Raw genomic sequence first — 281,100 nt, 5'->3', positions numbered from 1 at the left:
TGCACTAACACAGATTTAGACAGATTTGTGAACAATATTTGAGAGAAATAAGCCTTTTGTGTACATAGAAAAAGTCTTAGTTTCAAGTTCAGCACAGGAAAGATGGGGGCAAAAACAAAAGTGTTGCGTTTATAATTTTGTTCAGTATATATATATATATATATATATATATATATATATATATATATATATAATTCAATAGCATTTCAACAGTGTTAATTGTCAGGTTTCATATTGAACTGGAGTAATTATACATAACAAGTACTCGGACAATGTTCTCCTCTCACTTCAAGTAAAACGAGGACAAAAAAGAGAGGGAGAGAGAGCGGCAGAGCGAAGGTGATGTGAGCATGGATAGACCTGGAGAGAAGCGGAGTTGGCTGCAGTAGTGAATGCGGTGCCGGTTGCTGTCTGTCTTACCAAAGTAGAATAAATGCTGCAGTGCCTCAAGTTAAAATAGTCTTGGCGTGTGCTTTGTCACGCTGTTGAGGAAAGTACCATGGTTAGTCCAGGAGCAAGACAGTGCTAGTGAAAGATAACGCTCAATCAGTCAAATGGAAACGCTCCGTCAACATTCAATAATTCTCAATGATCTACAGTTGTGGGTCCAGAAAGGACGGGGTCTTGGTCCTGACCTGGACCACGGTCCGTCTATTAGTGACCCTGGCCCTGAGTGCTTTTTATCGCATATGTGCTGACAACAACACAACACCACTGGAGGCAGCATCCTGCTCACATTCTGAATCATCAGCTGCTACAACAACAAGAAAATAACTCTTCCTCCACCACCTTTAACCTTTACATTTGGGACACTGAAGATAAACTGTAAAAGTGTCAAATAGGTGGTGTGCAGTATTCATAACTTGAAATGTCACATGTTTTTGCACCAGTGCACTGGACTAATATTATAGCCTATGTTGCAAAGCCCCAAACCAGATATGATTGACCATTTAAATAAGGGATTTTTTCATCCACTGCAGATGCATCTCCTCTACAGGACATGTACTGGGCAATAAAAAACATATCTAGATGTCACGTGCATGATAAACGTGGCTGATCTGATGCTTTGCAGGGTCCCAGCACCTGCTTTCACCGAGGTCCACCGCCATAGCATGAACACTGAATTTGTGAGGTTGTAGAGGATCCTCTCACATATCTGTCCCTCCTGGTAAATGGACTGTATTCATATAGCGCTTTTTCTAGTCTTATCGACCACTCACGTACACACATTTATACAGCGGTGCTATTTACTGAGCCGTCAGGGGCAATTAAGGGTTAAGTATCTTGGACTTGGGCAAGCGGGGATCAAACTGCTGACCTTCTGGTTAGTGGACGGCCGTCTCTACCTCCAGGGCCACAGCCGCCTGGTGAAACTTCCCCGACAGATGAAGAAAAAGGCCACATTCAGGCCTCGGTCCTGCCTGCTCTCATCTATCTAGCGCAGCACGTGGTTCTCACTGTTAAAAAAAACAATGGTGTTAGTTTAGACCACAAACTCAGTCTCTCAAACTCAGAGTTATTTCTAGAATACGACCGTTTTTTTCTTGTTCTATGTCAATGTTTTTGCTATTGCTATATCAACAGTGACCAATCTAACAGAAAACAGGAAGTCATGGAAAGCCGACTCCAGCAGTGGAATGCAGCTCCAATGTTAAGTTTTGTTTCTCTTTATACCACCCACTTACACTTCCACATTGCCATGGTGAGTCACTCTGTCCAGTTTTCAGTCTGAGTACAAAACACGAGGATGGAGAAGTGATGCTGCCCAGAGGGTGTATTTATTTATGCCTCCTTGCAAATGACAATTATCTCCGCCACATGCACCCAGCGAGAGAAACCACTTTCGGCAGCAGAGAAGAATAATATAGCTTTTTTTTTTTTTTTTAAAGTTGTGTGCTCAGATTAATAATCGTGGTCAGCCATTGATTTAAGTGAAAAATGGCAGTTTGACATTTATTATCTTAGTGAGACAAAGTTGTTGTATGGCTGCTTGTAACAGGTATTGTTTCTGCTCTAGCTAAAGATTTCCAATGGCTCTCAACAGAGATAGCAACACCAAGATTTGACATAGCAACACCTAAGCAACACCAAGAACTTTGTGAAAACAACAAAAAAACTATGATAAAACATTGACTATTAATGATGGTTTCGGAAAATAATCATTTCATTGACCTTTAGCAAAAACAACATAAAACCTTGCGTGGTGTGACCACGACGTGGTCTCGCGACAGGGTTCAGGGGTCCTGACTGATGAAAGTATCTTAATGAATCAGCGCAAACAACCGCAAAGTAGACCGACGGAGAAGGACAAACTGGACAACAGTGAGGATCAGAATCGCTGGGAGCCGGACTGGGACAAAGAACAGGTGCCCGCAGGCCCCGCATCATGTGACGACAACCCGCAGCAGCCAGCATCCGAAGCCTCTAAACCGTCAATGACGGGTCATTAGCCAAGCAACAGGAGTTAAAAAAAACATAGTGCAGCCCAAGCCCTTATTGAGGGAACACTGTGTGCGACATCGGGTTTTCCCAGATGAAAGATGACCAAGGTGAAAGAAACATTGCGATTGCTTTTAGGCATTGCTCCGAAAAGCTGGTGCTAGAAAGAATGAAGAACTAATCCAAGGTCCGATGATGTCATTGTATAATAATAAGCCATGTGGATTTACCTTTGGTAGAGACATGTAGACAGAGTAGATTGAAATATAGCTTTCCTACAAAGTATAATTTGATTAGGTCATCCACTAAAGACATAGTACACGGCATGCAGCAGCGTCTGTGGAGATCCTGAAGCTATACTTCCTTGAAAAACAAAACACTATATTAACGACCTTTTTGTCTCATAAATTTGGACGTTTTTTCTTGTAAGTTTACCACTTTAATGTCAGAGAATATCTGAGTTTTTTTCTCACAAATTCAAGACTTTTATGTCTCTCGAAATATTACCCCCCACCCCTGGCTTCATATTTTTAAATTTTTTTTCTACAATACAATTTGCCCTTATACGCCGCAGTACAAAAGTAATGGAGGAAGATCATGCATTTCTTCCTGAGCTTCTATAGATAGATGGCTGCACATTTTTATACTTATATATTGACTTGTGTCGCAGCCTACAATTCAGTATATGTGTTTGATTTTCTTTCACTAACTAAACTGTCGTCTTCTGCTCCTACACCCTGACACCGGTTTGTATCTTGAGCTGCAGATGACAGGGCACTGTGATTCATGGCACAGTGGAGGTCGTCCATTGTTGCACACACACGTACACACACACGCACACGCACACAATCTTGTGTGTTGGATGTCGCAGCTGTCAACAGACATTCGGAGCTCCACTCAGACACTGTGTTGTTGTTACTGTTTTTCTCCATCTGGACTACTACACAACCTGACAGAGTCACAGTTCAGTGGATACAATTGCCAAAAGATACAGTTATTATGAAAAGTAAAAATGAAAACACAATTTTGGGGTATTTATTCACCTTCGCAGCTGCTGTATGTGCTGTAAAGACATGCCTACAACTGATCCAGTTTTGTGTTGAGATAATGTCTGTCTATTAGCTTTATGCCTTTTTCTCTCTCTCAGTTTCTTCACTTGTTACCAAGGCAGCTTCTACTCTTCCTGCAGGCCATAGGCATAACTGTACAACTGTCATAAAAACTCACATGGACAAAGTCAAAATAAACATTCTCATCACTTATGATTTAAAAAACTGAATAACTATGAAACATATGTTAAAGTGGATTTTAAGCACATTTTAGGTGAGGTGAGTATTCCAAATGAGGAGTCAAAATTTTGTTCCATAATCAATATTGCTTTTATTTTAGGGTGCAGCGATGACAGGAGATGGGAGGTACATGAGGAATGGCATGCAAACGCTTCACAGTCAACCCCTTCAACCTTTGGACCACCAGGCTGCCCCCATAGTCCGGGCTGTATGATTAAAGGAATAGTTCAAAGGTTTTGGGAAATGTGCATGTTAGATAAAAAGACTGAAGCTCGGGACGATGTGCTGGGCTGTTTCTTGCTTTCTGCCAGTTGCCTGTAACTGTTCAGAGTCAATAGTGTGATGCTCAACTGCCTGTAAAACAGATTGGTATTTGCTAAGCTAAGATAAAACACTGCTGGCTCTAGAATCAGATGCAACCTACAGACATGAAGGTGGTGTTGATCTTCTCCTCCATCTATTTGACAAAGCAAATGAGTGTCTTTCCTAAATTTTTCTACTTACATTCAGCACACCCATTTAAAGGTACAATATGTAATGTCTCCACATTAAAATGTCTTATAACAACTACACTTCAGTTGTGTAGTTAGATGATCCAAATGTTCCAGAACATGTTGTTGATTATGTTGTATAAAAAAGTGCAGTATTTAAAAATGATAACAATACAAAACAGTATGGAATAAATAATAAAATATGTCATAACATTGTGTGCAGAGCAGTTATGTGAAGTGAAGTCATTTACATAAAGGCTCTATTAAAGGAAAAATTTATATTTAAATTACAGATCAGGAAACCCAAGATGATAACAAGACAGGTCTAATACTGTACTGAATGTGTGACTGGAAACACGCACACGCACACACACACGCACACATACACACGCACACACGCACACATACACACGCACACACACACACACACACACACACACTGCATTTAACAAACCGAAAATGTGCAGACTGACAGCAGAGGTGTCAGCCTTCACACCTGCTGCCTGCCGTAAACCACCAAAACTACAACGACTACATTGTCCTACACTGGTGACAGATTACTTTACACACACACACACACACACACACACACACACACACACACACACACACACACACACACACACACACACTGAGGTGGATGAGCTTTCAGAAGCAGATTTACTGCTGTGCAGACAATTGCGTGGTTTGTTGTGTTTTGGACTGAAGACAGAGTTCACGTTGTCAAAAGGAAACAGCATGTAGAGTATGTGATGAGATGAAATGATTAGATTCCTACTGTGTGCTAATATCTGTGTTATTTTACTGTGAACACAGAAGTTGTGGGTTTGACTCAGTATCAATATATCCTCTAACCTTTTCGACTAACTCTCACTGTTCAATTATCATTACCCTTTTCAGTTGTTGTTTCCTTTCCAATTTGTGTTTTCTTTATCTATAGATTTACTGTTGGTGAAGATTCGATGTTGACATGAATATTGGCAGTTTGGCTTGAATATGAGACAAACATATCACAAGTTAACGCTGTAAAAAGAAAAAAAAAAGAGGATCAATAGATAAGACGTATGACCTCCTCTGAAAGTGTGTAGACAGCGCAGCATTTTCATATAGAGGTCAAATTTGTGTGAGATATACACACCAGCTGTGTGTGTGTGTGTTTGGTTGTCACTTGGCCTAGGACTGGTCTGTGAGCTGACCAGGAATTTCCATTAATTCTATAATTTGGGTCAGGGTTCTAAAATAAAATCTATTTTCCATATTAATTTTTCACTTTCAAACCAATAACAAGATTTTTCAATTTTAAGTGTCATTATGTGTGAAGGCTATAACCTTCACACATATGGTAACTGTATCCTCCCCTGAAGCTAAAGGCTACCAATTCATTCAAGTTCTCACACTTTTATTTTGATTTTACCTCACATTCAAGTCGTTGTGCTGGGCTAGGCTCAATACGCGTCTCTGCAGTGGACTGATGATCAAACAGACATTTCTTTTCTCATTCATTCAGACATTGTGTAAAACCGACAGTAACTGATTATTTTTTGCCACTTGTTTTCAGCAGAAACAAGCTATGAACACATCGTCGCCATATTGTTGGAGTAAGTCTAATATTACATCTCTTTTAGCTCCAGTTTTGGTCTCCGTCACCTGCTGAAGTACATATCCGGTTCTTTAGCTACTAAATGCTCCGTTGTGTTCACCGGCTGCTCTCTGCCTGTGCCTGTCTGCAGCTGAGTAGGTATAGTGGACAGTTGCACTCTGCAGCCTGCAGAAAAACGGCTGCCTGCTGCGGACGGAAACGACACCATGTCAGCGGTGAGAGTGAAAAGAATAAGCTGAAACTCTCCAAAGAGCTCTGTAAAGCAGAGGGGGCTGCAAACTCGATTGATAATCCTCTGAGTGTTTCATACTGCAGAAGACAGATATATTTGAAAATAACACTTATCTGGGTTGATGTTTCAAAAAACTGTATTACAGCCAAAAGTGATGAAATTCAGATTACTATTCTGAATTAAGTGCAAACCCCAAGTTTATGATTACAGAGCATAAGATTACAAAGTGACATTGGTTTGAAGTTAAGGTCATTATAACAACCTCTAAATAGTACTTTCCTAGTCTTATTGACCACTCAAAGCGCTTTACAGCACAAGTCACATTACCCATTCACACACACATTCACACAGTGCTGCTCTTTGCCGCACTTTTTCTGTCCCATCAATACACTGAAGAGCCATCAGAGGCAATTAAGGGCACACTCACACTTGGCATTTGTACCGTGCCCAAGCATGATTCACGGCTAAAGTCTAGTACGTTTGACCAGTGTGAGTGCGGTATGGTTCCCAGCCGTGGCCTGGTTGAGAGAAGTGGGCTTCGGCACAGCACTATAGCACATGTACGAGCCGCACGTCAATGCGACTGTTTCCCCGTGACGGACATTTAAAAGAAGTCGTCGCCTTGCAAAGTCGATTTTCAAAAACAAAGTGATGCATTGTGATGGTGGCGTATAAGCAAGAAGCAATCGTGCCTTGGCCCGGATCTCTTGAAGCCGTATGGGTGCAGGCTGGGCCAGCGGGGAGGAGGGAGGGGTGACAATCGCGCTTAAGCACGGCACGGATCAACCGGGCCAAGTGTGAGTGCGCTCTAAAGGTTAAGTGTCTTGAACAAGGTCACTTTGGCATGGGATCAAACCGCCATCCTTCAGGTTAGTGGACGACCGTCTCTACCTCCTGACCCACTGCTGGCCACAATAATAACATATAACTCTGGCAGTGTTCAACAGATTGTATCGTGGTTCTGGAGTTTATTTCCCTGTGGTTGACATATTTGACCTCGTATGAAACGGGTCGAGCTCTTAGCGCTGCGGCAGCTTCTTTCCAAAGACAGGAGGGAGGTTACAAAAATGAAGCAGGCGTTTGCTCAGAGGATCCCAGTGGACCCACGGCTCTGTACGCTCCTCAGGAACGCGTATCTCATTTTGAATTCCTGTCTCTCATCACATGACCCGGCTTATAAATATGTCGCTGCTCTGGGCTCATGTCAGGCATCATGTCTTCATGCCTCAGACACAACAGCTGGTCCACTAAATGGAACAAAAACAGATCCGTCTGACTCCTGCAGGGAAACAAAGACTCCTCCACACTGCACACTGCTCAGAGACTTACCATGTTTTATCAATGACTTCATCCAGTCACGAAGCAAGGTCAGCTAATAAATCACACATGCATCTTCCTGAACAGGTTTGACCTTGGGATGTCTTCCCTTCATCTGATTTAATTTTTTACCAGTTTTAACATGCTGGAGGATTGTCGGACCTGAAGTTCTAAAGATTTTTTCATTCTAAATATTTTACTTCTGTGATACTGGATTCTCCTCCTGTGCACAAGCTGAAGTTTCCCTTGGAAAAACAATGAAAGCCACATTGCTCCTGATGGGCAAGTGAACGAGGGTCAAACTATAAAACACATTTTATGGCTGCAGCCAGTTTAATGTGTGTTGTTTTTCAAGTGATGGTGTTGTGTGATGCTTTGAGCACATTTTGATCGTAGACACTCATCTCTGTGAAGACCCCAGGGTCAAATAAAGTCCTGTTTTAAAATAAAAACATTTCCCGTCTGTTTGAAGCAGGATACATTTAATGTACATTTTCAAAGTGATTGTTAATAAAATTGTTATAATCCCTCAATTTCTCCTAAAGCGCTGAATCCCATTTACTGATGTTCAAGTCAAAGAGCTAAACTGAGTCACCGTCTTGGGAAAATGACAACATCTGAGATCTCCTGAACTGCACTGGATTCACATATATTCTTCATAGGAAAAATCCAAACCTTTTTTTTAACAACAAGATTTATTTTCCCCAGTAGCTATCGGCAGCTTTCCCCAGGGAGTGGGAATGGCAAGTGATAGAACAACCATTGGAACGCCACTTGGTAACAGAAACACAGCCCATGTTGTTGTAGGAGGCAAAGAGGGTAAAAAGGGAATGATAAAATAAGAGGGAACCTTGGACAGGCGGTCACTCAATGGTGAAGCTCCGTGACTCAATCCAGCATTTGGTTGGCATTATTTCTACTATATCAGTAAATAATATAGTAGTAATAATATAGTAGTGGGTTGTTTTACTCTGCCTTCACTGTAACACTGAGATCTGGTTCAATTTGGTTGTTGCTTGCTTTGGACAGTGGCCAGGCTGCCATGGCAGCCATGTTGCTCACCCATATTAAATAATGACGACATCACTGGCCACGTCGCGTCACTCAACCTCTCCAGTGAACAGATACACTCAGTGTATCGCAGGTTGTTCCTTCCTTCAGGCATTACACTGTTGAACCAGCTCAGTTCACAGTCGACCACATGACCCAAAATCTGGGACTGCACCATAATAACTGAGGTGCAACAGATAGACAGACATATAGATAGATAGGGACAGACAGATTTTTCCTTTTTACTTTGCATGTTTACTCATTTATTACTTTTTGACTGATCTTCTCCTATGTTTAATATCTCCTTTTCTACTCTAACAGGGCAAATGTGCCCGTTGTGTGACTAATAAGAAATAGAATAAAATGAATAATAATTAAAGATTATCCTATTTTGACAGGATTCTCTCCTCGCTTTTGTTTTTTTAAGTGGTATTGATAGTGTAATTCCCGGCGTTCTTGCTCATCGCGAGGAATCTGAGGAAAACAGAAAGTGATCAGCGCAGCGTAATATCACTTGGAATCTATTTTGCAAGGGAGTTGAAAAGTTTCCACTTCAAACTCACGCATTTCATCCTGCTCAATTCGTCTACAGCAAACTGTATGTATGTATAACTGTACATTTTGGCTCAGAAAATGTTTCCAGTAAGTATATAACATGTAATATTTATGAGATATTGGTCAACTTTGGCAACTTTTCTCAAATCACAACAAGACCCTAGATTGAGATCTATGGACGACTCGCCCTGCTGGATTAAAATCTGTTTTATGGGTCTTCCCTGACATGATCAGGGCTGGCGTTGGCCCGACCTGCAACGGGTCACAGCTGTCAAACAGATCAGCAGGACTTCTCTTTACACCAAGCCAACAGCTGTCTGTTAAGAATCCTCTGGATCATCATCAGCAGCAAACTCCTCAGCTCACAACTCGCCTCATTACCGCCCTTAATGGAGGGAAGACAGAGACAAGGTAAATACAATTACTGATCAGAGCACCGGACACCCGAAACCTGTAGGGGCGTCCCGTTTCACTGCCGGTACCTGACACCGGAGTCTGCCTCGTTATGGGAACCATAACCCCGTCGCAGCGCTGCTCCTGCTTTCATGAGTGTGAGGAACCTCATCATGGGGATGAGCAAACTCGGGCCGTTTGAAGGATGTTGTTGTTCTCCGAAATGGGAGGAAAGTAAATCCGAGGTTGGCACTTAGGCCCGTTGAGACCCCCTCCCCTCAGATGCCTTTTGTGCCAGACGCTGTGATTACCTAGAGAGCCTCTGGAATGCCCCCTTCCTCATTAAAGAGACAAATATAGCCCGGCGTGGTCCAGTGAGGGGTGGAGGGTAAATGGATGCTGCAGTGTTATGTGGCAGAAATTAAACAATGATGAATGATGATGCTAAGAGGATGGGGGAGGCTCAAAACATGACTATTTCCAGCGATGGCTGAAACACATTCTTTTACAAATATGAGGCGTTTGGAATCTGGGGGAAATCCGAGCACCATGATGGAGAAACATCCTGCTTCAAGTTGCAACATAAAATGTCGCCCCCTAATGTCTGGGGTGGTACGATAGAATAATGTTACAACACATTGAACCTGTCAGAACCAAGGAATGAAAAACATCAGTGTTTTTTTTATAAGCGTTCACCAGTCGTAGCTCAAAGATCATCCGTGTATGATTCTGTGTAACAGCTCTGATGACTGATTATAAAATTCAATCCATTTCTCTTTACTGTCATTGTCCTCATTAGGCTCCACCTCCTCTTTTACTTTAGTCTTCCTTTATTCAGGAACAAGTGTGTAAAAGCTTCACCATGAATACACAACTTTTTCTCTAAAGTTGGGACATTTTTAAATCATGCAGATGCTTGCCTTTATGCAATTGACTCGGAACAAAGTACCATGTGGATGGAGGATGGAGGATGTGCTTGTGTCTCTTGGAATTTTAGTTACAATAAAAAGGATCTTCAGGATAAAATATATCAATAACAACAAACTAAGAAGTAGAGAGAGCTGCTCTGGATACAAAACTGAAGCTTAAGAATCTACGGACTAAATCAAAAGTGTATTTATGTAGTGGGCAGGTTGTGTTGAACACATATGCTCATCTCCTGTTTCTCCACATTGTGAGAATAGTGACGCTGACCTAGATATGGTGTAGTGGAGATGATCACTGTCACACTGGCTGGTACTCATCGCTGAGACCATGCTGCTACTATTACACTCAACCTCCTCTCTGCCCAGAACAGATTGAATATCAAGTCTTCTATATCTGTGTCACACACAGCAGGATAATCCATTTCTATTTCTAAAAAAATAAATCCAAGCATATTTAAACACATTGCATCACATTTTGGAGGAGAAAAAAAACCTCCTGAGAAGGTGAACCAGATAACACCAAACGCAAGTCGAAGTCGAGATTGGGAGTCAATTTGTTTTCCCAAAAATGTTCTTTACTGTAATCTATGTTATGTTATTTGAGGTTAAGAACATTCTAGAGACTGTTGCTTCATAACCCTATCACAACTTTAGCAGTTTTGTGTTGACATACATCTCAGTTCAAGAGTCCGCTCAGCGGACAACTGCAAAAGTAAATGTTTGTGTTGAAAAGTGCGCAACAGTGAGCCTCAGAAAGGGAAAATCCCATTCATATTCCCCGTTAACATTTGGATTAATTAATGTCGTAACCATCCAAGGTAGACTGAACCACATGCTACGAGGTTGTGAAATGATGGCATATGCACCTGTAGAAGCCACAGGTCTGTATGATATCAACCTTGTTTAAGAAAAAAATGTTTTTATTCACGATGCCATTGAGAAGTAATACACTACCCATCAACGTCTCTAATTGGCGGAGCTTGCTGTTACCATGGAAATGTTTACCAAATCCGCAAACTTCCTGTCGGCTAGTGATGCTACATTCCATTATACCTTGGAACTCGAAATTACAGACCTCGAAGTCGAAGGTTGCAACTGGAACGCGAGGGTCGAAGGATCCCCACCAACCCCGACTTCCGATCTCCAAGATGTAATGGAATGCAGCACGAGTTACTTCTACCTCTGAACTCTACAATGGTTATACACTATATACGCGCACAAAACACAAGCTGCAATACAGTACAAGACTCTTATCAACAATATAAACACAATAGTGAGGATGACGATGAAGGTTAAATCCAAGGAGAAGCTAAACTGTCGGAAGTAGTTGGAGAGGCATTCGCAATGGTTTATGGGAAGAGTAGTTCCTTCACTCCTAAAATAATCATGTACCCAGTCTTGCACCTTTGCTTTTTTTTTGTTTTCCGAATTTCTTTTTACTCTGTATGAAACGTTTAATGGTAACGATTAATCACGTAGTTTATTGGCTTGGTTCCAGGATTAAAAATCTTTATACAAGGGTTTTATGAAAAGTCAATCGAGAAAAAACGGCACGAATGCACATGTACGGGCACGATCATTGACGGCGGTCGTGACATCAATATCCGACTGTTCCCCACGACGGACATCAAAAAAAATGGCGCCAAAGGGTTCTCGGTGGTATGATGGGGAGGTCGATTGCAGATTTGTTCAGATTAAAAACAATAAGGTCTACGGAAAAAAAAAAACCAAAGCGACGCATTGCGATGACCTGAAACAGTACGTGTCGTGTTACGACGTGATGACGAATACGCAAGAAGCAATCGTGCTTTGGCCCGGATCTTTTGAAGCAGTGTGAGTGCAGGCCGGGCCTGGCCACTGGGGGAGGAGGGAGGGGGGGACAATCGCGCTTAAGCACGGCACGGATCAAACTGGGCCAAGTGTGAGTGCACCCTTAAAGAGCAGTGTGTACCTCGGTGAGATCACAGCGTGAAACCAAACCTGCTGTAAAAAGCTTCGGTCTCAGCAGTGTGTGTTTGTGTGTGTGTTCCTGTAGTGTAACAATGTTTTTCTTCAAGGCCGTATAATTATTTTGGTATTTGATCATTCTTGTGTTTTTGTCCTTTAAATGATGTGTGTGTGTGTGTGTGTGTGTGTGTGTGATTAGCAGGGGGTTGTCTGTCTCATGTCATCCTCCCTGTAAATGTCCTTTGAAGACGAGCTCTTTAAATACAGAGCCCACCCTTACACTGTGTCTTTGAATTGTAACATAATAATGTTCCAAATTATGCAACTACTATTCTGGTTTCAGATAAACAATCATGTCTTAAAAAAAAAACATAATCTGGAATTATAACAATATTTTTGACAGCTTTTACATCACAAGGAAACAATATTCAGGGTCCATATATTTGACATACATTTCAGAGGTTTGAGACCTTCCAGGTAATAATCACACTGCTCTATCAGAGTGGTACCCCCTGAGGTCTTTGTGTCTAAAGGAGTCAGCTGAAGTGGTTCGTGGATCGGATCAGGATTTTCCTGGGCAACTTCCTTTCAAGGTTTTTTTGTTGAAGCCTCCAACATGCAAGTATGAATGCACCTTTATAGTTTTTCTTGGTGATTCAGGACTTTTAGTCTTAAGCCCATAACATAAATATCAAGACTGAGAAAATGTTTCAAAAGAATTAGTAGGATTATGATTATTGATTGTTTTTCGGTTGCTTTCAGTTAATCCCTTTGTGGTACTACTAATGCTCTTTTTCTAAGGGTCCTGTGAGGGGGGGGGGACTGTGATTTACAGTTTGTGCTGTGTGGTGTGTGTTTGTGTGCATTGTAAATGTCGAACACAGGTAGCAGTAAACACACTCTGCCAGTTGTGCGTTACACAGCAGTTAATGTTGTGATGAGCAGAGATCATGGAGCAGAGAGCAGATCACAGTAATCCCTCACAGGCTAATGAGACTCAGATTACACTGAGTGTTTGTGAGTTTGGTCACGAAAGTGTGTGTGTGTGTGTGTGTGTGTGGTCATGAGGTGGCCGGCCTCTCTGTGTGGTCTGTCACCCTTTAACCTGCAGGTCTGAGGAGCCTCTACAGTCTGAGTCAACACACTTCGCCGCCGCTGCTGTTGCCGCTGCTCTTCACGCTGCTCTTCACGCTGAAACGAAAACAGCCATGTCCATCTCTCTGCTCCTGGCCGCGGCAGAAAGTGACGTTTGTGTGAGGGCTGTCGCGGGCTTCGCGTGTCACCGTCCCGTCAGCTCTCGGCAGCTCCTGAAAGCTTCTGTGATCCACAGATGTTGCTCCAGTCGGTGTGCTTGAGTCTGTGAGGCTGTTCTTTCACACGTGTTTGACGCAGTCCATGCACTCTGTTGACACATCAATATGAACCTATGTGTTCGCCCCAAAGCGGTCTCATAGAAATTATGTTTCCGTGACAGCAAATATGTTTAGCATAATCAGTTTTTTGACTGAAAGAGGTGCCAAATTTTGGGGCGATGAGAAATGGGCAACTGGTGAATTCAAACAATTGGGGGCCAGCGTATTACAAGAGAGTTGTGGTGTTTACCTCTATAATAAGAAACAAGAAACTTATACTTTAATTGCACCTGAGTTCTGTGCCAGCAGTGTATGATAGAAGAAATATGAATGTGTGTCCAGTCCATTTACCATTTAATATCACCTCTTGAGTTAGTTTAGTGTGACAAATCGTGATGGGCGCTGGCCTGCTGATTAGCATTAGCATGCTAAATGGAGTAATCTCTGCAACAAAATACAGAAACATCCAAACTGTTATTTCTTCACATTCTGTTGCTATTTTATTTTTTTTTAAATTGTGGGCTAAAATAGTTAAATTGTCCCTTTAATAGCTACACATGGGTGCATAGCAGCTGTACAAAGTACCAGAGACTGGAGTTCACATCCAATGTTCCTGAGTGGTGAGTGTTTTTTGCCTCAACGGGTGAATATAAAGAATCCCTTTGCTGATTTGAATTGTTTCATTCAGCTCATCCACTGTTTTGATCGCACCTCTGTGGCCTTCTCGACCTTTTTAAAACTAACGTGGAACATACTGCGTATCACAGCTGAGCTGACAACGACGCTCACGGTCAGGAGCACAATGTCAACATAAAACAAATGGATACAATTTTGATGTGACACAGCCGATATTTTTTCCCCTCCACTTTTGACTCCGAGCTCTCCAGCCCCTCCAGGGTCAGCACTGTCAACTCTGAGCTTCGGTCGGCAGCCTCTGTGAGTGGATCATTCCATTTAGATTATTTTTTAAATGCACATTTCATACACACTCACTGCTTGCTGGCACTTACCTCTGCTCACTTTAAACTGTTCTGAGCTCTGAGATAGTCTTGGTGCTCTTTAATTAATTTGTAAAATGAAAGAAAACTGTATTAATTACTAGGCACCGTTACGAAGACGTCCCTTTGTGTTGAGCTGGTTGTTTCCCATGATTTCTGGCAGTTTCTAGACGGCGTACATATTTGATGAAATAGTATGAGTAGGACAGTTGTGAGTAGCACTCCTAGTTTTGTTTCAGAGGTGCAGGTCCAGTCCCTGCAGACTGACCACCCCCCTTGGCCCAGCTTGACTCCAGCAGACCTCAGCTTAGATCACAGCAGCCCTCTGTTTACCTTCAGCACGGGCTGTTTGATTGCCTGGGTCCCCTCAGACCTCCAGCTGAGTGCACTGCGAGAGGCGACCAGGCGGCTCTGGGAGCACCAGCGGCTGAAAACATCCCAGACACAGACCCAAGACCCGCAGCAGTCCGATGCTGAGCCGGCCTCTGGATATCAGAGCCTAACGATGGCTCTTCGCCTTGGTGGTCCACACCATTAGTTACATTCTTGTCCCGTACAAATGGTGAAGTATCTGTCGGGCGTCAACGCCTCCGCGGGACCATTTGATGAGCGCGTGTTGTCGAAACATTCTTGAAGTGTCTAAAAAACCTTTTTGTTCACCATGCAGACTTCGCCAGACAGGAGATGATGGCTGGGAAACTGTGAGAGAAGTGTCGCACTGAAACCAAGTGGTACTTGGTTTGGGCAGCATTTTCTCTCTGACACAAATTTCAGACAAAAAAACTGACATAACATTAGGAACTCATATAGTATTCAACTCAGCGCCATTAGTAGTTGACAAGCTTGTGAAATGAAGCTAATCATGAAATAAAACAGACATTTCTTAGGAAGGTGCTTCAGTGCTGCTTGTCATTCAGTTTTTTAATACGTTTTCAGTCAAGACTGGAAAAGAAAGAAGAAAGATGAAATCAGAAATGCAGCAAAGAGTGAAAACAATGGCAACAGACTAGTGAATAAATCATTAAAATAGATAAAGTGTGGGACTTTTCGCTAAGTCTTCCAGTGTACAGACGTTCCTTGAATTAATATATTAAAACAAATGAAAGTGTGTCATATTTCCATCACACCATTGTCCATGTTGAGATATTGGACTGACACACGTTCAACGTGTTATCTCATTGTATCCTATTTATCTGCAATGGGTTGATTGCACGATTAGCTCTGCATCAGACAGCAAATTATTTGATTTGACATTTTGTTAAAATTTGAGATACATTTGGAGAACACTACTGGAGGGATGATCAGCATTTATCCAAAAAACATTGATGATAATAACACACCACTCCAAAATCTCCCATAGCTGATTAGTTGGGTTGAGATATGATTACTGTAGAGGCCGGTGCACATGATTTACATCGCCGTCACATCTCTCAGTGGGCCTCGTGTGGAAGGGTCTGTATTCATGATGCCTCTCTGGTTTGCGCATTAACTTGTCGTCCAGTGGGGGCAGACCAGTGTTTCCTCTGCTGAGTGTGTGACTTGCCTCCTACTTTGAATTGCAGTAATTTAGGGCTCATCACGCCTCCAAACCTCACAGGCTGCTTTCCTGTTTCGCACTTTGACAAAGTGTCAGACGTCACTCTGGTCTTTTCCATCCATGGCAGCGTGTCCCGAGCGTCAAAGCACCCAACACGACTGTGAACCCTGGCATATAAATACTGGCAGCCCTGCTGCCAATATTTTACTGTTCATTAACAAAGCAAAAACAATACTAATTTTTGTTAATAATAGCAAATTACTGGCAGGATTAATGACAGCCAATTACTATGAAATAAACACATAACTTTGCTGTAACCTTGCTTAGCAATAATAATGTAATATTTTATTGTGGTGTATTTTTGTCAACATATGTAATGATAGTAGTTGATAAGGTCCACATCATTTGTACTTTGGATGATTACGTTAGGGGCCTTTTGATAACCTTTTGACCTTTCATTTGAAACCCCCTCTAAATCTTCCTTTTTACCTTGCATGACCAGATGTTGCATAATACCTTCTGAAGTCCTATATAAGTCTATGTTTTACGAAGTGTGGACAGAGTTGTCCCTTTGGCTGGATGCTCTCCAAGCTCTGCAGGGCTTGTATTGATGCTGGTCTTTTTGTAATAAACCCTTATATACAATCAATACGGTGTCGGCGGACTTCTCTTCAATACATCTTCACATCATCGATACTTCGTTTACAACACTATACAACATTTACCTTCGGAATTCTTTTGTCAAATAAAATGCAGCATCAATAACATTCTGTGAAATAGAAGAGACGTATCAGTTATGCTGCTCAACATTTATTTAAAAAAAGGCAAAACCAACCGAAATAGTTACACAACATGGCAGTTATCCATTTCATCAAATGTGACGACACTAACCACCTTTTTAATAGACTTTGGGGAATAAAGCCTCTTCACACTTTGTTGCATTTTCAATGATAAAAAAAATGGAGAGAGCTGTCACTGACCTATTTAATTCTATTTAAATATTGTTGCATTTCAATGATAAAAAAAATGGAGGGAGCTGCCACTGACCTATTTAATTCCATTCAAAGTCTATAAAGTTCTTCAGAAGAGTAGTGCCCTCAAACAGACTTCTTCTGAATGACTCTCCCTGTCCTCTCTGTGACGATCTTGCCCTGATCGGCCTTTGTCCTTCTCTCTGGGTTTATTGTAGTGAGGCAGCTGAAAAACCACAGAAATCCAAGATAAGGGGTTGGATAGAAATAGCCTGCAACTATATGAAGTGTTCATGGAGTCAGGGTTTAAGATGCAGATGATGAATGTGAAGAATTAAAGTGCAGGCAGCCTCCTCTTAGACTGATACACAGAAAAAGGGGCAAGCCTCATCACAAAGGTGAGGTTAGACTCCCTCACATGACAGGACCCTCAAGGTTGATCATCCAGCATCCAACAGACTCTGTTCCACTTGAAACATGGACTTATAGTAGTTTCAGAGAACATCTAAACTTGAATCTACTTGGAAGAACACCCATGCTTTGCTAGAATACAGATAACTTGAAAAGAAATGCACATACCAAGCGGTATTATAGAAAAGTAGTCAGGGACAGGGTGAGGGTCCTTCCGTCACTGGTACACAACTGTGGAGCACAGACAATAAAACTGTAGTGAGGATATTTGTATTTTAAGATCATTTTTTAAGATGGCAACAATTCAATGTAATATGAATTCAAAATACTACACAAATTAGATTTAAAAAACCAAACAAGTTGTATTGCTACCTGGGTAAACTGCTGGTTGTTGGTTTGTTTTAATTCTTTTTAAACATTATCGCTTATAATAATAAGGTTACAACGCACAGAAAATTCACAAACCAATAAACACAATAACAATGTGAAAAATGAGTGACCAAATTCTAAATAATCCTCCAAAAGAAAGTCCAGAATTGGCTTCACGACTCATGCTCACCCTCTAGAAACTGTAAAGCTCTGTATTTGCAGTGCCTCTTCCATTGATTCAAACATCAGGCCCTGAATGCATTGCTATTTACAGTATTGCAGTATTTTATTCCACTTTCCAAAGTGTTTTTTTGTGAGGAGAGGATTTAGATTTAATCAATTTAATCAATTCAATCAATTCTCACAGCCAAATTGAATTTGGCTGTGAGCAAATAGTGCACAAAATGTGAAAGATCTAAATATGTTAAAAACCGTTCAGAACATTTAGGCTTCAGTCATTTTGAGATTAATTGTTTTTTACTAAGAGGTCACAAAATATTTTATATCTTTTCAATCTACAGTCATAGATTATTGAATGACCCACACTAGTGGTGCTCAGCTGTTTTTCACACCGATGAAGATTGTGAGTTGAGCTTAATGTCTTAACTTCCCTGTAAATATTACTGTTGACGATATGTTCATCACTGTTTGTGGAGCCACTCAAGGCTTTTGCTTCTGACAAACCAACTCATAACTCACATGGCCACAAGGTCCTTGTGTGTAAAGTGTGAATATCACATGCCGTATTTAGGCATTTGAGCCCACGAGTGACCGATGCAATAATTATTCCTGGGGTTTACAGTATTTTCTGGAACAACTGTCATTCTGGTTGTCATAGAGAATGGTGGGGAGAGGCGGAAAATCTTGTCATGCTGGAAATTTACTTTGATATATATAGTTGTCTTGCGGCAAACATTTTATTTTGCATTGGATAAAAGCACTTGAACATTAGGTTTCCCCTGAAATTTTCCCTCAAAATGCTTTCTGTGCAAAGTCACACTCAATGTACAATACTGTACCTACATTAGATAATATGCACAAACTGTGTTTTTATGGCTGCGCCATTAAGAAAAAACATCACAGGCCTCGCGTAATTTTAAACACTTTTCCCTAAAACTGGGGACTCTTTTATCTCTGGTATCATTGGAAACTTTGAAATATCTAATTATACAAAAAAAATTATGTTCTGTGAATTGTTAGGTGATTAGGTGACAAGTTCCTCTCATCACTCTCTGATCTGGACGTGCGAGTCAGCAGAGCTGTTTTTAATCTTTTACACTGCCGAAGAATGTCCTCAGTCATGGAAACCGATGATCCAGCTCATGACATCCTCCAGCTTTCTGTCTTCTCCCTCTCTCCTTTTCTTCTTCTTCTTCTGTTCCCGCATCAGCGTGGAGTGTGGCTGTGACAAAAGCAAGAGGAATGTTTAGGCTGTTGGCAGTAAAGAGTCGCCGTCCTGCCTCGGCTGCAGAGCTGTAACTGCAGCACGCTCGCCATAAACCCTGATGGGCGAGGGCGAGGGTGAGGGAGGCCCCAGGAACGAACCGGGATCCAGTTTCAGCATGTGCACCATGATGAATTCTACATCCTGTGGTCTGAGAGGGAGACACAATATGCTGTTCACAGCAAATAAAGCAGCAGCAGAAGGACTGCACAGGGATTTTCACAAATAAAAATCTAATCCAATGTATTGTGTTTATAAAAACGGTAACCATCAAGACTGTAGTTTATCATCGTACATATTTTCATGTAAACAGTAACAAAAAATGAATTAATTAAGTAATTGCTCGATTGAAAATGTCTGATGAAGCCTGCAGAGTTTCAATTGTAACTCAACAATTAAAGCCTGATGAAGAATTTCAACAAAAATGACGAATGTTTTTGTTGTACAAAAATCTTTCGTCAGTACTTACGTCGATTAGAATTTCACCCTGGACAGGTCGCCAACGTGTCACAGGGCCAACATACATACACAAACAACAATTCACTCTCACATTCACAACCATGTTCGAATTTTCTTCAATGAACCCTACCCCGATCTGCATGTCTTTGGAATAGAAGCTGGAGAACCCGGAGAGAACCCATGTATTCATGGGGAGAACATGCAAACTCCTGTTTGGTAAGAACCGGGATGCTTAATGTATCATGGCTTCCGAAATCATAAAAAAGTATCATAAACTTATGTTTGTTACAGATCTTATTTTCCACATTAGGCTAATCCAAAAAGCCAGTGGTAAAAATCTGTCTTTTTGTTGAGGCCAGTAGGATGATGGTAATTTCCTGGCTGGTCAACAAAACTACGTTATCCTTGTCAAGCTCTATTAACAGCAGGTGTTGGGATGAAGTACTCCTTTCTCTGACAACGAGAACAAAAATATGCTGTGAAATGATTAGTATTTGAAACAGGATAACAGGTTATTGTCATTTTATCTCATGGAAACACTGAATACCTGCAGTAGCATTGTAAATCGGCAGTCTCCCAGAGCTGAGACACGTTGACATAGCAGGCACATTGCAGGTTTAACATGATGTTCTGTACAGTGAAAGCTGATATGACACCGTTTTACAGAGTTAGCACACAGTAATGACAGCCCACTGGGAGTGTAATGCGGCATTATTCCAACCGGTTTTAACCTGTGACTGCTGTCCACAGAGGAAACTCATCACTCTTCAGCAGAACAACAGTTTCCACGGGATATTACTGCTGGCAGACTCGCCACACCCGACACTCTGACACACCTCCTCCGACGTTTTTTCTTTTTTCAGACTGCCATTAGCTTCTTGGCACACGGTTCGCTCTGCATTATGGAGTTTGTCCCTATCAGCACCAGCCTCCCTGCCAAAATCTGCCCTCTGCACCATGGCAGCCAAACAAAGATCTTTAAGTAGCAGAGGGTCGGAGCAGGACGAACACATGAAAGTAGTCGGGGAGCACTGGCGGCTTTCAGAGAGGCGAAATATGAGCTTGTGTTTTTCCAAAACAAAATTATGGAAGAGAAAAAAAGAAAAGGGAGAATGGAACTGAAAGAGATTTGATGCAATGAGGCCCTGTGTGTGTGTGTGTGTGTGTGTGTGTGTGTGTGTGTGTGTGTGTGTCAGAGGAAGTCAAACCAGTTGGCTGTCAGCTCCATTTGGCTCCTGTCACACTCTCTCCATTCCTCATAGAGAGCCATAAGGAAGGCCTCAGCATGACCAGTTCCCAGAATGCCCCTCTGCATTTCCCAACGTGTGCCATTCATCTCCGCTCTACCCCACTTCGCCGACTCACCCCCTCACCACTCCCCAGGGCCCTCATTTAAACCCATTTAAACCCTGCGATATGACTCGGATCATGTGTCCTGTGCAGCTCAGCGCCCATAGCAAGGCATTCTGCCTGATGAGGTCGAGGGTTTGATTCCCACTGGGGCTTCAAAATATGTGCACTTAAGCTACTGCAAGGTGCCTCACACAGGAAGCGTCGGTAGGTGCACATCTTGTGTTACACTGAGAATGTAGCTGTAGATGCTTTAATTGAGCAACTTTGTAAAAAGCCACACAAAAAATAAAAATAAAAGCTTGTCAGTAAAAGCTGTCAGTTGGTTAACTTGTGACTGATGATATTCATTATCTAACTAACAGAAATAAACCTCACCCTAAGTCTCATTTGGCATCATTATAAATATGAACTTGCTAATAAATCATCTCCAAATCTAAATCTAGTTCATCAACTTAACCAAACTGAACAGACCTTTAGCTTTAGAAAGGAAATGTCAGTTTCAGAGTCTGTTTGCTTGTTATAAGATACTGAAAACACAGTCAGGCCAAATGTAGGCTACACGTCTGATTTGTCGGATGTAAAGCTCATCAACTTCTCGTGAGGACAGTGATCATATACCATGCAGAAAAGAACTCCTCAATTTAGGAAGGGAATTTGGTAGAAGTCAAAGTCAAAGTCAAAGTGAACTTTATTGTTAATCAAAACAATGCAACAGTCGTCACACAGAGGATTAAAATTGGGTTTCCCCATTCTCCAAATGTACAGTAATATATAACACACAACATATAGGATAGTAGTGCAAGGACAACAACAAATAGACACAACATATGCAGACAGACAATGGACATATACATTATAAAAGCTATCACAGTGTGCCAGAGTATTCAAGTTTTGAGGTAAGTTATTGGGGTGCAATAATAATAAAGAAACGCCATCAAAAAACATGGGTGGGCAACAAACCATTCCCTCACTGTATTTGAACAAAGGAAACTTACGTTGTCCAAATGTCATGATCCGGAAGGACTTGTTCTTGTGTATCTGTTATTTTAGTGCTTTTGATCCCTTGTGTTTGTTCCTGTTTTATTTTGAAGTAGTTCCTTGTGTTTCTTCACTTCCTGTCCTGTGTCTACGTGACACCAAAACTATAACATACGTACCACATAACTATTATGTATCTAATATATGTCTATTTAGAATGTAGGGATTAACACAATTAACATTTGAGAGTAAAATGATTCAATAGCAAATTAATGCATTTTCTCAGTGCAATTTGTGACAAAGCAATTATAAATGACTATAGTCATGTGAACAACTGACCTAATGTTCATCTAAATAGTCATATATTATGACCAAGTTTAATAGTCATTCGACAATTGTGCCAAAGGTATTGCGAAAAACTGTAATAGAAAATGTGACTTTTTTATTTTACATGCTGAAGAGAGCACTTCACTCTGATGCCACCAATTGGATCACACCCCATTAGGTGCTATAGAGCATCAAATCATCAGCATACGCCGCATCGTCAGCTTCTTACCCCCTCATCTGCATGTAAGTCAATCATGTGATTTGGTTAAATAAACATATTATTAGTTGCTTTTCTCTGTGTATGTTCTGCTTGCACCTATAGTTGGTGGCTGCAGTTGATATTTTTCCACTACAGGACATTTACTGGACATTAAAAATATATCTCACGTGCATGATAAACATGGCTGATGGTGGGAAAGCTGTGTGTGGGTCACTGCAGCAGCCCCTCCTCCTGGACCACCAACCCCGTCCAGCTGAACCTTCCTCCTCATGCTGAAGGAGCTGCGTGCATGGTCCCGTCCCATCACATCAACTCACATCCCGGCACCAGTACAGAGAGGAAGAGAGGGGTTGATGATTAAGACAAGAATGAAAACATCCAGACAAGGACTGTTCAGAGGAGCGACAAGGACAAGACCCTCCGCCACCGCTCAACATCCCTCCAAAAGCTCCTCACTAAAACTAACTCTTACCTCTATCAAAGGTAATAGGATGACAGCAAGATGTTTAAGAAAACCTATGCAAGTCCATCTACCTCATACTGCAGCAGAGTGACCCAGAGTTGTGTCTCCCAGTGTCAGGAGGAAGATGACTCATGGTAAAGACTTAGACTATGACTCTGACTAAAGGTCAGATCATGAGAGGAAGAGAGCAAGAAGGTGCAATGACAGATCCACCTGCTCTCTCAATGTATGATCTGATCGGAAGGACAGCAGTGTGAGCCACCACCGCAACAGTCCATGTCTAACAAGCTGTACCTGGGCAGAGAGTCCCAAGTACAGCTTGATGATGATGATGATAAGTAGCGGGCTGGAAAAAGAACCTCTGATTCCTAGTCAGAAGTTCCACAAAAGCTCTGCAGGTCCACCTACCTCAAGCTGCAGCAGAGTGACCCAGAGGTTACCTGAGGTCGTATCTGATCATACTAAGACAGGCAGTGTCCATGTGTCACTCACATCATTGCATACTTTCATTTTGTTTTGGTTTTCCAGGCAGTGGTTCAGATTATATTAATTCAAGGACGTGGCGGACGTTTAAAAAAAAAAAGTGTTTTGGTAATGTTCTTTTGATGATATGACCATGTGACATGGAGCAGTAGTATGAATATTGACTGTATCTGTCTTCAGATTGATCACAAATTCACTTGGACAGCTGTCCTGGAGCCAAACACCAACTGGCCCAGCAGCCCAAGTCTGATGCCCTGCAGGGTCCCAGAACCTGTTTCCACCAGGAGCTCAACACTCAGGTCCACTGCAGGTACATCCCCTGGCTCATCATCCTCCTCTAGTCCCAACAGCTCCTGGGGGCTCGTAGCATGAACTCTGAACTTGTGTGGTTGCAGATAAACCTCCCACATGTTTCTTTCTCCTGGTGAAGCGCCCCCTCTGGCAGATTAAACAAAGAGACCCCAGCGTACAGACCCCAGGCTCAGTCATGACCAGGTTCTGCCAAACCTTGGCGTTATTTTAGACCAGAACCTCACTGTCCAGTTTCAGGTTAAGACTAAGTCAGTCGTGATATTTTTGCTTGAGTTATCTCTGGAATTAGAGCATTCCAGAAATTTTCTTTTAATGAGTGATTCATTGCTTATTACCTCTCGGCCTGAACCAAAACATTGTTACATGGCTTCAGGTTCTTCAAAATCCAGCCGCCAGACTTTTAACCAAATCCCTTTAAAATATTGCTGATTCGATTAATTAACAAGATGTATGGTGTCATTCGTAAAGAGATTAATACTGTGCAGATTATATACAGATTATAATGTGATATTAATAATGTGTTGTTCTCATTAATAATAATATGGTGCAAACAAGTCGGACTCATCCATACAACTTCTTCAACATCATGGTTTCCTGTCTGATCAAAGTGGAATCCAACAACACGACAGGTGAACTGGAAGGTGGAAGTTAAAACTGAGGCGTAGGCTGTGTTTACGTTCATTTATTTCAAACTTAGAATCTTTCTTAAAACCCAAAACTTTTGCCCCGCTTGCTTAAAGCTATTTGCTAATGCCACTAACTTTTAACCAGAATTGTGTAGGTCATCAGTCAATAGTGACTTAAGCATCTCGCAGATGTCATTTGGCTGTAGTGGTAGTTACTACAAGCATCGGTTGCCCTTAATCTCCCCCATTAGTTTGACCATATTTCTGATGCTAGCACAAGAAGATGATGACATCCTCCGGCTACTGTACAAAACTGTGATTGGCTCTAGAGAAGACAGCTGTCAGTGATCAAAACACCAGGGGCAATACCCTTCAGAGGTTGCATTTGAGGAGAGATAATCACAGCGGCACAACTACGATGTCCCATTTTGAAGAAATGGATCATTTCATTCCCCAGCAATGAAGGATCCTTCTCAGGCCAACCTATCCCAGGGTTTGCCGGTGACCGGTCTTCAAAAAGACAATATGGCAGCAAACACAGAAAGTAAGCTGAGGAGAACATTTAAATTCTCAACTCACTAAAATTGCAAATGGTACAAAAAACAAGGGCCTGAAAACCTCTGCATAATTATTTATTATTATTATTATTATTATTACATTCTTTCCTGTTTAGCTAGCTATGCGGGCTACCAAGCTCCCCTAAGTGCAGTGGCTCAAAGTAGCAAACAATGCAACGGTAAACATGGGTAAAGCAGGTGATGCAAAGAGGAAATCCTCTGCAGCCTTCAAGTCTACATGTAAGTGCAAAGCCTTGTAGACCTCTGAATTGGGACACAGCTAATTTCTATAATAAGGCCTTCATTGCTAACGTGCTAAGAAGCTACTGTTGACACATGTTCAATGATACGATGCAGCATCACACCAGAGACAAATGTTTATCAATTTAACCTTCATTAATTAAGTGCAAATATCTTTCATCAATGACCTCTTTATGGGAACATGGTCATATTCCAGTCGGTTGATACATTCAACTGTTTATATCATTAAAATGTTTGAGCTGCAGCCTAATAAAGCTGCACCTGCTGCAGTCAGTGGCTGTCGCTCGGCGCTCTGGCCAGCTGAATACCTCAGATGTTCTGTAATGGTGATTTCAGGCTCCTAATCAGACATCAGCCACAGAAAACCGCAGTGAGAGCTTTTCCTTTCCCCTGGTCAGTGGATTTAGACAAACCGCAGGATTTAATCCCATTTTCCACTCACAGAAGGAGCTGTGAACCCGGCGAATTTCGTCCTCTTAAGTAGCAGAGGCGCCATCCTGCCCTCTGCCGCCCGGCACTCAGCCAGGGCAAAGTGGGGGGTCCCTGGCCCAAACCCACCAGGCTATCTGAGAGAGTATGTGTTTTTGAGAAGAGGGAGAGGGAGAGAGAGAGAGAGCATACACAGTGTGGGGTCCAAATGTTGAAAGATAAGGAGAAGCTGTGCAGGAATAGCTCAGAGTTTCTGGAATATTTTCCTTTTTACCTTATCAGAAAACCAAAATCAACCCGAAGGTCTCAGCTCTCAGAGTTGTTTACTCGAGTGGATCCACTACATGGCTAAAAGTTTGTGGACACACAAAAAAATCCGTCTTTATTTCATGAATTAGACATTGAATTCAATTAAAAAACCTAACAGTTCCCAAAATGAGCAGCACTGTGGAGGAGAAAGAAAACTCAATTATAACAGGAAGAAATCTTTTACAGAACTGGAGTCAGTTGTGGGCTGAAAATCTGCCGCGACCGGTTGGGGTGAGGAGAGACAGGGGGGAGAGAGGAGAGGAGGGCAGAAAGAGGGGGAGAGAAGAGTGAGAGAGAGAGAGAGAGAGAGAGAGAACACTTATCTGATGCCAACATACTAACAGGCTCCACTCTTCTGGTTTCAGTCTTTCCAGCAGATTGTGGAACCTGCTGCAGGGATTTTCTCCCAGTGAGACACAAGTCAAGTCAAGTTTATATATAAGACATTTCCTAAAACTAACATGTGACAATGTGCTTCCATATGATAAGGAAAGGCAAAGATCAGACATAACAAAAACCTGCAAGTAGATGTTACTGTCAAGGAGAAAATAATAATAATAGTAATAATAATAATAATAATAATACCAATAATACCAATAATAATAATGTTGACAGAAAACTTTAAACCTGAGCTTGCAAAAAGAAAGATATGCTGTTAGTTTGCTTTTCAAAGAAGGTACAGTTGTGGTTGAGAAGTCCACGGAGAACAACTGAAGGTAAGGTTTGTCTTTGTGCAACTGTTGCCACAGAGGGAAGAACACTATTGTTTAAAAATCTCTGCAGTACATGCTGTCACACTGGAACTAAGGGCCTCAGACCAAACCTGCATCCAAACTTAGTGTTTTTTCATGTTTACTGAACAACAAAATAATTCTCAACTGCTAAACACGCCCAACTTCTTTCTACGTGAGCATGTTTTCCTTCAGACGTGACAGGGCGGTTTCAGGGTAGATAATAAAGATTGGTAAGTGTATAATTAATACTATTTCACTATGTATGTCAGATGGTTGGATACAAACATTCAATGAAACATCTGCGATGGGCATGTGCAAGTGATTCGATTAATGAGTTCGTTTTAGATTAGTTTGCTTAGTCATTTTGCATGTGTGGTGTTCCTGAATGTGTGTTATGGTGAAATTTAGATTTTTTTTCTGTGGCAATTTTCTAAGACAGTTTTCCGAGATGAGAGGAGCTAAACTCAACCTTGAAACTTGATTTTTTTTCCGCCTCTTCTCCTTGTTTGCCAGTGATAGTTTTCCCTGAATTGCTTTCTCTGTGAAGCCATTTTGGTCATGACTCCACAGTAAAAGGGAAGTATAAGACCCCGACTATGCAAATAAAAAAGAGAAAGGGGATCATACTGGTATCAACCTACTCAGAACACCGAACATGTATTTAAACTCTAGACAGAAAGAGGAAAATCCCGCTCTCTCTCTGTTAACAGGTGGAGTTAAACTGCAGCAGCCTGAGCTGAGGTCTTGATGTCTTTCGCAGCCTCGGTTCTGCTGGTCATTTTATATAAACACCACAAGTTGGTATCAGGTTTAATATCAAACCTGCTGAAGCTCACGTTCACTGCACCTCGGGGAGCGACGGGCCCGGGCAGGGCTGCAGGGTAGAGGGGGGTAACCTGAGTGGGCGCGGAGAATCAGGCTGCGTGTTCAGGTGTGTTTAGGCTGGAAGCCTGAGGTTTCTCCAGATTTGCTCCTGATTTCTTCTTCCTCAATCAGATTTCCTTGTCTCTTTGTAATAGTACTTTTCCGATGAAAACAATTCTGGCATTGTGTGGCTGTAAACAGATTTTAATACACCACACTTTTATTTTTTGGAATTATTTAGCTTAAGGTTTAAAATGAATTTAATAATATTAATAACAAACCAATGACAGATTAATTGCAAACTAAATCACAGGCATGAGTCCTTAACCCGCAAATAAGTTGGCATGTGTCCCAAAGTCCATTGATTTAGGTGTTTGGTTAGACGCCTGAGGTTAACAAAAGCTCAAGACATTTTACATTTTAATCTATGATATGAAATACAGTAAATATTTTTTTTTCTGTCTTAAAAAAGCCAGTTAAACAAGACTATTACAACTAAATTAGCCTTGTTGTGTTTACGCTTACCCTCTTCCAAACTATTACTAACTTCCATGTCGTCCACCAACCCACAGTTCGGCAGTTTGATCTTAGCTTCCCGCATGCCGGTGTGTCCTTGGGCAAGACACTTGACCCTAAATTGCCGCTGGCAGTGTATGAATGCTACAGAAAAAGCGTGATAAATATAAACGCTGTGTGAATACTTGTGCTGTATAGCTCTTTGAGTGGTTGATAAGACTAGAAAGGCGCTATATAAATACAGTGCATTTAGTTTATTGGCCTAATATTAGATTTTTCCAGTTCTTCTACTGATTGTATTTACTCTTCAAAAATGATTAAAGATGTGTTCGTTTGTAAAGATTATCTTGCAGAAGAAAACGTGAAAAGGGTCCTGAAGGGACATTGACCAGGGACCAGATCTCAACAACTGGTCCTTTCACATACGTGACTTCAGTGAACACAAAAGGGCAACACTTTGTTATTCAGCAGGCTGATCAGATTTAGTATTCATTCATGTTTGATTAAACACAAAATCAATGTAGTTACAAAGCTGAACCAGCTTCTTTTAAATCCCCTTCTTAAAACTGACATCACTAACTCTATTATTTATATATATATATTAGTGTATCTAATGTGTTTTCTATTTTCACTTCCCATGTTCCATTGATTTATTTACTTTTATGTCGATGTCTGGTGTTATTTCTTTGTTGTAAATCCATTGAACTTTGTTAAGAAAAGTGCTGAATAAAAGTTTATTGTATTATTATAATTATCTTCAGACCAATGAATAGACATTATAGTTCCAGCAGTTGCAGCAGGGTTAATGTTATCAGTCCTATTATGTTTCATTCCTTAGCTTACTTTAAAATGTATGTCTCCGTGGTGTCTCTCCATCCAACAGTTGTCTTTTCTCTTTACATAGAAAATCTCCATCAATTTATACCAAATATTTCATATTTCCAATTTATCTTGTGATCTTTTCTGTTAAGGAGGTTCTGTTGGTTTTCTTAATTTATTGTTAATCTTTTAATTCCACTTGGTTGCTGAGGTTTTTTCTTAAATTATTGTCTAAGTTTATTAAATTATTCAACTGTAATATTGGCTACAGTTTCCAGGTCTTCCGAATCCCGCATCACCTTCCCCTCGTACTTCGGCAGTGTTTTGGGTTCCCATGGCGGCTGTGGAGAGATTGGTCTACCATATTGAGTCTGATGTAGAAAACAAGACTTCCAGGTCGTGGCGTCCCCTCCGGTAACATGGCATGATCATTTGTCCCCCGTGGGAGTTTCCCCCCTTGACACTTCCCTCAGGTCCTCAGGCTTGCTGCTGTCCCGTCCAGGCCCTCCACCCTGCAGTGTCCCAGCCTACAGCTTGTGTGGGGGTGAGGTGGAAGCAGTGTCAGAGGTGGAAGTGGATGGAGTTTCCAGATGCTCCACCAGTGTTTGGACTGCTGACTCTGCAGCCCCGGTCTGTTTGTGTACACTTAAGTCCACGATTTACGGTTTATTGTGTTGGTGCGACTTCAGGACGTCATCATTCACCTTTATTTTTTTTCTATACTGCACAGTCACCTGTTCTCATCCACACTTTCTTAAAATTTTCTAAAGCTACTGGTTTGTTTCTGGTGTATGTAATTACCTTCTCAGCGGTCAGTCTGGTATTGACACATTAGAGTTGCTCCCAATGATTATTTTCATTATCAGTTCATGTCCTGATTATTTCTTTCAGTCAACGAATCATTCAGTTGTTGGGGAATCTTAGGGGTCAAGATGCCAAAGAACCATGTCCCTGATCTGGAGCCGGCCAGCGAACCAGGTCAGGATGCAAAGTTGTGGACTGAATCGGTAAAAGAACCCGTTCATCCTATCTCTCATCAGGTTTCAAAACAATAACTGTCTTTCACTGCATCATTGTTTTAGTTGCCCACACTTGACATGTAAAGTAGAGCACGCTTTTTTTGTATGAGCTTTAATGTTTAATTTGTGCTGTATTTATGAGATATTCATATGTGTATGCACTGTGATTTGACAATTTTACTGTTTGTTATGTGATGCTGTGGCTTGGAGCCCAAGACAAGTTTCCCTTTAGAACAATAAACTGTACCTTAACTTACTTACCTAGAATGAGCAATCAGATATTTGATGTCTCTTAATGATGAATGATCGTCAATGCACCTCTTAACAAACTACTACCTTGATATTCTGAACAATCACTTCTTGTCAACCGGTCCAACCTAATAACCAGAGGTTAAAGTATCAACATCCATGTCAACTCATAAAAAATATTCAGGATGAGATTGATGTTAAGATGCATTGCATTGCATGTTTATGAGTATGTCTATATGTGTGTATACATGTACTTAAAAAATGGTAAATGGACTGCATTATATAGTGCTTTTCTAGTCTTATTGACCACTAAAAGTGCTTGTAGTTTTTTAACGTAACTGGTTAATCATTCCCATCATAAGGCATCAGAATATAAAAATCCTAACTTCTGATCACATTTCACTTTCATTTCATTCAGAGAACTTCTCAAAAACCAATTGTTGTTAGTTAACAGGGTTCTGTATATACAGTATGTATATGTGGTATACACACACATGCACAAATACACACATTATTATGTATTTGTATTGTATGTATTTGTTTGCATGTATGTGCATATCTGTATTACTGTTAATGTTTTTGTTTCATTTTATGATTATTATTAGTGCATCTCTATTCAAATATTGTTTTCCTTCTTCATCATATAAATGATAATATTTGAATCATGCATTTTGTTGAAGAATTAGGTCAAACTTTAATTAATGTGTTATCAGTCTAATAAACTAGTAACTTTGTGTATTTGTGTTCTACATATACTGTATAAAATGGACACTTATGATCTACCTACAGAAGATGGTCTGTGTGTTTGTGTAGCTCTGTGACCTTTGACCTCCTGACTGGGGGTCAATGTCTCAGTACGACAGGTGTCTGTCCATCTGTGAAACACATAACAGCTCTGTTCCACTCTGAGCTCAGGAAACATATATACATGACTGGCAGACATACTGTACATAGACAGAATCAAATTGTTGCATTAATTTCCTTACAAAATAAAACTACGATATATTTTGTCATGTAAAAAAAGAAAGAACACACTGAGGCAACAACTCAAACCAGACAATATAGTACAACTGAATACCAAAAAATACTACAAAAAGGCAGAAAAAAACCCTCACATAAATAAATGAAATTAAATCCTTGAAATCCTTTAAACATGTGAGAATTAAATATTTGTTTTTGTCATCCAACTATATAATTACATTAACCATACATTTTGAGCATTTAAGTCAATATAAGCAACAATTCATTTTATTACCAGGCAGAATACTGTAACTCAAATTGTGTTAATAAAATGTTTGTTCTTTTTCATATTGATCCCATTGGCTATTCGAATGAGTTTGTTTGGAAACAAATGACATGTTTCTTTGCCACTTCCATCTTCTCATCGGTTTTAAGTTTTTCCAAAACGAGTGAAACAGTGCCCCTCTAGTTTAAAGGCCACCGCATGCTGATCATCGACTGCGGGGTTGTAACAGAAAATGTCTGAAGATGATCAAGATGATTCCCACATCACCTCCAGATTGGGCTTTATCAGTCACAATGTATCCATCCCTTTATCGTCATGGCTCCTGTCAAGCCCAGACTGGCCACCAAATGTTAAAAAAGTGAAGAGTGATAGACTGAATTATGTTGATGGATTTATACCGTTCAGAAATTGATCTGTTTCAAAGAACCCAAGCAGGTTGTGATGTGATTTTAGGACATGTCAGCTTGAATTGTAGTATTTCAGGTACAAGTTCGAGATTCCGAGGTTGTTGAATACCATGATGACAAAAGTTAGGGTGATATTTTTGGCCACAGTAATCCTAGCCCACACCTTCACTCAGTCTGTTTGTACATATCCATCTCCTACTGAAACACCTCTGCAATCCAAAAGCCTGAACCTGAAGCCTGGGACACCGTGAGAACTGGGGGAATCATGACTTTTCCCCCAGAAAGCAAACGTCATGGGAAGGGGCCGGGGGCCACAGAAATCAACCTGTAACTTAAAGGCTATTCCCCCACACATTAGCCTGAGAGAGCAGAGACAAAACATCACTGATATATGATTGATAACCGTCAACGTGTCTGTGAGGAAACAATGTGTCTCAGTTATGAAGATGAATGATTTGTGGTAGGAAACAACTTAAAGAGTGATTTAACTGAAGAATCATTAGAGGAGCCCCACATGCTTCACATGTAAAATTGTCATTCTATAACTACTACCAAACCTAAAAACTTAAGACACTTCAAATTAATTAAATAGTAAATTAATTAAATGTCCCCTAATGCCAATCAATCTACACTCAATTAGCCTTAATGCCAAAGTGAAAAACATCTTTTTAGAATTTCTTTCCAAATCCATCTAAAAATTAAATTGGCAGATTTTAGACACTGTTGCAGCAATTACAGCTTCTAGCCTTCTTGGGTACGTCTCTACACACTCTTTGTCATCCTCTACCTGTCTGTGAACTGACTTCTTTAGGTCTCCCCACAGATGTTGTAGAGGGTTTACGTCTGGGCTTGGCTGGAAGAGGGTCACATGACAGGATCCAGGGCTGGGCTAGACTATCATTCAGTCCCAGGAAAAATAGCGCAAAACAAGGCCTCCTTTTAAGCGAGAGTCCTTGGGACGTTAATTTCTTGCATTGTGATGAATATTATTAGTTCATGTGAATCACAAACTATTTAGACAAACAACTGCTTAGTGCAATGTACTGTTATGAACCTCAAATAAAACAGGTACATATTTAAGAGGGAGACAACACAAAGACTACTATTTCGCTAATAATTGTTCAATAATAAATATCTAACAAAAGCTGTAATACTCAACTTAGAGGTTATAGAGGCATTGGTGCACTCCAGAAAAGATATTTCTTAACAACCACTGCTACTCTCTAGCTAGCTAGCATGCTTACTTATATCACTGACTCACCTGGAGGTGCCATTCGTGAAAATATTGCATACATTTATGCACATTTAGCAGCATCGCCCACAGGGACCTTTTTTTCCCCTGTCTCTCTCCCTCTCTGCTCCACCCTTCCTCTTTTTGGTATTTCATTGAATTCCCACAGAATAACGCATGTATCTTGACAACTGATACCTATGAGTGTGTGCCATTTGGTCCAGATTCTAAATTAAAATCTTGACCTACCACATTCTAAATGTGGTTTAATTGGGGGTAGACTTTCTCTGACTTTCTCTCTGGATTTGATGCAGATCCAGAACCGTCAGACAACAGAAAATGACACAAAAAGAAGAATAAACATATTTAGGGGTCTGATATTCATGAGTGTTATCAATTTGCTGCCGATCCTAATAAAAAACAGATATAGTGCATTTAAAGATGTTTCATAGGGGGTATTATTTTCCTCCCGCTGCAGCTACAAGAGGATGGAGCTGAGAGAATGGAGGTTCTGTAGTATTACTATATGTATAAAGTAAAGAGATTAATAAATCATATAATTTTATTAGCTGCAGCCCTAGATCAGTGATTATCTTTCCAACCCTAAATCCATTTATTTATACCATTTTTGTACACCTGCACATCTTACCACCTTGCATGGAACCTGCACATCCCAAAGTATATTGAAACATGGGCATTGACCTGCCAATCTCTGTTGTGTTCTTTTGTGTTGTAAATTTGACACAAGACTCCCGCAGGTAATGAGAAACAGTCACCAACCATAGTAACAGGTCAGAGGTCGGGGCATTCCTGCCTTTCAAACAGTATGACAAATATCCCTGCTTCTCCATTCAGTCCACCAATGCTATGAAGAAACCACAAATTAACTGAAGTGTAAATACCTGCAGAAAGCAACTCTGTGGTCTCACAATGTCTCTCTTCACCAAGGACACTATTTTAAGGAGGAATCTGGACACGGGGCTTAGAGGGGCCTCCATAGCCCGCATTCCCAACCAGAGGCACCCAAGTCTGCAGTTTATATTTCGGGAACATGGTTATCCCGACTGCTTACTGCAGCAGTCTGACTCCTGTTTCAATGAAGTTTCCCACTGTTAGGTAATTTAGTGTCCTCAGTGAATATCAAGGTTTGTTTATAGACTGTGAATAATGAATGACCTCCCCTTAAACGATAACTGAGGTTTATTTTAAATTGGGTTTTGTGCCCTGCTGTCTTAGAAATCAACAGGCACACGTGTTCTGCTTTCCAGCTACATACAGTATGCATGTCAAAGTGGCTGAACTCTATTTTTCCTCTTCTGTATTTAGTTAATGATACTTTGACCTGCAGTTCTCTACTGGTCGATTAGGGGGCAAGATACTCATGGTGCGCAATAGTCTTGTCAGTTTCCATTAATAATCAATTAAGGGTAAGCTATTCAAGTAGTCTTGAATTTGGGATATCATCCAAATTTAGCTCCACCTGCCTGTTGACCTGATCAGAGGCCCAGTCAAACAGAATAGCACCTGTGTGCATGGGAGAGCAGCTTTAGATTCACAGTGTGACTAAAGCAATTTAGTCAGTGTATGTTGGTGTTCAGCTTGTCTGGTATTAGACTTGTCTGTCAATGTACTATATGTACAGTATGTGTTGCGTGTATGCACATGTATGTGTGTGTGTTGGTGTGTGTGTTACTCAAGAGAGAAATGTAACCTTATGTCCTCACCTTCTCCAAACATCTTCCTCGGATGCGACCGACTGCAGAACATTCACCAATAAAAATAGTTTACTACTGAGACAACAGACACACGTGTCACTTCATCCGGCTCTTGACTTTTGTCTGTTACCTTGGTCTCCAACCACCATTTTACTTTAACAAACCAATATAAATTTAGTTTTTAACCTTGTCAATATGTTTTTTTTGAATATAACATATAATGAACACAATAAGCATGCAACCTCTTGGCTGAGTATTTAAACCTTGGAATTGCAGTGAATCAGTGAAAGTCTCCAAAGAATCGATTCAGACAGCCAGGGTTTTACTATGTCACATACCCTATGAACCAATTCTGTCAGCTAGTGGGGTGGTTCTTTCCGTATCATTACTCCATGGCAAATTTCTGACACCCCCAATTTCGCCATAGCATAATGACGATAGGTTATCTGAGGAAAAGCCATTTTTATTCTCATAAGTCTTGTCGATCAACTCCCCTGTTTTCACATGATAAGACTCTGTTAATCTGTGATGTTTTCATGATTCCGTGTTTTGATTTCCTGTTTTATTTTTGAATTAGTTTTGCACTTCCTGTTTCCCTGTCTTTCGTCGGTTCCTCTTTACTTTGCCCGTGTCTCCTGCCCCTCTGTCATGATTCCGTGTTTTGGTTTCCTGTTTTATTCTGAACTCTCTTCCCGCGTGTTGATTCACTTCCTTTCCTGTCTTGTTTCTGGTGTCTTGTTTTTCCTGTGTCTCCTGCCCCTGTGATTGTCTGCACCTGTTCCTAATGTGTCTCACCTGTGTTCTATTAGCCCCGCCCACCTTGTGTGTATCTAGTGTCTGTGCTTCCCTTTGTCTGTGTTTGGTCATCTGTTGTTTTTCCCCAGTCTGTCCTGTTACTGTTGGTTTCCTGGTCGTCTTCCACAGTCTGTTTCTGCGCTTTCCCCCCTGGCTCCAGTATTTGGGTTACCTGTTTTGCTACATGTTGTGGACACCCTTGGTTTGATTCTGTTTTATTATTAAATATCCTTTTTTTCCCCACATCTGCATTTGGGTCCTACTTCCTGCTCCCCCGTGACAGATGTGACTCTACTGTTTGCACTTTGTGCTGACTAACTATTAAAAACTCATTTAATAGTTACAAATAAGAGATGTTTTATTTGATGTATGTGGGTGCTACCACTGATACTACGGTGGCCCTGAAGTGCAAACCACAACAGCAAATCACATACACATGACAGCAATTCACACAACACGACAGCAATTCACACAACACGACAGCAAATCACACAACACACAGCAAATCATACAACACAACAGCAAATCAAGCAACAAGACAGCAATTCAAGAAAAGACAGGGCAGATTTGATTTAGATGATATTTCATAAGTAAAAAAAATAAAGATTTAATGAGACTTTTCACATGTGCCTCAGAATTGCATCCAGTGCAATTTAAAGCAAATATCTTCAACATACTCTTCTACAGACAACTAGAGACAGCTACACAGTAGTAACTCAGTCTACAGCAGCTGGATTACCAACACTTCCCTGCAGTGTCTTTGTTCCACAGTGCCCTGGCCGGAGGAAAAAGCCCAAAAAACAGGATGAGATTTGGAGACGCTCTACTTGTAGAGCCATCAGAATCATAATGGATCAGAAATTCATCTCAGTGATTGGCTTACCTTTCTGCACACTGCACTTTACAAGGCGGTTCAGGAGAGAGTCTGCCTACAAAAGAAGATAGGCAACATGGCAACAACACCATATCAAACGGCTGAAGGCTGAGAGGTTGACACCACAGGAGGCATGATGATGAACTGAGAACCGGCCAACTGGAGCATATTCTAGAGATCAGGTAGAGGCAGTTCAACAATGAAGACGCCAAGTCCCACGAGACCATGTCAAGGTATACGAGCTGGAACTTCAAGACCAGTGAGGAGCAGTGCAAGGTCACAGAGCTCACCAACCACCGGAGAGTGGATGAGTTGATGGAACAACTCCATCAGAGGGACCAAGAAATCCTGACACTCAAGAAGCAGCAGGAGAATCTCTCTGGAAGGCTCACAGAGGCCACAAACCAGCTGTAGAACACAGCAGCTGAAAACCTCTCCAATCTCAAAGCTTGGCGGACAAAATCCTACACTGTGGTGAAGGACACAAACGCAGAGCTCGCCAAGCTACAACTGACCTGGGGAATGAAATTAAAAAAAGAACTAGATGAGAACAAGGAGCAACTGGATGAGCGAAAGAAACAACTGGCCAAGGATAAGAAACAGCTGGCAAAGACAAAGAAACAACTGGAGGAGCTCTTGTCTTGCAAGAAGGAGGTGGGGACGGTGAATGGAATGACAGAGGTGGAGTAAAAGAGGAATGAAACAGACAAGCAGGTGGAAAATGATGAAGAGGGGCATGAGGAGATCCTGGAAAAGAAAGAACAGAACGACCAAGAGGAGGAGGAGAGGTCAGAGGAGAGAGGCAAAAGAAACGTGAAGGAGAATAACGAGAAGAAGAAGAAGAAGAAGAAGAGTGCTTCCATGTGTTGCCAACAGAAGGAAGGAGGTGGCTGCATACAGTATATACATAAAATCTACTATATTGTTCAATTGTATTTCTGATCTCTATATAATTGCATTTCATGACATGGTCTGTTATGAAGCAAAATCATTGGTACAGTATCTGTAATCGAATTTTATTTTTGTCAAGTATGGTTGGACCAGACTGACCACCTGCACGTATCAGAAAAGGAAAAGAGTAATGCTACTGGCTGACCACTCTCCCATTGTTGCTGGCACTGACTTAAAATAACTTGGGTCTACATTTTTTTATGTAGTAATTGTAAACCTTGTTGATCATATATCACCTATGCACCTTCCTGTAACTTTCTTATGCACATTACTAATTAAATGTACATTCTTTATACTTATTTTCCATATAATTTATACTAGTTTTGTGGTAACTATATTTACACCATATATTTATTCACATCTATCTATCTATCTATCTATCTATCTATCTATCTATCTATCTATCAAGTAAAGTGAAGTGAATGAATCAATGTTCCTCTTTTTTCTTCAACTCTGACATTTCCCCCGACATATTATTGATGATTCTGCTGCCAAGTAGCGGGTTAGAGGATCAGAGTTAGTCTGGGTACTGGGGTGCGCCAAGTGACCAATAAAAGGAGGGGATCATCAGTCACTGGCCCTGCCCCCAAAGTCTCAAAAGTCAACTTGTCGAGCGAGCGTGTGTGACAGTATTGGGCGGTTGCAAGCATGTAGGGGAGGGGGGTCCGGCCCACGCACGTGGAGCAGAAATGCTTGCTTGCAAGTATGGTTTAAAGGCTCACAGAGTTGTTCTGCCAGAATAGGAACTTCAAAGCTAGATTTTTTTTTTGTGTGAGCATGTTTTTACCCTTTAAACACAAATTGTAGCATAAGGGAGCTACACAAACACAGCTGAGAGGAATGGGTGAACATTCATTCATTCACACACATTCATTCATACACACATTCATACAGCTCTGCTAGTTACCGCGCTTTTTTCTGTTACATTCATTCACATTGATTCACTGCAGGAAGAGCAATTTAGCATCTGCTGCAATACAAGCCATGGTCACGGCGTCATTCATTTATGGGCTTCACATACTATCTATGATTGCGATGTGACTGCTTTCTCTGCTGTGATCTCGAAAGTAACTATAGGTTTATTTTCTCCAGTCTTGCAGGATGCAAAAAAATTGAATACTCCAGTGACACACACGTGCAGTACATTGCAAGTATGTGAATTACACTCACAAAGCATCTGGTTGTCTATGTGAACACTTCACTACAAAGCATGTATATCTCCAGTCTAAGAAGGCACCAAGTCACCAATCTCTGCTCACTACCTCAACTCTACTACCCACAGAGGAGCAGAGCAAAATTGAAGCTGACCCAGAAGGATGAGTGTAATGTGTATGATCTTGAGGCAGAACATGTCATCACACTTACAGTATATTCATGTTGTTTCTCACTTAGCATTACTGATCAGCAGGTAGACTAGCTAATGTTTGCATTGCAAGCCATGGCCACAGCAGTGAGTGTGAGGAACGTTGTTCCCTTGTCCTGCTGTGTGCTCTGACTCTGGTTGACCAGTTCACAGGAGCACTTTGAAGGCTTATTCAAAATATCCTCATATATTTATTATTCTTTTTTTATTAAAAAAAACAATGTAAACATGAAAATCCAGACCTAGCCACACATCACCACAGAAAAATCCACTGTGATGGTCGACCTGTCAGCAGGCGGCTGGCCTTGGCTCTGAGTGCTTTCGGCTGTAAGAGGAGAAAACTCGACCCCCATCTCGATGAAAAGCTCATTTAAAGCTCTGGTCTGCCGCACGTATGGCTGCTCCATTTTTAAGACTCTCTCTTTTAACACCCAGCAGAGGAGAGTGAGGAGAACAAGCGCCACCCTGCAAGCTCAGGGCCGGCTTGTAAATGGCTCCCAGGGGCCCGCTTCCGACTGACAAGGTCCAAACTCCACCAAGGTGGGGCTGCTGGTCCGGCAGGGGCAGGGCACCCGGGGGACGCCGTGGTGTGAGCCCCAGAAATCAGGCCGCTGAAGAGCTGAAACCCAAGCATCATTGAACATTTCATCGGCCACATGGAGAGGCACCGCTGTTTTGGAAATGTGATAGTTTAGTGTCAAACAGCGGACTAGACACGAGCAGGGTGGGGACGCCAAGTTCAACGGCAAACCAGACCAGCAGTAAACATTCACAATGTGCTGTTTACAGCTTCGTATGGACAACAGCGAACCATACGGCTGCAGAGCTATATCTTAGTTTTCAGAACTATAAAGACATTCTAATCTCAATTGGGATGAAAAACTAGCTGTTTCACACATTATAAACAACACTGATGCTTAAAACAAAATTTTAAGGTATTTCTTTCCCGTATTTAAGTCCCTTTAAGGTATTGAATGACCTGACTTTGAAAGGCTCCTTTGTATCTCAAACTTACTAACGTGTGTTCATCACAAATCGCTGGCAATTCAGCGTTATCTCTTTCACCAGATATGATTTGATTACTTGAATATTTTTTTTTATTTTCCAACCAATAATAATGTAAAAAAAGATGATGAAATGTGATCACCGGGGAGCACAGATGATATTGAATATGTGTGTAAAGCAACTAATATCAATGCAAATATAATGGAATAAAACATAATCAAGTATTTTTTTAAAAAATTTCTGATTTAATTTGTTTAGTCTGGACAATTGCAACACTATAAAAAGCATTCCACTAAGGTATTAGTATTTACTGAGTACATATTTAACTGGTCTACAAAATGTCATCATTAGATTCTTAACAAAGTTATCAGAATAACCAGGAATCAGATTGCTTACATCTATTGAATTTAGGGTTTTATAACAGAGGTCAAACAATCACAACTGGACTCATCTGTAGAGAAACCTGCATTGCAATGAAGCAGTTTCAGATCCGAAAACACAGACAGACTGATTCACTGACAGACTCTGAAACACTGAATCCCCCGTCAGCATCCGTGACCTTCTGATTGGACGTGAACCCGATGGCTGAAAAGGTTGTGACCCTTTGACCATTTCCTCTGTTTGGCTCTGGGGAGTGGATACTTTCTGGCCAGCTGGGATTTCAGAAACATAAACAAAACAAGCTTCTGACTCACTGACCAGAGAAACAAAAATCCTAATCACGACTGGATGGGCCTTAGTCTCACTGTTTTGAATTCATATTCTGATTTTCTGAAATATTTTTTCAGCACTATTTGATAGCGTCCAGTAGAAAGAGACGGATAGAGAGGGGATGTACTGCAACAGTGAATTGGTCACGATGTTACATTGCATTGTTCAAACCACATGTTCCGACAAAAGAGCTCAAAGTCTGTTACCACTACGGCTGTTATTTAAACAAAAAAAAGTATGAATAAGTTTGAACTGAGAATATGTAAGTTTTAAGTATGTGTTTCAGTTTCTGTACTTATATATGCTTTGTTGAAGAAATGTGTAATTATTATTGTTTTGATGTGTAGATATTACACTGTTTAGTGAGAAAAAATTATTATACTAGGGATCGATTTTATGTGCATGAGGATTAAATTATTAAATGGACTGACAGTTTGTGAAGCATTGAGGTACAATAAATACAGCTGAAGGTGCATGACTTTCGCCTGTCTGTATTAAAAAAAAAAAAAAACTTTACATTGCTGAGATTGTAGAAGGTTGAATTGTAATAGAGAGAATTGAGTTTTCTAGATATTTAAGGCAGATGATAAAGAAAGGGATTTGTATGCAGTAAATGAAGGATTTCATATGTGAGTTAGGTATTTTGGTGAAATAGAAATTTTATTTTATTAATAAATAGATGATTTTTAACAATCAAATAAAGTATGGTTCTATAAAATTCTGTAAAATGGAGTCTTATTTAAATGTAGTTCTGTAATGTTTATTTATATACATAAAGTAACTAAAGTTTGTGTTTTTTTGCAAAAGTGTTCTCCTGGTTTGTCAGGTTTTGCTTGTAGTATTGTTGTGTTCAGGTTTCATAATCTGTTCTGATTATGCTTGTTTTTGTTAAAGGGTGGAGGTTTGGTATGGGTATTATGTGGGTGGAGGTTTGGTGAGTTGTTTGTGTTGGTTATGTATGGTAATCTCTATTAGCATGGGTTTTTATTAGAGAGAAGGAGGAGAGTGTTAGACTGCAGGGGTGGTTTTGGTGAGTTGGATGTCAGCAGGTCACGACTGTGTGCTTTTTGTGTGCCTTTCCCTCAGGGACAGGACATGGTACGTTGTTGTGAAGAGGTGAGTTTAAAGTTTTAGTGTTGTCTTGTCCTCTCCTCTGAGGTGGTGTGAGGTTGTGTGTGAGTTAGGGAGTTTGGTTGTTAGTGTGGGTTTGTTTGGTGGTTGTGGGTGAGTGTGATACCTTGGCTTTTTGTGGTGGTGTGTGGTGTGAGGTGAGGGTGGGGGTGTGAGAAGTGTACTGACTTGTTTTTGTGTGTGTGGTGGTGGTTGTTGGTTGTGGGAAAGGGGGGTCGTTGGTAATCAATCCGATTTGTGTGGTTTGTTTGTTTGTTTTGGGGGTCCCGGAAAGTTGATGGTGAAGGGGTTTCTCAATGAAAATGGGTTTTTGTATGGTTGGGTTTTGCTAGGTGAAGTTCATGTTTCTCAGGATTTAGAAAAGGTCTCATTTGTCATGGTTTTAAAGTCTTAATTTGTATGTGCTTTGTTTAGACCATATGTTCAGGGTTTTGGGTTTCATTGCAGGGGTGGTAAGGTGATGTTTTGCAGGGTTGTTTTGTTGGTCAGTGGTTGGTGGGTGTGTGTTTTTTAGGGTGTTCTGGGTGAGAATGTAGTTGGGTTGGGGGGTTGTTTGTGGTTGTTTGGGTGTAATTGGGTTCATGTTTGTTGTTAATTGTTTTGAATGAGCCGGGGATCAGCTCTCTGTAGCAGCGGGGTCTGGGACTCGTTATGTAATTGCCAAATTATTTCCCCCTCATCAATCTACATTGATTATGAAATGTTTGCTAATTTATCAAAAGGAAACACAGACATGCTCCTTCTGTTGTGTTGTCTGTGTGCTTTGTTTGTTATTGTGCTGTTGGAGGGTGAAGCTTCAGCCCACTCTGAGGTCCTGAGCTTTCCTTTAGGATGTCTGCGTACTTTGCTCTGTCAAGCTTTCCATCAAACCTGCTGCCAAAAACAGAGAACATAGCATGATGCTGTCACCATCATATTTCACCGTGGGTCTTTTTAAGAAATTCTATATTTTATTTCTGAACCACCTTTAAAGATTTAGGTCTTCAAAATGAACAAATGTGCTTGTGTCTGAAAGCCGCAGACAGAATAGTAAAGTGGGACATGAAGACGTACTAACATAGTTGGTTTTAGACACTTAGAAAAATACTATATGTTGTATATTGTTAGCCATCATTAGAAAGATGAGAGTCTTCTGGTGTTCTCGTATTATGAATGTAGTGTATGTTTATTGTGGTGTTTTCCAGGTTGGACTGTAAAGTTTCATCCATCCTCTGTACTCAATCATCCTGTTCAGGGTTGTGAGGTTGCAGACGGTCCCAGCATGCATTTGGCTTGTACTCTTTTCCAGAACTGTGTCATTTTCACAGTACATTTTTGTTGACTCACATGTAGTCTAATAATTCACCCCTGATGGAGATTAATATAAGTTTCCTGAGCTGGCTGTTGGTTGGTGTTTCAGTGTTCTTAAATAATCATCATTACAACTTCAATTCACATCCCAATTCATCCTGTATCTTGTAAACAAAATAAAATAAACAAATCCTCCTCTTCATGGAAATTCTATTTGGACAGCTTCTTTCTTCACATTGTATCCTTGGCTGACTTTATTTCTTGCTAAGCAAACTTAAGAATAGGACTAAAAGCTTTTGCCTGTTAAGTTTTTAGAGATGTTTTGTGGCATCACTCATTACCATCTAGTGTTATTTTAGAGCTGCTGCCCAGTCTGGACTGTTGATGAACAGGTTTCATCCAAACTCAATGCATTCTATCAAATATGTTTATGATAAATGCTTTTAAATCTTTTTACAGTATATTCTATATTACCAAACAAAAGTGAAGGAACTGAAAAGAAATCATCGTTGGGGTGAAGGGGGATAAAGATTTCTGATAATCTGATACTGTCTATGTGGTCAGACACTTGTATTGGTAGGTGACACAATATTTTTGATGTAGCTCAGCTCGACTCATGGTTGAATCTAAGTCCTACCTACAGAAATCTGTCCTCTGTCATCTGTTGTAGCAGAAGTGTCTGACTGTGCTCAGATGAGTGTTTCTTCTCGTCCCCTACGACACCTCGAACCCGTTGATCACCGGCTGCTCCTGATGATTTCTGGATGATGGCCTTGACCTCGACCTGACCTCCCCCCTCTGACTAGTTAGTGTCCGGTTTCTCTGTCCAGCTACTAGGGAAGCAGAGGATGCCTTGACAGCAGTGGAGAGCAAGATGGAGTGTCTCACAGGGCTAAAAATGTCCCATTTAACAAGATATTTCTTTGACTATCAACTGCTCAAGTATTTTCAGGGAAATTCAGCAGGGCTCATGTGTCTTTCTTAACTCGGGCGATGGTGCTCCAACGACCAAAGTGACTGTTGAGCTATGGTTGAGTTCTTGTGCCACAACCAGCTAAGATATTGCAACATGATTCGTTGTACACTATTCTTCTCAGTTTTTTAATGGCAGTTGTTAATAGGCGCATTAATGGCACCTTATTCAATGGAGTTTTCCCTTTTCCTCTGACAGATGCAGATAATAAAATGTGGCGGAAAAGCGAAAGAAGACGGGTAGATGTAGTGAATTGTTTTTAAATTTTGTTTACAACGACAACAAACACAAACCACAACCACAACCCTGACCCCCCCCCCCCCCTTAATCAAATGAAAGGCAGCATTTAGAAGCTTTAAAAGTTTAAAATCGAAAAAAATATGTGAGATGTTACGTCGTTGCATGATATCTTTGGAAAACCAGGAGAGTAAGTAGTGAACCAATGAACGAGCTCATCCTCATCGTGTTCTCGGTACCGTATGCTTAGTCGCAGACATCCCTCCGACCGTTCCTGAATCTGTGCAGCCTGTTTGCCAAGAACTGACTGGCCAAACAAACCTCACTGGAAGTTCAGAGAGAGAGGAGAAAAAAAGGTTTTACAACATTTTCAGCTGTTGCGTTTCTGCTGTTCAATCACAGCACTGCAGGTCAGAAGGTCAAAGGTCACTCGTGTTTTGGAGATGAGTAGATGAGTGGACAGCAGGGGAGGAGGAGGAGTTCAAAGTAATGCAAGAAAATATGTTTGAAAATATGTTTTTTTTAATTATGATAAATTAGGCTGCAATCAATTATCAATTAATCAATGACCGCTTATCTGTTTGTGAGTTGCAACAGTTTGCAACAGTTGGATGCGTGTGTGCATTGTATTTTACATGAATGGCTTTTGAACTTTAAATCCAAGATACTTTCTACATAATGTATAATTTATACAATAGAATAATGAAATTAATTGTTGACAGTAGTAGTGGTTGGAGCTGTAGAAAGAGGGAAAGGTAGAGAGGAGACAAGTTCATTTGGATAGTTCTAAAGACTCATCCTCGTCGACTGAAGAGAAAGGGTATCTCGTCTCGTTGCACCAGCTGCTGGTAGACCTATTTATTTGGCTCATCCGCACTGCTCTCATCAGAGCTTGTGGCCATGGTTTGCTTGTGGTTTGCGTGGAATGTATGTATATATATATGTGTATATATATATATATATACATATATATATATATTATATATAAGAGACTGACAAAGTCTGAAATGAAGGATGTGAAAAACTGTACATAATGCCCCTACACACACACACACACACACACACACACACACACCTGTCCCAGAGTCATTGCCCTCTGCCTACTTCAGACTACATAGGCACTTTTTTTCCAGCACAGGGTTATGAGTTCACAGGACTTTGTGTTCGGAGGTGCGGGGTCCCTTCCTGTGGAGCAAATGTCATGCCCCGTCACTGCATCATCTGGCCAATCACTTTATACTTTGTCCTTTGTTCACTCACCTGGTAAAAATAGCCAAGATGTTTAGTTTTTTTCAATCTCCGAGCTCCACCTGTCAGCTCAGGTCGATGGAGGATTGGTCATCTCCTCTTTTTCCATTTTACAGTCACTGAACTGGAGATGAAAGTGATGATTATTTACAATATTTACCCTCCTGATTATTCTCTAGATTAATCTGCTGACTGTTTGGATTAGAAAATGTTAGAATATACCGGAAAATGTCCCCCAAATAACGTTAAGTGTTAAATGAGCGAGAACAGGGGCGGACTGGCCATCTGGAAGTTCTGGAGAAGTCCAGAACAACAGTCCACCAGACAGCCTTCGGCGGGGCTGGTATTCGGAAGGGCAATTAAATTCTAGCTTATTTGGTGGAAAAAGTCCAGGGCCGTTTTTTAGTCCCAGTCCGTCCCTGGTGAGCATTATGATTATGTCACATGCTTTATGCAAAAAAAACAACAGTTTTGTAGGTGTAAATTTTGCATTAAATGATTCATCGATTAGATTATTTATATATTTGCTGATTATCTGACTAATTGATTAAAGGATGCATTGTTGCAGGTCTTTGCACAGGTAGAATACCTGAGAGAAAGCATAAAACAAAGAAGAACAAAATATAACCGATGCGATGGCCCACAGGGATCTGTCCCTGTTTACCCCATGGCCAGTCTGACTGTGGGGGGTTTCGCTGTACCTGGGTAGATAACTAAAATCTATCTAATCTACCCTTTTTTTTTCACTTTTGTCTTTCTTTTTCTCCTCTCTCTCTCTCTCTCTCTCTCTCTCTCTCTTTCTCTCTATTTTAGAATTATATTGCAACGCGGGTCCACATACAGCAAAAACATTGGGGACGATTTGTCCATTCGATGAGCTTCGATTGTGTTAATTGGTTATTTATTTAAATCGTTCAGCTCGCCATTTGTGAGGATATGCTACGTTTCTCTGGGTTATGTGATACTAAATTTCGTACTCCTAGATTTTAGACTGTTGGTCAGACAAAACAAGCATTTTCAAAGACGTCCTGCTCCGTAATAGGCTGCAAGCTGGAGACTTTTGAAGCTGTGGTGGAGAGAAGGACATAGGCTCATACAGCTTCACTGCACCATTACAGTAAAGTAAACACTGGAGAGACACTGGACTCTGTTAAACACAAATCCTGGCATATTTGCATATCCGTGTTACCCCGTTCTCATGCACATTTCTGGTAAAAGATTATACTATTTTATGTACATTATTGATATTTATATTCTTTCATATTTTCGCAATTCTTACATCTGTATTTCTTATATTTTGTATATTTTGTGAGGTGTGATGTGTGACTAATACATGCCAGATGATTACACATATAATCAATCTAGAAAAATAATAATTCATAGCAGCTTTGTAACACATCACAATCAATGCCAAGCCCTGTGCTGTTCTTGGGGGTTTATCCAAGTACATTAGAGTCAAACCACTTCATGATTTGGCACTAAGCATTATCATTAGGCTTAAGTGGTCCGCTGCAGAATTGGCCATGAATGTTGTACTGTATCTGTGAGCACAGATGCATATTTGTTTGTGTGCTCACATGTCGAACAAACAGCACAGTTCAGCTGTGGTCAGGCATGTGAGCTGAATGTAAGCTAACACTGTTTTAGTGAAACCTGTCTGCTCCCAGCAGGCTCTTTACACGTCCAGCTGCTAACTGCAGGATCAGACCCAGAATTATGTTTCCTTGTTGTTGAATCTATATAGAGTCTTTTCTTTTGCCACAGTGGGACTGAAGGAATGGTGTTTACTGCACAGAGCCAACTGGACTTCTCTGCTCACACACACACACACACACACACACACAAGCACGCACGCAACAACGTACACGCACAAACACACGCACACACACACTCTTCGGCACAGCCATTCAAACAAAAGCTGTGCAAACACTATGTAGAATCTTAGTTTTCTCTCTGTATTTATTTACGCATAAATGGGACTACTTGATCCTTGCCACTCGATATGAATAGCCACATAGACACATAGGCCTATACACACACACACACACACAGACACACACAGAGGCCAACCCAACTCCCAAACTGCCCCCTCCCCACACGCTCCCTCATTGGCCAATCGTGTCGTCACGGAGACAACAGCTGTCTCCAGGATGAAGAAGCTACTTTGAGGGTGCCAGCCAGTCTGCAGGCCTGCAACTGGAGAGTCCCATGGGCCCTTCATGGCCTCCGAAACACACATACACACACACACACACACACACACACACACACACACACACACACACACACACACACTGGTAGTACAGCGGGATTAGCGCCCTCTAGAGACGACAGGTTTTTGTTCCCCTCTTGCACGGAACCCTGTGTTCGTCCTTCACGCGTGTCCATATTGTTGCAGGGTGAACACATGAGAAAGTCTAAAAGCACAAAACCTCATATTTATACTTATGAACATATCTGAAGAAAAGCTAAGTAGACAGACATTTAAGTGGGACAGTTTGCATGGTCACCACTTGACTAGTGAAGTGGCAGATTCACATTATTTTCAGAAGTAATTTCTGTGTTATGTTCACGGTGCTCAGCACAAACTGTTGGTCTGCTGCTGTTTGGTACAAAGCTAAATCACAAACCACTACAGTGCAGTCTGACTCCGAAGAGGAAAGTATTTGTTTCTTAAGTTATCTTTGCCGCTTTCAGACCAACCTTGTTTGGTCCGAACCAAAATTGCAGGTGTGAAAGGTTCCGCAGACCACAGTCTGGACCAATGGACCAAAATTTGGACCGACCAAAAGAGGTGGTCTCCGTCCCGACCAAACTCAACCATGGTTTGGTTCGCAAGCAGTGTGAAAATAATCATTGAGATGTTTCACACTTTCGGACCAAGTACAGGAAGTTGAGGTGGCTAGCTATCATAGAGAAAGAAAAAGAACCAGAAAAATGAGAGTAAAAATTAAACGTGGTAGCATCTTGGCAGAGGAGGAGATGAAATATTTCATTGCAGTTTGGTCCGACGAAACAATAAAAGGTCAACTTAAAAAAAAAGGATAAAACTGCTGAAATGTATAACTTATTTTCAGAATGGAAGAGAGAGCAAGAATATGAGCAAAACTGGAAGTACAGGGAAATGCAGCACATGTAGGGCTTGATGACAGGACATAGGTATGTCATGTAGAGTTCTTTAGTGCGCTCACAAAATTGCAATGTGAAAGAATAATCAACCAGATCAAATGTAAACGTTGTAACAAAAACACGGCCGTTGTTTCGGACCTTGGTCCGGACATTCAAGTGTGAAAACGCCCACAGATGAAATGTGTTTCACTGCTCTTTATATGATAATTTAGTAAAAATGTTCTTAATGTCAGAAGAGTAGGTTTTCCCCCTCTTCATTTGGTCCGTCGATTTGTTTCCACGGAACTTGTTGGAATGATGGGACATGGGCCAAGATATTTGGGGTCGGATCCAATTTATTTTTTTTTAAATCAATATCTTTAATAACTTTGTGAGATAGAGATCTTGTGTGTGTTTTAGGGAAGCTTTTATATGAAACCAGGGCTGAAAATAAACATTTAAGGTTTTTTGATCAATTAGTTGACTCACATTATTTTTGATATCAGTTAAAATTGCAGTCCATATAGTCCCACTAGATTAGAATGTCAAAAATTGCATCTTCCTTCCACCAAGTTTCATGGAAATCTGTTCAGTAGTTTTTGCGTAATCCTGCTGACGAACAAACAAGGGGTGAAAACATAACTTCCTTGGGGAAGGTGACTGAAAGACTGCTTTAGTGTGAGAGTCATAATCCTTCCCTGTTACTGACTGCACGCGTGTGCATCATTTAAGATTACAGTTTGTAATATTTGCTTAAATAAATCATATTGTCATCTTGTTAGTTTTTGTATCATTGATATTAGTAGATTCATACTCTTCAGTTGCAGTGTAGCTGCAGTGCTTTCTCAAATGACTGCTCAAATGATTAAAATAGATATTATACTCTGCATTTAATGATAAAAGAACAATAAAGCAAACTGTGAAAGCAAGCTCATATAAAAAGGATTGGTATTAATATGAAATTAATTTATATTATTGATTAATATCATTATTTAAATATATAGTAAAATCGTCTACATTGATGAAGCTTCATTGTAATGATGGAAAGTGTTTAGTTTAAAGTGTATTTTTGACACAAAACAGACACAGAATGCTGACTCACTGAAGCAGCATTGTTTGTCCTCCGTGTGTATGTGTGTGTGTGTGTGTGTGTACCACATGTGTTGTTTTGGGTCGACTGCAACTGTCAGGACAACGACTGGTCTAATCTGCACCTGCCACTGACACAGCAAATGTACGTCTACTACGCACACACACACACACACACACACACACACACACACACACACAGTCAGCCCTACATAAGAGCCAGACGGAGCCGAGCACCCGACTGGCCCGACTGCAAGGCATGCTGGGAAACCAACTGGTAGTTGCGAGAGTTGATAGCTTTGGTCTATCCTGATGCCCACACACTGCAGGAATACGTTTAAGAAGCTTGTTTTGTGGAGTCAAACATCTCCGGGTTAAATCAAAATGTTTCACTCAAGTTGAATGAATTTCAACGCCCCCCCGCCCCCCCCACACACAGTTTTTGTGAAGAAATTATAAACAACAAAAAAAAATTATATCCATCTCACACTATTAGGGTTGTGTACCGAACACGCTGTCCTTTTAAGGCCACTAATTACATTACATTGATACTACAGATTGATTCAGATTAAATCAAATGGTGCATAATATTGGTACCTGAGAGAGCATTTCGTGAGAGAGTAACAAATTATAGCGAGAAACAGTCATAGTGTGTCAGGGAAATTGCAACACTTGAAAGGTTAACACAGAAAATGTACCACGTGCTGCCTGACGACAGCACTCTCTTTTGACTACGTGTTCAAATGGTCATATTGACCCAACCAAACACAAGATACAACAGCTCAAACAACACACATAATCACAGACACGTCATTAAATCTTTTTCTCTCTGTATCTCTGTCATCTCATTCACAAAACACACGCGCGCATACACACACTCTCACTGTAACCACACACACTCGTGACCAGTCGCTGATTGACAGGCGGGGCAGGTGTGAGCTGGTCTGCGGCAGCGTCCCACCTGTCTATCTGACCCCCTCTGTACCCACAAACTCAAAACCTCACCGCAGCCCCTCGCCCCCTGACCCCGTGACCAACTTCCTATCCCCGTGGGCACAGTCACGACCCTGAGTCGCCCCTGGCAACCATGAGCTGGGCTGCAGCTTCATAAATAAAACTCGTGGCTGTACCTGCCCACTGTGGCCCACCACTGCTGTTTACAGCCTCCCCTGTCACCCATGACCTTTGACCACAGCACCCACGTAACCCCCACTCTGACACCACTGGGAAGCCGCAGACACTCTCTCACAGTACAGTAAGGCGTCTACTTTTCCTGTAATGAATATTATTTAATTATGTTCAACTGTCTAGGGCAATGATGGCGTCAGAGATTGTCTGGTACATCAACGATTGCATCAAATTATCCATATCAGCTTTAAAAAAAAAAGTTTTTTCAGTGAGACAATCGCTTTGCCTTCATTTAGATTTTAAGCAATGGCTGGGGGTGGCTATGTCTCAGTCGTTGGTCACTAAGTGTGCAGCTTGGTTGGTGTCAGCAAAGACTTGAATTGCCTTTGGACAAAGTACACACACTTTAAAGTCTATAAAAATAAGTCTTGATGTTTCATGGTTGACATCAAAGATGTCATTTACGCTGGGGACGCTGTCCCCACCAAATAGCTACACAAAGAAATGTAATAAATGAGAACACTTCTGAGAACATGTACAATCTCAGGAACACACTTTGTGGGTGTATTTCTGGAGACCCAAGTGGTGCAAATTGGACATCTGACACATTTAATAATAGTAAACTTTAGATAGAAAATAGAAAAAGCAGGGCACAGGCACTGCACTAGTCGTCCAAAAAAGTAATTAGCCTACTGATTCCAAAATGAACCAGGAACCTGCATGCGCCGATCGGAAACTTTAACAAATTCTGGACACAGTTTCTTCTTGTCCACGTTTTCCATTCTCTCTCTGTGAATATGACAAACAGTTAGAATAACCTATCAAGCTCCACCTCCCTTTTTCCGCTTGGATATATAGTGCAGTTTGGGTTGCTGTAAATTAGGCTAGCCTACTACTCTACAGCCCTTTTCTTTTAAAATGTGTAGCTAGCAACATGTGCTATTATTTTACAACTATCCTCTGGTGGCCGCTGCGTCAGTCTTATCTAGCCTCCTAAATTGCTATCAAACTAAACTAGATTAATTGATTTGACTATGAAATGTAAAACCAAAAATGTATCTGAAAAGAAGTGTCCCCACCACTTTCAAAACAAATGGTTGACATATCTCTCATCTACGATTGTGAAATTGTGAAGTGTGGTTGGTTGTCATAACTGTGAGCATACTGGATAAAAAACATGATTTTTTCAAAGGCGCTATATGTAAGTTTTCTCGACTGGTGAACGTGGTTTCTGAGAAACAAACCATCAACTGAAAATGTGATTAAAGTCACATTAGGTTTTTAGAAGCAAAAATATAGATATACACCACAGTCTACAGTCAGACAAGTTACTCTCATAGTACAAGAGCAATGCTACTAAACATAGTTTCTACTAGTCTCTAACAGACCAACAGACACAGTTGTTATCCGTTACCGGACACAGCAACATTATTAACCAACAACTTTTCTCTGGCTCTCATTTGGGAGCTGGTGGGCCCATTCCCGTCCCAACGGTAGACTGGAAAGAATGTCTCTGTCGGAGAGTTCGGCCTCTTCACCGTGCAGAATGGCTGAGGTAATCCTCGTTTTTAACAAGGTCTGACTCCACTCTCCAAGCATGAGCGTGTTTTCACAGTGATGAGTTGTTACTGTGGAGAACAGACGAACTGCTGGACCAGATTATTCTCCAGAGTCCCACAGCCATGAGGCCTTTGCTGTGATTCATGGGCCAAGATTGATGGACATGCTCCCATTTGTACTGTCCATTACACGCAGGCATACTCTATCATTCCACAAGGGGGACATTGAGTCATTCTCTGAAAAAGTTTTATTCCATAACTATGAGCTCTTTGAAAATGATTGAGTGTTCTTAACCCAGTCTCCTCTTCACTATTTTCTTGTTTTGTCTCATTCTAATATCTCTTTTTTCTGTCCTAACAATAGCTTTAAAGTCATAATCACCTTGATGAGACCTTACATGTCCAGAAAAGCCATGTTGTAGCCCACTAGAAACTAACATGTTAAAAATGCATCTCATTCTATTTTTTTTTATCTCTTCTAATATAATTTGTGAAAATATTGAAATATGCCCATATCAAGTTCAGTAAGAAAATGATCTCTCAAATTTCTTTTTGTCCGACCAACAGTCCAAAACCCCAAAATATTCAGTTTAAAGTTCAAAGTTGAAACTTTGAACCGAAACACAGTTGAAAAGCTGCAATCAGAGAGATTGTCTTCAAAGAAAAATCGTAAAAGGTTTTATCAAAATGGATGAATGAATTATTAGCAAAATAGTCAGCAATTACTTTTCTGTTTGTCGATCAATTAATTAACTCTTTTTTTGAGCTGGAAAGTGATGAAAATAGAGGAATCATACAGGAAGCAACAGATACAATTCCCACTTAATGTAGCAGATTCTCTGGGGCCCAGTGAACTATAACTATAACTGCTGATGTCTGTCTGAGAGTTTCTCAACCTTTGGGTTGGGGTTGCTTGATATGTAAACAGGGTCAAGTATATGTTAGTAATATTTTCTATGTATTCCATGTGAAGTTTTTCTCCATGCTCAGCTCTTCATACTATTGCCGTACTGGTGACAATTTCTGGACCTAAAAACTTTATTTATAGTTATTTTCTTCCTCTTATGTTATCTGTTTCCTTTTGGGGAAATGACCTTATAATAATGTTTATTGTGAATCATGTACAAATGACACAGTTTTCTACCTTTCAGATGTTGAGGTCATCTTCACTGCACTTCACAAAGTTCTACTTTGACCGAGCATGTTGAGGGGCATTCAATCCTCCACGAGAAAAGCTCCTGGAAATGTCGGATGAAGTTTCGCCCAAGAACCAAGAAAGTGCCCCGAATTTCTTTTTTTTCCGAGGTCGTGACGGTCTTAGCTCGGCACGCCGCAGCCCGGCGAGGGATTATCCAACCACGCCCGGAAAAGACGTGTGAAATTGTGACGGGCACGAAAATAAAATGACAAAGTTTGTGAGGCTGTGCGTGGAGGAGCGTGTTAGCTGTTGGCACGCACGCCACTGTGTAAGTCGATCTGTATGCATGCGTTGGTGTGTGTATGTGTGTGTGTGTGGATGCCCTGCCAGTGGACGGGCCAACTGTGAGGCCAGTGTGAGTCAGTGGGTCTTGAGCCGCGGAGCGCTGTGATCATGGCCGATGGCAGGTGCTCTGAGCGGGGAAACACGATCGGCTCCACACACTGCAGCTGTATGCTTTAATTGATTAGAGTGAGTTTTTACGACAGTCAGGCCTCAGGCATGCGGCCACAGACAACTATCAGACGGTAGCTCTCGATACCAACACTTCACTCACACACAAAGTGAATCGGAGCCACTTTAAACTTTGTGTGAAATGTAAATGACGATGAATGATTGAGACAGTTGACAACTGAGAGCCGTGGTGTCGCCTCCTCGGATTGTATTAACGCACGAGCGGATTACAGAGGAAAGGTTATTCATTTCATTAAAACTCAGAGTTTAAAGTCAGTACAAGTAGTAGGGACTGAAAAAAACATACATCTTGCTGAGTCTCAAATTCAGCCACTATTCAAACTTTTAAGTTGTTTTTATTTTCCCCGACAACAGCATCACGTTATCTTCAGTTCAGTGAGTAAAGTCTTCACTGAAATGTTGATCAAAGCTTTCTCATATTCTTCTTCGTGCATTTACCGTGCTGTATTTAGTTAGTGTTGCTATGGTGGCTGCTAAATGTCAGCTCAACTAGAGCTGAACAGTTAATCCAAATATTTTCGATATGGCCAAGTACAATGTCCAAATCACCCGAGCTGCAGTTTTTCGATGAAGGTTAAATTTGTCACAACAACATACCATTATCGATGACACATTGTGTTGCGTAGATGTCCCAAAATACAAAACCTACTCTCAAGATGTAAGAGAACTTCCTTGTTTGTTTCAGGCCCTCGCAAAAAATCACATCATCATCTTTTGTATTATTTCCTGTGAAAATGAAATCCAAACATTACCATTATAATCGGGACTAACATTGCAACATATTGCTGGATATCTTGGGCGTAAAATAATCACAAATTTCAACAACATAAAATGAGGGGAACTGTCGTTCGCTTCTTTGACTGCTCTCTACTGGAGCCCAAGTAATTGCAACAGCCTCACACGAAAAGGAAAAATTAAAGTTTTAAGCAGAGAAAGGTAACAAACACATTAAGTACTGTTGTTTTGGATCCTTGCTCCTTCTTCATGTTCTCATGTTCATGTGCTCTTTGATGTTTGAATACTGCCATCATTGTCCTAGTTATTCAGAGTGAGGAAGGAGAGACAATGCCCCCCCCCCCCCCCCCCCCCCCCCCCCCTCTCATTTCCCAATGAATCTACAATGGGAAATGAGAACGCCTCATCTTCTTGATATAACCATGATGAGTCACAGGATTACCAGTCAGCGTTCAGGCACTTCACAGCGTCATTAGCTCACTATTTGTAATCATTCATGCTTAGATCTCATTTCCGGTCAGTGTTGTGCCTCATATTTCCCTGGAAGGGAGCAGCCTTTCACTTTTACTCTCTGCTCAGAGAGGTCAGAGGTCATGAAGCCAAAGGCAACTGCTAAACTTTGAGTCAGTGCAGTTGAGTCAAAGATTGTGAATGGAAATGGACATAGTCAACAGGTGATGAAGTGCCTGAAGCCTGTATTCTATGGAATCACCAGCAGATGGCAACTTACTTGTTGCAAAAAATAAGTCAGTTTCTGTAGAAGTCCATGAGAAAATGACTCTACTGTATGTCTCACTTGATTAATAACAACAGTACACATTTTCCTGAGGAGTTTATGGTTCAATCTCCAATTTCAAGTCTTCTTCAACACACCATGTTTCTTAATTTCGTAAATTGTCAAATAGACAATAAAGCACCGTATACTGTACATTGGAGTGTGGTTACAGAGAGATTGGTGCATGGTTGGGCACGCAGTGGACGAGCTCTCAGTCAGACCCCATGCAAAAAAACGAATATTGCGTTGGTCAAAACAATGAAACTCTAGGCTTCCAAATGACAGTTCACAAACCAATGCACCCGTGATGTCATGGTTCGATGCCACTTGGCTGGAGTATGTTGATTCGAAGCTCCTCAGATGCTCCACTCCTCCCAGAGAACCCTGACTTTATTGAATTGATGGAGAAAACCACAGAATTATCAGGGGTAATACAAACTCAATTTTAATAACATCTCACATCAGATAAATGAGATCATCGCAATTTCCAGAACATTCTGTTGACTTACTGTCTAATTATCAAAATAAAGACATGTTAGCCTGAACCAAAGTAGTGGACAGTGTGACTGACATTGTGTGACATGTTGACTCTCCAGAAAAAAAACCCAAAGCAATTTTGTAATATGAACTCCGCAGATTCAAACATATTTGCGAGTGACTTTTTACTCCTTCAGCGCGGTGAGGAACCACTGTCTCCCCTTTAGTTAACAATTTCTGTTCACTTTTCAAAATTCACGTTTCAACTCATCCTTCAGATCCCGAAACAAACGAGACAAATCAAGAACAAGTTAGCAAATGCCTGATAATTGACGAATAAATAGTTTTTCTAAAGTTTTTAATAAAACAATTTTTGATGAATACTTCATAGACATCTTTGATTTGATATACAGACCGACACTTCCTTACTTTAATGAGTCGTTTTTAAAAAAAATTCTGGTGCATCATACTGAAAAGTTATCACTTATATCTGACAATGTGTGTTTCCACAAATAAAGTTCAGTACGATCCTGAAATCTGACAAGAAGCCGTTTTTGTTGCAGTTATTTTTATGGACAATGTAGATATAGGTTGTTTTCCTGATGCTGAAGTGGATTCGCATCTTCGATGCTTCCCTGAGCAGGTGTTTTCTTCTTCACATCATCATAGCTGACCTTTGACCCGCCACTCTCGCCTCTGCTCGTCCCCTCCTGATGAAGCTGTACAACCAGAAGATTTAACGCGATGTCTCTTATCCTCCTGCACTTGTGTCACATACAACATCTTTTTCCTCTCAGGGAGCCAATTAGAGGAGCGGAGGAGGACAAGCTGCATTCTGGGACCCGGCTGGACGTGTCAACAGGTCTGTTTTGATCAGGGGATGAGAGCGTCTTGGTCGCCAAGCTTAAAGGATTGGTGAAGAATGTAAATTCAGGTCTCCTATACGGTGAGGGGTCACTGAGGACAAAGGGGGAGGGGTCGGCCAGGGTAAAGTTACTGAGAGAGGAAAGAAGGGAAGTCAAGGGTAAAGTCTGAAAGGTTGGATGAGGCTGCTGTGAGCAATTTTCATTAAATACCATTAATTATCATGTGTTAGGGCGTCGCATCTTCTGTAGCCTTATGGTGAATCACGTTGTATATGGATTTCCAGTTTCACCACTTCAGATTTCAGACGCAGGATGTATTGATGAGGTATTCGGAGCTGCAATCATAATTGGTCCATTAATTGATTATTCGACTGAATGAAAATCCATCTGTTTTGATAATCAATTCATTGTTACAGAATCTTTTCAAGTTAAAATGTAAATGTAAATACAATTTGATTCATCACAAAGACAAAAACATCCAGGGATATAACTATGGGGAGTTAGATTATTAGTTGATTGTATTTCCCCTCAGTATATGACGCTTTTTCCATGATGCATTTGGCCTTCCTTAAAAAGAAAATGTGAAACACATAGACAGCACATCTAATCCGACTCTAAAAGGTGAAACACACAGACGTCGTGTTGCCTTGATTGTACAGTTGAACATGGTTTGACATGAATCTCTTTCTGTTAATGTTGTATTTTCTCCTCGCTGGCCACTTGTCTAGTGCGGAGCTACTGCTGAGCAGGCTGTCTCTGCTCAGAGAGCCTGTCAGCAGCTTCAGCTTATCCTGCAGGACATCTGCAGTTTATCAGACGTGCTCGTTCCTCTGTCTTCATCCTCTCCACTCTCCTCTCAGCATCAGATAGGGGGAAAAAAGTGCCCTGCTCCACAGCTGGTGCCGAGGACTTGACTTTGAAACGTGAGACGACTGCATGGTTGTTTGCGTACCGAGCGGGTTGGCAGAGTAACATGGAGGACGTTAATTATGCGACAGGTTCGGCCAGCGTCCCCAGAGATCAGGACTTCCCTTTTTTTTGTCCAGCCTCAGCTCTGCTCTCAAAACTCTCAGTGAACCTTTGAAGTGGCTCGGCCTCTTGGCCTTCCGAGGACCCAACGGACCTGGAAAAATGTGCACTTGTTTTCCTGTCAACCTGTGGAGGTTCGTGGTCAGTCCAAATCAGAGATTGTTGCTGGGGCTTTGTTAGGGTGTGTGGACCACATGTATAATGTTTTCCCACAAGGTCATAGAAGCTGCAGGAGATGCTCTCCTCGCTATCCACCCCGAGCTGTGGTTTTACAAATACTATAATGATAATGATGTGCCGAATGACGTGAAAAATGCTGATTTTTACAATGCACAATGCATCAGGAAATGAACAGCAGCTTGTTTGGTGATTGCATCATCATTTGGAGTAAATGTTAAAGAAAATATGTCTGAATATTTTTGGTATCAGCTTCTCTAATGATAGGAAATTCAAAATGTTTTGGTTTGGGATTATTGGTCAAGAAAAAAAAATGCAGACAATGTTTGGCTAAAAAATGAATTGATTAATTGAGAGACAATTTGTCACATTAATCTGTGATATTAAGTGATAGTTGCAGTCCTGTAGTGAACCCTCTGCTGGTTTATTTGAGTGTTGTCATCCTGGACTGTGGATCTGTTTTATCAGTGCCCTGATGTGTCGTGGGTGTTCCAGGAGTGCCAGGGTAGCACAGCTACAGGCCCTCCTCCTCCTCCTCCTCTCATTATCCCTTGCAGATGTTCAGCGCTGGGCCCTCGGCGTATCAGGTGACCAAAAATCTAATTGATATCAAAACTCTGGAGGGGGAAGCCTAAGCCCCTCTGCGCTCTCAGGTTACGGCCTGTTGTAAGCCCGGCCCGACTTCTGACAGGCAGTTTCAGCGTGAAACATGCACTGTCCTCACTTCAAAGGAGGCGGGTGTCGGGGGAAAAAAAAGGTCCCGCCGCCACCTAGGAAGAGCCCCGCTCAAGCCATGTCCTGCCAGTTTCCACCGCGTTTTGACTGAACTGGAGCTAAATCTGATTAATCACGCTCAGGACTTTTTATGAGTGGAGGGCATTTGTTTTGGCAGGCCGAAACAAAAGCATTAATAAGCTCATCGGCAAACAGTGAGTTTAATATGGGAAAGTGATCTGCGGTGGGGTATTACAATGCAGCTGAGAGAGGGAATTGGAAGCTTAAGGAGAGGATGTGATGGTAATGACTTTAAGGCGACATAATCCCCCCATCTGGGCCTGGCGATTGTTTGATATTTATGGTTGATGATCAGCACTAATAGGTTTGCTATTTTCTTATGGGATGAATATGAATGGAGGGGAGCATGGGAAGAGGCTTGTGATTTGTTTAGTTTTCATTTTGTTTTGGGTTCACACCAGAGATCAGTTTCAGGCGGAGACGTGTCTGCTCTTCGTCTCTCTGTACAGACACAGGGAGGGAGGGCTTTCTCAGACTGGGTGGACTTGGAGCTCAGACGGGAGCGCTGCACCTTCTCTCTCCGTGTGTCTGGAGTCGGAGGAGAGTCGCACAGAGTGAGGCTGAGGGGAACCAGACGGAGTTGTGTGATGTGACAGTGTTGCAGCACTGACTGAAGGGCTATTGACTCCTCATGTTATTCATTTGAATCATTTCTTACTTGACTTGATGGGCCTTGACTTGCTGGTTTGCTATGTTTTGGTCTTTTAAGCTCAACGTTGTCTCTACTTGACAGTGCAAGCAAGAAAGTCATACAGTTGATTTCCTTCCTTCCAGGCAGCCATTTGTTTGACTTAACTTCTATGAAAATGAATGTATTTGAAACTAAAAATACACTTTCTAATCCACTGAAGTAAACATGTAGGTGCCTATCTTATGCTGCGTTCACACCGGAAGCTATGCGAATTTTCCCGTCGCTTTGCTCGCGCGAGTCTGTGCATCTGTGATTATTTTCGTCATCCGCGCGAATATTTGCCCGTTCAATTCCTTCCACTTTCTCCGACAAACCTAATCTGAACAAAGACACACGCGCAGGCAGGTAAAAATGAACTGTTGAACTGTTCAAGAATAAATGGAAAAGTCATACGCGCGCACACACATAAACATGAACTGTTGAAGGGAGTCACTCGATCACTTTCTGCCCTCTCCTTCTTCACCCGGTCACAAAACTATGAGCAACCCGGTCGGGCTGCCCACACACAGCGACAGGAGTGATTCTCCTTTCATGATACATTGACAGGACGTCTGACGTTGGCTATTGCGTCAACATGTCGCTGGAGTTCAAGTATTTCAACTCGAGCGACTGACGCGGGCGACACAAAAGCGGTGCCGTTAGTGACACAAGTTTCTTTGCCAGTTTCTGACCAATGCAGTTGTCAGTATTTCTATCCAACTCCCAATGTTTTAATGTGACAGGAAACGCTCTGTACAATACTTTGATTTATGATCAAATACCTGCAAAACCACTGACACTAGCTGCCATCTGCCTCAGCAGTACTTTGTGTTTACTGGAGGCAATATTAGGAATATACTTTTACCATGCTGCATTTTAGCAGTGTTAGATGAGATCATCTTCACAAAATTGGTTGTTCCAGACGCTTGACCTTTTTCAAAACTTTCTAGCATAGTTATAACTTGTAACTTGTCATGTGGTCAAGTCACTTTCACATGACTGTGTTATCTGATTCCCAAAACTATCCAAAAGATTTAAAAAAAAAATCCTTTTCTGAGAATAACAAAACAATATTTTTGATGCATAATCAATAAAATTTAATTACTATTTCTTATTCCATGGACTATTGGGATTTATGAATCATGTAAAGTTGTTTGGATGTCAATTGAATTGACAGTGGTGGAAGCTTTCCAGCCCTGTCATCTATCTCAGTTTAAAGCCTCACATCGCCTCTTCCTTTTAATCCTCTTGTTTGTTGTAATTATGAAGTGAGAAGGAAGAACTTACCACAAGGTAAGAACATTTCTCCCTGAGGTGCTGACTTCCCACGACCCATGTATGTAATGAGGGGAACTCTCCAGAGCCCCACTTGAACAGGTGTGTGCTCCATGCCAAATTCAAACTCTCTCGACAGTGTTACGTTCAAAGACCCTGGAGGCGTCCTGAAGGGGACAGTGGAGTTACAGATTCTGACTGGGATCTGCATCACAGTTGGGTGTGGTAACTAATTCAGCAGAACACACCTGCAGTAAGCAAGCACACCTACCTGTTACGTCGGTGGGCTCAGAGACGTTTGAGTATCTTTTGAATTGGAACATGGATTTGCTCTTTAAAGCCAAATGAATGCCAACACAGGTTTCCACTCACCCAACACTATGATGCTACAGTTTATGCATCAACATTGTGCTGAATCCTATTGGTATGAAATTGAGGTATAGGACCTGTTCAGACATGCATTGCCACTTTATAACTAAAAAAATGAATTTACCTGCTACCTGTATCAAATGTCAGCTCTCTTTTTGTAGTGCACTGAACTGACATGAACTGAAACCTGTGTCTAAATCATCCAAAGGATCACAGTCAGCTTCTCGTATTACGTTCTCACCCTCTAATGACGCAGTAACAGCAGTTTATAACAGTTGGCTGCGGAACAGAAACATTTCTCTTTTTCTTTATCAGTGTACCGCATAATAATATAGAGTAGCTTTGCAATATCTAACATAATATTGACTGTAATGGATTATCTTTACCTCTAAGTATATGCAAGCTGTTTTTTATGGGAATGAACTAAGCCTGGTGGCCGTCTGGATGAAAGGAAACCAGGCTAAAATATTCTAGAGTATTCTTGGCTGTTCCTGCTGGGTTCAGTTTTATCTCTGTGGTTTCCCCTCGGCTGCTGGCTTGTTACTGACCCTTGGCCTACTTGTTTGATGGATGACTTTATGACACTATTTTAGTCCGGAGCGTCACAGAGGGCCATGCTGCCCAGGCCCCGGGTATGTGACCTTTCTCTGGGTATGTCTTGTCAGGAAAAGATGCGTCAGGATGTAAATTTAATGAATCCACAAGATCACGTTGGGCATGCAAAGCTCAACGGGGGCGGGGCAGGGCTGCGTCATGGAACTGTCGATGGAAAAACAAAACTTCTACTACCTGCTTTCCATGGATCTTATTTCTCGCCCAAACAATTCTCTGTCCAACAGGTATGTTGTCAGATAACATCTAGATCCACTGATAGCTCATGTCGGTTTTCCACAATGGCTTTAGAGGGGCTGGAGGATGGCTGGAGCCTCTATTCCCACTGGATACCCAGATGTTAAAACAGTATCTCCTCCTGATACTATAAGATATATTTAGGATAAAATTCTCAACCTTTCACAGTACAACATGACATGTGTTTTTATAATTCTCCTGTTGCCCTGCTGGGGAGTCACTTTGGGTAAAGGGGTGTCAGCGAAATGCCTGAAATGAAAAACGAGAGAGCGGCTTGCATCAGAGCCAACTTACAGCTTCACAAATCATCTTTCAGAGAGGCGTTTACGTGCCCCTCGTTTGGAAGGACGCTGGGGTGTTTGTATAGGATGATATTGCACACAGATAGCTCAGAATCAGTTGGTAAAAGTGTTGATTTTTTACAAGGACTTGTGTTTGTTTATGTCAAAGTATGAATTACTCCTGATTTAGCAATTCACACAATTGTAAGCACTTGCCACAGCGAAAGAGAGAGAGATCAAATACGTATTAATTTCAAACATGAAGGAAGCTGAAGAGGAAACTGAGAGCTGCTAAGAGGCATTTCTAAATCATGGAACGGCAGATGGTTTTGGTTTAGATCAACTCTCTTATTAATATCATACATATGATAACATACTTCCAAACAGATAGACCATACAGAAAACTAACAAAAAACAACACAGAGTGCGTTGAGTTTGACAAAATATGGACCAAAAACAACATGTTGTCAATAAAAGTGACACACAAAACAAGAACAAGACATTGTTACGAGGTTTATATCATGCAGGTAGTTTGTTCAGCTGCAGATTGAGGGCCAGTTTGTAGTGCATTAAATTGGCAAACTACAACAGAATCACAAGTGCCGGTGTGTCAGACAAATGTGACAGATTCACATTATGTCCATTCTTTGTCCAACAGTAACAAAAAGGTTTAGTTAGCTTGATACTGAAAAAGTAAAGGCATCAAAGATGCTTGAGTAAGTAATTAATTACTGCCCTTCCATAACAGGGAAGATCAAAACTGAGGTGTCACAGGCTAATATGTATCCTACATTTCCCATAATGCAACTTCATAGGATCCTCTCATAAGTCCCTCCCTGCCTGGTAAACACCCACTCCTTTCAAACGTCATGGCCCCCGTTTGCAAGCTGCTAATGTCAGAGGAGTAGGTCAGCTCTCATCCACTGTAAAAAGTCTGACATAAACACAGGATGAAAGTGCATATATGTTAACCAAACTAGATTTTCTTCAGTGTGTACACTCTAATGTCATCATTGTGTGAGTGTTTCCCTCCTGAGTCGTCTGGCATGTTGGTAAATGTGTCCACTAATACTCAGTAAGACCAACGCCATGCTGGGAATGTGTAACACACACACACACACATACACACACACACATACACACACAAACACACACACACACACACACACACACACACACACACACACACACACAGAGCTTCACTCTGGGTTTATCAGGCCGAGACATAAAGAGAAAATGTTGCTCTGTACGAATGTCAGTTTAAAGAATCCTTTCTGAGCTGAGACATTGAACTTGAGACTTGAATGTATGGCAAACAGCGCCCAACCCTCCGAGGCTGCATCTACTGCATAAATCATGAATTCCTAAACTAGTATTAGAAAGTAAATAACTGCATTTACTCAAATACTGTATAATGAAAGTTTCATTTTTTGGTAGGCTACTTTACTCAAGCTGATAAGAAATATAAAGCAGCACATTTTTTCAATACAACATGAAACCCCACAAGATGTTAATCAATAACTGGGAGTTCTCACATGGTTTCATTGAGATTCTTTAATTAATCAAATACTAGAGGAAATTTCCACAAAACACATCATGTAGTAGATTGTTTTTCTATCGACCCCATTAATCATCTCTTGACCCCCCCCCCAGGTTTATATTATTTGTTGGAGACTTCTGGGACCTCTGGACTAAACTGAAATGTATTCCTGTGTGTAAAGGAGCTAAAATTAGCTCTATTTATTGATGGTCTAATAAGGACAATCTAATCATATATATGATATCATTCTTAAAATACTTTATATGATTCTGAATGGACTGGTATTTTTATACTGTTTTATTGGTAGTTCTACTTATAGTGCTGTGCTCCTCTGTGCTCTTTAACCTGCCGCAGTGCACACTTGTGTGTGCAATGAACTGTGCAATGAATATTGTTTGGACCTCCAACCAAAGTTATAGAAAGATATCCTGCATAGACTTCAAGATTCTCCTCCTCACCTTCAAGGCTCTCCACAACATGGCACCTCCTTAGCTCTCTGACCTCCTCCACAACTACACACCTAACCGTACTCTCCGCTCTTCCTCCTCCATGCTCCTCACCACACCTCCTGCTCAGTTGTCTTCCATGGGGTCAAGAGCGTTCAGCCATGCAGCCCCCCCGTCTCTGGAACTCTCTCCCACAAGCCATCCATGACACTGACTTTCTTCCTACTTTTAAATCCTGTGTCAAACCTATCTCTTCCGATTGGCTTACTCTGTGTAACTTTTTTAGAAATTTTAGAAATGTTTTATTATTTAACTGTGCTTCTATTAGTCTCTTGTTGCTTATTGGTCTGTATTTATGTCTTGTCTGTTTTTGATTGTTGTACATCTGTTTTTATCTTTTATCATTTGTACAGGTATGGTTTCTTTGAGTGTCCTGAAAGGCGCCCATAACTAAAATGTATTATCATTATTATCCACTGGAGGGGCACTTCTCGATTAGAGTAGCACCGAATTGGGCACTTCAACATGTTTTCTTACCTGTAGGAGTACCGTATACATCACTGCATCCCATTTTCTCTACTGGAGAGGGCACCTTTTGGGACACCGTCATGTAGGGGCAGCATAGAGGGCACTTAATAACGGCACCCTTTTCCATTGGAAGGGCACCCATATAGGGAACGTCAAGTTTAGACCAGTGGAAGGGCACCGTACAGGGCACTGCATCACGTTTTCTGCACGAGAAGGGGACTCATAAAGACACTTTATCAAATTGACTTGCTCTAAAGGGCATATCGTCATAATTTATTACATGAAAGGGCACCCTGGATGGCACTCATTATTTTTTTGCCCATGTGAAGGGCAGCCAATAGGGAACTTCCTCTCGTTTTCGTCACCCTAGAGGGTACTTTAGCGACACGATTTCAACCATGGGGGCACCAGGGGGGGCGATGAGTGTTTAGTCTTACATGAGTTTAGACAAGTAGAATTTATCTTTGCTGATGTCCTTCATTTCAAGAACCTTGTTTCAGACATGAAAAAACAAAACAGAATTACCAATGGACGTATCAAATTGAATATGGCCAGAACCGTGTTTTTGTAAAACATTATAACATCATTGGGAAGATGACCTTTGACCTTTTGAAAGTTAAATGTCACGAGTTTATCCTTTCATCCAGTCAGATGATTTAATTAAAATCTTACATAAGAAGCACATTATTTCTTGAGTTCACAAAAATCACATGGTAATGTATTCTGTCACTGCTGGCGTCTGTGATTCTGTATATAATCTGGTGTGTCCTGCTGCATATTAATGAGGCAAAATGGTTCTTTTGTATGCAAAAAACTGAATTCATGTGTTCTACTGAGTGCCATTCTAGTTTTTGTCATGATCTCGTGTTTTGTATTTCCTGTTTTATTTTGAATTAGTTTTTGTACTTCCTGTTTCCCTGTCTCGTGTCTGTTCACTTTGATTTCCTGTGTCTCCTGCCCCTGTGATTGTCTGCACCTGTACCAGGAACAGACGACACAGGACAGACTGGAGGAAAAACAACAGACGATCTGACACAGACAAAGGGAAGCACAGACACTAATTACACACACGGTGGGCGGGGCTAATTGAACACAGGTGAGACACATTAGGAACAGGTGCAGACAATCACAGGGGCAGGAGACACAGGAAATCAAAGTGAACAGACACGAGACAGGGAAACAGGAAGTACAAAAACGAATTCAAAATAAAACAGGAAATACAAAACACGAGATCATGACAGTTTTCATGTGAGTTGAAATAAATTTGTCTCAACATGCACATTTAGTCACTGTGTCTGTTGAACCTGAAGTTTCCCTCTGTTGTTCTGGTGCAGTAGCCGGTAGTTGGTCTCAGGTGTGTGATGTTTGATGTCTCCTCGGATGACACAAGGATTGCACCTCATCGTGCTTACTGTGGCAGACCTGAGAGCCGGGCTGACTCCCCTGACTGAGCTACCAGTCGCTGTGTGTTATGTGTGTTATGACTGTTGGTGCCTCCTTCAGCAGAAAGCAACGTTGTGTAAATCCCACTGCGTTGTTGTCTGGCCGTTCTCTGGTTTAGCTGGCTACCCAGAGATCCATTCTAAACCACCAGCCGTCTAACAGCTGCTCGACCGCCACGGGTCGGGGAGCTGTGGGTCGCGCAGCAGAGTGCACTGCTGCCACTGCATTGTTAGTGTGGGGGACAAAATGGCAACAACAGAACAAATGCCATGGACTTTGTAAGTGGCTTATGTGAATTTAAACTCATTTTACTGGTCAAAGTGAAAGAATGAAAGACCCACGTAGCTGGTAAAGAATATGTTCATCACATATTTTCAGCAGCTGAAATACAGAACAAAGCCTATAGCTGACTCTTAAAAAAACAAAAAACAGTGAAGTGATACAAGAAAGAGTTCAGAATATGTATGTTTAATTCTAGATATTCACAAGTGTGTCATGAAATAAAATCCAGTAATTTGATAGATACACACAAAGAGAGAGGCTCAGCTCCACGGGCAGCCTCCACCTGCCTGACTCTACATCATGCCATCACGAGCATGTGTACTCTGTATGTGTGTCGGGGTGTATGTGTGTGTGTGTGTGATAGGGGGCGGGAGGCTCAGGAGTTCATCTTGTTTTTTCATTTGCCGCGCTCCGTGACATTTGTTTCTGCAGCTGAACATGTGCAGGACAATTTCTCGATTCTTCCAGCAGTAGACAGCTGCGGCGTGAATTACACCAAAGCTGCTGCTTCGCAGAGGCAGGATTAGGCTGGTGCACTCTGCGTGTGTGCGTGCGCGTGCACCTCTGGTCTCCTGGGGCCTGTTAACCCTGTGCAACCAGAGGTCCTCCAGGTCCTGGACCGGGACCAGGATCGGAATTTTTTACTGTCTCCCTGGCAGAGGACCCTGAACTCTACTTTCAGCTTTTCACCAAATAAACCCGAAAAGACCATGACTGCCAGAGGTGGCATATTAAGATCTCTTCATCAACCTACAGTAAAGGGAGATAATATGAATGGAAAAAAGAGCCATTTTTCATAATTAAACTGACGACTCAGTTTGGTCAGTTCAAAAAAAAAACTAAATACACAGTATGCTGTGTGTTTTGTCTGTCCACCTGTCCTTTATGTCTTTATATGGCAGTTCACAGTGAGAGATGACAAAAAAACTAAAGGTTCCTATCTACTATATCCAGACTGGAGACATTACAAATTTACCTCGCATCACTGGGACACCAGGACGTCCCAGCTAAACCTCTCTGGTGAGCTTTTGAGGACAAATGTCAGGGCGAGGTAAGATGTGTTTTCCCCTAAACACAGTTTGACTTGTTGGAAAAGTCAACTCTGAACTCAGAGACTTAAGAGAAACATGAAGAAAATGCTTTATCGTCTTGCCTGTTTTGTCTTTTTTCAGACTTAACTTGCTGCTGCAGTAACTCCACTGTCTTTTTAGGATTAATTTAACCTCCTGACAAATCACATTACATCTGTAATGTGCTGGTAAAGTAACTGGGCTTCCTGCGACTGAGATGTGTTGGGGTTAATCTGAAGGGCCCTGGATGAGCACTTTGAAGTATGGCCTTTCAGCAGCAGCAGCGGGAAACCACTGAGCTCTGGATTTGCTTTGGTCAGACCTTCACCGTGAATCATATTTTACCACAGCGAATATATAGATTTCCACAGGAAGACGCTAAAACCCCTGAAAATCGTGCTGAGTAACAGGACACCGCGCGGCAGAGAGGGGATTTCTGCCACTCTGAGAGCCTCTTGTGTGTTAATCGTCCGCTCAATCTGCAGAATCCGAGCATCGTGCCAAGTTGGAATCCTTTTATTGATAGTTTGAAGGGGAAGAGCGGGAGGCCAAGGCCTTGCCAGAGGTTTAAAGCTCCATTTGTTCTGACGCCAGGTTTGTTCTGCTGGAAATGACATCTGACCTCTGAGGGGAAAAGGTCAAGGTTGATTCTTCTGTTTCTCTTTGTGTTCTACTTTTCTACTCCCTCAGTTATTTTTCCGCCCCTTCATTTCTAAAGTCCTTGAAAAATCTGTTGCTTAGCAGTTATGTAAATATTTTTGCTCAGGAATAGTTTGCTTGAAGACTTTCAGTCGGGATTTACAGAACATCATAGCATAAAAACAGCACTGGTAAAGGTTACCAACAACCTATACGTCCTGCTAGATCTAAGTGTTACATTTGACACCATCGATCACAAAATTCTATTACAGAGGCTGAAAATTATCATTGGTATTACATACTTATCAGATAGATTGTATCCAACAACTCAACAACAACTGAGTATCAGTTTTAACACTCAGAAGCTCTGACAAAGACAAGAAACATTTTAACAATGAAACTGAATCATCGCCATGACGAACTGACCTGTGATTCAGTTTGGAGGAATCTGTGCCGTAGCTGCTGAGGGGGACAGACAACGTCTGGTCAGAGAGGAAGTTGTAGGTTGTAGGTGTAGGTTGACCTGCATTCAACCAACAACGACACAAAAGCCCCACACGCATGATGGAGTGACCTGAACTCTCTTCCTTTAACCTCTTCACTCCTTTGGCTTAATAACCCAAAAGAAAAAGACTCTTCTTCACGATATATGACCTGACAGAAACAGGACACGGCCCCATGCTTCCTTCCCCAGGTGAATGAAACTGCATCTGGAGGTCGATAAGCAGCGGCGGCGCTTTGTTCGGGTGGATTTGTTTATTGAGCGCTCTCTACCAGAAGTGGAAAACCATGTGCACGAGTGTTTGTGAGGTGTTGTTTTCTTGGAGCGCCACGCCAGCCGAGGGTAACAGGCTCTTTAACGAGGTGTCTTTATGCGTTTGCCACGAGGACGAGTTTATGAGTGGCCACACAGGGAGGCAACGGGCAAGCGGCCCCCGGTTTGATGGAGGGCCCCGATCTTTACTGCAAGTCTGTTCGGGTCCTTTACAGCCTCTGAAAACACAGGGAGGAGAGGTGGATACGAGGATCAGGTAGACGGACGGAAGAGGTGCTGGCGTCGTCAGGACGATGTTTAAGGTTTAACAGATGAACAACTGCTACAGTTATGGATGTTGAAACTCATCAGATCATCAGAGCCAGAATGACCTTTCCTCCTTGGTCAAGATGAGTCCCAACAAGTTCTTCCATCTGAACAAGATAAGAGTCTGTTTGTCTTTTGGCCACCTCTGTTTTTCGTTTGTGCAGTTGAGTTCAGGCAACCAGTGATGAAAAGATTCATTATGCTACTGAGGCTCTCAAACCACTTTATCGAAAAGATTATGTTTCATTAACAACAACTTCTTTCTGTCCTCAAACCTGTCTCTTTTCTTCTCTATTATTTATTCTCTGGCTTATCCCCACACAGCTGCCTCCCCATGAGACCTCCAGGACAAGCACCTTCTGTATGTTTCATGGAGAACTAAATCCATGAAACCTCAGCTTGTAAACCAACATGTATAACGTTGGATATATTGAACATCTACAATACTGTGCTGATGTACATCTGGGCAAAATCCATCAGCTGAGGAAGATTAAAAAAGTCCCCTCCACGTCCCAACCAATTCTGCCCAATCATCCCTTGCAAATTTCGCCAAACTTAGCTGAATCCACATGTATGTCACCAAGCTCACGCTTTTTGGCTAAGATCAAGTGTGTGGTTGTGAAGGCTCTACACTGTCAATTGCATCGGTTAAATCGGCATGCATAGGGAAAGGATTTGGTGAGAAGTCCTGACTTTCAATGTTGAGCTGCAAATTACTGTCACAGCTGCTGCGGGGGTGTGATGCATATTTAGTGCTATTGGCTAATGGTAACGCCAAACAATATCGATGACAATTCCCTCCATAGCTTTGTGTTTTTACCAAACACATGTAAATATACAGACTCACATAGTGCGCTTACATCAGTTTCATGGGGTCTCATGAAACTAATCGTCACTTATTCCCTTAGCATTTCTACACTCTCTAGTGTGTGTTTTTCATAGTCTCTCATGGAGCTGAGAAGATGGTGTGAATTTGCAGTGAAAATAGTTTTTTCAGGATGTCCATCTCCATCTGAGCAACCATCACATCAGTCTTGTATCATACCTAACTGAGACAGAACTACACTGGGCATTTGACTTCCTCCTAAAACCTTCAGCCAGATGGAAACAGATCCGCCATGTTTTGCGGGTGAAATGGTTTTCTGATGGCAGCAGCAGGAGGAGTGAGGTGAAGTGACAGCTCCAGGTGGCGGCGCAGAGCTTCAGAGAGGACAACTGCTGGCCCGGCGCCGGCAGATGAATAATAAACCAACTGTGAGCTGGGCTCTACGACTCTGGCAGAACAGAGAACAAGAAGTGATGCAAAGGGAGGAGGAGGGCAGCAGTACAAACCTCTGCACTTGTGGTTTGGCACAGATCAATCAGGTCTGGAGGTTTAATTAAACAGTTGCCGCCGTGGTTATTTCAACTTTTGAGAAATAGGATATTGATGGCAGTGATGTAATGTGTAAAGAGCAGATAATAAGCTGAGGAGCCTGTGCAAAAGGCCAATGACCACTATAATGTGATACAAGTCCAAAATTCCGGTATGCTGGAGAAAATGTCCTCTACATCCCACAATATAAGATCCCACTGAGATACAATATCTCCTCTGCCAGGGAGTCCCGGTCAAGATGGGCAACAATGAACAAACAACTTTCCTATAATAAATACAAGGAGGAACAGCTAATACATACTAAAACACAGCAAACTGACTAAAGCACAGAAACGTACAGGAATCAATAGCAAAAAATAATTATGGAAGATAAAAAGCACGTGTTAAAAGCAATGATAAAGTTGAAAACTGAATTTAAAAGAATTTAAAACATACCAGGAGAGGGTAACCATACCAGGTTAAGGGGGCAGTAAGCGATTCAAAAGCAATGCATGTTTTGTAAAAATCAGCGAATATTTCCCCACAGTCCTAGCTGTCGGAAAATAAATCTGGGTTTTTCATTTCATTTCATGAAACAAAAGCCAACCTCAACTGATGGAAACAATGAAAGGCCGCAGTGCATTCTGCGAGAGATGTCTCTTCAAAGTCCATTATAGGGTTGTGGAGTGGGAGAGGCAGAATACATTTTTTCACTTTGACAGTGTTAGATTGGAACATGTTTTCAGCCAGTTTCCTCTTTACTAACCATTATGAAGGCATTTCTTCTACTTCTTAGAGTTTTTTGTTGCTATTGTTTGATTTTTTTTTGCTTCTCTTTGTTGCTTACTGCTTTGAAATGTTTCCTATAAATAAATTTGACGCAACTTGACTCCCCAGCTATTTTTATCTAACAGCTCATTCAAGCCGTGTGCGTGTGTGTGCATGTGTGTGTGTGTGTGTGTGCGTGTGTGTGTGTGTGTGTGTGTGTGTGTGTGTGTGTGTGTTTGATCCAGGGTAAATCCAGTCAAGAACAAGTCTGGACAGGATGGAGTCCACAGTAACACAGAGCTCATGTCTTACTCACCCGTATGTTCACTGTTTAGTTTAACATGTGGTGAAAATGAGTTTATCAGGTTAGCTGTTTTAATCAGATTTGATTGGTGATTTCATACAAGCATGAAAATGCCGTTATGCCTCGCTGGCCATTCATTTGGAGCCTGGTCATGTTATCTTGAGAAAACTGCCTGGGGGCCAATTTGGGGACCTGCCTCTGAGGCCTTTGCTGTAATGTAGTTGTAAGCAGATCTGGGTGTTTATCGATGTTGTTTATAGAAGCACTTTAAAAATGTCCTTAAAGCTGCGTACACCTACCGTGTAATGTGTTCTGAAACGCGAACTGATCACGGTCCCAGCTCACGTACCTCATGCACTTCAAACTCACAATGTCAACACTGACACTCATGTCCTTTACCAGGCAGTAGTGATTAGTCTCAGAGAAACTTCAAAGTTTGTCAAATTGTGCAGAGTATTTTTCTGTGAATGAAGCAGCTGATGAGTCACCAGATTGACAGCTGCCGGTCCTGACGCTCCGACAACAGATCTCATGCTGGCGACATAAACGGCTTGACGCTCAAACTACGACACGTTTTTCTCTTAACAGGGCGTGAGAGGGTGAAGCAGCTGGGCGACATGCAGCCCTCGGGTTAGGGAGCGAGCCGGCTGTGGGGAGATCGGGTGCTGGTGGTGTTGTGGTGGTTGTGGGTCCCCCTCCTCCAACACCCCCTATCTCTCCAGATGCCCCACGATGACAGAGGCCCCCGCCATAGCCCCGCGGCAGGACACTTGGCACGAAGTGAGCTGCGGGTTCTCCGGGAGGCTGGAGCGTGCCAGGCGACAGCTGCGGGGCTCAGGGTCTCTACACAGAACAACCCCCCAGCAAAAAACATCACCATTACCCCCAGCTCCTCAAACCCCTCAATAACCCTCCATCCACGTCAGGCCACGCGGGGCAACGTCCTCCTCAATGTGACCATTGTTGTGCGCCGAGCCGGCTAAGCCCTCCATATCGGAGGGATGAAACCCTCCTCACACACACACACACACACACACACACACACACACACACCCCCCCCCCCCCCACACGCACACACTAGTGTGGTAGTGTGTTAACACAAGGTTGAGGATGATGGACTGGACTTTGATTGCAGTGCAGCTGTTTGCTGTGTAGAGACGCAGGAGAGTAAAACCCAGCGCTCAGAAAACACAAAATACAGCGGAGAAGAAGAAAATAGTTTCAGTCTGTCTGAGGAACTTTGTTTCAAGCTGTTCTCTCTCCATGTCTCCCTTCACTCGTTTCTTGTCATCAATATGCCAATAAAAGCATAAGAACATGGCTTGCATCCTTATATATTGCCCTTTTTTTGAGTGACTTAACATAACTGTATGTCACAGAGCTGGAGGAACCAGGAGTGTGTCTTTATTGTATTACATTTATTACATATACATATATACATTCATTCGGTGACTGGCTGTTCAATGTACTGCAGCTTCTTCTCAGTGTCCAGATGAATGTTAGAAGAACTGATATGTTAAGTGTCATGGCAGGCCTTAGGTCTGTTACGGTACATGTTGATCTCAGTTCGTTTACGTGTGAATGAAGCAGAAAGGGGAGCCACGATTAAACTCAGAGACGACCACACTCATATAACTTCTGTGCGAAACTGAACAGTATTTACTGAAAGTGAGAGTAGTGCTTTCAGTAGCACTGCGTGTGTGCGTGTGTGTGTGTGCGTGTGTGTGCGTGTGTGTGTGTATGGGAAACTGGTTATGCAAGTGGCATGTTGCTTTGGATACCACCTGACCTCTAACCCCCGGGGTGGGTGTCAAAAGGAGCCCGATGACGCTCTGGCATGTCACGCTACATGTCACACAACTCAGGTGTCAAAGTTATGTACAACGGTTGCTGTTGGAGGGAGGGGTTGACTGAGTGTGCTCGGAAGTGTCTCCTCATCCAAAACCTGAAAAATCTTTCTAACTCATTACGAAGTTTTAATAGCAGTGTGTTCTAAATTGAACACGAGGAATAAGTCATATTTCACTCCTCAGATCTGCATCCAATCACGTGCAAAGCATACATTGATTTGAGGGTCACTTCTATAAATTGATTGAAAACACCCTGTGCAACCGTAAGTATCTTGTCCACAACTAGCGCCATGTCTCTGGCTCTGGCATAGGAAGAGGATGTCAGCCATGTTTACGTCCCTAAGCTCTGATTGGTTGTGTCAATTTTCCAACGGAGGAAACAGGCAATGAAGAGCATGTTATCAGATTAACTTTAAACCTGCAGTGTGGAACTTTTGTCTCCTCCTTCTGGCAGTTAGAGTCATTACATGAAGTGCGTTCTGACGAGGCAAAGCCATGCCAGTGAAAATCTGTGTTTGTCTTAATTCTAATTCGCAATCTTTTTAAGACTGTAATCCTTCCTCTGAGTGCACAGTTTCATTTTTTCATCTGGATAGAAGCTTTTCTTGGATACTTCATATCTTTTCCCGCCATAGGTTCGGTTGGTAGGCCATTGCGGGAATGTGGCCGCTGTGAAACAGGGAGATTTACCTGGAGGTAAAGGCTTAATCGGCACTGTGTGAAGTCATTTGTCTTTAATATAACAGCTGTTTATTAATACATAAAAAAAAACTCAGAGACCTGACCTGTGGGTGGTTGGAGAACATCTCAATTTGGGTTCAGTTCCGGTTCACTTTTACATGAAACCATAAGTAAACTCACCTAAAGACAAAGTGATCATTCAGTATGGTGATGATGGTGCAAATGTTCAGATCTATTGTTCAGACAGTCATTGTGTTCTACTCTGTTGTTCACAAGAAAAGTGACAGAATAAAGTATACTGGCAGCTTAACCATAAGGCCTAGTCAGTGTGTGTGTGTGTGTGTGTGTGTGTCAGTGAAATACTCTAAATGTGTGATTTACTCTCTAGCTCTGACACTGAGACCACACTGTTACCAGAGCCTCCAGGATACTCAAGAGGAACTGGAACCCACCTCATCAGCACCTTAACAACACACACACACACACACACACACACACACATACAGAGAGAGAGGGTTCTGAGAAGTCTCAGTGAAGAATGTGCTGGTGTGAGGATCCAGTCGGTGTTCGAAGGACGACTCATTTCCACGACCAGGATATTTTAAAAACGATGAAAGGCTTTTTCGAATTACTTTTTTAAATTCCTGTTTCATAATCTCTGTTCTGATCAGTGTGAGAAACCACTAGTAGAGAAAGACTACTGCCCCTTCATGCCTCCTTCTTTCTCCTGTGCTTGTTTATGGAAATAGGGCTTCAGCGTTCCACATCAAAATGTCTAATGCGATTAACATGTAAAACAATTAAAATATGCCAGAGTCATTTGGAGACTAGAATATCAAGGAGTCCTGCAGCAAAGGGTGTGGACAGGGCTCTGATCTCAGTATGACGCAGCGGGTCTGGAATCACATGAAGAGACAGAAAAACTGTGGCCACTCCTGCTTGGAACAACCAACCTGTCAAGAAGCTGACGAGCTGTGTGCAGATGTACCGAGGAGATCTGGCCCTCGTTTTACTCTAAGTGCCAAAGAACTTGGTTCTGTATACATGTTTTGGATTTGAACTGAAACCACAATCTTTTCCTGAACATGACTCAACAGTGGCGCTTCTGCAACGTCAACTAAACGTTTATCATAATCAATATCATTCAATCGGAAATATTACACTTTATATGGAAAGAAAAATCTTGAAGTCAACACTTTGTAGTTTCCCACAGAGAAAAACATACAGAGGTGGAGAAGAAAAACCCTCAAAGGTGGTCACTCATACCTATTCCAGAGCTTTCAGTCATCTCGCACAATCTCCATCGTGTTGCTCAGTTGTCATGGAACAGCTGTTCAGATTTCCATATAAACTTAACGTCCACATTGACTACACAGAGATCTTTCTTGACCTTTGAGCAGCAGCTGACTACAGCATTTGACCCCAAGGTCCAGTTATAGTAGAGTGACTGAGACTTGAACTTTAGTACAGAGCTAATTGACTGTGTTCTTTATATATTTAAACAAACACATTTACATCAGAAAACTGCACTGATTGGACTACAGACCCGATGTAAGGGACATTGTCAGTTCATCACACAAACTTATACATGTTACATTTAAACATTTAGAAACAGTTTGTCCACCGGAGTTCATATTTACTATAAAAAGCTGTTAAATAACTTTGCTTTAATAGCTTAACTTTTAAAATACGTTTATTTTACCACGTGCTTTTTTTTTTACTGTCAAATAGTTTCAGCCTCCAAAATCAGTTTCGACTTGTTATAAAGTGACAATTGAGACTTTATTGTGGACCTGTCTTCATAAAGGTGGAGAGGTGGCAGAAGAAAGGACAGGAAACCAAAATAGACATAATAATATGAACACTTAATGGAGTCAACGTCATTAACAGTGTTGCAGCAAGTCAGACTGTGCTATAGACCATGTGTTATTTTAGTGTTGCTGTTGTTGATGCAGTTGTGGAGTCATCGATGTGTGAGATCTCTTAGTTTGTGTGGGATGGAGACGTTTTCTGACAGCAAGTACAATTTTTTGGGTCTCACTACTTCTTATTTGAGGTTTAAGACTTATTTTCTCAGTTTAAAGTCTGGATTAGGTTTAGTCTTAAGTAGAAGCAAATACAGAAATATATGTATACATATACATACATATAAATCTGATTGCAACTGCAGATTAGTTGTGTGTCAAACATTTTAACACTAGAGGGAGCTGTTGTGCCACTATTCCTTATATTGAACTGTATGCTTATTAAAATAGATAGAAACCTGTGACAAAGTCACTTTAATCTTCTTTTTCTTCTCCTCTATCATTCAAATGTAAGACATTTTCTTTTAAGAAGAATGATCTCAAATAATCTGTTACAGATTTGGGTACAGTTTTGATTTGTTCTGCTTTAATATATAGTGAACTCTTTTGAAGTGTGGTGCAGATACACAAAGTGTGATTCAGTGATATAAGTGCAGTGTGGATGTGATAATGTGTGAAGGTGGTGCAGTCAGTCACAGCAATGAACAATCTGATCTTCTCTGTCCCTCTGATCTATTGACCACTCTGTGGTCATTCTTGTGACTGATACATAATTGATGGAGTGTAAACGTTCAGATTGATGTGTACAAGTGAGTATAAAGTATGGTGAAATGGTAAATAGACTGTACTTATATGGCACTTTTGTATTCTTACCGACTTCTCAAAGCGCTTTTACAGCTCGTCACAAAGTCACATTCACCCATTCGCCCGCACATTCATACAGCCCTGCTATTTACGTGCCTTTACTGTCACCTTCACACACTACAGCCGTCACAGGCAATTCAGGGTTAAGTGTCTTGCCCAAGGTCACTGCAGCATGCGGACTGGGATGAAAATGAAGGTCGAGGTTGAGCTAAGGATGGCAATCAGTGTTTGAGAAGCTGGACTGAGGCATCAAACTGCATTAAATTCCAGATATTCAGAATATGAGTACTGTAGGTCAAACTAATTCAGTACTTTCTTTCTTCTTTCTTTTTCCAGAGGCAGCGTGTTTAGCTTCTCTGCTCCATTGAGTTTGCACGTTCTCCCCGTGTCTGCGTGGATTGAGGATAATTGGAGACTCTAAATTGACCATAGGTGTGAATGTGAGTGTGAACAATGTCAAGCTGTGCAATAACTGCAGACGTTAGCCTAGCTACGATGCTAACCTGTGCTATGAAGGTGCTGCTCCATCAACCAACGTTGTTTAATGTGGACGATGCAGCTGCGGGCAGTGGCGCCCCTATAAATTTGTGGCCAAGGGTGGCCAAGACTGCAAATCTCAGGGTGGCACCCCAAAACCAAAAGCAATTGTAGTATATTTTGGAGTTTTGGAGGGATGGATTTTGTTAATTCTTTTATTGTCTGTGTTTTGTTACCGTAGTTATTAAATACTGCTTTCCCCCTTACCTGCATTTGGATCCTGCTCCTTCAAAACCCCTGTTTGTAATGTAAAATATCAAATAAGGGCAGAACTGACTATAATTTTGTTGTATATATCGAATGCAATAATTAATTGCACCTTCAGCTGCTGGGCTGGATGCATTTGTTGTTTTTTCTTATTGTACTTTGACCAAACTATACAATTTAACTACTATAAAAATACTTTATTGATTTAAATTAATAGTTCAGTACAATATCAGATAGAAGCATTTTACTTACATGTAGGATATTATGCATATGCTACTGCAACTCGCCGGGGGGAGCTCTTGATGGCGCCACTGGCTGCAGGAGGTAAGTAAATGTTAAACGGTGAAGCAAAACTCAACATAAATCAAACTTAATCGTTATCTGATGTTGAGATTTCACCAAAAATGTTGAGTCATATTATCAATATTATGGATATTATTTAGATTCTTTTCTAAAAAAACAAAAAACAAAATTTCTCTAGACAAAGCTCCTGTCAGTGCAATTGAAGTGTTCTTTAAGGAAGGACAAGGATTTGATGAAATGCAAAAGGGTTTGTGCCACAATAATCTAATAATGATGAGACCATGATGTCATCCAGCCTTAGCTTTTCATATAGGTCCACATACAGGATGCCATGGCCTAACTTTACCGACAAAAGGTGATGGGACATCATTTCCACTGTCTGACAATCCCACAAAATGTCCACTCTGTGTCATGTTAAAGTGGTGCAGATCTGGAACAATTGAGATGGCAAAATTCAACTCCCTATCTTTCACCTGTTGCAGTCCTGTTTAACTTATAAAATATTAAAAAGAAAGGAAAAAGAAAGTGATGCACATACACCTGTTAGTAGCTAACAGGTCTATTGAGCAATTACTTGAGTTCTCATCTCTAAATTAAATTGATGAAAAATTTGGTAACTCGCTTGAAATATGTTCTAAACCATCAGAGTCACTGATTTTAGGTAGATGATCAAAAGTTTTCTGGAGTTTTCAAGACTTTGCCTGACAAGGAAATGTAAAGACAAGTGATGTTTGTGTTAGTGAACTGTAATTAGTGAGCAGCTTTGCTTCTAATTGGGTTTTTATCTGATTCGATTTAAAGTCCTGGTTTGATCCAGAAACCTGTGTGCGTGCGTGTGTGTGTGTGTGTGTGCGCGCGCGTGCATGTGTGTGTGTGTGTGTGTGTGTGTGTGTGTTAACCAAATTGCTGTTTATTATGAAGTTAAGATATGGGTTTGTGGTGGGTGATCTCCTGACTCAAACACAGGACAACTCCGTCCACAGGGATCAATGTCGTGTAATTTATGTGAATACGAGTGTGTTTGTGTTATGATTGTTCAGCTAATTTCCTGTGTGTGTGTGTGTGTGTGTGGGCATCATGTCTCTCTTGGCCAGCCTCCCTCTCCCTCTCTCTTTCAGCAGCCAAATCGTCCCTACGGTTTTTTCCTCTTCCGGCTGCTCTGATTGGTCACAGTGGAGTCTGTCTCCAGAAATCACTCTAATCCTCTTAGATAAAACAGAGCTCTTGTCCAATCCGCTGCTCCAACACCCCCCCCCCCCCCCCACCCACCCCCCTCTTTCTCTCTCTCTCTCTCCATGGGGAAGAGATGTTTTAATCCAAGTGGATTATGTTGCAAATTGGGCGACAGTGGAGACAAGCGGCTGCAGAGTCTGCGGCAGGCTGCCGACTTCATATCTTCCTAAATATCTGCAATGTGGGGATATTAACCCACTTATTATTGGCCCTGGTTTCAGGAGGAGTAACCTGGAAGATCCTGGAAACAGCTTGAAGAACGAGGAACAGGTGCCGAAGACACTTCTTTCAGTCATGTATTTCCTGGAGTGTATAAGAAGGACCAGTTTTCCTCTTTAACCACAAGAGTTTCTTCTTCACTTATCTTAAAAGTCATTGCAAAAGTCTTCTACAAGTTTCCCTGAAGGTAATGAGAAGATGTCGACAGCAGAACTGGTTTCTTCAGAATTGATGGGGATTATTCAGGGTCAAAAACCCATTTGTTTGACCATCATCATCTACTCGCTGTAGCCGGCATGAAGAGGATGTCCCTTACAAACTCCTTATGACCCCCTTGAACTCTTCCGAGCTCATCCCTGTGTGTGAAACTACGTCCAAACTTTATAGAGTCTGATCTGCGAGGAGCTCCATGTCCGGGATGCGGAGCAGGATGGATGGCAGGCCGGTGGGATCCGTGAAGCTCCTGAGGATTCTGGGATTTTTCTGCCTGTGGATTACAGCTCAGGCTCAGATGAAGATCCCACCGGAGACGTAAGTTTCCTCTTTCCTTTCTCTTCCTGGACCTCAGCTCCCTATATGTCCTAAATCTGCTGGGAGAAAAAATAATCAAATGTGCAGTCACACAGACAGAAGCTTCTTAAGTTTAGAATGGTGTTATTTCAGGCGGCAGCTTTTTACCAAGTGGTAATACTGTCAATATCTTTACCATCATTTTAGAATTAAATCTCAGCCTGACACATGGTATTTTCAGGAAACATTGGGATCTCAACTAGATGATAAAGCTCTGTGGGTTTGACTGACCCAACAGTAAGTCAGTTAGATTTTTAAAGACCCTGGAAGTGGAGTTTTGCGAATACAGGAGGGTATAGATGATGTGCTAATGCGGATGTTGTTTTATACTGTAAACAAACCATTACTGCAGCTGAAGTTTGTGATTCAATGTGAGTCTAAAATATGAATTTACATTAATTCTCATTTAGTAAATCACTTTTTCATCGTCAACATTTTGACAGTGTTTTTGTCTCTGAACTTGAGCGACAAAATTCACAGCCAAACCTACAGCGTGAGTCAAGTCATGCAGACTTTGGTCCAGCTGTTTCTCTGCAGTCTGCTCCGATACAGTAACAGTCACGTAAACGGACCTCGGTGAAGCGGTGCACTAGAAGGCTCTGCTGTTGTCGGTGTGCTTTTGAGCAAGGTATTGTAGAGGGCAGATGGCAGTGTCAGTGTGTCAGTCTGTGTGGGGATAAACGTCTGTGTGGGGGAATATCTTGTTCTGGATAAACGGAGCTGCAGACAACAGATAGTTCCCATAGTGCTCTCTGTTTTTTCATGAAAATCCCGGGGGAATACATTAGTGTCCACAGACGGGAGTTTTCCCTCTGGACTCACAGGAAGGCCCTTTCCTCTGTCTCTCTGTCCACGACTCAGACTCAGCTCAGAGATTGTTCCAGCTGCTTTCAGTTCTCACATATCAGCTGTGACATAGGAAAATTAACATTAATCAGCACATGTACCTTTGAGCAGCTATTACGTGCAGCTGTCAGAAAATATATTAAAATATATATATTTTAGTGTGAATTAAAATGTATTATCATGGCTAGGCAAATGGAAGTTTAATGGAGTATTAAGAGAGCATCTGAGCACCATGCAAGTGTTGGCCTAAAAAGGAGGTGTGATCAGGGGCATTGTTGGTGCATTGATATCTTGAGGCGGTGGAAAGTGATTGTGTCTTTCTGACCAACACTGTCTGGTCTGGTCTGTGGCTCAATGAAGTCGGTGGCTCAATGTTATTTTATGGCACAATATCAAGATAGTACCATGCAGCTACATAGATGTACGAGCTTACCCTCTGCTTGTGTAACAATCATCCAACAAGCTACAAACACCCATGGCTTTTAAAGGGAATGGTAGATGACACTGGTGATTGGTTAGTTGCATGTTGACCTTTATTTTTGCCATTAAACGACCATGGTACATCGCAAAAATGACCTAGTCGTAGTCGTTTCGGCAACCCTAATTTCACAAAACTGTAAATCAATTGTTGCTAGCAGTCTTACTCACTATATCCATGGCATTATTATATTCCCTGTTTCTTGTCTATCTGTGGAAACTTTTCATGTAACATTTTCCAAAATTCCTTGCTGGAAAAAGAAATGATGCTTATATTTGATACATTAAATCAGGGGGCTTCATCGCCCAATTTTAGACACGTTTGTTTTTTTTTATTTTCCATTGTTGATTTCCAATTGAATTTGATTTACATGAGCTCTTGGACAGACTCGATAAAAGCCAGGAAAGTGAAACACACACATTAGTGTTATTGGTATAGAACAGCAGTGGAGGCAGCTCTGTATATTCTAATGCTATCAACCTCATTAGCATGAACACGTCAGGCTTCCTGCAGCTGCAGTCCTGCACCGCTGCAGCCTCCTGGAGGACACGATCTCCCTCTTCCATCACCATCTGTGGGGCCGGCATGGCTCACTGGCCACCGGCCACACACTGTCAGCCTGGGTCACCTTCTACTCTGACCCACATTCGCCATTTGATCAACCGCTGCAGGCCCGGACAGAGACTGCCACCGTCAGACACACCTAAACCCCTGAAAAGCTGCCTCTACTGCTCGGTAATCCAGAGCCGAAGAGATGTGACTGTGTCTATGAGTGAGGTTTATAAAACTCTGCGTCAGGATTTGACAAATCCGAAAAGTTACCACAGCAGCAATGTTTTATTTTCCACCTCATGCTCACCATTGATACTAATGAATTGTCTTTAATGCACCGTACCCACGATTATGAGAAGTTGGTCAGTTATGGCCTCCGCCAGTTACAGCATTTCAGAGCAGCTGCAGGGCAGCCAACCTACACTGAACTATTAAAACAGCCTACAAAGGTCATGTTACCTTTTTCTTTGTTCATTCATTTTTGAGTCCAAGAGTTTCAAAGACATCAGTCCCGGTCATAATCCAGTTCTGATATCCAAGCACACAGAGCGTCTCTCCTGCTGCTGTCTGTACAACTGGAATACTTGAGCGGGTTGTACCAGTGTCTGGAGAGTTTCGCACTGTGCTCCATTTCCATCACAGTTTTGTAGTTTGGTATTTTATGACAAGACTGGGTTTGTAACCTTTACATCCTGCCCCACTGTTATTCCAAAGTATAAATCCTAGCTCTCACATTTTAGAATCATCCACCAGTTATATGTGGCTGTATGTAAATCAAAAACAAAACTAGAATTTTATGGCTTTCTTAAAATGCTGTTCTCCTTACGTCACTTTCCAAGGCTGTTCCTCCCGACTTCTGATGGTGGAGGTTGTTTATTATGTTTTTTATGGTTGCATCCCTGCAGGTCTGGACAGCTGACTGTTTGACCTTCTTTTTGATGGCTGTGACCTCCAAAATTAGATGATTCTGACAGTCTCCCTAACCTCTCAAGCCAGACGCTTCCTCAGTTCTGAGAAACTCTGGAGGATCAAAACCAGCAAAATGCTAAGATAAATTGATCGATTGGAAAATCAGCACAGCCAGTTACAAGGAACGCGATGCACTGAGCTGTATGTTGGCAAATAAACAACCCCTCAACAAATGCATGGCTCCACACAGGACGACCAATCTCTCAGCTCAGGACTCAGCAGCTTGTACATTATTTCATTTCATACCTCTATACTTCTACGCCACTACATTCATTTGAAAGCTTTAGTAGCTAATTACTTTTAAGATGATTTTAACAATGGATAATGTTACAAGCTTTGACAATGCAACACATTGTTGAAGATCACAAACAGCAGTGTGCAGTCAGCGTCACATCTCAGATCTCAGGGATTTTTCGCTTTAAACTTCTCCCATCTTTTCATTCAGTAAATGTTAAAATGATCTAATCAAAAATGAAAGATGAATGAAACAGTTAAGAAACTGAAAACATATCTATGTATCAGAACATTTCCTTCTTTCCTCTCCCATTAATCATCTCAAATGTATCTGCTGTCCCTTCTGTATGAAACCAGCTCCATCAGCAGGAGCTACAACAGTAACATGCTGCTCACACTCTGATGCTTCAGTATTAATAAGCTAATGATGCCATATATAAAAATATATCAGTTAGAGGGACCAAACCAGTGCTTTTAATTTAAAAAACTACCCAAGTATGAAAGATGGTAATGTTTGTTAGACATGCAAACACTGTCTGCAGCTCTATGTATTGTTTTGTGTTGCATTGTGTTGTATTATTGTGTTATTGTGAGTTTGTGCTGAGCAAACACCTGCAGCTCTCTGCTGTGACCCAGATGAAGAACAGATTATCTAAATCTCTCATGTTTAACGGCCTTTTTCTGCCGTAACTCGCTGCTTCTGCAAAGTGTCGCCCCAGCAACAAACAGACAGAAACGCAGCTAACACACATAATGTTTACATACAACATATACAGACAGTACAATGTTTATGCAAGAGATTCACTTGCGGTTTATGATATGATAAGATCCACTGTAACCATGGTGACAGCACTGCTTATACAGGATTCTTAAGGCCAATGCTGATTTTGATGTTCAAGAGTTTAACAAAATCAAATAACAATATATTTTCTGATATTCATTTTGAATAAAAACATATGAATGCATATTTTTTTGGGCGATCCCTTACATTTAGTTATTTAAAAGTTCAGACTGGAGATTTGTTCTGAGCAGGACATTATGCAGATGAAAAATAAACTTGTTTAATCATCAAAAAGTTAAATCAGTTAGTCCAGAATAAGAGACAATATATACTGCATACAATAAATATACTAACTCTCTGTATGATATCTCCTGGGGAAAATTAGATGTACTACCAATGTACCAAGTGTAACTGTACATAGTGAAGGTGTAAAAGTCATGTAAATATTTACATGGACCATTGTATCATTTAGCTATAGTGAGTATAACATTTACATGCTAACAGCTCATTAGCAGTTTTCCACTTACAAGCAATAGCATTAGCTACAGAAGTGTAACGTTTTTGTTATGCTAACCGCTAATTGCGTTTTTCAGGTCTCTGATTGGCTTACATGGCATGTCCTGTTGTATTTTTTTAATTCCATAATATATACTGTATATTATTTTCTCGAATCCCATGTGTGACAGGCAAGATGTGAGTAGCAAGTACCTAACTAACTTCTGCTAAAGTAAAGTCTGGGTAAAAGAACTAATTGTTATTGACAAAATATGCCAAAAGTATCAAAAAACAGTTTGTTTCTCTTACAACAATCATGCATCATATTTTATAAGATGATCGGATGTTTTGTGTGTAAAATCTTAATTTGCAAAATGATAAAACACGTTTGTACATGTGATGGAGTAGAAGGTCAAGTACAAGTACCACAAAGTTGTATTTAGGTACAATATTACATAACATTACATTAATTTAACAGATGCTTTGGTCAAAAGCGATTTATAAAAAGTGCTTTCAACCATGAAATTATTACCCAAAAAGTGCAAGAATCAAGAGGGTACATAAACATTTATCAAATAGGCAAATCAGATTCAAGTGCTCATTTGAGAGATTTTTTTGGTAAAAAATGTATTTGTAATAAATTCAGGGAGTAAGGTGCAGTCTGAAGTGAGTTTTCAGTTTTTAGTTTACAGTAACTAGTTACATCTCCTCATGACTAAATGTATTGATCTTTTTGTTGCCAGATTTGTCATTTATGATGCATTGCTTGATTGTCTTCTCCACTGTTACATTTACATGTTTATTTTAAATACATTTGAGGAGGCTGTTGAATTGTTATGACCTGTATCATTCATTTTGTGTTATTCTCCTGACGGTTGTCTTTCAGGGTGCAGCAGTGGGCGACCATGTTCTCCGTTCAACTCCGAGAATTAACCACCAAATATTCGGGCTCCCTGCTGATGCAAAAGGTAAATAATGTTTTTTTTGTTCACTGACTTTTTATTGACATCAAAAATCATACAGAGCGCAATAAGTATTTATACAATTTGGCAAAAAAGAATACAACCCCCTTCAGCCCCAACAGAGCCCCATCCCTATTACTGTACCATATAAGTAATCAGAGTCGGTTTCAGATTTTACAGTATATATGCACACAAATACATTAAATGCGACAAAACTCATGGGTAACAGGATAAACAATCAGAAAATTAAGTAAAAAAATTATAAAATAAAATAAATTACAGTAAACAATAATTAACAGTTAAATAGTTGTATAAAAATAATTCTGTACAATACACTATAAGTGTATGAGTGTTACAAAGTTGGTATATCAGTAGCTTCCATTTTTCCTGCATGCATTAAAAAGGGTTGCCATATAGCATAACTTTCCTGCTATTTTAGTGCATTAAATAGCACTTTTCTGGTCTTAAAGAGGCAGTAAACTATTCTAAAGCGAAATACGATTTGTAAAACTCTTGGTTTTTGGCTCAGCCCTGGCTGTGTAAATCGGAAAAAAAAATACAACACTATGAGTGCAGTTTGTGAACATCACTTGATGACACCTTAGGAGACCTGCTAGCGATCTTAACATAACGTTAAATGATAATGTTCAAAGCCATAACTCTGGAACAGAAGGGGGGATTGTGACTGTATTCACTGTAATTTGAGTGGTTGGCAGAGGCAAACAACTCGGAGGTGTCCAGGTTCATCTGCCAAGGAAGTTTTCACCTTATTCTGTCAGTTGGTTGGTTAGTTGGTTGGTTGGCTGCCTGGTTGGTTGGTCGGTTGGTTAGTTGGTTTGAAGTATTTGTAGTTTGAAATTAATTTCAGACTGACTTTCAACAACAACAATAGAACCGACCAACAACAACACATAAAAGAAGCAGTCTGAAACGGGTGTTTTTAAACAAATTTATTTAAAAATCAAAAACAATATCTGTCTTTTACTTGTAGATAAACAAGAATAAACAAGACAAAAACAACAATCAACAAACAATCATATGCAAACACAGTTGCACAATCCAGATCAAGAAAAACCACACGCTTACTTATCATTTATCACCTTTTTTTTTCTTTTTTGCCAGTACTTACTTTGAGCTCAACCATTTTCATATTGTTTCAGTGTATTGTTGTAACAGTTTTGTTAACTTTCTGAGTGTACATGTACATTCAATTTCTGATGATAGCTGGCCCATAGATTTACTCCTTTAACTGAAATACATTTATATTTTGCATTTTACATTTTTTATTGAATATACAACTTCCTCTTATGTCATGTTGGCATCTTCTTATTGTAAACAACTTTTGGATACTTTCTGGTAATTTATGTTTTTTTGCTTTGTACATAATTTGTAATATTTATAATTCAGCTAAGAATTTACATTTTAGAGCCTTTAATTCAATTAAATAAATAGTTAGTTGGTTATCTGTAGGTGATTTCTTTACAATTCTTATTGCTGTCTTTTGAAGCATAAAGATTGGATTGGTGTTTGTTTTATATGCATTTCCTTATACTTCCACAAAGTAAGTTACGTATGGGAGCACAAGGGAACAATACAGTGTATATAATGATTTTTCATTTAAGAAATCTTTGACTTTATATAGTATTGTAATTGACTATGACCGGCACCCTTTCTATTTCAACTTCATTCATCATGAGTTTACTTATTGAGTATGAGAATTTTTTTTGCAATACCAATTCATTTTCCACTGTATCCAAAAGTTGCTTTAGATTCTAAATAGAACAAAATAAATTTGTATCATCAGCAAATAATATCAATTTTGATACTTTGAAAACCTCACATACATATCTCATTAATGTGTAAAAGAAACAGTAATGGGCCTATCATTTATCCTTGGGGAACCCCACATGTTAGCTGCAAAGATTGTGACTTGCAATGATCTATTTGAGCATATTGGTGCCTTTCCTCCAAATAAAAACTTAACCAAGAGTGAGCTACCCCTCTAATTCAATATCTTTGCAATTTCTCCAGCAGTAATTCATGGTCAACAGTATCAAAATGCTTTTTTAAGATCCAAGAACACCCGCACCCTATATTCTTTATTTTCTATTGCAGTGGATATTTTCTTTACAAATTCTTTTAATGCATGTGAGGTTGTCCTATTAGTTCTATTAGGTTGGTTGGTTGGTTTGCTTTTGGATGGAGCGGTGGGTGTTCCTTTAGATCCATCCTTCAGTAGAATGACAGTATGTTTTTGGATTAGTCACCATTAGGGCTCAATTAATATGTGATGTTATTTATGGTAAAAAAAAAATTTAAAAAAGAATCTAACACTGAACCCAAAAACTTGTCCCAAAGCAAACAGACTGGTTTTACTTGAAACAGAGAGCAAATGAGAGCCTTGTGTTTAACTGCTCATATGTTTGTCTGTGTATGTGATTGCTTCTGTTGATGTGGGTGCATTTGTGTGCGTTTACAAGGGAACACAAACACACACGCATTGGATCATAGTAATGCCCAGATTGAGGACCGAGCCCTCTTTACCGGCACCAGGATTTGTGGCCTGCTCTGATTTTAGACATTCATCCATTTATCTGTCAGATTTAGATTTATCAAGGGCAGCCTGCAGCGTGTTGGCTTTGAAACACACAGACCACCTCCTGTGGTAAGGACACACAACCCAAATACAGGCCTGTAAAGAAACTAAATCTCCCCTAAAATAACTTGTGATTGTGTCATTTTTTTCTCTATTTCCTTGCAGTTGTTTTCATATGTGATTTCATGACCCATGAGGAGAGCACAAATAAATCAAGCATACCTTTAATTTAAGCTCAAACTAGAGATGTCATGGATCGGTGGCTGGTCGATGTTATGATTACATGGATCAATATTGGCAAAAAAATAAAAGATCCTGACTTCAGTGAACTTTGTGCTTTCTTTCGGCAAGAGGCTTAACCCTAAATTGCCTCTGATGGCTCTTTCGGCAGTGTATTAATGTGACAGGAAAAACAAATAATAAACAGCAGCGCTGTATGAATGTGTGTGAATGGGTTAATGTGACATAAAAACAGTCCATTTACCATTTTACCTGCTAGTTTTTCAGTGCTGCTCTCCTACAGGATTCTGTGACCTGACAATTCTGATTACAAGTTTGTAGCATCAACAAATAGCTTTCAACAAGTGAGGTATGACAGACGTGACAACCTCCATAATGATAATAATAATAACTTTATTTATATAGCACCTTTCAAAACAGCTGTAGCAAACTGCTTCAAAGTGAAGGACACAAAACACACAAATGCATGGACAACAAGCAAAATTAAATAATATCATTTAAAATGAAAAATTACTAAAATACAATATAATACAAATTGAATACACTAAGTGACGTAGCAAATAAAACAGTAAAAAGTAATGACATTTATTATTCATAGATATAAGCATATGTGTAAAAGCCATTCTGTAAAAGTGAGATTGGAGAGTTGATTTAAAAACAGACTGAGGTCCTCAGGTTAACTGTTTCAGAGGGTCGGGGTCCTGACAGCAGCGGTCCTGTCACCCTGTCCTCAGCTTCGACAGAGGATTTCTTTTCAAGGATGATCATCAGGAGATCTCGAACTTCAGGCTTGTCAGGACTGATTTAGAAACTCAGCCAAGTAGCTAAATGCAAAACCATGCAGCCATGAAGGGGGAGATAAAACTGCCGAAATATGATGATAGTTTTTTGATTAGGTTAAATGTCCGGTGGCTGCTTTTTAAACAACCTCAAGCTGAGCAGTCATGTTTCTGTTGAAACCTCTAAACACTGCATTCCAATAATCCGGACAGGTGGTAAAATCATGAATCACCATGAGCATGATTTTCTTTTCAGTCAAGCATGAGCCTGACTCTCAACCCCGGTGATGCTTGAAGGACATGGACTGCAGCTGCGGCGGCTCAGTCCGGCTGCTCCTAGTGCAGGCAAATCTGTCTGGGTCACACCCTCTTGCTCTCTTCCCATCACGATCTGACCCTTTGTCAGAGTCAGAGTCAAAGTCTTTACCACAAATCCATCTTCCTCCTGATACTTTGGGGAGACACGACTCTGGGTCTCTCTGCTGCAGTATGAGATAAATGGACCTGCAGAGGTTTTCTTGAACCTCTTGCTGTCATCGTCTGACCTTTGATAGAGGTGATTCATTTAACCCTAGACTAAAATAAGAAATTAAGGGTTAATATTTACCTGGTATAGCTGTCAGATGCATATTTAATCGACATAATTATGATTATTTTCTATATCTATAAATTGTCTAAAACCCCAAAATTCAACCTCTCAAAGCTTATTTTGACTGGACAACAGTCCCAAACCCTTTACACATTTAGTTTAGTCTTTTCTCAAGACAAAAAAATAAAAATATGGACATTTTATTGGAAAATGATTGCCAATTACATAAATAGTCACAGGTACAAAGTAATTATTTCGATTGATTCATTTCATAATTGTTGCAGCTCCATTGCCGTTGTTGTTATGGTTGTTACTTGCATCTGGGACAAAAGATTTTGGGACATCCCTTACCAAGGAAGTCTTCCCCATTGCTCATTGTTGGAAGCTGATCAATAACATTGGTTTTCAGGGCATTCAAGCTCACTACCTGCACAGTGATTCACTACACTGCTGGTGGAGCTGATGTAACCTCAGTGGCTGATGAGAACCTGGGGCCTGTACTACGGATACCTGGATAACCTGTACTACGAAGCTGGATATCAACACTATCAGTCAACCCTGGGTTTTTCTATCCCATTATGAGCGCACTCATGTGGAAGAGGCAGAGTCGTTTATTACAAGCAGCATCATATAACCATGAACAAAGTTTTTAATATGATACGAAAAGAAACACTGATACGTGCAGGTCAGTTTGGTTTAAGCAACATGTAAAAGTGACATTCTACAAAGTGCAATGAAAATAATGTGATCAAACCAGGTAAATAACACTGAATAGTTCATTCATGATCATGAGAAATATTGATCAGTGTGTGGATCATTGTTCTAATAAAAGAGATAGTATTTAGTTTTTGTTTCTATTTATCGTAACCCAGTCTCCTCGTGTGGTTCCGAGCTGCAGGGACAGAAGAAGAAAGTAAAAGACTGTCAGGGATTATGTGGGTGATCAAATAATCTTTTTTGAATTCTAATCAAGCTCTTACATTAATGACTCATGAATGTATTTAGTGTGATTAACTCTCCCTCTATAAAAAAAACTCTTTCAAAACCGGTTTCAGGCGTGTGAGACCGGCGCGCTAACAAGGACGCTAAATCACGGGCACTAGAAGTGGATGTCGGCAAGTGGGGAGTACACACTACACAGCGCTGGCTGACCACATATTTGTGCTGGGAGACATTATGAAAAGCTGAGCACTGATTAAGGCTATAGACTGTTCACATTACAGCGCTTTACTACATCACCCCTTGTCACGATGGGGTGCTGCAACACCCTCAGCAACCACCTTCCTGCGCCCTTGTCTGTATTATGATTTTCATTTAATTACCCCTATCATACATATTTTTTGTTATCCTCAAAGAAATTAAGATAATTTTCAGACATACATTTTATATTAATATTTTTAAGGGCAGCAGAGAGGCTACTATGAATGTACTGAATGTAAAGGTTCTCTCCACTGCTGGAGACAGTTGACAAATCCTGCAAGAAATCTGTCTGTCACACACTTGTCACACAAGGCTTGCCCCTCGTTGCCACTGTCTATTCTCTGGTTCGCTGGTTTCTCTTCTTCTTCGTGGGTGTTTGCTCTGCAAGTAAGTGCCAACCGTTGTCTTTAGCGCTGTCGCCCTCTGTCGCACTGGCAACTGTCTCGCAGATGTTAAAGTAAAGAAAGAAAAAAAAACATTCACGCCTGCTGGCCATAGGCCGCCCTGGATTTCCCACCGTTCTAAAAAAATAGAATAAATAACTGCGTGTCGGCCGTCAGCCACCATGGGCTATCGTCCGTTATAATTTTTTTTTTAAATAATACAAATTTAAATATATATATATATATATATATATATATATATCATGCGTGCCGGCTGTCAGCTGCTCTGGACTACCGGCCGTTTTGTGATTCTCCAGATCACACAGATGGCCATTCCTCCCCTGGTAGTAGGGCTGTTGACAGGTTTTGATCTTTTATTAGCAGGTTAGCCGTTCAGCATGAGTTACCATGGTGATTTACTCCGGTAAGAAGAGAACCGGCTTCTTCGGACGGAAAAGCCCAGAGTTAAACGTGAAGTTACCTTGAAAACCGCAAATCCTGCTTCGTATTGTACAGGCCTCTGAACTCCGGTCCGAGAAAATAACTTCTGGTTTCGAGGCCTCCTGCTAAAATGTAGAAGACCAGAATCCGAATTAGGAAACATCCACTGAGGTTACACAAATGTTTGGCTCTGCTCTTGTGTTCACCTCAGTAAGTGGGTTTCTTGGACTAATTGGAATTAGTGAATGACTTAATTGAGTGATTCAGAGTGTAAATAAGCAGACGGGGCCATCCCTCGTCACTCTCAGCTGGCTGATCCGCCTCGAGCTTCTTTATCCAGAGAAAGTGACCTGATTGCCTTGGTGTAAAAAAAACCCTGATTCAATCTGAGAGTCAGAGTCTAAATTATCCGATGACTATTAAACAAACTGCCAACAGCATGAGATCAGTTTGACTGTTACAATCTATCTCTATTAGCAGGATATACAAGCCCAGTCTCATTTGCGCTTGATATCCTGAGACAAATTGTTCAGTTCAATGACTGGTAATACAAACAAATTAGTATCTCCGAAACTGTGTTTAGAAAGGTTTTTAAAATACCTCTGTTTCCCCCCCCCCCGGATCTGCAAAGTGCAAATATGTCTTTGCAGCCCGTGTTTAAATATTTAAAACCTGTTTGTTTTTCCCTATCAGAAACTGAAGGATGTGGAGTCCATCATTAAGATCGTGGAGGTGGAAGGACGCGACTTGGTGAAGGATTATTCCGATGAAATTGAACGGATGTTGGGAAGCAAGATGAAGTCAGTGAAGGTGAGGATGAGGAAGCTTATCACAGCATTAATGTAAGAAATAAGTTAAACTGGATATTATCTGGACAGTGTGTAAAGCAGCTGCAGTGATTTTAAAGCAGCCCTTTAGTTACAATTTGTGTGATAATAATAATCTCACAAGGGACAATGTGAAAATAATTTGAAAAGGTAATGAACCTGCGGATAATTAACAGCTGAATCTGAAGCTCACATCAGCTTTGCAAAGCTTTATAATGATCAGCTCATTGTTTGTCTATCTGAACAACAGCTCTATTGTTCTGGTTCACTCGCACTGCTCTCTAGCATTGGTTGCAGCTGCAGCATGCATTTTCAGAGGGAAATGCTCAGCAGCAAACAGCAGAGCGACTCAGAGAGCAGCTAGTGAACATTTAGCAGCTAAAGAGCCAGATATTTACCTCAGGAGTTGGTGGAGACCAGAAACAGCTTAAAGAGAGGAAACGCTGAACTCAGATTCATCAGGGTGGACACAAACACCACTCCAATTGAATGATCACAATGCCCTGCACCACTGGATGTGGGAAAAAAGCTACTGTTGACTTAAAAGTGACATATTAAGCAAAAATCACTTTTTCGGCTCATGTGCCCATAAACATGGGTATCTGTGGTGCATGCCGGCAAACTAACTGTAAAAATAGACCACCCTGGATTTTTTTTGTGAGCTGGCTAAACTCTACAGCCTGGCTGGGAACAACTGGTTCCGATTTTTCTACCACTGTGACGTCACAGTTTGACTCTTTTGGGGTAACCATGCCTGCAATCTGAGAATCTCCAATTTTCTGGTGAAGGGGCGTGACATTTTCTACACATCTGAAAGCGATTGACCAATCTCAACAGACTGGGCCAGCTAGCCAATCAGAGCAGACTGAGATTTACCGGCATTAGGAGCTAAAACAGACCCAGGCGTTTGAGACAGAGGGTGAAAAGAGGAGCTGCAGGAATGAGGCAGTACGAGAACACTGATGCGTTTTTTGAACATTAAAGTATGTAAACCTTTTCAAGTGGTAACCCAAATTAAAAGTATGAATCTCAATATGAGCATAATATGTCACCTTTAAAAGGTGACACCATTCTGTACACAGCATACTGCAGCCCTGAGTGGTCAAAAATAATTGATATATGTTTTTAAAAAACTGTTAAATTTATGTTCTGTCACAGTTAATGATGCAACTAACACAGTAAAAAGATACATTTTGTGTTTGGTGGTAGAGCTGCTCTCTCACCCTCTGTTGCTAGTTAGCTGTCATTTACGGTGGTCCTGAAGTGCAAATCACAACGCCGAAAGATTAAACACCGCGCGAAAGACAAAACATTGCGCCGAAAGAAAAAACACAGCGCCGAAAGATTAAACACCGCGCGAAAGAAAAGACACAACTCCGAAAGAGTAAACACCGTGCCGAAAGTCCGGTAAAGTTGGAAAGATATTGACAGATTCGGACTTTCCGGTTCAATAACTTTTGAACGAAACATTCTACAAACACAAGCGTAGCCTCTTCCCAATCCGAATTGTGTACACAATGAGCTACAGTAACATTTCTTATCCAAGTGACTTTCTATGCGCAGCGGCAGGGAGACGGGTGTGAGGCGAGTGCCCAGGGACCGTCTGCAAGGTGCAACGCCGAAAAGACGAGCTCCACAAAAAAAATCAATAGGTTCACTTCTCTTAACTGTAGTGTTACCAAAATCACCCCAGACAAAGATGAACTTCCCATGGTCAAACTACAGCTCGTATTTTGGACAAAAAATGCATTCAGACAATTTTTGGTGAATTTTTTATTTTGCACTTTGCAGAGTGAGGTATCATCGTGCCTGTGCAGACACCAAAACTAAAAGCCCTTGCTCATCCACCATGTATAGAAATGTGCCACAAGTACCAAGCAGATGGATACATTGTAGTTTGTCAAAAAAAAATTAATCCAGCACATAACTCCTGCTAAAACTGTTGTTACTTATTGTGTATGGATTGAACAAAGTAGATACAGTATATTAATCAATGAGCTGTACAGTTGTTTCTAGCTATATTTTGAACTTTCCGCAAGCTTCCAGTCTTTATGCTAAGCTAAGCTAAAGACCTCCTGCAACCAGTACATAACATGGACCATTTTCTAAGTTGAACATTAACCAGGTCTGGACATCGTCCAAAGTTGCCTTTACACACATTAAGAAGTGGTCACAGCTACTGGAAATATCCTGTATGGTTTAGGAGGGGTGGTGCAAGGGAAGAGGCTGCAGGAGGAAGGATAGACACGTCATCAAAACGCACACTTACTCTTTGTGTGAATTCTCTGGACAGTGACCCGAAGGAAACACGTTATACGGAATTTGCACTAGGGAGCTAATGTGCGGTTCAACAGTTTGGTACATTTGCATTCACAGATCCTCTGGGTAATGTCTTGATAAGTTCTTAATGGCAGTGGAACTGTGAAAGCAATAATACATGAGACTTGAATCAATCTGATCTCACTTTGGAATGAAATTCAATTAGTGTATTTCCCAGAAATGTGAAGCGGATCTTTTAAGCATGTTAAGCTCTGAGGTGTGTGTTAAAGCAGTGCTTCCCAACCTGTTAACCAGACCATATTAAACAACATTACAACAGAAGTAACATTTGGGTTTAACTGTTTGCAGGTTACGGTCTTATTTTTGTTACGACAATGATGATTTCTTTTTTTTTCACAATCCAACTTAGGTTAGGATCTACTGCATTAATGGATGTTCACCGTCAGATACAACACCTTGTTGTGGATTATCCCTCACATTATACGCACATGTTTTATAATTGTCACTCTTTTGTGCTTACTTTTGTGATCTGATCTTTTGGTCTGAGTTTTGTTTTTTTCCCCTCTCTATTTCTTGCCACAGAGGTTAGCAGAGTCAGCAGAAGATGCTGACCTATACCACGACTTCAACGCTTCAATGAAGGTTGGTTTTCTTTGGTTTTTACCAGCTGAATTTTAAAGGACCATTCCGGCTCTAATAAAAATAATAATAATAATCCACCACAATCATCGCATTTACATCAGTCAAATTGTCATTTGTTATCTCTGGTTTACTTGGCCTCAGCTGTGCTTTAAGCTGAGTGCTAGCATTAGCATGCTTACAGTGTCTGGTTCAGAGGTAACAGCGGGTCACTTCACAGGGGACACTGGAGCAGATTGAAAGTTTTAAAGCATCAGCTTACACCTGAAATTAGATCAGATCAAACTTCACTGATCCTGTGAGGAAACTGGGTCAACAACGCAGCCGAGACACTACATAACATATACAGAACACAAATACTGTATTAAAATACGGGCCTATGAGCAGTGGGAAAGTGTAAAAAGGCATGGATAACAGCAGGGGAGAAGATTAACTCTTAAGTGGTCAGGTTTTTTTCATTGGTTGTAGGCTCTTTAATCAGTAGATCAGATCAGTAACTAGATAATCTCCAGCAGTTGTGTCAATGTTGAAAAATACAACTTGTTGAGGCATGACAAGAGTGTAGCAAAAGGCACATGCAGGAGGAAAAGGTGGAAAACCAATAATCAGTTTTTCCAGCTCTTGGGGAGAAATTGTTGTTGTTGCACATCAATGAAAGACCATTTACATGGTCCAATTACAGTGCAGTCTTCCTACACCTCTTGACGTTCCTATCTATTGGGCCACAAATTCTCATCCACATCACAACAAATATCTTCTCTTGCGATGCAGAGTGGAAAGAATCTTTTAGAGTGTCTTATCCAGCCTCTGCAGGCATCTGCTGTGATGTCATCACACGCTGCATCCATGGCAGCCAGAAGGGTCATCTGTGTATGTGGCTGGCGATCATAAAAATTCCTCAATGGAGTTAACAAATGGGGAGTAGGGTGAGAGGAACTCCATCAGCATCCTGTTGTGGGCCGCAAACCATTGCCTGATGATATTGGAGCGATGGAAACTGACATTGTCCCAAACTAATACGTACTTTGGCAGGTCATCTCCAATCTGACCCCTCTCTTGTTCAGGGATGAGATCCCTGTAGAGAGTGTCTAAAAAGGTGACAAGATGCTCTGTATTGTATGGCCCAATAATGGGAATATGCGTTAGCACACCATTCTCAGAGATAGCAGCACCCATGGTTATGTTCCCGCCCCGTTGGCCTGGCACATCAACTGTAGCTCTGTGGCCGATGATATTTCGACCACGCCTTCTGCGTTTCTTTAGGTTGAAGCCAGCCTCATCCATGTAGATGAAGCTGTGCGGTGGTTCACTTGCTTCCAGTTCCATTATACGCTATTTCCAGAAGACACAAAATGAGTTTTATGAATTACATGCATTTTCATTTTGGGCAAGATACAGTTACATCAAATGTATACAGCACATATTGCATCCTTTTTTCTACAGCCATAGCAAATGTGTAAAGGTCACACTTACTGTACTGTATATCACTATACGATGTTGTACTGTTTACTGTGAGGTACAGTTGCTGCATGCTCATTTGTTGAGCATGCTCATACATGTTTTACCTGTACATACTGGTAGCGCAGCTCCTTCACTCTTTCACCATTTCTTTCAAATGGAACAGTGTACAGCTGCTTCATATTCATTTGGTATCTTTTCAGCACCCTGTCAATGGTTGAGGTGCTGACTGTTTGGCTGTTTTCAAAGATGTTGTTGTCCTCTATAATGGGACTCTTTATCTCCCTTAGTCTTATGGCATTGTTTTCTGCAACCATGGTGCAAATAGCCTCCTCCTGTTCGGGTGTGAAAAGGGGCCCTCTGCCACCCCTGTGAAGTTGTCTTGCAGTCCTATGTGGAAAAAATATAGTAATGAAAAACACAAAATTGAGTAAGATAAAATGTCACTGTTTAAAGTATATTTACTGTATATTGTAAAATGCAAGTGGAATACTGTAATATTGTATGAAGCATTACAGAAAGTATACAGCATTACAGTACAGTCCTTATTGTTAGATTACATACCTGTTCTGTCGACGAAAAGTCTGAATGATTAAGGACACAGTTGTTCTCCCAACATTTGGCTGCACCCTTCGACCAGCCTCGGCCATTGTAAGCCCATGATTGAGAACGTGGTCTTCAAGTGCGGCTCTTATCTCATCAGGAACGCGCATTTGTCCTCGGCCTCTTCTGCCTCTTCCTCAGTTTTGCCTCCCGACTCCTCCGCCACGCAGCCTCACTCCTCTTCCTCTTCTTCTTCTCTCCGGCTGTTGACCCCGTCCAATTCCTTGTCCTTCCATTGTCGGACATTGTAGCATTGTGTTGTGCTCCGGCTATATATATACTTGCCAGTTGATGGTTCATGAGATTCCCCTTCGTTAGAGAAAGTCAAGATTCACCTGGGAGCAATTTACCAGGACAATTCAGGACAAATTTAGAAAAAAAGTCTAATGGAAATGTGTAGAAATATGCTTGACATATTATGACACCTTGTTCAACCATTTTGCATGTAAAGACTTATGCTATGAACTAATGCCTAAATGTTGTTGGGGTGAGACTATTCAACAGAGACCCATTATAATACATTTTGATCAACATGACATAAGGAATTGATAATGTAGGAAAACAGCAGAGAATTGTCCATAATCATTTGCATGGATGTACCAAAGCATTTGCAACTTGTTCAAAGAAATGATGTGATGATGTGATACAATGATGTGAAGATTGAACAGGTAGTTTTGAGAATTTCAATTCTGATCTGAGAAGTGTACCAAAGCGACTGAGAAAAACTGTAAGTCAATCATTACATCCCCCCCCCTTTTATTTTTACAGTAAAACCAATAGAAAGCCAAATGAAAAATAAAGTTTCAAAAGTCTATTGCTTAACTATCTCATTAATGTGTATTCTTTTAATCTGGCATCTATATTTATGTATCCTACGTTGCGTTATACATTTCTATTTTTAATCTCAGTGTGGTTAGATTGAAGATTTTGGAGAGGAATCACACTGACGTTGACATGTCTGGAGCTTATTTATGGTGCGTAAAGTTGGCACTGGTGGTTAAGGAAAGATATCTAATTCCTCTTTCAAGATTCACATTTATTAGCAAAACTGAAGCTATGCTACTATTTTCTCTAGTCTATTTATCTAATTCTGAGAAGTACCTTATCATAGTCCACCTGTCTCCTCTCAGTTCGATTACTACAACTCCATGCTGATCAACACGATAGACGAGGACGGGAACTTCCTGGAACTGGGTGGGGAGTTCCCACTGGAGAACAACGAACATTTCAACAACCTGCAAGTGAACACGCAGCAGAGCGACATCCAGATTCCCACCAACGTCTACAACAAAGGTCAGAGGTCCTTTAGGGTTTTTTAACCTACATTTGTTCAAATTGGGCTAAATTGGCATCAGTACAAGTATGCTGAATTAGCTGTCAGGAGTTTCTGTTTGCATTGTACAAAAGGATGTACAGAGAGCTGCCACTGGAAAGTGTAGGCTACACTGAATCTAAACATATGTGTATATCTATCATATCTGTTTTCTGTCTTAAATGTGCAGATCCTAACATCCTCAATGCCATCTACAACTCAGAGGCGTTAAACGACGTCTTCATGGGTAACTTCCAGAAAGATCCCACGCTCACCTGGCAGTACTTTGGCAGCTCCACTGGCTTCTTCAGGATCTACCCTGGTGGGTTAATGTTTAAATACAATGTCCAAGTTTTTATGAATATACATTTAAAGAACAACTGAGCAGTACCCAATCTGATTACCCCTTAGGAATCAAAGAAAATAGTGGGCGAGTTCTTAATGTATTTTGTAAACTTGTTCATGTCCACAAGAAAACAGGGGTTACTTATAAAAAAGTACATTTCTTAGGAACTTTGGAGTATTTCCATTTCATGCTACTTAATACTTAATTCACTATGTATTTGACTCCTTCACTTATTACTGGTTAGTTAACAGATAAAAAAAACACAAGACAAATGATCGGATTAAAAAAGGATGCAGTGTTAAAGATTAAAGTGAAAATTCTACATGAAAGTTTTTGCTATCACTACATAGCCAACGTTAGCATTAACAGACGTTTACTTGCTAATTTTGAGGAAAAGTTGCAAGTTCAGCATCAGACCTCATCATTTTACTCACCAATTGCTTCCTCCAGTGGTAGAAAGTAACGCCAGTGTTTCTAATTCTAACTCGTTTCTATTTCTAATCACTTTTTCTAACAAATTTGGCACACTAACCTGACTGGCCCGTCTCGTCACTGTTGTGTCCAGTCAGTCCTGAAGAAGTTTTGGTGCTCTGAGGACTATTATAACTTCTTGTTCTGTAAATGCAACAATGGCTGGATCTCTTGGCAAGAGACCATCAAGACCACCTGCTCCTGACAAGAAACCATGTTTAGCGACAGAGAAAACTGATAGCATCTTTAAAGTACGGCTTACATGCTTATTTATCAAAAAGAGCAATAGAGATTTAATAGAGCATCCACAGGCATCAATTTACATCAATACTTGAATACAAATTTGAATGCAGAACCTTTACTCGTAAGATATTTCTAGAATATCTTACTGTTTCATTTACCTAATAATTACATGATCTGAATACTTTTCCGACCTCTGCTTGAAAATGTACAGTTGCTTTGTTAACAAAGTGGTTTGTTGTAGTGAACTGGGCTGACCCCTTGTATTCTCTGTCAGGTATTAAATGGACTCCGGACTCTAACGGTGTGGCAGCCTTTGACTGCAGGAACAGAAACTGGTGAGTTCAGTCCACCGGCAGGTTGTTGTTCTGTATGTAAATAATAGAAAAGTCAGTGCCTTCCAAAATGATTCATATTACAGGAACAAATATCATAAGAGATCATTCTGATCTCCAACCTAAAGATCCTGGCAAGGTGGTCGTTTGGAGTTGGTTTCAAAACCCAGAAATAACCAAACACTTTCCTGGTCGAAACAATATTATCCTAATTGCTACTAAACGACAACTTTCATCATTCAGACACTCCAAAAAATCTGACAGTTCTTGTTCTGCTACGAGTTACTCGGAGCCGGCAGAGATTTCAGTTAAGCTGATGACCTGTTCAGACCCACTAAATTAACTTACTGATATGGATTATACTGGATACTTATCTGGTCTGCTGTAAACACTGGGACAGATGGGTTGCTAATTTTAGCCTCTTAATAAAGGTGTGTCAACTCACCAGCAGCAACAGGGAAACAGGCACATAAAGTCCAGTAATAAAAGAGGCTTGAAGCAACTAGATGTTGTGGATTTGATCTATTCACAGATGCGACGAAAGACAACTTCAGTATATGTTATTGTCTTCAGCTTACTTCTCAGCTCAACTAGCCCAGCTTCAGTTTTTGTATTACCGGCTTAAGGTTTTTCCTCTTTAAAAATACAATTTTAGCTATTCTGTGTTGGTGGATTCTTAGCATTTAAAATCAGACTAAGGTAGTTTCTCTCTGAAAGTAAATCTGGATACCGACAGTCAGTCAGACCATTGAGTAGAGGCAGGTAAATCCCAACATGAAGGACTTCACTAGAGGTATGTTTAAATGCAGGGATACTGTGTTGTATGTTTTTTCGTCCACCAGCTATGTAGTTCCCCCAAACAACAGAAGACATTACATCAGACCCAATGAGACGGGACCTTTAGAACCCCTGTGTATGGCCCAGTCTCATTGTGTCTGAGTCGGTCATACCACTGGCTGTGTGTTGGCTGAGTTGCGGCCAGCCGGACTCCTGATCCTCTGGAAAAGACGATAAGCTGTTCCTTAGCTGGGTCAGCGCAGCCCACATGGCACCATATGTGACTGTTCATGCATTTCTAAATAATACCAGAGTGCTGCATATGTCCCTGAATGCCTCATCACGCCACATTACTGCAGCTGAGCTGCCAAAGCTCTGCAGCATGCATCTGCCGGGACACAGAAACTGAAACTCACTGACATGATTTAGACTGACAGGAAATGTAATCCTGTTTAAGGTTTGTTTGCATTTTCTAACCTGTGTATATATTTTATCATATTAAGCAATTGTCCTGAAACTAATAGAATTAACAAATATGTCAACGTTATCTCCAGACAAAAGTAAAAGAACAGTGACACATTATTCCTACTGTATTTCATTGGATTTTCAATTAAGCCATAAATGTGAGGTTACGAATTTTAAATGCATATTATTGTATCATTTTGGTTTGTGTTTTAGAAAAATGTAACTGCTCCAACAGAGTCAGAACCCAGCTAAAAACACAAAAATAGCATCAAACCCACAATATCTAGAGATGCACAAACAAGAGGAACCTACACTACAGCAAAAGCTGTTATATTCTTGGTGTTTCAGTTTAAGATAATGATCATGTGGCACTAGTCCAAACATTGCTGCGTAACCATAGCATTCATTGACTCAAAAACATCTGTAAAGAATATTTAATTCCAGAAATGAGTCAGTGTGATTTTGTTATGCAATACGAGAATTTGCACCATTAACCAAAAATGTTTCTTACCATCATTTACCTTTGTCCGACATCAACGGCCATGCATATCTATGCATTATTTTAAAATTAGGGCAATTGCTTATAACTATTGTAGTTTAATGAAGAATAAAATGAGCTTGTTTCCTCTGTTGTTTTCTGTGCAGGTACATCCAGGCAGCCACATCTCCGAAGGACATCATCATCATGGTGGACATCAGCGGCAGCATGAAGGGGCTGAAGATGACCATTGCCAAACACACCATCAACACCATCCTGGACACTCTTGGAGAGAACGACTTTGTCAACGTTATCGCTGTGAGAAAAATCCAGACCTACTACTATTTCACCAAGAATGGACAGTATCACTGTAATCATCTAGATTAGTTCTGACAGACTGTGTGAAGGGCTCTGGTAGTTTCACTGGGTCTAGGGATTTGAACCAGCGGTTGCTTTTTTTCTTTTATTTAGTAACGCACTACACAACTTTTTAAATAGATAGGAGGAGGGGGGAGTGGAAGAGAAATAATGAGGTAGCAAAGATGGAATGAAGAGAGACAGAGGGATGAATAAGTGACTTAATTTGGTGGTGACTATGAATATAAAGAGAGAAATTATTAAATAGAATGCTGTTTCCTCATGAACCTGCCTCTCCCTGTTTGTGTGTGTGTGTGTGTGTGTGTGTGTGTGTCTTGCTGTCTGCAGTACACTGACTATGTTCGTTATGTGGAGCCATGCTTCAGAGGAACTCTGGTCCAGGCCGACTTAGACAACAGAGAGGTAAGACCATTATCTGCTTCATGGAGGCTTAAAGAGCTGAGGAGGCGTCTTAGCAGCCATTACGTGCATAAGCACACACACACACACACACACACACACACACACAAGCACAGAGGAATAGCCGCACCATCGCACCAACTCTTGGCCTCCTTCTTGAGGAAGCCAGGGATTGAGTGAGTAGAGTCATGGTCAGAATTAGGTCCAGGGTAAATCATGCCCACCCCCAATATTACCTGTAAACGAATTCATTTATTATTATGGTATTGGAGAAAACAGAAACAAAATATTACTTTATTTAAATTATATAAATATTTTTTCATGATGCAAGTTAAACATCTTAACCTGAGACCAAGATACAATGATGACCATCACCTGTTGTGTATTACCTGCTGAATAACTGCAGTCTGAATAAATCTTGACTGTTTTTTTCTTTTCTGAAACAGATTCATTGGCTCACAGTTTGAGGCCCACTGGGTTGGGCTTATTAAAAGTTTAGTGTCTAGTGGACATGATGATGTGTGTTGCACTCTGAGGACAACAAGCAGTCCACACTATCCTATTTCTGAAACTTCCCTATTTAATGATGGCACAAAAAAAAAATTCAGCTGGGTTGCAACAAACGATTATTTTTAATTATGAATTAACCTACTGATTGTTTTCACATTTAACTGATTGTTTGTTTAAGAATATCAAGAAATGGGGAAAGGAATTAAGTTTCCCAGAGTGCAGTGAGGTTGTGATGATGACAATAAATGTATTTTTGTCTCACCAGTGGTCCAGGTGATATTTCAAACTTTTAAATTCAATCTCCAGACGAACTAGAACATTGTTTTGGCATTATGTTCATGAATTAAATTCTATTCAGCTGTATCCTATTTCCGTGGTGGCACAAGTTCTAGAGGTTCAAAACATTTACAAATGAATCTTTCCAGATGTCATAAAAGTATGACTCTCTCAGTCTCTCTTTGTGTGTGTTTGTGTGTGTGTCTCTCTCTCAGCATTTTAAGCTGCTGGTGGATGAGCTACATGTCAAAGGAGAAGCAAAGATTAAGAATGCCATGAAGGAAGCCTTTAAAATCCTCAATGAGGTTTGTGTCGTGTTAAACAAAAGTACATTCAAGTGTGTATGAATGAAGAGTTTCCATCCTAGTTTCAAACTGATGTAATTTGGCTCAGCACAACATTCCGTTGGTGTGTATAATCTCTGGGTGTGTCTGTGTGCGTGCGTGTGTGCGTGTGTGTGTGTGTGTGTGTTTGTGTGTGTGTATGTGTGTGTGTGTGTGTGTGTGTGTGTGTGTGTGTGTGTGTGTGTGTGTGTGTGTGTATGTGTGTAGGTGAGGGTGAACGGTCAGGGCAGCATGTGTAACCAGGCCATCATGCTGATCACAGACGGAGCCATGGAGGACTTTGAGTCTGTCTTCGAGGAGTTCAACTGGCCTGAACGCAGGGTAAGGATGACGGTAGATATAAATATTTGAGAAGGATTGATATGGATTTTGGGGAAGCTGATGCATTCAGATACTAATAGATTGGCCGATATACTGTATATTTATTTTTAAAAAATTGCAATCATTCTTTACTATGTTATTAACCCTTTTTACAAAGAAATGTAATTGAGACTTGATATTTTACAGTTAAACCATAAACTTTATTATAAAAATATGAAAAAAAGGAATACAACAAACTAATATGTAGAAATTGAAACAAGAAATCTCCTTTTACGCAAAATTTTAACATAAATACACATCTTTCTTGCATTGTTTATTATTTAAAATAAAAGTTTTCAAATTGGTGCGTATCTTCAAACATAAAAGACAAGAGGTCACTGGTGCCTGTGTGTGGCTGAGGACTACCAGAGCCTCCTCCTTTACACTCAGCTAATGGAAACACATATTTAGTGGCTCTGATTTTCACCCTGCAGCTGTTTCCTTCAGTTGATTTTCATGCTCAAATGCTGGCTCACAGTTGCATACAGCTATGCAACTATTTTGATTGAATGAACGCCAGCCAGCCAGAGATCAAACTCTGTCAATGAAAGATAAGCCATGCAAGCAGTTCAAGAAGTGGCTCCTGTCAGACATGGAGCCTCCATCCCCAAAATCAGAGTGGGGATGGTCAATTGCAAAGGAGACTGTTGTTTAGCTCTCTGGTACTTTACGTAATGACAACATCTGATGTGAAAGTTGGTTTGAACATCACAGCACTGAGGGCGCACACCAGACAACCTTTATTCTCAGTTAATCATTTGTCTATATACTTTTCTCTCTTCTCTCTTTCTCTCTCTTTAAAAGAAGGTATAATCATTTTGCAGACTGTCAACAATTTTTTTTTAGATATACACCACTGTCTTATTGATTATGTACAGCTCTGAGCATTATTTTTGCATTATTTCATAATGTAATAATTGATAATTGGTATTATTGATGTTTTATTAAATCCATAATTTAACAATAATAACTTTATTCATAATTTATAAAGATTATAATAATAATAATGATAATAATAATAATAATAATTTATTGGATTCATAGAGCGCTTTTCAAAAACCCAAAGCGCTTATATAAAACAAATTATATGGTTGTGAAAAATGCACAACACACAGAGACCCAGGACAAAGCAGTGGGTAAACTGGTGTGTGTCTCTGTTCAGGTGCGAGTCTTCACCTACCTGATCGGCAGAGAGATGACCTTCGCTCAAAACACCAAATGGATCGCCTGCAACAATAAAGGTCAGCAGTGTGTGTGTGTTTGTGCGTGTGTTCTTTTGTGCGAGCATGTACTGATGTATGTTCAAACATGTTTTCTCAGGTTACTACACTCACATCTCCACGCTGGCCGACGTGCAGGAGAACGTCATGGAGTATCTGCACGTGCTCAGCCGACCGATGGTCATCAACCACGACCATGACATCATCTGGACAGAGGCCTACATGGACACTGTGGTGAGCCGAAGCAGCCGATCAGAGAGCTTAAAGGAGCAGTTCATCAGTCATACGAGACATAGAAAATGTGAAATAATACATGTAGGGGAACAAGAAAATTTAAGTTTAATTTTGTGGTGAACTGCTCCTTTAATTCATCTTACTGTACAGTTGTCGTCATCTTCATCATAATCACTTCACTTTCATCTGTGTGTCTGCTTCCTCCCTGTGCCTCGACTCATTCTCCCACGATCATCTGGGCCTTCCCCTCCATTGCTCCGACAGCTTCCCAGCACCCAGGAGGTAAAGAAGACGAAGGTTGTAGGTTTAGGTGAACAGTCAGTTGGACTCAAACAGGGTTTCTGCATCAGTTCACACATAGAACAAGGTGGTTCTCAACCCGTTCGTCTCCACACTCCCTCAAAATCTTTCGATATGGTTTTAATATTGGGATAAATCATTGTGGACACTGACAGGAGAGAAGGATGAGGAGGAGGGACGTGATTTCAGCTCAGGTCTCAGGCCATGTGGGGAGCACTGAGGACTACCAGTTGATTTGAAATTAAACCGAAATCAACACCTCTAACCGGTGTTATTACTGCCACATGAAAACTGAAACTTTAAATCACAAAATTCTCTCCCATCTAAGTTATGGCTTTGAATGTCAAGGTAGTTCATGAGTGGGTTTCAAAACAAGAACAGTGTCTCTTTGTGTACAAAGACACTTTGGACCTGCAAGTATTGTTTGCTGAGTTGCCCCAAACTTTCTATTCACATTGTTTCTGCTTTGTATCTACTTGCACTCAAATGGTGTTTCAGATTGTGCCAAAAATTTTTGACGAAATACAAAAGCATGCATTTTTGACAAAGATGCAGAAACATATATATCAAAATCCACTTGCACTGTAAAATATGGTTTGAATTCTTTGTTATGTGACGTCCAAAGGTATCCTGAGAACCACCACTCTAGACTGTAGTGACTGTAGTCATTTCACTGTTGGCTGTTGTTAGGTTGACTGGAACAGTCCTGTAACGCCATCTGGAGTTTAACCTCAGAGCAGCAGGAGTTGCATACACTGTCACCATAAACACAAAGATTATATCTGTCTGTTGATGAAGAAGAATATCATTTATATAAAAACTAAATGTGAAATGCAAAAAACAACCAGAATACAGTAAGCAACCTCAAAAATGACCCCAGAGTCTCCAACCTTCCCTCTGTTAAGAAAAAAACAAACAGTAAAAAACACAAAACACTATGAGCCTCACAAACATACAGTAGGATACAATTCAATTCAAATTAAAAATTTCATCAGATTGTAATATTCCTGTACCACCATTACCATTGAATCCAACCATTGTTACAAGGCATGTCATGTCTTTATAAACCGTTTCATTGATCCATCAATTATCTTGGATGTATAGGTTTTGTCTTTTTTGAATAATCACACTTTGTATTAAATATGTTCCTGTCTCAGCTCTTCACCACCAAGGCTCAGAGTCTGTTGCTGATGACCTCTGTAGCCATGCCGGTCTTCAGCAAGAAGAAGGAGACGGTCAGTGTCTAAGACCCAAAACAACCACACACCAATGTCTCAACAGCCGAAGCGTGTGGACTGGGACCTATCTGTAGAGGTTCAGTTGGAATTGCATTTGGAGTCTTTGCTGTCTAAACTTTCTAAAAATTAATTTGGATACAATCTGGACATGTGAAAAAAATTAATTTGGGCCAAAAAGTGTCAGCTGATCAGAAGGGAGATTTTTTCCCCCTTTTAGATCAGAGTTGGGAATTCTGAACAATGTTGTCGTTTTAGTTGAGTTCCAAGATTTTGTTTCAAAAAAAATGTATTGAGAAAAATTGCATCAGGCATCAAATATACTTTTAGTGTTATCTAATATTGCAGCTATTGTAGATTTTATACAGAACATGTTTTGTTTCTGCCTTTCAGGTAGGAGATTAACCCAAAATTCCCTGAGTTTGTTTTTGAGAATAAAGCTAGTTAGCCATCACTTAACCATGGGCACTTGATTCTTCTTCCAGAATAGAAGCATGAGTTCTTAGCAGTAAGAAGTCCATAAGATAACTTAATTTGTGTATATATCCCAGGCTCTTATCCCAGATGTTGGTCGTTGTTGAGGATGAATTCTGCAGAGTATTGTACAGACTGGAAATTATATTCTTTAACCAGCCAGTGTTTTAGACAGCCACTATCCAGCCCTGCACTCTCATAGTTAGGAAGGTGCGACCTCACATAACTCCTCACCTGGAGACATTTAGAGAAGTCACACTGTGGAGAGCATATTTTTCTCCAAGCTGTTGAAAGGATGCAAATGTTCCAAGAGCTCCAAGATCTGTAGTGAACATGTTAGCCATGTCAGTAGCAGCTCTGTGGATAGCAACGTCGGTCCACGACTTTTGTCTAGACTGATGCATCTCAACAACTATTGGGTGGATTGCAATGACATTTTTTTACAGAAATGCTCAACGTTGATCTTCTAACTTTTCCTCTAGCATGAAACTAAACCAGCAATAGCTCAAAACACCACTGTGCCAAAGTACAACCTAACACAGCTCTTGTTCTCTAAGCTAAGTAAGGAGATCACACAGCAGAGCAGTAAGTGAACGCATCACTGTTTGTAACGCGGTGATTTTCAGTGCTGATTCCAACTATGGGTCTGTTGCTTGTTAGGGCTGATACATTCAGTTCAACAATTAGTCCAAATTAGGCATTTACACTAAACACTGTTCACAAGGGCTTTTAAAACAGAAGTAGTGTACTGTGTATTGCCACTGTGCTTATAGCTTTGCTTTCAATCACCACTGAGGAGCTCTGTGGTTATTGAACCTCAATGCTCAGCTCACTTAGAAGATTGTGTTTCTTGTACAGAACACCTCTACTACTTCAGATGTCTTAACACTACACTGAGCTTTGACCTGTACTGTCTCTCCAGCTGTCCCATGGGATCCTGCTGGGTGTTGTCGGCTCGGACATCCCACTGATGGAGGTGATGAGGCTGGTGCCCAGATACATGGTGAGCTCAGAACTGCTTAGCTATGTAGGATAATTGTTCTTTGTATTTTTTTCGGCAATATATTGATGATGTTCTCAAAATAGCTTGTGTGGTGGTTCTTTTCATATCATTTCTCCATTGCAAACCTCTGATACCTCTTATTTCACCGTAGTGTGTGTGTGTCGGTGTGTGTTTTGCATATTCATAGATCCACATACTAAATGAGGAAACGGTGTAGAGTCACATCCAAGAGATTTAAGGCCATGAAGGATTTTTTTTCATGGGAAAATTTCTAAATGTAAAGGAGCTTAAATAACAACATTCTTTGAGCTTCATCCACTGTTTTTCTCCCTCTGCCTCAGCTGGGAGCACATGGCTACGCCTTCCTCATCACCAACAACGGTTACATCTTGTCTCACCCCGACCTTCGACCTCTGGTGAGTTGAGCCTCTGGACTGCAGGTTTAAGTCACTGCATAGGCAGCATTTAGCTCTACTGTAGAGCTCTGCAGCAGTTCCGATTCACTAGATCAACGTTTAACGACATTAACCCACTTAGGTCAGCTCTGTCATGTCCAGAGCCGCCAACTCTTGTTATAAAAGATTTAATAACATTTGAGCACATCATGCCAGCGACCTATGTTTGTTTTGGCGAGAAGCTTACACTTGCACCGTTCCAACCAGGGCTTTCGTGCGATCGTTGCCCTTTCAGAAGACTTGTAGTTCGGCCTGGGTCTTCAGCATCTTTTTTGGACTTTTTCTAACATATCTATGATGATAAATCCAACAATTAATGACTTTTATGATAATTTATCCAGTTTTTCATGACGAAAAAGGCTACTGTTGTTGTTAGCTAGCTGTCCATTTTGGATTTTGAATGAATTTCTGTGAGATTCAATTTCCGTTTAGTTTTTTCTTTTGTCTTTATGGTCATATAACTATTTATACATTGGTGTGACATCACTGTAGCATTCATATTCTGATAGCCTAGGTTGTCTTGAAAAAGAAGATGTATATAATTTGACTGTAAATTACAGGGTTTAGGTTATACAAGCATTATTACACTAGGAGATGGGTAAGCGTAAGGGTTAGGGTCACTTATACAGTATTTCACTCTGTCATGCAGTATAAAGATGGAAAGAAAATGAAGCCAAAGCCAAACTACAACAGTGTGGATCTGTCTGAAGTCGAGTGGGAGGATACCGACGAGTTGGTAAACACACATCCACACTCATACACAAGTATAACCAAATGACTCTTGAAGGTGGAAGAGTGAATTAATGGCATATTGGAATGGAACCCTTCACTCAACTGACATTTATTTTTAAAGAAACTGCTTATGGATCACCTTTTTGATTATTGTATAAGCTACAACCAATATACCAAACTTGTATTTGCAGTTGATTTACAATTGCCAACTCACATTTCTCTTTACTGAATTTGCTGTTTCAGAACTGTTCACACACTCAGCACACGAGCAGTCCGTGTTGCCTAATCTGTAGATCACTGCTTTGACAGCCAGTGAAGGAACCAAAAATCATATGCCACTAACCCCTCAACCCCACAGAGGAATTATTTTCTTCATGTAGGAGGAATGTCTATCATCAGTTGTCCCTTTTGGACACAATGGAAGGTGTATGTTAAGGCCACTTAGTCTCAGACTTTTGGACTCCTCTATTTCTGCTACCATTTTCCCAAATCCCCTCCCCTTCTGCCATATGTTGCCAAGAAGGCGACTGTGGAGGGTGAGAAATGTCAGTCTATTGACGCTCAACTTTTTGTCTGTTTTGAGTGCACCATCCAGGTACCAACAGTGCACTGCATGTTGCCACACTCAAACTCTGGAACTGTTGTGCCGAATAAAGAGTTTTGCAAAAATTAACTCATAATAGAGAAATGTGAAATGCATCCATACTAGTAGAAATGAATTGTGCAATGGTGATAGTGTAGTTTGGAGGTCTGTCGAACTTTCACATTTATCAGGGTTAAGATACAGTTACATGTTGTCTGATGGAAGACTAACATGAACCTGACAACCTGACCCAACTGCACTGAACGGGCCCACAAAAAAAATCTTTTGCATTTTGTGTAGTGCTCAATCTGTATAACGAGTTCATCTGAATTTAAGACACAGTTATAGAAGTATACCTGAAGCACCAAGCTTTGCTCAACCAACCGACCTACTATCAATACACATGTGCAGAGCAAACGATTGATTTGACTCTTCTTGTACTTCCAGCTGAGAACAGCCATGGTGAAAGGACAGACTGGCAGCTTGAGCCTCAGCATCAGAGCATCCGTGGACAAAGGGGTGAGGAAGCCATCCATTCTCACACAAGTTAACATTTTGTTTTAATCACAAAGATCCTGTTGCCTTCTTCTTCTTTAGCATATCTGAAGTTTTATTTCTAGATGTATATTATATTTTCCCTGTTATTAATTATTTTCAAGTTTTCTGCCTCCTTTCTTCCTTCCTTCATCCACTGTTAGTAAAGTGGGATGACCCGTATTTTGGCAAACCCTCAATGCAAAGATGCAAATAGCAGTGGCGGAGCGAGATAGAATAGAGCTTTTGTTCAATTTCAGTTTACTTTGAGTTTGAGTGTGTAAAAACTTGAATGCTGCGGAGTAGTGTTGGAGTGGACACTTCATACAGCCCGAGCTACAGCTTGATTTGTTGTTCTGTGGTGATTTGATGTGTGGCTGAAATGTTACAGACTCCACGGTGACACTGATGTTTCTCTTCTCTTTAGAAAAGACCTCTGTACCTCATCAATGACTACTTCTACACAAACATCGATGACACACCTTTCAGGTAAATCAGTTTTTTTCTTTAAGCCTTTTTCAAACAAAACAAAAAAAACAGTTTTAAACCTGTTGATCCTGCTTATTGAAGTTTATTGTTTTACTAAAAATGTGACTTTATTGAAGTTTATGTTTTGGTTGGACGCCTGGCACCCAAAAGATCCATCATGTGCCCCTGATACATCCTTCATTACACTCTCCTTGTGAACATGTTAGCCTAATGTTGTGTTTGATTGGCTTTTCTTCATGTTAATGATGTGTTTCACACCGAGTGATATGATGCCAACACTGTTCAAAACTAAATTGTCCCTCAGTAGAGCGCATATTTCTTATTTTTCTTGCAAAGGCCCAACATTCAACTCAAAGTCAATCAAGCAGCACCAAGTTGCACACACTCATAGATATTAGTCCCCTGAATATGCCAAAATTTTTCTTAATCAAGATCTATGTTTCATTCCCTGGGAAATTGGTGACAATGTAAAAAAAAAATGTCAAAGAAAGTGATTCAAAAAATCTGCCCCTTTGTGCAGTTCTGCCCCACATTAATTTTTTGGACCATGACATGTTGTAGCAATGCTACTGACAAACAAACAGACTGGGGCAAAGAAATAACCTAGGGAGGGTCACTGTGTTTTCTCAGAGAGGATCATACTTAAATTGTAAAAGATGATACTAAGATGAGAGACTCTGCTGCTGCACCAGGCGTCAGTTCAGTGGGGCATTTTGAAAAAAGGTTAGCAACGTGACATACAGTAGAAATACTGGTGGTAATCATAAATCACGTCAGTCAATTCCATGTCAAGATTGCAGACAGGTTTGCCAGTGGTAAAGCTGTACTTGCATTTTTGAATTACACAACAGTAACTCATATAAACCTGGACAGATATTTGTGCTCATGTTGATAATATGCCAGCTTATGTCAATAATATAACTTGCAACATATGTAAATTGTGTAACAACAGGGGGCATGACCACATATTGTTCCTTACCTAGACTGTGGCCGCCCCCACAGTTTAACCATGATGCATACCTCCACTGAGGTACTTTACCATTGCCACTGAGTTAGATGAATATCCATCAATGCGCTGTTATCTCGCAACTTTCAAACTGCTCTCTATTTTTTTTCGCCGTGGTTGACTCATGCAGCTGTATGTCTGTAATCTGACCATTAGAGGGCAGCACGTTACACTCACCTCCTCCCTGTGTCTCTGCAGCTTCGGCATGGCGCTGACAAAGGGTCATGGAAGGCTGATCATTTTGGGAAACGTGTCCGTGGAGGAAGGTGTGATTTTCCCAATATACCATGAATAACTTTCCTCCTGTTGTATCATTTGAACTTGAAGTGGAGAGAAACTTCCCCGTATTCAGTTGAAATACTCAGCACCAATCAACTGACGGGTTATACTTTGCCGTGAACCTTTGGTGCGAGTTTGGCTTTCTACCCACTCAGCAGTACAGCACCTTCGATCAGCTGCTATGATTGATACTGTTTGTGGCATGAATAAAAAAAAATCTTATACACATGATACGGTGGTTGTAAATTAAATGTCTCTGCAGCAAAAACATATTTTTACACTTCCTTATAACTCACTCAATTTAAGTCTTTATACCTTCATCTGCAGGGCTGCACGACCTCACCTCCCCTGACCTGAGCATCGCCTCTGAGTGGTACGTCTGAAACCTCGAAACATGAACTGATACTGCAGATTTGATCTGTTTAATTGAAGCTAATCAGATAGACAGGATTTGTACAATTTAAGTCTCTAAAATCAGATTTCTGTTTAACTAATCCTACTCCAAAGAAAATGACAGTATTCTAAAATATAGAATTATTTTACACTAATTTCAAACATTTTAAACTCCTCATATGTGTCTGTGTGTGTGTGTGTGTGTGTGTGTGTGTGTGTGTGTGTGTGTGTGTGTGTGTTTATCCTGGTTCAATAAACCCATTTTCCCCAGGACTTACTGTGAGACGGACATTGACCCAGCTCATCGAAAGTACACACAGCTTCAGGCCGCCATCAGCTACCTGCTGGGGAAGGAGCCCGACCTTGAGTGTAGGTTTTTGACGCTATAGTTCTTTATTTAATCCATAGAATATTTATTTTATGGGTTCCCATGAATTTGCAATAGCTCTACTTGGAATTTAGATGACACAGAAAGTCCTTTTTAATATTTTCTGCAGGCTGATTTAACTGGTGCTTTTGGAGTACGACAGAATACGAATTTGTCTTGAAAATGACAGAACTTGGGAAGTTCTGCGTCCGAGTGTTGATTTATTTGACCGAACCTGTCCGTTGTGTAGGTGATGAGGTGTTGCTGCAGCAGTTGCTGTTTGACGCCGTGGTCACGGCTCCGCTGGAGGCCTACTGGAACGCCCTGATGCTCAATGACAGGTGAGACAAACCATTCGGGTTTTATATCTGACATCTGAAGATTTAAAGATGCTATGTTTTCTGTAGGTGCGTTTTCTGTAGCACCTTTTTTTAGGGCCAGTGGCCAGTTGCTCCAAACTTCAAAATATCCCCCTAGTTTTGGGAGGTTTTTTACTGGAAGCTATTTTCTGTTGAAGATAATAATTCATTGTTTTGAGCAGCAATTTGGAGGGTCAGCTGAAGGGTCATGACATTCACACACCGTGCATTCCGAACTTTTTCAGACTCCTTCCCTTCATCCACATTTTGTTACATTGCAGCCTTGTGCTAAAATCATTGAAATACATTTCCCCCCTCATCAATGTCAAGCGAAAAAAGTACTTTGGAATTTATTCCAAATTTATTAAAAAGGAAAATCTGACACTTGAAATTGAACTCAGGTGACTCCTATTTCTCATGATCATCTGAGAGAGGATTGGACGCCTGATAAGACTCCACATGTGGTCAATTCAATTGACTGGACATCATTCAGAAAGGAACACACCGCCTGTCTATATAAGGTCTCACATCTGATAGAAATACATATCGGGGGAAAACCAAGCCATGAGGTGGAAGAAGCTGCAGAGCTCAGAGACAGGATCGTGTCAAGGTATTGAGCTGAAGTCTACAACAACATTTCTGATGCAATAAAGGGTTTAAGAGTCATGTTTAAAACGAATCTACATAAATGTGGTCGCTAAACTGGGCCATCAGTGGATAAGGACTTTAGCACAGCATTCATTTTGGCAGCTATTTTAGATTTAGTCGTCAGACGAAAATTCTTATTAGATTTGGTCACATTTTAGGCATGTTTAACCTTCATAGTGTTAGTCTAATTTTAGTCGACGACAACTGAAAATGTTTTAGTCAACTTTTAGTCAAAATCTTTTCTCTCTTTAAACAAATTAAATAAGGCTTATACATGTATCGGAAAGTGAAATCAAGGTGACAGGTTTTATCAAGCGTTGAAATTCATTGAATAACATTTCACTCTGAACACTTTTACTGTAATATCAGTATTCATCACCTTAGTCTTCCTCTTCTTCAAAGAAATGTAGCGAATTTTCAGACATATATATTTTATTTATAAGGGCAGTTAGTCTTAGTCATTGACGAACATTTTCCGTCACAGTTTTCGTTAACGAAATTAACACTGCTTTAGTAACAGTGGTGACCAAGAAATTGATGGTCACAGTGTCTGAGCTCCAGAGGAGAACAGATCAACTTTAACTGTCAATCAGCTTTTGATAAACAATGTCATAATGGAGAGTTTGTACCCGAGACAAAGACAGCAGCTTTTCACTTATGAACAGCCTTCACAGAGGAAGAAGTGTTGAAAAGATTTTGAATGTGTCAAGAGAGACATAATTTGTCTTTTATACAGACCAGCATCTTTCTCTTCTTGTGTCTGCAGGGTGGAGCCGGGAATGGAGACGGCCTTCCTCGGTACTCGCTCTGGCCTGATGAGGATCATGAGATATGCAGGAGTGGAGACCAGAGTGGCAAGGTAAGTTTTAAGTTGTTCATTAAACAGTTTGTCTCATCTGACTGCTCCTTCAGTCTGCAGCTAAATGAAAAACAAGAAAACAACACAGCACACTGGACAAATACAACTAGCACCAAACTGTCATAGTGTGTTATTATTATCATTATGCAGGAACATTATTAAAAAAAATGCTTTTCTGCTTCACATTTAAGCAATCGGCAACTAGTCTGCAGCTGGCGTGTCATGATGCCAAAATGCTACACTCCATTTCTGTCATTTTCCAAAGAGGCCTTTTTTAGTTACCTCTGGTAAGAAAGTTATGCATTCATCGCATTCTGTTGGTTGGTTGGTTAGTTGGGCGGCTGTGGCTCAGGAGGTAGAGATGGTTGTCCACCAACCCGAAGATCTGTGGTTCGATCCCAGCTCCCCACAGTCCACATGCCAATGTGTCTTTTGTTAAGACACTTAACCCTAAAGTTGCCTCTGATGGCTCTTGACTGAATGAATGTATGAATGGAAGAATGTGGCTTGTAATTCCATGAAACTTGGTGGAAGGATGGGACATTGGCCTGGAAAGAACCCATTACATTTTGGCACAGAACCAGGATTTTTTTAACCACTTTCTTTTTAACATTTCCCCAATTTCCCAGGGAATAATTCATGGATCATGATGACAGACATCTCGAATATTTATGGGACTGATATCTCTAGAGTGTGTGCAATTTGGTGCGGATCCAAATGAAAATCTGGATCTAGAGGATATATGTGTTGTCATAGGGAGAGGTATGCTCTCTGCTGAGTGCCAGTATGGTTGTAAGTGTTTTTCAATTTTGAATTTTTTTTTAACTTTACTAGACTACAGCTCTCTGGCTGGAGTCAAACCTGAGATGTTGTTATTACAAGGTCATTGTCTTAAACCACAATGACCATTGAAGGCCACTGGGACTCCCCAATGTGCGACTCTTATAGCTTGACTGGGATCTGTGCTTGTGTCTTTAACCTGGTCTTTGCAGTGACTGAGCTATAGAAAAGTTTCCATTTTGTACCTTTGATCCGTAATGTGCTGTACGTGCAGCATGTTACAGTCAATTTCAAAGTAAAATGTTGTCTGAAGATGAACTTTCACTCAACAGAAAGTTCCTGACTCCAGCTGATAAAGACAACCTGTTCACCATCGATCACTTCCCTCTCTGGTACCGCCTGGCTGTTGAGAATAATCCAGGGAGTTTCTATTTCTACCCCGTCAATGACAAAGGTCTGTCTCTCATTTCTTTATTCTTCTTTTTTTCGGGGTTAAACAGAAAACATTGTTCTCATCCAATCTCTCTTACTAGCTAATCTTCAGATAACACTGACTCAATTTTCTCTCCCACCAGGTGTGAAGTACATTCTTGCGACGACATCGGTGACGGTGTCATCTGAAGGAAAGACCGCCATGGCAGGAGGTGAGGGAGCTGAGCTGTAAGGCATTATCTTTCCATTATCTAAACCTCATTTTTAGTCATGAGCTCTTGGTTTTGATCCAAAGAATGAAATTGTGAATACAAGCAGGCAAAGTGGTTTCCTCCATAGCGTCTGGGCTCAGCTCCGCCACTGCTTCTTTCCATTGAAAGGAGCCAGTTGAAGTGATATGGGCATTTGATCAAGGTCCTCCAGGGAACCTTCCTTTGGCATTTATCAAGGCCCCTCAAGATGGGTTGGGTTGGTAACGTGATAGTGGCGGCTGTGGCTCAGGAAGTAGAGACAATCGTCCACTAACCCGAAAGTCGGCAGTTGATCCTCGCTTCCCACAGTCCTCATGCCGATGTGTACTTGGGCAAGACACTTAACCCTAAATTGTTTCAGATGGCTCTTCCACCAGTGTATAAATGTGTATGAATGTGAAATAAAAAGCGCTGGAAATAGCAGCGCAGTATGAATGTGTGTGGATGGTGGATGTGACTTGGCATGGTGATGTGGCGCTATATAAATATAGTCCATTTACCATAGTCTGAAACCGATGAAATACGAGCTTATACACAAAGCTTGACCCGCTGTTGTAGTGGACCAGGGTGTGTGAACAGGTCGAATCTTGTATATAGTGATGATTGCCTTGAAGAGATTACGTTTTAGGAAGCCTGTTTGCCAGATGTTACTGCTACCACACTGATTTAAGATTAAATAATTTCAATTGATATAGTTAATATATATTCTATTGTATAATAATTTCTAATTAGAAGATGTTACCTTCATCAAATAATGACTATATAAATCCTATCCCAAGTGTTGATGCTAATTCCTAACTTTGCAGGGATCGTGGTGGTGACAGTTGGGGGATTTTCAAAGGCCTTTCAAGTCTAAAGATTTTCATAGATATAAAATCTATCCAGAGCATGGATGAATTTGATCACTTTTCCTGAGTTTAATCTATCAGTAGAGGATTTTAGTAGGATTTCATGACCAAGAGTTTAAGTTCATCTTTTGAGTGGGGTTCATTTTGCGAATTATTCTTTTTTAACTATTATTAACTATATATGTGAAGTGTTGTGGTGCTTTTTAGAAGAAGAAAATTGCAGTTTAGATAAATATATAGTTTATTATCTTCTGCATCATTAACAGTCCTTGAGTTAAATTTGAATCACACAGAAAATATGGATGAACTAAGTAACAATATGTGGGTGGATAGTCCAATAGTTTCTATATGCTGAATCAGAAGCTGTTGTTGCTTACAGATTCACCTCTAGGAGGCAGTACAGCTCTAGTGTCTTTTTGGATGCAGTTTATCTCAGTGATGAAGCTCGAAGCAGCATCTCCCTTACAGCAGCAGGATTCTGATATGGTTTAAAGTGTCTAGTATTTGAAAGGAATTCAACAGGACATCCACTTAACAGAGGTAAAAAGAAAGATATAACCAAATAATTGAAGATAAAGAAAATTCCAGGGCTTCACAAACATTTGTACTTTGGGGGCTTGTGCTTGTTGGACTCAGATATAGACAGACAGCTTGAGGGGGAAAAAGGTAGTTACATATTCATAAAGAAGAAACAAAAACACTGATAAAGAGAGGTCAAGGTACACAAGTGCTAAACAGCAGCTTCAGAGGAGTTTGAAAGCTGGCTGAGAGATGCAGCGCAGGGAATAACAATTCACAAAGCATCCATACATTAAAAGAAATGCTGCAAGCATTCCAGTTTCACTGAATCTAGTCCGGTCCATCAGCGGCACAATCGGTCCCTCCCAGAGATCTTCACTACAGTTGCAGAGCTGTTTGGTGTCTTTCTCCAGATGTTGATTCATCAGTGGTGAGAGGTCCTGAGCAGGAGCAGCCAAAACATCCAGGAAGGATTGAAAATCAGGAAAAATGAAACAATATCTCAGAAGCTACTGACTCGATAGCCGTGCACAATGCCACAGGGATCTTTGGGCAGTGTCTCCTCCGCCGATGTCAGAGGTGACAGTTGTCCATCCTCCAGGTCAGTCTCAGCTCCACACTCAGCCATCAGAGGCTGCCCGCGGTTCTTCATCTCCCTCTGGTATCGCGCCATCAGAGAGGCATATACGCAGCCGTAAGTTGCCGCAACCACCATCATGACACACACCGTACCGCAAACCACTCCTGCAACAATTTGCGTGCCGTGTGCCCGACGGACACTTACGGGCCGGTAACGCTGGCGAACACATTCCTCATTGCTGTTGACCCGGCCAGGCGGGCAGAGAGGCCGGGTGGCATGACCCAAAGTGCCTTCCTTGGTCGGACTCTGCAGGCAGTAGCTGAATATCTCTGCTGGCAAGCTGCGGATGTCCCTGCCCTTCAAATCCCCTGGGAGATTGCACTGCATCGCATCTACCTGCCCATCTATAAAACAATAGAGGTAGAAACAAAATTAGAGTGAAGGAAGAACAGGGAGGGAAAAGATGAAGTAGAGGAAAGGAGGACCACAGGAATCGGGGCAGACAGGGCAGGATTGGGAGAGACAGAGGTCATTAGACGGCATTCTTAGATGTCTTTGCTCAATACACTTCCATCCTGCAGAGCAGAGATTAATACAGACTCGGAATACAAAGTGATTTTTCTGACACTTAAACAACTGTAAGATGGCTGCCAAAACTGGCATATTTGAGATTTGAAGAGGCCTGTTAACAGCCCTGCTCACCCCTGTAAATTAACCACTCTATCCAGTGCTTGAAGTCCCTCAGCTTGCAGTCACATTCCCAGGGGTTTCCTGCCAGCTGGAGCTGCTGCAGCCCCACCAGGGGTTCGAAGGTGACTCTGTCGAGGGCTGCAAGCTCGTTTCTGGCCAGGGACAGCCAGGTTAGTCTCTGAAGCCCATCCAGCAGGCCTTTGGGCAGCCAAAGGAGGCCATTGGAGGACAGGTCGAGTCCTCGCAACCGCCACAGCCCCTTGAAAACCTCCTTGCTCAAGCCAACACTCCTCTGACTTTCATTCGAGCCCTGTGTGGTGTCTGTGCTGTTGGTTGGGTCAGACGTCACCAGGCGTACCCCGAGGGAGTTAGTGGAGAGGTTGAGCCAGCGTAGGCTGCTCAAACCCAAGAATGCTCCTGGCCGCAGGGTGGAAAAGTGGTTCTGGGAAAGATCCAAGATCTCCAGGCTGCTTAGGTTGGACAGCTGTGTCTTGCCGAGAGAGGAGAGGTTGTTCTGGGGTACACGGAGGACCAGAGAGTCCTGGTCCAGCAGCGTTATGATGGATGTCAGAGAGAGGAGGCCGACCGCGGAGCAGTCAGTGGTGTTACCGTAGCAGATGCAGGCGCCAGGACAACTGTGGGCTGAACCCAACATGCCTTGTAGAACCAACACTAGACTGGACAGAGCTGCATAGACTGAAAAACATGAGAACCAGAACCCCTCAATCATTAAACTGCAAAATTTCAAAGACATTTTAAAAGTTTTCAGCTAGCAAAGTTTTCGATGGCTGTGATCACAACATATCACAACAGCAATGCACTACCAGCAATGGAAGAAATAAGCAAGGAAATAATGGAAAGCTAAGCTAAACATGAATGAAAAAAGATCTGTCTGTTTCTGTAAAACCTATGGAGTCTCGATGGAGGCATTATACAAAATTACAATTTTCTTAAATTCCTACTGTGTGATGGAGGAAGCTTCTGTCAAGCCTCACCCAGACTCGCCATGTAACTTCGTCCATACTGGTCCAGGTTCTTCATGTCTGTCGCATCAACTCCACCACAGCTTTAGGTTGACATCCGGCTGTTGGAAACATCCTGGAAAACAGACAAGATGGAGAAAGGAGAGGATGACATTTGAGGGAATATAAACTTGCCCTTTTTTGAAAGTGGAAAGTGCAGGTTCTTGATTTTTTTTCCCCACTGAGAATTGGCATTTCTCAATATAGAAACATCAAAAATTGTGGTTGCTATGGACATCAATTATATACAATTTAAGTAACGTCACATTTGATTTGTTCCATCATCTATTTTTAGCAAAATAGTCCAAATATTACGTACCCATCAACCTTAGTGTCTATTACTTAGGCAAAGACTAACCTCCCCTGATACTGGATTTATAAGGCCTGTTACCAACAATGCTATTTGAGAGTAGTGCTGCAGCTAACAATATAAAACAATAATTATATTCACAGTTACAATCATCAAATGGACTTGATAATGATTAGCATTTCTACTTGATAACAAAGACAAGTTTCCGAGTTATGAGAAAAGCAACTTAGTATTTGCAGTCCAATGCAGCGAGGAATGTGCCGACCTGTATATTGGAGAAACTAAAATACACTAAACAAATGCATGGCTCAAAACAGGAGAGCTAGCTCAAGGCTAGCTCAAGAAATTAATCCTTTGCTTTGTATAGATTTAATTTGCTCTCTTTCATCTCCACATGCCTTTACATTCATGTGTCTGGTTGGTTTCAAATGAAGATTTATTTGTGTGCTCTCCATGCTTTTATACTCCTGGTCTGGTCCACCATGCAAACTGAGAATTTTCTTTTCACAAGCCTGTTTCTCAAACCTCCCAGCTGCCAGAAAGAGTGCAACTCAATTGGTGGGATTAAGTGGAGTACGTCGCATGTGCAGATTGAAAATCATCAACAGCTTAGTCTCTGGCAGAGCTCATCTACGGTACATTGGCATTACAGGCCAGAGTTGTGCTGTTATTCACAGTTTGTTGCATGTCCTCAGTCCTTTTCATTCGTTCTCGCTCAGAGAGAATGCACAAGGAGCTTCATAATGAAGTGAAATAATCCCCTGTATTTTCATCCAGCAACACCAACACTGGAGAAAAAGTCAATGCCACTCTGTCTTCTGAACACCCACCTACAATTCCTGTATGCTGCAGAAACAGCAGGCATCAGTCTTGTTTCGTACATATTATCAAGAATGTAGCCAGTTTTCTTGATAGTCTCTGTATTCTTTTGATGATTTGTTCAATTTTAATTTTCTCATGACGTCTTTGGGGCACTAAGACGTGCAGAGGGAAGTGCACATGAGAGATAAAGAGAGCAGAGAAAAATTTCTGTCACTCCATCATCCGTCTGTAGCTGACATAAAGAGCCAGAGAAACAATGCCTCAAGGTCTTTCTTTTGTTAAAGGTCTTTCTTTTGTGAAGTTGGCACAAAAATGCCAGTCACTCTGCATGCTGTGGACTGCGTGAGGCAGGGAGGTGCCTTCAGGCCACAACTGACATTACAGAACAGGAGGAATTACAATGCAGGTAGAGCAGATGGGAGGACATGTTAAGAGGCAAATAGGACCAAAGCATATTTGACATATATTCACACCAGCAGGAGACCACAAATTAGAATGTCAGTTAGTTCCCAGAGGATATTCACAAACAAAGCCTCTAAGTAGTGATGCAGAGTAATTGCAAATGCTCAGGATATTTATAAAGGATATGAAAATTTTTATTGACCTCTCTTTTTGTCTTGTGATTAATGATTTAATAATTGATTTAGAGATTTTCAGGTGACAATTAAATTAAATTAGCCAGAAAGCTTTTTTTTGATGGGTATGTTAACTATAACTATTTCAATGCAGTTCAACAGTTATGTGATTATTTCTGATGCTGTTTGTGTAGAAGTGCTTGTGTGTGACATTCTATGTTTATTATGTGTTTGATCTCTGTTCTTCAGTTTCATTGCGAGATAAGGCGTTAGCCTTGGCAGAGGTATGCGCTCCCCAAGCATCCTTCTAGTTACTTCTGTTGTACACTTTTGAGATGCAAATCACAGAATCAGTGCCCGCAATACTTTCTTTCTACGCCTCTGTGGACATTCTGTTTTTCGGTTTGTCTTTTCGTCCCATTCTCGTCAACATGAAATCACAGGAACAAGCAAAGGAAAACTATTCAAATTTGGCACAAACATTTATTTGGACACATTTTTGGCCTCGTGAACACTCAGGATCTCAGGAACGGCTGGAGGGACCTTCATTATGGTTGGATTTTGGAGGTCAAGGTCATTTTTCAATGACCTTCTTGTCAACTCAAGAATTCATATGCCAGTCACAATATAGATAAAATGATGAAATCATTAGATTTTATATGCAGAAGTATACAACAACAGCCAAAATTATTAGAAAATGCTCAAATGAGTTAATGTTGGATATTCATTGTTGTTTCAGAAGGCAGCAGCACCAGCATTTCTTGGACTTGTTGGCTGGTCCCAATACCTGAACCCGTCATGAAAGAAAAAGCAATTCTATAAGCCCAGTAAATCAGATCAGACATCAAGTGACACTGTGACAGCAGTGAGTCACATAAGATCTACTACAGCCGCCGGTTAGAGGATGAGCGGGGCCTTTATCAGACTTTCGAGCATCTCATGGAGAAGATGACTTCTGACCCCTGACACTTTCTGCTCCTCCAAACAGCAGATTGATGTTGAATAACGTTACGCATTGTGGCAACAGGAGAAGGGATTACAGAAAAAAAACACAATCTTGCATTACATAAGTCCTGCAGACGGAATAATAAAAACACAAAGTCCTGAGCATGGTCTTCTTCTAGTGACGTTTCCTTTGGGATTATGTATAACATTGTACACACACCTACAGCTGGGTACACACACTCAAACACGTGTATAGCTGCGAGCTGAAGACCAAAACAAGGCAAATGTAGGGGTTGGTGTGTCATACTATGTCTATCAAGAGCTGCAGTTGCTCCTGGCATCTCCTTCCTCATTCATTCCTCTCTTTGAGCGTCCCCTCTCCTCCACCCCACTTTGCGTGTCTTTCTTTGGACTTGGACTTCTTTGGAATTTTAAGGACACAACCGAGAGCGCTGAGGCTCCCGGGTGTAGGTCGAGGATGTCAGATCCACCTAAACTCAAACTTTACCCAGGAGGTTTATCGGTGAAAAACTGTTTACCAAGGATAACCTGTGTTTTTACCAAAGGAAATTGTAGGTAAACTATTTCTCTCCTCATTGATTTATCTCTTTGAGTGACCCCTCCTCCTGCCCTTATAAGCATATTTTTCTTCGGACAAGTGTAGGTGAGCCTCTTATCCAAAGTATTCTACTGGCAATGGCACAAAATTAGCGGCCTTGTAACTCCGAATTTAGTTTCTTTGTCTACGTTTATGGTCTTTTAGATTTAGTCAGACCAAGAATTGTTTAGGACGCCAAGGTTAATATAGAAGAGTTTCTGGTCTAGTAGTGGATTTTGCTGCCATGGAGAAAAAAGTTTAGCTAGAGAAATAAATCAATGACTCTCACAGAATGTCATAGTGAGGAGCTCAAAAAGACTAAAAACATGCAAACTGCCAGAGAAATAATTTGACCACGAAAGACTATACAAGCAGCCCACACCACTGTGAGCAGCAAAGGTTTTCGTGCCCCTCTGTGTGCACTTCAAACCAGGGCAACTGATGAGTAGTTGTTGATTTTGGAGCTGAACACAGAAACAAAGAGAAGACTAATATCTCCAACTTGCGGGCAGGACACAAGTCAAGAAAGAAAAGACACTTCAAGGTTTAAAGAGTCCGAACATGCATTCAATACCAAGTTCAGTCAGGACCACTATAGTCCAAATAGATTCATTTCAACAATTGTGAATAGCTATATTTGGTGGTATGGCTCTATTCTGGGACCACCCTGTCCTTCCACGTGCCTACGTGGAAAGCCTGAGATAGGGAGAGCACTCTCCCTACCATTCCATGAGCCTACTTGGAATGTGAGGCATGGTGAGCAGCAGGCAAAAAAAAAATCCAGTGCAGAATAGTGCAGGCATCAATAAAACACATGACATTGATTTAAGTCAGATACACTGTGAAAAGAAGGTGCTGGGGTGGAAGCGGGTTGCGAAGTGGCGTACAGTAAATCAAGAAGAGTAGGCAGGTTAAACCAGCTCCAATACAGCGCACAATATAAGCTTTGCCAATTGAATGTGTAGATGATCAGCTGAGCAGTCAGCTGATATGGGCAGGTATAGAGATCTCTACTGTCAGCTGATGTGCTGCATAGTTGCGACGCTTGACCTCATGGCCTGCCTGAACTGACGTATCAATTCTTGATACGTCAGTTCTCCATTTACAATAGTAAATAGAGAAAAATGTTGGTCATTACCCAAAAGTTCTACAAACCATGTTAAGGTCATTGTTTGTTTGTCATTTTCATCATGGCTTTTGTGTCACTTGAAATCATCTTGCAATAACGGCTCTGGAAAGGCTTCAGCAGTTACAGAAACGGTCCTGGGTTCCGTCAGTAGTTGGGAGCAAACAGCTGCGGAAACAGCTTGTCAAATGCACCATCAACCAGATTAGGCGCCGCCCGCACAGCAGTGGCAGGTTAGAGATTTAAAATGTGGTTTCAATCCCTGAGTGGGACAGATGGTATCGGAAAAAGTGGTCCAGGAGAAATACCCCACCCCGACCACACTCTCACGCTCCCCACTGCCCCCCCCCCCCCATGCTGTGTTTTCTGTTTTTACTGCTGTGCCATCACCACACATCTGCTGTTTTGTATAGAGGCTTTGATTTAAAGCACTTGCACAGGATCAGCAGTAAATAGTGTCGCCTACTGTACATGCTTCACGTTAGCCGATAACTTCATGACCGGTGAGCTGCATGAGACCAAAAACAGGGGATAACATGAAGTACTTTGTGGCAGCCATTATTAGGTGCGACAGTGGCTGTTCCACAGAAGAGTTGAATAAATATTAATGTTTCTGTCCTTTTTCTAACTACAAACTGATCATGTCATGATCTATCCTGTGCGTACTGTTTCGATACTGTGACCTTATTATCTGACTAACCTCACTACTGTCGTTGTTTCCACACCTGCTTTTGCTCACATGGGGTTATTATTTATGTAGTTGAACCTGCTGGTCAGTATCCCAGACGAGATGTGGAGATCAGCTATTGCTGTTGATGCAGGTAGAGTTAGTTCCCACAGCTGGGGCCTGTACTACGAAGCAGGATTTGCGGTTATCGAGGTAACTTCAGGTTTAACTCTGGGTTTTCCATCCTACGAAGCTGGTTATCTTCTTAGGGGGGTAAATCACCATTGTAACTTATGCTGAACGGCTAACCTGCTAAGTTTGAGATACGTGTTCAAAACCCATGAACAGCCCAACTACTGGCCAATCAGATCACTGGAAAATCAGAGTCATCATTTCTACAGGATCCCGTCAGGGACAAAAGAGTTTAAAGTAATTTGACAAATATTAAAGTGCAGCAGATATTTATAGATGAGGTGAACCATGTTGCTGTTCTGGACTTTTTATGTATCCACTCTGGTTTTAAAACAGAACTTCTAATAAACAGAGGGAGAGTTGATGATGCCAAATAAATAAAGAATATTTGATTCCCCGACAGAATCCCTGACAGTGTTTTACTTTCTTATTCTATCCCTGAAGCTCAGAACATGAGGAAACTGTGACGATAAATAGGAACAGAAACTAAATACTATATGTTTAATTAGAAAAATGATCCACAGACTGATCCAATATTTCTCATGATCATGAATGAACAGTTCGGTGTGATTGACCTCATCACACATTAACGTCTTCTCTCCTCTGCTTCAGCAGCAAAAAAGTCTGATTTTTATTTATGGTTCTGACGATGTCGCTTGTAATTACCGACTCCGCTTCTTCCACATGAACACCCTCGTAATCCGATAGGAAAACCCAGTGTTGACTGAGACACTTGACATCCAGCACATTGTAGCACATGTTATCCAGGATGGTCAATGTTTGGTTAGATCAAACCAGATAACGAAAACATATAAACCTGGGTCATTTTGTGTAGTCCATACTAGCCCATAGACTTTAAAGACATTTACAGACCTTGTTTGGAGGTTCCAGTTGTTTTTGAGTCAGCTTGGGATGCTTGGGGATTCATTTATTATTATTATTATTATTATTATTATTATTATTTATTTTGTCATTGCAGTACCAAGGTTAACCACTGGTGTGGGCATTGTTACTCGATCTCAGTGGTTCAGCACCACATCTGTGGATTTCTGCTCCAATCTTCAATTTTTTCAGCCACTCAAAATGGTCAGATTTTGTTTCCCCCAGTTGAAAAAAACTAATGGACTAATAATGGGGACATAATCTTTCTTTGCCAGACCCAGAAAAATAGTGACAGAAAAATGGCCATACCCTGTCCTCAAGCTTGGATGACCAGGACGCAGTTGTATAAGTTGTTGTAAGTCAACTTATTGAAAAAATTGTTTGACCCATGCAAAACAACAATTTCAACTGCTCCTACAAACAGAAAACACAGCTAACACCAAATTTGAACAATTAGTGATTTTTCCCAGCATTTTCACCTCAGTAGTAATGGCTTTTACAAAAAGTACTGTTGAATATTTCTCCAGTTCACTCTCCACTTCTTTAAGTGCGAAAGTGATGGTTTATTATCTCAATTTAAAAACTGAAGTCCTGCCGCAATGATGTCCGCTGCTTTATCTGCAGTGCATGGCATCGCTTTCCTGGACTCTAACGCGGCATCCCGCTAGCTGCCTAATGGCCTCTGACAGGCGGCTTCTTCCCTCCTGTGGCTACACTTTTGCCCCCAACAGCCTAAGTACGAGGCAGCCGAGCGCAAGCGGTCCAAAAGGCCGAGAGCACAAACACCCTGCAGCATCCACATTGAGGCAGGACGAACAAGTAAACAACCAGGGCACACACACGCATGAAGACACACTGACTACACACCTAAACACACACACACACAAGCTCACTCCCACATGCTTTTAGAATCTCTCTCTCTATTAAAAGCCCAGGCATACACTTTTACCCTCCATGGCCAAAAATATGTGGACAATATGTGCACTATATATGGCAGGCAAATTTTCAACCATTCCACCAGCTGACGAACCACCAGCGTTCAACACTGATGTCAAATTGATTAGGTGTCACTCACAGTCACAGTCACAGTTCCAGTGTGGATGGGGTTGATGTCGGAGGTCTGTGCAGGGCCAGTCAGGTTCTTCCACACCAAACTGGGAAAAACATTTCTTTACGCAGCCGTTTTGGGGCATTGCGCTGTTGAAACAGGAATGGGACAAACACAAACTGCTGGCATTGACTATTTTCTAAAATACCTTTGTATGCTATACAGTAGCTAGCTGCAACAATTAAAAATGAATATACAACCATGTAGATTCCATGGTTAGTCATTAAAGTAAATTGTTAGTTTTGAACTATTGTTTGGATACAATTTGACATTTGAATTGGGCTTTGGGAATAATCTATTTTGTATTTATTTTTATTTATATTTTCTTATGACTTTTTTATGACTTTTTTTATGACCTGTCCAGAGTGGGGAGCTGGGGACCTCCCCACACTGGACAGGTCATCAGTTCATCACAGGTCTGAAAACCATTTACGCTCACATTCACACTTAATCTGCATGTTGTCTGTGGCAGGAAGCCAGAGCACCCGGAGAAAACCCACGCAGGCAAAGGAGGAGGAACAGGCGAACTCCTTCTTGCTGTGGGGCAACAGAGCTGTTTTAAAAATTGAATATAAATAAAGTTTTAAACAATAAGGGAAATTATCATTAGCTACAGGCGTAGTTTGCTGTAGCATGATTTCCCTTAATTTTAACCCCAGGAGCTCAAACAAGGAAAAATAACCCCACAAAGAAGTACATTAAAGTATGAAGGCAGGGGTGTCAACTTATTTCTGGTCATGTAGTGTACATACACACACACACAAACATACAGGTGTATGGAAACACAGTCTGTCACTTCTAAAGACACATTTTTACTGTACATACACGCGCATACACACTGCTCACCATCTGCTCTGCTGCTTCAGCCTCCGAACAGAGAAAGAGCAGAGGAACTGTTCTTCCTCTCTGTCATCTGCAGCGTTCAGAGAACGCCAGTCACAAGTCGGTTCCTCATTAAACCAAAATCTGGAGCTTCTTTGAAACCAGGAGCTGGACTGGAGTTTTTTAAATCCGGATCAAACACCTCTCGCCATCGCCGTCCTCCTCCTCTTCATCCACAGGGCTGCTCTCTCAGCCTCCTCTTATTATCTCAGAGCTCTGTCCAACGCTCACCCAGCCACTGGCTGAGGGCGAGTGAGCCTCTGTGTGTGTTTGAGAGAGAGAGAGAGACACACACAGAGAGACAGAGCGAGCTAAAGGAGCCACATGCTGCTGCTGAGCTGCTGCTAATGGTGTGTGTGTGTGTGTGTGTGTGTGCGCTGGAGCACTCGTCCTCTCCGTGATGTGTGTGATGTGCATTGAAGCAGGTTGACAGAAATAGTAACATTGTGTTGCAGCTGCAGGCTTAACTCTGAGTGAATGAAGAATAAAAGAGGTACACTTTGTATGAGAGAAAGAGCCTTTTTGCAACTAAGCACAATTGAATTTGACTAAGAGGTTAGATTTATAATTTATTTTTCAAATAATTAGTACCCATTATTGCAAGCTGTGGGGGGAAATATTTCATCCCTCACAAAATATGCTGCCCCATTTTGGTTTAATTAGACCATTGCAACTTCCAAAGTTGTTATAGTATTATATTTTTTTAAATGTACGTTTGGAACAGAATAACTGTGTTTGTGGTGTGTGTGTGTGTTTAAAATTTCTTCATCAATGATCAGAAGGATTATGTTCTTGATTAATTGTTTTATCCAATGTCCCACAACTCAAGTTGACATCTGAGGTCACTCTGACCTCACAAAACACATTTTTTGACCATAATGCAATCATTTACACATTAATTAGGAAACATATTTTAGGCAAATTGCAAATAGGATAAAGTGATATTATTATTCAATTTTATATCCAAAAGGTCAAAGGTAGGTTGCACGGTGGTGTAGTGGTTAGCTCTGTCGCAGCAAACCCCAGTTCAAACCAACCATGGCCTTTCTGTGTGGAGTTTACATGTTCTCCCTGTGTATGCGTGGGCTTTCCGGGTTCTCCCACAGTCCAAACACATGCAGAGTTGGGTTAGGCCAACTGGAGACTCTTAACTGACTGTAGGTGTGAATGTGAGAGTGAATGGTTGTTTGTCTCTGTATGTTGGGCCTGTGATGGGCTGGCGTCCTGGCCAGCGTGTACCCTGCCTCTCGCCCAATGTCAGCTGGGATTGACTCCAGCCCCCCATGACCCCTAAAGGATAAAGCGGTATAGATAGATAATTGGGCCCGTCACAATAGTAACGTTAGTGACTTATCGCACAATACATGCAAATTAACTTGATCATTTCTGTTGACCTCGATAATCGCCATTGTGATTGTTGACAAAAAATACTGCCATCTCTGATGCAGAATTGTATTAAATGTTGCAATTACACGACTCTGGGATGTGACGAAGGCTTTTATTTTGACACGACAAGACACAACGACAGAGTGCTGTAGAATCGTAGGGGGCCACGCCCCGAGGAGAGGGAGGGAGAGAGACGAGTAAGGATGACAGGGTATCCCTGAAAGTAAATCTTCGGTTCTGCTTATCGGTTATCTGCAAGGATGTGACTACCTTTTTTTATCCATCTGCCAGGACATGACTGTTTACGTCGCGCATTAACGTAATGGCGCCTGTGTTTATGAGCTAGCGCTTAGCATGCTAACGTCAGACCAACAGAGTGAAACACACCGCGGTGAACAGTCAAAAGTCTGACTGTACTTTTCAGAGAAAGCGACGACAAGGCAAAATGCAGTAAATGCAGCTCGTTTGTGAGCTGCAGACAGCACGGCATTGATTTGGAGCAATGCGCAGTGTTTGATGTCCTGCGGGAGTGCGACTGTGTCAGCCTGCTCATCAGCACAAGCACCTCAAGTAAAGCTCTTTAACATGTAGTACTTTAGTTCACATTTGGCCCCTATTGCTGCTTTGATGAACTGCCCCCGCTGCTGAAGAAAAGGAGGAAACTGGCAGCGACACAAATCATGTAGAAGAGTGCAGGGATTCACACAGGCCGCGACCAATAAGCCTTTACTAAAAGATCACATGATCTAGTTGAAATAAAATGACAATAATATCGTTATAATTCTGGCCTTATATATTGTCTGACAAAAAGTAGTTACCGTGACAGGCCTATAGATAATGAAAGGTCAAAGCTCAACTTCACTGTGATGTTATAATGTTCTGTGAACATACGAGGAGATTGTGACAATATTTCACACTTCGTCAGATGCTGAACTGATGAAACTAATCTTGTGTGGCCACCTTGAAACTGTGGTGACTGTTTCAGATCGTCTGTGCTGCCCGCGTTGAAGATGTGTGTGAGGAATCTACACTTTGTTTAATTTGTGGCTTCTTCGCTGCAATATTCATAGTCATGGCTACAAAGTGGAGTTCATGTTTTACAATATACATGAGTCAGTCAGTCAGTGGATCCGATTATTTTTGATGTTAAGAAAACAGAAGGAAATAGTGCATAAGTTGGGGACTATTTTAAGCAGCGGATTAAACCACATTTGGTGCTGTGGATAGTAGTTTGAGGCAGCAGGACAGTCTGTTGAGGACTGAGTCAAACTGTGTGTGTGTGTGTGTGTGTGTGTGTGTGTGTGTGTTCATGGTGATGAAGGAACATGTCATCCAGTGCAATACTGTAACTGAATAATGTGTTTTCTGGACAACATTACAACAACTCTATGACATGGAGGGATAAGATACATAATTTAGTTAGTTTCGTACGGATTTAATTTTTCCCTGCACTCTTTTTAGATGCTCTGGCAATATTGTTTTTTTACATTATTAATTCCAGTATGGAGTCAAATAAATTGACTGTGTGAGATACATTGAATGAAGTTGAATTACTTACTGAATTACTCTTTGTCCCTTTTTTAAATTAGTAAGCAAACATTTTTCTATAATAGTAAAAATGATAATAATAATAACATATTTTATTTGTAATGTACCTTACATGAAAAGCACAGTTGTATGGCAACTGTTAAATTAAATCGTAGATATGTCGGGCCAAATTCAATTTGTCTGTGGATTTACTCACAGCAGCAACATACTGTACTTTTACATTACACTGACTAACAGTGGATCTGCCTTTGCCCGCTGACTTTGCGGGGGCTGGAAACGCAAGAAGCGACCCACGTAACTCAAGAAAGTTTCTTCTCAGAACAAATTCTCCTCTGGCTGTTACACAGACACACAGTTTGACAGTGCGGTTTTCACCAGATGATTTTTTTTGTTATGCCTCTGCATCGGCGACAGCCGTAGATGGAGACATTATGCTTTCAAGTTGTCAGTCCGTACCACTATTGGGAACGTGATATCCAAAGAACGCCTGGAAGAAATTTCTTCAAATCTGGCAGAAACATTTGCTTGGACCCAAATATTAACTGATTAGATCTTGGTGGTCAAAGGTTGCTGTGATCTCAAAATGTATTATTTGGGGAAAGGGGATTTTATTACATCTTGCACAAGAATGAACTTCTCTCTTCTCTCTAGATATATGAAGAAATAAAATTCATGCAAAACTCATTTCAATAATCCGCTGGGTTTTAGCTGGTTTAGTTTTACTTAATCACCGTGAAATCAAATGTCTGACAGATTTACACAGACAAGATCACTGGACTCAAAACTGCAGGAGCATCAGTCAGGGAAAAAGGGCTTATTTTCGAAGTCAATAGAGAGTGTTTGTGTCTGTGCTCATTGGAATTACTGCATTTTCACATTTGTATGTCAGAGAAAATGAAAATGTATAGATCACTGTGGTGAAATTGGCTGGTATCAAAAAGTCATACTGACAACCAGCACCAGAAAAAAACATGTGAGGGGGCACATAGAGAGAAGATGGATAAAAAGGACACGATTAATGGAAAAAACAACAACACCCAAAATGTAAAAGACAGTAAGTGCTTGTTGTAAATTGGACAATAAAATGTCAATCTTCTCAGAAAAAGATCCCATCTGAACACATACTAAATGTCCCAGGTGTGTGTTGTCCCCTCAGACTGCAGCAGACAACATGCAGCTGTAGTGCTGAAGGGCAGCAGTAAGGACACTGCTGACAGGAAAGGAGAAAAAACAACAACAAAAAAAAGAAATGAAACAGCAGAGCAAAGCCGCAGACCACTGAGTCTGCAGAGAGGCTATTTTAAAGGAATGAAGGAGAGTGATGCCTTAAGAGGTTTAAACGACCCAAAGGTCACAACTCTCTCTGAACAACAAGATAAGCGTCATATTTCATGCTCTTTTTCTCAGTTTGTATGCAGTGATGAGTAAAGGCAAAAATATTTTCACTGTTATAAATACATTCAGTCCCAGGACCACAGTCCACACAAATGGAAAAATGAAATGTCATTTTACAATCACGTTATCTTTCATATGAAACATATTTAAACTTTTTCACTGACATATGAACTGACTTTTAACACTGAAAACTGGAAAAGTTTGAACCAAAATGCCAATTTATCAAGCCAGAAAACCTTTAAGCAGCTGTAATCTATATTTATGATGAAATTATATTAAATGACAAAATTACATTAAATGTTGAAACAATGTGAAAGGTGTTTGTGTTATGAAATTGCAAAGAATTATCAGGTGAATCTGAAGTCCCCCTCGACTTTACAGAGCTTTATGGTGCAATTCAGCGCATTTGTAATCACATTTGGTCATTTATCTGTTTTATAAGGCGACTGTTCACTACCTGCTCAGCGACAGCAGATGGACACCGTCAGAGAGTTGCTGTTCAACATTGTGGAGAATTAAGCAGTTCTTGAGATATTTACCTCAAGAGGTGGTGGCGACCAACAACAGAGCTCAAACAAAATAAATATGAACCCCCCTTCCTCCAGTCCACATGCGAAAGTGTCCTTGGCCAAGACACTTAACTCTAAAATTGTCCCTGACAGCTGTGTCGGGAGTGTATGAATGATATGTGATCAAAAAGGCATCTACAGTATAGGAGCTATACGAATGGGTGAATGTGACTTGCATGGTAAAGAGCTTTGGGTTGTCGATACGACTGGAAAGGGGCTATATAAATAAAGTCCGTTTTACTATTCATCTCAACAGGTTGACTGTTCCACAGTTTGGGGGTTTTAACAACAAGTTTTTGGGGAAAAACAGTGTTTCACAAGAAATACTGTGGGGTTTGTTCGTCTGAACTGGGACATATAAGTGCATGTCAACTGCATAAGAGCGGTTGGAGAAAGCATGGTTGTGAATGATCTGGCTGAAAGGAAACACGTATAATGAAAAAGGTGTGGTCTGAGGTTAGAGACTTCCACTATTAAATTGAACAACGGAGGAGCAGGCATTTGAAAAGATGACAGATAGTGTTCTATTAGAGAGGTATGAGCGGGGTAAAAGCATCTCCCTTAAGACCTACCCACATTCCTAGACGTTGAAGAAGAGAAGAGTTATCGATCGTGTCAAAGGCAGTGCTGAAATCTGAAAGCAGTCACCTTTAATCAGCTGTTCGAAGCAGATTATTTATAACTACCAAGAGTGCTGCAGGCTCTAAAACCCGACTGAAATCTTTTCGAAATAGCATTACTACTCATAGATGACATTAATAGTTAAATTAACTTTCTTAACAGTTAAGAAATAGTTGTCTTGCAATGGTGGAATGTTTGCATGTTTAAAAAAAGTGGGGAAATGATCAAAATTATGGGAACTTTTAATGATTAAAAGAAACAATGTGAGAAGAATTGAGGGATTAGATGACTGAATACTTTGTATTTTCCCAATGAAAGGAGCAGCAATATTCTCTGTCCGGTAATTTATGGGAGATATAGATAAGATATATATCGGATGCATCATTGAGAACAGAATTAATCATAACACTGATGACTCTGGGGTAGCGATTGTTTTTAGGTAGGTCCGAAAAATATGCTGATCTTGCGTTTTTCACAGCTTTCTGGTAGTGTGTCATATTCTATTGTATTGTAGCATACTGTGGATTTAGTAAGCTTCCATTTCCATTCTAATTCTAATTCTAATAATTCTAATAATAATAACGAGCATGTTTTAGCCCTCAAATTAGATTTGAATGATTTGAATTGCATAATAATGTAATGATTCCTACAATTACAATAGGTCCTCGATTGTCGGTGCTTGTCATTGACTCGGGCCCTAATAATCAAGTGTGATCATTTAGCCGGGGGAAGGTGTTACATTTTAACTTTATAAATTAAATCTAAGAGTAAAGAGTAATATGGTGAACAATGGAAACACAGTGACTGTTAATAAGAGTTAATAGTTAGTCTGGATTCTGATGAGATGTTAAAATAGTAAATGGGCATTTGGAAAAGACCCAAGAAAGAACCAAAGGAAGGCCCAATCAGTGAAGTTGGCTGCAAAGGCGGCATTAAAAATGCGCGGCTATTTGATGTGAAGTCTATTGTTTTTGTATGGCAGCATCAGAGGAGAATCTGCAGTCAGTGAAACAGCTAGAAGCTCAATACCAAGAATAGAAAAGAAATAAAAGTTTTTACAGCTGTTCTGTTTTTCCAATAATACCAGCACAATAATACCAGTGTGTGTGTGTGTGTGTGTGTGTGTGTAGGTGAGCTGGCTGTGTGAAGAGCAGTTTTCATTATCGATGTGACAAAAACAGTTAGAGATATTATGTTGCTTTCTTGTGAGAAATCCCAATGGTCCAAGACACAAAAAGAGCTACTTTTGGTTTTCTAGTTGATGACAAACCTCCTCGGCTCGAGTTGGTGGTCCTTGGTTTGAGGGAGTAAAAAATCAATGATAGCACAGAAATGCCGATATGAAGAAAATACTGTACTGCAGGAAGTAGTACTGTACTGTGCAAAAAGTGTTCAGACCCCTCATTTTTTGTAACCTTATGCTAATATATAAAAGCCATCACTCAAAACCCCATAAATATTCACTCACTATGTATAATATTCACTAATAATTTAGCTCAGGTGCCTCCCATTTCTCATGATCATCGTTGAGATGTGTGTACACGTTGTTCAGAGTTCCCCTGTGGTTTGGAAAGGGACACGCCATCTGTCTACATAAGGTCACACAGTTGACAATGTATATCACAGCAAAACCTTGCCAGGAGTCCTCAGACACAGGATTGTGTCAAGGCGCAGATCTTGAGAAAGGCTAAAACATTAGTGCTGCGTTGACGGATTCTAGAGCCACAGTGCGCTCCATAATTCTTACATCTTCTTTTTAGGCCTGAGTTGAACTGCTTTGGGATAAACTGGACAGAAACCTGCGAGTGCAATACATGTATGAGCGTTTGCAGCAGTGTTAGGATGAACTAGATGAGCTCTCGGAACGATACGTGATTTCCACTGTAGAAAGGACGTCATAAGTGTGTTCGGCTGCTGGATGACTCAAGACTTTTGATTACTTTTAACAAAAATATTCCATGACGCCCTCTTTTTATGACTTCAAATAGTTTTCTTTGATTTAATTTCAGAAACACTGAGACATTGATAAATAATGGGTTGAAAAAGAATTGGTATTTGGTTATTGGTACTGGTATTCAGAAAGTTTTAACCGTCGTGTATGAGGTTAACTACAGCTCCATACATTTCACCGTGTGGAAAAATCAGAAGTTTGACAAACCAGTTCTGATTGGACAGTTGGTATGGGGGAGGAGTATAGTGAACTGTCAGAGTGAGTAAAGTCTAAGGCGCACCAGCAACACATTGTCGCATGCATGTTGCATACATAGACTGCAGATTGCTAACAACAGAGTATCAGCTGTTCACCGTTCAACATGCCTCTTGCTGCTTGCTGTGTCATGGACTCTGATGTTCAGAGTGATGGAACCTGCCCCGGTGCATTACTGAGGGACGTGTCATTATCCAGCCTGCAGGGCGCGCGCACACATACACACACACACACAAACACACTATCAGGCTCATCAGTGTTGACATCGCTTCATTAGCATCAGGATACGGCAGAGGTGAACCTAGGGTTGACTTTCCTGGCCTCCACCTTGTTTCCTCCACAAACACAGCAAAATGCTCAGTCTATCTTGGCCTGCCTCTGTCTCAAAGCTGTGTGTTTGTGTGTGTGTGTCCTCTATTTTTAGCTATCGGGGTGCAGATGTCCTTGGATTTGCTGGAGAAGAGGTTCTGGACCATCACTAAGCAGGTGACTGAATGACTCACTCTCACACCTTTTGGCTGATGTCATTTTTGGGGACTTTTCATTGACGTGGTTATCTCCAGAGGCTTTTAGAGAATGAATAAAGATATTAAACTCTTATTTCTTAAACCCTAACACTAACCTGATCACAAGGACACAGAGCAGTTAAAGCTAGTCTGTGGAGTTCGCTTACATTCAAAATAAACAAACTCTACATCCAAGGCCAGAGATATACTTTTAGCTACGCATGAGATCATGGCTGCCACACGCATACGCTGCATCTGTTTGGCGCGTATTCGGAAAATGAATGCTGTGCATCCGCAAATGCAATACACACATGACCTGTGGGGGCAGTGTAAGGGCAGGTACTCGCCATTGACACAACGCTGTTGATTTAAGCGTCTCACATGCCAAATACGATTGGCACTGCCATCGCTTTTTTCTGCAGCGAAGCAACCATAGGCTAACCTCCAATGTTAGTTTGTTTTGTTTTTTAAGTTCAATACGGTCTGAGTTCTGTGATTTGCTCTGTTGTGGAATACTCCAGTAATAGTTTGTGTGTGCTTGAGGTCTAACACGTGCCGAATACATTTCCTTCCAAATTAATAATTTGCATTTGTCTCCAGTTGAATTTGTGGAAGTTAAGTGTTAGCATCACAGCTGCATTAATAGTGAACTTTGGCATGCAAAGTTGCATCATACACCAGTCACAAACAGTGAGAAATGTAAGGTCAAGCTAATATTTTCCACTACAAGAATGGAAGAAAGATTGTGTTGTACATCCATGAATTCGCATGTATGTATCTCACTGATCCTCAGAACTTTATTTAAACAAAAACACAAAAAATAGAGCTTCAGACGAGGTTACTGGGTTAGAAAATGAATATTGTGATAGTTTACTTCACAATGTACATTACATTACATTCATTTAGATGTAGTCCGTAGCATTCTAGTTTGCTGCTAAACTTTCGATCTTGATCATCCCTATGACGATCATGTGTAAACTTTTTTGCACTATGACTGTGCTGACCTTTGAGGGAACAGAGAGCTGCGTGAGTCCAACAATGAAGCAAGCTTTCACATTAGCTGTGTTGGAGCCTCATATTTTAATACAACCCTACTTTGTGGGAAGATATACTGCACCACACAGAGATGTAATATGGTTTGCAGTTAGGTCTACTAGTTACTGGCTGAGCATGTAAATAGTGAATACATGACAAAGGACAAATGAGTGACCATCAAGTATCCTCTGGATACACAGCTTATTTCTTTAATCTACCTTTACATCCATCAGGGAACAGAGGCTATGTATTTAAGGCATAAATTTCCTTGGACTTTTCATTAAGATTCAAGTGGCATGGCTCAGACTATATTAAAATTACAATGAAATGGGATTTTACCCTTAAGAGAACAAAGTAAGGATGATGAAAATGTACCTATTGCCCTTCAGTCTGCTCTCAGTGTCACGACTAAGTTTTCATTAAATAGTTGTTCTCTTCTTTTATCTTGCCAGTTTGCAGAAGGCTCATGCTTTAAAGGAGCTATTTGTAAGTTTTCATATGTGCTTTAACAGCCATTTGTTGCTGTAAGTGAACCGCTGTCAATGCTGACATTTGCTTTGTAGCAACAGCAAAACTTACAAAGAGCTCCTTTAAATTTAGAGTTGTAATTTACACTGCTTTTCTACAGGGGCCATCCAGGTTGGTAACTGTCTCAAAACAGGCTAGGCTGGGTCTGACAAAGTCCAGTTTAGTCAAACCAGAGAGTGGAACAGCAGCCCCAACCCTTTTGCAGATCAAGGGGTGGGAGTTATCTGCCCCTTCAAACCACTTCAAACAGCCTTTCAAACGTAGGATGGTCAGATGATGTGACACCAGGTGGAGGGGAAGAAGGGAGGTCTAATGTCAAGGGGTAGGGCCAAGTGAGGGGAAATGGGACAGACCCTAAGGCACAATCCCATTTCTCATTTTTACCCCTACCACTTGCCCCTTCCCATTGAAACAGTTACAATGGGAAGGGGTTGAAAATCTACCCAAACGAAATGGGATACCCCTTGGAACGGGATACGTCATCAAGTAGGCAGACACGGCATTTTTTTACCGGAGATTCAACATACCTGGAATGACGGCGATATCATCGTAAAGACCCTCTTGCTGTAACTGTGGTGACATACCCAGAATATTCAAATAACAAACATGCTAATTAAAGTATGTTGGGAAAGACAAGACAGTGGAATCACACTTTTTTGCAACTAGAGATTTTTTTTGCGTGGCTTTTATGAAGAAAAGCGCCAAAATACATTGAAACGGTGAACAAAGGTGGTTTCTTTGGTCGCCTTGGACATTTTTTCAACCAACTTGTCAGTGATTCGCAAGGCATATCTCATTGCCCTCCATTTGGAGTGTTGGTCTGGAAAATCTCTGTTTGGGGGGCCATCTAGCCCTCTGCCTGAGCCCTCCCCCTCAATGCCAGAGGGAATTGAGACACCCCTACCCCTACACGTGAACGCGCAAAACCGGGGAATGGGCTAAGGGCTAGGGGCAAGGGGTGAAATTGGATTGAGCCTAAGTCTGAGATGTCCTAAAACCTTTTCATTTTATGGACAGCATGACCTTTCCTCTGGCACCACCCTCAGGACAAATTGAACTTATTTTAATTTTGCTTCACTAGCAGTTAGATTTTTTTAATTAAAGAAATCCATCAAGCATTTTAGTTCTCTGAGGTAATGAGCATTACAGCCTCCCTGGGACCCTAATTTGGCCACAGACTTCATGTTTTGTCACAGAATTTGCTCCCAAATATGACACACACACACACACACACACGCTCTGCAGGGGTGTTCGACCTTGTGGGCGTCTCCTGCAGTTCAGTGAAGCAGAAGCAGAGCTGCAGTGGAATGTGTGCAGATGTCCTGGAGAGGTGATGGCGTGGATTACATTATTTATGAGAGCAGACAGCTGTGACAGGCAGGATTAATGTATTCACTACCGACATTAACTCATATGACTTCAGAGTCATCAAAGTCCCATTTACATCCTGTCACCTCGGATTTACACTTCCTAGGCTGAGGTTTATACAAGTCTTCTTCCATTTAATATAAACTAAAACTAAATTTGAGAATTTCAGACTACATATTTAGGATTAACAAGCTTCTTATCTTGTAAATGTTTCTTCTCCATCCGTGTTCTGTTGCACTAACGTTGTCAGTGGTCTTCCGGTGCCATTTAATACAGATGCAACTATTGTGAATAAGATGAACATCTGTAAATGGTAAAGTTCAAAGTTAAAGCAATCTACTTGGTGAGCAACAGAGGGAGCCTTCATTCGGCTTCTGTCACAAAGAATCCCTGCCCCTGATTTGGTTTTATTTTTCATCATTTACAGACACACAGCATTTGTCAGAGCTGCCATCTTTAGTTTCCTTCGCATATAACAGTGAAAATATCCAGTTACACTTCATTTGGATCGTCCGCCCAGACAGAGAGTATTTATAATGTTTCATTAACTGATTTACAACAATGTATATACAAATATTCATCCAACGATTAGTAAATCATTTCAGGGTAAGCATTAGCCAATGGGATGACTTGTTTGGATCTCAACCAAGAACTGTAACAACTCTGTGTGTGGACGGTCCAAATTAAGTGATGCTAAATATTCTTGGCTACTGTTTTGAGTCTATAAAATGTCATGATATTTAAATGTTTTCATCAGTTTATAGCTATAATTATGATATTCATATGATTTTCTGGTTGTTTGTTTTCCTTCTACAACTTCCTCAACTCTTTGCTTTGATGCTTCCAGCCCAGCGACACAGACGTAAGTAATTGATCTCAACTCAAATGAGAGGTATGGTGCTCATTCCCAGCTCTGTGTTAATATTGTGTGGCTCCACCAGAGCAGCTTTGGATTAATTTCAGACTTCCTATTATGCAGCCACTCAGTTGATCCCCAGACTGAATCAGGCTATTGGCTCCGGCCGTGTTAAAAGCCCACTTTCTTCTGATTGGCAGAACAAGAGGAGGCCTGCCCAATGAGCACCACCCTTGTCCAGGTGTGGATGTTCTGAGAGCAAACTGTAAAACTACGTTAACTAATAACTAAAACTAAGAAAGAGAATATCACTGATTGGAAATGGAAACTTCTCAGATACATCTGTATCTGCACTATTTGATAATCTGATCCAAAACTTGACAGTGGACAGAAGACAGATTAGAGCAGGATGTCTATGTTCTGAAAATATTACACTCTACCTGCACATCAGGAGACATAACCATGGATTTAATCCTTCAATCACAATCTATATGTAAACATTTGTTCTATATGTGCCCCTGTAAACAGTTGTACGAGTGGGAAATAATAAAGACTCAAGGGGAAAAAACATATGTCAGGAAATACAAAAGCTTACGTTGCATGTAATATTCTGTTGGTGTCTAACAACTGTATAGTAAACCTCCACAATCCATAATCCTGCTCAAGTAGACTGTTCTGTGAGAACAAGCTGTGATTGGAGCAGATCAATGAATCTGTGACGAGCTGAACCTAAAAAAAATGTTGGATTACTTTTCATATGTTTACCTCATTATATGAAACGTTGGCCTAATATGGACATCTGGAAAGCAAAATAATGAAAAGCATAATAGGTCTATTTTTGAGCATGTGTGTTCACAGTGATATTTTTATTCTACATCATGTCAGAATAAGTGTTGCCCCCTAAGTGAAAGTTGAGCTGAGGCTGCTTGGCATTAGTTCTAATCATTTTGTAGTTCAACTGCATATTCCATATATTTATTTTCCTTTATCATTTCTTGGCCATGCATGTGACAGAAATAACCAAGACCTCATTGTGAAATTAAAGCACAACTCTTTCCATTAGACTAACAAAAGAAAACAGTGCTGGTTATTCAAATTCTGATATATACCTTTACAATGAAAATCAGTTTACTGCCTGCTTCACTTCAGACACAGATATCATCTTCTCTTTGTTTCTTAAAAACATAGTTTGCTTGTCCACTCTGAGTTAGTCTGTGTAGCAGCTTCTGAGGCTTTGATCAGTAAGGATGTGACGCATCCTCTCGATGACCTTTGACCTTACTTTGTTTTTTTTTTCTCTAACAGTGTTCAAACATTGAAGGTGTGTGTCCACTCAGTTGTGAGAGTGCTGTAAGTACCAATACGTCCTCACCACCAACGTCAGTGATATAATAATTGTATCTTATAAAACGACCTAAAGAGACACGCTTCTTTCTGCTGCTTCCCGTCCAGGATCTGAACTGTTTCCTGGTTGACAATAACGGCTTCATCCTGCTTTCCAAAGAGAGGAAGGAGGTAAGAATTTATGTCTGCACTGTCAAAATTTGACTTCTCTTTCTTTGGGGAAATAAGTGTCTGAAAATGTAAGAATTTGAACCCTGACACAGAATCAGAATCTTGTTTATAATGTGTAGGTTTTCACTAACTTTTTGTTTTGGTGCATAACAATGAACATTGCAGAGAAATAATAGGAAAAAGATGAAGCCTATAACAGAGCTTGCAGTGAAAGGAGAAAGATAAAGACAAGTATTTAAAGTACAAGAGCAAAAACATAAGTGAAGGCTATACAGTAAGAATTAAAGATGTAAAAATGTATGAATTTATTTGTAAAATATGTCAGGAGAACACAAAGGCACAAGTGTTTTTCAGAGCCTTCACTGTGCTCCAAAAGTAGAGGTGGTTTTTTGTGTTCATCTTTCCAAGTTTTTCCTTCATGTGAACGTCGATCTGTTGGAACATTTGCATGAAGGGAAGTGATCACTGTCACTGAAATGGCTGCAAAGAAAGAAAAGTGTCGTCGACTGTGTGTTCGCACGATCCGAATGTTCTTCATAACATGGGCAGGATTTTATCCACAGTCTTCATCCAGTGAGTCAGACTAGCTGTGGGAGGGTAAGACCTCCGTCTCACAACTCACAGTGGAGAGGACGCAGGGAAATGACCTGAGCTCCCTGTGTGGATCTCACTTTATTATATTACGTCACTGGCCAACCCATTGCCTTGCTGGCTGATGTCGCATTGATGAGCCACATCCAGCGTTTCTGCCAGACAATCCTGCACCGGCAGCCATAGAGAGAGTGGATCCTTTCAAAAGAATGAAAAGGGCTGTGTTGTTTCTCCTCACTGCGCTGCCGTCAGTCTGAGGTCATGGCTACTTACGAGACCTCACAGCTGGTTTGGAGAGTTTGTTCAACCACTCTTTGTACGTATACTATAGTACATCACTGTGACCAAATCCTCCATCTCAGTTCCTCACAGTCAAGGTTTAGTCATGTTTGTGTTTTTTAGCCAAAGTTAAGTTGTTGTTGTTTGATACAGCGTTTCCAGAAGGAAAAAAATTGTCAAAACAGAAACTGGATATATCGAAAATGATAATGTGAATTTTGGAAATTTTCCCTTTTTTTTTACAACATATTTCAAAAGAATTTTCCTTGCAGGTAGGAACAACAAGACTTTTGCAAATAATCCTCAGAACTCCATTACCATGCTACGGCAATCAACTTTGACCAAAAATAAGTTTGACCTCTGTGACTGATTTTACAAAACATGTAAAACACCCTTGAGGTTCCTCAGTTAGTAAATTAGTGATAAATATTTTTGACAGTCTGGAGTTCCGGAGTCCGTGTCGTGGATGTTCCAGGAGGTCAGTGTCAGAAAATGATTTTTCTGCTGCGCGACAATTCTTTGGATCATTTCATGTGCTTATAAACAACATCTGGGTGGCTCACAGGATTGGAGGACATTTTGGTTCTTAATCTGTGTGTGGAGCTCAGTGAAATATCAGCAGCTGCACCTGCCAACCTTTTCTGCCCACGGGTGGAGCTGAATGAGACTTAAATATCGTTTTGTGTCTCTTTGTGATCATTTTTTCTTTTTGGTACATTCTTTGGTTTGTTTGTTTCCTTGACATCTAACGGATATACCTATGGCATTTCATCCCCTACAAAACTAGCCTGCCGTAGCCAGACTAATACTCAAATACTTAATAGTCTGGGTCCTCTCAGTTCATTTGCGATTTCCAAAAGGCATTACCAATGGACACGGACGAATCATGATGACGACTGTTGAGTGACATGAAAATGTCAACAGACTAGAGCAGAGAGGACATGCCTGTGATGATGATCATTCCACAATGTCTGTGAACCAGTGTTGTCATTTTTGTGGGAGAAATTTGAAAATATCAAGTACTTTTAGTCAGGGGTGATTCTAGGATCAGAGGCCCCCCCCCCCAAAAAAAACAACTTAAATTGTAACCAAACAAACTCAGTATTTTTTGTAAATATCAATTTATAACATTTTTCTAATTGAAAATTGGGCTGCTCTGGGCGTCTAGATGAGAACGGGTGAAATTCGGGACAGGAGAGTTGGGGTGAGCGTGTCATGTTAGAAAAAAATATTAATTTAGATTCAAATTCGACACCCGGCAGAGCGGGGGGGGGGGGGGGGGGGGGGGGGGCTGTATTTTCGTTATTCAAATATTAAGTTTAAACCATATTGTTTATTATTTTGACCACGTTTAAGCTCGTCAAACAAACTTGCGTAAAAAAACCAAAAAAAAAACACCTCACTTTTTTTTAGGGGTGCTTTGACTAATTTGCTTGAGCACCCCAAAAACTTTTAGTCAATTGTTTATTCATCATTGGCAGCCATCTTAGTTGTTTACATGTTGTGGTACAAACCCCACCCATAATCAGATAATCAGTTATGATTGGACCTGCAAATTTTCTGCAGGAGGGAAATCACTTCCCAATGGAGGAGATCCAGACCGTATTCTGGCAGAGCAAATTTAAATGTGCAAGCCTATTCTTAGACTTTAATATTTGTGCATAATTTATTATATCTGTCTTTGCTTGACAGCAGACTTATCATTCCGTTTCTTGGTGCGTTATCACCGTCTGTCCTCATGAATATATACAAATCAACCAATTGTGTATGTCCAGAATATTTAGTTCTTGTCAGTAAATTGTTCAGTTGTAGTTTAACAAAAAATAGTGGCTACCTTTTTGTCAAACCTCATTTCTACAGAAGCCAATCTCTGCCAGGAGAGAAGGAAAAAAAAATTCTAAATGCCAGCCCCACTCCCCCTTCAGGGACTACATACAGTATGTGGTTTGCATCATCACATCTATTTATATGTCGAATTATTGCGTATGTTGTAATCCCATGTGGGATTGTCCATTCAAATGGCATACCACAAAAAATGTTTGTTCATTATGAATTGTGATAAAATTATAAATACTTATGGTCAGCCAAAGTACCAGGGGGGCTGCTAACGTTTCACCTTGTATTCATTTGCTGATAATTTTCTCTATGAAATTCATTAATCCTTTGGTCATCATAAAATAATCCGAAATGGTCACCGCATCTCTTCTACAGTCAGTGCAACAGTTCAAAGTCTTTTTCTATATCAAAATTGAATTATCTTTAGTCTGACACGTTTTCTTTATCATCAGACATGAAGTCAAGCATTTGACTTATTTTTTTCTAGCTATGATTAAGTCTCAATGTTGATTTAGTATAACACCATTTTTACTTTAAAAGGTACATTTTTACTTTAAAAAGTACATTTTTACTTTAAAAATAAAAACAATTTTTTATTTACTTTTCATCCATTTTTCTGTCCTTGGCCTAAATAATTTTCCATATGTTGCGACCATGAGCCTGCTGTCCATCTGACAGCTGCTTGTTAGTGCTGGATTAACTCAGCCTGTAAAGAGCCAAATGACTGAGGATTAATCCTGAGCCCACCATGCTTCTAAAAATACACACAAACAGCCACACTCAGTTCATGCCCCACACCTTTACTCAGCTCCAACATTTTACCTCTATTTCACTTGTTTAATCTTTCTCCAGAGCTCCGGAGCGTTATTTGGGGTCTTACCTGTGATATTTGTGTTACGGTGCAGCCTCACTGACCTTGAAGCTGCCAGTTGTGCGGGAGCAGCTGGATCTGCTGAGGCCAGATGAGGCTTAGTTATTGTCCAGAACCCCGTGACATCTATAAGGCTGTCAGGGTGAAGTCGCGCGCCAGCCGGTGAGCCACCGACTGATGTGTAGTTGACGATGGCTGATCTGGGTGAAAAAGAACAACTGTGGAATGACGGCACCTCTTACATAATAATGTGTAAATCTGAGCAGGCTGTAAACAGGGAGCTGAAGCAGTTTGCTGTGTCTGTAGATCCATTCAGAACAAAGTGAACAGTCTGATCAGTACTTATGTTACTTATGTTGAACTTGGTGGTAGGATGGGACATTGGCTAACAAAGAAACTGATTTCCCAGGGAATAATTTGTGGATCTTGATGGGAAAAAAGTAGGCACCGATATCTACGAGTGTCTGCGATGTGGTGCAGCTTGATTGATTTCAAAGATTACTTTTTGGGGCTTTTTCCACCTTTAATTTGACAGGACAGTAAGGTGAGAAAGGGGGGAAGACATGAAGGAAATTGTCACAGGACGGACTCAAACCCTGGACCTCTGCGTCGAGGCATAAACCTCAAAGTATACTTGTGCCTGCTCTATCCACTGAGCCACACTGGCCACAATGATTCATTTTAAGGGGACTGTTGGGTTCTAGTGTACAAATGGATGTTAAGGAGACATAGTGACTTGTAGTTCCCTGAGTATACTTTGCAAACAAGCTGAAAACCATCTTTCAACTTGTTCTCTTGCGTCGTCAACTCCTCAGCAGGCTGCAAGTTGTTTAGGACAAACTCTGATCCAACCCAATGTTCGCTGCCTGCTCAGATAGTGGAGCATCTGACACACGATCACAACTCCAGTGGGATCATGTTGCTCTGTGTTAACTGCAGGTCAGAGTAGACAACTAAACTATTTTAATACTGTCAGCCCATGGCTTGAGGTCAAACGTCCTCCTGCGACGCATTACCCAGCACACCAGACAACTACTGCCCTTCGCCCTAGACACTGAGGCTTTAGTCAAATGTGTCAGTTATATGTAATACTGCTAATATGATGGTAGAGTAAGGTAAATATTTTTCCTCACTTGCATGTCACACGTGAAAAATAGGCGAGATGTTGAAACTTAGCAGTGAGCCAGCAGGTTGCTCCATTAACTCGGAAGCAACAAAATGAAAAGCAAGACTTGCACATTTAATCCAGGCAGTGTGTCCTGAGCCTTAGGTTTAGCTGTGGCAAATAATGCGAGACTGTGTGTTTGGTGCAGTTTGTCAGACGATGCAGTGATTATTTCGCAGTCAGAAACAAACAGTAAATGCCAGAGGGGAGTACTCCATCACCTGGAAGTCTGTGTTTGGTTTTCTTCTCTTTGGGAATGATTCAAACTTGTGGCCAAAGCATACACAGTGAGATATATGTTGCTATATTAGTACATGTGTGACACTGTTTGAGAACAGGAGAAAATTAAACAGGTGTGACAAACAGCAGTAAAATGTTGTGGTGTAGTGAGACCTCAAAGCAAGAATCATTTACTGTAGAAGCTTGTTCTTTTTATTATGTGGATGTCTGCTGCATTCAGTGGCCTTACTAAGCAGATATTATGATGAAGTGCTTTCGCCATGTTTTTGCCGAGCTCTGGACTTTTCACAGGAAGTTTATGGAAACACCCTGAATCCTCCCCGGTGGTGTGAAGGTGCAGCTTGTAGTTTGTTGCAAGGCATGGTAAATATTTAATCAGCGAAGAAATGAAGTCAGTGCTGACTAAAAGAAATGTGTCAGTGGGAGGAAGCGGCACAAGCAGGGTGACCAAGCGAAACAAAGGACTGGTTATTACAGGTGGTGTTGGGCCGGGTGCTGAGGAAATGTCTGCGTGATCAATGATCCTTCTCTGAGAAGCTGCTGCACGATCCTCCTTAGGGTTGCAAACACCACCTACTGTGGAAGAAAAAGGCGACACACTTGCAGGCTTTTGTGATACTGGATATAATTAAACCGAGATAAATCATTTTAGAACTTTTTCCACCTTTCATGTGACCTGTAACCTATAGAATTTGAGAGGAGAGCAAACACAAGCCATTAAAGAAATGACAAACAAATAAAAAACTAAGAATAACCTGGTTGCATGAGTGGGCATGAGTTTCACATTCAAACTCATGTTAAATAGCAGTTAGTATCTATACACTCACCATCCATTAAAGTCCAGCTGCTCCTGTAGGATTTTACTGACGTCCTCTTAGTTGCAAAAGACGACGTCCTCAAAGAGCTTCCAAAGCATGGACGGGATCTTATAATTGACAGGTATCAAAGTTTCCGGATAGGAATCCATAAGAATTTCCAAGGCGTTAGATATTCAGTTGAACATAGTGAAGACAATCATCAGCAAAGGGGGAAAACAGGGAACAACAGTGACATCACCAGGAACAGGACATCCATTCCAAACTGGGTGAAAAGACAACAACACAACTGGTCCAAATGGCAACATTAAAGGAGCTGCAGGAGCTTTTGACAAGAAGCGGTTGCTCACTACATGTGACAGCAATCTCCCGTAAGAGTAATATACAATCAGTGTTCCAATTTGGAACTTTTTGGCCATAACTGCAAAATGTTTGGTGAGCTCCATGTTGGCATGACACTGCATCACATAATTCATGCTGGCCAATCTCCTGTTGCACCACATCCATAGGGAGGCCACTGAAGTTCACTGACCTCACTGTCTGAACTCAGTTTCATGGCAACGTCTCGAATAGTTATTGAGAAGAGGGAAAGATGCTGACCACCTTAATGATATGGCGTTGCACCAGTAGGTGTACGTTGAGGATGTTTTTTCAGTCCTGAACATAGGAAAACCAGTAGTAATCGAAGTCTCTCACTGGCTGTCAGGAGAGTGGAGCCTGCCTGCTGTATGCCCGCAGAGCTCCTGGCAGAAGTGTTTTTTTGCTTATTTTAGCACATTTACCCTCCTGCTGTCAGGTACACAAGAGGGTGAAGTTTCAGTGTAAGCAGCATTCGACTGCTAACACTCAGCAACTTGCGAGTCCTCCATGGCTGCTGAGAAAATCCCGTCCAGACGGAGATAAAGTGTGGGCAGGGAGCAGCTTGCAAACATGAACAAAGCTGCTTAGACAAAACGCTCTGAATAATTCAGGGACTCTGGGAGGGTCAAGACACACACACAAACACACACACACACACACACACACACACACAGAGTTCAAGTGAGATAAATTACTGTTTTTTTTTTATTACTGCTGCAACCTCCTCGTATTTTTACACTAATACCAGCCTAGACCGAACTCTTACATCACTCTGTAAGGAGGCTTCCAAGAGACAACTGTCCTCCCGAAATGAAATAAAATGTATTCAGGATAATTTGATTTAGGATTTTAGATGCCACTCTTCTGGGATTTTTGCACCTTTGTTTGCAGTATTCTAATATTTGTAAGAGCTACTTATAATATGAAATGTAATTTGTTTGCTTTGTTTTGACAATGAAAAATAACTCCTGGAAAATGAGGTGAAGTTGAAGTGCAACAGCATCCCGACAGCACAGCCAAAACATTATTGATCAAAAACAAAAAAAAGACAATGGATGACCACAGAAACCTTTGCAGAAAAGTCCACCATATGTTTTATTTGTAATGTCCCTATAGGGTAGCGGTTGGATGAGGTAGGTAATGTTTGTTTGTTGATGCCTAATTTGTCCTGTCTTTTCTCTGAAAAAAGTTACAAATAAAATATTTAATATTTAAAAAAAGACAGAATATTAAGTAAGATGTAGGTGGTCGAGTTCGTAGATGAAGATACAGGCTGGAATCTGAGTACTGTGACTCCAAGCTGTCAGCATTGTCTTATTTAAAGTCTCAAACTAATTTTGGGAAACATGCTAGATTTGAAATTAGAGCATTGACGCCATCTTCTGATAAGTGTGTTAACTTCAACAGAATGAGGTTAGCCTAGAACAGCTAGCCTGGCTCTACCGTTGTAGTTTGATGATTAACACATTGTATTGTTTTGTTTTATCTGTAAACAAATAGAAATGTAAAAGTGACTATTTTTGGTTTATATGCTATCTTCTATTTTGACAAAGAACCATCCTCTAAGCGTATTGGACGTAGCACTGGTTATCAAACATGGACTGTATATATATAGTGCTAACAGTTGTTAGGGGCAATTTAGGGTTCAGCGTCTTGCCCAAGGACATTTAGGCATGTGGACTGGAGGCGCCAGAATTCAACCACCAACCTTCTGGTTGGTGGACAACGCCCTCTGTCTCCTGAGACACATCTGCTACACCAATTCAAAAAAGCACCCAACTATTCCACCTCTTGATTTTAACTGGGTGGGTGGAATGGTGAGCAGTGCTTTGAAAATAAATGAAAGAATTTTAAATTGATTTTAAATTAATTCTCTGCTTTACAAAGGAGTGAATGCTGACTTACAGAGTTGATTTATATGTCAAACTTTAAACCAATTTCAAAGATAGCACAGAGATTTCTTGAGCAGGAATTTTTTGGGATACATAAGCATAAATAAGGAGAATAAAACGGGGCCTAATCTGGTGCCCTGTGGTACTCCACAAGAGATGGGAAAACTCCACTAACTCTGAAGGAAAATAGAGTCTTAATGCAAAATTAATTACTCCTTTAATTACAAATTAGGTTTTCATTGCCTTCAAGTTAATACAGCACCATCTATTTGATGATGAATGTTGGTGTTGCATTGAACTGGAATAACAAATCTCTACTGTATCTTCCTGTTGATTCCAGGTCGGTCGCTTCTTCGGCGAGTTGGATGGGTCTGTCATGGCGTCACTGATCAAGATGGGAATGTATAAAAAGTACGCTTTGCTCTTCTCTTTTTCAGTTTAATAGGTTGTTTCCTACTGAGGAACAGCTGCTGCTGAGACATGATCCAACTTTGAAGTAAAAAAAAAAAAAGATAACCCTTGAAAGTTTTTAGAAATCTTCGTAGGTACAATCATTTGTTTTCTCAGGACAAAATGAGACATTCCCATACCTGATGTTAACCGATGGTGGTTCATGTTAGAAAAAAATAAATTTTAGGAAAGTTTAAAGGAGAAACATTTAAGCAATAGCTCACAACAGACAGTGGTGTATTGTCATTATACAACAGTTAAGGGCCGTTGTTGGCGACCCCCTTAACTGTGGTATAATGAGCATATATCACGAAAGTGCTTTCGCCAGTATCTATCTATACACTCACCATCCATTAAAGTCATTCAAAGTATGGTGAAGTAAAAACAATAGACACACTACAATTAGATTCAAAAAATTTGACAAAAAGGCATTTTTTTAACAAATACAAAAAAGTAGTCCCTCCTTGCTGCCTGCACACTGCACGGCGGATGCTATGCAACATGCCGTAGTGTTTCTCAGAAAGATCAGATCGCTTGTTTTGAGCTACCCATTTTATAATATGCACATATTCGGGTGCATAATTTTGATTTGGGTTATTACTTGAAAAGATTTACATGCCCTAATGTTCTCCGTCCTTATAAACCCCAGTCTCCTCTGATTGGCCTGCTGGCCCAGTTTGTTTTGATTGGTCAACCGCCTCCAGCGCGTGTAGGAAGTTGTATCGTTCTCGTTTTACCTGGCTTTGCTGGGGGCGTGCCAGATCTCACAGACGTGCCTTATGCACTTCTGTAAAATGGTCATGTCACCATCTTACAGAACTATCGGCCAGACTACTACTACTGACGTTTCAGTGTTTTCTGTCGGGGAGAGGAGCTTTCCTTTACAGCAGACTTTAGGCTTTTTAAATTTGCAGACCTTGGCTCATATGTTAGTGAATTGAATCTGAATGTTTTTGTGTTTGCAGAGTGTCATTGTTTGACTACCAGGCGATGTGTAAAAACAGTCATCATCACACCAGCAGTGCCCGACGTCTGCTCAGCGTGAGTCCCCATCACTGGACTGGACTGTAATTTATTTTTGAACATGCTGGTGGATAAAAAAAACTCCTGTTCTGCTGTATTAACTTCATGTTCCTTTTCTTCCTGCAGCCATTTTACGCCATTGCGGCATTGATGAGGTGGTTCGTCTCCAACGCTCTGATGTTAGTGTCCAGTGCAGGTTTTTATTAGTAGATCTATCAGTTTAGACAGGAGCTGTGGGGAAATGTGTCCAGGATGTTACCGCGACATGAGACGAGTTCTGGAGTTGATTTGTCCCGGTTTTAACAAATCCTTTTTTTTAAACAAGCAAAGACTGTGTGTTTATGAGGACCTTTAAAGTATGCAGTCATTTAGTTATCATTTATTAAACACAGATCAGAGTCTCTGATATTACCAAAAAATTTGTGTCCAAAACTGATTAATTCATTTTATCAAATCCCAAAACATAAAACGGAGTTGCAGGTCGAGCAAACTTTTAACATGACATGAAATATGTCCTATTGGTTTCATATGTTAATGCTGCAGTGTGCTCAATGTATTTTTAATTATGATGTAATCCAATTTAATATATGCATAAATCACACAAAGAGTCTAAAAGTACAATTAAATTCACTTCTGAGAAAAGGAGGATTTTTATAAAGTAAATGAAACTAATTGTGATTTATGAGATCATAACTAAACCGAATTTTTTGGATCAATAAATGACGTTCAGAGGGTGACAACTTGCTGTGAGACGGGATTGTGATCATTTCATCGGTTATGAAAAGAAATACACAGCAGTACTCGTGCAGTCACTAAAGAAAAAACAAGTTGGCTCTCACCATAACTTAGGGACCGCAATACTGGCTCCACCCCACGATCACTGCTGTGCAGACTCTGGTTCCAGATGAGGTCAAGTACATGGGATATTTTGGCTACATTGTTGTACAATGTGAGGAAGTGGAGAAGCATAATACGATGTAATGTTAATGTAATGAGGCGTTTGTGTCTCCTGTCAGGTTCATGCTGGACTTCAACCTCTGTGGTCTCTGGCACTCTGATTACTTTGTGGATGGTAAGACACTCTGATGATTGTCAGTCTGAGGTCAAATCAAGTTAAACCTATGGGACTCTTGTTATTGAGAACAAAAGAAATGTCAGATACTGAATCATTAACTGAAACAGCAGCAGATCAGAAAACAGAAATATGAATAAATAAAGATGTATAATAAAACACAGCTGAAAGTGTCAGAGCGGCTGTGACAAGACAGATGTTCACAGCCGCAGATGTGTTCGTTTTTTTATGATTCATGTCATCATTGCTTTATGTCTCATTAACTCCAACACGGCGACCTCATCTTCATCAACATCTCCACCTCTTCATCTTCATCATCACCACCTCGGTGTGTTTTGTATCTTCATGTGATCCATCTCCATCCATTCAGCCAAGGCTGGTTATCACACAAGTGAGTACAATGTGTGTGTGTGTGTGTGTGTGTGTGTGTGTGTGTGTGTGTGTGTGTGTGTGTGTGTGTGTGTGTGAGAGAGAGACAGAAAGATGATGAAAACTGTCCACACGTCCTCATGGTGGTTGTCTCTTATTCTCTGGATCAGTTTAAATTACAATTTGGAGGATTCAGATTTCGTTCCTGACAATGTTGATGCTTTTACACTGAGAACAACCGGAGGAGACTCTGCGATCATAAATGGAAATAAAAACCGAAACCCCCCCGTTTTCTTTTCATTTTTAAGTAATCCACAAACACACTCTTAATATTTAGAAATGTAACATTTCATTCAGATAGTATCAGATGTAAAGTATTTTTCGTTTCCCCTCTCCTCCCATCTCTGCTCTGACAGCAGAAACATGTATTTTAACGATTTATGTGCATCACATATATTTATATTATATTCCACACTAATCTTCAAGCAATCGCAACACTAATTACCACACTTCTTTATGGCCTTACTTGAAATTCAATTTTGAAATGATTTTGAGTGTTTTTGCAGCTTCTTATATTTCAGATCAAATGTTTTTGAACACTGTGTTTTTACTGTTATGTTAAAGTTTCACAAAACAGTTGGAGAAAAAAAGGAATGTTGGAATTTTCATCCAGCAGCAGAACACGCTTTTTACAAGGGAAATCAAACATTGTTCAGAGTTCATCCCAAGACTTCTCCTCACCACTCTAATAGAAACATACAGTGCTACTTCCTGCAGTACAGTATTGTCCTAATAATGCATCACAGGGTATAATAACACAGTTTGTTCCAACACTGTCTTCGTACTTGTGACATGTTACATCTTACATTTTTTTAGCTTGGGCACTTTACTGCTGACCGTTTATGGTTATTCAAACGACTTTAACTGATTCAATTTCTATTTAAAGCTACAGTGTGTAATATTACACATTATATATTTTTGTGTAATATTTAAAATATTACACACTAAATATTGTATATAGTAACATTAGGTGGACCCGACCTCCGTGTAGGTCGCCATGTTTGCTACGTCTTGTTGAATACGTCACACGTTCACGTTGAATTTTCAACACCACCGGAAACCGGAAATGGAATCAGTGGTGCGCCACCACAAAGTGCTCCTGTCGTCAACTTTACCACCAGATGACGCCAGAAAATTTAAAATATTACACACCTTTAAAAATAGAAAAATATTATCCTGGGATCCAGACGAATCCTGGGAGATGCCAGACTACTATTTGAGTATTAGTCTGGTTACACCAGGCTAGCAAAATATGGGTGTTTGACCAGTATATTATTCTGTTGTAGTTGTATATATGATAATATTGTTGATATTTTCATCTTATTGAATATCACTTTCTTCTGTCGTTCTAACTGAATTGAGCTCAAAGTATGTCACAGTTGCAGCTGGTAAAGCTCGGTGTATTACACCAGCTGACTTTGGAACAGAAGGTTGGGATTTGATTTCTGGTCAGGGGGCGTGGCCATATCCAGTGTGGGTCCTTAGGCAAGGCCCTTACCTACCTGCCTACCTCTGATATGAGTCAAATATCAATGATTGAAAGTCGCTTTGGACAAAAGCATCAGCAAAATGAATGTAATGTTTCATCTCATCACCCCTTTATTATTGTATTGATTCATGGTTCTGACGTTGTTGCTTAAACTCCACCTCTGTCCCATAAACAGTTAATCCGGAGTTATTAGAGACAGTTAATAACCAGATTCATAGTGCAGGTTATACAGCTTGTTCAAATGTAGATCCAGTTCTTACTGTGTGTATGTGTGTGTGTGTGTGTGTGTGTGTGTTTTTCAGCTCATAAGCAGAAGAAGGTGGATGCGCAGCAGCCCTGCGACACGGCGTATCCCGGCTTCATGTACGACTCATCAATCAGAGAAGCCAACAGCCTCATCAAGTGTGGACGCTGCCAGAAGTACGACGCGCATACACACACACACACACAAAAAGACAGGACCATAACCTGTCGTACAATCTGAAGCACTCGCACAAGCAGCTTCTTCTCATCATTGAAACAGGGTGAAAAAAGACAGTTGATTCCTTTTTTCCCACTATAAATAATAAATACTGTTGTCATGGTGACTGACTAGCTTTTAAAATATTATTTTATGTGTTTAGATGTTATGACATTAGTGAATGTGAAAAGTGTATGTGGAACTGCTTGTAAATTGGACAGATAAATGGTGACCAAACAGTTTAAACTGGCTGTTCATGAGGTAAGCAGTTATTGGTTGAATCGTTTCTTGAGTGAATATGATTTGTAATTGTTTTTTGATTGATGATTGTTGACTGATTGGTGTTTGATGGTCGACTGATTTGCTGTTACGTGTTTGTGTTTCAGGATGTTTGTGGTGCAGCAGATTCCGGACAGTAATCTGATTCTGATTGTGACTCAGGCTGACTGTGACTGCTCCCGTCAGTATGGTCCGATCCTGCTGGAGCCCAAAGAGATCAAATATATCCTTCATTCACTGAAACACAAAAAACACACCGCCCCCTGCTGGGAAGGGTTCAGGGAGGACACCGCGCTGTCCTTTTATCTGGACCCTGTGGTACAACTAAGCTCCTGAGCTAATGTATGGGTTAGTGGTGCATTCAAATACCGCTCAGTGCAGCCCAGAGGGTTCATTTTACTTCACAACTAATTGAAATGGTCAGTTAACACCCTTTCCAATTTTATGTTCAATCTATAAATCATAATTTTGCCAGTGTTGACACTGTACGTGTACAAAAAATGTTTTACATTCCTTGAAGTGAGGCTTTGAAAAAAAAAAAAAAAAGAAATTCAAAACTAGTATAAACATTTTTAAACATTACCCAGCCAAAGCCTTCAGCAGAGAGTGCTCTTTTTACCTTGACGGCAGTGAACATAACGCCACAGTGAAGTGCAACAGGATGAAATCCCAGAAGGTCCGGCGGCGTCCAGAGTCCTGCCACGCCTACCACCCAAAGGTCAGTGCTGCCGTGACTGTGAGACCATGGATATGTTTCCACTGCTTCAGAGGACACATGAGACCACCACACACATGAGTCCTAGAAACCTCAAGTTGACATATTATGCTCATATTCAGGTTCATAATTTTATTTTGGGTTTACGTTGCACTGATGTTCAGAAGAGGCATCAGTTTTCTGATACTTCCCATTCCTGCAGCTCCCCTTTTCACCCTCTGTCTAAAACGCCAGGATTTATTTTAGCTCCGCCTCCCAATAAATCCCAGTCTGCTCTGATTGGCCAGCTGGCCCAGTCTGTTGTGATTGGTCATCCGATTTTAAAATGTGTAGGAAATGTCACGCACCTTCACCTGAGAAGTGGAGATTCTCAGATTGCAGGCGGGGCTACCCCAAAAGAGTCAAACTGTGACATCAGAGTGGGAGAGAAATCTGAACCAGTTGTTCAGAGATTATGCTTATGCATTGTGAGGAGGTCATATTCTGCTAAGGAATATTTTAAAATGACAACCTTCACTCAGGAGCAAAAATCCATTTTTAAACTTCAATCATTTGACATTTATCATGGTAAATATCAATATCAACTGTTTATCTTGATTATATTTTACAGGTATTGCCCAGCCTCTTTACTAGATTTCATAAAAATAATACAATGTACTCAAAATATTAATATTAATAAGTGGGTTATGACAAACTGTAGTGTGATGTAAATGTGTATTCATGTACTTGTTGACAATTTGAACTCTTCCAGTGCCGTATGAAAGGATAATGAATGACAATAAAGCCAAGCACAGATGTAATAATGTAAGATGTCTTTATATGAGAAGTTTTTATTGCTTTTTTTTTAATTGGATGATGCACAACCTAGATGACAACTTACAAAGTATTTGCACATGTAGAAATATATTCTGTGAACAGGGCTAATGAAAATGAATATTCTTCTAATATTCCTGTTTACATTCAACTGTGCATACTCTGATTAATGTGAAACTGGTTGGTTTGTGTACAATGCACTGTGCTGACTGTTAACAGGCAAGAGAAAAAATATATCATATATTAAATCATCAATGAATTGCTGTAATCATAAACTGATGATGCTTAAACTAATTTTATTTGACTTATAAAATGCTGATATGTTGTACATTAATAATGAATACAGAAATGGATCTACAACTAATGATACATGTCTTCATGTGTTTGTCTGTACACTTGTTAACACTCTCTACTTCCACAGGAGAATGCTAAGGAGTGTGGCGGGGCGTCGGCCATCTCCCTGTCCATTACCCTGTTCTCTGCCTCTCTGCTCGTCTCATTGGTCCTCCACCACTGGAAGTAAACCAGCACTAACGCACCAATCAGGAAGCTCAAAGGGGAGTCGGAGCAAGGATGAAAAAAAAAGTATGAAAAATATTGAAACACCCAGCAGCTAGCCAAAGGATGTGTTTTTAATACTTGCCAAGAGAGATGATGGGTCATCCCAGATTTTCTGTCCTGCTGCTCAGATGAGCTTCAGGTCACTCTGCAGCGGAAATAAAGGGCTATTTGGTTTCCTACAAAAACTGATTTAGACTCATTTCTCTGTTTGGAATAAGTCAAACTGAAGAGAGAAGACAGTTCAGAGCCAGGGGAGGTGGCTTGTGAGCTGCAGGGGAAACAGGAGTCCTCACTCTGATGAAGAAACCGTCTCTTGAGGGCAACTTGGAGCTCTGCGGGGGAAGAGTGTAAACAGTGCAGCTTGTGTTTGGAGAAATGTTGCCATTATTTACAACAAGAATGTAGAATCTTTGTAGTTTGTTGATACAGAAATATTGTTTAAAATTAGTTTTTCTTTCAAATGATTTACCAAAAACTGTTAAAAAGAGGGAAAAAAACAACAGCCTATTGAGAAAGAAAAAAACACAGAAATATCATAAAAACCTGTTCAATAAACTGTAGTCAAATGTTTAAAGAACAAAAACGAGTTGCTCAAAAAGGTTTGTTGTGCTTTCGTAAATTCAATGTGATTATTCAAAACCAAGCTGCGGTTTAGGTTATCATCATTTACCAGCAGATTACGCAGTTGATTCAAAGAAACTGTATCTTTAAACATTGACATATTTAACTTAATTTAACGGAGGTGATGCTCATAGTGATACTCAGGGTGTAGTGAGAGTGCTCTCTAGTGGCAGGAGGGTGACAGCAGCTAGAAAAACGTTTCAACTTAGACTTCCCCAGACAGAAACAGAGAAATTTAAATATGAAGATTTTTGTACAATTCCCGGAAACACTTTGTTTTATGTATCGCATATTTTCAGACTATTTTTCCAGGAGACTTTCCTCATGATTGCTTAAAACTGAGCTGGTTCTTTGCTGCACATTCAGAGGATGGTCCCAAAGGAGGCCCATGCAGGTTTGGTGCTAATTATGAGGGGAATGGAATAAGCTCTCTAAAAATGCATGAAATTACGTAGCAGGTAATTAAAAAGTGGTGCATAAATGGACATCAATGACCATGAGGGTTTACGACAAATGACTAACAATAATTGTTTATCAGAAAATGACAGTGCCAGTCAGTGTGTTTTTTGGTCAACAGTTTGAAAAATAAAAAGAAGTGGACCTATGTTGTGTTGCAGTTCAACAACGTGAAGAATCCAAATTAAGAATTTTAACTTTGTCTTTAGGATATTATTGGATATTGACAATTGTATGTGAACTATTTTGCACACACGTGTGGGTTAACAAATAAATAAATAAAAAACTATCCATCCATCGTCTACCGCTTAATCCATTTTAAGGGTCGCGGGGGGGGATAACATTGGGCGAGAGGCGGGGTTCACCCTGGACAGGACACCAGCCTATCCCAGGGCCACATACAGAGACAAACAACCACTCTCACATTCACACCTACGGTCAATTTATAGTCTCCAATGAACCTAACCCCATTCTGCATGTCTTTGGACTGTGGGAGGAAGCCGGAGAACCCGGAGAGAACCCACACACACACGGGGAGAACATGCAAACTCCACACAGAAAGGCCCTGGTTGGTTTGAACCGGGATTCAAACCCAGAACCTTTTTGCTGTGAGGCAAAAGTGCTAACCACTACACCACCATGCAGCCCCTATTAAAATAAATAAATAATAATAATGATAATAAAAAAAAAAAAAAATAAATAAATATATATATATATATATATATATATATATATAAATGTCTCAACATTTAAATGAAAAAAATAAAGCATTGAATTCCTGTACACAACAGTTATATGTAACCTGATGTCTAAAACATGTTTTCCCAGAATTTACCCAGACGTCTGTTTATCAAATGTATTTTTAATACCTGACACAGAGGCAGTGTAACGGCAGCAGCTGGAGGACGAAAGTTTTCATGTGAAATTGTCAGAAATCTCAAGTTTAAGGGTTTCTGGTTTTTCATGGTTATAGATTTTAAATTTGTCCTGGATCCCAAAACAAGTTCACTTCTGCCTGTTGGTATAAATGTTTTTTTCTTTCAGTTTATTTTCATTTCTAGCACCAAATTGATGGAACACACACACACACACACACACACACACCATATTGACATCATTCCTTCATATGATCATGAATCATTTTTTGATCTATATAAGTTTCAGGTCGTGTAATGGTAAATAGACTATATTTAGTCTTATTGACCGCACATTCAATGATTAACAAAGCACTTCTATGTACCTGTCACATTCATGCACTGCCTGAAGAGCCGTCAGAGGCAATGCAGGGTAAAGTGTCTTGCCCAAGGACATATTGGCATGCAGAATTGGGGAAAGGGGGGTATGGAACCGCTGACTTTCTGGTTAGTGGACGACCGTCTCTACCTCCTGAGCCACAGCCGCCCATGTATGACACGGTTTTCTCAAGTGTCATAACATATGAAGCAGAAAAATGTATAATGTGGTTAGTAGTGAAAATGTCTAAATTAAACTTTAAAAGTACTGAAAATGTAAAAAAAAAAAAAAGTTCAGTACAGTAGGAATAAATGTAGTATAACATTTTTCAATATATATATATAGTATAGTGTGTCAAGAAAGTCATGAAGTACAGTGAGACATGAAATAATGTCATTTGAAGTCATACACACGTCATTGTGTTGCGATGTGTACCGGCTCTTGGCCAATTCCAAAAAAGGAAAACAAGGTTAAATATACCAAGGGAATTTTATTCAACACCAAGTCATTTGTTTACCTAAGTTGACTTTAGTAAACCTTAATAATCACAAATACTGCTTCACAATACAGGCCTCAAGTCGTATATACTTCATGTACAAGAGGGTGTGGCTGACTTTAATAATCGTTCTGTGAGTATGTCCGCGTGTCACTCAAACATAGTTATCAATACCTGCTGTGCTTTGGGCTTTTGCTGCCAGCACTTCTACTTCAGCCGACGCTTTCCTCCATTTCCCACTATGCCTTCCAGTGGGATGCCTGCTGTGTTCGGTGCACTGGTACAGAAAGGTTTGAATAGAAGCAGTGTCCATGCTTATCTATGTCATGTTATCATATCACAAATGTAAATTTAGGGCATAAAATTATGAACTCTTTAAACGGTCTTAAATTTTGTAAAACATCATGACAATGTTTTATGTGTGGAACTTGATTTCCTCCTGTGACAAATACATTTTGGTTGAATGCAAAAACATCTTCAGATGAAACCATACAGGTGCATTCGAGATATTTAACTGTATTAATTAATATTTTCATCACCTCCAACATGGATGGTCACTACGTCACCCGTCTGTTTGATTATCAGCAGGATTACACATGGATCCAGAGAAAAGGGGCAGATTCATCACATATGTTTTTGAAAATTTCTCCAGTTTTCCAGACAACAATTAATGGATCTTGATGAAGAAAATGAGGCAAATTGTATGAGTGACATTCCAGTAACTTTAAGGTTTCACATTATCTTTAAATACCTGTAACAAAAGGACTCATTTTAAATTTGAACTCCACTGTAATAAACAAGTTTAGATACCATATGCAGTCGCACAATCTCTTATGCCTTTATAATCATTTCTGGAGGATAATGGAGTTCGCGTGAAGGCAGAAGCGATATCAGGCTGAGAAGATAAGTTTCACTGGTTTGTCTCTCCTCAGGGGAGGTGTTAATCAAAAACAAAATCATTAACAGAGCAAGTCTTTTAACCCTGCTACATCGACGGATCAATGTTGAGGATGAACTGTTCGCTTGGCTTGAAGATGTTAGAAATGGGGACTTTTCCTTAATCAGCAGAGTTTCCAGCATTTCGAGTCGTTGTCACACGGAATTTATACAAACATTTACACGTCATTTTACAGCATCACGGTGTTTCTGTATAAACCAATTCCAAACTCCCCTAACCCGAACACCGGACTGTCTGAAATGTGTCGTTGTTACGAGTTAATGCAGGAACACGTCTGCACCAACTTTGAAATGTTGTAAAAACAAACGCAGGAAACAAAGAAAAAAATACAAATAATATTAATTCTCAAAATATTTAAACCTGTAAAAAGGTTTTAAATCTGGCTGAAGAAAAGTTGAGCTTGAGCTACTTTCTGAGGCAGACCTCACTCAGAGAGCCGAACTCCATTTATGGAATAAATAAAAAGATAAAATCACTGTTCACAGTAATTTACATTCAGTCCAGGAAGATTGAAATCTGCTCTCTGTTTATCTGTTTGATGAGTGTTAAGGCGATTTGCAGCAACTTCGGGTCCAAAAAGGGAAAAGAGTCATTTCTAAACTTCAATTGTCGCCTTTCTTCGGTTTTGTGCACAGAAGAAAACAGAAGAGTCGAAAAATGTGATGTATCAGCATTGTCCGAGCCCAGAATGTTAAATCAAACCAAACACGAAGTGGACACTCTGGATGAAGCTGTGAACTTGCTGCTGGTAATTTCAGGGAATTAAGTTAATAATTTGAGCGTTTGAATTTTGAAACTTAAATTCATAAAATAACAACCTCCCGGGTTTGTGCAGCTGATTTGAAAAGCGTTTGTTTATCTATCGGTTCGACCTCCTGCTCTACATGGCCTGCTGTTTATCCTGAGCAGGGCTCGTCTCCTCGCCCTCCCCTGCTCTCTCCTGATTCCAGTCTCGGAGGCCCTGCGGCAGGCTGGTGTCCTCCTCGAAGCTGCCCGTCCCCTCCACAAATTCCTCGTACGTGGACTTCTCTTCGAATGGCCGTGGGCCCAGGAGCTCCAACATGTCTGCCTTGTCCAGGACCTCCTTCTCCAGGAGATGCTTCCCCACCTGAGGAAAAAAACAGGATTGAATAGTATGTCTTGCTTTCGCCCATGAATCCAGGTCCTTTTCTTTAGCATGTGTGTGCTTGTGTGTTCACATATGGAAAACTTTTGAATGAGCTTTTTAGATACTTGAATGATATCAGAAAATCCCTTCAGGTGAAAAAAAAAACCTTGCTATGTTGCTAGGCAACATTTATCAATTAGTGTAAAAAAAAACAAACAACAATGGCTTATCCTGATTTGGTTTGCCTATTTATTCAGCAAAGGAGATTATTTTGATGACTTTATGATCTGCATTGTTTATGTTGGCTTTGCTATAGTTCTTGAATGTTTTTAAGGAAGCTGTTGGGCATCGGCGGAGGAGTGTGCTCTACCGAGTGCTGTTCTCGTTGTGGCTGTTTGAGTCGTCTGTGCTGGGAACCTCTGTGATTTTGAAATGCCATGAAACGCCCCACAGCTCTTGTAACACGACAACACGTCACCGTCAGCAGCCGACCATTAGTCTCACCATTTCGACCAGGTCCTTCTTGTCCTGGATGAGCTGCATCGTGTGATCGTACGCTCGATCCACCAGCTCTCTGACCTCCTTATCAATCAGCTCAGCCGTCGCCTCGCTATACGGTTTCTCCATGACCATCTCGCCCTGCCGGGGCAGATCGAATGACACCTGTCCGACCTTCTCGCTCATCCCAAACTGCACCACCTTGGAAGGAGGGAGGAGAAGGAGGTGTCACAGCAGGAAGAATCCTGTTCCACTGAATGAAGAGTCAGATAGGCCCAGCAGAAACCTGCCAGTGTGTGCCCTGTACCTGAGCGTAGGCCGATTGCGTGACCTTCTTCAGGTCGTCTTGAGCGCCAGTGGTGATCCGGCCGAAGAAGACCTGCTCGGCCACGCGGCCTCCCAGCATCATGCACATCCTGTCGAACAGCTGCTCTCTGCTGTACAGGTACTGCTCTCTGGGCAGGTACTGAGCATAACCCAGACCTTTCCCCCGCGGGATGATTGACACCTGGACACAAACAAAAGTGTGTGAGCGGACATTTTGGTTCGACACAGCACCAGTAACAGCTGGACCTGTGACAGATACATTTACTGTCCCCGTATTTAACCTTTCAACCCTGATCTGTTCCATTTGCCTGCACTAGTTTTGGCTTTGTGTACCAACAGAGTGTAACTGTGTATTAGTACTGGTAAGTTCTACCTTCAGCAGCGGGTCTGCGTGCTGCAGGAACCAGCCCACGATGGCGTGACCAGCCTCATGATACGCTACAGTCTTCTTCTCCGTGGGCTGCAGGACCTGAGTCTTCTTCTCCAGACCTGAAGACCCACAAAACCCAAACTGAGACTCATCATAACATCAGGACTGTAATGACTGCTGGTTGATACAGTGCAACATAAAAAGGCATAGAAATAAACAACTTTATCACATTGTCAAGTGACACTGACCTCCGATGACCCTGTCGATGGCCTGTTCAAAGTTTTTGGCGTTGACCGATTGGCCCAGGTATCTGGCAGCGATCAGAGCTGCCTCGTTGCAGACATTAGCAATGTCGGCTCCTAATTCATTCAAGGGGGGGAACATTAAACAAAAAAAACAAGAATGATGTGCTGAACACATTCATTTACTATTTATTCTTACATTTATTGAAATATATACTGTATGCTTATTTTATCTCCCTTAAATTTAATTTTGTGTTGTTTGTGTTCATCTGTTTATGTGTCTGCAACTTAGAAATTATGATTCACTTTTTTATGAAATAAAATGTTTTTAAGCTCAACTTTAACGTCTTACTAAAACACAAAAAATTATGGAAACTGAGTTGTGATATGTGCAGTTATTACAGACCAGTGAATCCTGGGGTGGCAGCCGCCATCTTCCTGGCGAGATTGTCTTTGTCCATGTTTGGATCCAGTTTGATTGGTCGGAGGTGGACTTTAAAGATGGACGCCCGCCCCTTGATGTCTGGAGGACCTGATACAGCAGATGTTCATAGATTTGAAAAGAAAAGCCTCAGTTTTCTGCCACAGCTCATTTAGGTCTCTGACCTCATACATTTCATCTAAAAGAAAACGTGCTCTGAATCTGTAGTTTAGTCTTGAAGCTTCCTGTCTGGCACCAGAGATGGGAATGTCTTCCGTTGTGTACACCGACAGCTGCTGCTTGACATCACATTAACCTGTGTTTTATTAAACATCTGAAAATGTTTGTGCCTCTGTGTCGGCCACAGTCAAAGCCATGTAGGGATATTTGGAATGTCTCATTCACACGGACACAGAATCACACTGCATCTCCAGCAGTTAGTGCTTCTTGCTCTGTATGCCACGCCGCAACAAAGCTGTTGTGGATGTGATGTTTCATAACCTAATATAGAATGTGGAGGAGGAGTTATGTTTTCACCCCTGTCCGTTTATTGGTCAGTTTGTTTGTAAAAGGGATTATGCAGAAACTAATGCGCGGATTTGGTACTTGGTGGAACGATGGGCCAAGAAAGAACCCATTGAATATTGGCGCAGATCCAGGGATTTTTTCATATTTTCTTTAAAATTTAGAGATTTTTGAAATGTTCATTGATTTCCCAGGGATTACTTCATGGATCTTGATGAAAATAATTATATCTAGGGATGTGTAATTTTGAGCATTTTTCAAGCCTGTACAGGATGTGTATTTGTCGGTGCACCAATCAGCTCTCTGTGTTAAACTCCACCTATGTAGATCTGTCTGTCGAAGCGCCCCGGCCTCATCAGGGCAGGATCCAGGACGTCAGGTCTGTTGGTTCCAGCCAGGACCACCACATTAGTAGCCGTGTTAAAACCTGCAAGTACAGATGAATGTCTTAGTGACCTCAACAAACTTCCAAGTTTAAACCAGAAGAATTTGCCCCGTTATTATTCAGCGTACCGTCCATCTCCACCAGCAGCTGGTTCAGGGTGTTCTCCTGTTCACTCTGACCACCAAAGTTCCCTCCTCCTCTCTTCCTCCCTACAGCATCAATCTCATCTATGAAGAGGATGCAGGGGGCGTTCTTCCTCGCCATAGCAAACATGTCCCTCACCTTTAGCGGAGAAAACTCTGTCAACGTTTCATTTTTAACACAACATCTGATTCTGGGAGTCAGACATTCAGCTGTTCTGGACATGATGTCACATTTCTCCACTATTAACCACAGAAACATGTCTTTGACGAAACTGACTTGCTTCCTTTTATATTTTTTTATTAACACCTTAACCACAGTGTTTTAATGGACACGACCACCACAGCTCTCTGGTCCAGTCTGTGGTTTCCCTTACTCACCCTGGCTGGACCGACGCCCACAAACATCTCCAGGAACTCTGAGCCATTGACGGTGATGAAAGGCACATTGGCCTCTCCAGCAGTAGCCTTGGCCAGCAGAGTCTTCCCCGTCCCAGGAGGACCAGACAGCACAGCACCCTGGGATACCACACAACACATTTCATTCATCTCATGTCATTTCACTCCTCAGGACATTGAAATTACACAAAGCCAATTTACAACTTCAGAATGACACTAGTTACCCACCAAACTATTGTTTCATGCTTTGCTCACTTCAAGTGGATATAGATCTGTTTTTGCGTTACCTTTTGAAATTAATGTTCATTGCACAATTGGTTCTTTATAAGCCTCGCTGTCACTATTTAATTCTGTCTGCCACAGGACACAGCATTTCTTGATTTACGGCACAAACTAAGCCTTTCTGCCTCTGGGCAACCTAAACATTAAATTACCTTAACAGAGGAACTGTGGAAACCCCACCTGGTAAAACAAAAAAAGCTCCAACTCAGAGGAGGCGAAGAAGGCTAAGAGGTAGAATGATGGAAACTGAGCTAAAACAAAAGAGAAACCTAGACGGGGATACCTTGGGGATCTTGGCTCCGAGGTCCAGGTACTGCTGGGGGTTCTTCAGGAAGTTGACGAACTCCAGGATCTCCAGTTTAGCCTCCTCGCAGCCGGCCACATCCTTGAACTTCACGTCAATGCTGTCCTTCATCATTTTGGCCGTTGACTCGCCCATGCTGAAAGGACCGCCCCTCCCGCCACCCATGCCTCCTCCCATTGGTCCCCGCCGCAGGGTAAACAGCAGGAAACCACTGAGCAGCAAGGTGGGGAGCATGCTCATAAGAAAAGAGCTGCAGAGACCAGGAGGAAAGGTTACAGTTACGATTCAGTCACATTAACCAAATTATTTAAAAAAAATAAATGAAATGAAGTTGTCTGATAACTTTGAGAATGCACTGTTTACAAGAGCTGAGGACTTTATTCTCCTTGGATTAATGACATCAAAAGGAAACTGGAAAAGGGAGTGTTTATGTGTGTTAAACTCACCCGTCATTTCCGGTGCTGTAGACTACGGTAGCTCGGTGCGACGGCTCCATGCCGAGCTCCATGTGCGCCATCTCCAGGTTCCTCTCAAACGTGTCAACGCTGCCGATGTTGAACCAAATGTAGCTCTGCACATATAAATTCATGTTGCTTTTATTTCACACAAAGACGCAGAAGGTTGCAAATCTAATAAACGTAGAGAAACAAAATAATTAAAATTCAACAGTTGAACCCACTGCACCACCATGTTTTTGTTGGTCCCATTTTCACACTGAATTCAGTTTAATTTCATGTTTGCAAAATTGCAGCAGACATTCACAGATACACCAAATTCCATTACAGTCTCTTGGCTGCTTTAAAATGGGGTAACGGTTGAATTTTTTTTTCTTTTTTCAATGACAGATTTCAGTTCAACACGCATTTTGTTTCTTCTCACCCCGTCGGTCTCCGCTCCCGGCACCAGGGTGACTCTGACATACTGTTTGTTGATGACCTCTAACCGGTCCACCTGGACAGAACACAAAAATTATTACATTTTTACTTTTGTTTGGCTTAACAACTATGGACTTGCTTCTGAGAATTCAAATCTCCAGCTGAACACTTTTAGTAAATGCAGGACCATTAGCAGCAGGGCTCCTAGGCCACTGGATGTTCATTTTACTTCTTTCATCTGGATGTACAGAATTGATCTGGACTCTTAATCAAGCCAGGCCTGAATAGGATCAATTAGTGTATCACAGTGGAATTGTCCCAGAGTGATCCTCACCAGGCCTCTTCCCAGGTATCGGTGGACAAAGTCCTTCCAGTTGATCTCTCTGCCGCTCTCTCTGAAGTAAAAGTAGAGCAGAACAGAACTGACACCAGCCAAGGTGATCACCATGTGAAGGAAATCCTTCTCATCCCAGGGGAAGTCACCCTGAGGAGCAACAGAGACAGGTGTGTGTGTTAATGTTAGAAACAGGAAGGACATGTGCTCAACAGTTATCAACTTGGTTTCCACTTGCATATTGAAAAGAAAAGTCATGGGGTGACCTGATGCACCCACATGGTAAGAGAAGGTACCACATGGGTGCATTCGTCTTGAGCAGTAGGTTCCTTGGTTAGACTCCCAGCCAGCCTAGCCATGTACTTTATGTCTCTACCTTACACTCACCAGGATTCCTGCCTCTCCTTCACTGTGTCTATGTAAATAAAGGTAAAAATGCCAAAACAAAATCTGTTCATTTTATCCACCGTGAATTAATAATGTGTCCACAATGTGCATTATGAACTTAGGTAGAAGCTCTAGTAATATGCAGGGGTACAACCATCAATGACTACGTTTACATGGACAAAATATATATTAAATATACGATATTAAGCATCCATCCATCCATCCATCATATATACCCCTTTATGCTTCAGGGGTTGAACCTGGACAGGTCGCCAGCCAATCACAGGGCCAAGATACAGAAAAACAACCATTCACACACACATTTTAGATTTAGAGTCTCCGATTAACCTAACCCCACAGCAACCCTAAACCTAACCCTGGAGAACCCAGAGAGAACCGTAGCACACACGGGATAATATGCAAACTCTACACAGAAAGACCCTGGTTGGTCCGAACCAACAACCTTATTTCTGCGAGACGAAAATCGGAATAAAACACTGCTGATCAGCTTAAGCCGAATAAGGTATAACTCAGAATAAACAAATGAAGACGTGGAGTATTCTGATTTTACCTCTTAATCACATCATTAGTGATTAATCTCATTGTGACATGTACAGCAGTTACTAACTGCTTGACATCATAGTCAAACTATGTAACATGTAAACAGGAATATGAATTGAAAATTCTACTAGAAACTCATGTAAACATCATAACATTCCCCAGAGTAAGCTCAATAGTCAAATTATTGGTTGCCATGTAAACATAGTCAGTTTATTCATTATGGGGAAATTATCAATTTTGTCAATTGATCATTAAATGGTTTAGTCAGTAAAACATCAGAAAACTGTCCAAAGGCCTGAGAATGTCAAAACTTTCTAGATTCAAAAGTGACAATCTTGTTTATATGACAAACTGTTCAAAACCAAAAGAAATTCAGTTTAATTTATGCTAAATGAGGGAAAAGTAGCAGCCTTTTGAGAAGCAGGAGCAAATATCAAATTTGTCAAAATGTTGATTGGCTGAATGATCTACCGAGTAATCATTTGATAATATTTAGCATTCATAGGACATTATACCAAGACAGTTATTTTTGTCCCCCCTCGTTTAATGTGAATGTTGTTTTCTTTGAATAAAGGTTTCTCACAAATTTCCCCAGTGTGGTGATGGAAATTTGACTTTCAATCTTTTTTTAAAACGTCACAAACCTTCTGTATTCGGCTCCACCAGTCTTTTCCTGCGCCTCCTCCTCTCTTCCCTCCTCCTGATCTTCCTCCACCTCCTCCATCTGAAACTCAACAGATTATTGGATCCATTACACTCCATCCACTACAATCCTGTCAGACCCCTTGTCTCCCCTGGTTTCCATTTCTCTGTGTGTTTTCATCCCTCTGCTTTCAGTGAAATACTGAAATTATAAACATGTTATTTTCTCAACAAATGCTGTTTCATAATATGAAAACTTAAACCTGCTGCCAAATCATCTATTTAGAATCAACAGTGTCACATCCAACAGTCTCAGAATACAGAAAATGTCAACATTTCCCATCTTTGCTCACATTACCTGGTTGATTTAGTTACCATATTAAACATCTGTGATGCTGCAGTCTGAAAAAGTAAATATGAGTGAATGAACCTGCTGGAACCGACTCAAAACATCCTGGACGGTGGTGAATGCAGACAAAAAACAAACACACAAAATCTCAATTCACCCTGGAATTGTCTTAATAATTAATGATAGACTTTTCATTTATCCCAATAATAACATGGATATTTGAAAACATTGTCTTGTATATAAATCTTCATTTATCAAATAAACTTTTCATAATAAAGGGCTTGTAATCCTCAATTTGCACAAAAGAAATTTCTAATACCAAAAAAAGGCAACACAGCTTATTCCCTGAGGACCCCTGGTCTGTCTTTGGTTTAGCATCAATGATATGAGAAAATGTTGAGAGTAAGCGGCAGTCTGTGGAAACAGTAACATTATTCAATGTGCACGCTCCCGTGTTTTTGTTTTGGATACACCGCAGTTCTCACCTTTGGGTTCACTGGAGTACAGTCGTCGCTGAGCCGACTGGAATCTGCGACCGGACAGGAAGTTAGCTGGAGTCCGACAGACGTTCTGCAAAAGACCCCAGAACCACCGTTAGTCAGCTCGTAGCAATATTAGTATACATGGCTGAATAAACATAACCTATGAGGTGGGCGAGGGGGGTGCTCTGTGAGCAACTCGCGGCATGTGGCTCTCTGTGTGACTGTACATTTTATTGTGTTTTAGAGTGTTTAACATGACATATCGCAGTATTGAACCCACTGCAACAAGTAAGACTTCCACGTTGAAATATCTGGCAAGCCTTGGGATCTTGATTGCCCTGATACAACCTGCACTTGCGATCTGGAGTACACTGGCAGATCACATTACACAAAAAGGAGGAAGAATCACCTATGTACGGGAGACTCTGCTGAATCTGCGGTTGGCTTCTTTGGATTTACGAGTGACATCACTTCTCCTTCAAGAAATACCTTGATGCTTACAGAAGGAATCATCACGCCAAGCACATTCGGAGGAAAAGGGGATCCAGAGGAGGAATTTGCAACAGAATTAGGAGACGGGGTACAAGTCTGCCACTACCTGCAATAATTCTATCTAACATGAGGTCATAACGTAATAAAATGACAGAACTTTCTTCACTCATCAAACTCGACTCAGACTACCGTCAAACAAGCATCTTCTGCTTCACGGAGACATGGTTGTCAGAAGAAAGAACCGATGTAGATCTGGAAGGATTTAACATTGGGGCGGAAGGATTTAACATCGGGGGCGGGCTCTGCATGGCTGTCAATAATAAGTGGGATACCAACTTAACAATAAGAGAGACTGAATGCAGCAGGCACCATGAAACCATGATTGTGCCTTTTAGACCTTTTTACCTACCAAGAGAGTTTACCCAGATTACAGTTATTTAAACATATGTCCCAGGGCCTGACAATGCATTTGCAGCAGAACGCATTGCTGAATATTACAACAAAGCTGTAGACCGGGACAGTGAACAGACTGTTTTTCTGCTGGGGGATTTTAAAAGATGTGATGTCACTCAACTACTACTAAACCTGGAACAGTACATCTCATCACACACCAGATTTGACAGAACATTAGATCTGTGTTTTGGTAGCATACCGGGAGCCTGTTTCAAAACCACACCCACCACTTGGCCGCTCCGACCATAATGTCATTCTGCTGCTCTCAAAATACAGAGTAAAACTGAAAACAGACATTATACAAACAAAAACAATACAAGTCTAGAACAATAACTCTGTGGAGACACTAAGGGACTGTTTGGAGATCACAGATTGGGAAATATTTTTCCAAAACTGTGAGGGTGACAGACTATCTCCTCTTATTTAACTTTCTGTGTGGACACTGTTATACCAACAAAACAGGTCAAGCTGTATCCTAACAACAAGCCATGGGTCACCAAGGACATGAAACACTGTTTAAATAACCATAAAACAGCGTTCCTACAGGGAGACACACATAGAGTCAGAGAGCTAAATAGTGAGTTGAGAAGGAAGACCAGGCTGGCCAAACTCCACTATAAAAACAAAGTGGAGGAGAAATTCACCTCTGGAAATGCTAGGGAGGCATGGCAAGGTCTTAACACCATGATAGGCAGAGCCTTGAAAATCATCCCAGATCCAATGCCCTGATCCTTCCACCTTTGCAGAGCAGCTGAGTACCTATTACAGCAGGTTCAACAAGACGCCACCCAAGAATAACTGGACCCTCACCTGCCCCACCTGTCCATCAATCATAATGGACAAAATGAAAGTAACATCTATACTGAGCCACGTTAACCACCACAAGGCCTCTGGTCCCGACGGGCTCAGGGGAAGGGTGCTGAGGGAATGCTCTGCTCAGCTGGGTGAGGTCATCACTCAGTTATTCCAGCAGCTCCTAGACTCCAGCTGTGTTCGTTAAGTATGGAAGGAATCCACCATCATACCTGTGCCGTAAAAAGCCAATCTCACTACCATGGTGGCAGGCGGGCTTGACCCAATCCGGTTTGCCTATAAGGCGATGCGTGGGGTGGAGGATGCCTGTTTGACCCTCTTGAACACAGTAAGCAGGCACCTGGACTCCCCACACAAGGATTCTGTTTATGGATTTTACCTCTGCTTTTAATACAGCTGACTCACACACCCTTTGCAAGCGTCTTTTAGGATTACAGGTCAACCCAACGCTGATCCTGTGGATAAAAGACCTACAAGGGCTGTCCTACAAGACAGGCCTCAGCATGTTGTGGTCAACGGTTTTAAATCCAAAAATATGATTTTAAACACTGGAGTTCCACAAGTCTGCATTTTATCGCCTATTTTATTCTCCATCGACACAAACAATATATCCTGCAAAAGTAATGACGTTTCCCTTTTTAAGTATGCAGATGAAATGGCCCTGGTTGCCAACATCAGGGAGGAAAAATACCTACTTTCATACCGCAGACAGGTTGACACCCTAATGACCTGGATAGGGGAGAGCTCCTTGTAGCTTAACATCTCTGAGACCAAGAAGTTGTGTTGTGGAGGAAGGCGAACATCCGACTTAACCCACCCTCTCTTTGAACACTTAAGGCTGAATTGGCAGGCAGAGGACAGGTAGAGGGCTTCAAATACCTGGGCACGGAGATTGACTGTGTTCTGTCTTTCTCTCACAACGCTACCCTTGTTTAGAAAAAGGCAAAACAACGTCCGTTCCTGCTGAAGAAACTCAGGAGCTTCAACGTCAAGAAGGACAATTTAACTGTTGTGTACAAGTCATTGAATCAGTACTTACCTTCAGTATATCAACCTGGTTCAATTTCATCTCAGTTAAGAATAAATCAAAGCTTTCCCAGATTATTAATCAAGCAAGTAAAATAACCCTAACGCAATCTCAACTATCAGTACTTCATAACCAAGCAGTTAAAAGGAAAGCCAACCACATTACAGCTGATCCAACCCATCCATTGCTTAAATCTTTCCAGCTATTACCATCAGGTCGGCGCTATAAAGTCCCCGTAGCCAAGAAAAACATCTACCCAACTTGTTGTGTTGGTCTCCCCTGTTTCAACATGAAAAATGATTTTCACAGTCTGGTGTTAAGAAACGGACCATTCTTTAAAGAGCACTGACTTCAATCCAAAGTAACTAGGGATGGGTAACGAAACCCGGTTCTAATGGCGGAGAGAGCCAAGAGGACCAAAGTGGCTTTATTTCACTAAAATTGACGCAAATAATAATGCTCGTTGCAATAAATGCATGTAAAGGGGGGTAGCACAAGCAACCTCTCAGAACATTTAAAAGTGCATAATATTCAGACGGATAAATGCACCGTTTTTGACAGCCTAGCTCGCAACTCTCACGTTTCCCCATCAGCTAGCCAGAGCCAATTTGAAGCGAGCAAACCAGAACCGTCTAACGAGAGTCGCGACAACAGAAGTCCAAAATGCTTGCACGTCATGTGACTCATGTAGAGTTCAGATAGTTTCCTGAAGTTCTTGGCGCACAATTAAAATCCATTATTCAGAGCGACTAAACTGCGATTTTTTGTTAATTAGTAGTCAATAAATGTATTGATTTACAATATAGAAGACCGACATGCCTATGTAGTTACTCGATGTAGTTCAATTCAATTCAATTTAATTTGTATAGCGCCATATCACAACATACATTTTCTCAAGGCACTTTACATAGTGAGGTCAATATTACAATATTACAGGGAAAACCCAAAAAATCCCACAATGAGCAAAGCACTTGGTGACGGTGGAGAGAAAAAACTCCCTTTTAACAGGAAGAAATCTCCGACAGAACCAGACTCAGTTGTGGGCGGTCATCTGTCTCGACCGGTTGGGGTGAGGAGAGAAATGGGGAAGAGAGGAGAGGTGGGCAGAAAGAGGGTGAGAGGAGAGACAGTAGGAGAGAAGAGAGAGAGAGGACAGTTGTACAACCGCCGCTGTAATCTCTACCAGACTGATACTTATAATTAAAAAATACAATTATGTTGTTATTATTATTAGTGATATTAATATTAATATTAATAATAACAATCATAATGACGGGTTTGGGTCCTGCAGCTCTGGGGTCAGAGATACACTAGGAGAGATAGAAAACACAAACAGGGTTAGTGACATGTACTGTAAACATATCGGGGGATAGGGGGGTAGTATAACAGTTGCTTTAATTTCTACCAGACTGATACTTACAATTAGTGAAAACTGATACTTATGAATACAATGATGTTATTAATAATAATAATAGTAATCATAATAATGACGGGTTTGGATCCTGCAGCTCTGGGGTCAGATCTACTCTGTAGTGAAATGAAGTAGCTAAATGGAAATCTGTCCTGTCCTCTGACGAGTCAAAATTTAAAATTCTGTTTGGATATCATGGACGTTGCGTCCTCTGGGCTAAAGAGGAGAGGGACCATCCGGCTTGTTATCAGCGTGCAGTTCAAAAAGCCATCATCCTAGTTGCTCCACATTAGTGAAGGGGTTTTGGCCTCATGGTTAGCGTGTCGTTCTCCCATACCCGAGGCTGCGGGTTCTAGCCCCGACCCATGCGGTCAAGACATCAACAAAAAACACTCGTTCTCCAAAATCGCTCACTGCCCCTGTAAATATGGGTTGTTTTAATGTTTTGGAAATCATCACATTTAGTTTTTGTCTACATTTTACACTGCATTCAAACCTTTTAGGAGATGGGGTTGTATAACATATGGCAAAGATCGTAAAGTAAGTCAAAAACGTTCCTCCAGTTTTACTGGTGATCATGTTACTTGGTGATATTTGTTTACATTTTCCACTGTCTTAATAGCAAGCCACAAAAATAAATGAGTTTCTCACACAGCAAACCCCAGGTGTTACGGAGAATTCACATGCATGACCGAATCAACGCAAATGCTTTTGTTTTGCACAAAATATATCACAACATTCAACATGCTCAGCATTGTGTTTATCAGCATAACAAGCAATTCGAATCTCATTTCATTACTGTTCATTTTTGACAACTATTCATACTGATTCAAATGAAGAGCTTGTGGCGCGGAGGACTTAACTTGTGCGTTTTTAGGGTTCAGATATTTTTAAGGTGAATTTTAAAGGACATGATTTTCATGGATATGACGAATCTGCGGTAACTAAAAGTCACTGTGATCATCGCTTTTATTTTGAGATGCTAAAATTGACAGATTAGCAACTATCTCCCAAAGTCCTGGAATGAGATATTCTATATTTTGTGCGTAAAAGTAAAAATTAAACATATTGCCTATCGGAACAAGCAGCTCTGTAGCGTAGGATAATACATATTGTGAAAATTCATCTTGAAGAAACAAGACTATATTGCAACTTGACATATATTAAATATCTTTTAGATTATCTAACAGTTACATCACCCAACAATGTCCTTGAATTAAGGATAGCTAGAGGCGAGCAGTCACATTGAAAATTCATTCATTCTTCTCGAATTGATTATACTCGAGGCAGGTGAGACTGCAGTCGTTTTATAAGATATATTCACTCGTTCTTACTCAAAAACGAACCCTGACCTGAAGAGCTTTGTTAACTGATCTGGCCTGTATCTGAACTAGCTAAACTCCCTTCTTCCCTCTAACTAGCTGCCCCGTGAAGAGGACAGTTGCATCATCGAGGCCTTATGGACTGTTTCAGGGGTTTTTTTCACATTAATTACTCAAGAAATCCTTCATGTTTACTTACTGGGGCGGCGGAGCTCCGATACCCGGCTGCGAAGAGCCAGCTTGCCCTCGCCGCAGAGAGCCGAGCTCGGGCTCCTCCAGCCCGGCACAGAGGCAGAGCGACCGCCGAGAGGAGCCTCAGAAGCCGAGACATCCCCCCCTCTGTCGCCTGCCCAGTCTTTCAGTCAAAACCACAGATTTTTTTGTTGTTGTTGCTTATTTGTTTGTTTAATTCCCTCCAGTCCGCTTCATCGTGTGGCTATTGCAAATGTTATTGAGTAAGAGCAACGGCGTGAAATGTCAACGAGATGATCGTGCGACGATGATGTAAAGGCCCAAGAGGCTGTCTCTGTAGAAGCCTGCCCGAAATGGTCGTGAAACACGTATTTTTCATCAATATTCAAATTTACTTTAGGTTAAAAAAATGCTATTTCACTATGAAGTGAGACATTTAGCTGATTTGTTGTACGCACACGCACGTCATTACTTTTTAGATGACTTTATTACATACAGGTATGAGAAGGGCTACCACTGCGTCCTCGCAGCGCACCTTCGCTCTGATTGGCTGAGACAGAGAAGAACGTTATCCAATGCGTCTCAATGTAACATATATGTGGTAATTGTCATTGACTGTGTTTTATAATCTCACATTAATTACATGGCATGTTAAAAAAACCTCAATATTCAATGACATTAGGTTTTCTCATCAAAACATCAACATCAAAATAAGACCTTAACTGTTATTATATTTTGCTCCTTTGTTTTAGAAATTGTGCTTAATCAAATTACTTCCACTCCTGCTGTGTCAAGTCATTCACAGGTAGAACCTTGGGCAGGGTCAAATTGTTCCATCACAAGTGAGCTGTAAGGCTGCAACCAACAGTTATTTGCATTAGCACTAACTCTAACAATTTTTTCTTCATGAACCGATTAATTGTTCGCTTCATAAAATGTCTGAAAATAGTGAAAAATGCCCATCATTACTTTCTGAAGCCCACATTTACATATTCAAATTGTTTGTCTCACAAATGGTCAAAAACACAAAGCTAGTCTGTTTAATATCATAGAAATGAGGGAAATACAAAATATTAATGAACCAATGTTATTATTGACCTTCTCCTTTTTTTCCTCATAAAGATTTTATTCATCAATTATCAAACTTGTTGTCAATACATTTTCTGTAAACTGATTAGTTTAGCTCAGAGGTCCTGCTTGCTTTCTGGGTCCACTGGGGAGATGATGACATTTCCATATGGAGTAAAGGTCCAACAATATTTAACAGATTTAACGAGATGTTAGAATATTGAAAATACAATATGTGAGAAAAAAAAAGAAGAAATAAATAAATGTTACTTTACACCTTTCTACATCCCTGGTTGCAGTGTGTTGAACTTGTCATCCTTTAAGCTTGCTGTAGACATTTAGGAAAAATCTACACTTTTGGAGGTTCTGAGTTCTTAATAATGTAAATGAGAGCTAGAATAAAAGCCCTCAGCTTCCCCTATAGGTGCTGTAGGAGAACCGACTCATCAGCAGAGGGAGGTGGAACCTCTGCTCCGGGGAACTGATGGTGAACACAACCTGAGGACACATAAATACACAAAAAAGGTGCTGATAGTGAAGAAACCACGCTGAATTTTTTTTTAAATAAAGGTGAAACTATCATTTGATAGTTTGATTATCTACTGTAGATATAATATCCTGAAGCTCACCTCTACATAGGGGTGGAAGGAGGTCTGACCCAGACTCTCCCAGTATGAACCCGTCTCAAAGCGCAGCTTGTACATGCCGGAGATGAAAGCTTCTCGGCTGATGAGTCCTGGGCAGCGGCCATCTTCATTTGTGGTCCTAAAACATCATCAAACTGCTGAGTTATGAAAGTTGATTAATAACTCAGATGGACTTTGACCGTTTGTGACTGTCAGCTTCAGTCTATCTCTCCCTGTCTCACTTTAAACAAAGAAAACCTTGCTTTCATTCATTTATTTTAATCTTCTCTGACAGACAGCACACTGTGGTGCAATTATAATATTAATATTCAGCATCTTCTCATCACACTAGTATCACAATCAACAAGTCATTCCCCTGCCCTATGGACCTTTAACCACAATAAATCTACTGTGGGCTAAAAATGCCACATGCTGTTATTTGGAAGGTTAACTGGCTGACTGTGACCGTACATGCTGCTCAAAGAAAACTTACACTGCAATGAGGTGAATGGGAGGAACCCAAATAATCCTCTCTAAAAATCCAAAGTCAAGACATTCAACTTTCTAATAATATCTTCAATCTTTTCAAAAGATGTAGCTTTGATTTCAGAATCATTTGCAGATGGTTGAGAGTATTGATTGAATATTGAATATTGAATATTGAATATTAGTGTCTGCAGGTATCCCTTTTGAGTTGCAGAGACCAGTTGGGGGTGAAAAGGATATTGCCAACCTGACAAAAAAAGTAAGGGAGGCATTTCCCCTCATTCCCAGTAGAAAATTCACCCTTGAATGGTCTTAATTATAGAACATTAATGATAAATGAAAACGTAAAAAGAAAATTTTGAGTAGAGGTTTGATACTCTTTTGGGAATAAGTCCTACTATCAACTGTTTCCTTTGCTACAGTTTCAGCAGTGAAGGTTGGAACCTTACCCAATACTCAGCATGTTCCAGATCATCAGCTCGGAGTCGAGCCGATGCAGGCTGACAGCCATCTTGGCTGCCGGGATGCCATCTCCAGTGTTCAGCACGTGAGTGGTCAGAGGGCTGGACGCTGCAGCTGCCATGATCTGCCGGAGAGGTGTGGACAGGTCAGCCTTACCTGTCAACATATTCTGTTTGACGAAGGATTGGGATTTGGAAGGATTAAGACGACAGATATGTTGATTTTATTCTGGTTCTAGGAGCATTCATTGGACATGTATGCAGTGCAATATGTTTGTCATTTGGGGTTTACTTCGCGACACAGGCCTGTCGCCTAATGAAGGACAGCACTGTTCATAGCTGGAACAAGAAGAGCTTGAAGAACTTTTTTCAAAACTTGCAGGACAATGAAGTTTCCCTACAGGAGCAACATGACTGAGGTTTGCAAGGCGGGATAATCCCATGTTGGGCGTAAATTAGAAAGGCATTAGCCACAGGACCAACGTAATGTGGGCATTTTATGTCAATCAGAGTATTCACAGGTGAATGTGAAAAGGATTCAGGTTAGTTTAGGTTGTAAACTGCTCAATAGGAATATTGTCTTTTTTGGTATAATGGCAAAAACTGGAATATTCTGTTCATGTAAATGTAGTAAATGATCTTTCCTTCCAGTTTTCCGTCATGGCAGCATATCAGTTTATTTTTCAGATTAATACTAAACTAAACTACTCAACAAAATCAGTTTCTTGATAAATTCCAGGTAAGAAACAGACCAATACAATCAATATATTTTACATCTGTAGCAGTTAAATACGTTAAATGAAATTGCGTAAAATTGTGGTTAAAGAATTCTGGGAGCTCTCAGTTCATGCTCTACTACTGATCCAATCACTTCTCATTGGATAACCAATCCATTCAGCACTAAGTGTGCTCACAAATGTTGTCTGGCTTCATGTTGGATGGTTAATTGGGGCCAGACTAAAACAAGCTGTGACACTTCCCCCGACGAAAAAAAAGGAACAGATGAAATGACTATAATGCCACTCAATTAATACTATACTAAAATGACTACATACTAAAAAATTCATACAAACTAAATGAAAGATAAATGATCATGTTGTAGGAACCTATTTCAAGACTCCCAACAAAATCAATGGTTGACCTGCAGATTAAAGCTCTATGCTTCTTAGTCAAATAAACAAGTCCAAGGATTTCAACATTTGACCCTTTACTGTCACTGGCTTCTACCCAAAAATCTCATGATAGCCAGCATTTGCTATTTTCAAGCTGTCATGTGAATGTGAGTCTTTCAATTTTGTGTTCTTTTTTCTTGAAAAGCTACTTTCTATTAAAAACGTATACATATACAAATACCCCAATCTTAGAAATCTCCTGTAACATTTTTCTGCATATGAAAAGCTAGTTTCCCAAACCAAAGACTGAACAACCCCAAAAATTGGAATGAAAACAAGAAAAGATAAATCATATAAATGTTTTATATATACTCCAGAACACTCATGTACTGGTGAATAATAATAACATCACTGGGCATTGATGTGAAACAGAGAAACATTTTGTCTTTGTTCCAGTGTAGTTTGCCATAAGAGAAGACTTACCTCCGTGCAAATGCTTGTCTCTGCTGCAGCAAATTCATTCACTTCTCAAAACCCATCCAACCAGTTGTATCAACCAGCTGCACACGCCCACTGCTCAGGGACACTTACCCAGCATGCACTGCAAACAGACCTGGTGTCAAAGGTTGTCCTGAGTCTAATGATTCATTAGAATTAGCTGGGAGGGCCGTTTTCCTTCAGTCAACAGTGAGATTCACTGACTGATTATAAGTTAACCAATTTAATTAAAACACAGACATGTAATATTATACTGTATTCAGTCTGAATGGAAAGCTATTCTTAGACTATAGTCCTGTCATATAATTTAGCTTTTATAAGCAACATTGCTGCTGTTTCAATATTGTTCATGTGATTTGGACACTGTTTGTTTCCTCACATATTCAACATATTGTATGTTGGTCACAAGGCATTTAACTTATGTACAGGCCGAATATTGTAACCACAATCTCACGTAGAGGTTTTTTTTCTGTTAATAGCAAATGCAAAAATATGCAGAAGGACAAATAGCCACCATAAATTGCATCCCAAAAAGACTGTAATTCCAAAATATGACAAAGACAGTTAAGGTTGGTTGAGTGCAGGAGTGTTTCCTGTGCCCTGACAGTGTAGCAGCCCAGTGGAAGAGAAGCAATGAGACTAAAATCCAAACCCAGAATCACTGCAGTTTGTAAATTATTTTAAAGACTGCCTGTATTTTCCCGCCGGTTCTACCTACCCATTCTTTTACTGCAACAAATCCATTTCAGATTGAAGTTCCACATCTGGTGTTTATCAAATCCCAAACAGCTGATTATTCTATTTTATTTATGATTACGCAATTTAAAAATAGACACATAGACTGGTAATTAATTAAAATGAAACAAAAAGCTTTGAGCAAGAAACTAAATAAACAAGAAAATATTACCTTCAGTATTGAATTAAACCATAATGCCGCAGGTCCAAAGGTCCAACACACTTCCATTTTATGAAAAATACCTTTACTACACCCACATTACATTCAGCACTGAACAAACACAAAAAGCATCAACAACAGAAACTACACTGAAGCCAAATGTGTGTTGTCATATTTTTCAAAATGATTTTGCAACCTTCAGTTACAGAACTTCTTATTCAAACATTATAGCATTTTTAGTGTAGTATAAAGAGCCACTTTTTTACACGTAAATAGTTTCAAGTGTCATTTTTCAAACTGACAAATATTTTACTTGAACGCTCTGAAGAGTCAACAGTTGTCCATATTGTCCCTCTGGGTAAAGATGCAAGAGGAATAGTCTTTTCGTGTTTGTGTGGCTTGGCAACAGTTTGGTGGATGTGCTCGTCGTAAAATCAGTGACCCAAAATCTGGTGAAAGGAAAATGATGTCCTAGAATTCAAGTCAAATATGATGGAGGTAACTGGACAAAAAACAAGCAGTAATGCTGTAAATGCAAAATATCACACGCCTAATGTATATGCACACTGGCTTATTCAGAGTATTGTGCAGTACAACACATTTTCTCTTGACTCTGGGATGGAAGAACATATTTTATCTTAATTCTGTTAATACAGATATATGTTGAAATGTCGTGCCATCAGTCCCTGGATGCTGCAATCTTAACTACATTGGGTGGAACAAATAAAACCCTCTGGTGCTGTAGGAAAGGTCAGTTGGAGGCAGTAATACACATCCCTGTTCATCTTGCACTGATGGTGGCATTGAGGAAGGAGATAGCTAAGTGATAATTCTTTTACAGTGACAAAGCGAAAGTGAGAAACAATATCTAACACAACACTCATTTTCGAGACATGACTTCTCTGGTCTGGGACCCGCTTGGTGCCTAATCACCGATATCTCGAGTTCAGTCTCCTGCTGATGATGACAAATTGTTTTTTGTTTTTTTCTTTCTGTCTCAGAGTAAATTTCACTGATTCAGCCATAATCAAGCTCTTTTGGATTTTAACCCGAAGCAAACAGTTTTGTCTGCTAGAATGATTTGTCAACAAGTGAGCAAACTCTTTAAGATGCCAATTCACTAGCCTGCATGTTGAAAACAGTTTTAACACCTTATCTTTTAGCTAACCAACTACGGCGTATTAGGGCCATTGTAGGAAAAAAAACAACTACAGAGCCAAGGAAGGGGGTAATATTTAGATAGAAAAACACAAACAAGGCATGGCAGCAGCAGCGTCTGCTGTGATCTGGAAGCTATAGTTCTTTGAAAAACAAAACAGGATTTTTCCGACTTTTTTTCTCGTAAATTTGTGACTTTTTTCTTTGTAAATTTACCACTTTAATCTCAGTGAATATCCAAGTTTTTGTTCTCGCAAATTTGCTACTTTCATGTCAGAAATTCTGTGTTTTTTTCTCAAAATATTTCCTCCTTCCCCGGCTCCGCATTTAAATATTTTTTTTCAAAATGTTTTGTGTTGGCTGAACCAAACGCTGCTGAAACGATCTTGTCAAAGTAAAATGTTTTAGTTACAACTGAAGCAGCCTTTTTCATTTGCTTAACTAAACCATAAGGCAAATTACATCAAATTAATCAAAAACTTATCCATTAGCTGAACCAAATTGTTTAAGCCGTCAAATTGATTTGTTATCTAACCTGAATCAAACTACTTTATCTGCGAACAAAACCAAAGATAACTGCTTTAGTCATATCATATACATTACTACATGGTGGAAACGTTTTCCTATTAATATCCATTAATAAAATGTATTTTTTATTCCGAGTTAAAGTGGCAGTAAGAAATTCTAAAGCAATGAACGTTTTGTAAAAATCTGCAAATATTTTCTCACAGTGCGTCAGCTGTCGCTTTTGTGTGTGCGGGGAAAAAAAATCTGTGATTTACAGCCCAGGGTTTGTAAATTGAAAACAAAAAACGGTGAGAACTGCACCACACAACACTGCGAGTGCAGTTTGTAAAAATCACACGTCAACGCCATAAGAGACGTTCTGGAGGGTTACGCTGCAACACTGCGGTTTTGGCCTAGTGATTAGTGTGTCGGACTCCCATACCGGAGGCCTGGCCAGAGCAATAAACTCAAAGAGAGAAACAGGCTTTCTCCAGAATCACTTACTGCCCCTTTAATACTCATATCAGGAAATTGTCAGAGTCAATATATCATTTTATAACTTGTTTCCTGAGTGAATTAGACAGTAAAATAAAAGAGTCATAAAACTGTGCTCACTGAGCCTTTAACACAGAACTATAATGCAGTCCTGTACACAGCTAATTACACATAATAACAACGGGCCTGATGTAAATAAAATGGGTGATAATAAGGAGCTGCCAGCTGCTGACACACAGACTTTATTAACATGGATCTGAGTGAAGGATAGCATGGTAAGCAACTGGTAGAGTAATAAATGATAACAATTACGATTTTCTTTTCTTTTTTTAAATTTTGGTATATATTATACTATTGAGTGGCCTACACAGAAATATACTTTATATCATAGTACATACTTTTGGCCTTTTTTTTTGTTGCTGTAACAGATTTCAGAATCAGGGACTGATGGTTTATGTGACATTTAAAAAAATCTGCCAAAAATAAATCATGAACGTGATACTTTTTGATAGGTAAACTGGTCATTTTTAAGATGTCGGATCACTGGGGAGGGTAAAATACAACCATTTTAATTGCTGGCTGTTACGAATTATCTGTCAGCAGAAAGTGTTGAGCTATTTTGACCTATCTGTCAATATGTAAGCATGGAATATCAGACCAGGATGTACACATGGGATTTTGTTTGTACTGTGGACCGGAAACCAGGAGTTAGAAGACAGCAATGATAACAGATTTAGATGTGGAGCAGGGTCACTCGAATGCAGTTGATATGTCTCCTTGGAGCTTCTTCAATGTCTCCTTGGAGCTTCTTCCATCCCAGCTGTTATCGGTTGAAGTTTCTGTTTCTGGAAAGCAAAAAGAAAGAGGAGTCTATAACAAGACTTCTATAGATCTCCATGAGACAAACAAGTCTATAAAATTTAAGGAGTTGGCCAGGCAGCAGATCTACTCAGAGACCCCAGAGAATATAATGTATCAATACTAACTGCTCCTTTAGATTTGATTTTAGATAAATTTTTTACATCATCAGTTTATGTGATGAGGTTTACTATTCTTGTAAGATTAGCTTTTTGTAATTTTAGCTAAGTGCAAAGACCACCTGACATGCATTTAAGAAATACTATTTATGTTTAGAAATTCTGATGTTTGTCTTTTTCTCAGTTAACTGCTGTTTTTATTTATTTGTGTTATATTGTTATTCCCTGGTTACACAGTTACAAGCTGCTAACTGTACTGAAAACTCCCCTTCGGTGCATTTATGGACACTTTGTCAGAGAAAATTTTCTCAGCTCTCGGCCGTCATCAACTGTCATTATCAAATGCCATGATGTTGGCAAAACAAGTGCTCTCACAGTGAGAGGCAATCTGTTATTAGTTAAAGTTATTTCAAGATGTGCTGGGATGAATTGAAACTGCTTAATCAATTAAAAAAACTTATTTAGACGGTAATGTAAAATGTTTGAACTTTATTCTGTAATTTTCTTATTGTCAACAATTTTGAATATTGATTACTCAAGACTAAACCAGGCACTGAGGAGTTGCGCCTAAGTTCAATGGTGCTTTGAGCTAAATGCAAACTCCAGCATGCGAACCCTCTCAAAATAAAAGTGCATGCTGATTTTAGAAGGTAATGTGTACCAATTAGCATGTTAATAAGCTAACATTTGCTAATTAGAACTGAACAAGAGGAACAATGAGGATGTCATTAGCTTTGATAAATGGTAAATGTACTGCATTTATTTAACACTTATCTAGTGTTATTGACCACTCAAAGTGCTTTTGTTACAATCACAGTCACCCAATTCCCCATACATTCATACGGCGCTGCTATTTTCCTCATTTTTTCTGCCACATTCATACACTGTCGGAAGAGCCGCCAGAGGCAATTTCGGTGTATCCTTGTCCAAGTGTCTTGGACAAGGATACTTTGACATTCTGACTTGCAAAAGCGGGTATCGAACCACTGACCTCATGTTTGTGGACGAAGTCATTACCTCCAATAAGTCACAAACAGAAGAACATAACAAATTGAAATTTTAACCTGATGACTCAAATTAGCTAGATGAAAAGTCAGGTTATGATAATTCATCCCGAGGGGAACATTGAATGTCTGGAACAAAGTTCATGACTGTCAATTAAGTTGTTGAAATATTTAATTTCAACAACTTAATTGTTGTTGAAATCTAATGGTGGCATGAGAGGTAAAGTCACCAAAGCCATAAGATTCATAAAATGGAAAACATGATTGTCTTAAGGTTGACATATTATGTTCATACTTTTAATTTGAGTAACCACTTGAAAAGGTTTACATGCTCTAATGTTTAGAAAAGGCATCAGTGTTCTCTAGGATATTTCATTGAATGAGTGAAAAACTTCTGGGTGCACAAGGCTAAATGTCAGGGGATCACGGAGAGAGCTCAAATTAAGAAACCATCTTAATCAGTTCACAACATATGCAATATAGTTTGACCAATGCACTACCCATTTACACAACTAAAAAGACAAAGGCTCTAATACCATCAGTCAGAGTCTCAGTGTCTCAGTTTGAAAGTTCATACCTGAGCTGCAAAATCACAGGTCGTCCTCCAGATCAGACTGATGCTGCTTTATCTGAAACACAGAAGAAGAAGCTCTGAACAAGACACTGGGTCATTTAAAACATATTGTAGTTAGCCCTCATCATCATCATCATCATCACTACCACTGCAGCCTTATCTCCATACACACATTGCTGAACACCCACAAATATATTTTTATGTCATTTATCCTTACACTTCATAAAATGCTCATTTCAAAACACACACTGTAACACACTTTCATACGCACACACTGAGTTCCTTCCTGTCAGAGGAACAATGCAGGCGATTAAGGGTTAGCCTGTTCTCCGCCTTCGCTCAGATTAATGAGGCAGCCTTGCTCTGTCATGCAGGTAGGAAGCCCACAGGCTAATTCTATAGCATTACGTTTCGCTGTAAAGAAACAGAAACACTGAACGCAACATTGCTCCTCGCGGCTGATCACACCGGCGAGGTGCCGAATAAAAAGACCCGCAAGGCAACAGAAACACTATTACATTTATTTAATTTTCTATCTGGCAAAAATACCGTAATTATATCATTGTATTGATGTTTTTCAATGTTGATCAGTTGATTCACTGTACATCATAAAATTGTGACTGGCATTTTCCAGATTTTTTTCCAGATATTTTACATTACGAAAACAATCATTAGATTGATTGAAAATGAGTAATTTCTTGTATGTTTACTCATGCTAGGCCAATAAAGCTTGTAGTGGTTTGACGGTGCTGGGGAATCGCTACAAGCTGATTCTGATTTTGCTATATTTATCCAGTGGGCTCGGTAGTAGTAGTAGATATTTTTCCTGTTGGGATAGTATTGGTATATATTTACCCCATGTTGGTAGCTGGAATGACAGAGAAGTTGGTAGATAACACGACTGAAGTTGGATTTATGCTTGACGCATCAGCCCGTACACACGGCAACTGTGAAGTCACAGTGTCGCCAGTCGAACTAGTTTATACTCACGCTTTAGACAATGCAGTCTTCTCCTAAACAAAATGTGTCGCTGCTGACAAAACACTATCTTCATCGCTGGAATCACCACAAAAAGAAGAAGGAGGCATCATGCACCATTTCAGCAGCGACAGAGCTGGTGCTTGGATCGTTCAAAGAGGAAGAAATGGTGGTTTTAAACTTTCTTTCAGAAAAGCAACATAAAAGATGAAGGTGGTCTGTCCGTCCTCTGAACGACGACAGACACGTGGGGGCGGATTCAGTGTCCCAGTGAAAACCTCCCTTGAAAACATTCCAGAACATTATCACACGTCCCTGGACAATGCAATGACCATCCCCTAATTTTACACCATGACTCACTGTGACACTAACTACTCTCACGAGAGGTAAAATACTTAGGATTTCCCACCTGTAAATTACAACTGCAGAAGCCTTTTGGATGAGAGAAATACCTTGAAGGACCTAAAGAAAGTCCTGCTGCCTTTGTGTAGAACTTTGAAACATCATGACTTGGAATGGCTGAGAATCTACACAGATGTGTTATTAGTAGTGTATGCACTATATACCCTGTGGGGGTAGTAGTGGTACATATTTACCCTGTGGGGGTAGTAGTGCTGGTAGTGCAGCTGCTCATTCTCGCTGGCCTCTCCTGGTTCAGGACTTTCTCTCTCCAGGCTGCTGACTGAACCTCGGTGAGGAGAGCCCGACACACTGGGCGCCCTGCTCTGAGGACACTCTGACAAACATAGACAAGCACACACAAACAACAGTATTACTACCATTGTGAGGAACATCACTGATATCATTCATTCTTTGACTGATAAACAAAGCTGCTGTGCTCAGCTCTGCACTTTGACCATGAATAGAACAGATGGTTCACAAGACTTTCCTGTGTATTTTTAACTATTTAAAACCTTAACCTGTTAACGTACGCAGTCTTTATCTTGGCTCTGATCTCTCCGATTTTATTTCCTTTCATTTAACTCTTTTCTCCCTTGTGTATTTTTTACACTCTACTTAAATACTGTTGAGTAAAGGGTTAAATATATCCTTTTCAATAGACAGGCTTTTAAACTTCAATATATAATCTTTGTCTAAGTCTTTTGATTTTAGATGGAAACCAGATGGAAACTGTGACACCGCTGAGTTCATCTACTTGCAACTTGTCACTGAACTATCATGTTTTATAATTGTAGTGCCAATCTATTCATGCGAGTGATAAAAAACACACACACACACACACACACACACACACACACACACATACACACACGAGACTGATGAAAAGATATCTCCTGAGCGCTGAAGGGGAGCTTATGAAAGGTTATGAGGCCGTTGTTTATCGGTGTTTACCTCACTGTCATAATCCACGCTCCACTGGCGGCAGTTTTGTCATTGAACCATTAGTCACAGATGCAGTGTGATAGCAGATCACATTTGATGGTTCACACACCGACTCAGCCTAACTCCTTCGCAGATCATTTGCAATAATAAACAAATGAATTTAAAGCTCAGTTGTTCTCTGGCTGGATTAAACCTGGATCATGATGGATGAGATAGATATTGTTCTTTTTAATAAATCTGGATCTCGTGGTGTCGACCATGTGTGATGGACATGCTTCATATTGCCAGATATTTTTATAAAAAATCCTGCGATATGGCACCATATTTAAGCCAAAGAGAAGGTAATATTGTGTCACTCTCCTGGTCTAACACAAATTGTGACATACAAAAGAACAGTTCATGAATCAAATGTAAACAAGTGTCAGTGAAATCTGCACCATACGACTGTATCATTCTCAAATTGCTTGACAGACCCTTTTCATGATCAGACCAACCATAAAAAAACTAATATTTTCTTTTATTGTCACACTGTTTGCAGATGAAGCAGGGTTGGAAGGTTAGCTATAGCTAAATGTGGGGGTAAACTCCAGCTTGGCACATGGTTGGAAAGGTTCCTGTACGGGAGACAAACCAGGATTAAATTCCTCTTAAACAGTACAGTAAACTGTGTCCTGATCATATGGTCCAACAAACGCACTGTTGGCTAAGCTGGCCTGACTTACTGTTGCGGCAACTGTCAAACTTTCTTTTCTTGCATTTTTTCCCCATTTATAATGGAAACTGATTAATTTCTTAAAATTCTGAGTCATTTTTGAAATCTTTGTACTTCTGTGAGGAATCAAGGTTGAACTGACTCCAGCTGACTCGTTAAAAAGTGTGAACCCTGCCAAATACACTACATCAACACCTATCAGCCATAACATTATGACCACTGACAGATTACATTACATTACATTCATTTAGCAGATGCTTTTGTCCAAAGCGACTTACAAGAAGTGCATTCTAAGAAAGTACATAAACATTCATCAAATAGGCAAAAACCTCTTCTAGTGCTATTTGTAATTAAGTGCAATTCTTTTCCTTTTTTTGCGTGTTTAAAAAAATTCAAAGATGAAAGAATAACATTGATTATATTGTTACAATGGCACCTTTAAGTGGGTGGGATATATTAGGCAGCAAGTGAATACTTTGTCTTCAAAGTTAATGTGTTGGAAGCAGGCAAAATGGATAAGCATAAGGATCTGAGTGAATTTGACCTGGGCCAAATTGTGATGACAAGATGACCTTGGTCAGTGCTCCTATGAAACTGCAGGTCTTGTTGGGTGTTCCCGGTCTGTAGTGGTTGTTAACTACCAAAAGTGGTCTAGGGAAGGACAACCAGAGAAGACAAAGGATCTGCTGCTGACGTCTTGGGGCCAGATATCACAGCATACCTTGAGAGGTCTTGTGGAGTCCATGCCTTGACGGCAGGTGATCATAATGTTATGGCTGATGTGTATGACCCATATCATATTACCCGCAAAGACACATTACCCGCAAATTGATCACATTTGTTTTCAGAATTGTCACGTCTTGGCTCCCGACATTGACTTCTGGCCGTGTGATGTTTCTGGTGTGTGCTAAAGGTAACGCTTAAGGATGTTAAATGATGATAAAATTATCATTAATTCAGGGGTTCAATGACGATGCTATGACACATCATGGGAACAATGAAAGCTTGCACTGCCTCTGTCAGTAACTTCTGCGAGGTGCATCAGTCTCTGTTTAAGCAGCACTCTGTGCCGAGTTTGAAGACACTGAAGTGAGAGATATAAAGAAAAGTGACTGCCATAGGATATCCCCTGGCCTCTGCCGATTCCTACCATTTACTCACCCTCTTTTTTTCTTGACGTAGAGTGTGAATAAGAAAGGGGTCAATCGTCTTTCATAGCAGGTTTACCCATGTTTAAGAAACTTGCATATACATGCAAATTTTTGTGTAAAAAGGATATAGGATAGGACTGTTCAAATGCTTATTATAGATTGCAATTACATCTAATACCCCAAACTGGAGAGATGCATCCTATAAAAGCAATAGTTAACCTTGCAGTTAAGTAGTTTATACGTACATTTGAAAAACACACTTAGGTATGACATAAGAACTCTCCTGAAAAGAATATGGACATTTTACAAGATGGAACTGATTCCAGTGCAACAGCAATTGGACACAGCTAAATCACCAGTATCTATCACTTTCAGTCTGTACCTGAGCAGTCCTTCCTCTGTTTATCCATCTTGTCTACACAGTCCAACAGGCCATCGATCTGAACCTTGATCACTGTCAACTCCCTCTTTATGGCAAGAAGTTCTGCCATCTTCACTGCAGAGAGACAGAGAGGAAAGGGAAAAGATTCTGTGTATTTGGTGTATGAACATTGACGATATATTCAACGTAAGCATTGGGCCCTCATTTCCGATGCAGGCAACTGCAATGATATTTTAGACAATTTTTATTCATATTTTTGAGTTTTTCCACTTTGCAACAGCAGTTTGTCCCCATTCTGTTTCATCATGAGAAAGCCAGGTGATTAAAAAATCTGTTTGGTCTGGAAGAAACTGATTGGGCTGCATAGAGTCCTGGTCCCAGTCTGCAAACTCAGAGGCAGACCTTATTACCTAACATCAGCATAGTACCCCACTAATGTTAAAAATGGCTAAATGGGAGAAAATATCGGCAGCAGCTTCAACATCTGTTTGAATGCCTCAACAGTCACATACATATGACAATGTCCACATATCTTGTTTGGCATGTTTTTTGTTTATTGTTTCTATTTTCAAATTATCCAATATTCCAAGATATTAAGAACCAATATATCCCAAAACAACATAGACCATGCAAATGTCCACAGGTGACCCCTGCAGTTATCAAGCCTGTAGTCAATCAATATTTAAAAAATCAATATATCTCATCTCTGAACTCCCACCTCCTTTAACTGCAGGCGCGTTCACCCTCACCGTGACCTGTAATGGACCATCAGTGCCTCCTACAGCTCGCCAAACGACCCTGAAAACTACATCACCACTGAAAGCTTTTCGACCTCGGAAGCTTTACAAAGGCAATCTAATTTCCTTGTGATGGGGGCACAGTAAAACCATTAAGGCTTGTAATAAACTAGTATAAACAATTCTTATTTGCCATGCACTATTAACTCAGTCTAATTGCGAGTGCTGATAGGCTCGGCTAGGTTATAGCAAGGTGGAGAGCCCGGCGGTAGAGAAGCATTTAATGAAGAAACCATCTGGTTCCCCACCCTCCACGCCTTCTCTCCTGTACCCTGGGGTCCTACCACTGAGATGAGCCATCGCACAGATAGGAGATAACATGAACAGGGTTTTAGAAGGGAACCCTCCTCGGAATGCTCTAGGTTTCCACAAGGGCTCATGTCAGTAACAGATTTAAAATTTAAAAAATATATTTTTCTCAAAAGCAAATGAGTACAAATGTGTGAGTTTCTTGGTTTGTGGGTTTGAAGTTTAAAAGCCTGTCACCCGTGTTTAGCACACCCATGTATCAACCTCTGCCAATAGCAGGGTATAGTGTCTCAGCCCTCTCTGGTTAAGTCTTTGAACCTCCAATCCCAGACCTGTTTCTGCCACCAGAATGCACTTGTAGTCACAATTATTCTTTTTCTCCTCTACACTCTGCAGTCATAACCTCAGTCATAGTGGTTTTTGATGTATTCATTTGGTTGGATCTCACCTTTGAAACACAAAAGCAGAAAAAAATGTAAATCTTCTATACAAGTCTTTAAAAACTTTGCATTGTTGTGAAAACATACATTGTGTAGGTTACATGTTAGAAGATGTACTACATAAGTAACATGGAGGTGAAAAGTATGTCAATGAAAGAAGAACGGACTCCATGTCTTTTAGTAATTACTTGTCAAGAACTGGCTAGAAGCTTAGACTAACAGACTGATATTAAACTCAAGATTTACCTTTGAGGAGAGAACAGGAGGATCATTGTGTAATACAATACATTTCATTTTGAGGCCCCTTGCATAAACAAAGGGGTGCTTGTGGTTTAATTTAAATTAGTTTGAAAATTTTCAATCATAGTAGATGGTTTTAACTGTGGAAATGGCTTCAAAACATACATTATATTATTGGATTATAAAAATGGCTACATTAATGCAGGGTTGGGGAACTTGCGGTCTGTGGGCCGCACGTAGCACCTACAGCATCGCTTACACTTAGCTTTGCTGCTACTGGAGGAGGGGCTGAGTGTGTTGTTGTTCCTACTGGACGCCCTGCTGCTCTTCATCCTCAGAGCCACTGTGGACGAGGACGAGGAGGAGGAGGATGAAGGTCGGGGCCGTTTGATGGGGCTGGGATCCGCTGGGACTGAGGAGGGGACACGCTGGTAGTCAAACACCCTGCAAAACACACGCAAACAAGCTTTAAAAACACACAAGGTTTAAACACCCACCCACCCACACACACACACACACACACACACACACACACACACAGCCTCCGCCTGAGGCACTGCCATTTTTCTGCGGCTGTTTCTATCTTGACTATTTTATTTCTGTAATGAAGTGGAGGGAAATTCACGTCACAAACAGATTTAATCTTTATGTTTGTAACAAAGTGAAGAGCAGTTTGGTTTGTGGGTGAGTCTGTGAAGTCATTTACATAAAACAATCAAGTTTTAAAATAAACAATTTGAAGTACTTTTGCTTGTTAAAATGGAAAGTTTCTTCACTTTCAGAGATTTAAAGCATAACATAAATCCACCACATTGATGATTTCTATCCAGTGTCAATTCCTTCCTTAAGGATAAGCCGTTCTTATTCTATAAGTTATTCTTTACTTTTTCAACAAATCCGATGAAATTACTAAAATCAACAGTGTGGTAGTCCCTCTCTGAACTCCCTGCTGTCCAGCATAAGGAACACACACTGACACATTGTCAGCAGGTAGCAGGTGTATCAGGAGTGATGCCTGCTTGATGGAAGATGAATGAGAGGGACTGCAAGATGAATGATGACCTGTCTACTCACACAGCTCTTCCATATTCCGGCCTTTGAGTCGCCTGTAATTGGGTCACATTCACTCTGCAGCTATTATTTTCATATTAAACTTCTTCCCCTATTAGTTTGATTGGCACATTCAACCTTTAGCTGGCGGGAGACGATTCAGCGGTTTGTCCATTAATCCATCACTCACGCTAGCAAGCATTTAGTCACAGTCAAGTGTTACAGTTAATCATTTTATTAAACCTACTTTCCATCAACCTGTTGTGTGTGCATGTCCTACATTTCCCAGAATTCATCTCACCTACCCTCAGCAGAGAGGTCTGGACAACCAGCTGTTTGATGTAAATTAAGTTGAGATGGTCATATCACATCATAAGTATGATTTTAATTTGAGTGCCAACAAATACCGAGTCTGAGATGATGGATATGATTGTCATTAGTGGTTTATGTTCTCATTTAAAGCTGTATATTTACTGCTCGTCTAAGCAGAGAGATTTTTTAATTTTTTTTTACAATTTTTCGTTCAGTATAATGAACAAAGACTGTCTGATCCAAATCTGAAAAACTTTTTGAAATATTATTAAATTGTTAGCATCTTACAGTCAAAGAACATTTTATGTATTAGCAAGCACTGGAGGAAGTCACTTTTATAAGTAAATTTACTAGTATTTTACTCAAATAAAAGTATGAGGTTCTTGTACTTCAATGAGTATTTACATTTTCAGTTGATTAAAACTTCTACTGCACTACATTTCAGGGGAAACATTGTACTTCACTCAAATGATGTACTTAAATAAACTCCACATTTACCAGATGCAACAGATATAATAATATTATATATGATATCCATACAACAATAGATTCATCAAAGTGTATGTTATCACCTGGGTTTATTTAATAAAAAAAAATGGGTGTGCAGGATGCCGCAAATTGTTACAGTACAACATTTACTAAGTGCCATACACTAAGTGGCATATTCTAACGTCCACCACCGCAGTTGCCCATATTTGAATCCAGCCAAGGCCCTTTATGTAATCCCCTATAGGCCCCCCAAAAGAATACCCCTTTCACAACATTAACCATGTGTTACAAAGCTTTTCTGCCAGAACTCATGTGTCTCAATAAAGTGGGGGTAGCAGCTATCCACCTCAGCATCTGTCTAATTATGTTCCATAGATTAATGAAATTTGCCATTGTGCATATGGGTACTTTATTTGTAAATTGCAGCTAATACTTTTTAAATTTAATTTAAGTGAAATTTTGAATGCAGGACCTTTAATTAATTAATTTATCATTGCTACTTTTCCCCAAGAAACAGATCTGAGCGCCTCTTCTTCCACTGTGGAGATGGTGATCAGCGATGTAATTTAACGGAGTTTGGAGGGGAAATGGCGCAGTACTACATGGCCGAAGTACGCTTGAAATAAAAGTGCAAACTTAATGTCTGGCGGAAAGCTGAAGCAGTGAAAAAATACGTCCTTCAGCGTACAGTTGAACGGATATTTGTGGCGGAAAATACGTTTTTCGGTGGTCCCCTCTGCAACAGTGGGATTCAGACTTACGCTACTTCCACTTCTCCTCCCTACTCCGTTATATGACATCACTGATCACCATCTCCATGAGGTAACATATTAACTATGCATAAGTAACTCATACGACCCTACTTCAAAATCACTGAACTATCCCTTTCAGGACTAGAAATGCACTCCCAGAGATGCTACACCTGTCTTAAATATCCAATATGTGCTACATTGTCAAAATGTTTTTAGCATCAAAAGTTTGAACCACCTTAATTTGTCACATCATTCCTCTGCTGACACTCCCTCCACATCTAGAGATTAATTCATTGTCACCTCTGCAGTGTGTCTCTCTCCCTCTCCTGCGTGTGTGTGTGTGTGTGTGTGTGGTGTGTGTGTGTGTGTGTGTGGTGTGATTGATGACCTGAGTGAGACAGGTGTGACAGAGCAGAACGGAATCCAACAGCTGCACCCAATCCTTCAATCAGCCAGCCTTCTGATGCTGCATTCCATTGCGCTCGGAACTCTGGGAAAAAACGACCTCCTACTCGGAAAGGTGCAATGGAACGGCCATTCAAGTCGGGATTCCAAATCGGAAAACTCGGGCAAGATCCATGTAGGCCGAGCAGATAGAATTGACTACATTATATTGTTAATACTATATTATAGATATTATACACAAATTTGAAGTGTGTGGTATGTTATTTGAATGAGCAAGACATGGCAGCATACGCAGTTCCTCTTCACTGATGGTGCTGTTGTAGCTCATGTAGGTCATCAGTACATGCTTCTGATGTTCAGAGGCTAGCCGAACAAACACAAGTTCCCTGCAGGCATCCATGTTTTTCCGAGCAGATGACTCCCGCCTGCCTGTCTTATATTTAATCAAATTAACCTTTTTTTATGAACACTACCTGTTGCTACGATGTCTCTGTCCACACCTGGGTTCACCTGTTAACTGCCACATAAGAGAATTAAAAATCATCATGTGGCCGGGGTGGCCCAGTGGATAGAGCAGGCACACGCAGAGGTCCAGGGTTTGAATCCAACCTGTGACAATTTCCTGCATGTCTTCCCCCCTTTCTCACCTTGCTGTCCTGTCAAATTAAAGGCAAAAAAGACCCAAAAATTATTTAAAAAAATAAAATCATCATATATGTGTTTTGAATGTATTTCCCATGCATTAGCATAAGGCTCAAACTCAGTGACACCTTTACTTTTGATGGATTTAAGAAAAATAATCCATAGTTTTTGGATTGCTCTTTAACATTGAAAGGGGTTCCTCTCAGCTTCGATCTCAAGTTTGTCGTCGGCTCAACTGATGGAAATGGCCTATCCCTAACCACGGTAGGCATTGGCCCATCAGGCCAAACCGTACTACCAGCTTGATCATTCCCCAAGACTAAAGACACCCCTTTCAAAGGCAGAGCAGCACAGACCTCCATGAACACAACCCCCTGTGCTACCCCTGAGGTAAGACAACCCTTATCAACAGGCACAGACAAAACATTCATCCCGATTCCCCTCAACTCATTGACACCTTTACTTTTGATTGATTTGAGAAAAATAATCCATAGCACAGGTTCTGATCCATTTTGCCAAGTTTAATCCAAATTGGATTAAAACTGCCTGAGGTATTGCTGTGACAGACAAAGAAGCAAAGACCATTGATTACAATACACTCACTTGCAACTATGTGGATGGAATCAACTGGTATTAATACATTGTGAAAATTTGCTAATCCGGACAGTATAAGTAGTAGTGTTGTAGAGTAGTAAGTATAGTGTCCAATGAACCACTAGTGTGTGTGTGTATCAAAGTCTGACACGTCTTATTCCTCTCAGACACAGAGCTCCTTTGTTTCCAAAAACTATTTAAAACACATTGTTGAGTCACACTGTTGCACTGGCTGACATGTTCCTTCCTTACTGTGAACACACATACACACACACACACACACACAAACACACACACTCTCTAGCTAATTATGGCTCAGACCCACACACTGTGTTTCTGTCCCAAATAATCACCAGAGCACCAAATGTGGATTAATCTGACACTAAAAAAAGTCCTGTTTCTTTGATAATAACTATAGTGAGCAGCAGCGAGCCTTTTTCAAAAATTTAAAAATATTTTGTGGGGTGATTTTACAGAATTACATTAGAGGGAACCAATAGCCTTAGAGATTAAAATGCTGAGAGACACAGTTACACATTCTTCATTTGGGAAAAGGACAATTAAAACACAGAGAAAAATATACCTGCCTCAGCCTTCACTTCAGGAGCGCAGCAGATGCATGTTAAAACCTTAAACCCTCTGCCTGAAGGACTTTTCTCTGCTTCATCCACTAACCTGCTGACCTAGATCGAAATACCCTTTAATTCTTATAAACGTATTGAAATGATTTATAAAGAAATTAATTGAGAATGAAAGCACTGCCATTATTAAGTAGCTGCAGATGAAAGTCAAGTGAAAGGAAATTTGGTCTTTAACATGCAGCAGCTGTTTGGCTCTTTGAGCTACTTGCTCGAGGTGAGCTGAAACTTTCGGAAGGACAGTGATTTATCCAACAAAAACAGACCCGCACTGATTTAATTTCCTTAAACAATCCAAAATCCCATCCTTTCAGTGCTTCCTGCGTCTTCTCTCTTTTTCTAACAGGTTTCCATGGCCGTTTTCTCCCACGGTTGTTGCTGTCTGATAGTGTGTTGTGCTGTGGCTGAGAACTGACTGACAGCTCCAATTTGATGCAGTGAGCGATTAAGCACGTGATGAGGAGGCCTTTCCTCTCCCCGTCAACCTCTGCTGTCTATCACAGCAGCCATCTACATCTGGAGGAGGACTGACTGCAGGGGGAACACGAATACGCTTTGTCTCTTCCACCATCACTAACATATAAACAGGTAATAAACATGCATAAACTCACCTGAATGAACCCACTCAGTTCATTTCATGAGACGCTTAAGTGGCATGAAAAATACATTTACACTTCAAAGGCCTGGGTAAATAATAAAATGTGGGCCCCTGAAATGACAGACTGTATGCTACTCTGTGTGTTAGGGATTCGTCCATGTTCCACGTTTTGTGGATTCTGCCATAGCTCGTCAAACTATTCTGCCATAGTTTGTCATCGTTGGACTGCTCTTCCATGTATATGTGTGTGAATAGGTGAATGTGACATGTGCTGTAAAGCTCCATGAGTGGTCAATAAGACTAGAAAATCACTATATAAATTACAGTCCGTTTACCATTTGTCACAACCTGGCTCTTAAGGCCATGACAAAACAACTGACACAAGATTTAAACAATGAAATAGAATTTATTCCAGAGTCTGCAGCTGCTCACTGCGAATGTGAGTGAGAGACTCACACGAAAATCAGGACCGCCTGTGTTAGATTTATGAAGGGTAAGACGTTTAAATAATCTGATTGTTTATTATCAGCACATCTGAATCAAATTAAGGACTTCCGGGAACTATCTGAAGTCTACCTTAGTCACGTGACGTGCATGTGCTACAATATTATCTTTCCCCATTCGGTCTCTCCGGCCTTAACCCCGATGGGCATCTACACATGACTTCAATGTAATGCCCCCTATACAGTCTCTATTCTTCTTCAAGGCCTTTTCCACCACTTCTTCAGACCGCAGGTCCACATACATTTCATTCTTCCCAATCCTGATCACTGTGGGCTTCAGCGGGGTCATGAACTCTCGTATTTGTTTGCTCTTTAAAATTGGAAGGGGTTCCTCTCAGCTTCAATGTGAAGTTTGTTGCCGGCTCCACTGATGGAAGTGGCTTATCTCTAACCATGGTAGGCGTTGGCCCATCAGGCCAAACCGTACTACCAGCTTGATCATTCCCCAAGATTAAAGACACCACTTTCACAGGCAGAGCAGCACAGACCCCCATGGCCACAACCCCCTGTGTCAGCCCTGAGGTAAGACAACCCTTATGAACAGCCACAGACAAAACATTCATCCCAATTCCCCTCATAACATAGTGTCTCCCTTGTCAGACAAAGGCAAGGCAGACTTTAAGACAAACGAATACTTCGACCCTGTGACACGCAGAATTTTGATTAGCACCATTCCTCTACTGCCACACAGTGACACAAAGCCCTCAGTGATAAAAGGGTTATAGTCATTCACTCCCCACACTGGTCCACACTAGAACAAGACAGTATAGGAGCATGAGCAAATTTACTCTTAAAATCTGATTTTACATTGCCAGAATGTCTAGATTTAGACCTTAGGACAGGACATCCTTCCTTCCAATGTCCTTGTGCATGACAATAATGGCAAGTCTGTGTAGAATCAGATGTGGAACATGTGCCTTTCGCCCCACGTACTGCTGACACTGGCATCTTTTAATGCTGCCACACACCAAAATTTCCCCCGTCAACACTGGGGTACTCCTTTGTGGGTCAAAACAAATCATCAGCGAGAGGTGCTGCTTCCAAAACGTCATTCATTTTATGCTCATTTAAATATGTAGCGATATACTCCAAAACAGTCAAACTACACATTTCCTTAAAAGTAGATACTCCTGCAGCAGAACGCCAATGACCAAAATGAGACAATAGATCTCGAGCAAATTCTATGTGAGCTTGCTTCTCTCCCCTCTTCCAGGACTAAAAATGCTGGTGGAACACTTCAGGGACAAGCTCATACGCTTTCATCAAAGCATTTTTCACTTTTACATAGCACAGGCTGTCAGCCGCACTCAGTGCACAATATGCAGCCTGGGCCATGATGGTCAGCACACACTGGAGCAGCAAGGTGCGCTCCGAATCCAGCCAGCCTCTCACATCTGCCACACGTTCAAACAATGAAAAAAAAGGTATCAAGATCCTTTTCATTAAACACAGGCATTAAACGCAGATCAACACCAACATAAAATTCCACACGGCTTGATTGTTCCTGGGAGGACACCCACACATCCTCAAATGAAGCACTTCCCACAATTTCACCTTGTCGTACCAAATCCAACTTTTGCAGCTGAATGTCCAATTTGAATTTTTTCCATACCCAGTCTCATTTTTGCCCTTTGAGTTTCATATTCTTTTTTTACCCTTTCCAGAGCAATCTGTTTACCTTTTTCAATCTCCAACTGCAACAAAAGTAACTCATTTTGCTGCTGTAAGTGACAGAGTTCCCCAGCGAACCCAAACCAGAGCTAGTTTCCATACTCAAAACATTCCCAACAACCAAATCTGTACCTGTAACCTCTACTACCACCCACATCGATCCCATAATGTTCCGCTACTTCGAACACCTGTTTTTTGGTAAATTTATCCAAGAGTGCCCATGAGGAAGCATCTACAAATTCTGTCACAGAGGTCATATTCACTGGGTTACACAAACAAATCACAGAGAGTAAACTACTCCAGCACACACAAGAAAGGGATGAAAAGCCACGTCAACACAAATACGAGGCAATAACTGGCCAAACAGAGTTTTGCCACTAAGTGCCTATCCAAGTCTTGCTAGAAACTCAACCCTAGTCTTCATGCGGCTTTGCAGACGTTTTTTTACGGGTTTTAAGCTACCTGCAGCACCACAAGCTCCCGGGACGTGCTCCCGAGACAATTGACCCTAAGTGCGTTACCATAGCACTATCAGAAATGCAGAAGGAAAGAAATCAAAAAACCTGAGGCATCCCAAAGGTGAAACGCCACTGAAGCCTAACAGAGAAAACTCCATACCACTGTGTTTTAAGTTGGAAACCTTCCTTTACCTTCTCTTAGAATTCACACAAATAACTTCCCCCCCCAAAAAATCTGATGATCCCACTCACCTATAGACAAACAATCTGGTGTGCCTGCCAAAAATCAAAAACACCTAACAAACACATGGCCTAACGTACACCAGGACCAGATTAACTAATCAGCGTGTACTCAACACACCAAACAAACGGTGGCGGCCCACCATAGTCTTTGTTGCGCCACAGACTCATAAACCAAAAAATATTTTTACACTAACAAAATGAAAGATATTTAAAGTTGTGCTCACACCGAACGTGACGCAAACTATTCTGCATCATCCTTTTTGTCTTTTCCTCACATATTTCCTTACACATGCCTCCATTTCACACACCAACAGAGGAGTTCAGATGATTCATTTGTGCAGTGAGAGCTGCCCTGGTGGTGGTCCAGTAACCCTTATTTTAGATTATATACAAAAAATATAGATTACATACAAAGTCAACGCAAAGACGCAACTAGACGCGTATATGTGTGTTTTTGCACCATGACATCAGCAGAGCAGATCTCAGTCTCTCTCTCACTCAGTCTGTCACCCGGCGGTGCACTGCTCCTCATGCTCCAGACTGCAACCAAATGGTCGCATTTTTTACTTTGAGAGTATTTTTTACAACTACTTGTAGGCGTGCATTTTCTTTCCCGGATTACATGCGCGTACAGGTCTCCCGACTCGCCATCCATGTTACACATATGGACGCTGTAAAGTGCTAAATCTCTTTAGGTTAAACAGGGTCCAAATTTGGTCTGATTGTGATGCAGGTGAAACAATCATATAAATATGCTAAACATAAAACAATATGGGAAGAAACTCCGCTTCACGCCAATGTCAACCGTTTTCACCTATACGAAACACATAATCAAAATACCAAGCAACTAAATCAGCAAATCGCATAAACACAACAAATATCCACTATGTCCAAAGATGACGCTTGTGTATGCTAACAACACAACCTTCATATCATAGGAAAGCTCAGAGCCCACAGATTCCAAGTGTGTTTCGTATCACTCTATGACCAACCGTCATCAAACCAACCAGCAGCCGAAGTAGAACAAAGACAAAGTTACCTTAGATGTTTTGTCATGACAAGTTGTGTTTTGATCCATAAAATCTGCTTACGTTAGCTAGCACAAAGGCTACTCGTCACTTTGAGGTAATACACCGCCTGTTCTATCGCTGTGAGTGTTTCTAATGTAAAATAACATGAATGTTTATCTCCAAAATGTATTAATAATATTGCAGTATATCATCCTGGCCCTACATTGTTTGCTTTTCTCTAAACTATCTTAACTACGTTAGCAGGCTTCACAACATATCATGTCACTAGCAGATACGAGCAGAACAAAGTTATCGGCTCTTTGATTGTTCAAAAAGTCAGAGAGTTGGCTAGCCTCCATTGGACCTTTTTTAACTGTTAGAGATACGGAACTCTACATGACAACAACAATGGACCTAATTCTGACTGGTTATATTTTTTCACCATGGATGGCAAAGCCGTTTCAGCCTCCTTTGGTGGCTGGTTTGACGGCAGGAGTCGAGACGACCCCCGGCAATAACCTGAACGAAGCTGCACTATATTTATTCAATAAATACACACATGATCTCAAACTAAATGTTTTTTTTATTGTCATCACATAACCTTTTTTATTTCCTCAAATTTCTCACAGCACATCACGTTAGTTGATAACTTTACATTTGTGGTACTAATATAACGCATAACGCTAAAAGGAAATACATTGAAATGAAAGATCGTCGTAAATTATTCACGGAGAAAATACAGATTTGTGAGTTTCTTTGGTCGCCTTGGACATTTTTTCAGTCGACTTGCCGGTGATTCGCAAGGCATATCTCACAGCCCTCTGTTTGGAGTGTGGGTCTGAAAAATCTCCGTTTGGAGGGCTGTCTAGCCCTCCTCCTCAATGCCAGAGGCAGTTGAACACCCCTACCCCTACATGTGAACGCACAAAACCAAGGGGTATAGGCGCAAGGGGTGAAATGGAATTGAGCCTTAGTCTACAAAAGAAACAAACAAAATCCAAATCAGGTTTATTTCACAGTGATACAAAAAAGCGAAGCATTAAATGACGCATTTGCGCAACTGCCATCATCAATTGTGACAACAGCACATTGCAAAGATTGCTGTGCCTGGTTAAAGTATCAATTTTAAATATTTCACAATGACATTACAAGTATATTTTGAACAACAGACAATCAGTGGAACGAAAGAGGGTAATAGAAAATAATAGCTAAAATTTTTGTTTGTTTGGTTTAAAAAACAAAATCTTTTTAATGCCAGCACGTCTGGGACCTCAGAGATATGACTTCTCCTTATAGAGATATGTTTATCTCCTTCTTATACAGTTAAGAATTCTTTTTTTCTGTGTCTTTCTGAAGAACGATGTGACCTGTGGTTTTGTGACACATGAACAGTTTAACACTGTGACAGAGAAGTACACGAACACAGCAGAGGATTAATTTACCATCAGCAACTGTTTTGATTAGTGCGGTTGCATGATCAGTGTGCGTGTGTGTTGGTCGAAGGGGGCACTGTACCTCCCTAAGCTGATAATCCGCTGCCCTGCAGATAAACTCCTCTAAATATTTACAGGACGGCTGTGTTGACGTGGCCAGACCCCACAGCCTTATATCCTATCTGATTTCATACAGAGGCTCTCACAAACCAAAGCTGTGCAATTCTCCAGGAAATAAATAAATAAATAAATAAGATACTTCTGATCATTCCTGGAGTCTTTTCAGAAAATGCAGCACGCATGAATTATCGGCCCGGAAGGTCAAATATTCTGTTGCATTAGGAGGTAAAGGTGCTCTGCACAAAATTAAATGGTTAACTATGTTTGTGTGTAATTTCAGAGTAGCACTGAGTTATAAAACTTTTTTTTTCAGTGTATATGATAGCAGATGCCATCATTTCTATTTCTATTCACAGTAAGTTAAGTTAAAACACCTCTTGGTTTTGTTGGGTAATAAAGCATATTGTTTTACTCCACATTAGCGGAATGTGAGTATGCTGTGCTACTGCAAAACACCAAATACTGGAAGACTGAGGAAAAAAACACTTGACAGAAAAAAACACTTGACACTAAGGTACATCATGTGTATACCTTCATATAGACATTGCTAAAAGGACATTTTCTGTAAAACAATCAAATGTTAACCAGTAGGGAGATGGAATGCAAACCATGTTCTTTAGACACTGTACCCCCCACACTCTCCACCCTATCATCCCTTAGAGGTTAAGCAGTGTGGTAATGTCACACTACATCTGCCATTGCTACGTAGAGAGGATCATTATTTGCAAACTAACAGTAAAAACATAACATAGGTTGTTAAAGTGATGGAACAAATGACTGACACTGTCATTTTCCCTGGTGAGGAAAGTGTCAATTTGTTCTGCAGTAACTGGACCGCCACCAGGGCTGCACTGCACAAATGAATCATCTGAGCTCCTCTGTTGGTGTGAAATGGAGCCATGTGTAAGGAAATATGTGAGGAAAAGACAAAAAGGATGATGCAGACAATTGAGCCGAGGGGCAGTGTGGATGGAAGCCAAGTGAAGCGTTTATCTGAGATTCTGCCAACAGACTTGTTTTTCATGCCGTGAGCCCATTTCCTCTCTCTTTTGCACTTGTCTGTTGTTCTCTCCATCCTCTGCTCCTCTCTGTGTCTTACTCTACAGCTTCCATACAGTTCTGCTCCTCCTCCACCACCTGTCCTTCGCTCCCTGCAGTGAATTGTGTTTTCAGCCTGTGGCAGGGTGGTCAGCTGCTGTCAGTCCACTGCTGTTTGGTTTTTGCATTTTAGCTAGGCCTTTTTAGCTAGGTTACTGTTTTTTCCAGAAGCACTCACATTCACCATGAGAACATGAAGGTTTTTTGCCTGCAGACGTGTTTTACCATGAAAAATAAGTATAGATCTAATTTCTGGTTTTTATGAATTTGCAACAGCAGATTTTACAAAAGCATCTTTTGGCTAAGATGAATGCAAAACCCATTTAATGGACCTTTATAGGCTTGAGAGGTGTTTTCGCAAAAGCATTGTTACTGAAGACACAAATGTCATCGTTCATATCCACTTCTAGGGGGCCAAAACTGAGAAGAGGTCCAGAAGCCACACAAGGCACCGAAAACTCTTGAAAATGTTTTTTAATTTTTTTTTCATTTTCAGACATGAAAAGAGTAAAACTAATACACGCACAAAAATGAATTCAACAATTGATCCGTCTGTTTCTGTAAATGTTCTCCTCTCCTTTTTAATGCCTATTTTAATATGAAATCTCTTAAAACTGGTGCCACTTTCCCAATGGTTATTTTCATTTCACTTTTCACTTTCTTTGTGGTCTATACGTTGTTTTTCTGCATGCGTATCAGTCTGTAATATCTAAATAATGACAAAGTCATTCACAATTTATGACCTGGGAATTTATAGTAACTTGGGGTATTAAGTTTTATTTGAAACTTGAACATTTGTTTGAACATGGAGTAATAAAGTAAAGTAAATATCTGAATTGTAATGCCCTGTTCAAATTCAAAATGTGTAGTCTATGGTCGCAGACAGACTGTTTGAAATAATTTATCCAGAGGTAGCCCTTAAACTTGCCATCTGCTTGGCCTATGGCATGCGCTATGACCTATTTTCTAAAAAAAAAGAGAACACCTTAAGAGTTGATCAAAGGACACCACAGCATCTGAGAAGCAGTGTAAGTATTTGTGTTCTATACCAAAGATGGCAATGATAAGGTTGTTTTTGATCCTTGTACAAAGCAGCCATCTTACACTACATCCTTAACCATCAGAACATAGTGGTACATACATCACCTTTTCTGTGATGTAAACTGTACAAGTGTAAGTGTAGTTTAATGCCTGAACTAACAGGTCCCCTGACTGGAATCAAACTATTGTTTTTATGTGGCATTTGCTGTAACTATTTGGCCACCAGAGCGCAAGAGTTGGGACTGTTCACATTTGTACAGATGTGGTACAGGTACTGGGTACGTAGGTAACATTTAAAAATGTGGCGAAAAATATGCTTTTCTTTTCCCCCTCTGCAACAGTGGGACTCAGTACTCTACAACCCCACTTCAAAATCACTGAACTTTCCCTTTGAATGGTTGTTTTCAAACATGCTCTGACACGTTTGTGTAAAGAATGAACAACAAGGGAGACAGAACGCACCCTTGTGGTGAACCGGTGGATGAGACGGCTTGGTCAGATAAAACTCCATTAACTCTGACTCCGTGTCCTGTTAGTTAAAAAGTCAAGAATCCATCCAGCAAGATTATTATTTAAATTAAATTGATCTAAAATCCTACATGTTACATTTGTGGTTGAATTGTGCGAAAAATCAATGAATAAGAATCCAGCATGACTACCATTTCCCTCCTAGTGTTTAAGAAGCAAGTTAAGAAGAGTGGGTATGGCATCCTCCACTCCTCTGTAGAGCCTATAGGCAAACTGCAGAGGATCCAGTACATACTCAGTGCTCTGCAAGATCTCTGACTGCGCCAGTTTTTCAAAGATTTTCATTAAAATTAAAGCAGTTAAAGCAACTGGTCTAAAGTCATTGAGGGACAACCACAGCTTTATCCAGACACTTGGGGCATGAGGTAACTGTAAGGACTGATTAAAGATGTAGTGAAACACTGGACTCAGCTCCTTTGCACAGTATTTAAGTAAGCGTCCACATATATTGTCTGGTCCATAAGTCTTAATTGTCTTAACATGAAGAAATTCTTTCTCAACTTAATTTAGGTTAATATTAAAATGCTGATTGTCTCTCAGTGTGTAGCTACATTCCTGAATTTATTCGCTAAAAACAAAAAGTATCTAAGTATCAAAAATAAAAAAATTATATTAAAATGATTAATTATTAAATAATAACTTTAATTCATATCAAAGTTCCTTGGGGCACCACCCTTCAAAGGAAGGGAAATGATAGCCAAATTGATTTCAGTCTCATTTACAATATACTAACTATCAATTTGGAATTCTGATTGATAATTAATTTAATAATTACCACCAGAATTACCACCTTGGTAGTTAGCAGAGGTTGAAGGATATAGAGTTCTACCAGTCAGCGATTGGCAATACTCACACTTATGCAATATTAAAGGTGGGTTAGGCGTTTTTTGTGAAAAAGCACTTACTGTCACATTACTTGAAACCCTCGTAACAAACCGATAGCGAGGAATACATTGGATGATCCGACACTGAAACGAAAACAATCCCTCATCTGTGGCTGCGGCAGGAGTCTTAAAACCATGACCGATCAGAAAGTTCTGGCTGAAAAAAGTGATTGGATGAACTGGCTTTCTCCTGCCTGCGCGCACTCCGCTCGTTCACAACACAGTCGGGCGCATGACCAGTCTCCTGCACAGCGTCGGCAAACAACCGGAGCAGAAGCTACAACGCTACAGAGCTAAAGCTATGGAGCTACGGAGCTAAAGCTACGGAGCTAGAGCTACAGTTAGGAGACGAGTTGCTGCACTGAACTAAAGAAGAAAGGCAGAGAAAGTGCCTGAAACAGCTTCCGGTCGCATCAGACAGAGCAGTAGAGATGGCTATGGACTAAAAGAGGTTGGATACTACGAGGAGGAGGGAACAGAGTAAACATCGTGTGGCTCTTCAACGCTGACGTCAACTCCGGGAGGGAAAAAGGGTGAAAGGTAATGATGTGCTTCGTTTTGGGTGAAAGCGGTTAATGTTCTTGAACTGTGTAACCAACAGAACTGTTGGAAAGCTTGTGTGTGTATCAGCCAGCGCCAACTTAGCTCCGCTGGAGGACACTAGGTAAGTTAGCCAATGCTGCGTTATCTTATATGTATCTAATGCTAACGCTGCCTGTGTGTTCGCCAGGTGTCTTCACTGTAGTTATGAACAAATTGTTTGTTACGTGTGTGTGTGTGTGTGGAGCGGGCGTAGTGAGAATGCCCGGTGTGCGTGGCTAGAGGCTTGTTGTAGCAGTTGATGTGCATGATGCAGTCTGTGTGCAATAATAAATGCCGCAACGCCTCAAGCTCCATCAGGAAGTCTCCGTGTGTTTTCATCACGCTGCCGGGCATGAGGGGCAGGTCCCGGAACAATGCAGCGCTTCCGCCCTAGAGAAACCGTCTCGCTGCTCCCAGACTACGGTCCGGACGACGGGAATGAAATGAAAAGTACCGTTCAATGTAAGGTAATATGAACCTTTCACTAAGTTGACCTCCTTTCTCTAATACCAGGTACAGAAAGTTGTACATGAAGAAGTCCAGGACCTGGAGGTTGTCTGCCACAGACCAGTGCACTGAGACCAGACGATCCTCGTCAATAGCTAGAGAAGCAGGTCAGCAGAGGACCAGGTGAGTGGGCTTATGATACTGTAGGTTCAGCATGAAGTGGTAACATACTTATGGCAATTTTGTAAAAAATTCCAAAGTGTTAACATTTATGCCAGGTGGGTTGTTTAATTTCTTTTTTTTTTACAGATTCTGAACCTCAGAACTACTTGTTATGATCCTCAATATTCATCTAAACAAAGTCATAACACAAATATATATGAAAGAGTGGCTGGTCCACCAACAAATCACTAAATCAATTATACTTGGCTCCTACAAAAGGTGACAGAAAACTGTGCTTGCCACTGCAGATAATGCTGCTGTAGTGTTGTTAGTCATTTACAGTAATGTTGATCTATTATTGTGATATTCTTTCTACAGGACCACTGCCTAAAGAGTCGACGACAGCACAGCGTGACCTGTCAGCCAATAGGCCTGCTTTGACACTAGAGCTAGGAAACCCTGTGCAGACAGTTTCTACATATGTTGTTTATGCTAATTTTATAATATATATATTTGGTATATTGTATGATGTTCCCAAAAAATTAACAGGTGTCATGACACACTGTGTTCTAATTATTTGTGCAGCTTGTAAAGAGGTAAATGTAAAATTGGATTGTTTATGCTGTGAGTATAAGGAAAAGGCCTTGAACATTTAAAAGATTTTTATTCCAATAATTTAGAGCAGGTTATGCAGAACATAAATAAACATTGGTACTGCACAAAATACTGTATGTGCAAAATGTAAACCTCCATATCTGGAAGCCTCGACACGGGAGTCAGGAAGTTGCCCACAGAACTTTCTTTCCACGTCTGTAGGAGGAGCATCTGCCGATGTGAGGTGAAATAGGTGAGGCAGGCTCACTGCTCCAAGCCTAGTCCTTGAGTTCTGACCTGTACAGTAACACATGATTAGATTAGATACATGATAAATGATTATATGTATGATTAGATACATTGAACAGAGTCTGGAGTAAACTCAGTCTGAGCTAACAACACTCATCGTGGAAGCTCTGACAAGTTAAGCATGTTATGAGTCCTGTACAAAATTCCCCTTCATTGTGTCACAGATAGCAACAGAAAAAAGGGCAGAAAGCTCTGAAGGTGCTGTGGCTGTTTCATTGTCACAATATGGCTGAAATGTGCTGAAGTTTTAAAATGTGCTGTCAGTTAAATGCGTTATTAACGGCCTTAACGCAAACCCATTTTAACGGCGTAAATTATTTTATCGCGAGATTAACATTCTTTTTGGCCTAGCAAACTTTGTTGTTTTTTCACATGCTGATACAACAACTAGTAACGTTAGAAAAACTACAACACCACATCGGATCTAGCTGGACTGGAAACAAAACAACAGGCACGCCGCACAGACTTGTTTGGGCTTGCGAGGCGGCCAAAGGGTAAGCGAGCGCGAGACGCCGAAATGGATGCCAATAAGATTCTGAATCTGTCTGGAGCACTACAAGGCAGAGCCTTTTACTGGCATGGCTGGGTTGATGAGCCTCTGGTGAATAAAGAGCAGTAGCCTGACTGCTATGTTCGAAGCAAGCTTGAGAAAAAGAAAGTATTAAGCCATGGTTTAACTGCACTACAGGCTGAGTCCTAGTTTATCTTACATGTGCACTTTGTAAATTAATTTGTATGGCCCTGTTTTGATCCCTTAGAAAGGGCTGATGAAGGGGCTGTTTGTGTGACAAAGTATTTTTTTCACCCTTTTATTGATGGACAGTGTTACATTGTGTGTGAGATTATTTGCTCCGTGTGAATGTTAGTGTGAAATTGAACACTACAGTATATGCCAATGTTGTTTTCAATAAAAAAACAATTGCACAAAGCAAGCCGATCCACTTTTCCATGTTGATGGGAGCATTAAATTGAGAATAATATTGGGGAAAAAAGAAATCAAGGGACATTTAGAAAAGATAAAAATGTGCGATTAATTGCGAGCTAACTATGACCTTAATGCGATTAATTGTGTTAAAACCGTGTTTATGTTTTAGCTTAGCCTGCAGCAGCCTATTGCTAACTAGCCAGCAACAAGTTACTGCATCAGAATAACTCTATTTTCAATGAGATTTCCCAACACTAACATGTTAGCTTGACAAATGTGAATGAGCCACGAACAGTCAGTTAGCGATGTTGTGCTTCGCTTGTGTCCTCCTCCTCCGATGTAATCAGACTCAGACTGAGGCAGCAGTGCGCGTTCATGTGTTGAAGGGGGAGGGGCTTTGGACAGAGGTCTGAAGGAAGCGAGTGGGACTTTGCGGGCGATTTTCGAAATCAACTACCCTTCCTTTAAATAGACTAGACTGCAGATTTAATAACATTTATTTAAAATATAAGTTGAAACGAAATATATGTCTGAGAGAGTGTGTGTGTGTGTGTGTGTGTGTGTGTCTGTGTGAGTACACAGACTAGGTGGCCGTAAAGGTCAAAGGTCTGAGAAGTACTACACAAGATGGTGGTAAACAAAGAAAAATACAAAATGGCCGCATCAGAGAGGGTTAGTCACAGGGAACTACCATGAAAATAACCTATGAATAGATTTAACAATAAATATAACTGAACGTGTTGACTCATCAATACAGTACACTTCCGAGGTTAAACCTTCCTATGCTAAGCCATGTTGCGTTATGCTATTCTATATGCACAAGTTACATTACCAGGTCCATGGAAAAGAGGAAGAAGAGTCCTTTTGGGAAGTTGTTTGTGTGTCCAGAAAGATGCAGCAGTCGTGCTGTGTGTTTTCAGTGTCCTTTTGTGTCCTCCACAGAGTTAGAGCTCAACACTAACTCTGCTTGGTGGCTCCTGAGCTTGGATCAGTTGACAAGACCGTGTGTCTGCCACTAATGTAAAAAGCGAACTTTACTGCCTTGGTTGATCCTTTGGCAGACTCTTGCGTCGCTGCCTTTTGGAAGTCAAGCTGTCTGCTTCAGCAGGCCTGCATTCAGTTCAGGATCATCAGAGAGCAGAGGCCTTTGCTCCCCTGAGGGTGGTAGTAGAAGGAATTATTGTCTCCTTGAAGTTAGAGGCAGGAAGGTGACCAATGGCAGCTGGGGCTTGGAGGAGATTTCACACCCAAGGTGTGATAAGTGAAGCATTCTGGGAATCAGAGTTTTCCAGTCCGTTCCTTTGTCTTCGGGACAAAAGATCAAATGGTCAAGTCCTCCATTTTGTCAGGCCCAACACCCAGATTACTACCAGCGGGGGTTCAAATTTTGAGGGACCAAACAGAATGACCTCATAATCACTGAATTTGAGAATGTTTTGAGACATCCAGGATTTAATATTTGAGAGGCAAGATAAATGATTGGTTTGGCTGCTCGAATCAGTAGGCTTTAAGGGTATGTAGAGCCGAGTTCCATCTGTAGAAAGAATAATAGAGCAAATCATGGGACTGAAAAACCTAGATGAGAAGCAGCATGTAAATGGAAAATAAAATTGGGCAAAGAACAGAGCCTTGAGGGACACCACAACTCAACTGTGCAGATGAGGAAGTAGAGGTAGATAGGGCAACAGAAAAAGTTCTGTTGGAGAGGTAGGAATGTAGTAGGCCCAGTGCTGAGCCCATGATTCCTACCCAAGTCTCAAGTCGATGTAAGGTGAAACAATGATCGACAGTATCAAAGAAAAATAACTAAAAATGAGCAGTCACCTCTGTGTTCAGCCAGAGAAAAGTCATTATAACCTTAACAAGGGCTTTGTCTGTTCTGTGAAGTGTACTAAACCAGACTGGAAATTGTTTAAAATTGTAAAACGTTATTATTCATAAACAATACTAGATGCATAAAAATATTTGTTCCCTTTATGTCAGGAAGAATCTTATTGAACTATTTAAATTGAAATTATAATCCATGTGTAAATTCTGTAGGTATTTTAAGACATTTTTTTAGAGAATGAGGAAATACATTCATATCGTGACACATTCTTAATTAGAAATATTAAACATATTTAAAAAATTTTTTCAATGGCAAGCACTTTATTATGCTAAAGGGTAGTACGGATTGCCCAAAATGTGTATTATTGAAACATATTGTGTAATATAATGTATGTAAAAGGTTTGCAAAGTTAAAAAGCCATAGGTCCTAGTAAAGGGAGATCCTCTCCCCGACAGAAAACATTTCCTCTGAAGCTCCTGAAACACCTTGTCAATAGTCAGGTCAATACTTCCATAAGCTGGGGACACCAACCACCATCTTATGGAAGTGCATAAAGCATATCTAGCGGCTAGTCTGATACGCCCCCAGACAAAGCCGGGTAAAGCGAGAGTGAGAAAACTTCCTACATGCGCGTGGTGGTTGACCAAACACAACAGAGTGGACCAACTGGACAATCAGAGCAGACTGGGAGGGGGGCCTTAAATAGACAAGAGCTGGGTAGTATTTATGAAAAAAAAACAAATAGAAGGGAAGACGACAATTTTTTATCACGGGCTGGCTTTGAACTCAACCTTCGATACATAAGACAGACGCATCAGCAATGACGCTAAACTCAAAGGCTTGACAAAACTTGCAAGATTCAAATTACCCTTCCAAATACCAGCAGGGCTGACGGTCGTTCTAGACTTCTCCAATCTAGGTTATTGTATATAACTGAGATGAGGCCCTTTGCATTAGGGTCCATACAGAGAATGGAGTAAATTTCGGATCGAGTTGCCTGGTTTGGAAATTCTAGAAATCAATTGTATAAAAAATGTCTACGCTGGAAGCAGTGAAATAGAAGGGATCCAGACAATTACGAAAATGACAACAGAGTCCCTTTGTTATACAAAATCGGTCAAAGTTCTGATTCTCTTACCAAACTAGATCTGAAAGGGGCAGTCAGAGCATGAGGGTTTGAACAGGTTCATAGTGTCTGTAACCAATGAGTATGGAGCTAACGACACTGACAAACAGTGAGCCTAAACATAATTAGATTGATTTCTATAGAAGTGGCTATATAGCCTATGACATGTTTTGGGAAGTGCATGAGCATATACAGAAGTAAACATAAATAGACCAGTACTGTCTGTCATGTTACAGTCTCATCCTGTCACCTCACCTACATAGGAACTTGGCACACCAATCTTTCAGATGCCCAAATTTATCAATGACAGGTTTATTAAAATCATGATAATAATAAGAATAATAAATTGAATTGATAGATGTCATGCAGGTTATGGTATTTTTACAGCATGAGAAACAGGAGATTCTGCGTTGGCGCCTCTATTGGCGCTTATTGCAGTTCCTATCTTTGAACAGTAAGTGATATAAATCTGCCAGGGACAGTGGGGCGCTGAGCTCTCTTGCCCCAATATTGCGCAAAGTACTAAATTGAGACCAAATCACTGAAATAACTATTTTTACTTTCAAAAATACCACAAATCAGAGTATTAAGGCTGATTTTGCCCATGACTTTAGTTTCTCACATGGCTCCAAACAAATAAAGACATTATTAGAATTTCTTTGCAATATGGGTGACTGGCGACATACACTTAAGGCCTTACAAGAATTGAAATGGGGATATACTGACTTGAAAACAGCTCTCTGAGATGGCCTCTGTAAAGGAATACCTACCATGCCAACACTGTTTTGCTATTTTCAAGTGGACTGAACTCTGGAGACACGAAAAACAATGTAGGGGTAGGAAAGGAGAAAGGGAGAAAGAAATAACAAATAAAAAAGAAGAGTGCAAAAAACTTCCTTACAACTCCTCCCAATCATGGAATCATCAGACGGAATTTAAATACTAATCCATAGAATGTTGGGAGATCAGGTAACATATGATATCAGAAATGATAAGATGATAAGTGTCAATATTGCTGCTTTGAAGGACTGCCAAGCGACACAAATTGTGTAGGAGAAGAGTGCAGTGACTCACACAAGCAACAGCCAACAAGGCCTTTGCTAAAAGCTCACATGATTCAGTTGCAAGAAATGACAATAATGTTGTTTGTCGCAATAAATTCTGGCCTAATATATTGTCTGACAAAAATTTGTCATTGTGACAGGCCTAACTCTCCACCAACTCTCACCAAACCAGCAGCCAAAGAAGAGCAAAAAGTTCACTTCAAACAGCGATATACATAAACTACATTACGTCTTACCTTTGATGTTTTGTCACGTAAGTTGTGTTTTGATCCATGAATCCGCTACCGTTAGCTAGCACAAAGACTACTCGTGACTTTGAGATGATTCCCTGCCATTTCCAACCATTTGTTTCTAATGTGAAATGGGTTGGACCTATCACGTGTGTTTGCTTCCTCATAGTTAGCGAATGGTGTTGGTGACAGGGAATTTGAGGCTGTCTGTCCATCCTACTGGCTCTGGCGGTTCGATAGACGTGTCAATCATCCAGTATGACCAATGGGGTGTCGATATATATTTATATATATTACGTTGTGTCACTGCCACTCTTACATCATTGGACAGCACTACAAAGAAAGTTTGTAAGTATTTGTTCCATCTAAACACACGTTTTAGCAAAGACTGGTGTTCATCTCTCTCTACAGAGACATTTAAATGAAATTAAATGAGTGTTGCAGTGAGAAACCTCATATGGAACAGCTGTGCCAATTTGGAGATCCCATTTACATGGGGGATATTCATTAAAAATATGTTAACCTTTTTGAGGCAAACATGACATTTTTCATTTATGTTCCACCTTCATTTACTCTGACCCAGTAACATCTTTGCTGATTTATACACACCTGCTGAAATCTGAAAGTGTTACCTTAATATAGATACCAAGATTATTGCCATTGACCTTGTAGATGCAGGTATACTCTTTTTTTAGGCATGTCATTTTCGAGCAGGGACCTGCAAAAAGGGCTTCGGGAGTAAGAGGTTTTGATTAGTCAATGATTATTCTTTCATGTCTCTTTTCTCTTTGCAGTTTTTCGCTAGCATTATTCTTGCTTTCTATTTTTTTCTTCGGAACTGCTTACATGTCTCCTTTTTACAGCTGATGTCTTTTTCAGGAATATATTACTGCAGCTTCAATGTCCTTCTTGACATTCAGTAAATCCTAGTGATGGGATTTTTAATCTTCTGTCATTCTCTCTCCATTCAGTGTTTTTTTCCTATATGACTGTATTAAGTAGCAGAAATTGATTCTATTCCCATCTGTTTTTGTCTGCATGCAGAAAAATCAAATCTAAGGGTAGATGGAAGGCGGAAGGGAGCCCAATGCCTGCGTTCATCCACACAAAATGGCTATTCAACTGGCTGTAAGCTGAACACAACAAGCTCAAACAGGGATCCACTTACACACTCCATCTTTTCCTGGATGTACAAACAGCTCTTAAAGAGAGGCGGATCTTTTCCTAACCTCAGAGTCCAGCGTTCACTCCCAACAGACAGCTTACAAATGCAAGGCCGAAAGAAATTGGAGGTGGAGGCTATTGATGTTCTCAGACCAATATTCTTCTGAAGTCATCTAAAATGTTGAGATGATATTTGAGGTCATCAACGTTTGGTTGTGACCGGGACTAAGTTCTCGCTTACAGACTCAGGAAGCCATTAACTTAAATTTCTGTGAGGTGAGGTACTAATGAAATACATCTTCCTCTTTTATGAGCCAATTAAAACAAATGTCACACGTCTCAATATGTTGGAGAGAAGCTGAATCTTGCTCACATTTCCACATGCAAGAAGTCTTCAAAAGAAGACGGCGAAATACAATATTTGTACAAACCCTTTAAAACGAAACAGACAAATCCCAATGATGCTGTACCTGTTATAGTAGTCCTCAGGGTATCTGTCGTATTCAATCTCATAGTCCGCTCTGAGGAGAGAAAAAAATGTTAAGGTTAAACATGGTGGTGGATTTTGTGGATTTATTCTAAATATTAACATAGGTCAAGATTTTAGGTCAAGACCGAGAGCAGAGGAATACCAAACAGATTCAAAGCAAGAGGAGACGATGATCTGGGGCCCTCTTTTTCAACACTACGTGAAATACAATTGAAACCCCCCCTTGCACCTATCGCTTTAAGCTAGTGTTATATCAAAGCAAGAGGCAGGGGTTATTATCTACTTTAGACTCGATGAGGAGATTGGTTACATTTTAATAGTCATACTGTTAGTACAGACCTGTAATATCCACCCCAAATAACTCACACGACAACAGACTGGCGATTTCTTTTAAGGAAAAATATATATATTGCAACCAAAGTAACTTGTGGTGTCAGTATTCCACAATCTAGATACTTTTTACACTGGAATGGGATGGAATGAAGGAAAATATTTCTAAAGTACCACACTTCACTTTTCACCACAAAAACAGGTAAGTAATAAACAGGGTTTGTATGTCAACCACAGTAATCCAGTTGTTTTAAATTCACATTGAATTACTTAAATAAAATTGTACCAAAACCTTTGAGATCTCAGGAAAGAAATAGAAACAACAAATAATATTTTCAAAGTTCAAATGAATGGAAGAAATAAAATAAATAGAAAATAATTGAAGGAAAACAAAAATGAGTGCACTCAGAAAGTCCTACCACCCTTTTCCCCAATGAATGTCAAATGAGGCAGTCGAGGAGAGTATCACAGGATGATATGGCGATGTGGATGATGATCCCTTGGCAGAAGATGGAAAGCAACCGGGGTGAAGATATGGACAGATGACGTTCCACTGAAGAGCTTCACAAAAAAAACAGCCGGAATATCAATTAACAGCTTCTAAGGAGTCCTACGTAGTTCTACATGACGTCAACAGCCTCTCAGTCATCTCTTGTTTGTCAATGTTTAATTTCTGTGTCAATTATCAACCCTTTGACTTCTTATCGAGCTCAAAGCTACGGTATTTCACTAACATCCACATGGACCAGGCAGCAGGCGAGGAAAAAAAACTAAGATCGTATATGCGAGTGAGATGACGTCTCGCACCTTTTTTCACACCTAAACAGAGTGTACTGATGCACCTAGAAATAGGTTATTTCTTTAAAGAACCCAAAATTTAACAAAAAAAAACATGAGGTAATAGCCTGGAGGATTTACTACCCGTGTAACACCCTCCCCTCTTAACTGCATGAGTCCCTGCATGCAACTAAACTCTAGGTAGGGGCCGCTGGATACTGGGGAAAGGATATCTTGCAGGCTTTCAAAGAATGAGCCAATGGCAAGAATCTGGGGTTTTCCCAGCTCATCATAGGTAAACTTATGTGGAGGGTGTCTCTCCCTGTGGGAACGCCTGAGTTCAATTAATCGGCTCTAAGGAATTACATTCAAAGCATCTTCAGGTTCCTGAGAGAGAAGGTCATGATGCTGGTTAGGCAGAGTTGTGTCATTTTCCTCGCGATTTGGTGAGACATTCCTGCTCATTTCCTCTTCATGTGATGCGTCACACTCTGGAAGGTCTACGATGACATGATCCCTTGACTGAGGAAAAGGCTGATCCACACCACTGCTGGTCTCAATCAGCAACTCAGGAGGTTTAGCTGATTGGTCTGAAGTTATCTGGTCAGATGTGAGTGAATGCTGTGTACTTAACTCAGGGTTCAGTGGGATTAGGGGTTGTCTCTGCAGTGTGCCTTCCATTTCCTGTACATAAGGGCCCCATGTAGCGAACTATGGGAGTCCTTCAAAGAGGTCATTTTCCTCCTCTTCATCTGTCAAATCTCCTTCTGAATGATCATTTTCCGTCTGCCGATCCCTCTCTTTGCTGCTTCTCAAATGCATTTTCTTTGCTTTGTTTAGCCGTGGCCGCTGCTCTGGAGTTTCCTCAACAGGCAGAAACCCACAAGGCAATAGCAGGTCTCTGTGAAGGGTACAATGTCGACCACTGCCTCTCTCTGGTTTTACAACATACACAGGGCCACCATCAATTCGCTTCACAACAATATGAATGGGTTTCTCCCATTTGTCTGCCAATTTATGTTTCCCTCAAATCTTGACATTTCTGATTAGGACCCGGTCTCATTCAACCAACTCAGCAGCTCTGACTTTAGCATCAAATTGTAGTTTGTTTCTCTCTCCAGCTAAGGAGGTCTAGAGCAGTTAACTGCTCCTCTGTGCCGGTAACACTGCTAGGAACAGTCAAGGGAACTTCCACAGAGCCCTGATAGGGCACAGACTGACCCCCGGCCCCCTCAACCTCGAGCAAATGACTGATGGGCTTAATGGGAAGGGAAGCCAGGTGCCTGGAATGGAAAGTCTCTGAAATAGTTGTGGCCTGAGATCCGGAATCAAAAATAGATTCACATCGTATGTCTCCCACGTAGACCGTAGAGATGCAGCGGGGGCCCACAAACCTAAGAGGTAAGGTATGATTGAGACCATCACTGCTTTTAGGGCTTTTGGCTCTTGTCTCCTCTTTAACATTGTGGGTCAGTGCTATGGGACTCATCTGATTGGTGTCCTCAGCTCCTGGTCGTCCCGCAGCAGGAGCCTCCACAAGTTTAAAGATACTTTGCGGGCTCCCTCCTGGGCCCAGAATGTGTTGCGTTTGTCACGGAGCTCTGCATTCTTTTTCCGGACAAGGTCAGGGTTGGGGCTGTCAGTACAGGTTGCTGCTATGTGGCCGGTTCCCCCACACTTAAAGCAGAACCATCTCTTGGTGTACAAGTTGTGCCACTTGTTTCCTGAGTTCAGCAACTTCTTTTTCAAGTTTAGAACTTGCATCATGCTTCTTAGGATTTGTGGTAGAAGGTTCCTCGTTGAACACTGGCATGCTCAAGACTGAGTGAACATGTGTTGCAGCCTTAGTGCTTCCCAGATGTTTTTTCATCCGATCCATCTTGGCTGCACGCCGGTCCTCTTCTGTTCTCAAAAGCAACAATAGTTCAGGGAAAGATGGGGGATTAGTTTTTCGATGCTCAAGTTGAAGGCCAATGAGTAAGCTCTGGTCCCAGCACCCTTGACAGAATTGCCGGAGTAAGTACTTGTCAGACTCTGTGACTGAAACACCCCCTCTAGAGATGGCTTTGGTGAGAAGGGTTTGGAGACGCTTCAAGTAAACAGAGGGCTTCTCCCCAGAATTCTGGTTGGAGCCCAAGAAGGTTGCAAATAGCTCTTCACCATCCTCTACCATGCCAAATGCTGATTCAAGCTGAGTGAGGTAAGCCTCAGGGGTTGCATATATATAAGCGGCTTGACAATATCAGCAGCTGGGCTGAGTAGGCTCTCTAGTATTCTTCTCACCTTTTGAGAGTCAGACAATGAAGCATCATTAAGGAGAAGGTCTACCTGAATGCGCCAGGCGTCATAATCAACTTCACCACTTGGCTTCGGTAGTCGCCCTGAGAAGGTTCTGACTCTACTTTGGCTATAGCTGGACGGTGTTGCGTCACTACGAATGAAATGTTCAACAATGACTTTCTGGACTTGAGGTGGATTTATTGTGCCCTCATCAAAGAACGTGGGACCTTTGGGAGCATTGGGGGGAAGAGTGCTGGCAACCGGATTGGGTGGGTTTGGCTCTGGTATGTCACCACTCACTGTTGGAGCCTGGTGATCTAAAGCCTGAAAGTGAGTATCAGGACTCTGTGGTGGGACCGAATCAGGCTGGACATGTTGCAAATCATGCTGAAGCATATCCCAAAAGCCAGCTTTATTTTGCCGGCAAGAGTGCTCAGTTCAGCCAAACATCGCTGGGCAAATTCCCTCCCTAGGTCCTCTTGACACACCTCGTGAATGGTCCTCACATGCCAGGCGACAGTGGGATCATCAGGGCTTGGTAGGTTGAAAAGGTTGGCAGGATTACTGTATATGGGTTCGACCTTTTGGCTTATCTGGATCATCAGGGACCCAGAAAATGTCTTTAATGTCCCCATTAACTTTAAAGAAGTCATTTATCTCTTTATCAGTGTATGCTAAATCGATTCCTGTTACGTAAAGCAACTAGGCCCATGCAAGTCAAATTGGTTGCAAAGATCCATCTTATACTAACTGTTCGTTTAGTTGAATGTTTTTAACAACTGTACAACCCTAAATTCAGTTTGAGCATATCTCGTTATGTTTCATTATTATCTTGTCTGAAAAACATTTGGGGTGGAACCTATTGTAATCTACACCAATCTCCTGGCTAGCTCACCACTTTTGTAACTTTTGAAATGGCGATGTGGATGATGATCCCTTGGTAGAAGATGGAAAGCAACCGGGACGATGATATGGACAGATGACGTTCCACTGAAGAGCTCCACAAAATAAACAGCCGGAATATCAATTAACAGCTTCTAAGGAGTCCTACGAAGTTCTACACGACGTCAACAGCCTCTCAATCGTCTCTTGTTTGTCAATGTTTAATTTCTGTGTCAATTATCAAGAGAAAACACTGCTTTTTGACAAATTGAGTGAAATACTAAGATACTGGGGATGCAAGGTGGTGTAGTGGTTAGCGCTGTCACCTCACAGCAAGAAGGTTCTGGGTTCGAGTCCCAGTTCAAACTAACAGGTCCTTTTCTGTGTGGTGTATGCGTGGGTTCCTTTCTGGTTCTCCGGCTTCCTCCCACAGTCCAAAGACATGCAGAATGGGGTTAGATAAATTGAGGACTCTAAATATACCTTGGGCGTGAATTTCAGAGAGAATGGTTGTCCGTCTCTGTATGTGACCCTGCGATAGGCTGGCAACCTGTCCAGGGTGTACCTCGACATATTTTACAAAGAAAAACGCTGGCTTGCGAAGTTGGTACAATTCAACTAAATGAAACAAATAAACTAAGTTTTAAGTAAAATTAACAAGAAAATATTCAGTAAAAATAAATTAAGACTAATAGTTATATTTACTCATCTTTTTGAAGGCAATCTGTTTGCCTTGATGTCTTAGGTAAGATCAACTTGTCAGAATTTACGGTGTGTTTAAGCTACATCAAACCTGAAATAACACACAACTGTTTGTTTGTCCTGACCGTGTAGGCGGTGATGTTGATATCGAGTAACATGGAGATTTGAATAAATAATCTTAGTTGTACTCCATCATTTCATTCAAATTACCACAAGTGCAAAAGTGTGATGATCCTGAAGCAGCTCCACAGGCTGAACTGAGCAAATGGCAGTCAGACCTACTTAGCACAGTGATATTTAGTGGTGGATAGTTTTATCAGGGTAACAAAACCACAGACGGCTGCTGCGAGTTCTGAGTTCACACTAATGCTTGGTACAAACTGTACACATGTGACTACATGTCTTTGCCATTCCATGTCAAAACACCTCAAGGATCAAGCCACATAGCGCCCTCCTCTTTCTGTATAAACAGCCCTGTGAGACTATGGTCGATTCCAGCGCTTTCCTGCTCACTCCTCGCCCCCCTCCCTTCGTGTTCCGCAAAGCTCCGCCTCGCTCCTCCCCGGGTCTGCTGCCCGTACGTAACAAGGCACATACATGACGTAGAGACCCAGGAGGCCCAGCGAACACGTTCTCCATAATTACACACAGAGCACAAGGGGCTGGGCGATAGAACGTTAAGGACATCCCGGCCGGCCGCGAGGTGCGCCGGCAGCCACGACCCGCGAGGTCCGCCAGCAGCCGCAAGCCGGCAGCCGCGAGGTCCGCCGGCAGCCGTGAGCCACAAGGTCCGCCGGCAGCCGTGAGAAAATTATCTGTTTTTCCGCACTTCAAGGGGGGAGGTGCTGCTCAGGTTGGGGGCGTGGTCACCCCAGTAGCAGGAGTCAACTTACGTCACTTGACGCCCGGGCTGTGAAAGGCTCGTTTACAGACCGTCTGCACGATCAACCCAAACCACGAATCAACAACCCATTGTTTACTTTTCATTCTCTGTGGGCCGGCAGACACCCCAGATAACCAAATATACGTGGAGGCAGGCTGAAAAGGTGCCTGGAGCATAATATGGCCCCTTTAACACAGTGCTTGTTCTTCAGTATATGTAGCACTTCTCTATCATAGTCACACTTGGGGTTCAGTATCTTGCCCAAGGACACTTTGACATGTGGACTTAAGGAGCCGGGGAACAAACGGCAGACCCTTTGATTAGTGGACGACTACACCATGAGCCCACGACCTGCTTAAAAACATAAAACAAGTCTAGCTCTTACACCCATGGATTCAGGTGAGCAAGTATAGTCTAAACATGGTGAAGTAGCAAAAATTCGTCATGCTGCATGCAACTGGAAAAAATTGCATTAGATGTTAGATGTGCCACAAATGTAGCAATTTTTCAGAAAATTATTTCTCTTTTCGTGTCTATGATTGAGTCAAATCAGTGCAGCAGTTGCAGCAGCAGCAGTGTGGACACACATGCCTGATGCAAGAGATCTGCCAAATCATTTATGCTTGCTACTGTACATCATCACTGATCAAATGACCATAGGGCCACCGAAAATGTCCCAGTGTTCCCGATGGGCAATCCACCACTAGGGCTGCAACTATCTTTTATTTTAGTAATAGAGTATTCTACCGATTATTCCATTGATTTATCGAGTAATCGGATAAGAAATACTTTTGCTTTATTGAGAGGAGTGTTGATCTTCTATCCTGCCCATCGTCAGGGAGCACGGAGATAGTTTCTCCCGGGCTGAAGCTGTACAGAACTGTACTTATACAAAAACTTGGACATCTTCTGTGGTTTTCTTCTGCCTGTTTCACTGTTTCCCCTCAGAAGCACGTTGTGCGACTGTAATAATCATCTGTGAGGAAACAATGAGCGGTACAACTAGCTAGTTAATTGATTAATCAAAGCTTCAAGGCAAATAATTTAGATTTTTAGTCATCAAATTATTTGAATTACTTGAGGAATCATTTCAGCCCTATCCGCCACTGTGAGGCGCATCCATATTATCCCTACATTCAGCAGATTTAAATAGAAAAAACAGTCTTTTCTTCAGCTGGATAGATAACAACAAAGATTGAACACCAAACCGTAGCACTATTTATCCACTGAGAAGGAATCAATAAACATCTAACACACACACACACACACACACACACACACACACACACATACACAGAAGCCTCTGTAATAAAGAGAAGACAGGAGGAGATATACCTGGGAGGCTGGAGAGAAACTGAGGGATGACCAGAGACAGAGATAGAAAGGTAATGACTCTATTAGAGAAACAGGGAATCTGGAGCCAAATTCATATTCTTCCAGTCTTTTGTAAACAGTCTTATCATCACTCCTGCTGCTGCCATTATTCATCTTCATCAGCCGTGATGGGTATGAATCAGCATTTAACAATGGTATCGATCCAAGGCCAACTCAGTGCTAGACTCGGTAGAGTGCTTCCTATTGAGCTGTGTTGGAGCAAGCCTTTAAACATGGCTATTGATCCACGGGTTGGCCCCGCTGTTCTGAGCCGGGATCACACTAAATTAGTATTTTATGGCTAACGCTGATGGTTTATCTGTATAATTAGCTTGCAAATTACGGCTGCAGCAGCACCTGAGAGGACGCCCCTCACTATGATTATGGGTACATAACAGGCTATACAACCCGCTACTCAAGTCCAGTTAAAAAAATGTCATTCGGCCGTTATGGATTTAATGAATAACATTTGCTCTGAATTCCTTTTTTTCCTCCTCATCACCATTTAATGCTGCTGGGGTACTTTTCCAGATTGACCAATGTGCATTCCCCTGACAAATTTTTCTCCTGTTATAGGATTTCAATGAAGATGTCAATGGTGATCTTCTTTGACTTGGCACATTAGGTATTGCCAAAACCAATTTTCTCCAGGCATTTAGAGACCTATGTATGGCATTCACCATTGTGGAACCAGCTACATCTACATGTTAAAATGCCCCCCTCTGTGGAAACATTCAAATCCAGATTAAAAACACATATTTGTTCCTTGGCCTTTAAGACTACCTGAGAGTTTTTATTGTTTGTGTATTACTTTTTGTGCTGTTTGTGTATTTTACAGTGTGGTATGTTATAATTTGGTTTTATCTATTCATTTGATTAATTTCATTTTAATGTGCAGCACTTTGGTGAACTATGTTCTGAAAAATGTGCTATATAAATAAAGTGTATTGGATTGGATTCACAGATATTTTGGACAGTTAAAAGATAGATAAACTGAGAGAAGAGAAAAAAAGAGAGAGAAAAAAGAGAGTAAAACCAAATTATTAAATCTGAGTACACTACAGAGATGTATTATGCAGAAAATTAGTTAAGTGGCCAGACAAGGAGTAAGTTCTTTAAAAATCTGGTTTGAGCTAAGACAGTGACTGTTTACGTGGACACCAATAATCCGACAATTGAGTTTACTCTGAAAAAGTCATTATTTCAGTTAAGATATTTACATGAGTTACTAACTGTCACATTTTTGCCAACCTATCCTGGACTCTTTGGTTTCTGTGTAAACTAAATACAATATTTAATTTATACTCCCATTAAATGTTACAGAGCATAGTCTGATTCATGACTTACATCTATATTACGTCCACAATAGCATACATCTGACGTTCCAGCTAATTTTCTAAAACCCATACCTAAAAATGTTAAAAGCTTGGTGCTATGTATACCCTGTTTAGCAACCTTTTTAAAAATATAACTGCAATGTTTGCGTTCATTCAAAAACGTATTTCCCTTAAAACATGTTTACATGTCTACATAATGCAACTAAGATTGGAATACTCATGTTTACCAGTGTAACTCTTTGGTAGAAATAACAAAATATATAAGAATGTAGGAAATGTACTGAGTATACTTAATTATGGCCAAGAAGAAAATCAGAAGCTCTAGCCAATAGTAGCCAAGTGTAGACCAAACAACACACCAGAATCAACACTGACACAACTTCTCATTTAAAAAAACAACAATTCTTTCTTCTTCTTCAAGCTGGGAAGATAAGTGAAAAAAAAACATTCATCACCCGGGTAAGTATATGAAAACTAACAAATCAGCTGTCACAGCTGTGTCCATAGTCTCTTTAGATTCGAAGTTCAATCTTACCCCACTCTGGTTCAGTTACTCTGCAGCTTTTTAGCTGATAATACTGTTCAGTTCACTCTGGAAGTGACAATTGTTTGTCCTACCACACCGTAGAATACGCTGGTTGTGTGTAGAGAGTTCTTAAAGTCTGGGGGTTGCAACGGATTACAAAACTCACAGTTCTGATCACGGATTGGATCATTTTTCCGTTTTTTCTTTTCCACCATGTCAGTGGAACCCCACCATCATCTGTGTATTTTACAGGGAAGCCAAAATGCTCCCATACACAAGACTTAAATGATGCAGGTGGCCTCTCCAGTTCTTTCGTTCCTCCAGTATTTATGACTATCCGTCGATGTTAACATGCCTCGTTCACGTGAACACACAACTTCCTTCAACATCTCCCAATCATTATATTATCACTGCATCGACATTTAGGGAATTATTACGCTACTTTAAAAAGTAAAAGCAGCAGTTAAAAAGAAAAGTTAGTGTATTTTACGCATTATGGTTAAACTTTGCAATGAACCCACGGATAACATGCGTTTCGAACCGTAGGTGGGAATCCATACGGATCAACTATGATCTGTTACACCACTAGAATCCAGGCAACGCCAAATCCAGGTGGGTTGGAAATTCAAATGGATCCAAAAAAAAAATGACCTTTAGTGAGCAAGGTCAGAACATTCCAGCTTCTAATCAGGAATAGTACACCATAACATAAAAGTACCTTATCAAATTAACTCCTTGTACTCTAAATTACTAGAGAAAAACAATGAACTCATCCTTATAATAGGACTTTACAATCAATAAGCAACAACATATGTAGCAATTTCAGGTATCAGAGAACTATGGTTGCTCAAATAACCTCTCACTCTAAATTAATACAAATAAAAAAATGTCCTCCTCAACATGGCAATTGAAATAAAATGAATACATCAACACCAAAAAAAAACAAAGGTTTAAAAGGTTAAATACATCCACTAAATATACATTTAATTGCACCAAATTATGTTTCTCCTTCAAAGCAATACGTTTAGTGTATGGCATTAACCTCTGTGTCAGCATTAGTGGCAAAAGATATCTTACCGATGCGTATTTCTCCGCGACCAGGGTATATTCCAGGAGTATTTTAACCCTGAAAAGAGGGAAACTCTGGGTTTTCCCTTCCAGAAAGCGAGTGAACTTAAACTGTAGGTCAGTTACCACGTTAACTGGCTCTGTGAACCTTACCTGCTGAGTTTCTTCTTAACGCCCCCTTTTCCTGAACCTGATCGCGCTGTCAAAAATTTACGTGTCCTTTCCTCCAAGTTGAAATAGCCACTGATGTTTTTATTGTTTGACATGTGGAATCTGAATAAAACCATATGCCTAACATATCTACACTATATTGTTATAATTCGTTTTCAGCTGCAGCCACGTTATTTTCGTGCCCTTGGGATTGCACCTAAATTAAAAATAATTCAATGACATGGCATGTTTTTCAGACGTGAGTGACAACAATCGAACCCCGGCCTACTGCAGACGAGACATCATCACCAACCATCACACTATCATCTTACAAAAGGATTTGGCAGAGAAACTATCACAATGTCTTCAATTAATTGATTCTTTTATTTAGTCAAACGCGTTGACTCAGGCAGTGATTGTGTCCCACGCCAATTGTCTCTTCTTATCAGTTGCAGTTGTGATGCTCCGCTTTCTCATCCTATGCTGATTTTCTCCATAAACACGAAGTAGTATCCCAAAATCTAATGATGTGACATGGGAGGACCTTTTTTTCGCCTCGGTTGCCATGGTGACTCGTAGTATCGGAGCTCTATTGATGATGGCTTTTTATAGTCAGCGGGCACACGCATATCTGTGTGAAAATAATCAGAGTTGATCTAACTAACTCAAAACAGCTTTTCTGGAACCGAAATCACCAAGTTTCCCATCTCAGAGTAGATCAAGTCAGAGGTCAGGTTTAAGTTCAGAGTTTTTTAAAACTGGTTCCTGGAATATTACCCTTCTCCTTCTGGCCGTGCTCACACATGGTTGTGGTGTGTTAGGAGTTATCGAAGGTGTTTTATCATTAACATTAATTCACTTTTCTAACTGTTTCATTGAAGTTTAGTGTCACGCTCATCACAGTGGCTGCTCTCATTCTTGCTGCGGTTGAAGAGAGAGTGAGACCTCTTGCGTAGAGTTTAAAAAAAAGGCAGAAGCTGAAAACTGATTGGTTGACTACGCTAGCCTCTTAAGTTGACATGTAAAGAGAGTTAAAACGACAGGGAATTACTAGCAGAGGAAGCAATTCCTGCTTATTTCATCCTTCACGTTCTTTTTTTATACTGACAGGTGATTTTCTGCAGGTTCCCCTTAATGTGATTTGATCAGAGGTTGTTTAAGCTTGGTTACAAGTGTCTTATTCAGACTATTGTCTTAAAGGTAGGGTAGGCGTTTTTCATGAGAAGCACTTTCTGTCACATTACTTGAAACTCTCGTAACAAACCGATAGCGGTGAATACATCGAATGATCCGACACTGAAACAAAAACAATTCCTCATCTGTGGCCGCGGGAGGACTGTAAAAAACACAAACAATCGGAAAGTTCGGAGTGAACAGAGTGATTGGATTTTCTCCTGCCTGTGCGCACTCCGCTCGTTCACCACACAGTCGGACGCGTGACCAGTCTCCTGCATAGCGTCGGCAAACATCCGGAGCAGAGGCTACAGCGCTACAGAGCTAAGGCTACGGAGGAACAGACAGAGTAGTGGAGACGACTACGGACACGAAGAGGTTGGAGACTACGAGGAGGAGGGAACAGAGTAAACTTCGGTGTGGCTCTTCACCGCTGACATCAACTCCGGGAGGAGAAGAGGGTGAAAGGTAATTTTCTGCTTCATTCGGGTGAAAGCGGTTCATGTTCTCAAACTGTGTAAACAAACGGAACTGTTGGGAAGCTTGTGTGTGTATCAGCCAGTGCCAAATTAGCTTCGCTGGAGGACACTAGGTAAGTTTGCTAACGCTACTTTAGCTTGTGTGTATCTACAGCTAAAGCTGCCTGTGTGTCGCTGGGTGTCTTCACTGTAGCTGTGAGCAAATGTCGCTTGATTGTTTATCGATATCCGCTCTCAACAGGACATAACGTTACGTGTGTGTGGGGGGGGGGGGCGCGTAGTGAGAACGCCCGGTGTGCGTGGCTAGAGGCTTGTAGTAGCAGTTGATGTGCATGTTGCAGTCTGTGTGCAATAATAAATGCCGCAAGGTCGGGCATGAGGGGCAGGTGCCGAGGGGCAGGTCCCTGAGCACTGCAGAGCGTCGGCCCTAGAGAAACTGTCTCCCTGCACCCAGACTACGGTCCGGACGACGGGCAGGAAATGAAATGAAAAGTACTGTTCAATGTAAGGTAATGTGAATATTTCACTAAGTTGACCTCCTTCCTCTTATACCAGGTACAGCAAGTTGTACATGAAGAAGTCCAGGACCTGGAGGTTGTCTGCCACGGACCAGTGCACTGAGACCAGACGATCCCCGTCAATAGCTAGAGAAGCAGGTCAGCAGAGGACCAGGTGAGTCGGCTTATGATACTGTAGGTTGAGCATGAAGTGGTAACTTACTTGTGTAGAAAAGCTACTTTAAAATCCATATGGCAATGTTGTAAAAAAATCAAAAGTGTATACATTTATGCCAGGTGGGTTGTTTAATTTTTTTTTTTTTTTTACAGATTCTGAACCTCAGAACTACCTGTTATGATCTTCAATATTTATCTTACAAAGTCATAACACAAATATATATGAAAGAGTGGGTGGTCAACCAACAAATCAGTAAATCAATTATATTTGTCTCCCACAAAAGGTGACACAGAAAACTGTGTTTGTCACTGCAGATAATGCTGCTGTAATATTGTCAGTCTTTTACAGTAATGTTGATCTATTATTGTGATGTTCTTTCAACAGGACCACTTCCTAAAGAGTCGACGACAGCACAGCCTGACCCGTCAGTTGACAGACCTGCTTTGACACTAGAGCTAGGAAACCCTGTGCAGACAGTTTCTTCATTGTTGTACATATGTGTTTATGCTAATAGTATAATATATATTTGGTATATTGTATGAAAAAAAAAAACAGGTGTCATGACACATTGTGTTTCTAATTATTTGTGCAGCTTGTAAAGAGGTAAATGTAATGGTTGTATTGTTTATGCTGTGAGTATAAGGACATGGCCTTGAACATTTAAAAGATTTTAATTCCAACAATATAGAGCAGGTTATGCAGAATATAAATAAACATTGGTGTTGCACAAAATACTGTGTGCAAAATGTAAACCTCCATATGTGGCAGCCTGGACACGGGAGTCATGAAGTTGCCCACAGCACTTTCTTTCCACGCCTGTGGGCAGTTCTGGCAGACACAAGTAGGTTGACCTGCAACGGGACGGCCTGGTGGAGCATCATCTGCTGATGTGAGGTGTAGTAAGTTAAGCAGCAGGCTTGTGTCACGTCACTGCTCCAAGCTCAGTCCTCGAGTTCTGACCTGTACAGCAACACATGATTAGATCAGATACATGATAAATGATTCGCTGTATGAGATAGATACATTGAACAGAGCTTCTGGAGTAAACTCATTCTGAGCTAACAACACTCATTGTGGAAGCTCTGACGTGCTAATAAACATGTCATGAGTCCTGTACAAAATTCACCTTCATTGTGTCACAGATAGTAACAGAAAAAAAGGGCAGAAAGCTCTGAAGGTGCTGCAGCTGTCTCATCGTCACAATATGGCTGAAATGTGCTGAAGTTTAAAAATATAAACTCAAAACAAACATTGTCTATGTAGAACTGCTAACCGTGTTTATGTTTTAGCTTAGCCTGCGGCAGCCTGTTGCTAACTAGCCAGCAACAAGTTACTGCATCAGAATAACTCTATTTTCAATGAGATTTCCCAGCACAAACATGTTAGCTTGACAAATGTGCCCACCAACAATAGCCACGTTCATTGTTTACGTTTATATTATGATAATGTCCGCTGTTTTCTTACTTGTGAATAAGCCACGAGCCGTCAGTTAGCATGTTGTGATCCGCTCGTGTCTTCCTCATCCGACGCAGTCAGACTCAGACTGAGGCAGCGGTGCGCGTTCATGTGTTGAGGGGGGAGGGGCTTGGGACAGGGGGTCTGAAGGAAGCGCGTCCGATTTTGCGGCGATTTACGTAATCACCTACGTAACCTTTAATCATGTAAGAGGGATAGTAACACCTTTTCGACAAATCTTGAGAAGTTGAACTTTTGACCCGACCCTGTTGACCTTCTGCCAGCCCCCACATGAGGATGCTATCATTTTCAGACCCCTTTTATCTCTTTCACACACACACACACACACACACACACACACACACACACACAGAGTAAGTAATATCTTTTTTAGCAAAGAGCTAGATGCTAGATGGACTCCATTTCACTCCATTATGGTCTGGTTCGCTCATGTAACCCAGAAGTGCAGGCAGGACCTCGCCTTCGGCCAAAGAGATGTGAAAAAGTTCACAGACTCTGACTGCTCTTAAAGTCATTTCTCAAGTAACCCTAAAAAAAAATTCTCCTCCATTTGAATCCATATAAATTAAACTCTATTCCCGATTTCCCCCACTCCCGCCGGCTGCAACGAGCCACACAGGCTACTCTCCCAATAGGGCAGCAGCAGCAGACTACACAGATATACTGACAGCTTTATTATACGTAGTGAAAGATGGGGGGAGTCTCTTGAAGTTGGGTAATTGTTGAGGGGATTTGACAGATGAGTTGAATGGTAACAGCATTCAAGAATTTGTACTCCCATCACAAGTTATTTTAAAACTATGAAATATCACAAAATAAACTTAAGAATTCATTTATTTAAGACTAATTATACTTACTTACAACCAATACTTGATAGCACAAAATTTTCCTGGGTTTTAAAAATAAAAATTGCTCAAAGGCTTTGTTAAAGGGAAACTCACCCAGAGGTGGGTAAGTCAACTTGTTGTACAGAAAACTCCCCTCGCAGAAAATCTAAGGGTGATGCAAAGAATTTGCTCTGACTTGAGAGAATGTTTAGATATGTGATAAATTGTGAGAAAAATTGGTAAGGTTCAACTAAGTAGTTGTCAGGGAATGAAAGTACTACTAGTATCTAAACGAGGTCTCAAAATTCTCTCCCGACGTAAGGCTACCAAATTAATTGTGCTTCCATATCGATCTGGTTGACGAGGAAATGGGTGCGGTCGAACTGTAAAATTTGCTGAAATGATTTAAAGTATGAAGTAAATGATTTGAAGTATGAAGTATTTCATCGGCAGCCATGTTAAAAGCAGTTCGGATTCTCTAAATGTTTAGGAAAGGCGCTTCAATGCATCTTTCCCTATCTCTTTTAGCATACGGTACACTGGAGTTTCCTATGCAAAAGGAAAGGAGAAATAGACGCTCCACAATTCACTGCGGCAGCAATATTTAACGCGCACAAATTTAAAGGGGCAGTAAGCGATTTTGGTGCGCGCTGGGGCCTATTTCAGAAAGCTGGGTTAATAAAATGTTAGTTGGAACCCGACCTCTGTGTTGACTGACTCTGAGCTGTCCAACTCAGAGTTTTTGGTTTTACAACAGGTGATAACAATTAGTTTAAGCAAGGCTGAGTTCAATTACCCCAAAGTAGAGCGAATGCACGAGGATATAAAAAGCCCTCATCAGTGGAACACAGATAACATGTTGTAATGGCAAATGCTGCAAAAAAGTCTCGAGCCTCCTACTTATCCCCAGTGGAAGTGGAAATCTTAATGACCACATGTGCAGAATATGAAAACATATTAAAGAAAAAAGGTAATACTCTCTCTTGAGTGTTCTTCTCTACATTATATATGTTAAATGTATATGTGCATTAGAGCTGTCCTAAGCGATAATTTTTTCAATCAATCGACTAAACTTACGATTCAATTTTTTGCCCTGTGGTGCGCCTGGAGCCGCGCGGGGCCGGGATCCCACCTCAGCACTTTTATTTGCGCCACGGGGTTTCGAGTAGCGAGCCCATCTGACTCGCGCGTGCGTTAGACTCCTTGGTCCGTGTTTTAAGACGGGTCGGGTGGGTTGCTAACATCGCCGCAGACCCCTTGCGCCTGTAAACGTGGGCTGATCCCCGCCCTGGCGACGCAACGCGGTTGAAGCGCACTGAGGACAGTCCGCCCCGGTCGAACAGTCTCTCTGGGGGCGGGAGGGGGCCCCGTCCCGAGCTGACCGAGGCCAGCGGAAGGGAAGGCGCAGCGAGTACCAAGTCCACGGCCCCGGGAAGCGTCGAGGTCCGGTCGAGAGGGCACTGTAAAGCTCGCTGCCGGAGCTGCAAGCCACCTTCGCCCACAAACCTTGCCAAGCCGAACCAGAGCCGGTCGTGTTTATTTTTTGTTTGTTCGGTGTTCGTGCTGCAGCTTGCGCTGCTGCAACTGCCGGTGGCGGCAGCTATCACTTGCTGCCGCCATTGTTGTTGTTGAATTTCTTCTTCTTCCTTCCCGCCACCACTGGACTGGAGTGTGGGACAAGAGTTAATCTAGTTGTTTGGGGCGACTCATTTAAGGTGGGTAAGTGGATTATTTTACTTGTCTGAATATTAAACAAATATTAATGTAACACATTTGCCCTTGAAGGAAATAAAATACACCTAATAAAAATAGTGGGATATTGTCTTTATCTGACACGGGAGGTGATGGGTGATTCAGAGATGGTTATTTCAGATTGTGTCTCTGACAGCTCTGCCATCTTGGGCATCAGCGGGATGGTCAGGATTGACAACCATGTCATTGTCTGGTGCATAGGGCCAATGTTCTCATTATGGCAATGTTGTGGAGAATAACACACGCAATAATGACATCACAGGCCCTTTCTGGGATGGCCCACGAAGGCAATTGAAACGGGCTTTGAGCATCCCAATGGTCATCTCCACCCTGGCTAGTGTCCTGTGCAGTGAGCCAAGTTTTACCTTTGATGTGTGGCTGATACCTGCAATCCTGTGGAATTCCTCTTTGATGTGTCTTGTGGGCTTGTGACTTGGGAACACCAAAAAAGTGTACAGCGAGCTTTTGAGAGCAAGAGTCTGAAAAAAATATCTGCTGCGCTTTATTATTAGTCACGTTACTCCAAACTCCTTTGTCCCTGACGGAATCCTGTTGAATGATGACTCTGGTTTCCATTGATCTGATTGGTCAGTAGTGGGGCTGTTGACAGGTTTTGATCTCTTGTCTGGAACCTAGCCTTCTCCCGAGCAGGTTAGCTGTATAGCAGTAAGAAGACAACCAGCTTCATAGGACGGAAAAACCCACAGTTAAAGCTTAAGTTACCTTGATAACCACAAATCCTGCCTCGTAGTACAGGCCTGGGGCCTATTCCAGGAAACAGGTTTAAAAAACTTTTAACTTAAACCTGAACTCTGACTTGATCTACTCTCAGATGGGAAACTCTGAGTTTTCGGTTCCAGAAAAGCAGTTCTGAGTTAGTTAGATCAACTCTGATTATTTTCACACAGTTACGCGTGTGCCCGGGGAATTAAAAAAGCCATCATCAATGGAGCTACGATACAACAGTCACCATGGCAACCAAGGCGAAAACCAGGTCCTCTTACATCACGCCATTAGAGTTGGAGATAAGATTTCCTGCTTATGGAGAAAATAAGATCATTCTGAGAAAGAGGAGCATCACAGCTGCAGCTGATGAGGATAGACAAGTGGTGTGGGAGACAGTTACTACTCGAGTCGACATGTAAGACTGAATAAAATAATCAAATGATTTAAAGTGATCTGATATTTTCTTCGTAATTGTCGTGTCTAAGATGATAGTATAATGGTTAGTGACGCTGTCCGCTACACAGGAGGCTATGGTTTGATTCTTGTTGCTCACGTCTGAAAAACATGCAATGTTATTTAATTATTTTTAATTTAGGTTCAATCCCACTGGCACATAAATAATGTGGCTGCAGCTGAAAATGAATTATAAGAACATGGTGCAGATAGGTAAGGCATATGGTTTTAATCAGATTCCACAAAGACAACATCAGTGGCTATTTTAACTTCTACGGAAAACTCCCATTCGAAAAAAAATCTAAGGGCAAAGACTTTGATCTGGTCGGAGCAGGTCCGAGACAATATAATGCTGAAATCAGGTCGGAGAATATTGTTCAGATATGTGATAGATTGTGAAAGGAAACGGTAAAGTTCTACTAAGTAGTCGGCATGGAATGAAAGCATGGGGTCTGAACATCCTCTCTCTGCTTCCATATTGATCGGGTATCGGCAGCGTAAGTTACCATGGTAACTGATCTACAGTTTAAGTCGCTTTCTGGAACGGAAAACCCAGAGTTCCCCTCTTTTCAGGGTTAAAATACTCAGAGTTTCAGCAAAACCTGCTTCCTGGAACAGGCCCCTGGTCTGTCTTCACCTACAAATAGAAACACTGACAAAAATGAGCGGGGTGTGGGAAATCGAGACAAACCAAACAGATTTCAGATATTACTATAAATGAAATGTCTATTCATAGTGGAGAAGTTTCTCTCACAGTTCACACTGGAGATGGGCTTTGTGAAAGCAATGGGCGTCTGCTTGTTCAGGGACGGATAGAGCTGTCCCCATTCATCATACTGGGATGCGGGATTCCCCATTATGGTGAGCTGGTCCATATCCTGAAACATATTATACACAGACAGTGGGATAACATTAATCTGGGTCCCTTAATCATCTTGCTGCAGAACTCCCCAGTTCTTAGTGACTTGCACATTTTACCTTAAATGCTCCAGTCAACCACTTGGGGTCCGGGCACCTCCCTAGTCTGTTCCTCCTGGCCTCTGCCTCTCGCTCCTCTTCATGGGTGATGTTTAAGGCACTTAATTCCGCAGGGTTATCCAGTTCATCATGGAGCCGAGCCAAGAATGAGCCAGGGGGCTGTGCATCACATGCATCTCTAATGGTCCTCAGGCATGCCATCGTCACTGGCACCTAATAAAGGCAATCACACAATGCTTAACCTTTTTTCTTGGATGCAATCAGTAATGATTGAATAGGCTGCAATTTAGTTCTATTACTTTAAAATTATGAGAGAAACGTGTTGAAAGTGATTCTTAGAATGTACCTACTCTTTCTTTCTGAAAAATCCTGGACAGTCGAGCCAGATGCGGTAGTTAACCAGCCTGCAACAAAGCGATAGGTGCAGCAGAATCCATACAGGCCCAAAGTGATGACTGCCAGGGGCTGTGACAACCAGCATGTGTTGAAAAATATTTCAGTCATGAAATAAATCTGTAGTACACGCTAATGGGCAGAAAGCTAAAGAGTGTTTTTCTTCACTTTTAAGTCCAGAGCCCAAGGATGCTGCTGCAGCTTTCAGAACAGCCGTTCTGTTGGGGTTGTTGTGAAAATAGAAAAAAGAGCTGCTGCTGCAGGTGGTCCCTGAAGGTAGCCATATAGTGAACCTCAGATGAGAGGTATCCCTACATGCCAGGGCAAGGTGATGGGCAGCACATGCAATTGGCAGCAACCAGTGCAATGATTTGTTCGTAACTTTTTTTGTACTCACAAATGCGTGTTCAAATCCACGCACAAAGCAATCTGTGCACATTTAACTTTACAGATCTAATAATGTTCACTTTCCAACAGCTTCATGTGAGTACAAATGTCTAAAAACATGTGACATTGTTTGTATTCACTTACAGATTGTTAAATGTGTGTGCACATATTTCCTGATACGCACGAATCATTTTACAAGGATATTTGAGACTGTTTTTGTGCAGGCAGCTCCGAAAAGATTCATAAATGTGTGCTGCATTTAAGTGCTAGTGGAAAACTGGGACATCTGGGCTTTTGGTGAATGCGTAATTGTGGGAAAGACGTTTTGAAATAGACAGAATAGCTCGTCGCCATTCCATTAGACCACATACAATATAAATGTAATTATAGATACATGGTTAATAAATCATATTTATCATATAATATATGCGGCAAAGCAGCTGTAGGCTGCATTCACCCTTCCTGTTACAAGATGATCACTTTTTACACAGTATTACATAGAAATGCACTGAATTGCATTATATGCTGTAAGGCTGAATACTCACCATGATCAGTGTGGCAGAAGCATGGGTGGAACCTTGTATTGTCTTAGGGTCCCTGCCTGACAGCCTGTATTTAAGTGTTTTCTCTCCACTCTCATCTCTCTCTGCCCGCTCTCCTGCTTCACTCTGCTCACCTACTCCTCTCACCTCCTTTGGTCCTGCCTGTCTACCTGTGTTTCTTATACATTTGAGAATGACTAACATCAGATAATTCTCACGCATCACAAATATTTGAACCAGTAAGAACTTTAAAGTATTCTAGTAGCTGCCCAGACGTTACATATTGTAGAAGAACCAGAAAGTATTTCTTTTTCTAGGCCATAGCTAAGAACCTTGAGCCCCTTCCTAGCTTAAGGAACATGAGCTGATCATCTTCCTCTTCATCAGGCATGTTTCTCTTCTTGGAGAAATATTCTAACAAACTCATCTCAAGATGCAATCAGTTCAAGTTCAATCGCAATTGAGAGAGAAAACCCATAAAAAGCCTGATTAAGAGAAAATATAATACTTACCAGGAAACACAAATGCGTTGCGAGGAGGGGTTAATCACCATGCAGACTTTATTTCTACAGTGCATAAATGTTTTATTTAATAGTTTTTAGGTTTTCAGAAGAAAATGGGATTGAGAGATAGTTCAATGTTTGAGCAGCCATTGAGGAAAATAGCACCTTGCCAATGGTTTGGCATGAGGGTGGACATATTCTGCTTTGGGATACAAGGGTACAACCCAGTGGCACACAGAGGGAGGAATGAATTCCACTATATGAAAACCCCACAAAATCCACCATTAACTGCCTAAAGAAACTCAAGCATCAGACACAATCTCAATCAAACATCACTGGAAATCTGTGGGTAATGTTATGTTTTGGGTTTGTGTTTTTGTTTTCTGTTTTTCTCTTCTGCTCCCCCTCCCCTTTTTGTTCCTCCTTTCATAGTGTGAGTGTTTCCGGCAGGAGGCGTGGCTGGTTCTCTTCCCGGCTTCATGGCTGGAGCTCACAGGGGACACACCTAGCATAAAATCACCAGTATTAACGTTCTCCATTAAATACCTGGGGTCTCATTTATAAACGTGGAGTACGCACAAAACGGGGCTGGAAACGTGCGTACGCCACTTCCCGGGGCAAAGGTTGTGATCTATAAAAAACAAACTTGACGGGAGACAAGGGAATAGGCGACACAGACGGTGAGGTCGTGAACTGAAGTCAGATTGTAGAAAGTAAATGTGAGAAGAGCGATTGACGCCTCGCACACAGGCTGCGTGAGCGCTGTGTGCTCACAATTCTTTTTTCTGGCCCCGGTGACCAGCTCCTTTTACTTCTTCAACAGAGGCACAACACAGAGACACTTCCCCTTTGCCTTGAGACACCGCAGCATTTAGACAGACTGCAAATTCCCTACTGCAACTCTGTTTCTTCGGACCTCGCTGCTCACACACACACATTTAAAAGACCACTCCCACTGTCCGCTCTGTCCCACTGACAGTTGACAGCCGCAGCAACACGTCGCAACTCGCACTGCTTCTTTTTATTAGTGATCCGCTGCTGTGGCACCAAATAACGATGTTTTCCGGGCATCGACCTCCCTACAGGCGAGTCTATGTCAGTGTCTGAGAAGTGAGGGTTTTTTTTTCCCCTCACCTGTTGGAATGAAAAACAATTGGATGCCAGGGTCATTAATATACGGATCAGCATTCATGAGGTGATTTGCATTGACTATTTATGGTTAAAATGGGCGTGTACAGGGCGGGATATGAGGCTGATTCACGTACGCACACTTGTAGGTGATCTGTGATTTATAAAAGGGAGAATTGCGCACAGGTGTGCGTACGCACGGTTTTATAAGTCTGAATATTTTTCGTCATGCGCCATTTTTCGGCTTTTGGGCACATGTACACTTTTAGTAAGGATCCTACGCACAGTTTTATAAATGAGACCCCTGGTCACGACTCAACTGGTGCGCCAGATAATTCCGTCTCGTACGATAGTGCACCAGATACTTTTCTCTCAAGTGTTAGGATAGATGCAGATGCTTTTTCTCAAGTTCCCATTGTTTTTCTCTGTGACTTATTTTTCCTTTTTGTACTCTTTTCCAGTGTGCGTTTGGCTGCCATTCAGACATTGAGTTTTTCCTCGAGCCAGCCTGCTTCCTGCTGTCGCCACCTGAGTTTCAGTTTTTTGGCATTCTATTTTTGTTGAAAAGCTTATTGTGAAAAAAGGGGAGAAATCTATTTAGTCCGTCTCTGCCTCAGTTGGTCCTAAACAGGTTTTGCTCCTCCAGTCCACGGCATGTGGACTGGAGGAGCAAAAAATTAGGGATCAAAGCATCGACCTTCCGGTTATTAGACGACCCTCTCTACCTCCTTAACACAGCTAAAATTAACATTTAACTTATAGATAATTTTCAATATCTGTTTGCTGCTGGGATTGGATTCACTTCTCTTCACTTCAAAAATCGAACTTTTGCCAAACCAATAGGCCGTCATCAGACAGCTTCTGTGTTTGGTAAAATAATTTGCAGTGTCCTGGAGGACCTCTGCAGTTCTAACAAATCCATGCAAACAGGATTTGATTCCTGGAAAAACATCACTCCACGATCTGGCACTGATTGCATCAATAAAATTAACAGTAGGATTAAAAAATAAGGTTTACCTCGTGTTTTAAGTTATTTCAGTGACATTTAAGCACCTCTGCTGCAGAGGTTAAGATGTTGTCTCTGTCTGCCTGTCTTTTGCTGAGATTACGAGGACACAAGCCACAGACATCAGCCACAAGCAGCATATTCGATTTATGGAGATTAAGATTTCAGAATGAATCATGAGGGGAAGTTTGCAGGGTCAACAGCTGATTTTGAATGTAAATTATTAAAACAGGGTTCGTAGGGGGGCTTGGAATCCTTGAAAATGCTTGAATTTTGAAGTTGTGTTTTAGTTCGCAGTAAATTTCCACTCAGCCCACCTCTGCTCCTATCTGCCAGCCAGCCACACCCACCTCATTAGTACATTCCCCTCACCTGGTCCCTCAGCTGCATCTCATCCACAATCAGACCCAGTATATAAGCCTCTCCAGTTCACAGACTCAGTGCCAGATTGTTGTTCGCATCAATGAGCGACTTTCCAGCGGTTTCCTTTGGACTGATTTCCGGCTTCACTTCGACCTCCCTGCCTCGTCTTTGCCACGGTAAAAGCCTCTGCCTTCTGTCCCAGACTACGAGCTTTGTCAGTGTGTTTCTGGAGCACTGTCTGTCTCATTGACGGCCTGGCCCCTCCCTGTACCTGCTCATCGTCGTGAGTATCCAGCCATCAATTCTGTGAGTTGCCTCATATTAAAGACTCTAAGCTGTGTTTCACCCCGGTCGTCTGGACTGCTCCTGCTCTTCCACCTGTATTTGCTACTGTCATGATTCTGTGTTTTGATTTCCTGTTTTATTCTGAATTAGTTTTGCACTCCTGCCGGGTGTTGACAGGTTTTTTGGCCAGTATGAAAGGGGCTCTAGGGTATTACTGACTCCATAGCTGCAGGATCCAAATCCGTTATTATTATTATTATTAGGGCTCGAGTGCTACTGACAAAGTCAGAGCGAGGACCTATTGTAATTGAATTAATTATTTTTTAAAAAGTCATTGCATCTATTGGTGTCAGTATTATTGCAATCATAAGAATTGGTCTGCTAGAGCTTAAAGTAATGGTTATACAACTGTTCTCTCCCCCATTCTCACCCCAACCGATGACGGCACATGGCCGCCCACAACTGTGTCCAGTTCTGCTCGAGATTTCTAACGTTTTTCTCCTCCACAGTCGCCAAGTGCTGCTCATTGTGGGAACTGTTGAGTTTCTCTGTAATATTGTGAAGTCTCAACCTATGTTAAGTGCCGTGAGATAATGTATGTTACGATTTGGCACGATGCAAATAGATTTTAATTAAATTATTTTTTCCTGTTGTATTTTCTGATGTGCCCCTATATACAGTAGGATTTTTTCCCTCATACATAAAATTCAAAAGGAATACAGACAATTGAATGATGATTAATGAATCATCATTTAACTCTGATAAAATGGATATTCAGGAAATGATAAATGTCTTAGTCTGAAGTTTTCATTTTATTGACTGAATATAAAAACAGACGTATTCATACAGCACTTCTACATGCAGCGCTTTTATTTTACATCATTCATACGCTGCAGGCAAAGCTTTCAGGAGCAACTTGGGGTTAAGTGATTTCAGTGAAATTGACAAATTGCCCTTAGGGATAAAAAAAAATGCCATAATGTGAATTAGCAAGGAATTCTTGCGTTATGGCTAAAAACATGTTTTGTGGGTTCAGTGACCTTTAACCAACAGAATTCTAATAATTTCATCTTGGAGTCCAAGCTAGCGTTCATGCTAAATTTCAAGAAATTCCCTCAGAAATTGCTTTCAGGAACATGGGAGGGGCAAACAATTTAAAAGCATGATACCAATGTATCATGCCGATGTGGAGGCCTAATGAAACCAGTTATTACAAGTTTAATGTATCAAACGCAACAGTACTTGTGCAGCAACATGGGACCTGACAGTGTTCAAATGCATTATATTTTGTGACTGGGTGGATGATACATAATCAAAAAATGTCAAACCTTTGCCCTCAAAATGCAGTGGGGTAAAATGGTGAGGAAACTTAGAATTGAAATCGTAATTTCTATTTAAGTAAACAAGGACTCGAGGATCATCACTTTCCTCCAGTGCTGCTGTGAAGTTGTCAAAATTGTACTCATAATTGCAGTGAAGAAGCCATTTCAAGTGTTATTTAGCCTTTTAACTTGCCCTGCGCTGTACTGCTTCAGATCTTAATGGTGATATTAGAGCCCTTGGAGGCTGTTCTCCTGATGGGAATAATTACACAGCAGCGAGGAACGTCAATAAACACTGCGGACAAGCACATTTTGAGGGAGCGTTTGTTGTGAGAATTGGTGATCTATTCAGATATCCTATAACCCTATTATTCATTTTATATTTTGCAGCGAGTGATATGACAGGTAAGCTGAAGCAAGAGCGTAGTCTCAGCAGCGATAATCTGGTGATAAATGAAGCATAACAAGGTGAGACAAAGTGGAGGTGAGCGGCAGGGAAAGCACGGCAGAACTTAAGTCGCTCCGACGCTGAACAAAGAAGCAGCAAGGGAATGATGAGGAATTTGCATTTATATAGCCACTACTTACCGCTCACTCCCTCCAACACTAATGATAGCATTCAGCATCAATAACCCCCCACCTGCCCCCTCACACACCAAACAGCAAACTGAGTGTGTGTTTGCGTCTGTGTTCATACATATTCATGTCTTCCTGGGTGTGTGTCCGGCAGTGGTCTAGACACACAAACGCACACACCCATTTATTCTGATTTACCGCTCACACTCGCCAGCCTGCCTTGTCATAAATCAGCGGCGAAGTACTGTAGTGGTGGTGGCGTGGTGAGAAGGAGGTTAATGGGCCTTTCAGCCGTGTTCTTGCCACCTCAGCTCGGACCGAAGGGCAGGTCAGGAGGTAATGGTTCTCTGCATTGACCCTCAGGCTGCCACAAGCTCTGAGGTCAACATCAGGTCAGTCAGTTAATGTGGTGGGGGCGTACCGGGTGTATGGGACGTTATACTACATTAATGTTACTTGAGAGAGAGTTATTTTACATCACACCAAAAACATACACATATTTAAGGAGGTTTTGTGTTTATGCCTGGAACTATTTTTGAACTAGAATGTCACTCAGTAGAGCGCAAAAGGCCCAACAGTTAAATTCAATCAAGCCAAACCAAATTACACTCATAGACATCAGTCCCATAAATTTGCCAGATTTCTTTCATCAAGATCCATGGTTTATCCCCTGAGAAATTTGGGAATACCTGGAAAAAAAGCACAATCTCACTCTTAAATAGAGTAGGGAAAACATCCTGAATCCGACCCTTTGTACGGATACCTGCCAATTTAATCCATTCTGTCTTGGCCCATGTCCCATCCTTCCACCATGTTTCATGAAAATCCATTCCACAGCAAGTCTTCCAGGTCCTAAAACAGCCCCAGACCATCACACTACCACCACCATATTTTACAGTTGGTATGATATTCTTTTTCTGAAATGCGTTACTTTTACGCCAGAGGAAATGGGACACACACCTTCCAAAAAGTTCAACTTTTGTCTCGTCAGTCCACAGAGTATTTTCCCAAAATTCTTGGGGATCATCAAGATGTTTTCTGGCAAAAACGAGACAAGCCTTAATGTTCTTTTTGCTCAGCATTGGTTTTTGTCTTGGAACTCTGCCATGCAGGCCATTTTTGAAGAAATCAGGAAGGGGGCAAATACTTTTTCACACCACTGTAACTATATGTGAGACACATGTTCTCCTCAGACAGTCTCTTTTTCTCTCCACTGTCTCTTCCTCTGTGGGAGCTTTTGCTCAGGCTTTTAACCAGGGGAGGGATTAGATAACTGAAGTCAGGTTTGCTCATCACTCCCCTGGTGCGGCTGGAGGTGCTCTCCTGAGACACCTCCACCCTCACAGTGAGCAAAATCCCGCTTGGAAAAATTGTCCTTTCCTGCAGAGCAGAAAGGTCGCAGCAGTGTCACTTTGCTCCAAATAACAGCGAATCAGCAAGAGCACGGTGCATCTGCTGGCCAACCTGCATTATTATCTTAATTATATTTAAATTGCATGTTTTGTCTACATCCAAACACATTCAGCCATTTGAGAGTTGATGAGGTGAAACAGGGAAAATGCTGCCGCCATCACAGCTCCATCAAAGGCGACATTTAAATTTAAATAAGGAGGTTATCTTCTCTCTGTGTGTGTGTGTGTGTGTGTGTGTGTGTGTGTGTGTGTGTGTGTGTGTGTGTGTGTGTGTGTGTGTGTGTGTGTGTGTGTGTGTGTGTGTGTGTGTGTGTGTGTGTGTGTGTGTGTGTGTGTGTGTGTGTGTGTGTGTGTGCGTGCGCGCGCGCGCGTGCGTGCGTGCTGGGTTAAATGGTTTTGAGGGTTTTTTTTAAGACTCTTTATCGAGCTGTTATTTTTCTCCTCAAAGAAAATGCTGATTCGTCTCTTTCCACTCAACGCTCATCTCAGCAGGGCGATCGAGGGACAAGAAGATATAATTACTGTTTTACACAGTGCATTCTCTCTCCCTCTCTGTTCCTACCCCCCTCCATCAATACTTTATCTTCTCTCTCGTCTTTCCTTTGGTTTTTGCTGCATCTGCTCGGTTGATGTGAAGTTAATCAGGAGGTGTTAAAAAGTTTATGGAGTTGGGAGTCCATCTTTAACAAACCCACAGATCAATGTGAAAACAAAACGAATTGAAGCCTGCCGGAGCCTGGTGAGCCTCGTCATCAGTTAATTAAACACGGATTTACATGGGTTCAGCGGGAAACAACCTGCAGGCCTCCCAGCATGCCTTTGTGATGTGGATTTCTGAGACTTGAGCAAAAATAACATCCTAAAATATGAGAGGAACAACAGCTGGAGCTACAGTTATTCTGTGCTGTGATATGACGATTTATACCATGTGATGATAACGCTTCAATTCATGCTCTATCTGGTTGTGCAGCAAATTAAACCTTTTACAGCAACATCTTCCGTCATTTGGACGGCAATTTGTGTTCTTCCACACAACACGGATGCATTAAATGAATGCAACACAAACAAACTTGGAAGTGGAGTTGCGTCGTCCATCTTTATTTACAGTTCATATTTACAGTCTGTCAGCTATTTAACTATTTAGTAATGTAGAATTTTCTTTTGTTACTTTGTCTTGCTATGTGATGTGTCAGCTAACATTAGCTATTGAACATTAAATGAAATAGGCTTTCCTAGGCCCACTATCAAACCTACAACATTTTTAAAATCCTTTCTCCACCCCTGCAGGTGTGACACCTTAGCAGCAAATCATCTCATCTCGCTAACAACGATCAGAATTGAAAGCATCACGGAGTCCGGGGCGAAGCTTTGAGCTTGTCACAGAACAGCTGCAGGGGATTTTTTCTCAAATGCTGTGCTACTTCAGAAAAGTAACAATAAAGTGTAAAACACACCCACACAGCTCTGTTTCCTGCACCTCAGACCATAGCTCAGACGCTGTCTGTGAAGTTCAGAGTCACACTGAAGCACTGAGATGCATTGGCTGCTTTAAAAAGCTGCTCTTTATACATGAAAGGACATCTGTGGGGAGAGAAGTGATTTAAAATGCAGCACGGAGCGACTGGAGGCTCTCTGAAGCCTTCAGCCTGAGAGACGAAGCTGTGGTGGATCGGGCACAGAGCAAAGAATCAAAGGCTAAGGGATAATATGATGGTATCCAGCAATTTGTCCAGTGGTAGTCAGATTGTCAGAGTGCAGGAGCTTGTTTGATGTACAGTATGTGCCATCTTGCAAGAAAATCATTAGATAGTGAAGTAGAAAGGGGGAAAGTTTTTGTTCAAAAACTTGAAACCAATCATATAATAAACTCACAAAATGAATTCTGAAAAGCTGAGACATGCACAGACCTGAGGACTAAAAGGGTCTGGTAAGTTTGCGCTTTTTCAACCGTTTGAAAAACACCGTCACCCATATGAGACTCTTCAGCCTGTGTCTTTTGGTCACACAACCACAACAAATTCTACATTGTTTGAAAGCATCAGATAGAATAAGTCTCCAGAGTATGTCCTGATGATCATACCAATGTAACAGCTGTTGTAGACACAGAAATGTTCAGACTCGTGGCTTCAAAGTGTTTCCAACAGAAAAGGTCAAACTAAAGGCCCAAAATAAATACACTATGTATGCACTATATTTTTCCCACCACAATGTCATTATGATACATATTTTTTACACAAGACATCTCTCACTTTGTGTTTTTGGCCTTTATTGACTGTTTGTCAGAATCAGATTGGCCTCGATTTGTACCGAAATAAATCCCGCCCGTGGCCCACAGAAACATCCATAGTTCTTTTTTTTTATCGCCCTCGGCAGGGAGGATTCAGCATAAACTTGGTAGATACAGCAGAGAGCAGGCAGGTAGACCAAAGCTTAATGGTGTGTTCACACTGAATGCAATGCGAATTACATACAGAGTCAGTGCAAAGATGTGAGCAGACTTTCTTTCCACAACAGTGACCCTTTTCAATTAGGCTGAAAACATTCTCTACAAATGTATGCAAACAAAAAAAAATGCCCAACTCAGACACTGCAAACAAATGGAGCAACTGTTCAAACTCGATGTACAGTAGTAGAGTGGAGGCAACTGACTCCTCAGGGGAATGATACAACAAGAAAGTTCTCACCAGAACAGTTTTTTTGTTCAAAAGACTAAAAATTCCATGAAATTTAATGAAACTTAGGACAGTATGTTGCAGCCTCCCCCTGTTACTTTAAGTTTATTCCCTTGCAGATGGCGAATACTTTTGTCATTGATAAATGGTAGATGCTCTCTGAGCACCTGTATGTTTTTATCTCAAGCGACTTCTCAGATGCTCAGAGCAGGTTTGGTGTCGTTAGTTTTGATTAGGATACAGAGAAGGAGGTCCGACCCATCTGGTACACAACCTGGTGTTCTAATGGGAAAATACTACAGGAAAAAAAATAAACTCCCTGGTCAATAAAAGTCAACATTTCTGAAACACTTAAATTATGGGACACTCATGGATAGGCACACACAATTACGACATACTGAATAGGAATTAATGTTATTCCAAAACGTGACAATTTACTAATTTACTCTTTACTATGACCAAAAGCACTGTATCATGAGAGAACAATACTCAATACAACAATGACAAATATGCAAAGACTCAACTCAACTCGAGGATTTCAACCTGAACATTTAAGTACATAATTTGGTGGAATAAAGCCAAAAGAACACTATTTTATGTTAATAAGCATGAGAATGAACATTACATAAACTGAGGTGGTGACATGGTGTATTTCACCATACTGTTGAATGTGAACCAGTCATATGCTGCTATCTCTGCCAGTATCTTGTGCAGGAAAATGTTTTTGAGCAGGTATGAATCCAGTCTTGCACACTTTGGTGGAGTTTGATTTTCAATTTCCTTGCTGAGATTCCAAAAGTCACCACAAACTGCTTGTTGAACCTCCGACACATTTTATCGCTTTTCAAAGAGCTGACACTTTGCATGGTCATGGTTAGCTCTTTTTGGAATAGGAGGTGGATTCCTCGGAATCCTGTTTCCTGGGATTGAACACATACTGAAGTGACGAGAGCCTGACCGATTTATCAGTTGGCCAATTAAAAAACTGACATTGGGTGTTTTGATGTAAATGTTTTGATGTACCTCATTAAAAAGATGCAGCCTAATCCCACAGGTCCAAACAACATGAGCAAAAATGGCTGTTTATTTGTCCAACACTGAGATCAGAGAACTGCTCTACCGTTGCAATGAATATTACAAAAAATGAAAGTGGCAATGTTACGTACACTCATCTGAAAAAGGTTTTCATTACTCTTTCTTCTTTTGTGTGGGTATGTTCACTATGGGGCATGTTGCAAGTTGAATTACAAACAAACTGGACAAAACTTGAGAACGATATCACAATGTCAATGTTGACAACAAGGCCAAGTAAACGCAGCGGGTGGTGACCAGGGGCCTATTCCAGGAAGAAGGTTTAAAATACTTTGAACTTAAACCTGAACTCTGACTTGATCTACTCTCAGATGGGAAACTCAGAGTTTTCGGATTAAGAAAAGCAGTTCTGAGTTAGTTAGATCAACTCTGATTATTTTCACACAGAGTTACGTGGGTGCCCGCCGAATATAAAAAGCCATCATCAATGGACCTCCGATACTACAAGTCACCATGGCAACCAAGGCGAAAACAAGGTCCTCCTATACGTCACGCTGTTAGAGTTGGAGATACAACTTCGTGCTTATGGAGAAAATAAGATCATTCTGAGAATGTGGAGCATCAGAGCTGCAGCTGATGAGGAGAGACAGTTGGTGTGGTAGACATTTAGTGACCGAGTCGACATGTAAGACTGAATAAAATAATAAAATGATTTAAAGTGATCTGATATTTTCTCCACAATTGTCTTGTGGTATAATTGATGCTGTTATAATGGTAAGTGACACTGTCCGCTTCGCAGGAGGCCGGGATTTGATTCTTGTTGCTTGGTAATTAATTTTTTTTTAATTTAGTTTCAATCCCACAGGCGCAAAAATAACGTGGCTGCAGCTGAAAATGAATTATAAGAACATAGTGCAGATAGGTAAGGCATATGTTTTAAATCAGATTTTAACTTGTTGTAAAGAAAACTCCGTTTCGAAAAAAAATCAAAGGGCAATGCAAATACTTTGATCTGGTCGCAGCATGTCTGCGATATTATAATGCTGGAAATATGTTCACAAAATATTGTTCAGATATGTGATATATTGTAAGCGAAAATGGTAAAGTTCTACTAAGTAGTCATCGGGGAATGAAAGCATCTACACAAGGTCTGAACATCCTCTCTGACGTGAGGCTAGTGAATTAATTTGGCTTCCATATCGATCGGGTTGACGAGGAAAGGGCACGTCATTTTTTGACAGCTATATCAGGTTCAGGAAAAAGGAGGAGTTAAGGAGAAACTCTAACCTGCCAGCGAGCAGGTTAGGTTCACAGAGTCAGTTACCATGGTAACTGATCTACAGTTTAAGTTCACTTGCTTTCTGGAACGGAAAACCCAGAGTTTCCCTCTTTTCAGGGTTGAAACACCTGGAACAGGCCCCAGCTCTGTGAGTTTCTTTTCAAATCCTAGTAAGAGAGATAAACCCCCCACAGAACAGCACTATTTCAAATAGTCATGATGGGGAAATTAAAGTAGTGCTGTAGGACAGGGTTATTTAGGTTTCATGAGTCTGTTTGTGAACATGTGAATAAGGTGCAAAACGTCTTTAGTCACCAAAAGACACCATGTAGGCCCTTGAAATGAATTATCCCTTAAGTAACCAACTTTCAAACTCTTGGGATATGAGCTGCCAGAATCATCTGCTGCTCCACACATTCCTACTGTCTCTTCAACACATCAGTGCATTCAGAAAACAACAAAGGAAAATATGAAAATTAAGTTAATCAGTTTGAGTGTAACCTGTGATTTATCTGTCTTTTTCTTTGAATCAAGGGTGCTCAAAAGAGAAATTTCAATCAAAATTTCACAAAACAAAAAATGTAAATTTAGACTAATTCAGAGTCAAACTTACAACTGAAGATAAAAGATAAGAACAGAGTTGTAGAAGAACAAGAACAAGCCTCATGCCCCTGGTCTATAAGAGCGTATCATATGTTAACCCCCTAACACACACCTCACGACCCATCATCTTGATTATCTGGAGATACTTGCATTATCACATTTCTCTGCAGCCTCCATAGGCTGAAGAAGAAATAGGTTAAAAATGAAAGTGCAGAAAAAAAGTTGTAACAAATACAACCACAAATGACTAAAATAAGATTTGACATTAAACCAGTATTAGCAGATAATTACTGTAATTGCCTGTATTAATAGTTAATTCTAATCAATTGTTGCTTTACTGATAATAAATAGTAAAGCTTATTTCTAAAATCCACAACAATCCTGAGTCCAGACTGTGAACTCTCACCCTTCGCTTCAGTTTCGGAGAATTAAAGCTTATTTGAGCCTGCTGTCTCTCTGCAGTAGGGGGATTGTGTAAAGTCTAAGCAGCACTGGCCCATGGCGAGTGAACTGTTTCCACTGGTTCTCTTCACAGGGCCTCACAGCCCCAGCAGAGCTGGCTGTGCAGCTGCCTGGCTGTAAATCCCAGCTCTGGCCAGAACAGTCATGTTCGTTTTAATCCATCCAGTGGCAGGCGGCGGTGGGATTTGTAGGACACTTTGGCTTTAATTTCCATACAAACAGAGAACGAGGTTAAAGCTGGGGACAGCTGGACCATCACTCACTGTCAGCTTAACACAAAATACCAACAGCAGAACCACTACTGGAACTACTTATCTCACTCTGAACAGTTCTACTGATTCCACTCTGGTGTTTTTGATTTACCACTAAATTAGCCTTTAGAATACTGTGGGCCCTGTTTAAATCATGAAAATAAAATGTTTTTTTTGTGGGTATGTGTGGTGTAGCTACTGATATAATTGCTGTAGAAGGACATGTGTATATATTTATTAATACAAATTGAATAAATGACCATTTCAGTTGAACATGCAATTATTTGTGCTTTCAATGTATCTCCCATGAATTAGCATTGGGCTAAAATTTGTGACCTTAACCGTTAACAGATTTGAAAAAAAATCCATGGAGCTGGTCCTGACCCTGCCCCCAACCACCTTGCCAAGTTTAATCAAAATTGGATTCAAACTGCCTGAGTTATTGCTGCAATAGAGAGACGGATGCTACCAATTACAATACAGCTGCACACTGCCACATAGCAGATGTTTAATATATATATATATACATATATTAGTATGGTGATGGCAGAAACAAATTAATGATATGTTGGTGAAGCTATTTAGGCCAATTTCCTCCCTTCAAACAATCAATTCTAACTGGTGGTGAGTGATAATGTCCACCAACACCAACATCTGGACCATTGACTCCCAGTGTGCACACTTACCTGCTGGGGGCGCCGCTTCCTCTTTTGGCTGCCGTGATGCGACTGGCTCTCTGCTCCTCGTTCATTCCGGTGTCTGAAAAACAAACCGTCAGCTCAGGTTAGACACTGAAGCCTGATGTCTCACACCCTGACTCGAGGGAAACATTGATGAAGGTGGACAGGTAACAAAGTCTGACCCTGCTGCAGGCTCAAACACACACACAGCCACAGACCCAGTGGGCTCAGCCGGTCTCCTTAATGAGCGGCCACAGAGTCTAATTGGCCGCCATCTGTCAGACTAGAGTTCCTTTTTATTCCTGTTGCTTTGCTCGATGCAACAACAAACAAGTACCGTTCTGTCAGCCTGAGAGACAGACAGTCTCCAGGCCAGAGTTCTGAGATTAATTTTAGAAAACACCATGAACTCTTAGGAATGGTGTTCAGGCAGACAAGGGAAGTGAATTTTTGCCTTCTGTCACTCACAAATTTGGACCGTTTGTGTAGTCTGTGTTTATTAGCCCCTAACAGCCAGTCTACCAACTGTGCTGACGTTAATTGTTAGCTAGCTTGCAATGGACTGTGAGGTGGTAGTGTGCCTGGTAGTGATATTTCACAACAAAATCTGATATTTTGGGCTGAACATTTTACTGATACCTTCAGTAGATATTTAATTGCAGCTTGCCAAATACGTAATAATATTTACATTTCCTCATTATGTAAAGTGAAAATGTGGTCCTTTGCATTTGCTGTTGTAGTTTGGTGGATATAATTATATATATATATATATATAATATATAATTTTGGACACAAATAAAAGCTAACTTCACAATAGCCTTTCTTTCAAGTGCTTTAGAATTTACCGTCCTTGTACTATGTGCCCAATGGAAGCAGTACGTCTCAGTCATCTCCTGATCAATCTCCGCAATAGCTCATTAAATCTATTTTGTCTCTTAAACTTGGGCATTTCTGGTATTTTGAATATGCTTCGTTACTTGTCTATAATTTGCCTAATCTCCACTGGTATTTAGACCGCAGTGGAAATGCAGGTCCTTGTAAAAAGTAGTTCCTTGGCTAAAATTTGCCAAAGTACACACTGATTCATGTGGATTAATTTTGTCTCCTGGAGTAGACCCAATTATCAAGCTATTCAGTTCAGTTCTTTCTGTTATTTCCCTCCAGTTTCTCATCTTTTCCTCTCAACTTTGTACAGTTATGAAGAAGATTAAGAATTGTTTTGCTCAAACTGAAACATTTTCAACTTGTGCAGTTTACTGTGCTTTGGGTGTCTTAAAACATGGTTAGGATGCAAATTAAATTTAAACATTTTTTTTTTGAAATTTTTTCATCAATCAGACGGAAAAGTGTTCTTTTTGTTACAACATGGATGTAGGCAGGACATTTGCATTAATGCTACCCAAACAAACATGGAGGACAATGAACACGACACAGAATGTGGTAACTCTGAACAGGATGACTCCAATCACCCAAGACAAAATGAGGAGCTTGTACGTAAAAGAGGGTCGACATCTGTTGCATAGATGTGGTTTTGTTATGAAAAGTCTGACACTGCCCGGAAAGCCACAGACAGACTCAAAACACCACTAACCCCTTTAACAGCTAAACCAAAATCATGTCAACTCGTAAAAAGAGAGTCCAGTATACAGAGGCACAAAAATATAGTTGATGGCTCAAACAAACCCTGGAATCAGACACAAGGCTTTTGCTTGCAACACACCATATGGCAAAGATGGAAGGAGACAGCAGCTGCTGTTACAGCTTAACATCAATTCAAAGATATGGACATAATCTACATAAAATTTGCATTTATGCTGAAGGTTTGTGTTTTTGGAGATGGCACCATCACCATGTCTCAACGGATATAGGATTGATTTCAATGACACTCGTTTCAGACATGTTCCCCTCAGGATGAATTGGAATAACTTTCACAGCGTTTTTTTTATGTTTTGATGAGTGTGGACAGAGTTGAGAAAAAAAATTAAAAGCTTTGAATATGCTGAACCTTTCTCCTGAAGTAATGCACAGAGAAACCTGAAGCTGACCTTAAGTCATTTCGAAAAGATCCGGAATTAAAATTGTTGCTTTATTTCAGATTATTTTGAGATGCCCAAAATTAAAAGAGTATATCTCTGCAACTACAAGGTCTATATGTATAATCTTAGTATCTACATAAAGGTTACACTTGTGAGATTTCAGATGGGTAAAATTCTGTAAATATGTTACAAAGACAGGTGTTCATCTCTCTCTGACAAACGCACCACGTTGGTCAATCTAAATGATTGACACGTCTATTGAACCGTCAGGGCCAGGAGAACAGATGGACAGCCTCCAAATCCCTGGCAACAACACCATTCGCTAACTACGAAGAAGCGCACACATTATGGAAAATGATAGGTCAAAGCCATATCACATTGGAAACAACCCCTGGAAGCAAACGGATGGGAAAGGCAGTGTATAATCTCAAAATGACGCATAGTCTTTGTGCTAGCTAACGGAACTAACGTTTTGGTCTTTTTCAGCAGCTGGTTCAATGACGGTTGGTCATAGAGTGAAAAGAAACACACCGTTGGAATCTGTGGACTCAGTTTTCTAATGATATGATATTAAGGTTGTAGTGTTAGCATTTAATATCACAATTGTCAGATTTGGACATCGTGAACATGCATGGTACAGTTGTCGTGTTTATGGGATATGCAAATTTAGTTGCTTAGTTTTAAATTGTGTTTGGTGTAGGTCGAAATGGCTGATATTGGCATGTAGCCGAGCTTCTTCCCATTCTGTGCATATGCTGTATGGCCATATTGCTTCATGTTTAGCATCATTATATGTGATTTGTTCCACCTGGCTCACATGGGGGTCAGAGGACAGGGTCCTAATTTGGTACTCTCTGGCATAAGAGGATTTTCTTCTGTATACTTTTATTTCATCTTGACTATATTTTTGAATATGACATTTCAGCTGTATATTGTGTATCTATCTTATATAGGTGTATTTCTTTGTCTGTTTGGGTTTATGCCGACTTCTCGGCCAGGTTTCTCTAGAACTTTTTTTTTATAATCCTAAAGATATGTTCACCTGGTTAAATAAAGGGAACATTGCACATCTTCTCATTATATAAAAAAATTCACACTTCAATAAAACTAACCCTGAGTGTTTATTTAAGTATAAATACATTTCATTATAAGTAAACATAAGCATGAGGCTAACAAGTATTTCTCTTAATGATAATAATAATAATACACTTTATTTCTGAAACACAATTAATGCATAAAATGCAACACCAACATAAATAATCATAACAGATAATCATAACAAGGAAAATAAAACATAGTTGAATTGATTATCTTCACAGTATCAAATTCATCACTGTGATCTAACAGGACAACTGCAAATTCAGTAAAAAAAATTGTATGAAGTTGTAGAAGAGGAGTACAGGGATTGTCAATCATCTGAGCCTGACAGCTGGACAACCTATTCGATCATGGCAATAAACCACTGTTTTGATGTCTTCCAGTCTGAATTTAGACCACATCATAGCACTGAGAGGGCCCTTAATGTATTCAATGACATCCACTTGCAAAATTTCAATCTTGGTTTTACAGAATCTCAGTGCTGCATTCGACACAGTCGATCACAACATATTACTAAACCGGCTGAAAAACTGGGTGGGACTATCTGGCACAGTATTAAACTGGTTTAAATCCTATTTCAAAGACAGGGACTACTTTGTGTCTCTAACAACACAGCAGGTAAAAATTACATGTGGAGTTCCCCAAGTCTCCATTCTGTGGCCTTTTCTGTTCAACATCTACATGTTCAACAGCTGAGCTCACTGGCTCAGATCAAGGGAAACAACAAAATATGTTACCATAATTAAGCACACGATACACAAATTTATGTAACAATATCCTCTGGGGACTATGGTCCAATATAAGCACTGAGTAAATGCTCTGGGAAATCAACGACTGCACGCACCAGCATTTTTTTTTCAAATAAACAAAGAAAAAACTGAAATACGATTTAACGTTAGCACCCAGCTTCAAATGGCAATGTTAAAAACCACAAACCAAGCCAAAAATCTGAGTGTAGTCATGGACTCTGACCTGAACCTCAACAGCCACATTAAAACAATTACTGTCAGCCATCTATCACCTTAAGAATATATGAAGGATTAAAGGACTTATGTCTCAGCAGGATTTGGAAAAACTTCCATTCATTCATCTTGAGCAGACTCGACTACTGTAACAGTGTCCTTACAGGTCTCCCTAAAAAGTCATTCAGCGAGCTGGAGTTAATTCACAACGCTGCTGCTCGAGTCCTCACTAAGACCAAAAAGTAGATCATATTACTCCAGTACTCAAATCTTTACACTGGCTACCTGTTTGTAATGTGAATAATGATTAATGTGATTTTATGTATTTTTTCCCAATTCTTTTAATGCTTAATGTAATGTACTTTGAATTTGCCTTGTTGTTAAAATGTGCTATACAAATGAACTTGCCTTGCCTCCAGTTGTCACTGTGCCAAGTTCAAACTCATAAATACATCCATTTAATAAACCATTTCTTTTTTAAGCTGCTATAGGCCTAGACTGCTGGGTGAACTTATACCATGAGCATCTCTCTCCCTCTCCAACTCTCTCGTTCTCCCTCCTTCTCCCTCTCTCTCTCTCTCCTTCTTCCTCTTTTTCTCTCTCTCTCTCTCTCTCCCTCTCTCCCCATGTATTTACATTACATGTCACTAACTCTGTTTTCTCTCTCTCCTACTAGATCTCTGACCCCAGAGCTGCAGGATCCAAACCCATTGTTATTATTATTATTATTACTATTATTATTAATAATAACATCATTGCATTTATAAGTGTCGGTTTTCCCTAATTATAAGTATCAGTCTGGTGGAGATTAAAGCAACTGTTATACAAATCCTTGAGTCCGGTTCTGTCAGAGATTTCTTCCTGTTAAAAGGGAGTTTTTTCTCTCCACCGTCGCCAAGTGCTTTGCTCATTGTGGGATCTGTTGGGTTTTCCCTGTAATTTTGTAATATTGACCTCACTATGTAAAGTGCCTTGAGACAATGTATATTGTGATATGGCGCTATACAAATACAATTGAATTCAATTGAATTGAATCCACACATAGACACACACACATACACTCCTTTCTGGCTTTCTCCATCTTTTCAGTCAAACCGCTCAGTTACCATTTGGGTTTTGTAATTGAAAGCTAAGAGCACTCTGCTTCTCCACGACCTCCACCAGAGCTCAGCTCCGAGGACCCCCTTGATGTCAAACTGTGTTTGGCGAGGCAGCAGCTGGCCCTCTCTCCTACTGCAGCGCTGACATTTGGCAGCAGGGTTGTTTATGGCTGCCACAGTGGCTGCAGCTTGTAGGACATTAGTCTTATAGTGCAAGGTTTATGAGCGCCGTCACTCACCATCTGTTAACTGCTGGGGTGCCTTTAATCGTTACCCCCGCCAGAGACCGATAAGGCTGCCAGGTTGCCACCATGCCGGCATCATGCTGAATGGGTGATTGTGCATCATCGACTGAGAGATTACAGCTATTTGCTTGCTTATTGCTTTGCATAGTTTTTGACAACACATCAGCTTTACAGAGAGGCAGAGAAAGATGAAGGAGAAAGAAAATGGGAAAGCGAGTGAGGAAGAAGGAGAAGAGTGATGACAGGACAATTTCACACCCTCCTGGTTCTTAGAGACTGGCTGTTCAAAGTTGGGAAGGAAATCCAGAGCAGAGCACAGGTCTGGCTGATGCCACAACAATTGCTTCTGTCTGTCCATCTACTGTATGTTTGTGAAACCTTATTTCTCCCAGTTTTGCGTTTGAGAAATTACATTTATAAATTAATGGTGATTTTACAGTATATACATTGTATTCTGCTCTGTAGATCTTTAACTATATAAAGTGGCAGACCTTAAATGCAGGTAATGTGAGAGAGGTTTTAGATTGGCGGAGTGCTATGATGTAAGAGGTGATGTGCCACTTTGCTCGTAGGAGTTCAGGTGTCCCACATTGTGGATTCAGAGATTAAACAGACTAAAGGTCCCCATACTATTGCTTTACCCACAGTCCTAAAGTAAGTTTAAAGTCAAGGTGAGGATAAAATCCTGCCTTACATTTGCTTTTTAACAATCTGTCAGGGAATGCCTGCTTGCTGTACAGTGATGGCAATGATGTGTGTCCACCTTCGCTAGATCTGTGTCAGAGAGACTGGAGTTTAAGAGTTGTCTTCATGAGGTCAGAATCAAGCATCATCACAAAGGCTAAAACTGTGACAAAGGAATTCAAACAATTCAAAAGATTGAGACTTTTTCTGTCAAATTTCAGTCGGTTGGACCAGTGACAGATGGGTGTGACAGCACCCTGTTAGATAGACTGGTTTGTGACCCTGTTTTCTCTATAACAGACGTCTCTCACTTTGTGCTGCCCAGATCGATCGACTCACTGGACAATATTAAAAAGCCAGACTCGTGAGTTTTTCTAAATCAATACTTTCAGTGAAAACACAACACACATCATCTTTCAGTTTAGTTAAACTAGGCCTTCATATACCCCACATTCAGGATTAATTTAGCCTCAGACCTTTTAAATATGTCAACCTTTTAGTATTTCAAGTTTTTCTGGTCGAACTAGTTTAGGTCACAATAACAGGATGTGTGGGAAGTAAAACAATATGCTTCATTATCCTCCCAAAATATGAAGCTGATAACTTAAAACAAGAAGTTATTTACTTTATGTATTTGTCACAGGCGGAAGTATTTTTGGTTTATTTATTATTGTGTAGATGTTTTTATATTTTGGGTTTCCGTTTGTATGATTTTATAATTGCAGTGGGGTTTTTTTTCTTGTGTCTGTTTTTTTGATAGACACGTTACACAGCCCATCACAAGGGGAGGACATTCCTTACCAAAAATACGGAAAACAAAAGGAACCACAGATAGGTAGAGGAGAGAGACGAGGAAGATTTAATTGTCTCTCAACAAAGAGGGTGAGGATTGAGGGTGGCGACGTTGAGCAGTTCGATAGAGAAGCAGGAGCAAGGCAGTGTGAGTTCAGCAAAGGTTTTGTGAGTTCCAGGCTTGGGCTGAGTTCCAGGACTGCCTGTTTCCACCTGTCACTGCCTGCCTCAGAAACTGAGCAAAACGATCAGAGAAGGTAAAAAGCAGCTTCCGTAAAATCACTGAACTAGATCCAAACAAAGTCATAGAAGAACGTGGCCGAGTGTTTAACCACAGTGGAAACAAAACAATTTGGTGACGAGTCCCAGCTTTAAATACAGGACACAATGAGCTTGATCAAGAACCGGTGTACAGCCCAGCGAGGAACACAGGAAGACCACGCCCACTTTATGGTTGCGGTGCCCCCCATGGATGATGGCGCCCTTAGCATTTGCCTATACGGTCTATGCCAAGGGCCTGCTCTGGTGAGTACCTTTGGCAACTGTGTCACTCTAGTGCATGGATACGCCGGTTCTGAGAAACTGGCAGTATTTTTGTGCCTCAGGTGTGGCGTCCGGTGTGTACATGTGCAGTGGACCCCAGGAAGGACCCGGTCACTGGAACGTTTTAGCCCACATAGTTTAATATTATTTGAAGTGGTTTTGGCCCTTTTATTCATTTTAGTGGGCTTTGACTGGTGCCGTGTACATAAAACTTCCTGGAATAATTGATTGTGTTTGCACTAGGGCTTTAACTCCGAACTTCGTTATATTTGAATGATATTCGAATATTAAATTTTTTAATAATATTCGCACGAATATTAGGCAGCTCTTAATATTAGAATTTTTTATATGACATCGGCCAATTAGTATAACTGTTGTGAGTAAGTTTGAGGTGGATCAGGGGGGGATCGGGGCCGAGGCAGGCCAGAATCGACACCATGCTATCACCTTCACGAGGCCTTCCCTATGCCCGTCAAAATAGAGCAACAGATTTGCTAACACGGTTCGTTTGCGAAGATATGAGGCCTATTAACATGAGATATGGGAGCGGGTTTCGAGCTTTCGTCCACGAGCTAGAGCCAAGATTCAAGACCCCATGCTTCAGGACCTAAAACATATACAACTTAAGTTTGATACTATAGGTCTTACTAAAGGCATTTAATGGTCAAAATATTATCAATAAATATTCAAATATAATAATAATAATAACAAACAAACTTCGAATATGATTTTTGGGCAGAAGTCAAAGCCCTAGTTTGCACCAGTAAAACCGTTTCTGTACCTCCTTGATCACTGACAGTGACCTGATATCCACCACAAACCTGTTCCAACAATAACTCTACATTCATTATTCCACCAACCCACCCCTGTGACATATGACATCTGCACACCTGTTTTACATTCTGGAAATGACTTTGAGTACTCAAATTAATAAGCAAAAGAACTACTTATATCAAAAGGGAAAGAAATTAAACTGCTAAATTAAACTAAATTGCAGCAAAAAAGTCACCATGCAGACAGCCTACAATATTGAGCTCTGGATAGCAAGCAAAAGAAGGAGATCACAGATACAAGCAGCTGAAATTAGTTCTTTGTAGGGTAGCTTGCCCGACTTCAGAGATAGGGTGCAGAGCTCTCTAATCCAGAGGCAGGTGGTTTGGTCATCTGATCAGGATACCTCCTTGGTGCCTTTCATTGGAGGTCTTCCAGGCACGTGCAATTTGTAGGAATACCTGAAATTACATGTCTTATCTGCTCTGGGAATGCCTTGGGATCTCAGGAAGAGCTGGAAAATGTTGTTGGTGAGAGGGATGTCGGAACTATTTTGCTTCACCTTTTGCCACCGTGGCCCAACCCCCGATCCTCAACAAAAAACGGATGAATGGATTGATAAAACTATGTTACCCTGAATGATTAGTCTGAAAGAATATTAGGAAGGATCATTTTCAATTCATCAAAATCATTTATATCATATGTTATTTATATTCATCTTCAGCACCAGAAATCCAATATTACTCTTATCTGTCCAATTAGGAAGAACATATTAAAAGTATGTAATAACCAATTGTGGAGGTTCTGCCATTACGATGATTCTGGACATGCATGGTAATATTCACGCTGCATCTGATAAACTTCAACTTCTTCATGTCTGTTGACTGTTGTTGGTCACTCGAAATACAGCTTCAAAGTATGGGATGAATGTAATTCAAGTTTGCATAAATTCTCATGAATTTGAGAAAAATTATGTCATAATCCATGCTACATCTACTGAAGGTAAACATCCATCCATCCATTATCTACAGCGCTTTATGCTTTAAGGGTCTCGAGGGGGCTGGATCCAATCCCAGCTGACATCAACAGCGCTAACCATTACACCACCGTGCAGCCCGTGGTAAACATCATCACGTCTCTTTTCTACATGCACATAATATTAAATTTAGAGCAAAGTTTATTTCATGAAAACAAAAAAACTCTAGTGACAAGATTCTTTCACAGAAAATTTGGGGATTATGATTATCAAAATAAGTGTTCAAATACTTTGAGGATTGTTATACTTAATGAAGATTGTAATTTTATGTTTTATTCCAATGTTTGATATATAAATGCTGTGACCTATGTGTATCTTCTTTCTGCCTTTTGGGCCAGGTAGAACACAGAGACGTCCTGGTTACATTGAGGCTATTTAAAACTAATTAAGTGAAACTCACAAAACATTCAATTCCTATTATTGTTTGTTTGTTTGAATGGTAAATGGACTGCATTTATATAGTGCTTTTCTAGTCGTATTGACCACTCAAAGCGCTTTACAGGACAAGTCACATTCACCCATTCACACACACACATGCTTCGGCACCTTCTCATTACTGGACGGTCGTCTCTATCTCCTGAGCCAAACATCCCAATGTCTAACAATATTAAAATCACGTGAGCCATACTCCAGGTAGGAACTACATCCAGTTGAGGTGCTGTATCCTTCTATGGTGACTCGCTCACATGACGAAGTCATCATACAAGGATCTTTTTGTCTGTCGTGAAAACCATGCTTTCCTACCAGAAGGCATACCAAAATACATTTTACGTAAATGTTAGACTTAAAATGCAGCCGACCTCCTACATGACAGATAAACACACATCAGTCACCACCCGTCTGCTGCATTATGTTTTACAGAAAGCAATCAAACAGGAGCCTGGATGATCAGAGTGAAAATAACAGATTAATTTAGTTTCCTGTTCTATAACTCTTTTCATCTCCGCCACATCATTATCGTCTGTCTTTCTTTATCCAGATGATGTCTCAGAACAGAGTGATGTTCATCCTGTTTAAATGTTCTGCTATAAATGGAGTCTCACAGTAACCTCATGTAACATTTTTATATTCTTATCCTAAAACATTTCCTAGAGTTCTAAATGGATTGTCATAACATTTAATTCAGACATTCATGTTTTCCTCAGGTTGAACTGTAATAACGTGGCTGATCCTCTGACTTTTCATCTAGCGCCACCTTCAGGTCATCATTTTACTTTGTCTAATACTTTGGTTTATGACCAAATATCTAAAGAAAAAAGACCCAGAGACAGCAAGTGGAGAAGTCACCAACCACTGACATTTCGAAGTTGGAGCCATTAAACTCAAAACACCTCTCAGAAAATTGGCAGGCCATGATGATTAGGATGATATGGGGAACAGCATATTCATTTTGAATCAATTTCAGCATCATATTTAAACTACATATTCATTTAATTAAAGGCATTGTAATTATTTTTCCCCCTGTGAAGAAAGGTAGACAATGGCCCCATGCAAGAACATGTTCGTATTCTTGTCCTAAATTTCTCCTACATGTGTTTGTACCATGAGTTCGTACGAGGGTTAGGGTTAGACGCTTCTATCTTCAGAAAAGTGTGTTAAAAAGATGAATGTCACCTGTGCGTATCTGAACGAGCATTCACGAGAATAGGGTTGTTATGATGACCGCACGGGAGAGGAAGCTGGCACTGACTGTTGCCGCTTTTCCCTCTGAAATCCAATTTATTTCTCTTTTGTGTCTCTCGCTACACCCTAGAAAACTACTTTGCGACTAGTCATATTGTCAGATATCTACTTTGTAGGTTTTTTTTTTAGTTTTTTGTATGTTTTTCTTATGTATATGTGTCTGGATTTTTAAGACTGTTTGTATCCGACCTGTTGTTGTTGGAACATTCCTCCTACACCATCGCCTGCACTCGAGCCGTTTCACAGATTATCTGTCACACACTTGAAATATACGAGTCTGGGCACATCTGTCACCAGACCTTCTACTACTGCCTGCTTGGTCCTGCCATTATCCACCGACACCAGTACCAATACCGGCTCCTTCACGGACAACACTCCACTGCCCAGTTAGCCCTCGTCGGCTGGGCAAGGTAACACCAACAGCTGAGCGAACAGCCTCTTGCTAGCCGGCTGGAAACTTCTCCTCCCTGCTGATAGCGGGCCACTGGATACCCCATGTGTGTCTGACTCTATCCCCTCTATCCCCTCTATCCCATCTTTAGTCAGCAAATCTGTGGTAAACACACCCGGCTATAAACTCTGCATCCGTCCTGACCCGGCGCCACACCGACATGACGTTAAAGTATTCCGTACAGCAACTGCTCAACTTAAGAAACTACAGCACTCCAACATGTATCTCAGCCATTAAACAACTTGGACTTCTACGCTGACCCCGCTACATCCATAGAAGCTGCCGCAGAAAGTTTGTTTATTCCCAGTCTGGTGACTCCATCCTATCTTTCTGGTCAGCTGATCGCACTGTCTCAATACTACCACATCGTAGGAACATCACATCTGGGACTAGTAGTAGCGATGCAAACAACGTGAGACCTGTTCACACCAAGAGGGACAGAAGATGTGGAGTGGTTTTCAGTCTACTTCGGCCTCTACAGTCCACCACCCCATCCTCAAGCCTCAATATTGAACTGTTAAACACAGTCTCTAACAAATAAATCCTGTCTCATACATGATCACATCTTAGACAAAAAATTTCATGTCATCTGTCTTACTGAGACCTGGCATCAGCCAGAGGACTATTTTGCACTAAATGGAGCCTGTCCTCCTGGTTTTATCATTATTTAGAGAAAGCCCTGGTATCGGTGGTGGCTTAGCGGTAATACACCGCTGTGACTTGAAACTCAGCCCTCTGTCTCTGCCTGAACTGTCCTCCTTTGAATGCCTTGCTTTCAGATGCAAACCCCCCTCCCCAGTGACTATTCTTCTCATTTACCGGCCACCCAGATCAAACCCAGCTTTCATCCCAGAGATAAGTGAACTTCTCACCTCACTCTGTACCACATCTTCAAATATTATCATACTCTGAGATTTTAACATTCACATTGACACCCTCTCCTGCCACCCTGCAGCTGAACTTCTACAATAATTGGACTGTCTCAACCTCAAACAGCATGTTTATGTCCCCAAACACAACAGAGGGCACACTCTCAACCTGGTCATTACTGACACTGCCCCCATCAAAAATCTGCTGGTGTACGGGAGTGTCAAAGCCATTTCATTGGAGTTGAAATTATGTCAATACACCAAGCCAAAGCGCCAAATTAATTTCAGAAACCTGAAAGACATCAACCTGGACAACATGACCTTGGACCTCCAGCAAATACCCTCCGCAAAATTCACATCAGCAAATGAATCAGTGGATTTTTACAACAACACCCTGAGCAGTATCCTGGACCTCCACGCCCCTGTGAAAACACAAACAGTCACCTTCTCACACTCAGCTCCCTGGTTCACTTCAGATCAACGGAACAAGAAAGCAGCTTGGGCGTGTACTCGAGCGGCGTGCTGCACAAACTGGACTCACTGTGCACAAATTGGCCTATCAAGAACACCAAAAGGCCTACTCAAAGCACGGTCACAGTTCTACTCCAACATCATCAATACTGTCCTGGAAACTCCAAGAAGCTTTTCTCTACTATAAATCATTTCCTCAAGCCTCAAACTCTCTCACACATGATACCACAGAAGAGCAGTGCAATAACTTCATCATCTTCTTAAGGAAAAATGTCGACACCATCCGCACTCTTCTCTCCAGCTCTCCTGCTTTGTCAGTCCCTACTGCTGACCCACTTCCTGAGATTTTTCAGCCTCTCTACTGCTTTCCCAAGATCTCTCGGCGAGAGGTTGAGAGCATAATCTGCAGGATGAAACCCTCCACCTGTACCCTGGACCTGGTCAAATCCAACATCTGCGCTCTAAGTCCCCTTATCACCCAAGTCATCAACCACTCAGTCCAGGCTAGATATGTTCCATCTGCTCTAAAAACTGCTGTCATCAGACCCCTCTTCAAAAAACCCACCTTAGACCCAGAAATCCTTGCCAACTACAGGCCCATTTCCAACCTCCCATTTCTGTCCAAAGTGCTGGAAAAAGTAGTCACGGCACATCTTCAGGACCACCTAAATACTCACTCCCTATTTGAGAAGTTCCAGTCTGGCTTCCGTTCCGCCCACAGCACCGAAACAGCCCTGGTCAGGGTAACAAACGACCTGCTGATGGCGGCTGACAATGGATCACCATCGCTTCTTATCCTTCTGGATCTGTCTGCAGCTTTCGACATAGACATTGACCATAACATCCTCCTTCAGCGCCTCTCTGACTGCACCCTGAGCTGGTTCCAGTCTTACCTGTCTGGAAGAACAGAATACGTCTCCTTGGGAGGAGCAAAATCTCAAACACTCACTGTCACTTGTGGAGTCCCACAAGGGTCAGTTCTCAGCCCACTCTATTAACCCTCTACACTCTTCCCCTTGGCCGCATCATCAGCCAGCATGGAACATAGATAGATAGATAGATAAATACTTTATTCATCCCAAGCTGGGAAATTCTGGTGTAGCAGCAGCACGTTTCAAATAGCACACATCACACATTAAAAAATATATACAATATTTACACAATAAATTTTAAATATATAAATTGCCAAAAAAAAAAATCATTCCATTGCTACGCTGATGACACACAGCTCTACATATAAAACCGACCCTATCTCATCTGCAGCCTCACTGTCATGGTCATCATCATCACTGAGCTCCTGCCTTGAGGAAATAAAGGCGTGGATGACAGAAAACTTCCTACAGCTTAATAGTTCCAAAACAAAGGCTATTTTAGTTGGTACACCACACCAGGTCCAGTCATCCCCCATAACCCAAATCACCTGCTCTGGTCAAAATATACCCCCGTCATCAACAGTCACTAACCTGGGTGTAAGATTTGACCCTCATCTTACATTTCACACACACATTAAACATATGTGTAAGACCTCCTTCTATCACCTCAGGAACATTGCCAAACTCCGTCCCACACTCTGTCAGATGCCGAAAACCCTGTCCACGCCTTTGTCTCCTCAAGGCTGGACTACTGCAACGCTCTCTTCATCGGGACTCCTGGCAAGAGCATTCAAAAGCTTCAATACGTCCAAAACAGCGCCGCTAGGATCCTGATGAGGATACGAAAATATGATCACATCACACCCGTCCTTCACTCACTCCACTGGCTTCCTGTCTCTTTCAGGATTGTTTACAAAATCTCCCTACTCACCCATCAGTGCATCCATGGCAATGCCCCTCCCTACCTCAAAGATCTACTCTCACCACAAACCTCCTCGCCCAACCACCATACCATATACGGTTTCACTTCCTGCCTCCTTTCAGGAAGAGTTCATTCATAAAAACTGCATTATAGAGAAAAAAGAAAAAGAGATCGGAGATTGAATGCGCTTGTGCCACAGCACGAGTGTGCATAAGCCGCTAGTTGTATGAACCCTCCTGTCTGCGGGTTGAGCTAATTGGAGTGAAGTTTCAAGAAATGATTTTCAAATAGTTTGCATGTCAAATCAGCAACTCTTTGCGCCTGTGTGCAACATGCATGACAACTGCCAAAGATGTGCGCTCCTCTGGCCATTGTGCAACAACGTTTAACAGGTACATGAATACAAATTGAATTATATTATAATTCAAATTGCAGAATTAAACAGAATAATGTTGAAATAAAGAGGTGAAATTTATATATTTTTATAACCATTTAATTGATGTACTTAAAATTGCTTCAAAGTAATGAAAAAACTAACCGAAAGTGGAAAAACTTGGTTTGAATAGCAGCAGACCAATTTACCGGAGTCCTACAACAGGTCTCGACCACTTGAAAATGCTGTGCGTATTTGAAAGAAATCTCAAAATACAAAAAAAAAGGTGAAGTTCACTCGTAAACAGTATTTAAGAACAAATCTGTTCTTACGAACGGTTCTTGCATGAGGCCCATTGTGTATGTGATCTGTGTGACATTTTAGCATGTATATATATATATATATACACACAATATACATACATACATACATACATACTAGGTAACCGGACTGTCCCACACAACAGGACTATAAATTAAAACATTTTAATACGACATTTAAGCAATAACTCTATTTAAGGACAGTTTTAAAACCGGGCTTATCAATGCTGCATTCTATTTGTGTTTTGCTTGTTTGTTTGTGTGCACTCTCACTCTCTTTACAAAAGACGTAAAGGTGTGTTGAATTGTTGCATGAGGCCAAGTGTGTCTCACAGCTCATTTCAGAGGCTGATGCCCACGTGGTTGTTGCTGTGTTCTCTGCTGCATTATGGGCATTAATGAGCAGCCACCCTCACGCTTGTCACTGAGTTAACTTAACGTGACATATAAGTTCAATAACATTCATTTCATTCAGCCAACAGATGTTTAGACAGAGGAGTTACCTGTCAGATTTACTTCCCAGCTGCATTTGTTCTCACAGTAAAATCATATATTGGAGTTTCAGGGTCACTTCTTCACACCCTGCTGATCACAGCCTCCGCTTTAATGTTCAGGCTAGTTTTAGAATCTGTAACACTGATGTTTTTTCTCATCTGTGACCACAAACGCTGAGGATGTGAGCGCTGACATTTCGACAATTCTATGGATGAATAAACACAACCTTGAGCTTGACTCACAGTAATGACTTTGGAGGCCAAAGTGGATACTAATCCACTAAAGACAAGTTTCCATCTGGGTTGCTCGAAGTCAGTCAGAGTCGGGGGTGCTGAAGAGAAAGTCTGTATAATGCCGTCATGTTAAATGTAGCACAACATTCAAGATTTTGTATTAATTTGAATGAACAACAATATTTGATATCAGTTTGAGAACATTTAACACTACACCAGGCAGCAAATAAAAATATCCCGGTCCCTTGTCAGTACGTGCTGCAGCCCCCTCAGCACCCCCACTTCCAGCATCCTTGGTCCCCATAATGTGACCAATACCTGTGAGTACTATCTGGACACCACACACACACACACTTGCACACACACACACACACACACACACAGAGAAACCAGTGAGAAATTCCTTGTATTCACAGGCGCACTTGGCTGTTAAAGCTGATTGTGATTCTGAAAACTTACATCACATTGGTCCTTAAAAAAAGTGAGGACTGGACAAAATACTGTCACTTTCCATAAATGTCCTCAGTGGAGTGGAACTGATGAACCAGCTGGTCGGTATTAACACCCAATAACTAACTACATTACATTCATGTAGCAGACGCTTTTGTCCAAAGCGACTTACAATAGGTTCATTCAACCATGAAGATATTACCCAAAATGTGCAAGGATCAAGAGAGTACATAAACATTTATTAAAATTGGCAAAATAATAATATAATATTTGTTCAAATAAATTCAGGGAGTAACAGTCGGAACAGGTGAGTTTTTAGTTCGCGCAGATGCATAGAATGGATTCTGCTGTCCTGATGTCAATGGGGAGCTCGTTCTACCATTGAGGAACCAGGACAGAAAACAGACGGCATGTGGCTGCCCACCCCCTCGCAGTGAGGGAGTAGCAGAGCAGAACATCAGTGCAAAGATACGTTTGAGTTCATTACAGACAGTGTCATCACAGCGTTTCTACACCAGAGAGCACTGAGCAGTTCATCTTTACGCCGAAAATGTGTCCAACACTATAATATTAGTTGTAATTCTTCAGTTACGAGTGATCCTTGTCAAAAGTGTCAATTTATCATTATATAAGAATTATTAAGTGCCAGATTTTTTTGTACCTTTTACATAATGACATATCGAACCTCAATATTCCAACATCAGTTAGGATTTTTCCAAAAAGTGTCCTCACCTCAAAGACTCACAACTTGGTCCACCCATAAGACAGATCGAACAGATGCAGAAACACCTGCCACCTATACTCGTGGCTCATCAGTTACCAGTTGAATGACATGTTATACTGAGAACGTTGTCCTAACGTTGAACTGCATCACAGTCCACATCTCAGAGCGGTCGATGTTCAAGCCTCGTTCCATCAGTTGTTTCCTCACAATTCTCACTCACTCACACACACACACACACCTCATAGAAATTGCACAAGTACAGTGTACCATCAGTCCATATATTTTCAGTCTCCTCAATTGCACTGATGTTAACTGTGTGTGGTACTCACGTCTGTCTCGGTGGTGGTCACTCCTGAAATGGGTCATAACAAGAGGGAGATGAAGAGGAAGAATAGTAGAGGAGGAGAGAAATAAAACCTGATGACTCAGAGAATGTGAGTGAGACTGGATCCTTGCCTACTAACAGTGAGAGAGAGAGGGGTGACTGCTGAGTATGGCAGCGGGTTGTACCATCTAACACTCCACTGAGAGGGGTGGAGGAGGAGCAGGCCGGTTCTTTTATCTGCAGGAATGTTGGTGGGGGGGGTTGTGTGTACACTATAGTAAGTGAGAGAGAGAGAGAGATACCTATTGTTGATTTGATGATGGTGGATTAAAACTATATAGAAGAATATGCCATAACACACCTCATTTATTCATCAGCCATTTCTTTAGAATCTTTCCATGATAATGAAGTTGTGACCGAAAAAGAGTGAATTGAGTTTAAAATGACGTTTTGTCCACTCTGTAATGCAAAAGGCTGGATATCAGGCTGTGTCATTCCTGTCTATTCAATTCTGAGCCCTCGCTGCCTCTTACACTCAGTCATTTACCATCTGATGTATGTTAAAGGTGACATGTTATGCTCATATTCAGGTTCATACTTTTGGGTTTACATGCTCTAATGTTCAGAAACGGCATCAGTGTTCTCATACTGCCCATTCCTGCAGCTCCTCTTTTCACCCTCTGTCTAAAACGCCTGGATTCATTTTAGCTCCCGCTCCCGAAAAAAATCCCAGTCTGCCAGCTGGCCCAGTCTGTCGTGATTGGTCAACCGATTTCAAAATGTGTAGGAAATCTCACGCCCCTTCGTCAGAAAAGTGGAGATTCTCCGATTGCAGGCGGGGTTACACCAAAAGTGTCCAACATTGACATCACAGTGGGAGAGAAATCTGAACCAGTTGTTCAGAGCCAGGCTGTAGGGTTTAGCCAGCTCACCAAAAAAACAACAGGATGGTCGTTGTTCATAGTTTGTGGGCTGGCCGGCTCCACACATACACACATTTATGTGCACACCAGTGAAAACGTGATTTTTTTGCATAATATGTCACCTGTAAGTCTGTGAGGGTTCAGGGTTTGAGTCCTTAGCGCCGACGCTGAGATTCAGCCACGCACTCTGGTGCAAATTAGGAATTGTTAATGTTATCAGCCCTGTCAAAGAAAGGAGAAATTGTTAATATCATTTTTTTTTAAAGCGGTTGACGTTTTCTTTATTATGCTAGATGCAACAAAGCTGATGCTTCAGGTAGTAGGAAGGAAAACCTGTAATGATTTTACCCTTTTTTTAACAAGGAGGATGGATTATATACATCAGGAGAGAGAGCTAACTCACAATGTTTTGTTTTGACAATTTTTAGGTAAACTTTACCTTGTTAGTAGAAATCAGGTGTGACATTTGTGCCGATTGGATCTGTGTCTCCTGGGGCTTTGGGTTCTGCATGGGTCCAGGACCAGCTTTTAACTAATAGACAAGTCCAGTTTCGCCTGGACTGGCCTGAGCACACAGTGACAGTGGCGTCAGTCCTGCCATAACGAGTCGAGTCAAACTAGCTGGTGGCACGCAAGTCACATGTTAAATGTTCTTTGTTGACTTTATGGACATAAAAGAAAAGCCAGAAATGCACACAAGGCTTTTCCGGTTCTTCAGCAGCAGAGTTTAGTTGTCTGTGGGAGAGGAGGACTCCCTTTGCTTTGTAATTTGGCCTTTGTAACGCATAACATGCACAACATTATATATAATTATGCTCTCTGGGAAAGACCCAAAAAGCATAATATGGGCATTTTAAGATTCTATTCATCACAACACTTCGTAGGCTGGTCCCAGATTACATCTGTGAATTACTCTCCCTTTCTTAATGCAGTCTGGTTTGGAAAGAGCTGCCTGACAATCTTAGACTGGCAAAACCAAGCGACTGCTTTTAACTTGTGAAAAACCACTTCTATTTCTATACACCTCAACTGCAAAACCAAATATATCTTTTTATACAATGTAGTTGTGACCACATTATTGAGTACACATTGTTCATTTCCATATTTGGCAAGTTTCCAATACATTGATACTGAATGTATCAATAATAATGTTTGTTCACAGACAGCATCAAATATCAGATCTTGCAGTACTTCCATTATTATCAAAGTGTTTTCTGGTTCTCTTCAGACTTCGCAGCTCTTGGTTAAGGTTGAATGAAAGATAGCCTGCTTTAATACGAATACATTTCACTGTGACTCATTTTTATTCACATTAAGCAAAACCAGTGTATTTATCTTTGCTGTTGTGAATAAATGTTGCACTTCAGTCATTAAAAAAAGTTGCCTTTGAGCACAATGCAGCCAGCGATTAAGTTTCCTACAGTGTGTTTTGTGTTGCAGTTATTTCTTTCTATTTCTAGGAGACAGGGTTGGAACTGAGAATCACAGTTGTTTATTTTAATTGTGAACGCTACTTTCTACAAACAATCCCACAAAGTGATGCTCTTCAAAGTGAAAATTAAGTAACTCTACAGTTAACAAATATGAAGTCAAACAAGGATGATGATTGGTAAGTGTCTGAAATCTTAACGTACTGTTCACTACTTACTGAACTACTGAGTGTCTGAGGTAGGGAGCAGTGAATGGGTGAGAAAGTTAGTGATTAGATCAGGCAATGACAAAAAGCTGCAGTGAAGACGGACAGTGGATACAGTATGAACATTAAATCAGCTGAGCAGTTTTAATGACTTACAGGGACCTGTCCCCCTTTAAAAAAATCAAAGCTAAATACATTCAAAACATCAATTGTGACTACTCTGAGAGAGAAAAGAAGTACAAGACAACAGATATTCATTAAACATTTGGACTGTTTGCCAGTAAAGATCAGAGTGGTTTTAAAAATCTTCACATCCCACCAACCGGACGTTTTTACGTCACTTCATACGACAAGAATTAAACCAGTTCTGTTTATATTGTGGACTGGAACTAGCATAAACTGTAAGCAGCCTGGGAGAACGTTTTTTTTGAGCTTCTTCTGCTACTGATAACAGAAACCTTCCTCGTGCTAAATGAGACTAATAAAACCAAATGAATAAATCAAAACAGGGAAAAGCTTCTCCAATATGTCATGTGGTTGATCCAACACCTAAACCAATCAGCTGTTAGATCAGGGTACAGCCGGGTTTTACCCATCATGCCCTGAGCTCTAACACCTGCCGTTGCCTTGGTTTCGGGAGGTCATCGCTGTTTATGTTTGCTTGATATCAGAGCAAGGCAGCATTGGGATTTAATGCTGCTGTGTCCACATATGCAGTAATACTCCCAACAATCAGAAAGACCGTGTTCGGCAGAGAGATAGACTGCCTGCAGAGTTTAAGCAGCAATAACGGGCTGATAAAAGCCAAGTGTATAATTTGACTGAGGTCAAAAGCAGGGAAGCGCAACACGGCCCGTTCAACCAACCGTCATCCAACTCTGTTTTAATCACAAAATCCATTCAGTGATTTCATTTTAATTAAAGCCGTCCTATCTAATGAAGATACGATGATGAGAAGTGCCGGGGCGTCTCCTGGGCTTCTTTATTTATCTTGGAGTCGACCTCTGTCAGCTGCCGCCAAACCGCCTCCCAGTATGCATTTCAATGAGGGCTTTTCCACCAGGCTGCAGTCCAATACAGCCATACAGTCATTCATTGATTCAACCAGTTCTGCTCCACATTCTACAGAATTTTAGCACTTTCATGCATTTTGTTATTTCTTTCCCTTTTTTGCAAAGTCCCTCTTATTGTAAACATTATGTTTAGTTTCTTCTCTTTATACTCAGTTTATTAAGTACACCTGTACAGTCTCCAGCAGTCCCGGCATGAAGTCGACGATGATGCCGTCGATGATGCCTTCAATGTTCAGCTTTTGTTCAGATGTTGTTGTACTGGGCCGTTACATTCAGAGGTGTTCACTATATTCTGACCCCCTCATGTTTGTAAATGCATGTAAGTATAATACAGTCCAGTACACACCACCTTGAACTCTGCTAAAGCGTATAACGGAATTTAAACATCAACAAGAACTGAACATTGTGAACTTTGTAAAAGGATAATTCGTGGCAGAGCTCTTGTATTGAAGAGCATTCACAGGCACAGGTGTACCTAATGAAGTGGTCAGAGAGTATATGTGCATCTGTTTCTGTTTGATCTGAATCATTTGCTTCATGCTGTGGCAAGAACCAGTTACTGTTGCAGTTACTGTAAAACAGGACTGACCCCAATGCCTCAAAGTTTACTGTTGTTATTATTATTATTATTATACTAAATTCCACTAAAAAACAATTAAAGATTAACTGAAGTTCTGTTTACCAAAGTGATCAAGAGTTTTATGTATTTAGTACTTTTGTTTTAAACGCTTTAAGTGTTTTTAGTTGAGAATGCTGGACTTTTACTTGTAATAGCGTAATTTCACATTGTTTTACTTTTACTTTTACTCAAGTAAAGTATATGAGTACCACCACTGCATATATATTAGAAGACTGCAGGACAGTCTCCTGTTCAATTGTAGTTTGATAGTTTCTCTTTGTGTGAAGTTAGAAACGTTTGTGAATCAGCTTTGATGTCAGAGCCCTGATCCGTCAGTTAGTTACATCACTGACCAGTACTCCAAATGAAATCCTCTCCTCTCCCGAGGAGAGATTCTCTGTATGTCTGATCCACATTCAGTCAGCTGCCTGTTTGAGAACTACAGAGGTTCAAAGGAGATACTGAGGCACCACCTGGTGGACATATTTTGCAATGCACAAACACTGTATAAAGATACATTATATTTATAATTCACTGCTCATTGCATTCATCAGTGGACTTTTTTATTTAAAAATTAATAACTCACAAATGTAGTAATGCTACACCAATACGTTTTGATATTTCTTATTCCTGGTATCATAAAATTCCTTGATCATCACAGTGGCTGTCTCTGTATTTCCTCAATCAGTTTATACTTAGAAGACCTAGTATCATTTGTCTGACAAACTCAGGTGACTCTGGATATAAACATAAACAATTTAAAATATATTATTGTAATTAATAAAACAATTATCAATTGTAATATAAATCTCCATAACAGGTATGTTATCATTTCTTCCATTTTTGGCCAGTGCTGATAATAATAATAATAAAAATACATTATATTTATATAGCGCTTTTCAGAGACTCAATGTCGCTTTACAGAACAAAACAACAAACAAATCACAAAGATTGATTGGGGGGGGTTCTTTGGATAGGCAGCGCAGAGGAGAAGAGATGAGTTTTAAGGCGTGACTGGAAGGTTGTGAGGGACTCTGTGACATGGATCTCTTTGGGGAGGGAGTTCCATAGTCTGAGAGCCGCCATAGAGAGGGCTCTGTCCCCAAAACTGCGGAGGTTGCAATTATGGGTGGAGAGAAGACCGGCAGAGGCGGATCTGAGGGACCGTTTGGGTTGGTAGGGGGAGAGGAGGTCAAGACGATTTGGTGGAGGGCTTTTGAAGGTGAGGACCAGGATGTAGATGATGAAGAGGAGGGGGCCGAGTGCAGAGCCTTGGGGTACGCCTTGTGTAACAGTGGCTGTAGCAGGGGTGTGATTATGGAGAGTAATAAAATGGGAGCTATTGAACAGGGAAGGACTGGAGCCAGCTGAGTGCAGAACCTGCAAGGCTGCACTGTTGAGGGAACCGGTATCAGCAGAGGTGAGGAGGTCGTTGAGGACTTTGAGGAGAGCGGTTTCTGTGCTATGAAGGGGCCCCCTCCTATTAGGGGGACCAGATTGGAGGGGTTCGAATAGGTTGTTAGCGTGGAGATGGGATTGAAGTTGTTTGGCATCTATGTATTCCAGGGTTTTAGTAAGGAATGGGAGGTTGGGGATTGGGCGGTAGTTATTGAGGAAAGAGGGATCAAGACCAGGTTTCTTTAGGATAGGGGTGACAGCAGCAGTTTTAAAGGCAGAGGGGACAGATCCATGGGACACTGAGGAGTTGAAGTGGTTAGTGAGGTAGGGGCAGAGGACGGGGAGGCAAGACTTCAGCAGGGGAGTGGGGAGGGGGTCAAGGGGGCAGGTGTTTGGTTTGGAGGAGCTGATGAGTTTGGAGATTTCAGGATGGGCAACCAGGTCAATCTGGAAGAGGAGGCAGTGGGGAGGAGGGGTAGGGAGGTCCAGAGAGATGGGGAGAAGAGGGGGCTGGAGTAGATGCTGGGGGGTCAGATGCAGGGGAAAATTATTAGGTGATATATATTGATTTTTTCAGCCTGAGGAATGAGTTGCAGACTAGCAGAGATCCAGAGTAGAGCTAGGGAGGGTGTTGGTGCCAGGCTTTATGAGGTTCCTCACTGTGGAGAAGAGAGTTCCAGGGTTTTGGCAGGGGTCAGTGAAGATGGTGGAGAGGACAGCAGAGGGCATCTTTATAGGCTGTGAGGTGGAGTTTGTAGGCTTCGTTGTGCACTGTGAGTGATGTTTTCTTTGTAAGTCGTTCAAGTTGGCGGCCAGTTTGTTTCATCTTCCGGAGGATGGGTGTGAACCAGGATGAGGAGGTGTTGAAGGAGACCTTTTTTTTGTTTTAAAGGGGGCCCAAAGTGTTGAGGGAGGTAGACAAGGTGGAGTTGAGATGGTTTGTGAGATAATTGGGTGAGATCAGGGTTGAGTCCAGGGAAAGACTGGTGGAGAGCAGGTTAGGGGAATGGTGGGGATCGATGGATTTTAGATTGCCGAAGGTTTTATTTCTGTGAGGAGGCGGGGGCCTATATATATTAACAGGATGAAGGAAGAAACCTCTCAGGATAATCGCTCCTCGAAAAAATTCCCGAACCATGAACGCTGAATGAATCCTAACCTGACCGAGGCTGACCGCAATGATGGCATTGGTGGTGAAGACAACAGCTCCTGTGATCCCACGCTACTTCACAATGTCAGGAAACTCATCACTAAAACTCTTCTTGTCTTCTTGTCTCGTCGTGTTGATTGAGAAAACAGACTGGTGGCAGAAGAAATATTGTGTACTACTCATTGGAGTAAGAATAGGCAGTGGTGCTAACAATTGCCAATCCATCATTTTTGGTACAGAATGAAGCCTCTCGTGAAATGTTTCACCAGTTTGTCAGGCAGTCACTCCAGAAACCTCAAGCAGACAATGGGACAATAGGACATCATTGTGTTTCAGAAACTTTAATTACCCTGCACACTGGAGGCAGGCTATTGTTATTGCCCCCAACTGTGTGTGTGTGTGTGTGTGTGTGTGTGTGTCTGTGTAATGTTACTTGAGATGGTACAGTATCTCCTGATGAGTAGCTTTGCCGAGCTTACTGAAGGTCAAGGTAAAATAAAATATAGTATGAAACACGTTTTCCAAGAATTGTCTTCAAATAAAAGCTTATATTGTTTAGAAGATTGTTCCTTATCACATGATGTCCTATGATAAGTGATGTCATGAAGACGTCAGAAAATCATATCTCTGCAACCTAAAGGACTATAGACACAACCTGATGCTTATATAGATGGAAAAATAATTATGATTGTATGGTAGTAATAAGGTGATATAGTGTAGTTCTGCATTAACTTTTGCAACCATGGTGATGTCATGATGACCATTATGAAATGGTATTATTACAATCTCAAACAGTTAGCATTGCCTGATGGGGGTATTTAAAGTGCACAAGCAGGGTACCCATTGAACCATTATCACCACGGCCAAGGAGGTTATGTTTTCTACGCAAAAACCACTGAATGTATTTCCATGAAACTTGATGTAATGATGGGACATGGGCCAAGAAAAAATCTATTTGATTTCGGTGTGTATCCGGATGAATCACTTCTTTAACATTGCAAGATATGGTTGGTTTTTTTTACATCAACACTTATTTCCCAGGGAATAATTCATGTATCTTGATGAAAAAAGGCATATTTATAGGGCTGATGTCTATGAGTGTGTGCAATTTGGTGAGACTTGTCTGAATTGAAAGGGACTGTTGGGCCTTGGCAGAGGTATGCACCATTCTAATTTTTGTTTAAATACACAAATGCACATGCACCGAAGCAATAAAACATGGGTTTGAGGTCCTACAAGACTTTCAAGGATAAGTCCATGGCACGTTCCTATAGCAGCTTTGTGGCACTTGGCCTTAATCGGATACTGTGTCTTTTAAAAGGAGTCTTCAAGGTCTTGTTAGGTGGAATATGCAGAGACAATCTGATCTTTTTGGGTACTTTCAAAACCACCAATTGTAAAGTTTTTGTTTGCATTTCTCAAATCCACAAACATCTAAGGATTTCCGAGGAGTCATGTGCAAAAAGTGCTTACAGGAGATTATAGCGTATGTTCATACGCATGCCATTATCGTGCCTTATACACTGTTGCCCATAAAGTTGGAATCATTTTGTTTTCTGACACATTCCTCTTTTTATTATTATTTATACACAGCGGTTATCATCTTCGACCAGTTGCAATGATTACATACTGAGTCCTAGTTACCTAGGTGAAACAGATTCATTCTTAACAATTGTTTGGCGCTATAAAAGGCAAGACATTTGCTGTGTTGGCCTTTTCCTGCTTAAAGTCTGTATGCACTAAGTCCACGTTTTCAGAATGGGCTGTGCGCCAAAGAGTGCTTGCACTCTGACAGGAGGGACACAAACAAGCCAATATTGCTGATCTCCTTGGAATATTAACAGTTTGCAAAGGTTAATTGTCGTTTAATTTTCACTGTGATATGTTTGAAAGAGATTGATCAATAAAGTTTTGAGAAGATATACACTTTATCTATCAAGAATAAATCACATTGTTACAATCATTTCATGAGAAGAGGTAAAAAATATTTTATTCCAACCTTATGGCCGACCGTGTATTTGACTCTGACTTTATGTGAGATAAAGCTTGGACTAGAAGAAGCTGCAGGGTGCTTTCTGGATATTGCAGTTGCCTTTTTGGGGGTGAGGGTGGGGGCAGCAATCCGGGCGGGGCTATCGGATGCCCTGTCATTTAAGGAGGCGTACAACATTATGCTGCAAGACAGCAGTTTCAGGGCTTAAAAAAAAGTGGGAGTTTATTGTTGCCATAATTGGAGCAGATGTCACATTCCTGAATTGGTAGCAGTCACCACAATGTAGCTCCTTTGTTGTGCAGATGATGATTAAAAGACGCCACAGCCAGCTGATGCTCCTTATAATTTGCCAGGCTATTCCTGGCTACATGTTGATGGATCAGAATTAGTGAAAGTGTGTTCCAGATGTGGTAGCCGCTCCCCTCCTTCTCCTCCTCTCCCTCCTCCAGGGTTGGGGAGGTGGAGGAGGGCGGCTGTCAGTGAGTGAAATTTGGCAAATGCCCTCAAAATGAAACAGAGAGAGAGAGAGTGGAGATGAGTTAGTTTCAGAAAAGCAGTGGAGGAGCTGACGACACAGAGCTGATCTCCTGTTTGCTGAGAGCTCATCCGGAGCAGGCTTTCCAAGGATGAAGGCCGCTGGGGTCGTTGTGTTGATGCTGCTTCATCAGATGTGCTTTTCCTCTGCTCAGGTGGGTACAGGCGACATGAAGAGCAGCTAGGAATCGTTTTTATTTAGTGCATTAGAGTAGTCCATGGTATTTCTACTGAGGCTGGATAATCATGTTCTCCATGTACAAAAGTTTACACACCTGTTGTAACAGCTGTGTTCTGTCCTCACATCCCTTCTTCATATAGTAGTTAAATTAATTAGTAACAAAAGTGTTTTCCAGCCTTAGGATCTTGAAAAATGTATCTGTTTTTGTGTAATACTGCACACTTTCAGATGATCACATCTCTAATAATCCTTTCAATGGAACCATCTCAGAACTATCACATTAAGCTGTTATGATCTTAAGTCATGTCCACAATGATACCTGTGACTTGTCACACCTTTCCTCCTTCTTTAAGGGGGTCAGAGGCCAAGAAGGTTGGGAACTTCTGAGTTAGAGACAAGACATACTGAACAAATCATAATATTTGAAAAGTGTACTTAAATTTAATTGTTTAAGTACCCAAGTCAATTAAACATTAATTAAACATTAATTGACTTGGATATGGGACTTGTTTATGGGTAATTAATATCCATTGTAGCATAAATGTTAAGCAGGATAATGATGTATAATGATAAAAGGAAGGCAGCCATAACATCATTTGTATTATTAGTACAGCTGCATTCAGATCCTCAGGTTGTCTCCAGGTTGCATTTGTTGGACGTGATGTTGACTGTAATCGTCTGTCTTAGCCAGGAAACTCTTCAAAATGATCCACAAGGGTGTTGAATCAGGATGCAAGCTGCACCTGATTCAACACCATCATGGATGAATGAGAATCTCCACAGACAAAATTATATTTTCATTTTCTAGGCTGTTCAATCAAACACAATAATGAACAAAAGGTGTATAAAAGTTAAAAAAGCTAACTTTTTATTTTTTAAATGGGACCTTTATTAAGGGTATGGGAGTCCGATTTTCTGTAAAGCTTTTACTTAAGACAGGGTCAGCAAAAAAACAAAAGGAAATATTACATGAGTTTGTTTTAGAGCAGCACATATCTGTAGCTGTGGCTCAGGTGGTAGAGTTGTTCGATCCTAGCTTCCCCCAGTCCACATTCCGATGTGTCCGTGGGCAAGACACTTAACCCTAAATTGCCTCTGGCAGCTCTTCCGGCAGTGTATGAATGTGTATGAATGATAGGGGAAAAAAGCGTGGTGAATAGCAGCGCTGTGTGAATGGGTGTGAATGGGTGAGGGTGACTTTCCTGTCTATATGACTAGAAAAGAGCTATAGAAATAGAGTCCATTACTCATATATATTATGTGAAAAGAATCATTACAAGAAAGACAAACAGGGTTCATTTCTACTACTCTTCTGAAAATGTTTTTGTGAGGTTTTTTACTTGATGAAGATTAAATTAGGAAAAGCTGGTTAATAATCATCATCATCATCATCATCATCATCATCATCATAGTAATGACAGTGCTTTACAAGAAAAAAAGTAAGTATTTAGCTGACAGACACTGAAGGAAATAGTAGGCTGAGTAATTAATTTAGTTTTTAGAAGCTATGCGGTGATGAGAATATTGCTTCTATTTTCATTTCCAGTGTGTGTTGTCAGTTGTGAGTGAATTATCATTGCAGCCGTATATTTACAGTGAACTTTGAATTACAGTAGGTTTGTGTTGTTGTTTTATTTAATCATTTTGGAAGCAATTTTTCGTTTCAGGGTTAGTCAAAGTCAATTTCTATTGGTTTAAACTTAAGTTCACCCTCCTTTAAATCCACCAATGTTACAAACCACACACCACACACACCCACAGTTTCATTATGTGGCTGCAGCCTTGTGTTGTGTTGTATAGACTGAGTAGTGGGAGGTCAGCGGTGGGCTCAGGGCCAGTTTTTCACCCAGATGTTACTGCAGCTCTGCAAACCTCACCTCTATGTTTGGACCTCACACCTGGAACACTGCCGTCTGGACACAGACTGGAGTTGGTCTGGTGTTGTCCCCTTCTTCTGGATTAGTGTCACAATGAATGTAGACAGTGTCTGTAATGAGATGAGGTGACATTTTCTTAAATTTGAGGAAATCTGTGCGTTTGATATTATCCTTTGAACCTGCACTAATTGATATTTTATATTGATCAATGGATGAACGATTGATGGATTAAGCATCCATTTATTTTCAGTAATGGCCCACAGCTTCACTGTCATTGATTGATTCACACTCAGCTCGATTCAACCAGCCAGTAAAACATGTGAATCAATGAGCCTTGTGGATTTGTTTCCACCTGTCTTCATCACTTTGATCTCTTCTTTTACAATAAAAAAAACTATGCTCGGCAGCAGAGTCAGCCCTCTAACCTGCCCTCGTCCCAGCCGCAGGAGTGTCCGTCCAGCCGTGACCTGCTGAACTCGCTGCGACAGGTGGAGAAGATGTTGGCAGTCCACGAGGCGTCGTACCAGCAGGGCCTCCGCTCCCTCAGGAAAAAGATTAGCGCTCTACACAACAGCACCATGGCGATCTTTAGGATTGGCAAGAATGGTGAGAAATACAGTGACATTTTGTGAACAGGTTTCTCTGGGCAGAGTGCACCCGACAGGAGGAGGTGGAGATGAAGTCCTTTGTCTCAGTCCTCTGAAGAAGAAGAAGTCAATGTCAAGTAACAACAATCCCTGGTTGCAACACATCTCTTGGCCACTGACTGCAATGCTGCTGACACTCAGAGGAAGACGCTTTGTGCCGTCTTTTTCCTTTGTCCTGATCTCCATCTAAATAACTTGTTTTAGTGTCTTTACACCTGCCTCACTTAGAGTTTTTTTTTTATTATTGTTTCCTGCTTACTAACTTGAAGACATGCTAATGTGTGTCAATACATTTTGTTGGAAATAATTCACTGATAGTTGAGGCATTGTCACCTTGGGGAACCAGAAAGCGCTTTCACTGTTGACAAATAAAAAACCTGGTCTGAAATCTGAGGTGCAGTATTTCAATTTAATTTCAAGGTCAAATTAGAAGGATAGCACTACAAGTGCACAACCTGTGGACAAAGATGAGCGTTTGCACAGCGAAACAGTTTCCTCTGCATAGAAGCGTTCCCTCTTACGAACTGGAAAAACAAACACACAGTGCAAGGTCACCTAGCACTTAAAGCAAATGTGAGATGATGCTCGGATTGGTTAATTGCATGTTATACCCAAAACACAGCCATGATTTATTAAGAGACTAAGTTCAACACTTTTGAACCATGCACCTGTTGCAGTAACATTTAATTCTGCCATTAAACTAACAAAAGTGGATGTGGACCACATGCACTTGCTCCATGTGGTTTACACCAGTGACTCACTCGCTGGCAAAAAAGAGAGAAAGAATTCATTGTCTTTATTGGAAACCAAATGCTGACAAAATGTCAAACTAGTGCTTTTCTCTTGTGTTTTCACCAAATATGTGCATGTCTGACACATTTCAAAACAACTCTTTTATGTGTGTTAAATGCATTTTTGACTGGTGCTTTTCAAGGTTAATAGACAGTCAAAGGTGGGCCAGGGCTATATATGCATTATATCACAGGTAGCATTCGCTCAGAGGGTAAATGAATGTGTCTCTATCTGGTCCCAGCCTCCTGCCCCAAACCAGAGCCCCCCGGTCACGGCCGCAGACTGGGCAGGGTGTTTGGCATTGGACACGAGGTCCACTTCCTGTGCAAACCCACTTACGAGCTGATCGGCCCGCGGACGCGGGTGTGTCTGGAGTCTCTGAAGTGGAGCGGCCAGCAGCCGATGTGCAGACGTGAGTCAAGCTCACAGCTGACTGAGCTGCTGACTGGTTTCATGGGTGCAGTTTAGTTCGTTTTGATTTGCTCTAAGTACCGTTTCACTTTCTCTTCACAGGCGTCAACGGCACCAGTAACTCTCTGGCCTCCTTCTCTCCTGCTGCTCCCTCCTCTTCCTCCTCTTCTACCTCTTCTTTTCCTGTCTCTGCTGCTCTGTCAGCATCCTCCTCCACCCCAGCTTCCTCCTCGGCATCCTCACCCTTTACCCTCTCCTCTTCATCACCCACATCGTCCTCCCCCTCCTCCTCTGTCCGACCGTCTCACTGCACCCACTTCCTGGGTTCCACCCGCTGCACCTGTGACGTGGGTTTCACCATATCAGGCCGCGACAACAACATCTGCACAGGTAATAAATATTTTAATGGCAATAACTAATTTGCACTTCTACCACCACTGACTGTCCCGTGTCCTGTGTCCCAGATATCGACGAGTGTCTTCTGTTTCCTCTCGGTCAGCCTGGCCGGCTCTGCGTCCATCAGTGTGTGAACACTCCCGGCAGCTTCCACTGCTTCTGTCCGGCCGGGTATGATCTCGCCCGAGATGGCCGCAGCTGCACAGGTCAGGGTTCACCAGTCATCCTATATGTTACTAGTTAGTTGTGGTTGTAATCCTCCCTTCTGCTCTTGTTTGTCCAGACATTGACGAGTGTGAAAACCGGATGCACAACTGCACAGTGGACCAGGTGTGTGTGAACACATACGGGAGTTTCCAGTGTGTGACGGTGGAGTGTCCTCAAATGAAAAATGCTACGTACATCAAGACATCATCGATGTAAGATCATATCATCCCAACTCAACCCTCCATGATCAAATCTTCTTTCTTCCAGCTTCATCCTGAGCTGTTCATTTCTTTCTGGCTTTTTCCATCACCCAGGGGAGGTCACTGTACTGTTTGTTCCATTGTACTGTGTCCATACCACATCTGTCGGATGTCAGTCATTCTTTGACAGGCTTTATTTAGTCAAATGAGTGAGTTTGACAATAGTTGCTCACTAACCGTGCAGACACTGACAATTAGCAACCAACTAAAAATGAACTACAGTGAAATCACATCTGAAGAGCACAATGAAACTGCAGACAAAGAAACTAGGGAAGGAATGCAAACCAGGCAGATGAGAGAAAGAAAACCATAAACCTCTCACCTCAAAAGACAAAGACCCAGATTAAATGAAAATGACAGGGGCGGAGACGGATCTTAACAATGAGTTTCAGATCCATGTCAACCACTCTCTTTCTCCACCCGTCATTAAGCTTCCCTCCACTAACAGTAACCGAGCTGCGAGTCAGACTGAGGTTTGGCGTCCTGCAGACGCCCTGCTGGGCCTTCAGGCTCCAGTCAGGTGATCAGCTGATTGGTCGAGAGGCGTGAAGGCAGGGGACGGGAACTAAATGTGGTCGAGAGTTGATTTAGTATAGCTGAATCATAATTGTATCTTTCAGTAATGCAGAAGAACAGTGCTGCGGAGGCCACCTCTACCACATGTAGGTAAGGTTTAGCTTTTATCCAGAGGGACAACACTACGCTTTAGTGCAGGAGGAGAGATTTAAGTCAATCAAATGTTCTAAATCTGTTCAATAGGACAGATCAGGTGAAAAAAGTGCTAGT

General features: G+C 41.0%; 6 protein-coding genes and 3 long non-coding RNA genes across 15 annotated transcripts in view; 3 read left to right on the top strand and 6 right to left on the bottom strand.

Annotated features, from left to right (window-relative positions):
• Window positions 1-44,349: 44,349 nt before the first annotated feature.
• LOC124850121 lies at window positions 44,350-53,741 on the bottom strand. The gene is made up of 3 exons (XR_007030989.1): window positions 53,505-53,741; window positions 45,489-45,600; window positions 44,350-44,553 (listed from the first exon to the last, which is right to left on the bottom strand). It is a non-coding gene; the product is annotated as an uncharacterized LOC124850121 (long non-coding RNA).
• A 25,644-nt stretch (window positions 53,742-79,385) lies between these two features.
• Window positions 79,386-158,703, top strand: LOC118315864 (voltage-dependent calcium channel subunit alpha-2/delta-4-like). The gene is made up of 40 exons (XM_047333562.1): window positions 79,386-80,015; window positions 85,296-85,377; window positions 92,293-92,409; window positions 95,289-95,348; window positions 98,537-98,699; window positions 98,909-99,040; window positions 100,053-100,113; window positions 101,998-102,148; window positions 102,536-102,610; window positions 103,609-103,698; window positions 103,945-104,058; window positions 105,260-105,338; window positions 105,418-105,551; window positions 105,816-105,833; window positions 107,009-107,086; window positions 108,483-108,563; window positions 108,905-108,979; window positions 109,668-109,754; window positions 110,781-110,852; window positions 111,295-111,356; window positions 112,561-112,628; window positions 112,969-113,014; window positions 113,306-113,403; window positions 113,652-113,742; window positions 115,175-115,267; window positions 116,380-116,501; window positions 116,623-116,691; window positions 136,646-136,707; window positions 140,506-140,520; window positions 141,820-141,864; window positions 141,967-142,029; window positions 150,419-150,489; window positions 151,494-151,569; window positions 151,678-151,730; window positions 152,568-152,623; window positions 152,994-153,014; window positions 154,844-154,961; window positions 155,388-155,503; window positions 155,916-155,998; window positions 157,230-158,703. Exons 1-40 carry the CDS (start codon window positions 79,894-79,896, stop codon window positions 157,329-157,331), a joined length of 3,321 nt encoding a protein of 1,106 aa, XP_047189518.1. The 5' UTR covers window positions 79,386-79,893; the 3' UTR covers window positions 157,332-158,703.
• Window positions 117,802-128,735, bottom strand: LOC118315865 (leucine-rich repeat and transmembrane domain-containing protein 2-like). 2 transcript variants are annotated; one of them, XM_035643508.2, is made up of 4 exons: window positions 128,461-128,735; window positions 120,363-120,465; window positions 119,380-120,063; window positions 117,802-119,081 (listed from the first exon to the last, which is right to left on the bottom strand). In XM_035643508.2, the coding sequence occupies exons 2-4, from the start codon at window positions 120,406-120,408 to the stop codon at window positions 118,600-118,602; spliced, it is 1,212 nt and encodes a 403-aa protein (XP_035499401.1). In that variant the 5' UTR covers window positions 120,409-120,465; window positions 128,461-128,735; the 3' UTR covers window positions 117,802-118,599. The 2 variants fall into 2 exon arrangements, with proteins under 2 accessions (XP_035499401.1, XP_047189519.1); XM_047333563.1 differs by lacking the exon at window positions 128,461-128,735 and adding an exon at window positions 127,582-127,705.
• Window positions 158,704-160,149: 1,446 nt separating the features above from the next.
• afg3l1 (AFG3-like AAA ATPase 1) lies at window positions 160,150-175,789 on the bottom strand. The gene is made up of 16 exons (XM_035641962.2): window positions 175,482-175,789; window positions 169,768-169,852; window positions 168,936-169,015; window positions 167,344-167,493; window positions 167,014-167,085; window positions 166,581-166,705; window positions 166,114-166,384; window positions 165,531-165,668; window positions 165,138-165,291; window positions 164,944-165,051; window positions 164,085-164,210; window positions 163,685-163,795; window positions 163,440-163,555; window positions 163,047-163,247; window positions 162,746-162,940; window positions 160,150-162,241 (listed from the first exon to the last, which is right to left on the bottom strand). The coding sequence occupies exons 1-16, from the start codon at window positions 175,611-175,613 to the stop codon at window positions 162,014-162,016; spliced, it is 2,292 nt and encodes a 763-aa protein (XP_035497855.2). The 5' UTR covers window positions 175,614-175,789; the 3' UTR covers window positions 160,150-162,013.
• Window positions 175,790-175,942: 153 nt separating this feature from the next.
• urahb (urate (5-hydroxyiso-) hydrolase b) lies at window positions 175,943-179,902 on the bottom strand. 3 transcript variants are annotated; one of them, XM_035641971.2, is made up of 4 exons: window positions 179,711-179,902; window positions 178,104-178,285; window positions 177,172-177,307; window positions 175,943-177,040 (listed from the first exon to the last, which is right to left on the bottom strand). In XM_035641971.2, the coding sequence occupies exons 2-4, from the start codon at window positions 178,280-178,282 to the stop codon at window positions 176,951-176,953; spliced, it is 405 nt and encodes a 134-aa protein (XP_035497864.1). In that variant the 5' UTR covers window positions 178,283-178,285; window positions 179,711-179,902; the 3' UTR covers window positions 175,943-176,950. The 3 variants fall into 3 exon arrangements, with proteins under 3 accessions (XP_035497864.1, XP_035497866.1, XP_035497865.1); XM_035641973.2 differs by having other exon boundaries at window positions 178,104-178,272; window positions 179,711-179,866; XM_035641972.2 differs by having other exon boundaries at window positions 178,104-178,240; window positions 179,711-179,862.
• Window positions 179,903-180,665: 763 nt separating this feature from the next.
• On the bottom strand, window positions 180,666-266,341 carry LOC118315040 (RNA-binding Raly-like protein). Of its 4 annotated transcripts, XM_035641967.2 has the most exons (8): window positions 266,222-266,341; window positions 248,769-248,841; window positions 214,999-215,049; window positions 191,888-192,072; window positions 189,903-190,016; window positions 186,910-187,049; window positions 185,339-185,390; window positions 180,666-183,625 (listed from the first exon to the last, which is right to left on the bottom strand). In XM_035641967.2, exons 1-7 carry the CDS (start codon window positions 266,256-266,258, stop codon window positions 185,352-185,354), a joined length of 639 nt encoding a protein of 212 aa, XP_035497860.2. In that variant the 5' UTR covers window positions 266,259-266,341; the 3' UTR covers window positions 180,666-183,625; window positions 185,339-185,351. The 4 variants fall into 4 exon arrangements, with proteins under 4 accessions (XP_035497860.2, XP_035497863.2, XP_035497859.2 ...); XM_035641970.2 differs by lacking the exon at window positions 214,999-215,049; XM_035641966.2 differs by lacking the exons at window positions 214,999-215,049; window positions 248,769-248,841; window positions 266,222-266,341 and adding an exon at window positions 213,371-213,579.
• LOC118315044 lies at window positions 207,936-213,345 on the bottom strand. Its single transcript, XR_004794791.2, has 3 exons — window positions 212,841-213,345; window positions 209,949-210,650; window positions 207,936-208,179 (listed from the first exon to the last, which is right to left on the bottom strand). It is a non-coding gene; the product is annotated as an uncharacterized LOC118315044 (long non-coding RNA).
• Window positions 226,908-228,178, top strand: LOC118315045. Its single transcript, XR_004794793.1, has 3 exons — window positions 226,908-226,968; window positions 227,535-227,651; window positions 228,039-228,178. It is a non-coding gene; the product is annotated as an uncharacterized LOC118315045 (long non-coding RNA).
• A 9,212-nt stretch (window positions 266,342-275,553) lies between the features above and the next one.
• LOC118315463 (fibulin-7-like) overlaps window positions 275,554-281,100 on the top strand; it is a 7,260-nt gene continuing 1,713 nt past the window's right edge. The window contains exons 1-6 of the mRNA XM_035642751.1: window positions 275,554-275,698; window positions 278,042-278,207; window positions 279,282-279,452; window positions 279,554-279,841; window positions 279,916-280,053; window positions 280,131-280,266. Coding sequence (XP_035498644.1) covers window positions 275,636-275,698; window positions 278,042-278,207; window positions 279,282-279,452; window positions 279,554-279,841; window positions 279,916-280,053; window positions 280,131-280,266 — 962 coding nt within the window. The 5' untranslated portion in view covers window positions 275,554-275,635. The remainder of the gene's footprint in view (window positions 275,699-278,041; window positions 278,208-279,281; window positions 279,453-279,553; window positions 279,842-279,915; window positions 280,054-280,130; window positions 280,267-281,100) is intronic.

This window comes from Scophthalmus maximus, chromosome 7, assembly GCF_022379125.1.
Source record: "Scophthalmus maximus strain ysfricsl-2021 chromosome 7, ASM2237912v1, whole genome shotgun sequence".
NCBI lineage: Eukaryota > Metazoa > Chordata > Actinopteri > Pleuronectiformes > Scophthalmidae > Scophthalmus > Scophthalmus maximus.
Note: the sequence above shows the minus strand (reverse complement) of the source record. Positions and strands in the feature narration are given on the sequence as shown.

Coding starts and splice junctions, on each gene's coding strand:
- afg3l1 (XM_035641962.2), bottom strand. CDS start 175,613: ATGTCTCGGCTTCTGAGGCTCCTCTCGGCGGTCGCTCTGCCTCTGTGC. Junction 163,796..164,084: donor TGCCACCCCAGGATTCACTG/GTCTGTAATAAC, acceptor TGAATGAATTAG/GAGCCGACATTGCTAATGTC. Junction 163,556..163,684: donor CATCGACAGGGTCATCGGAG/GTCAGTGTCACT, acceptor GTGGGTCTTCAG/GTCTGGAGAAGAAGACTCAG.
- LOC118315865 (XM_035643508.2), bottom strand. CDS start 120,408: ATGAAGAACCTGGACCAGTATGGACGAAGTTACATGGCGAGTCTGG. Junction 120,064..120,362: donor AAGTTACATGGCGAGTCTGG/GTGAGGCTTGAC, acceptor CATGTTTTTCAG/TCTATGCAGCTCTGTCCAGT. Junction 119,082..119,379: donor AGAGTGGTTAATTTACAGGG/GTGAGCAGGGCT, acceptor ATTGTTTTATAG/ATGGGCAGGTAGATGCGATG.
- LOC118315040 (XM_035641966.2), bottom strand. CDS start 213,579: ATGGACAGACAGCCTCAAATTCCCTGTCACCAACACCATTCGCTAACT. Junction 192,073..213,370: donor TACGTGACAAAACATCAAAG/GTAAGACGTAAT, acceptor TGTGTTTTGCAG/GGTGTTTGACTACCAGCGTG. Junction 185,391..186,909: donor AGCACTACTACCCCCACAGG/GTAAATATGTAC, acceptor TCTGTGTTTCAG/ATAAAGCAGCATCAGTCTGA.
- urahb (XM_035641971.2), bottom strand. CDS start 178,282: ATGTTGACAGGTAAGGCTGACCTGTCCACACCTCTCCGGCAGATCATG. Junction 177,308..178,103: donor TGGAACATGCTGAGTATTGG/GTAAGGTTCCAA, acceptor ATGATGTTTTAG/GACCACAAATGAAGATGGCC. Junction 177,041..177,171: donor CCTTCCACCCCTATGTAGAG/GTGAGCTTCAGG, acceptor ATGTGTCCTCAG/GTTGTGTTCACCATCAGTTC.
- LOC118315864 (XM_047333562.1), top strand. CDS start 79,894: ATGTCCGGGATGCGGAGCAGGATGGATGGCAGGCCGGTGGGATCCGTG. Junction 104,059..105,259: donor TCAACTGGCCTGAACGCAGG/GTAAGGATGACG, acceptor GTCTCTGTTCAG/GTGCGAGTCTTCACCTACCT. Junction 141,865..141,966: donor CACTCAGTTGTGAGAGTGCT/GTAAGTACCAAT, acceptor CTTCCCGTCCAG/GATCTGAACTGTTTCCTGGT.